Below are 288,358 nucleotides of genomic sequence, written 5' to 3' on the forward strand. Positions count from 1 at the left end.
CTGGCTCAGTACAGCTGGGACTCAGCGCAATTGGCAATCCACTAACATAGTTAAACAGTACATGAGTGATTATGGGCTTTGTGATGCATGGCGATCTCTTCATCCTAACCGTAGAGAATATACTTTTTTTCGCACGTCCATCACTCTCATTCACGTTTGGATTATTTTCTAGTCAGCAGCTCATTGTTGGCTGACATTTCAGACACTGAGATACACCCCATAGCTGTCAGCGACCATGCTCCGGTTTCTTTAACTCTGGTAAATAAAAAGACAATCCCACCAAGCAAAAACTGGAGGTTTAATACATCACTGCTTAAAGACGAAGGTTTTATAGATTTTTTTAAAAAGGAGTGGGCTTTATATTTAGAACATAATGACCTGCCTGGAACATCAGCATCTATTCTTTGGGAGGCAGGAAAGGCAGTGATGAGAGGTAAAATAATCTCTTTCTCATCACATAAGAAAAAAACGGAAAACAAACGTATTCAGGAGTTAGAAGAAATCATCAAGTCTTTGGAGGCGTCCACAGAAGAAGAGTCAATGAGCAAATTACGTAAATCTAAATTAGAACTTCATGGAATTATTGACAAAAAGACACAATTTTTAGCACAAAGACTACGAACAGAAAACTTTGAACATAGTAATAAATCAGGTAAATTCTTAGCTAGCCAATTAAAAATAAATAAAGAGAAAACTACCATATCTGCTGTTAAAGACTCAACCGGGAATATAGTATATGATCCTGAAAGAATAAACAACACCTTCAGAGACTTTTACCAAACGTTGTACTCACCACAGATAAACCCATCAGATAATGAGATCAATGAGTTCCTTGACAGGATAACACTTCCTAAATTATCAGACAGCCAAGTTACAGTCCTGGACTCGCCACTAACATCAGCGGAGCTCCAGGAAGCCCTTAAATCCATGACTAATAGGAAAGCTCCAGGTCCAGACGGGTTCCCAGTAGAATTCTACAAAGAATTCTGGATCATTCTGGCTCCAACATTTTTCAGAATGGTGAGGGAAATCGAAGAGAGCGGCAGATTACAACCAAACATGACTTCAGCCAATATTAGTCTCTTGTTAAAACCAGGCAAAGACCCGGCATTTCCTACCAGCTATCGCCCAATTTCTCTTATTAATGTTGATCTCAAAATAATTTGTAAAGCCCTGGCCAAAAGATTAGAGAAGGTAACCCCCTTCATAATACACCCTGACCAAACTGGTTTCATTAAGGGTAGACAATCACTCACAAATTCACGCAGATTACTTAATTTGATAGATTTCTCTTACAGTAGAAACATAGAAACTAGTATATTATCTCTAGATGCAGAAAAAGCTTTTGATAGAGTTAACTGGAAGTTCTTATTTGCAACTTTACATAAATTTGGTTTTGGGAACTTCTTCATAAACTGGCTACAAACATTATACAGTTCACCAACAGCACGTGTCAGGACGAACGACCAAATATCAGCTAGCTTCTGTCTTCAGAGGGGGACCAGGCAGGGATGCCCACTCTCCCCCTCACTATTTGCTATCTTTATTGAACCACTAGCAGCAGCAATTAGGCAAACAACAGATATTAAAGGGATAAAGTGTAAGAAAATAGAACATAAGATCAGTCTTTATGCAGATGATGTTTTACTCTTTCTCCAGAATTCTCAATCCTCTCTCTCCCAAGCAATAGAACTGATAAACTCTTTTTCCAGAGTTTCGGATTACTCTATAAACTGGTTAAAATCCACAGTTCTACCAATTAATTTCTCATTTGTCAATTTGCTTAATACACAATTGGAGTCAGGGAATATCACATACCTGGGAATTAATATCTCTCCCAAGTTAGCAGATCTAACCAAACTAAATTACATCCCACTTTTAAGGAAAGTGGAAGATGATCTTGCTAGATGGAAATGCTTACCAATATCACTCATGGGGAGAGTTGCTACAATTAAAATGATGGTCTTACCCAGAATAAATTACCTATTCTCGATGATCCCAAACAAACCTCCAGCTGACTGGTTTAAATCTCTGGACTCCTCAATTACTAAATTCCTTTGGCAGGATAAACCCCCACGAATTAGCTTAAAAACGCTTCAGAAGACCAAAGACAGAGGAGGACTGGATTTACCCAACTTTTATTATTATTTCTTAGCCAACAGGCTGCAATATATACCAAGATGGTTGCAAGATAACCCATTAGACGAGTCCTGGTTAGATATAGAACAGACACTTTGCAATACGATAGAGCTTTCAGACTTACCATTTATTAGCTCAAGCATAAGAAAACATGAAAGCTTCAAAAGTATTAGTATCAGCACTTCTCTGACAGCATGGTGGGAGTATCTTAAAATGACAGAGTCTTCACTAGTACCATGCAATCGCACACCTATCTGGAATAATCCTGACATTTTGCAAAACAACAAAATGATTAACCTTCCGGACTGGAAAAATAAAGGAATCCTATACCTGGAACACATATATGAAGGATTGGACTTCATTCCATTTAATCAAATAGTCTCCCAATTTGGAATGGATAAGAATAGCTTTTTAGAATATCACCAAATTAAATCTGTAGTCAAACAAAAATTTAAGCTCAATAAAATAGAATTACAAACACCACCAAGAGTATTAGACTTTTATAATCTCAAACCCCCCAAACTACTGTCTAAAGTATATAAGACACTGTCCAAAATAGACGATAAAATTGCAATCCCTATTGAAAAATGGGAGGTGGATCTATCAGTCAGCTTTGACCAGGACTTCTGGTCCCAAACTTGTTTAAAAACTTTTAAAATGATCAGACACCCCAATTTACAATTAATTCAGTACAAAATTCTACACAGAGTACACTATACAGGTCATCGGATGTTCAGGATGGGGTTTGTGTCGTCTGACACCTGTACACACTGCACAAACAACATTCCTGACAATTACATTCATGCACTGTGGTCCGGCCCACCTGTCCAGGAATTTTGGGGTAGAGTATGTGAGGATCTGTCAAATTGTCTGAAATGTCATATCCCAACTTCCCCCTCTCTTTGTTTACTGGGAAACCTGGACGATGTCCCGATTGCAACATCTTTGGTTCACGTGGTTCTGACTGCCATATGCATCGCTAAGAAAACTATCCTCTTGAATTGGAAAAATAGAGAAAGTCTCTGCATTAACCAGTATAGAAATATTTTGTTAGATCATATTGCACTTGATATAGCCTCTGCTTCCACTTCAGATGAATCTCTCTGGGCTCCTTTGATCGGTTCCATCACATAGCGAGGGTGGGGGGCCGTTGATGTTGTCCTGCGGGATGGTATGGGTGGGGGGGTGTGGGGTCTGAGTTTGGAGTATCCGGATGTTCCCTGGAGGTGGGTTCACTGGGGGTGTCTGGGACTGGGGGGCCGTTGCCCCCCTCTGGAGGTGCTTGGGTTGCCTCGGGGGGTGGACTGCTGGCGGTTGTGAGTGGGGCCCCTTGGGGATCTTGGCGGCGGCCATGGGTCACTGCCTGGCGGCTGCAATGCCCCTGGGCAGGTCTGGGTGGGGTCCTGGGGGCTCGGGGTTTGGGGGTGGCAGGCCCCGTGTGGGGATCTGGGCGGGGCCTTGGGGGTCGGGTCCTGACATGTATGCTGCCGGGAAGAAGGCAGGGACACCCAGCAGTGCCTGGCTCGGGTTCGGGGGCCTCAGGTAGACCTTGGCTCCTCTGCCGTTCCATCACAGGGGAGGGGGAGGTCCAGGAGGGGGAGGACCCAACCTTACCTGGATGTCCCATGTCTTATATATTCTGGAAATTGTACAAATGCAGGGGTGGGCATAGATATTCTGCTGGGGTGGGGCTGGGTTGGTGCCCTCGGACTCCGTGAGGCTCTGTAATGCTGCTGCTTTGGGCCCTGGCAGGATGGGCTGGGGTCTCCATGCCCTGGGTGGCAGTTTGACAACAGAGGTGCCTATTGGGGCCAGTAGGGGAGCTGGCTCCCTGGAGGGCTAAGCCCAACCAGCCATTCCTCCCCATCCCCGCATATTTATCTCCTCCTGCTCCCTCACATCATCACACAAACATACACATAGGACCTTGGGGGGTAGGCAAGTCAGGGAGTGCGGGTATGGACCCCATTTCCGCATTCCTGTGGAAACCTGCCCCCCAATTTTATTTGCACCTTATACACTTCCACTGATGACATTCCACACAAACACACACTTAGGGCCTTGGGAGTGAGCACATTCAACAGCATTTGGCAGGGGGATATTTCAGCCTCCTCCCGAGTGCCGGTGCCCACTTCCAATTTTAAACCGCACTTAGACTCTGATGGCTGAGGGTGTAAGTGGGGTGGTGCAGTGGCATCAGCTGGCATATGCTGGATGATGCCTGCACTGCCCACTCACCACAGCCATGGAATACACCTCATGATCACACAACACTATAATGGAGCAGGCGGAGGGAGACTAGGGGTCTTAGCCACCTCTGTTGTTGCTAGACTTCCTGGGGCTGGAGGCTAGGAGGGAGATCTGGCCGTCTGGTTGGGGTCTGGGGTGGTGGGTTGCTGTGCTCAGCGTTGGGCGGGGGAGCCTGCTCATCAGCACCCCAGCAGAAAGGGTCAAACTCTGGTTACCGGTGATGGTTGTACCCAATGTGCAGCAGTACTGGGACCAGAGTGAATAGGGTGTGTATGGGGAGCATGAGTGGGTTTCCGGCGTGCATTTTTGTAAGTCTTGGGTTGTATGTGCATGTGTGAGAATGAGGGAGGGAGCGTGTGACTGTGTTTGTGTATGACTGTATATGTCAGGTGGGGCCTTTGGGTCCTCCCCTCTCCTGGAACTTCTCTTGATGATATAGATCTCTGTCCCCCCTCCCCCTGCCACACCTGGTGTGGGGGCTTGTGCCTTGGTCTGCCTGAGTGTTCGTGGCAACCGGGTCTGGGGGTTTAAGATTTTGGCATCTGCCTGTTAGATCCCGGTGGCTGCCTGGTGGGGTCTGGGTCCCTGGGCTCTGCTGGGTCCCCGGCGGGGGTGGTCGCCCCTGGGTCCCGGGTCGCTGGGTCCCGGGCTCGGCCGGCTAGGGGGTGGGAGGCTGCGGGCGGGCCTGTGGGCTTGCCGCTGATATCTCCAGGGACTCTGCCGGCTGCTGGTTGTGGCCCCCCGGGGCGATCCTCTGTGCCTCTTGAGGGGGGCGGGGGCCTTCCTGGTTGCAGTCTCCTTGGGGTTCCTGCGTTCTGGGGCAGCGCCTGGATCTCTGGGACTTGGAGCTCCCCCTGTCTCCTACACATCTTTGGGGGCAGATCTGTGGTCCCTCACACTCTCTATTGGACGCTCCTATAGAGAAACCTTACATAAACAAGCGCGTGTACACACACAGGTGCTCACATGGTGCTCTCAAAAGTATGGGTTTGGGCACGTTAAACACATGTCTTAAGACTATGGTGGGCACTTAATGCGTTGTGATTTATTATTGTGATTCTTCAGTTAAGCAATATTGATTATATATATATTTTTTTCTTTTCATCAAGTTGACGCAGTGATAGGTAGATCTTGTTGTATTGTTGTTGTGTCCCTTTTTTTGTGTCCCTTTGTTTTTTTTTGTCTTTTTTTTCTGCAGGTCTAGAAGCAGACTCTTGTTCATTTTTGTTTATTTTTGTGGACCCCCCCCCCTCTCTCTCTCCCCACCTTTTCTTTTCCTTTCTCTTTCACCTCTGTCTCCGTGTCTGGTCGGAATTACAAAGCATTCAACAACAATAACAATAAAGTTTTAAGTATCAGGCGTGACATTAAAAGCAAACGCTTTGATGCTCCACCTGAGAATAAATCTGTAAGGCTTGTCACCAGCATTCAGACATCAATTCTGCTTGCTTCACAGCCAGACAGGACACGTTAAAAGGAAAAAAAAAAAAAATATATATATATATATATATATATATATGACAGCTCACTTTTCCAGGCATATTCGGGAGCTGCTCAAAGAACTCCTCTTTTAGGTCTTTACTGACAATCATGGATCAACCCTCCGTAACGTAACGCTGAAGAGCTGAAGCCCAATGGCTGGTTCCGATCATCGTTATCTTGGCCGTGTCTCACAGCTCGTCACTCCAGGACAATGCAAAAATGAGCAAAGAGGGGGAGCTGGGAACAGGGCTGTGAGAATGTGGACTGCAATTTAAGTCTGAGCCAACATAACTGCAGGCTAACTGGGCTGACCAAATCTAACAGAGGTGTGCCAGTACTTTCAGCCAAAAAACAAGGTTGAGCGACTCTAATGTCAAGCACACATCGACTCACTGAGCTGTGGTGTTTCTCCACAGACAGCACGGCTACAGCCCCATGCCACGGCAATCAGAGCCGGGTGGCCAGAGCATGCAGAAGCCCTATAATCTTATAAAACAAAAAGACTACTGAGAGATGCCCCCATGGGAGTTGATGGGGATTTGCTTTGTTTTGGAGCCAGCCCCTAGGGGATAAGGGGGGAACTATCATTTTTGTCACCTACTTGTTGGCTTCACTTTCAGCAGGGGGAGTTTCCTCCTTGTTTGAGACATCGAGGTGGTTAGGTCTTTAATTAGAAAAAAGGATGTGCAGTTTATTTATATTATATCTGTTTATTTATCGATATTTATCTATATCAATATAAATACAGAGACAGATGGGCAAACGGAAATACAGTTAGTTGGTTAGATTTTATCATTTGAGAAATATATCCAAACTGCAAAGGTTGGTGTCAAAACATGAACTTCAAATGGTTATCCATGCCCTTATCTCCTCCCGTCTAGATTACTGTAACACACTCTTCTCATGTTTTAACGTAAAAACCCTTGACCGCCTTCAGCTGGTCCAGAACTCTTCAGCGAGGTTCCTAACTGGAGCAAACAGAAGAGCACACCTCACTCCTATTCTGATGTCTCTGCACTGGTTACCCGTTAACTTTAGAGTTCATTTTAGAATCCTGATTACAACTTTCAATGTAAACCGGTGCAATGTGAATCGGGTGGCAGACCAAGGCGGGAGCCTTGGCGGTCCAATCCCCGGACAAGAAAACTAGTTTTTGGGACATGGAATGTCACCTCGCTGGCGGGGAAGGAGCCGGAGCTTGTGGCAGAGGTTGAGCGGTACCGGCTAGATATAGTCGGACTTACCTCGACACATTGCATTGGCTCTGGAACCCGAGACCTGGAGAGGGGTTGGACACTCTACTTTGCTGGAGTTGCTCCGGGTGAGAGGCGGAGGGCTGGGGTTGGCTTTTTGTTAGCCCCGAGACTCTCTGCCTGTGTGTTGGGGTTTACCCCGGGGGACAAGAGGGTAGCTTCCCTGCGCCTTCGGGTCGGGGAACGGGTCCTGACTGTTGTTTGTGCTTATGGGCCAAATATCAGTTCAGAGTACCCACCCTTTTTGGAGTCCCTGGGACGAGTGCTTGATAGTGCTCCATCAGGGGACTCCATTGTCCTGCTGGGGGACTTCAATGCTCACGTGGGCAATGACAGCTTGACCTGGAGGGGTGTGATTGGGAGGAACGGCCCACCTAATCTGAACTCGAGCGGTGTTTTGTTATTGGACTTCTGTGCAAGCCGCAGTTTGGCCATAACGAACACCATGTTCGAACATAAGGATGCCCACCGGTACACTTGGTACCAGGGCAGCCTAGGTCACAGGTCGATGATAGATTTTGTAGTCGTATCATCTGAACTGCGGCCGTATGTTTTGGACACCCGAGTGAAGAGAGGGGCGGAGCTGTCAACTGATCACCACCTGGTGGTGAGTTGGATCAGATGGCAAGGGAACATGCCGCGTAGACGTGGCAGACCCAAACGCATAGTGAGGGTCTGCTGGGAACACCTGGCAGAAGAACCTGTCAAGACGGTCTTCAACTCCCACCTCCGGCAGAGCTTTGACCACGTCCCGAGAGCAGTGGGGGACATTGAGTCCGAGTGGGCCTTGTTCCACTCTGCGATTGTCGAGGCGGCTGTTGCTAGCTGTGGTCGTAAGGTGGCCGGTGCCAGTCGTGGTGGCAACCCCCCGTACCCGCTGGTGGACACCAGAGGTTCGGGGAGCCGTCAGGCTGAAGAAGGAGGCCTACAGGGCGTAGCTGGTCTGTGGGTCTCCGGAGGCAGCAGACAGGTACCGGATAGCCAAGCGGGGTGCAGCAGTGGCAGTTGCCGAGGCAAAATCTCGGGCGTGGGAGGAGTTTGGTGAGGCCATGGAGAAAGACTATCGATCGGCTCCAAAGAGGTTCTGGCAAACTGTCCGGCGCCTCAGGAGAGGAAGGCAGCAACTCGCTCACACTGTTTACAGTGGGGATGGGGAGCTGCTGACGTCAAGTGAGGCTATAGTCGGACGGTGGAAGGAATACTTTGAGGAGCTCCTCAATCCCACCAATGCGCATTCCGAGGAGGAACCAGAGCTGGGAGGCCTGGGGATGGACTGTCCGATCTCGGGGGCAGAAGTTGCTGAGGTAGTCAAACAACTACACAGCGGCGGAGCCCCGGGGGCGGATGAGGTTCGTCCTGGGTATCTTAAGGCTATGGATGTTGTAGGGCTGTCATGGTTGACACGTCTCTACAACATTGCGTGGTCATCGGGGGCAGTTCCTAGGGAGTGGCAGACCGGGGTGGTGGTCCCCATCTTTAAGAAGGGTGACCTGAGGGTGTGTTCCAACTATAGGGGGATCACACTCCTCAGCCTCCCTGGAAAGGTCTACTCCAAGGTACTGGAGAGGAGGGTCCGATCGATAGTTGAATCTCAGATAGAGGAGGAGCAATGTGGTTTTCGTCCTGGCCGTGGAACTGTGGACCAGCTCTATACCCTTGCAAGGGTGATGGAGGGGCCATGGGAGTTTGCCCAACCAATCCACATGTGCTTTGTGGATTTGGAGAAGGCTTATGACCGTGTCCCCAGGGGCACCCTGTGGGGGACGCTCCAGGAGTATGGGGTGGGTGGCTTTCTGTTAAGGGCCATTCAGTCCCTTTACCAGAGGAGCGTGAGTTTGGTCCGCATAGCCGGTAGTAAGTCGGACCTGTTCCCAGTGAGGGTTGGACTCCGCCAGGGCTGCCCTTTGTCACCGGTTCTGTTCATCACTTTTATGGACAGAATTTCTAGACGCAGCCGAGGTGTGGAGTGTGTCGAGTTTGGTGGCAGGAGAATCTCGTCTCTGCTTTTTGCGGATGATGTGGTCCTCCTAGCTTCATCCAGCTCTGACCTTCAGCTCTTGCTGGGTAGATTCGCAGCCGAATGTGAAGCGGCTGGGATGAGGATCAGCACCTCCAAATCTGAGACCATGGTTCTCGACCGGAAAAGGGTGGCTTGCCACCTCCGGGTCGGGGGAGAGGTCCTACCTCAAGTGGAGGAGTTTAAGTATCTCGGGGTCTTGTTCACGAGTGAGGGTAGGAGGGATCGGGAGATCGACAGGCGGATTGGTTCGGCGTCTGCAGTGATGCGGACGCTGAGCCGATCTGTCGTGGGGAAGAGGGAGCTGAGCCAGAAAGCCAGGCTCTCGATTTACCGGTCGATCTACGTCCCAATCCTCACCTATGGTCATGAGCTTTGGGTAATGACCGAAAGAACGAGATTGCGGATACAAGCGGCCGAAATGAGTTTCCTCCGTAGGGTGGCCGGGCTCAGCCTTAGAGATAGGGTGAGGAGCTCGGACATTCGGGAGGGACTCGGAGTAGAACCGCTGCTCCTCCGGATCGAAAGGAGCCAGTTGAGGTGGTTTGGGCATCTGGTCAGGATGCCTCCTGGACGCCTCCCCGGGGAGGTGTTTCGGGCATGTCCTGCCGGTAGAAGGCCCCCGAGTCGACCCAGGACACGTTGGAGAGGTTACATCTCCAATCTGGTCCGGGAACGCCTTGGGGTCCTGCCGGAGGAGCTGGTGGACAAGGCCGGGGAGAGGACGGCCTGGAGCTCCCTAGTTGGGATGCTGCCCCCGCGACCCGGACCCGGATAAGCGGAGGAAGACGACGACGACAACTTTCAATGCTCTACATGGTCAAGCTCCGCCCTATATTACTGAACTGTTAAAGCCTTATGCTCCAATCCGAGCCCTCAGGTCCACTCACCAGAACGTTCCAGATGTTCCAAAGACCAGATATAAAAGTCGAGGGGATAGCTCCTTCCAGACTGTTGCACCCCGACTCTGGAATGATCTTCCTTTATCTTTATGTAGCATTGACAGTTTAGACACTTTTAAAAAAACAGCTAAAGACCCTTTTATTTAAAGCTACTTTTACCTAAATCTTTTATTTTCTTATTTTTAACTCAAAATTAGAAATCATCTTTCATCTGTTTTATGGTATTTTATCATTTAATGACTTAACTTTTCTGTTTTAATCTTTTTTTAAGATCATTATGATTTTATGACTTTATGATTTGTTTTGTTTTGATCTATGTGAAGCACTGTGGTTTTCTGTCTTTGATGAGTGCTATATAAATAAATTTACTTACTTACTTTACTAGATGATGGATGGATGGATGGATGGATGGATGGATGGATGGATGGATGGATGGATGGATGGATGGATGGATGGATGGATGGATGGATGGATGGATGGATGGATGGATGGATGGATGGATGGATGGATGGATGGATGGATGGATAGATAGATAGATAGATAGATAGATAGATAGATAGATAGATAGATAGATAGATAGATAGATAGATAGATAGATAGATAGATAGATAGATAGATAGATAGAGTAACTTTATAAACAGATAAAGATACAATTTGGTAATACTATTAAAAGATAAATAAAATAAAAGTATCATCCATCCACTCTCTATACCTGTTAGTCCATGCAGGGTCGTGGGATAAACGTATCACAAAATACATTAATCAAATACATAAAAGTAACGAACAAGGAAAATTTGAAACACAAATAGGGAAACAATGCAATGTTTCCAATAAAAAGATGTCTAGTGTCACTAAGTGGACAGTAGACATATCTCAATCTTAACTTTACATCAGACTTAACCCTAGCTCTACAAAAAAATTTACTATAGAAAAATATTTTAGAATGGACATTAACAAAAATATAATTACCAGTAATTACCGAAAATAGTAATTACCAAAAACATTTTTTTTTAAATGTGTAATTGCTTTGTATTTAGCGCCACCTCCTGGTAAAAACTTGTAAATGCAGCTTCAGTAGTCAGAAAGGAAGTTTCGAGCGGTTAGTATCTAGCTGCTAGCTGGCTAACTCTCTGAAAAGTAAACAAGTCTGTTGAGTGAGATGAGAGCAGGCTGTGGATCTCTGTAGACGTTCAGCTATGAAAGAAGACAAAGAAAACACTCGACCGAAGGAGAAAAAAGTGGAGCTAAAGTGTGAAGATGGAGAAAAGACTGAGAAGTCAAAAGAAAAGAAAGAGGCCATGACAAAGGTAAAACTTGCTAGCTAAAGCAGCTAATGTTGCTACAGACGTCAGTTTTGGATTCGTGTAGTTCTATTAAATAAAAGCATGGTTTAACTTTTTTGTTTTGTTTTTGTTTTCAGATAAAATGTTCTACGATTGAAATTATACATTTAAAGACTGGACCAAAATTTCATTTTACAAAGCCCTGCTTAGTAATTAAGGTAGTGAACTTTTTACAATGTGTTCGTAGATTGTAATCAGACGATTACCACCAAGTCTGTCTAAAGAGGAGTTAGAGGAGCAGCTGCAGCCTCTCCCAGAGGTGGACTACATGGAGTTTTTCTCAAACGACACCAGGTGAGTTCACCTGTAAAATGACTGTTAGCATTTCCTTCATTGTGTTGGTCTAACATGGCACTTCCGGTCATTTTAGCCTGTATCCCCATCTCTTCGCGAGGGCTTACATCAGTTTCAAAAATGAAGATGATATTGTTCTCTTCAGAGATCGATTCGATGGATATGTGTTCATAGACAACAGAGGTATCAAGAACACACACCCAGTTTTCTGTGAAGTGTTCCAGAGCGTTGACCTGAGACTGTCCTTGTTTATGTTTGGCCATTCAACAGGACAGGAGTATCCAGCCATTGTGGAGTTTGCGCCGTTTCAAAAGATAGCCAAGAAAAGAAGTAAGAAGAAGGACTCGAAGTGTGGAACAATTACTGAAGGCAAGGGTTTAAACTGTCTGGTGGTTTTGATCTTCTCTGTTATAAAAAGAAATAAGCTTGAAGAAACTCCATGTTCGTCCCTAACATATCTATTTTGAGATCTATCTATAAAAATCTATAGCTCAGCATGTTTGTGTTTTTATCAGATCCTGATTATAAAAAATTTCTTGAATATTACAACGGAGACGAAGAGAAGCTGACATCTACGCCTGAGACCTTGTTGGAGGAGATCGAGGCCAGATCAAAAGAACTTGAAGGTTTGTTTATGACAGCACCGTTATCACTTGCTGTGTTTGTCTTCAAATTCCATTTTTGGTTCTTTTTTTAAACACAGATAAGGTTTTTCTTTACCTTGCTGACGTTTCGTTTACGGCTGCAAACATCTTCAGAGCTGCCGCTGATGTGGATGTGTAGGAAGTGACGCCACCATCAGCGTCAGCTCTGAAGATGTTTGCAGCCGTAAACGAAACGTCAGCAAGGTAAAGAAAAACCTTATCTGTGTTTAAAAAAGAACCAAAAATGGGACTGTTATAACTGCTTGTATGTAAACAGGAGCATTGCATTTGACAAGATTTCTTATTGTGGGTTTCTTCCCCTTTCTTTTAGCTAAAAAGACCACGCCCTTGTTGGACTACCTGAAGAATAAACAGGTAAGCATGTGGTAATCGTTTTTTGGTGTTTAGGATAAATTGGTTCAACTGCATGTTAGCAAGAATCCATCAAACTTTCTATTTTAACTTTCAGAGAATCAGGGAGGAAAAGAGAGAGGAGAGACGAAGGAGGGAGCTTGAACGCAAGCGCCTGCGTGACGAAGAGCGTCGCAAGTGGAGGGAGGAGGAGAGGAGAAAACGGAAAGAGGCTGAGAAGATGAAAAGACTTGAGAAACTGCCGGAGAAAGACAAGGACCACGTTAAGGAAGAACCAAAAATTAAGGTTCGTGCAGTGAAAAAAAAAAATGCATCTGTCAATTTCAAGTTTCTCATGATGATTGTGTCTTTATATTCAGCTCCTGAAGAAACCAGATAGAAATGATGAAGCAGAGTCTGAAAAGCCTAAAGAGAAGTCCAAGAAACCAGAGAAGCCACATAAAGAGGTCCGGTCATTCAGTGATCTGAAGAGGAGACATAACATCGAGAACAAGGAGGATCGTGAAAGAAAGTCAGTTCTTGTTCTTTTTTTCCTGGCATTTTGCACTTTTGTTTGTACATTTAACTGATTTAACTCCAGCTGTGATTTCCTTTTAGAAGAGATGAAAGTGGGAGAAAGGAATTCAGGGAGCGGGACTTTGATCGAGACAGAGAGCGGGAGGAGCGGCGGCAGAGGGAAAAGGAGCGCTTCAGACGGCAGGACGAGGAAAGACGGAGGAGGAGGGAGCAGCATGATGGAGAGAACACGTTCAGGAAGCGGGAAGAGGAGATTAAAAAAGAAAAGGCGTTGGAGAAGAAGAGGAATGAAAACATGGCAGATTCCCCTCGCGGTGAGAAAACGGAGAAGGCTGCCAAAGAGAACAAAAAGGATGAGAGCAGCAAAAGGGAGCGACTGCGGAATAAGGTACGGACTCCAGTTATTTCTCACACTTGTGCCAAATAATTTCTGAGTTTGTTTTCCTTTTGTAATATTTTATTTATATTATTTGCAACAGGACCGACCCGCCATTCAGCTTTACCAGCCAGGGGCCCGGAGCCGCCACCGTGCCACACCAGGAGCAGACAGAAGAGAATCCAACTCTGCCGACAGAAAACCAGATACTGAGAGCAAGAACGTGGCTGAGAAAGTAGACGACTGAGCAGACCTCTGCTTTTGTTCATTTGAGTTAGGTGAAGAGACAGGCCTGCGAGCAGCAGTATGGCGTCTCGGAGCCACGCGCTCCACTGATTAAGCAGGGCTCCCAGTTTCGGAGGCAGAGGTGTGATCCTCTTTGGTCTGTGTTAGGAGAAGAAACGATTCACCTTCTGAAGGAGTTTGGCTGTAGGGCACATTCAAGGAAGCCAAAGTTTTGGGGACCATGTGATGTCAAAGTGAACTTAATTCAGCATTATCGCTTTGGAGGAAAAGTGTTTTACACTCTGCAAAAAAGGTGCCTTCACGCTCGTTATCTAAATCACTCTAAAATAAATTTATAATGTTCACTATGTCAACACGTGGTTTCTTCAAGGTGATTTCTGGATTTTTCTTGTGAGATATTTAATAGTTTGAGATAAAGTACCTATGCATCATAAACTGATCTGGTCTGGGATTCTGTGGTATGCTTGTTACTATGGAAACCTGGAGGAGAATTAGCCATTTCTAAGTAGACTGCCACGTGACCGCATGTATATAAACAATCAGTGATAAACATGTGGCCTTATCCCTTTTTTATTACTAATATGTCATTAAAGGTGATACTGATAAAGAGGCTACATTTCTGACTAAAAAGTCTTTGCAAAAGTTGATTTTTCTACTTTTTTGCGTCGTATATTTGACGTTGTGTTCCCGGAGATAGCAAGCTTCGTTTTCATGCAAAGCTGCTTGTAGTTATTATTTTAATAAAAACTTCATTATAATAAACTCCTTCAATTGTAGAACAGCTTTCAGAAAACGAGGGCACACTCCAGCACCCTATAAATCAAAAATACCTGACTATTTCTACAGTGATGTGTACACCCGCCCACTCCTCGGCCGATGCAGTTGCTGCATGCGAGCAGTTACAACGTTTTGTGGAGAAGCTCCAGACGGCTCACCCAGAGGCACTCATTCTCATCAGTGGGAATTTTAATCACACCTCGGTTTCCTCCACTCTCCCCACCTTTACCAAATATTTGAAGTGCCACACCAGAGACAGTAAGACAATTGATCTCCTGCACGCTAATGTGACAAAACACACACACTTCCACCTTCCGTTCGGCTGCTCAGATCACAACCTCATTCATCTGATCCCTGAATACATACCCAGGGCAATTAGGGCACCTCCTCAGTGAACAATCGTGAGAGTGTGGACTGAGGGAGCAACAGAAAGGCTGAAGGACTCTACACCACAGACTGGGAGACACTTTGCAGCGCTCATGGCGATGGCCTTGACAGCCTGACACACTGCGTAGAGAACACCGTCCGAACACGAAGAATGAGGTGTTTCTGGAACAATAAACCCTGGTCGACCCCTGAGCTGAAATACATGCTGAACGATGGCTGAAGATAAAGAGGAGCAGAGACGAGTCCAAAAGGAGCTTAGATGGGTCAGATCAGATGGGGGAAGGTTTTTTTTTTCAAGAAGAAGCTGGAGCAGAACACGGTGCATGGAGAGGTCTCAGGGACATCACAGGACACAGTGGGAGGAGTGGTGCCAGTGAATCTGCTGAAAGGGACCAGAACTGGGCCGATGAGCTTAACCTGTTTTTTAACAGATTTGATGATGGAGAGACTCATCCTCACCCATCTATGTTCAGTGGTGAGCTCAGAAATAGACCCACTGCAATTTGCATATAAACCAAACATGAAGGTGGAGGACACGTCATCTACCTGCAGCACCGGAATCTGACTCACCTCGAGATGCAAAAAAGCACCGTGAGAGTCATGTTCGACCTCAAGTGCCTTCAACACCATCCAGCCGTGTCTACTGCTGAAGATTAGGAGTGCAGCAGTACAAACATCTGACTGCATGGACCATCAACAACCTCACCAACAGGCCACAGTATGTGAGGCTGCACAACTGTACATCTGTGGTTGTTGTGTGCAGTACTGGAGCTCCAGAGGGTACAGTGCTCTCACCCTTTCTCTTCATCTTCTACACCTCAGACTTCACCTACAACACCAGCAGCTGTCACCTCCAGAGGTTCTCTGATGACTCAGCCATTGTCAGCTGTGTGTCTGAGGGGTATTTTGGACTGGTGTGAGCGTAACCCTTCTTATACACAGTCTCTGTGTTAGAAACCCAGTCCAGTCTGTTGTCTATCACAACACCCAGGTACTTGTAGTTCTCCACTTCTTCCACAGCCTCCCCACTGATCTGTAGTGGCCGTGAAGGTTCTTCCTGAAGTCAGTCACCATCTTTCTGGTTTTGCTGACATTCAGCCTCAGGTGATTCTGTTCAGACCACTCCACAAAGTTATCTACCAGTGCTTCGTACTCATCCTCCTCTCCTTCTCTTACACCCCACAACAGCCGAGTCATCAGAAAACTTCTGCAGGTGACATGACTTGGAGTTGTACTGAAAATCAGTGATTTATAAGGTGAAGAGGAAAGGCAAAACCACAGTTCCCTGTGGAGCTCCTACATCACTGACCACCACATCAGACAGGACATTTCCCAGGCAGACAAACTGTGGCCTGCCTCAAGTAGTCAGTAATCTAGGAGATCCATGCATCACTAACACCCATCACCCGCAGCTTCTCACCCAGCAGGAAAGGCTGAATAGTGTTGAAGGCGCTGGAGAAATCAAAGAATGTGACCATCATAGTGCCTCCCCCTAGCCTGGCAAGCCAGACTAAATAAATGTATTATTTACAAACTTTGCCAAGCAAGTATTTGGTCTAGTACACTAGGCTAGCCTCCCCCACCACCCAGATGCAAAAGGGCTCGTTGCAGTAGGTAAATGACATCATCGTTGACTCCTAAGTGGGGCTGGTAGGCAAATTGCAGGGGGTCCTGAGACATCCTCACCTGTGGCCTCAGGTGGGCTAAGACAAGTCTCTCTCTCTATATATATATGCATACATGTGTGTGTGTGTGTTTTGAATTTTGGCGATGAGTCTGTTAAGCAAAAGAAAACCAACATGCATTCACAAAGACAATGAAATTATTTCCATTTATTTTTACGTGGAACTAATAAAATCCATTGGAAAAAAAGAAAATCGTTATTTATTTATATATTTAGTTTTTGTTATTGTCGTTGGGCCAAGTCATAATTTCTTCCAGTACTTCTATTACAGACCATTTCAATGAAAATATGGCTTTATTGTCGTATTTCCATCATTGGCCATTTAGTGTCGCTGTTTCAAAGACGCTCATTGTTAAAAGCACCCTGCGTCACTTCCTCTTTCCTCTTCGACCACCGCCATAGTCGGGAAAGGACTGTGGAAAAAATGGTAAATTTAAGATCTTTAAACATCCGTTTCAGTAAAGCATGTACATAGTCTGGGATCTGCGGGGTTATTGACGAGTATTTATCATGTCACACAAGATCTGAATTTTGCGTAAAATGATGAAGTTTAAGTTAGTGAAATGCGTTCAAGAGACGTGGTATTAGCTACGTTAGCTAATAACTTCCTTGGTGCGATTTAGTGCAACGGTTAAACACATTTTTAGGCGATCCTCTACTGACAGGGCTCTCTTGTTTTCAGTCGTCCCACAAGACTTTCAGGATCAAGCGCTTCCTCGCTAAGAAGCAGAAACAGAACAGGCCGATTCCACAGTGGATCCGAATGAAGACCGGTAACAAGATCAGGTGAGTGTCTGGGTGATGTGTCAGATGTTCTGTAGGATTAGGTCTGGTCTCTGCAAAGCCTCCAGAGGTTGGAAATCCTGGAGAAAACTTAAATTTAAACCAAAGGGAGCTGTTTCTTTACCTGTATCTGGTACTGTTTACATGGTGATGATACTCATATATGTTCACATTTCTGAAGAATTTATAGACTTCCCATTTAATTTGCTCCACTCAGAACTCTAGACGGACCCCCAAATCCTTGTGTTGGTTATGTTTAAATGTTCATCAGTTGATTACCTACTGATCATAGCAGCCAGTGAGTAAACAAAAAAAAGCGATGTTCTAACATAATATACAAGTTAAAAATGATGCAGTGTAGTGCAACGTGTTTAAAGAAAAAAAAAAGGTGTTAACAGGTAAATTATATTCATTAAAAAGCTATATGATATAGTAACCTGGGAAAATGATTAAAATAGCTGGCTCCTGAGCATAATGTGGGTACAAATGTCCCTCAGCTGTGAATTGAAATTGCACTAAATAATATTAAAAGGTTTATTTTCTTTTAAGACATTTAATATCCAAAAAGTACTAACAATTAACCTAAATGCTATGAATCATTTCACAAAGCTAATGTGCCCTTTAAATACTTCTGGGAGATTCTGTTGAGTTTTTTCTTAAGTCAATAGCTGTGGTGCATTAATTGCTTAGCTAGCTGGTTAAGTCCAGAAAAGTCTGGCTGACTAATGTGTAGAAAAAGCAGGTCTGCAATTGCAGCACTCATCAGTAGAGTGCTGTCATTAACCCTGCTGAGAGCATGTCTGCTGCAGAGCTCCTGTTCCTCCTCACCTTGATGGTGATGGGGAAGCTCCAAAGCTGAACACCTGCTGGGTTTGACTGATGTGCACATTTAATGGGTGTTCTATTCAGGGACTGGTCCTGTGAGACCTACAGTGGGTTTGAGATGGATTAGTGGAATTTCTCTGGAAGTTTAGTCTTTAGAATATTTTCAATCTATAAAAGCATAAAATAACAGAATGGAGAAAATGATCTGCTACAGGTGTGTGTAGCAATATGTCTGAATGTTAGTTTTGAAAGCCTTTTGCTCCTTCTGATCACTTTTTTTAAATTATAGGTACAACTCCAAGAGGAGACACTGGAGGAGGACCAAGCTCGGCCTGTAAGCTGGATGGTTTGTGGATCGCAGCACCATCCTCCCAGTACCTCCAGCTGCTGAGCCTAACTGCAGGGAGGGATCCAAGTCATCTGGAGCATCAGTTATTTTGTACAGATACTGATTATCTCATGTTTGACAATAAAAATAAATCAGTGATAAAACTTGAAATGCAAATGTGAAGTTTTTATTTTTAGAACTGATTTTCGTTTTTAAGCCAATGCTGGCGAGGCCTTGCTGTGAGAGTGTCTGACTTCAAAAAGAGCAGTTTTATTTCATGTTTATTTAAATCAGTCTAGAAATAGTGCAACAGTTCTTTAGCAGCAAGACAAGCTGGAATGTTAGTGCTCATGGTACAGTCTGCATACAGGAAAAGCATCAGATTCCTATTTAGTGCACATTAACATTTGTTTCAGCAGTTTCTTATGTGACCTCGGCACGGTTAAAGCGTCTCAGGATTTTTTCCCACGAATTGAGGACATCAGCTTCTTAATGGACCCTAACTTCCTGCTGCTCCTCTTCCGTGTTTTCTGCTCACAGTGGCTCACCTCTTCCGTCTCTCCGCTGTCTAGCTCATCACATGCGGTCGAATTGACTGGGCCAGCGCAGTTGTTGTTGGCGTTCTTGTTGGGATGTTGCGCAGCTCCGCCGCTGTGCTCATCGTCCCATGTTCCCAGCAGCTCCTTCATCTCCAGCGGCGCATCGTGCCTCAGGTACTGCCAGGCTCTCCTCCCGTTGTAGTCCATAGCGTCCACGTTGGCACCGAATGCGCCGACCAGCAGCTTGATGACCGTGTACTGTCTGTGCATGCTGGCCACGTGCAGCGGGGTGAGTCCGCCGCTGCCCCGCACGTTCACGTTCACCGGGAGCTCCGCGCGCTCTGCGTAGCGCAGGAGCCTCAACAGAGTCTCGTCCTGGCCTCTCTTGGCCAGCCAGTGCAGAACCGAGTAGCCGCTGATGAAGTCCCTCCTGGTCAACAGAAAGGGGTCCTCCGAGATGAACTCCAGAATAGTTTCGTAGTTTCCCTCCACAGCTGACAGCATCCAGGCGTGCTCCATCGGGTACAGAGCCCAGTCTGCGTCCTGCTGGGGGTTTTCATCCAGGGTGTGACAGGACAGCACGCTGCTCAGCGAGTTGCTCAGGAGCAGCTCCTTCAGGTACTTTTTGCGTGTGGTTGTGGTGAGAGAGCTCCTCTCTGGAGCGGAGCCGTCTTCCTGCTGCCTCTGCAGTCTCGACCTACGCTGGAGAGCTCCGGGCATGACCGGCATGCCGTACCTCGCCACCCGCTCCACAACGGAGGTCCTTCTGAATGCCCTGCTGTCGTGGGCGTCGGTATTCATGCTGACAGCTGGCTCGGATCCTCTCCTGTACATGCTGCTCCCCCACAGCTCGGGGCTATTTCCTTTAGTTAAAACACCCTGAAGATGTCTTTGGGTTTAAACTTGCGCAAGACCCGTCTGTTCTACTGTTCTCATTTCCTGTGTTAAAGACACAATTCCACACGTTTAGGAACATTTTAAACCCATAAAGACTAACCTGAAACCACCGTTTCCTCCAACCAGCCGCCACGTTAACTCACCTGCTGTGCCCAAAGCTCAGGTCAGGTCTGATTACACCAATCAAGACCTAAATCAGGTTTGCTAAACTGAACGCTTTCAGTTTTGTTTGTAAAGCAGATTCAACTTTTAAGAGGAACTGAGACAAGGTTCATTCTGTTCGCACAAAGGGCCATGATAATCCTCATGTGACCTCTGATGGACTTTAAAGCAGGAAGTCGCGATACCCAGTTTGCTAATCATTAAGTGATGCATGGCAGATTAGGAACAGTAGGTAAAACAACTTTATTTGAATAAAATGACAAACACACCAAAAAAAACAAAACACACTAAAAGTCAACAGGCTCTGGAGGAAGCTCTGTCAGCTCATCAAGTGTTTGTAGGAAATCCTCCAGCTCCAAACGCTCATCTGAAAATGAAGACAGTATGGTTAATGATGTGCTCCAGACTCAGGCTTCAATTAGCTACTGCACACATCTATCATTACAGAGTGCTACACACTGATTTAAATAAGTCTTAAATCACAAAGCTACACCCAACATTTACCTCACAGCCACAGATTACCCTGTTCAAAGGTTCTGCTTTTATGACTCAGATGATCCATCTCAGCTGGCCAATAATCTGTGGTGAATTCATAGTTTCATGTGCTTTCAATGACCGAAACAAATTTACATATTTGGCCTTGACCAATATCTTTGATGTTATTCATTTGTTAAGATCAAGATGCATTACAGTGAACATTAAAATAAAGTACATGTTTCTAGTGCAGAGAGGAGACAACCCATAGAAGCACTGATTTTATCTCATTTCAGAGAATAGAACAGGTCAGATGCACCTAATAAATAAAATTACTAACAAACTCAGGAATCTGTTTCTTTGCTTCACTGTTCTGGTGCTAAAAATATCACTAATGCAGATCAAAGGAGATACAGATTAATGCATCTTATTTGGAAATTAGTGTGTGTGGTTTACATCAATACATTATTTTAAGTCTGAAATTGATATGGATTGATCAGAAGTTGCTATGTGTGTTTATTTTAAAACTATTTACAGAGCAGCCTCAGAATTGAGATTAAATATTTTTGATCACAATAGTAAAGGAACTATTACAGAACCAGTTTCAGTAAAATCAGAATATTATTCAAGTGCATGAATTAATACATCTGAACTCATGCAGTAGGAACTAGGATATATGAAATACTAGAACCAGACACAACTTTTTTAAATTTTAATTTGATTAAACTGATTTGTTTCCCAACATTGTTGGCATTTTTCCCTATACACAGTTAAACAAAACAATGTTGATCAAGGTGTGTGAGAGAGGGAGAAGAGTGTAAATATAAATTTAAAAAACCTGACCGGAGCAGAGGCAGTGACCAACGCATGCACGAGCAGTTTTTCGCTCCGTCTTGTCAAATGCACCATGTAAGTTACGAAAAAAGTAAATTTAAATATTGAACTGAAAGAGGCGAGCTGAAGAAAACCTAAGGAGTACCGAAGAAACGTGAACAACAGTGAAGCAAGCACAGATCCGTTACGGTCTGTGTGTGCGTGGATGCCTGGGCCGAGCGGACTGAGCTCCCGTCTCAGCTGCAGAGTTGTGTGTAGGGAGGGGCGGGCGCTCTATGTGTCTGGCCAACCACAGAGCGTAAAGACAGTTACCCAATGAGGATTTTCCTTCAGCACGATTACAGATATTTACGAGTTTTACACTCGTATTAGTCAAAAATGCTTTATCCGTACACTCATCCCTAGCTGTAACCACCCTGCCTCCTCCTTGCTGCCTGCCAGCTGTGATCACAAGCAACAACACAGTAGTTCCTGCTGCTTCTTCGGGAAACGGCGCAAAAAATAAATAAAGAAATAAAACTTGGGACCTTGTAGGCGTGGCAGTGGGATTTTAGCCATGGTGGGCCGCCACGGCTACGCCTATGTAAGGGAAACACTGGGATGCATATCAGTGATCCAAACTCCCTTCCCCGTGGGCCGGTACGTTTTACTAGTTTCCCTGCTTCAATGTGCCTGATTTTAATCAGCAGGTGATTAACAGGCTTCTGCAGAGCTTGATGACAGGTGATTGAAGTGTGTTGAATGAGAGCAGGCGTAGGCAAGCCTGGTCCCAGAGTACTACCACTCATGTTTTTGTTGATTCACTTGTTCAGCAGCTCACCAAGCTCCTGCTGATTAAAATCATGTGTTGGAACAGGGAAACAACTAAAACATGCTGGATACTGGCCCTCAAGGAAGACAGTTACCATTAGAGTATGTTGTCTGTTAATGCTTAGCTCGACAATCATTGTTTGAAAGAGTTTCACAAAATTGCCAGATTATCCATCATTATGCCACGAGGGAAGATGAACAGTTCAGGAATTAAAGAGTCATATTCAGACATTTAAAGTCAAGAGTTTCTATCAGGTGGGCTAAGCCATCATCAGTGGTCTGCCTTTTAGAAAGTTGAGTTAGAAATCAACTTAGTAACTATGAAGCATAAATGCAAACAGTTAAGAGTAAATATTAAGTGCATACCTGAATATTTTGGCATCTTTATGGGTGACAAGTCTGGAAGTGGAGCCATCTCTGTCAAATCCTCCTCACACAGCTTAGAAAGAGTTGTGGGAAAACAGGCCAAACCAGGAAGTGCCAAGCAGCTAAGAGGGATCAAGTCCTCAGGGACGCTGTACCTCTCAAACTCTGGGAAACATTAGAACCTTGTTTAAAACATGCAGAAAACAGTCCTCCGAGCACAAGACAAAGCAATATAGAACATTAAACTTGTCTAAAGTTTCTATAGGAAGGAAATTAGATCACGTGTGTTGGAGCCTCTTTTGCAGTGTATAGATGCTCAACTTTAATAATGACCAGCTTAAGTCAGATGCTGGTGGAAATCTATTGAGTTTGTAAACTAAAAATCTGAGCAATTATTTTGAGCAGGAATTTTTATTTAGTGGCAACAATGCGGGGAACTCGTACCTAGAAGCTTGATATTTCTACATCAGCCATCTTTTGCAAACTATTATACACTGTGTGTATAATAGTTTGCAATTGAGGGGGAAATAAGTATCGACTTCACTGAAATGTATTGTTTTAGGCAACTGAATAAAAGTCAAACTCAATTTACCCAAGGGGTCATACGGGATAAACTTCTCAATTTCTGGATATTCCTCAATTTTGGTTTGAGGAGCAGGCTCGACTTTGTTTTCCTATTGAAACAAAAACAAAACAAAACATTGACTTGGTACAACAAGGTAAAGAGAAATGGATGGCAAAGATCTGGGGCCTCATTTATCAAGCTTGCTTACGCACAAAACGGGGTCGGAAAACTGCGTAAGCAACTTTCCACGCAAACTTTGGGATTTATGAAAGAACTTAGCGGAAAAATGTGCACAACTTTAAGTTGACCAAGGACCTTGCTTACGCACATTCTGGACATGGAGAGCACCTGCAGTGCTGCTGCTGAGAATGATAAAATTATTAATTCCAGCAGCATTATCACTTGTACCACTTTGTGCTCACACAGAATAAGCAACAAGTACATTTTTTTTGCTGAGCTTAAGTACAGTTTTATTAAGGATTCTACGCAATATTTGATAAATTAGACCCCTGAACTTTTAGTTTAGTATGGCATCTTAGCTGTGATTTGAACTTCATACAAAAAGATGCAAATAATACTTTGTCAAAATATTTTTTTATGCGTGAACTGAAGACTGTCCAGAACCCAACCTGTGGCTTCAATAGAGTCTTCTCCTGTGCAGAGACTGCTGGGGTCAAAACCTTGTTCACAGCTCCAAAAGCTTTACGACCAAATGGCAGAGGTGTTTTAACAGATTTAGCTGCCTCTGAATTCAGAAGTTTCTCTGGTAGAAAAATAAAAAAAATGTGAACTCACATCCAACATCACCTGCTAACATAGGAAAAATATTCAGTTCAGAATACCTGGAGCAGACTGAAGTCGCTGTCGCATCTTCAGCGAAGGCACATGAAGACCAGCATTTTCTTGCTCTGCAAGGATGTTTGCCATTTTTATCTGACAAACACATGCAAACGTTATATTCTGCACCAAAATGCAAAAACGTTTTTCAAAACAGCAAAGCTAAAAGTGAGCTTTGTAAACTTTCAGCAGTGGGGGAAAAAGGCAAAACAGATTTAGCCAAATCCTAAATTAATTTAATACAAGCTTATTTGTTTTAAACTACTTTAAATATCTAGTTTGAAGCCTTTAGCAATTATTTTATAGAACACTTATCCAATCCCAAAATATACATTTTATTTCAAGTTAGTCACCTTTATTTACTGAAAACAGATCACCTGAGTACCAATCAAACCTATCAGAAATTTTTGACAAGTGTTTATTTTTTAAACTTTTCCCGAACACTGACATACAAACGTTAACAACGGTTTTTTGACCGCTAAACAGATATTTAAAAAAACAAAACAATCAAATGTTAGCTTATATGCTAGCGCTGTATAACGTCTTAATCGTTCGCGGGTTTATGGATATTATCTTGACCCATTCAAAGAAAATAAACTATAAATTTAACTTGAACTGCTCTCTTTGATAACTCACCTCTACGAAACACAACCTCTAACTCAGTAGACTCGACCTGACCGTGCTGCTCACTCGGTTGAGGTTAAGAAACTGTGTACGAACGAACGACCGCGAGCCAATTTTAAATTCACGGCATCCTTCCTATTGGCCAATATCACGCACGTGACTAAAATAGGCGTCGCCTACTAAGTGTTGTTAGCATTGAAGATTAATTGTGAGTCGTAACACCTGATTTATTTACGCTCATGGCTACACATGCTTTACAAAATTGTCGGCCACTACTATAAACTAAACTAATTTGTTTCAGGATGTTATGTGTGTCTGTGTGCTTCTTTATTTTATCAAGTTACATCACATCTGCTCACTACCATTCATATCAGACGAAACCATTAAAGCATTCGATGGGGGACTTTCTTTATGTGTTATTTTATGTCTTCTGCCATCATTTAGAAGCCGCTTCTGTTAATAGAAGTCATCGGTTTTAACAGATACATATGTATTGTCATTGGAAGTTCAGCTACTACCTTTATAAGAAATGCGACATACTTTGATAAAATGGTACATTTCAAGCAGGCCAGGTTTCAGCGTAGCGGCGCAGCTTCCTTTGCTGAAGTCAGAGCGACAGTGGGTTCGTCCTCCGGCTACTAACACTCACCATGGCGTCAACTGAGATAGCAAGGCAAGCCGTAAGTAGTCTGTTTGACTCTAAAATCCATTGTATGCATTTATTACATCTTCGATATGCTGGGAATCGTTTCAACTTATTTGTGTAACGGGTTATTTTGGAGTCGGTTAGCTTGCTAACACCCGTGTTCACATTCGAAATTCACCATTGCGTTGCTAATTTAGAGTCTGTTTATAATAAATCGTGTTTTTAGATAACAAATTATGCATCTAAAATGCTCTTCGTCTGATGATGTTAAATCAAGGCGCATCACCTCGTGCATTTACCTTTCCGGTGAAACAGCTTTAGCATTGCATTTGCAAATGCCCTTAGATTTCATGTGGTGTTTATTTGAAACAAATGCATGGCGAAATGGCACATTGTGTGATTTTAAATGTTTAATTGAGTTTAGTAGGTGCTGGATCGTTAAAAATGACGGATCCACACAGATCGATCGGTAGGCCATTCATTCTGAAAGCCCCCGTTTCAGCACAACCTCGGTGCTCATTTCCGTTACCGTGTTTTATTTAGGAACCCGTTAACTTTCACACAGGCGTTGTCTTGATTGCTTGCAAAACAAAGACAAGAGTTCAAGACTTGTTTTGGAGAGGAAAGGGGATTTTACACACTCCTTGTTATCCAAGCTTGTTTTTTAAGTGGGGAAAGGAAGCCACTTAACCCAGAGGGAGTTCTTAGAATAGCAAGATAGTGCAGTTTGATACCCCATTGTGGCTCAATGAATGAAACCGGCTGTGTGCTTCTTGGCTGTGAGCGTCATGAAAAGCGAGGATGATTTCAGGAATGTTGTGCTTGCATTCTCAACATTAAACAGGCTGTTTGTTCAGTTACATTAGTCCCAGATTTCTTCAGGTCCTCAGCTGTTCAAACCCAGCTTCAGAATATTCCACGACTGTTCAGTGACACCAGAATGTTTGGGTATTTTAAATTTACAGAGTATTTTTCGCTCAAAGTCTTTGTCAAATTGGACAACAACACTGTTATGCTAAGCCACATAATAGCCGGTTGTCTGAGGTTCAGCTGGTGGAGAGCTTTTGCTTCTGGCATCCAACGTAAATTCTTTGCTTCCCTGTAGCTCTTGATATAAATGTAGGCAGTAGAAACGAGAATCACAGCGATCGGGATGCTTACTACCAGCTAAACACCCCCACACACTTTTAACAGCAGCACGTTGACCCTTTTTTTTATTTTTGATGTGTGTGTTTAAAAGTATAGCGGAAGATTCATCTAATCCCAGTCACAGAGCTGGCTCTTAAGCTTTTAATCATCATTAAATGAGTTTTTATTACATTTGCTTGGATCTTTCTTATCTAGACATGAACAGCAGTGTCTTTCCATATATGTACACAGTGGTTTTGAACCGTCTGACGGAAGAGAGCTGCTGCTGAGAAAACAGGAAGTGAATGACTTCACCTGAACTCAGGCTTATTCTCTTAACAATCTCTGGTGGAAAACATGGCTCCATCATGGGGCTTTTTTTAAGTGCGTCTTAATCTTGTTCTGAAATTGCACCCAGACAAAACCTATCATTGTAAAGAGACCAATTAACTGATAGTTGTTGTTGATTTCTTTTGTTTTTCAGGGTGAAGGAGTTCGGGCTGTGCCTCTGGCCGGCCATGTTGGTTTTGATAGCATGCCTGACCAGTTGGTCAACAAGTCTGTCAACCGTGGCTTCTGCTTTAACATCCTCTGCGTTGGTAAGTGTAAAGACCATCAGCATGGAGTTCAAAACTTGGTGATTTTATTTCCACGCAGCACCTTCATGTGGTAAAACACAGATCAATGAAATTCATTTATAGGTTCAGTTTACCAGTATGAGGAAGATGCTCCTGGTTTTTATAGGAAGTAGGAAACACACACACATCATAACTCAGGCAGTCTTGTTTTTTGGATCTTCTGCACACTGAATGGTGCATGGCCTGTATTTGATATAGGGCCTTTTAGATTCCTGGACCCCCCCCCCCCCCCCACCACCACCACCACACACACACACACACACACACGAGGCGCTTTACAACACAATCAGTCATTCACCCATTCACACCCAGGTGGAGATGAGCTACGATGTAGCCACAGCTGCCCTGGGGCACTCCGACAGAAGCGAGGCTGCTGAGCACTGGCGCCACCGGCCCCTCCGACCACCACAATCAGGCAAGGGGGGTTAAGGGTCTTGCCCAATGACACAATGGCAGTGACAAACTGAGCAGGGCTCAAACCTGCAACCTTCCAATTACGGGGCGAGCACCTAACCTGTGCCACCGTCACCGTGTGAAATCTGTAAAGTTCCCTTTAATGTGTTTTCCTGTCTGGGACCTGTCAAATGTCCAGAAAACAATAGACTTTTGTCCTGCTTTGAGTTGTTTAGGACTATGTTGCTTTTTTCTGCTGAAGAATAAGATATAACCTAGTTCTGTGCACATCAGCACACAAAAGTATTAATAAATACACTTTTCTCAGTTTATAGTCTTTGTTTTACGGTTTGCTCGTTTATTCCATGCACAGTGGTACACCTGCATACACAAACAGTCATGGTAAAGGGAAAGAAAATCACCTCACAATGTGTTAGCTGCTTGTGGATCACCCCACTTCCCATCCTCTTCCTCCCTCTCCACGTTACAACAATAGATGGATTATGTAAAATAATAAATTGTAGGAAGTGTGATTTATCACAAGCCATCAAAGATAATGTGTACTGTAAACAACCTTTGTAGTAGTTACACACTGCTCAAACAATTTAAAGCAACACTTTGAAAACACAACAATCATTTTGAGGGGAAACATCCAGACGGATATCCATACTGAAAAGGCAATGTGTAAGGAACAAAAGGGTGCCTCATCATTGGGGTGGAAGAAAATATTGATACACTGAAATATCACAGTATTTTGTGTCGTGACACTGAATCGGCAATCAAAGGCAGTGTATTGATTTTTTGTTAACACTTAACATGAAAACATTTACTGTATTTCTTTTGTGAGGTGCAATTCAAACTCCGACTGCTAGGTGGCAGCCTTCGTTCTGACTGAACAACAAGGTAACACTGGATGTGTCTAGGAAGTGTCTGGCCTGAGCTTGCCAGTTGAAGTCCTTAAAAACTTCAGACATCGTTTAGCTTTTAGGGTCGCAATATATCGTATCGTCTCCCCTGTGTTGTGGAAGATATCGTATCGCCAGGTTCTTCACAACAGACCTCTACCTCATCATTAGTTTATCAACCTGTGAAGAACTTAATCTAAGTCACTAAGGAATTTAAACTGAGAAATCTGGTGTGACAGGTCAGTCCACTGCAGCACCTCAGAATGGTGCTCAGTAGGTCGTATTGCCCCATTGTGCTTTCATGCACACCCAGCAACGTCGGACCTTGACTTAGGTTCAATGCAAAACTACTGAAAAGAAGTCGATATAAAGACGAGAAGGAAAAAAAACCCACTTGCAAAACCTTTCTTGTTTTTGGAATAATCTCACTGTTTACCCTTTAGTGCACCTGTTTTGAACTTCATCATTACCAACACAGCTGAGACAGATTAACAACCCGGTCTGATGCTTATCTGACCAGATCATCATCCCAGAACTTTAACCCCTACTGCACACTGGAAGCATCAGCAGTGCAGAACGGCAGCAGAAAGGTTTATTCGCGACAATCGGTGCACTTCAGTTCACACCGGGAGAGTCTCAGCTGCGAAGCGGCTTCCTCGCCGTGCTTACAAAGATCACAAAATCCCTGTTTCTGCCGTCTGCCATTAAACCAAAAAGAAGGAAATCGTGTTTGAAATTGCTGTTTGGTGGTATAAATGATGTTGTTCCTCTCCACTGCCAGGAATGAAGCCATGAAAAACACACCACTGCACTTCTGGAACGATGCAGGGAGTAAAAAAGCCGTTAGGTCACTTGTATCGACGTAATCTACATGGATATGAAATTGCATAGACCTTTATTTTGAAAATTACCAGGGGTTTTTACTGTGAAACCACGTGTGATTTCCTGTCTAGCCCTATGTTAACCGTGAAAATTGTGGTGTCTCAGAAGCAGCTAGAAAAAAAACAAAACTCGATCCCATCTTTAGTGGCGTGGCGTCACTTCTGGGACACGCCTGAAAATTGCCGCGTCACGGCTGGTTTGAATCGCCCCCGTAGACTCTAATGGATTCTATTTGAAGCAGTGATGTTCTGCTGCAGTTTCGCACCGCTGATGCTTCCAGTGTGCAGTATGCTTTACTGAGTTGATCTTTTACTATACCTCGTGGTTCTGGGGAAACCAGAGCATGTGGTGACACCTCCTAGAGAACATGCAGACTCCTGCACAGGCCTCTTAAATAGGGACAATGTTTGCTGCAAACTAACATTAACTAATGCACAAAGACAACGCTTCACTGGCAATTCACCCAGATGTTCCAAATATTTCTCAAATTGATGTTTTTCTAACCGGTGCTTTTTAAAATCCATTTACAAGTGCCTGGTTGACTTTATTCATCTCACACAGGATGCATCATTTCAACGAGCATTAATTGTCACTGTAGTGAATTTCTTCTTTCTCGGAGACGAGCAGCAAGACTTCTGATCCGTTGGATTTTTCATAGAAAAGTAAAAGGAGTGCTTATAAAATGAGCTGGCAGTCTGTAGGTCATGCTGTGTTTAAAAATAGATTTTCTGACAGGGAGCTCTATATCTGAGTCATGGAAGAGCGTTTAACAGAATAAATGTCATGATGCATCAACCTGAAGATACTTTTTCAGGTTTTTATTTTTTTCATTTAAAGCATTTAAATTATACATTTACAGCATCTTTGCCTTTTAATCTATTCTCATTCCATTAGATGTTCTTTATTCTGTTCTACTTGGGTTTCCTTTTATAAAAAGGCCTGGCCTTTGGTATGAAATTACACATTTATAAGGCTGAAGGTGAAAAGGTCAGTGTGATTCTTAATAATGCATCGAGAAAAGTCCAGACTCCGTCATCGGTAAAGCTCCATTTACCTCTGGTGTGCAGGTGAGACGGGCCTGGGGAAGTCCACTCTGATGGACACCCTGTTCAACACCAAGTTTGAGGGAGAACCCACTCAGCACAACCAGCCCGGCGTCACGCTGAAGTCCAACACCTACGAACTCCAGGAGAGTAACGTGCGCCTCAAACTGACCGTTGTCAACACCGTGGGCTTCGGAGACCAGATCAATAAGGAGGACAGGTAAACGCTGTTTACGTCTGATTCTGCGATCCAGAGCAAACCTGGCTGACATGACTGAATTATTTGGATTAGCACACCTGGATGACAGAGAAGCTTCGCCGACAGGAGTGCTGCTGTTCTCTCACTGCTGATCAGATTGTAAACCCTTGAAGAAAAACCACGTATTTACAGCGTTTTAGACTAGAATCCACTCAGACATATGACCTTCTGCTCTCTGACCCAGGCTGTGTGTTTGTGCTCTGGAAAGGGTGGATCTTCCTGCAGTCCTGGGTGCCTTGGGTCATTGTTCTCTCCTGTCCACCTTTGTACCACATATCTGTTTAAGTTTGCACTCTAGGGTCAGATTATAATGAAAAGATCCACAACTATGATGTTTTTTGAGTATTTCTGCCTAAAGGAGAATACAAGCTTTAAACTAGGAACAGTGTTATAATACACGGGTCTATATTTCTAACACAATCCATGATGGATGATTGATGAGCACAATGCAGATGATTCATTCTGTGCTCTTGGCTTTCCCATCCTGTGTAGTCTATTAGGAGTTCTAGATCAGGGGATCAGGCCATGTTTTACTCACGACAGAAGACAAGCTGAACACCATCCCCTTGAGGAGATCGTGTGACTTTTTTTTTTTTTTAGATCCTCTGAACTTTTTGGAGGTCAATAAATCTAAATGATAGATTAAAGATCACCTGGCATGTAATGGTTACTCCATTAGAAACAAGCAGGACATGACAACAATCATCGGCTATTTGGAGCTGAAGTTACACTTTATATCCAGATGTGTTTTAAAAGATAAATGTATTTTGTATAGTTTAGTGCTGGTGATTGTAAAACTTTGCAGATTATTCAAGTAGTACTTTATTTTAGCTCTATAGGAACAAAAGACTGGAAGATTGTCTTTAAATGGTTCGGTTTCTCCTGTTTTCCAGTTACAAATCAATCGTGGAGTTCATTGATACCCAGTTTGAAGCGTACCTACAGGAGGAGTTGAAAATCAAGCGCACGCTACACAGCTACCACGACACCCGCATCCACGCCTGCCTGTACTTCATCGCTCCGACGGGACACTCTCTGAAATCCCTGGACCTGGTGACCATGAAGAAGCTTGATAGCAAGGTGAGCTTTACTCTACCAACGCAGTCTGTCATGATGGACTGCACACAAAAGGTTTTTCTTCTGTAATCAAATTTTCCTAACGCAGCTTAGCGTCTCGTTCTTTCCTCTAGCTCTGTGTGAATGTCGGATGCTTTTGATCTCCCCGCTCAAGTCATGAGTTGTAAACCTTTTCTGGGCCGTTAGCTTTGATGCAAGTTGGCTCCGCTCTTGCTAGGTCAGCCGTGAAGTGCAGTCTGCTGCTGCCTGCTCTGTTGCTTCCTCATCTCCGCTTATTTACATGAACCTCTTTTAACAGAAAGTGTGCGTGTGTGCGCACGCATGTGCATGTGCGCGCACGTGCGGTTGCCAGAGCAGCTGTGCCCTCCAGCCAGCTCACACCGCAGTGTGATTCTGAGCAGTGCTCTCTCTGTAGTGCTCTGCTGGAGGGCCTTTGAGCACCGTGCTGATCCATCACCAGACGTAGGTGCTGACTTGTTTCTGCTCACATGACTGACCGTCTACTATCAAGGCCTTTTTAGAGGAAAAACACAACGTCTTGCCCCAGATGTTGAGCGTTCTAAGTAGTGACTCCCTAACTAAAAACTGGAAAAAAACATGAGTGTTGATGGATTCTGACTCACTTCCTGCTGTTTTTGTGAGTTTTGACGTGTTTTTACAGGTTTTAATTTCTGCATTTGGACTTTTTCTTTCTGCGCTAAATTAAAACATCACTTTAATGCATCACCTATGCATGATGGCGCCGCAGATGGAAGCCTCGGTACATTGCTCTCTTTTGTTTGTGTTGTTTTTGTATATATTTTTGGAAATCTGCGATGCAAAACGGATTACTTTCAGTAGAGATGAACTACTGTGTATCAGGCAACAAACCACAGAGACGAATTTTCAAAAATTTGAGGTCTCGGGGAGTTTATTGGAAGTTTTGATCGGAGGTACTGCTGTTTGTTGGAGAAGGAAGCGCAGGAGGGGTAAACGAGCAGGAGCGCTGGTGAGACTCCGCCAGCGGGGATTTCGTATGCCTCTCCCAGCAATGCACCTAGCGAACGTCCGATCCCTACCTAATAAAATAGACGAGCTGCTCCTTCTGAACAGGACTAATCGAGATTTTGCACACTCCACTGCCCTCTGCTTTACTGAAACGTGGCTCAGTGACTTGACTCCTGATAATGGATTATACCTGCCCGGGTTTTGTTTACATCGCACAGACCGGAAAAAAGAGCTATCAGGGAAGACGAAAGGAGGTGGAATCTGCTTCTACATTAATGAATGTTGGTGTACAGACGCTACAGTTCTCAGTAAACATTGTAGCTCAAACTTGGAGACAATAATTTTGAACTGTAAGCCGTTTTACTCCCCGCGGGAAATATCATCATTCATTTTGATTGGAGTATACATACATCCTCAAGCAGATGTGAGTGTTGCGTTGCAGACTCTCGCCGATCAAGTTACCTCCACAGAGAACAAGTACCCAGACTCAGTGCTCATTATTTTGGGCGATTTCAATAAGGCTAAACTTAATATCGAACTACCGAAATACAGACAGCACATCAGATGTCCGACTAGAGGCAAAAACATACTGGATCATTGCTACACAGTTCTTAAAGGGGCATACCACTCTGTCCCTCGTGCAGCTCTCGGCCTCTCTGACCATAATTTGATTCATCTTATCCCCACTTATAAACAAAAACTAAAATCTGTAAAGCCAGCCATCAGGACAGTGAGGAAATGGACAAATGAAGCAGAAGAGGAGTTACAGGACTGTTTTTATTGTACAGACTGGAGAGTATTTGCAGATGCCTCCGGCGATCTGAACGAGCTAACGGACACTGTGACATCCTACATCACCTTCTGTGAGGAAGTGTGTGTGCCAACAAAGACTTTTCGTACCTTTAATAACAACAAGCCATGGTTTACAGCAACACTGAGCCAGTTGAGATGGGCAAAGGAGCAGGCTTATAGGGCAGGAGACAGGCCCCTGTACAAATCACTCAGGAACACTTTGACTAAGAAGATCAGAGCTGCTAAAATTAAGTATGCATCAAAGCTGAAAAAACAGTTTTCAGCCGACAACCCCACATTATTGTGGAGAAACATTCAGCAAATTACCAAATACAGGAGACCATCCTTCATTTCTGATGCTAATCATGGCCTTGCTGAGGAGCTAAATGGCTTTTACTGTCGCTTTGAGGAAAGGAATGTCACACCCCTCCTCCACTCCAGCATAGCTGCAGCCGCCACCCCTCACCTGGAAACTCTTACTCCTCTTTCCTCTAAATCACAAGCTACGTTCCTTGTGAAGGAAGAGGATGTCTGCAACATCTTTAGGAGACAGAACGTACGGAAGGCACCAGGCCCAGATGGAGTAACTCCTTCCTGCCTCAGGACCTGTGCTGTCCAACTAGCACCTGTCTTCCCAATGATATTCAACAGATCGCTGGAGCTGTGTGAGGTTCCATCATGCTTCAAAAGCTCCACTATCATCCCAGTACCCAAGAAATCCTCCCCTACCGAATTGAATGACTACAGACCTGTGGCTTTGACATCAGTAGTCATGAAGTCCTTTGAGCGCTTGGTGCTGTCCCATCTTAAAAGCACCACAGGCCACCAGCTGGATCCCCTGCAGTTTGCCTATAGGGCAAACAGGTCAGTGGATGATGCAATTAACATGGGGCTGCACTTCATCCTGGAACATCTTGATCAACCGAGAACCTACGCAAGGATATTGTTTGTGGATTTTAGCTCTGCTTTTAACACCGTTATACCAGGAATCCTCACCTCAAAGCTTTCTCAGCTCACTGTTTCCCCTGCCATGTGTCAGTGGATTTCCAGCTTCCTGACAAATAGGAGCCAGCATGTGCGGTTGAACAACGTTACATCTGGCACAAGGTTGATCAGCACCGGTACACCACAGGGGTGTGTCCTTTCTCCACTGCTCTTTTCATTGTACACCAATGACTGCACCTCTAATGACTCAGCTGTAAAAATCCTGAAATTTGCAGATGACACCACTGTCATTGGGCTCATCCAGGATGGTGATGAGTCTGCTTATCAGCAAGAAGTTGAGAGGCTGGTGGTCTGGTGTAGTCAGCACAATCTTGAGCTTAACACCCTTAAGACTGTGGAGATGGTCGTGGATTTTAGGAAGCTTCCCACAGTGCTGCCCCCCCTCACAATATCCAACAGCCCAGTGTCAATGGTGGACTCATTCAAGTTCTTGGGAACTATCATTTCCAGGGATCTGAAGTGGGAAACAAACAGCAACTCCATCGTCAAAAAGGCTCAGCAGAGGATGTATTTCTTATGGCAACTAAGGAAGTACGGCCTACCACAAGAGCTGCTGATCATCTTCTACACCGCTGCAGTCGAATCCATCCTTTGCTCATCCATCACTGTCTGGTTTGGGTCAGCCACAAAAATGGACAAATGCAGACTACAGTGTATTATTAAAACAGCAGGAAAAATCATTGGTGCCCAACTGCCCTCTGTCCAGGAACTGTACATCAGCAGGACCAGGAAAAAGGCAGAGAACATTGTCCAAGATGCCACACATCCTGCATCTACTCTCTTCCATCTCCTCCCATCTGGCAGACGCTATAGATCGCTGTACACAAAAACTACCAGACACAAGAACAGTTTCTTTCCTTCAGCTATTTCTCTCCTGAATCTGTAGATTATTTTACCATCTTTTTATTATAGTTTTTAATACTTATTCAGTATGCTTATGGATATGTGTGTGTGTGCATGTGTGCGTGCGTGCGTGTGTGTGTGTGTGTGCGTGCATGTATATATGTATATATGTGTGTTTGTAAATGAACATGAGTGTGGGTATACATGTTCTTATGTGTTGTTAGGTATGTTTATTCTCATTTATTGTGGTTGTTGTATGTTTTAGAGAGCGAACATCTACCGAAGCCAAATTCCTTGTAAATGTAATTTTACTTGGCCAATAAATCTGAAATCTAACCATTTAGACCTGAAAAATTACCCAATCAAAATGCTTTTTGTGGCGTGTTTGTTTTAATTTGTGATGATAAATCCCCTCCTCTCTAAATCCTGGACCACAGATGCGGAGGCAGTGCTTTTGAAAGCAAGTGAGCTAAACGGCGGTCTAAATTTAGCTGGATGTCTAAAAAAATGCTTTCCTTGCCACCAGGTCAACATTGTCCCGATTGTCGCCAAGTCAGACGCCATCTCCAAGAGTGAACTGGCCAAGTTCAAAATCAAAATCACCAGTGAGCTGGTCAGCAATGGAGTCCAGATCTACCAGTTCCCCACTGATGATGAATCCGTGGCGGAAATCAACTCCACCATGAACGTAAGGCTCAGACCGAACCTGTCTGCATGATAAACAACATGCTACCTAGTACTTTAAACGGCGTCATGTTGTGTGAATCAAAATATTCCTTGTCATGTTTACTGATGTGGTCGAGTGGCAGTCTCAATCTCGCTGCAGGAAGTCAGCAGTGTGGGAACAGGCTTTGTTTCCACATTTAGTTGTTTATTAACCTGGACTTGGGGAAACGCCTTCACTAACGGTCCTAAATCAGTAGCTGTGGCCTTGTTTGGTTCAGTTACAGCAAATTAGTCGAATTGATTTGTTGTTATTCTTTTTGTTCAATCTGTTTGGTGTCTTTTATCTTCATACTCAGCTGTAGACGTTAAGGAGAAGCTTCAGATTCACACTTAAAGCTCTCTCCTTCCACAGAGCCATTTGCCCTTTGCTGTGGTGGGGAGCACAGAGGAAGTGAAGATCGGGAATAAGATGGTGAAGGCCCGGCAGTACCCCTGGGGGACGGTGCAGGGTGAGCCTACATTACATCCTGCACAGGAAATGAGACTAGTCCCTTTCTTGACAGCAGCTGAAGTTTCCTTCATGCTTCTCTTGAGCTCTTGGGGGATCAAGCTGATAACCTTTCCTGTGACCGTATTCAGCTCCAGCTTCTTCCTCACCGTTATTTTGGATTACTGAGCGGCAGCAGCAGCTCTATGCTTTGGCAACCTGTGATGTCACTAATGGAGTTTCTATTGATCTGCTGTGGCTTTTCTGTCTATTTCACATCAGCTGCAGTATGAATCTTTTTATTTGTCAGAGGTGATTAGTTAAACTTAGTTCATCTGCTTTTAAACTTTTTGGCACTTTAGGCCCCATCTGTGAGGAAAGACGAGATTTATTTTTTCTGGTAGGAATAGAACAATGTATCGGGCCACTATTTCCCTTTTTTTACATACTGCAGGGCTTCCCCCAGTGCTTTCTATGCCTGGCGAAACACCAGGGCAAGCGTCCACCCTCCCCTGCAGTCACGAACAACGCAGGGTAGTGAAACAATCCGCGCCCCCCTTCTGTTCTCATGGAAGAGGCACAGTGGCGAAGCGAGCCCCATTCCCATCTGTACCGGGTCGGCCCGGGCCGGGTAGCGTAGGTTGTTTACATATCTGGGTGGCCTGGTATTTTCCCAGGACAACCAAGGCTCATTCTCAGCCCTCTTCTCGAGGGGGTCTGCTTCAGGCCGACCAGGGCCAACACACCCACTGCTGACAGCAAATTCACACCTTCCATTAGAGCAAGCCTCTGATTGGTGGGTAGAATCAGCCCACATGGGCTTAAGACAAGGATGTGTGGAATCAACCGGGCCAGGCTGGGGCCGACTGGGGCTACCCGGCCCGGGCCGACCCGGTACAGATGGGAATGGTCCATGACACCCCCAATCACCACCCCGCTCTCACAGTCCACCAGGCTTAGCAAGTTTTCTGGGGGAAACCTTGTAATAATAATAATAATAATAATAATAATAATACATTTTATTTAAAAGTGCCTTTCAGGACACCCAAGGTCACTTGACAGAAAACACGTGATAAAATACAATAAAACAATAATAAAACCCAAACAAGAAAAAACAAAGAGAGAAACAGTTCAATAAAATCAGAGGTTGTAGGCAGATTGTATTGTATTGGCCTCGGCTAATGTATCTCTTTATTAGAGCTGATTTAGAAACGGGCACATCTGTGGGCAGCCGTGTTGCTGCTGAATTCTACATAAATATATTTGTTCCTGAAAAGCATCTGCTTATTAAAAAATACTCTAATACATTATTGTCAACCGACATTTCTTTTTATTTACCAGTTGTGTATTTTATACTTGGTTAGTTTATTGATTTTTTTTGTTAACTTTGATTAAATGTTTGATTTTGCATAAAATTAAGCTAAATTTAGAGTAAAAAAACTGATTTGCGCAAAAAATGTTGTGGATCCACGGTTAGTGACATTTTTGCAGGCTAATAAGGTAGAAAACGTCTCCCTATTGGCCATGAAAATTGGCAGCATATATTAGCCATCAGCTGGCCATTACTGCTACATATCGGCGTTGGTATCGGCAATAGAACACCCATATCTGTCTATTTCTTTTTTTTTTTAACATGAAGCCTATAGTAAATGCAAAAATGTGTTTAATTTAAAAAATATGAGGTAATATTGTTTGGGTGCTTGTGATGAACCTTGGGTTAAGGTTGGGTCTTTGATTGGAGTCTTTTACTTTAAACTGATTTTTTTCTGTGTTTCTCACAGTGGAAAATGAAAATCACTGTGACTTTGTCAAACTGCGAGAAATGCTCATTAGAGTGAATATGGAGGACCTGCGAGAACAGACCCACACACGCCACTACGAGCTGTACCGTCGCTGCAAGCTCGAAGAGATGGGCTTTAAAGATACGGATCCTGACAGCAAACCTTTCAGGTAGTAGACTCTAGGTGGCGCTTTTTCTGTGCTGCTGGACTTTTATTTTATTTTATTTTTATTCTTCTCCCAGCGTATTTTTATTTATTTTTTTACAACTTGTGTTTATCACGATGCAGCCTGCAGGAGACATACGAGGCAAAGCGGAACGAGTTCATGGGTGAACTACAGAAGAAGGAAGAGGAAATGAGACAAATGTTTGTCCAACGAGTCAAAGAGAAGGAGGCTGAGCTCAAAGAAGCAGAGAAGGAGGTAAAAAAATAAGCGTGATTCTAGTATTTTTGCAAGTGTGTCTGTTCTCTATTTACTCAAAATATCCCCTTCTTGTTGCTGTGGCGCAGCTGCACGAGAAGTTTGACCGTCTGAAGAAACTTCATCAGGACGAGAAGAAGAAACTGGAGGAGAAGAAGAAGTCCCTTGACGATGAAGTGAACATGTTCAAGCAGAAGAAAACGGCTGCAGAGCTCTTGCTGAACCAAGCCCAGCAAGCAGGGGGCTCTACCACGCTGAAGAGGGACAAAGAGAGAAAAAAGTAAGTTGTTCTTTCCACCCACAGGTCCAGTTTCCATGTGTGGCTTTTTTCTCACGGGGGATTTGATGCTCTCTGGCTACACTTAATTAATCTCAAAGCCATAACTAAATTATTCTAGTTTATCTTTGTATTTCCTGCTGTTAACAATACAAATATAAGCTTTTTTATGTTTCTGTAAATACATTTAAATACATTTTTACTCCTGAGTGGTTTAATGGAAGCATCTTATTTTGTCTCTGTGTACTAACAGAGATCCAGATCGAGTTCAGAACTAGTGATGAGTCTAAAACATAACACCGACAGACTGAATTCAAAAACTACAAACATGGCTGTTAACACTACAGCGGGAACTCTGAGCAGCTTTAATATAAATGTAAAACAGAATAACTTTATTTCATCTTTATTATTAGAAAAATAAAGAGTTTGATTCAAACCTTTATTGTAGTTAGCAATAGTTCATTAAAATCTTGAGTTAAATGAAGCTTCCTTATAGTCAACCTTCTCATGTGATAACAGCCGTGTTTAACTTTGTCTGTACTCATCCCTTCATGCTGGTCACAAACGTCTGGTGGAAGCTGATGTGCCTTTTTATAAAAGAAAAGAGACATTTGCACTGAGAAATTGAGCTCGACCTCATTGATTTTCATTTGTGTGTCATTTTCCTTTACTGCCTTGTCTTGTCTTGAGCATTTGCCTTCACCTCGGAGGTGCAGCTGGGCAGGTTGAGGTCTGATTTCAGTGGACGTGTGAGGTTCTTCACCTAATGAGCTAACAGTTGTTCTTAACCCTCATTTGAATGTATTTCTTCAGTCCCCAGGAGATGTTGCTGCTTTTTATGTAGACTGAATGATTGCCGAGCGCATGTGTCACCTATGTTGCATCCGTAATGTTTTCCAGTTAACTCCTCCCACACTTGCTGCATGCTGCATGAGGCACCTTGGTCTGGTAAGAATCCCCGTCTTACAAAACTACGAGTAAACAGATGTGTTGAATAGAAGCTCAAAGAACAGTTTACAGTTGTGAATGAACGTCATGCTCCTGACCCTTTAAAGAGCAGTTTCTCTGAGAAACTATTTTTGAAAATGATCAGTCACTGAGTTTTTTTATGTAGGCTGAACATGAAAATAGTCTCCTACACCTATCTCCTGCATTAGCTTCAGATAGAAAATAGACGGTGAAACTCTAGGATTAGAAAATCCTGACAGATCTACGTCACACTGTCACAAGGATCACCCATCCTGACTCACGGCGGGGAAGGCTGTTGTTGGTTTAGTGGCCAGGAAATGGCAGAGAATGTCTCTGCTAGTAGAAGCTAATCGTTAGCATTAGTAACTCCACAACACAGTAGAGCTCCTCCAAACTTGTGTTACTTGTGGAGATAAAACACTGAAGCTTTTTTTCCCCCCAGAGAACAACTAAAAGACTTCATTCCTACTAGAGACCATTGCAAATGTATTAAAGTATGAGTGAAGACCTTTAAACTTGACTTAACCACACTGGCTTATTTGAACTGTTTATTTGGGTGCTGCAGACCTACATCATCTCATCTTATAATATCTGTTAGGCTGCAGCACTTAGTCACTAGCAGCTTCTAAATCAACCAGTGTGTTAGATCTGCACACACCCACTGACAAACTGCTCCGTCTGCCTCCCTTAAACCAACCACAACAGTGTCTTTCTGTGGCTCCCACCCTGCCTGGCTCTCACACAAAGGCCCATTCAGTCTGATCTGAGACCAGAAGGTCACACCCGAGAGATGACATATTTAGTTGACCTGCCTTCTGTCTACAAAAGACAAACTCATAAGGATAAATATCAATGACATAGTTGGTAACCATCTCCGAGTTTTTTTTTTAAAGGCTGAAAATGAGATTAAAGACAATCAGACAGTTTAAACTCACTCTTAACTCTCCTTTACTACAATTACACATTTAAAATGACTATAAAAGCATGTTTTCCTCCAGAAGCTGATGTGTGACCGTGTGTTGTGATATCTGGAAGCATTAACAGCCCTTCTCTCTCGTTTCCAGCTGAGGATTCCTGTAGAAACTCCCTTGTGGCATTCCTGCTGTGAATGAGCTTCCACCCCCATCATCTTACACAGCACCCCCTCCCTCACCTTCACCTGCTCTCACATATCCCATAATTCCACCCTCCACATTCCCCTCCTGCTTTGTGGAAGATGCTGGTCATTGCTATGAATTTGACATCACTGTTTTGTATGACGTTATCCTGAATGATGCTTGTTGAGTGGGTGTCGTACGAGCCATCATTCCGCGTGAGTCTGTTTTATACAAATCTACAAACTGCATTCCATTTTTTGTTTTGTACTCTTGTTTTCTTTTGCATGATGTGAGCTTTTGTTTTGTAAATTAACTTACATGACTACTGATGTGATGGGCAGAAATGTGTTGGGGCTAAAGAGAAACATCTAAGGCTGGGACTAAAATATTAAAAAAGAGCTTTTGGTTGAGTGTTTAATATTTTTATTTCATTCATTTTAAAGACTCAGCAACAGTAGAAGAGCTCAAGCAAAAACAACTCTTGCAATGTTTTTACATTTTAATACAAAATAAAGAAAAAAATATAATCTTGGTCCAAAAGGGGCCAGATCGTGAAAAATCTTACCTTTTAGGGCTTTTTACCATGTAATTAAAAAAAAATACCCCCCAACCCGTTTTTGGCTGCATTCGTGCATTTTACTGTCTCAGCTACAAGTTTTCAGATTCTGCGGTAGGACCTGCAGACACGAGGATGGAAACTTAAGTGCGTCATCAGGCCTTTCTCTTTCCTGAAGCCAGTCTCGGATCTGAAACTCGCCTCCCCTGGAAGTAGGTCGCTAACGCCTACTTTCTCCGAGTTGCCAGCAGAGATTGATTTCATCGCTGAAGTTGAGAATGTTTTATTCGGACCGTCCTTTCACAGATGACCTCTTTAAGTCTCTACCGGTACCAGAGTGGATATTGTGACAAAGTGCTTCTGCGTTGGGGATAAAACAGTGCTGTAAAAAGTGTGCATCCCGTCCACAAAGACGCACGTGATGGCCAAGCATAGGACATGTGTCTTTATCGACTATCGTTTTGTGACAGACTTAGTAGCTGAGTCTTTTGTACATTTGTAATCCATCAAATTTCTTTGCTTGGTTCTTTTTTAAACACAGCGTAGTAAAAGCTGTTTTTACAAAACAATGCCGTCAATTCGCTGCCGTAGACTTCTGTTTATCTTGGACGTAACTTGCTTTTTTGCGATTGAAGCCGTAATCTTTACATTTTTTTGACAAGCCGCTCCAAAAGGTGTCTGTCCCCCACAGTCCCTGTGCAGTCTCCAGGGATCTGAGCTCCAGCTCTAACGGACAGAAGCTCCATGAGTGCTGCAGTGCTGTAGTTTGCCGTCTCAGCTGATTCTGATAACAAAAGCAAAACTTTCGCCCGTGTTGACTCTTTCAGTATAGTTGCTGGCTGAAGCTCGGCATCAACTCCCTACGTCGTCATGACACCTCCCTCTGTTGCTCCAAGGCGCAATCGCCTTTTATAAGGCAGGCCATTACCACAATATTACTACCAAGCGAGATGGAATGAGTGCCGCAAAACTTGCGTAACGCCTTGCCGGCACGGCGCATTTCCACAGCACACCTTTGCAGTATTATTACGCCGATTTGCCGGCATGGTGTGTCTTGTAAAAAGGTCTAAAGATTTGAAAATAGAAAAAATGCTGTAAGTGCTGCAGGGGTGTAAGAAATTTTATCTGGTGCTCTCACTGGTGCTCTGGGCTCAAAATGTTTGTAGGTTCTTTCACTTTCATGTTAAGAAGGCTAATCAGTGACACCTGCAAGTTTCGGCTAACACTGTAGCCTTCCTCAGAGCACCGCCGATGTTGGTGGTCCTTTTCCGTTTCATGGGATATCGTCATCGGTGAGGAGGGTGGCGGCAGTAGAAGGCGACATAGTCCTCTACTGCCCGCAGATAAATGGAGAGCGAAGTGACGCCACCAACATCGGTGGTGCTCTGAGGAAGGTTACAGTGTTACAAACAAACAAATCTTTACTATGATGTGTTTAGAAATGAACAAATCAATGGGATTTGGTGGTCTAGTGGTTAGAGTAATTGGCATGCTGTTTTTGCACCGGTTCGACTCCCAGTCTCTGCAGTAACTTTTTTAACTTGCCACTCTTCAGTTTTTAGCCCTTCGTTGGTAAACTGTTTAAAATAGAAGGACTTTGTTCATTTAGCCAGTGAGAGTCCATGTGAGGTGAGCAGAGTAAATCAACTAAAATGCTTCTTGGAAATGACTAAATTCAAAGATATTTAAAGACAAAATATTTAGCTGAAAATATTCTATTAAACTAAAATCTGAAACATGAAGTCTACTTCAGCTGGCTACATAAATTACTGTTGAGACTGAGTCGAACCGGCATCAGCACATGTTAAGACAAGAGGAAAGGCAGATACTTTAACCACTGGACTCCCAAGGTCAATTCAACAGCAGGCTGTTGTAGGTGCATTTTGTCAGAGCGAGCATGGATATCAGCCCAGGCTGACAAAAATAACACATATCTCAATAGTGCCGATGATCATTTTTTAAATCATCTATTGTTCCTACATTTGCTCTCAAAGGTTTAAAATAGCATGATCTGGCTCCTTTAAAGACTGCAACAGTAGAAGAGTTCAGGCAAAACATTTTTTACATTTTCAATATAAAATAAAGGAAAAAAATTGGAATTTAGTCTTAAAACTTAAAGTGTCATCTAATTATTAATTCAGACATAACTAATTCCTGATGTTTACCTTTAGCCCAATGCATGAGTAGATATAAGCCTGATCTTTTTACCACTTCTCCCATACCTCATTCACTGTCGTGTCATAATATTGCTTGTATTAGCTTTCATATTTGCACTTTGTTTTATACCCAAATGTGATATTTTTTCTACATATATGTCAGTGCAATTGTGACTTTCTTTTTTGTACTTTTCATGAGGGCACAATTGAAGTCAGATCCTGATGTGTCTGTTGTCCTGACAGGAACAGCTGTTATTTGTATCAGTTTTAGAAGAAAATAAAGGGCAATTTTTCCTAAAAATGATGCAATGTGGGAATAATCTTTGTGCATGACAAAATGTTAAATAATTTGTGTTTTATACTCTGTGGATAATAAACGCTTAGTCAGTCATTATTTTAAATGAAGGTCTGTGATGCTTAGTCAAGTTTTAAATATAAATACAACTTCCTTGAGTTCCTGCTTGGAGAATAAAGCAGCAGAGAGCTTTCCCGCTCCCAGCCTCCAGCTCACCCGTCTGTGTGGTTTCCTTTGCAGTAATCCGTGGCTCTGCACAGAGTAGGTCCACTCAGCCCTCGAGTTTTGCTAAGGGACCGGCTTCTGGGGGGGTCTGAGTACCTCAAACGCCACCCGAGGCTCATGTGGACCCCCATCCTTCAGGGTTTTTCCATTGTTACCTGTTCTGCTATAATATGAAATGCTGTGTGTGCTTCGCTGCTGCTTTAACACCAACTGGATTTAATTATCGTCTGCTTCTGCTGGACGTTGCTGTGACTAACAACCATTTTGCTTCCACCATAGCAGAGATGACAGGCACACTTATGTATTATCTTAGCTGGATAGTTTTAGAATTCATGAGCACAACATTTTATTAATCTGGACTTATTTGCTAATTTTAGGTATGTGTATTTTATCTTTAATCTTGAGAATTTACAGCAGTATATTCAGAAACGATGATCAAAACTTTTGCTTTTCCTTTCCCCAGAGTCTCATCTGACATTGTTCACCCACTCTTCTAACCGCTGGCTTTCTTTCTCTTTGTCTCTTTAGCTTCTTTTAATCTGTCATGACTGCCTGAAGAGGGGATTTGCAGCTTCAGCAAGAACTAAGAACCCTTTACCTCTTCCTTTTTTTCTTCTTGTATCAACCTTTTACTGTCCTCATTGCATCTCCTTTTGTTTAACATGGCCTTATGTGGACTTGCATGGTATTCCTGACCACACAATGAAGCTCTTAAGATTCTGGCAGGTCGGGAACCAGGTACAGAATAAATCCGCTTACATGTCTTAATGTACATAGAGAGACTCTTCAGGAGGGGATCACACAAATACAGGACTCACGGGTACAATTGTTACATTCTTTATTTTAATTGACATGGCCTGCACTTTGCTCTCATGATTGTTAGGATTTTAAATGAAAAAATATAAGTTTACTGTTTGAAACAAATGAAGGACATGATTAATAAAATGAGTCGTTAATACATTTTTTGTGGGTTTTTTTCTGAATAATGATAAAAATCTGCGGCTTTTCGATTTTTCTTCACATTAAACTAAAGTGACACAAAAGCCAAAGCAGTTGGTTCCCATGTTTACACGTCACTGTTGAATACCATGGAGGTCACATGTCCGAGGCTTTTATTACACATTGTGCTTTAATATTCACCAGCCTATTCTATATTTTGCATGCATTTTTTATTATTATTTTGTCGCTGCTGTGATCTTTTACCTTCTGGTTTTTACTCCCCGGATTACTCGGCCCTTTCCGGCTGTTACTTTCGGTTTTCCTCTAAAATTGTGCATTAGTTCACATATATTTGCTCAGTCCTGATATCAGCACCAATTTTGCCAAATAGTATAAGACAGAGTTGAAGCCCAGATGGAGTATTTTAAATACTCATGCATTTATATAATTTATAAGGATATATTTTGTGTATTGAAGTGGAGATTTGTTGTTTATTACCTGATGTTTGGATGTGATTCTGAGTGTAAAAGTGATATTTTGGTGTCAGGATTTGCCATACATTTTTCTAGCGTCGGTCATCACCTCTCGTAGTTAAAAAAAACCTTTCCAACACTACGAATTATTCAGTATCCTGCTTTAGTTTGAGTCTATTGATGTACATTTGGAGTAATAAAAACAATAACCCCATTGTGTTGAGCATCTGTCTTTCTTTTGCAGCATTACATGATTTATACACTCTACCCCAAAGTAAGTAATCACCTGGGTTTAACTAATCTAATAGGTACAAGCCTCCTATTGCATAATTACTGCATGGGTGATTAGCTTTCAGCGGCAATAAGTTATTTAGCCCCAATTGGTGCAAGGAATTGCTTCTAATGTTCCTAAAAAAATATGTGGAAAGGCACACCTGTTGCTAATGGAAAAGGTGATAGTATGTTTGAGAAGGGTCAGATCATTGGCATCAAGCAGAGAAAACATTTAAGGAGATTGTAGAAACGACTAAAATTTGGTTAAGAACTGTCCAATGCATTATTAAGAACTGGTCTGATGAGTCCAGGTGGACCCTGTTCCAGAGTGATGGTGCATCAGGGTAAGTAGAGAGGTGGGTGAAGTGATGCACCCGTCATGCCTAGTGCTTACTGTACACGCCTGCGGGGGCAGTGCTATGATCTGGGGTTGCTGCAGTTGGTCAGGTCTAGGTTCAGAAACAGGATGTGCTCCAAGAATGAGGTCAGCTGACTCCCTGAATAAACAGAATGACCAGGTTATTCCATCTTCCCTGATGACACAATGAGATGCCAGGATTCATGGGGCTCAGACAGTGAAAGAGTGGTGCAGGGAGCATGAGACATCATTTTCACACATGGATTGGCCACCACAGAGTCCAGTCCTTAACTCCATTGAGAATATTTGGGAAGTGCTGGAGAAGGCTTTGTGCAGCAGTCAGACTCTACCATAATCAATGCAAGCTCTTGGTGAGACACAACACTGGATGGAAATCTGGTGACATTCATTATTCTATACCTCATTCATATAAATAATTGTGTTTTTATCAATTGTCTTTGAATTAAAAAATACTATTTCTACATATCTATAAACCTGCTCTTTATTATAATAACCAGTTATTTTCAATCGTGTTGGTGGTTGTTTGGGGCAAAATTAGACATAATTCTCTACTACCAGTTTGGGAGAACAGAATGAGGCAGAGGGGCAACCCATAATCTGTATAGTTCCTCCAACCCCAGCAGACGTAATCTCAATCTTGAGTTAAAATTAGCAGAATCCGTAGAACGTTTCATTTACAGTTCAATGTTTACGAACTAGGATGCAGATTTCATGTTTCCAATGTGTGTAACACATGAAGGATTGTAGGTGGCGGTATTGTACATTTTCAGTTTGCCAGCAGCCATTAAACCACAGAAGTAGAAGAATTGACGTCTTCGACGCCATGATTTTATGCTGTGACCAGAAAATGGATGCTTCTTCTTGATGTTTCTGTATATCTGCTAGAGCTTTGTGCTACATATTACTGGTTTTATGGAGTCTCATTTGAAAACACAGCGTAGCGAGTTGGTTTCCCTGTAGACCACAATGACCCTGGGAACGGTTAGAAACCCTTAGGCTTCGGAGTTGCTAGCTAGCTAAAAGAGGCTAGCCGGATATTTCGAACCGTTGTATTAATGAAATTGTGCGATTTCCCCAGCTTGTTACAGAAGCATAACTTGGACTAGAGGCTACATCTTAAGGTAATAAAAATAATAGACACAACTAGTTTGACATTGTGTTTATAGATGTAACAACTGTCTTGATAAACGTGCTTGCTTGTCACCGACTGCGTCACTCTGCTGAGCCTCGTGTTAATTCTAAATCCTACTGATCTTTAAGATTCATTGCTCGGTATTAATGACAACTCATAGATATTTGCAAATTTGTCTCAGATGATATTATATTTTTAGCAATTACATTTATATACATATTCGTTTTCATTAACAGGCATGGCCCGGATTTGACGGCGCTGGTGATGGCAGAAAGGACTGACGCGGGCGAAATGTCATCCTTTGACCCAAGTTATGGTTCAGAAGCAAAAAAGAGACCTCTTTCTTCTGATGGCGGTGAGGGATCTGAGTTGGGCTGCTGCATGTGTTTGGAGATGTTTACATTTTGATGCTTACTCACATTATACACATTTATTATAACCCAACATATCTGGGTTAGACTAGTGTTTGACTGCAAAAAAGCTGGTTTGCTAATCATCGCAGTAGTAGTGCGAAATCTTCAGCTACTATAAACGTTTGGAAATGTTGACCAAGCTGATTGTCCTATTCTGGCATATAAACAGCAGATTATTGCTAGATTCATGTTTTCTAATGCAAAATCTTGTTACTGCAGGAGACGAGCCCATGAGGAAAATGCCTGTCACAAAATTCGGCTCCAGACCTCAGTTTGAACCTGTGCACTTTGTCAGTGGTGGAAACAGTGGAGGATTTGGTACTGATGAGAAGGAAAACAATAAGGAGCGCAGGAGGAGTGAGTCACATGGTGTGAGACACTGGGATTCCCAACACACCACCTCATCTTTCTACAGCAGCACTAGCAGGGCACAGGGCTTCTCTTCTCTTAGGCCTGCTTTTGACCGAATGCCATCACACTCTTCTGACTTTTGGGGTTCTCACAGAGACGGAGAGATTTCCTCAGGTAGCACTAGTGGACTAGGTTATGGAGGTCATGGATCATCTTCAAACTATATGTCTAAAACACAGCAGGACTACACAGCCAAGTACGAAGCCCACGCCTCTTTTCACAGCTTGGACTCTTATTCTAAGCCCCAGAGATTCAATGGGCATGGAGGAGGTAGTAGAACTGGAGGTTGGGATTCGGGACGTCAGGGTTTGGGTTACGGTCATCAGGACAGGCCCTCATCCAGTGGGCCTTTTAGCAGAGTGTACAACAGTCCGGGTAGAAGCAGTCCTAATGTGTCTCTGCCAGGCCCTTCACAGCCTCATCTGGTTTCTCAGTTGACTTTAGATGAAAAGCAGAGGCTTATTGCCAGTGTTGCTAATGCACTGGCCATAGCTTTCCGGAACCCCGTGTTAATGACTGGGAGTGACTCACCAAACTATAATTTCATGTTGAGCCGCAGCATCCAGGCCTGCAAAACCAACCCTGAGTATATTTATGTCAACCTGAAAGACATTCCTCCAGCGGACCTACCAAAGAACAGAAAAGTACCGACAGATGGTTATGCCTGTGAATTAAGATGTCAGGGTGTGTATCTTGCTACTGGATATTCTGGCAGCAAAAATGGAGCAAGAGACCGGGCTTCTGAGCAGGCTGTCAAGCTGTTCCTAAAACCAGTTGAGGTTCGCCTCGTGCAGCGGAAGTACAGACGTTTAATAGTCAATGACATGGTTGTGTGCCAGATGCACAGCCCAACGCCACCATTTCTACCTGCCCTCCGAAATCCAGAAGACAAACCAGCACCCAGCTCTAAGAACCAGTATGAGCCTGACAGGCATAAACACTGGACAGAATTTGTGGTCATGGACAATGCTCACGATGCCATCTGCATTCTGAACAACTCGAATGCTTTCAATCGCATGAAGATTGATTACAAGTTTGATCAGTTACCAAACAATATGTGGCTGTGTAGTGTTTTCCTGCAGGATGAGCTGGTCGCACAGGCGTCAGGAACTAAAAAGAGCTCAAAGCACGCTGCAGCTGAAGCAGCAGTGAACAAACTTCGAATGAACCAAGCACAACGAGAACACCAGCAGCAACAGCAACAATCACAGTCCTCCAGAGGAAATAACCAGTCACATATTGGTGGACATGTAGGACAGCAAGGTAACAAGAAGCAACTGAGTGAGCTTGTAGTCCTCGAGAACTCCGACAATGCAATCTGCATCATAAACGATACTGCTCAGTTTAATAAAGTCACCGCTGATTACAAATTCTCAGTTCTACCTGATCATCGCTGGAAGTGTGAAGTGTATCTCGAAGGACAATATGTTGCTGCAGGAATTGGGCCAAAGAAAATGGTTAAGCACATTGCTGCAAATGAGGCTTTAGCGACTTTAAGACAAACACAAGCTGTGGTGAAATCCAACCTGCGAAAGGAAGGACACAACGACACTATTTCCCGTTCTCAGATTCAAGGTCGCTCAGGTGAGGAGGCCATAAAGCAAGAGATCAAGGAAGACAACATCGGAAACCAGCTTCTCCGTAAAATGGGCTGGAAAGGAGGTGGTCTGGGCCGTGATGGGGAGGGTATCGCAGAACCAATCAGAGTGAAAGAGCAGTTCTCCAGAGAAGGTTTGGGGATGGACACGGATAAAAATGGGAATCAGCTGACCAAGCGCGACATTGAGGACATAATTCGAAATTATGCCAGTTCAGACCGAACAGACGACCTTCGGTTCTCCAATGAGCTGACCAATGATGAGCGAAAACAGATCCATCAGGTGTCCCAGAAGTACGGCCTACGGAGCAAGTCATACGGACAGGGATGGCAGCGGTTTCTTGTTGTGAGTCGCAAAGTACACAAAGACCAGCTGATAGGTCAACTTTTACAGGAAGGACAGGTGGGACGATACGAGCTTGTTAAACCTCAGGCCTCTCATTAAAATGCATGGAAAATAGGCTAATTTCCATCAAGTTGGACTTTTAAAACTATCCCAAGTGTACCTGCTGTCTGTAATCCAGATCATTTAATAGGCTGGAAATGATCAGGTATAACGGACTTTTGCATTCCTCAACTGTGAGCTCCTCTACTTCAGCGGGGTGCGTAATCCTAGTTTCCAGCCTTTGTACATCTGAGCTTGTAGTCTGCTTTGTGGGATTATCTCCTGACAGTGAAGATTTTCCATTTCAATAGAGAAACTTTTGTTTGTAAAATCATTGTTTTATTTATAAACCTGGCAGAATATGCAGCTTTTTTGCTTGTTTTGGAAAAATTATGACAACTGACTCATTAAAAACAAGGATTGGAGTGGTATTAACATCCAACTGTAGCTAAGCGTTCCAGTCTCACTGTAGTGATATCTGTAATCGCAGTATTAGTTTTTACGGCATAGTCCCACAGAAGCTGCGTCAGTGGTCAAAAAATCTCAAAATTGTGGTCTTTGTTAAATGTGGACTGTTTGTGAGTACAGTTAGCCTGTCTGCTTGTTTTCACAGTTGTACATACTTATTAAATAAAATTGATAAGACTGGTTTCATATTGTGTCAGATATTAAAAGAACACAAGAAAAATGATGTATATTTACTTTATTTACAAGAGAATGTACAGTTCGTTACATGGGTTACCAGTGCAAGGTTTTAAAATCTGAAAGACACTGTTATAAGATAGTAAAATAGAAATGTTTTCACAGTTAACCCATTAAAACAATTCCACCATTAAAAATATTTAGATAATCTTGCTGCATGTCTAAATGGGTTAAATGTTAGCATTTGTTACACTGAAATCAAGTTAGGTGTCTAGTCTGGATGCTAAATATTGTTTGTGTTGACAAGTTTAATGTTTTTTATTCAAAAGGCAAGAGAAGCAGAGTGGAAAACATACACCCCCAAAAGGCATCTGTTGAATGTTTGGGGGTGAAGTCCACTGAAATAAAGAAAACCCCATAGCTTAGGTTTTTATATATATAAACTGGCAGCATCTACACAGCAAACCACACAGTTGACCACCAACCAGTATACTTGAGTTAAACAGGTAAAAGGTGCAGCCCATCACACTAAGTAAAGATTTAGTGCACATAGCAAGTAACCCAGATATAACAAGGTACATGAGCTTCTGACAAACCACTGCTCTTGTCACACAGCATTCAGCAGGAGTGAATGCCACAGCACTACAGCATACAAACAGTAGAAGACATACTGAAGGGGTTTATGGTGTGTTGTTTTCTTGATTCAGGGCTGGACACTTGTTCATACTCTTAACAGAAACAAAGGTCAACAGTCACGCCAACTCTGTTCAACAATAGCAGAAACCCTCTTCTCGTACTCCCGTTTGTTTTCCTGGTAGAGCTGGGCTGCTTGGCTGTTGGCTGGACTGTTTGGGTTTGGCTCATCCAGTAAAGACTTTAAATATCCAGAGAACATCAGTGGGTTAGGTTTCATATAAGGTTTTATGACAGCTGTCACGTTGAGCTTGTCCGTCATTAAATGTGTAAAAATAGATGTAAACACATCTACTTGTTTACAAACTCAAAGTTTAAACGAACAGCGTAAAAACACATTTATTAATACAAAAGGGGATTTTAATACCTGTATTGAAGTTAGGATTGAAGACACATCATAAGTTGGACTCCAACGATTCTGAAGTATATCTAAGCATATGCTACCATCTGCATACACTGCAAAAAACAAACAAAACCATTTTGATCATTAAGTCTCAAATGTTCCAGCAGTAAAAATAAACAATAGGATCAGATTGTTACTGCATACCATTAGGATGAAACATTTTGGAGGCAAATCGCACTGTTGGTGGTTTATTTGGATATTCTTCTGTGAATTCTATGGTAAGTTTGAAGGTTCCTGAAAGTAAAAAAAATGTGTGAAGTGAAATGCAAGAACCATCTGGAAAAAGTGACAAACACGTCTGAACTTCATTGCCCTCTTCTACTGACATCTTTACAGGCATTAAAATATATTGGTTCACAAAGATAAAATATGAAAACGGACATACCATCTTCAAAAGGTGTACCCTCTGGTCTAAAACAGAAAAAAAGACAGCAAACTTGTAAGACATGTTGATACGCCTGACTCTGAAATTATTTTGTAAAAAAAAAAAAGTGCATTTTGGGTTCTTTGAATACCAGGCACACGAGAAAAAAAAACCTAGAGTGATGGTTTAGCGTTGATTTCGTCTACATCTATTGTCCTCTGTGTCTGACAGGAGGTAGACCATCTCAAGGCCAGGTATGTCCAAACTATGGCCTGGGGGCCATTTGAGGATGGATTTTCTGCTGACCCAATCACTTGTAAAGCCTGATTCATGCTTCTCCGTCAGCTCCGCAAGGGAGAGACACGCACGGATTGACGGAAGCGTTTTGCTCTCATACTTCTCCGTCTCCTGGGGAGCGTTGCAAAGCAATTCCCCACCAGGACAACAGAGGGCGTAGCGCTGTTCTGTGGTATCCTGTCATGTATCCGGTCCAAGATAGTGTGTTTATATTGTGTTTTTTTTATATAAGAGACTTTTTAACACAGACAAATTTATCTCTCGTTCTCCTCCACTTCTTCATGCGCTCGCCACCTCTAAACCCACGTTTCCTGTCATTTCCGTCCACAAATAAAACGCTTGCTGCGTATCTTTTCACTCCTCCAGTCACGAGGGAATTAAACGTTCATGTTTTTAGAGTTTTCTCGCGAGGTATTCTTCAAGCTTCTCCGTGTCTGCCTCGTTATCCTCGGCTCTCTTTATGTTTTTGAGGGCGCAATGGCGGCGGTGTAGACGACAGCGGCGTCCTGACCAATCACAAGCTTGCGTTGTCCGTCTCGACTGACGGATGTTTAGAAAAGAGAGCTCGACTCCGTCCGTCCTTGCGGAGCTCTCCAGCAGGCCCACAAGGACGTTGCGTGTCTCCGCGCTGACGCAGACGGAGAAGCATGAATCAGGCTTAAGTCACTTTGGACAAAAGCGTCTGCTATATACATAAACATAAACGTAAATGCTGATGATTTTGCCCCAGCATTCTCTTCCATCTGTTAAAGGTGGAATATGGAACATTCAAATAAAAAGCTATATTAAAAAATAAAAACACAGGGCGTTTAGAGGTGTGCACAATTAATGTACATTTTTTCCTTTAAAAGCTATATTTAAAAAAAAATCAAATTTTGATTTTGCCCTGCATGACACTGGGTTTATGGTTACATCTACCAGCCACTAGAGGGCACCGTAAATAAACTTAGTAATAGAAATTAGTCCTTATCCTATACGATCTGTCACTGGACATGGTGCTGGCTGCTCACCTAACACGTAAGCAACGAACCAACACCAAGACGGCTGGAAATGTTTTCTGTTGTTGCAGCTACCACCTCTAAACGCTAGGTGTCACCAGAGTGTCCAGGTTCCATATTCAGCCTTTAATGCGATTGGCACCTCTAAACCCATGTTTCCCGTCATTGCCGTCCACGAAAAAAAAAAAATTTGCTGTGTATCTTCGTACTCTTTCAGTCACGGGTGAATAAACATTTATATTTTTGGACTTTTTCCCATGATTCCAATACATCACTGGAATCACGAGAAATCTAGCTTTTGTGTAATATCTATATGTACATAAAACAGATGTTGCAAAAAAGATGCAGAGGTTTGTAATGTCCCATCTGTGAGATTATTTCTTGGAAAAAAGAACTGTTCATAAAAATATTATTGGCGAAGGGTCGATGGTCAAATAATTTGACCTTAGTGGAATTTTACCAGTCTGAACAGTTACTAGATCTATGATATTTTAGTTGACAAACGTACCCAAAAATTACGGCGTTCCACACCATGATATTGTTTTCTGATGGAGCACCACTAACTCCAGCTGGAGGATCTTCTTGCAGCCTGATGAATACAAAAAGAACACAAACAAATTAGAGAAACATACAGGTTTCACTCAAACCATAATGCACACAAGACAAAGTTGTCACAACTATGTATTGGGAGTCCATTGTATAATTAATTGCAAATATTCATAAGTCACACCTTCTGATGCACCGTCAAATGTAAGCCCATTAACCAATGCCCATCCCAGGTAGAAAGTCTTTCCATTTTAAATTATTGAAAATGTTGCAGTAAAAGTTGAAAAATGTTGAGAAAGAGGTTTTTAGCCCTATAGTTACGTTAAACAATGCCATTTTCTGCTGGGTCTGTAGCAGAGGACACTGATGGATTAATTAATATTTAAAACGAGCTATTTAATAGTCAAAACAATATGAAGGCAGGTTTAGGCCAGATCTCTGGCCTTCGGTATTGTTTGAGTGGAACATATGTAGCAAACACCATGTGCCACGGGTGAATATTTGTGTGTGCAGGTGTTCAGTGAATCCATGGCAGATGGTTGTTGATCCCAAATCTTAGGTGGTAATCTGGTGTTCAGTGAATCCATGGCAGATGGTTGTTGATCCCAAATCTTAGGTGTTAATCTATCTTGGCCTAGGAAGCTGTCTAGACCACGGTCGACAGTCTATCCAAACCTAAAGGGCTATTTGGCCACTCACTTAAACTACATCTGTAAACCCACAAATATCTTCAGGATTCACACAGATCATCATGCTGACATGAGATTAAACAGCAATTCTTTCAAACTTCTACGGCGATCAGGAATCGTGAATTACTCAATCAAGACGCTGCAACTTCCGACTGCTTTGCCTTTGCCGGTGGTAGTTGAGCATAATGAAATTGTTTTTGTAAAGATCATTTGTTCTTATACTCGCTAAAACCAAATAACGATTACTATTAGGCCCAATACAACTGTACTCATTAATTCTACAAACTATTTGTGATACTATGTGCTTTTTTAAAGACTAAAATAAGGCTAGCAAACTAGCTTCGGCATGCTAACATTAGCAATAGCTAGTTATCAGTTGTTTTTCAATAAACTTACCGTTTAAAGTCTCTCATTAAACGTCGTCTTGCCGGAGTTGACATCCTCTTAACACCGAAAGCGAACTATCCAACAAACACTTCAGCGGCTCTTGCTGAAATAAAAAAAAAATGTAAATGTGGTATTTTCCCTAATACTAGCTGGCCAGCCAACGTTAGCTAGTAGCTACTAGTTTGACAAATACTTGGCTGCCTCTGAGCCTACGGGCGATACCATTTACACTGGAAAAAGGGTGAAAGTTCTCGAGAACGTATGCATTTCTGAACCGTAAACCCCCAAATTCACAATTATGCAACATAAATAAATCAACAAAAGTTAGATGTCAACGTTACCCGAATAACGAATTCTAAATTATTATGAACATTGCTGGATTATTTTTGGTATTGCTAATGTTATTTGAAGGACACCATCCCTAAATTGCGTCATATGTTTGCACCCACATTTGGTTATTTGTTAAGTTATTTGCTATTTTGGTTGTATTGCTTTGATGTTCTCGTTTTCATGTATTTTACACATGTCAATGTATTATCTAATCCACGAGGATTTACGTGCAGCAACTTTTTAAGCACTAAGTATTCTCTGGTTTCAGCCACAGACAAACGTAGACACCCTGTAGACCAATAGTGTATCCTTCCTTCTCCTACAGACTGGCGCTGCCTATTGGAGCTTGTCGCAGTGGCCAGCCGCCATTTTAGATGGGTCTCCGTGCGCCCCCGGTGCATTCATTTCTACCAAGGAGTGGACTTACCCAGCTAAAAAACACATTTTATCAAGCTTTTTCACAAAATCAGACATAAGTTATGGCATGATAATTAAATAAAGAAAGAAATTAAAACAGTGTTTAGAAAGTGTAAGGAAAATGAGATATGAATATGAATAGGAAAGAGGGAAATTAGTGGATCTAGGGAAAAGTGGAATAGGTAGAAAAAACAGAATAAGGAGAGGGTGGTGATGAAGGTCACGCAAAAGCCAGCGTGAACAGGGGAGTTTTCAGCTGCTTTTTGAAGGAGACCACTGAGTCCACTGATCTCAGGCTCAGGGGGAGAGAGCTCCAGAGTCTGGGGGACACAGCAGCAAATGATCTGTCACCTTTGGTCTTAAGTCTGGTGCGCTCTACAACCAGAGGCTTTGGTCACTACCATATAAAATAATATTAAATAAAAAAATGAACAAAATAATAATAATTTTAAATCTAAAATCATTTCAGGTAGGCTAGAAAAGTCACTAGTAATGTCACATTATCTTTTTTCAATAGTACACCAGTTGTTGTAACAGTAGACTGCACAAAATGGGCATAGTTGCTCTCTCTGCGTTGCCTTTGGAGCAGAGGTGCCCAATCCTGGTCTTGGAGGGCCGGTGTCGGTACAGGATCTGCTCGGGTGCAGGATCGGCTCGGGGTCCTTGACGTCACATTACTGCAAATCTACTCGGCTTTCACACACACGTTTTGGAAAGACATCTGCAGTTTTGTTAATAAATTCTTCTTTGTTAACACCTAAATGTTTTCTTTATAATTGTAATTTGTTAATAAAACACCATATTATCTTTGTTTTGTATAGAATGTGAAACTGCATAAAACCAACATCGGACTGACAAAAAATAGAACAGTTCTTATATGTCAGCCATATCTGTTTGTATTAATGTGGAGTTCGCCTGTATATTTCCTTAGTTGTTATCTAAATACATCATTTGATTCAAAATATTGCTTGGTGTCCTTCAGTAAAGTTCTTATATTTTATTTTGCCCTATTTCATCAACATCAAGAGCTTTTGAGGGTCACTGTTTATATTTGCTTATATTTTATATTTCCTTTAGAAATTCAAACATATTTCCTCCAAAAAGTGTTGATTTTTGGACTACAGGACTACAGCCGCTAAGACTACGACCGCAAATTTGTTCTAACCAATCAAAATCATAACGTGAAAACGTAACTTCCGTAAGCTTCATGTTCAGCCAATCAACTACTTTGACGTCATCGCTAGTGGAAGGACCCCGAGCAGATCCTGCACCCGAGCAGATCCTGTACCGACACCGTATCCAGCATGTTTTAGTTTTAACTCTCCTTCAGTGCACCTGATTTCAATCAACAGGTTCACGAGCTGCTGCACAGGTGATTCAATCTCCGAATCAAGTGTGTTGGTGCAGAGAAACCAAAAAACCTGCTGCATACTGGCCCCCTAGGACCAGGATTGGGTACCCCTGCGTTGGAGAGTGAAGAGACCCATCCAATATGGCGGCTACGCTGTTTCATTTCATTTTTTCAGTACCACTGCAAGACCACAAGATGGTGCGTAGGCCCCAGACTCTAGAGTGCTTGAACGCAATAAAAATAAAGGTTTCAATGTTGGTCTCGGCATTTAAAATATATAGCTCATACAATATAATTATAAATGTATTTCATAAACAAATATATACATAGGCAAAAAATATATGTATGTGTGAGTCACAAGAATAAGATAACTGTGCGCCACGTCAGGTATACAGATCCCATATGGTCTAGCGGTTAGGATTCCTGGTTTTCACCCAGGCGGCCCGGGTTCGACTCCCGGTATGGGAACTAGTATTTTTGAGTGGACCAACTGGCTGTATTATTGGATACAGACATGATGTTTTCCAGGGAATCTATGATAGACCCCGCCCGCTCAGGAATTACCGTCTGTAATCCACATTTCCTGGAAGATGCCCGTTACGTCTCGTCTTTCTGCAAAACCTATCATACAATATAATTATAAATGTATATCGTAAACAAATATATACAAGAGCAAAAAAGAAATACACCTCCAAATTACAAAAATAATAGATATGTGCGCCTTCATAGGATCTCATACAGATCCCATATGGTCTAGCGGTTAGGATTCCTGGTTTTCACCCAGGCGGCCCGGGTTCGACTCCCGGTATGGGAACTGATAATTTTGAGTGGACCGATGTGTTCCTGTCACTGCCAACATTAATTCCTCATTGGCTGTATTATTGGATACAGACATGATGTTTTCCAGAGAATCTATGATAGACCCCGCCCCCTCAGGAATTACCGTCTGTAACCCACATTTCCCGGAAGATGCCCGTTACCTCTTGTCTGTCTGCCAAAACCTATCTCGAGCCAGCCGAACAGCGCTTAAACAACAGCGGTTTCGTTCTTCACTTTATTAGCGCACTCCACTGAGTTGGGTTAATTGCCAGTAAACTCGCACCTGTGCGCGTGAGTAACGGTTTAAAAAAAGGCTTGTTTTCTTTAACTTGTACCAAGGAATTGAACCATTGTTTTGTATTAAATTAAAACCGAGATAACAAAAAGATACTTTTGCCTCATGGTGTAAAACTCGCCTCTGACAAGACATGCCAAACTTTGCGACTGAGCCAATTATTTCCCAGGAAAATGTGACTGCTAGGAATTCCCCACGCATCAGCAGCCTGTGACGGAGAAAACCGCGACCTTGTGTCAGGAGGAAGCTCGGGAGAGCAGCTCAGGAGCAGCTGTAGCAGCGGCGGCGGGTGGGTAATCTGACATAGGGCTGTAGCTTTAGCACCGTTCAGCCTCCTGCTCCTCAAACCAGGCATCATTATGTGAAGTCACGTCGCCGACTTTCACGAAAACAGCCGCTGAAGTACTTGTGTAACGCCTCTGAATATGCTTCACTGATCTATCGGGGTAAGTCCACCAAGTTTCTAACCGATTGTGCGTTCTCCTAATGTTTGCTTGGATACTTGAGGGATTGTTGTTAGTATTTAGTGTGAAATTCCAAGATTTTTAGCTGATTCCGACATTATTAAGTGGGGGATGTTGCAGCAGATTAAATGTATTTGAATCCACTTTAACAGTAATAAATTTGACATATTAAAGGATTAAGAATGCACACACACACACACACACACACACACACACACACACCACACACCACACACACACTGATGCAGGGATGATGGTGATTCTGCTTTGTCTGTCAGCTGGCATGTGACTACATTGATGGTGGGAGCATGCTAAAGATGTTTACAGTTCATACAAGAGTCACAAGTAATAGAAGAATACCACACTGGTTTCATCCTGGGTTGAGTTTCAGTGAAAGCTTGTGAGAAAACTGGAGTATTGCTGACCCCTAGGTCAGCTGTTTCAACCTTTTGTCTGGAGTGTGTGTCCCAGAGCAATATCCAAGTCTGTACAACTTGTACTCTTCACTACGAATAACAGATCTAAGAGCTGAAATAACTAATTTCCTTTAACAAAAGTGTCAACAATTTACCTGAGTTGGCTTTAAAGCAAGAAAAATATGTGCCACTCATTGCTTTAGACTTCCTCATCATGAAAAAATGAGCAAAACACAGTAGAGGACTAGTGTGGGAGAGTCCCAGGCTTTTGCCGAGGACAAACGTTGATGATTTCAAGTTTTATCCAGGAATTCTTTACAGAATTGAAGTTTTTTTTCAGGCTGTTTGTCAACCCTAATCTGTGGGGAGTCCAAATGCTTGCCAGATGTTTACATTTTTGGGCTGAGATGCTTGTATCCTGGGACGGACAAACACTGTCTTATTGGTTGGCCTCGTGTGCTCACTTCAGAGCAGTGACGCAGAGGGAAGGGGAGGGTTGCAATATGTTAGTTGGTCACTAGAGAGAGGACCTGCAGCTAGAGCCGCTGGCCCTCCCTTCCTCCCCTCCCAAGTCTTCCCATGACTGGCAGAAGCTGGTGGATATTTGGAAACTTTAATCCTCTGAAAACAATTAGTCCAAGTGGAGTTGTCTTGTTTGTTTCAAACATTTGAATTGTTTCAGGAACATCTTGTGACACTGCTGCCCACACATTAGCCTCCAGTGTGCCGCCCCCCATTCTTCTTTGATGTCTTTAAATTAGCAAAAGCCTGAGCAGTTCCAGTTCCCAGCAGCCTCATCGTCCTGGTCCTGTGGCAGCCTTGTCATCAGCAGCAGCTGAGGAGTGTGATGATGAGAGAGGACAACAGCAAAGAGCTGTGGTTCTCCATTTTGTGGCGAAGGGCTCCTCAGACATCAGATCCCTCGTCTTGCAGAATATGTACTCACCTCCCCTAATGGGCCTTGGTATTGATTTGATTTCACAAAAAGAAGAACTGGGCTTTTATGGTGTGTAGAAAGCTGCACTCCAGTTTCACCAAAAGCTTTCAGCAGAGCTTTGCTAAACCAGAGGAATATTACGACTCTTCCTTTTGCAAGTTGGCATGTGTAGTAATGTTTAAAACCCAGCGGAGGTTCCTGTTTCTGCACAGCGTTTATTTATCGTTGATGTTTTTTGTGTGTTTGCTTTCAGCTGAAGCTTTGTTTGCCTTCTCATGAAACAAAACTGTTTTTGTCATGACTGTTTTTATTTTTTTTTTTTATTTTAGACCAGACCACATAATGTCCTCATTGTCTAAGGGTAAATTAGTGTCATTTGGTACCTTAGAAACCACCACAAGATGGCAATGTTTATATGCTCTGACTGAGCAGCCACGGGACAGGACTGAAACCTTGGATGATCTGCAGAAAGGCATGAACTGACTTGAAAAGAGAAACAAAACTGTTGGAAGTTCCCTTTTTTTAGTTTAAAAAAATCACCGCTTGTTGGGCTTGTTTCTCTTCAGGGCTTCCAGTGGAAGTATTGTTCACTAAAGTTCCCCATTTGGTGTCTTGCTGAACTAGGCCAGGTTCTTCACACCTGACTATCACCTTGTCAGACATGTTTGATTGCCAGGCAGCAGCATAAACCGCCGTGACTGGACGTGACGTCAAACAGAAAAGAGAGACGAGGGAAATTCCACCTGTAACCTCCTTGTGCTCTCGTGCTGCCTGGCTCAGCATGTGACTCGGGACGAGTCATCCAGCCTTCGCTGCTCTATCGTTGCATTTATCACAGTGATGTCATGCTGTCAGACACGCTAGTTATTTTTAGCAATATATATAGGAGAAAAACTTGGCTCTACTTTTTTGAGTGTGTGTGGTGAGGCTGTTTATTCAGGAAGTCAGAGAGGTTTTGTTTATTTCTGTGGTAAAACAAAATCAGCTGAGAATCTTTTGCTTTTCTTAGACAGATGGAATAATTTCATGTTAAAGTCATTTGATGTGCATTAACAGAGATCCGAGGAGCTCAGTAGCAATTTTAGTGTATATTTTTATAGAATTAATAGAAGAGGGATGATTAGTAGAGCATATTTTAAATGTTCATTGAGACCCAAATAATGGATTGTTTCTTCACTGGTTTGGTGTTATTGTTTAAAAAAATAAAATAAAAAAATCAAACAGCTGACTATCCACCTGTCATCTTGTTTGAAACAACCTAGTACACATCCTGTCTCTTTAAGTCCCACCTCCTAGACAGCCTGTCATCCTCTGATTAGTCTCGTGACTCTGAAGTCAGGAACACACTGTGGCCTAGTCCACACGTAGCCGGGGTTTTTAAAAACGAATATCCGCCCCTCCAAAAACTTGCATCCACACCACTGCGTTTAAAAAAAAAACTCTGTCCACACGTACCCGGATAAATATGTTGTTAAGGACATGCCAGACCTGTAGGCGGCAGTACTTCCCCCGTTCTTAACCTCGTCCTTCATGTGTGGTCTTCCGCAAGGAGCAGTAATTCCTCTTGCAAAAACAAACAAGCAGAAAGCGCTTGGACAATTGATGGATCGGGTAGTGACAGAGCGCAGCTCTGAGGGCATCCATGCTGTCGGCTAGTGTAAACACAGGTCGCACACGTGATGTCAGCATTTTTTTGTCGCGGAAAGTGACGTTGCGGACCTTAAAACTCCGGTTTTGTCCGTCCACACGCAGACACCCAAAACGGAGAAAACGCAGCTCTTCACTTCGGCCGGAGTTTTTAAAAAGATCCGTTTTCGTGTGAAAAAACTCAGTTTTCGTGTGGATGACAGGCCAAAACGTAGAAAAATATCTACGTTTTGGCAGATCCCCGGCTACGTGTGGACAGGGCCTGTGTGTGTGTGTGTGTGTGTGTGTGTGTGTGTGTGTGTGTGTGTGTGTGTGTGTGTGTGTGTGTGTGTGTGTGTGTGTGTGTGTGTGTGTGTGTGTGTGTGTGTGTGTGTGTGTGTGTGTGTGTGTGTGTGTGTGTGTGTGTGTGTGTGTGTGTGCATGTGTGTGCGCGTGTGCGTGCGAACGAGTGACAGAGTGATATATCTTAAACAGCTGGACAGATTTGACAGACGTTTTCTGTCAGCTGGGATTGTTGCAAAACAATTCCCCGCCAGGGCAACAGAGGGCGTAGCGCTATTCTGAGGTATCCTGCCACCATTAAAGTCATGTATCTGGTCCACGATAGTATCTACTATTGTGTTTATTTTATCAAATAGTTGACTATTCTAATGACTAACTCGACGGTTAATCTAACTTTTATTTTTCTGTTGCACGATTAATAAAAAACAGAAATTCTCAAATACCCCCCCAAATTGTAATTAACTGGTATTGCAAATGAATAAGAACTACAGGCCTTCCATTTTGTATAACACCAGCTACTTTTACATGGGCACAAGTGATCTGAATGAATGCCCTATCCGATCAAAAATTCTTCATGTAAACACATCAATCGGAATTTTCGGATCCAATAACGTCCCTGAGACTGAGGGAGGTGGTTTTGTTCGATCATCATTCCGAATCGACGACCATTTACACAACCATTCGGATTGTTGGAGTAAAATAATGCCCACTGCGCATGTGTGCGACTTCACAATGTCTTTCCGCCATTGCAGACGCTCCGGACAAGGCAAAAACATGTCGGGAGGTAAACAGAAGTGGTCCATAATTAGGGAACATAAGTCAACGACGAAGCTACAGAATAAGAAAATAAAATGCGAGGGAAGACATGCGGACAAGATGGCGTTTGATTACAGTTTTTTTCTGGCAAAGACTACTCTGTGCATGCTCAACCTATTAAATCTGGTTGAATGCTTGGTGCTTGAATTCTGAGGGCATGATCAGATCTTTTCAGTTGGTGTCCATGTAAACAGAGATTTTGGATTTCTGATCAACCAAGATTTGAATTGGATGGGGGAAATTTGGTGCATGTAAATGTAGATACTGCTTTTATTTTGTTGCAGTGGGTTGTGTTCTGGTGACATGTAGAGCTTGGGAGTGCCAGCTTCTGAGCCTGAGAGCTGGTTGGAGACAGAGTTTTGTTCTTGTGCTGCTTTGTTTTGGTCACTCATGTGCATGTGGTGAGTGATGTTATGACCTTTCCTGGGGAGTTTGGCTCATGTACAAAATGGAAGGAACAATAAAACAAGCTTTAAAAGTTAAAATGATGATCAGGTTTATTTACAAAAAACAAATATTTCAGTAATCAAAAGATGTCCCACTAAAACTGGTAAAGATTACTAGGTTCTTAAAGACCAAACTAAGGATCTCAAAAGGTATGAACTTAAAACTGGGCGAAAGCTCTAGCTGCCACCGCTAATCTACATTAGTCAGCACAAAAGTGGCTACAACCCTGTTAATGTTACAAATTGGGTGAGGGTCATTTATAACATGTGCTGTTGAGTGCTAACGGGTCACGTGAGATCTTGTAATGCTATGCCAACTAGTAGGAGCTAACCGTTATCATTAGCAACACCACCACAAAGAAAAACTCTTCCAGACTTGGATTATTTGTAGAGATTAAACATCTCTGTTGTGGTAGAATTGTGTTGCTGTTATTCAATTCAAGGCAAGATGTCCAAATATCAGAAAATAAGACTCAAGTGCTGCTGTCTGCTGCAACAGACTTGCCTGTGCTAATCCCAGAGCTTCTGGGCTTTTTTTGCCCTAAGTACGACTTGCAAGGCATTCATTCCTACCAGAGAGCACTGCAAATGTATTGATTAAACAAGTGTCCCACACCTTTAACACTTTGCTGTGAGAAATTTAGTCTAATAGTAAGGACATTCAACACTCCTACCTGATCTTTGTGCATATGGATTTAGACCAGATCAGACTGGGATTTATGGAATTTGAAACACATCAAACATGTTTTTGTTTGTTTTTGTTTAGCTATTTCTTCTCAATTCATACAAAACTCACCAGTGTCTGTAAATGTGTGTGTTTACATGTGTGTGTGTGTGTGTGTGTGTGTGTGTTATTTACTGGATTTCAATAAAACATGTTCCAGTAAACAGCAGAATACTGCATGAACACACATTTTTTACCTAAAATCACAGTTTGTGCAGCGCAGATGAAACACAATTTATTGTCGATGAGAGCAGTTCTAACCAACACAAGTCTGACTGAGACAAAGACGCTGTTGATATGGATTACTTAACCTGTACACACACACACACACACACACACACACACACACACACACACACACACACACACACACACACACACACACACACACACACACACACACAGACACACACACACACACAGCAGAACGTTGTAGACAGAGCTGCTGTTGGCTGTTTGCTCTTGCAGCATGATGACATCATGAGATCACTTAACCCTGTTATGTAGCTGCATGTCTGTTGCTCACTGGGCTCCGTGCAGTGCTGTGCTGCAGCTCTGATGTACATGTAATCACATTAGAGAAAGGCTTGTTTGTAGTGGTCTAGCTTGCTGTCTCAGAAATTAGTTTTTCACAAAAATAGAAACCGTCTGTCTGCAACTTTTGCTGCTTAATGACAGTTCAGCCTAATTTCTTCATGTCAGCTGCAGTTAATGAGTTTGTTTAATTGGGGACTCTCATGTTTAGTTGGGAGATGCTGAGTTATTATTAAATATAATTTCATCAAATGCTACTAAGCAACAAAACTTTGGCAGGTCTGATAAAATTCACTTTTTAAGTTCTTTTGGGTTCAGTTCAGAGCGGCGGTCTGTTCTCAGGCTTGCAGAATTATTTACCTACATGCAGCCAGTGAGTATTATAATCAAGACCCTGAGCTACTGTTTGATATACTCTGTGGATCTCGTAGCATTTTATTAATAATGAGCCAGAGATGAAGGGCTCTTGAGTTAAAATGTGCTTCTGATTGACGTATGGTGACAAAAAGTCACGTGTAGCATAGAAATAGTTGTTAAAGACCACAATTGTTTATCATATTTGGATGAGGAAAATATTTGTGCAGTAAATGATATAAAATAGCAATGTATCTGGCTGCTGCTAGCTCAAGTAGCCCACAGAGGTGTGATGCAGATGATGTGGATTCCTGGCCTTCTGTTCAATATTTAATGATACACCGTGTGTGTGTGTGTGTGTGTGTGTGTGTGTGTGTGTGTGTGTGTGTGTGTGTGTGTGTGTGTGTGTGTGTGTGTGTGTGTGTGTGTGTGTGTGTGTGTCTTGGGCAGCATTAGATAGACTACTGATCAATCTAAGCAGTATGTTGTGTTTTCAAATATTGATGGTGCTCCAGGTTTAGTGGCACTCGGCACACAAATAGAACATTACGGTAACTTGTCCTTTACAAATAAATCACCTATAGCTGACAAAACTTTGCACAAATATTTGTGTTATGAGTCAAAACCAGAGAGTTGTATGCCATATTTAGAAAAAAAAGTTTTTTACTTAAATGTGACATTTTGTCTTCATAAGCTTTACCTTCTCTCTAATAAATTTAATCGACAACTAATAACGTGGTTTCGATGCGCTCAGCTAAAACCGGTATGCAAAATGCTCAAGAATTATTTTGAAGACTGATGATTTAGACTTATTAATCACTGATTTCATTTGGATTGTTTCATTCAAACAAGTCTTTAATTATTTCAATAGCATTATAATTTTTCTACTAAGTAAGACAAACCAGAGCATGTGAGAACTTTTTTATGTTAACCCACAGCAGCTACAGTAGTTTATCGGTCAAAAACGCTTTATTTTTTAATCATGCCTTCATTTCTATAGACAGATAAACTGAGCACCATGTTTACCTGTTGCTGCAAGAAGCATGTGATCTTTGCATCACTCTCTTCTCAAATGTGCTAATGAATCATTCAGATTCAGTGGGCTGTTTTGTTGCATTTTAAATGTTTTCTTTTCAACTGTACACACGCACGCACACACACACACGCACACGCACGCACACACACACACACACACACACGCACACATGCACACACACACACGCCGCTTTGTTAGGTGTTTAGCTGCCGGCGCAGTGAGTCATCTTGGGGTCACGGCTAAGCTCCAGACAGTCACCGTCCGAGAACGATAAATTGTGCATAACACCATGAGCTGTCAGCGTATTGAACAAACCAGAGTGTTAAAACTAAAAGTCTGACTCCAACCCGCTGGTGTTTTAAATTACTGTTGTGTGACCTTGGCTGACTGTCACACAAACCTGATAAGGGCTTTCATGTCATATTTTTTCATCTCATCGAGGCTAATAAGTTCAGGCTAATAAGTTCATCCTTCATTTTCTGGTTCTTCTCTAAGATGCACTTGCGTCTTGTCGACTCACGTTTGACAGCTTCAGCTGAAATCTCCTCCCAACACTTCTATATCTCACGCTGTCAAATAAACATTTAAAGATATTTTAGCTTTAAATTTGTTCTCCAATAAGGTATTTCATTGTGCCGTGTTTAGTTGTGGAGGTTTATCTGGTAAAACATGCCCTATAGGTTATAAATTGTAAGTCGTTTTGGATAAAAGTGTCTGCTAAATAAATAAACATAATAAATAAACAAAAAAAAGTTGTTTGGTCACACTTGGAACATTTTAGTTTTTGAGACCTCAGATACACATGTGGCAAAACCTTTTATTCTGGAAGCCCCTCAGCTCTTCCAACCATCAATCCATTCTCTTCTGCTTCCAGGCTTCGGTCGTGGGGGCAGCAACCTAAGCCAGGAAGCCCAGACTTCCCTCTCCCCAGCCACTTGGGCCTTCTCCTCTGTGAGAATCCCAAGGCGTTCCCTGACCAGTTAAGAGACATAGTCTCGCTAGTGTGTTCTTGGTTTTCCTTTAGGTCTCCTCTCGGTTGGACGTGCCCGGAAAACCTCTCCAGGGAGGCGTCTAGCAGGTAGGGATGGGTAGCTTTTGACATTTGAATCTATTTAGTACTAATTCCCAGTACCTAGGAATCGATACCGGTACTTAACGGTAACTATTTTCGATACTTTTGAGTGTTTAATATTTTAATTCTCTTTTATAATTAACTATATATTTTTCTCAATATATAACAATATTTGATAAATATCACGATAAATAACCTACAACTGTTTGTATTTTAACATCGTCCTTGTAGTTTTATAAGCTGATAATTAAACTGAAGCAAACATCTTTACTGTGAATTAAATTCACTAAGTATCTTCATTCCTTTTGCCGTCCTTTTTCATTTGATTTTTCCTACTGGGAAGTTAGAATTTCCGAGGAGAAAGCGAACGCACCATTAGCTGATAACAATGGTGGCAATGGAAGCTAACATATCAAGCTAACGTTATCTTAAACAGTTTATTTAACTGCTGGAGCAGATTAAAACGATGATGCCTCACACTTAGATCGTTGTCGCTGGTTTCATCTTCACCCAATCACCCGTCACATTTAGTAAAGTGAAGCCAAACTTTAGAGCGCCTTCATGTTCTTCTAGTCGGAAATTTGGAGTTCCGAGGAGAAAGCGAACGCACCATTAGCGAAACGGAAGCTAACATCAAGCTAACATTATCTTAAACATTTTATTTACCTACCGGAGCAGATTAAGATGAGGATGTCTCACTTAGATCGTTGTTGCTGGTTTCATCATCACCCAGTTACCCATCACATTTAGTGAAGTGGACCCAAGCTTTAGCGTGCGTTCTTTCTACCATGCTGCTCTGTTTACAACTGGCGACCGACGACATAATGCTCTTGCGCATGCGCAGCTGTCTAGGCAAGTTCTCGTTATGAAGGACGGGTACCGAAACGAGGCACCGTTTCAAATGACGTGAATCGGTGCTCAGTCGGTACTATGGAATTCGGTCGGTACCGTTAAAAAGTACCGAATTCGGTACCCAACGCTACTAGCAGGCATCCTAACCAGATGCCTGAGCCACCTCAACTGGCTCCTCTCGATGTAGAGGAGCAGCAGGTCTACTGCATCTGCTTTTTGATCTCACACCATATTTCCCTCACTCCTGAACAAAACCTCAAGATGCTTAAACTCCTCCACTTGGGGCAGGACCTCATCCCTGACCTGAATAAGACAATGTACTCTTTTCTGACTCAAGACCATAGTCTCTGATTTTGAGGAGCTGATTCTCATCCCTGCTGCTTCACACTCGGCTGCAAACCACTCCAGTGATAGCTGGAGATCACGTTCTGATGAAGCCAACAGGACCACGTAATCTGCAAAAAGCACCAAAACCGTTCCCCTCAACACCTTGGCTGCACTTAGAAATCCTGTCCATAAAAGTTATGAACAGCATTGGTGACAAAGGGCAGTCCAACTCTCACCAAACGAGCCAGATTTTGTTTTTCTGTAGTTTCTTCTTCAAACATTTAGTGCTTATTCCTGAATTTTCACCTTGGTACTTTGTCATTCTCCATCACACAGAAAATGATCAATAGTAAAATTGACAAGATAATATTTTGCTTTTGGGATGTTTTACAAATTAATGTATTAACTTCATGAGTTGTTGCAGCCTTATTTCGAAGGGGACATTTTATGAAAAACTCACCCTTTACATCTTTTTTGTGGGTCTCTACTGCCTCTATAATGTGAAAAAATGTCCATTCCTTTTCTGTCAGTGTTTGGTTTTAGGAACTATATAACTAAAACTAGTTGTTTAATAAAGTCTCCATTTGTGATGTCACAAATGGGGAAAGTAGAATAGGACCACCTTTTGCATCCAAAAAAGAGCATCTGCTGTATGAGCAGCGGCTCTACTTTGAGTCCCTCCCGGATATCTCAGCTTCTCAGCCTATATTAGCTCGAGTAGTGGATGGGTGGGCATGGCCAACTCCAGTTTGTTTTCTTAAAGTGACAGAGCCTTGAAAGGTACTGGAAGGTACTGAAATGGGCCATTCCCATCTGTACCTGGTCGGCCCGGCCCGGATAGCACAGCTTGCTTACATATCTTGGTGGCCTGCCTTTTTTCAGGGTGCAACAAAAGACTGTTTTTCAGCCCTCTTTCTGAGGGGGTCTGCTTCAGGCTGACCAGGGCCAACACACCCACTGCTGACAGCAAATTCACACCTTCCATTACAGCAAGCCTCTGATTGGTGGGTCGAATCAGCCCACATGGGCTTAAGGTATGTTCAATTCATTATCATTCATTATCATGCTGATTACATAGAAGCTGAAAATGTATCTGACTGCATTTCTTGCATACCTAAGCAAGGATGTGTGGAATCAACCGGGCCAGGCTGGGGCCGACTGGAGCTAACCGGGCAGGGCCGACCAGGTACAGATGGGAATGGCCCATAACTGTCAAGCATAAAACTGCTGAGAGCGCTTCATGTGAGATGGATCTAGTGCAAAGAACTTCATAAACATGTTTTGCATCAACATTAGAAATGCAACTTAATTAAAATTGTCATCATATGTCCCCTTTTGGGGGGAAAGTAACATCCTAAAACTTGGCTTGTTTGTAGGCTGCATTTTCCAAATTCATCAGCTCTTACTTGAGCTTACATGCTGAGATAACCATTAGCTTTTGAAGCGTTTGTAAACATTGAAATGGAGATCACAGTGATTCATGATTTAGAAATAACTACCAAATGCAATCTAGCCAAATCAAAGGTTTGTTCACATCAAACTGGAAGTCACAATGATTATTTTACCTCATGATGCTGCAGGTATTTTTGTAGCAACACAACACAATCTAATTATTTACATTGTTTGCTATGTTTGGGGTCATACCATACCACTTTATTTATATAGCGCTTTCAACACGGCATTACAACCATACAAAGCGCTGCACAAAAAACAAGCAAGAAAACACAAGTAAAAAAAATAGTCAGGTAGATGGAAAATGTAAAAAGGAGCAAAAGAAATATAAACAACAGACTATTAACAGTAAAAGCAAATAAAACCAGTAAAATCATTGCAAGCATGTTGCACAAAAAGTGGGCTTTGAGGTGTGCTTCTGTTGTTGGCCTTTATTATTCAAAGCAAGCACATGAGAGGAACAAGTGACCTCCTTTTCATTCTTAGGCAGCAAAGGAAAGGTGTGTCCTTTCAGATATGTCTACACAAATCACACACCGACGTCTGCTCCATGCAATACACAATCATTGCAGGAATAAAGCAAGAGCATTTGCATTGTGTGATACCGGGCTTTTTGTGTTTTCACACAGAGGTTGTATTTCATTCCACTGACATATCTGCAGGCATCTTCACTTTCATCACTTAACCCCTGCATTCAGTGAGGAGGGGATTTGTTGTGCAGATGGTGAGTTTGTACTTGGTGTTACAAAAGATAATTAGAAACGGAATTAATTGGTTTGAGAAGAAGTGAGGTTTTTCTTGCTGTTTATGGAGACACTTCAACAAAGTAATCACATCATTTATTATAACACTTGGTAATAGTCTAAATTTGGACCCATCAAAGTGTCAGTCAAGCACCAACTCTACTAGATCCAATACATTTAAATCTAATAGAAATAACTACTCTGCTGACACTAATTTGATCATGGTCTCATTGTGTTTCATTTTTGTCTTCAAAGAATTTAGATTGATTGACTCTTAAAATAGATTTTCTCCATATTTGTCCTGTAAAACATTTATCATATTCAAAGTAGAAAGCCTTTTAAAGCTCTCATTCACTCATTATTTCAACACATTAGCTGTGGTCTCTAGTATGAATGAATTCCTTGTCAGTGTTTTAGGGTGGTAAAAAAGCTCTGATTCTCCTGTTTGAGGTAGTAGAAGTAAGGTAGAGGAGCTCAGGGGTGGGAAACTGCAGGGTTTGAGTTCTTACTCCTTAATATTCATGATATGCAAACATCTAGCCTCTGATTGGCTAACAGCAATGTGACTCTTAAGCAACCTTTGTTGGCTCTTTTTTCTTGAGTAATAAAAACAACAGTGATGATTTATCTCCACAAGTAACACAACCCTGAAGGAGTTCTGACGTGTTGTGGAGTTGCTAATGCTAACGGTTAGCTTCTACTAGCCAAGATGCGCTCTGCTTTCTCCTGGATAGCAAACCGACAACAGCTTTCCACGTCGTGAGCCAAGATGGGTGAGTCCATGATTGCTAACCCTGAGTGGCTTTTTATGACCCGAGTGTTTCCTTGTCTACTTACTATCGGCGGCTAACACAGGGAATAGACCCCAGAAGACTGTTTTCACATTCAGGCTGCATACTAAACGCAGAGTGACCAATCATGTTTCACAAAGAAACCATTGAACCATTGAACATCCACTTCCAAGCTGTAATGGGGAAAAACAAAGTTGTAGTGTACAATATAAATTAAAATGGCCACTATGCTTTTTAAAATCAAAATTGTCCTTCACTCATTCACTAAATTAGGGAAAAATAAACAATCCGTTCCTTTTTATTAGCAAAATTTCTTATTTTCGTATTGCTACAATGATAAATCGAACTTTAAATTGATCAAGCCTTGTGTGTTATTTCAGTTTTTATTTTTTTTGTCAAAACAAAATTCCCCTGCATAAATTGCAGTGATGCACACAATTAATATAGCCCAGCGCTGAAAAACAGACAATGATTTTCCCTGTATTTGTGTGTGTAAGTCAATTCATCTGCTGCACAAATCAACACAGCAGTGGTGGGGTGACGGTAGCAGAGGAGTTTAGCTCCCGCCCTGCTGCGGGAGGGTTGCAGGTTCGTGTCCCATCTGTTGCTGTCGTTGTGTCTTTGGGCTTTGGTATTATTTTCTTAGACCAACTTTAAACAATAACTTTTAAGTTGTATTGCTTTTTCTTTGCTAGCATTGGGATTGCTTCTTATTGACTAATACTTTTGATCCTGGATGTCCATCATGTGACCCATTAGGTTGAGAAAAATTATAATGTCTGGCAGGCAGAGGGTCTTCTCTTGAAATCTTGAAAGGACATGCAGTTTGTACTTGTAACATCCTTACTTTGCTGCTGTCAAGTTACTGTCTGATTCAGTTGAAAACTGGGCGGTAGGAAAGAGAAATGATATACTCCTAATATTCACTTCCAGATAAAACCTGTTTATCTTTCCTCTTTTAAAGGGGTACTTTACAACTTTTTCATATTTTAAAATCATTTTCATGGGCCAGTACATGCTAAAATGACCCTTTACAGGCTTAATGAAAGAATGCCCAGCCCCTATCGCCTTCTGTGGCCAGATTATTCCACTTGCAACTTGAGAGTGCTGGTCCTGTATGTTGGAGCTGACATATCTGGCGCTTCAGTCTGGTTCCGGCACATTTCCTGCATGTTTTGGATCATGAGCACAGCTGAGTTGTTTAATTTGTTGATAAGCCACTCATGTAGACACCAAAGAAGGTTGGGGAGACATTTCAGCTGTTAGATTAAGGTTTCAAAAAGACAAATGCACAGCGAGGAGATAGATTTTGCTTTTGGCTCTACAAACAGACACTGGGGGGTGCCAAAAGCAAGCTAAAACTGCCTAGTTGCTCTTTAAAGACAGTCTGTCAGGCATTCAGCTTTAGAAAATTTCTTCTTTTCAAACTTTCAAAAACATGCTAAAACATGTATATTAATATTGAACCTTCATCTGGACTCTTGGTTATCTCTAAACACTAATTACAACTGATTCAATTCATCCTTAATATTTTGCAAGGATGCAAAAAACTCACACCTCTCCCTTAATACTTGGAAAGTTTAAAAATAGGCAAAAACACAACCGTTGATGCTTTTGGACTGTGTGCTTTTTTTGGTATTTGTCCAGGATTTTACCCGTGCTGCGAGGTTTATTAAACAAGCCAAGAATAGTTTTGTCCAAGGCTTAAGGGACGTGGCTGGCATTTACAAAGATGGGTGATGAATGGAGCTTGTTTTGGCATAACTTTTCCTCACGATGTGGTGATCAGTTTTCCCTGAAACAAACAGCTGTTGTTGATCCAGAGTTATAGAGGGCTGAAGGAAGGCCGGAAATAATTGATGTGATAATCGGAGCGCTTGGTGGACATTGAGAGGCTGATTTGTACGTTCATAACAAACAAACCCTTCCGCTGTTGATAGTCAGTTTAAAATGTTAATCTTTGTTCTTTTTATTAACATCATCAAGCAAATGTTATATTGTCGTCAAACATAGCAGGTGGGGCGTTTGGGTAAAAAACACGTATAAATTAGTGTTCTAAGTGTGAAGACACAGAGTGCTCGGAACTCACCGCAAACCACCACTTCCTGTTTGCTTAAGTGTCTTTTCTGATAGATTCACATCACGTCTCTACCATATTAACGCAACGCTGTTCTAAAAATGCCTCGTGCTTTCTAATCTCATCTGTGACATTTGCTCCATGTTTTAATAACATGTTTATTACTAATGTCAAACAACTGAGAAAACCTTGTGTTTGTAGTTTAAACGTGTTTTTCTTTAGAACGACTACTCGCTGGAGGAAGAGGGGGATGAGGAGGGACATGGGGCACTTGCTCCAGCCTAAACCCTTCTCCTTACCTCCCACAGTTGGTTTTATGAGCTTTTTTTTTACAGCAGGGAGAACAAATTACTTCACAGTCAGTAACTTTGACTGCATAACTGACACAGTTAAAAGACTCACAATGCATTGTAAATATTTTAATGGGACACAGAGAGATGTGAACTTTATCTCTGAGCTGCCATACAGATTTTAATCGCCTTGCCTGGCCCATATTGTATGGTCAAAGTCTAAAGTGGGTGCATACCTGTTGAGCTGTTTACTTCTGCCTCTGCAGGAGAAACCTGTTGATCGTCTTTCAGGCCGTTCTAGGTGTGGCTTTCTTGTTGGCCCTCTCTGCTCCTCCCTCCACCCCCACACAACCTCATCCAATCCCCTCCACCATCCCAACTCACCTGAAAGGATTTGCATACTGGCCGCTGATTGGCCAGGTTAAGGCAAAGCGCCTCGAGCCGTTTCTACCAATGGCGACAGTGCTGCGTGACTCATAGGGAGAGGACAAGTTGCTTCACTACACTTCTCCTTTTTCTGTTTCAAACAGCAGCCATTGCATTCTCTTGAGTTTCCTCCCTCCTGTTGTCCAATTTAGTTTTGTCACTGTGAGAAAGACGTGTTGGTCCAGTCCACCCGTCTTTTTGACAGCATTCTCCTCATCTTGGATTATCCCAGTTCCGCCTTCTGTTTGTTTTGTCTTTATGTTTCCAATGGTTTCTGCGATCGACACTTCGATTGCCATAATGGATCTTGTCACCCGAACCCTGTGTCTTTGAGGTCAGTGATGAATAATTCTCCTCTCAACCTGTTTGCTTGGCTGTTGAAACCTTTCTTACAGAAATGGTGATACAAGTCACTAGAAATGAGCTTTAACCATGTTTTCTTTAGTACTTGTGTATAAGGAGTTTAACAATGTAAAGTTGCTGCACTGTCTTTTTTAAAGATGTAATTAGTTTGAGTGTAGTGTGTTTCTTTGACTTGATTCAGTCTCCTGTAACACACCTTGTCAGACCAAAAGGTTTCTGACGAGAGCTTCAACAAGTTATTCCAGTTCCACTGATGCATATTTCTTTCCCACCTCTCACTTTTTCCATTTGCTGCTTCAATATCAAATCCCATTCATCAGAACGCTACATTTGCAGTTTAAACAGTGTAACTTAACTTAAATTATAAAATCTGTTTTACTTAGATCACAGTGACATTTTGTGGAGTCTCAACAGTTACTTAAATAAAATGACAAGTATGAGTTTTGTGCACCTGCCATTTTGAGAAATCATGGTTACGATCTTTTTCTGATGCGCCTGTCTGGAGCATTTCTTTTACAAATTGTTGCCTTATAAGGGGCGTCGAAGCAAGGGCGGGAACCCAGTTTTGCAACCCACTGGCCCAAACCCACTTGTATTTATCATGGTGTGGTAATCAGTAATGACACACTGTTGATTTTTGACCCACAATGGCTATCCTAATGCTATGCTGTCATTTAAGAAGGTGCCCCCCCCCCCCCCCCCCCCCCCACATTTTCAGTGACAGCTCTTAGTACACAGTCTGTCATGCACTGTTTTATGCATCATATCTTTAGTACAACAGAACAGATTGGCAGTTTCAGTCTGGCTCTTCTTTCAATACAAAGTCAACAAGTCTTAGCCTGTAATTAGATCATTAGGCTTGGGCAAGATGACGGAGACTTTGCAAGAGAACTGCATGACTGGAGTGAGCAGAGACATGGTCTGGTGTGTTCCTACAGCTTCAGTTTGCTAAGATCTGTAAAGGTGAATGTTTTATTCAGTTTCGTATTACAGGTATAGGCCTCGGGAAGATTAAATTTGTTGGTGTTCTGCTGGTAGCAGTATTACATCATATGGACCATGCTGATTCCAGGTTGTGGTCCTTAAGGATAGTGATTTTATTAGATCCCTCAGAATTGGCTTCAGCTGCCCCAAAAAACTCAATCCATGCTTTTTAAGTCACTGATCAGTTCTTTAACGGTCTCATTAAAGAAGAGCTCAGTGAGTTTCAGGATGTTTATTTTATTCATTTATCATGTTTTTATCCAAAGAGACTTAAATATACCTGACATGCATGCATTTGGTCTGTGGAAGGAACCTAGCCTAACAAGCCACCGTCTATATGTAAATAAATACTCTGGCCACAAACCATTGAAAAAAACCCAGTTGTGGGGCAGAATCTAAAGTTGTCTTTCAAACTATCTCCACATGAAATTAGACAGCGCTAGGACCAATCAGAGCAACAAACAACATGACATATTAATCCGTATGAAAATCAGTCAGAGGCAGACAGTCCACCATACACTGTCGAAGAAGAAGCAAATATTTCTGTTTTTTAAATAAAGAACTAAAGTACCTCTGTTCATGTCCCAAAGAACAACCAAGTTGAAATAATCCAAAGTTGATGCCAAAGCCATTTCAAACAAGCGCCTTCCTAAGCTGACACCCTCTTTGGAGTTTTCTTTGTTACAGCACTGGCGTTCAACCCAGCAAACGTAGAGGTCTGTAATTGGCAAGAGCCCAAATTTATTAGACCAATGGTAGACCTGCTACAGGCTACAATAGAGCATAGGTATACCGACCTGTAGAGCAAAATGTTTTGCTATTGCTACAGTTGGTAGAGATTTCTAGGCTAGGAGGAACCCGAAAAAGGAAAAAAAAAAAAAAATGCAAGCATAGGTAGAACATTCTCCACTCAGTGAAACCGCAGTCGGATTTGAACTTGCATTGTTCTTGTTGCAAGGCAACAGTTCTACAAACTGCACCACCAAGCAGGACATCGATCATCAATCGTATTAATAATCACCAGCACAAGTGACTGTCTCCTATGTGGCTGTTTCCAATTCATCCATCCATTTTCTGCACCCGCTTATCCACGCAGGGTCGCGGGAGGCTGGTGCCCATTTCCAGCAGTCTTTGGGCAAGGGCTGATTCTAATATTAGTTTTAATTCCCTCAAATAATTAATTTCCAGGCGCTGAATTTTGTCTACCTTACTGTCACATGCTGAAACCTTCAAAGAGCCTAATAACCTCCTTGATTGTGTGTTGGGAGCTCTTGATGAGACTCCACTCTTTAGTGCTCAGACTGGTTCCAAAAATAAAGCATGGCAACATTGGTAAACATAGCTTCACTTTCAACAATAGAAGAAGGCGGAGACTTGTTTTATGTCTATGTCAGGGTGGAGATACTTAGAAGAATATTTGGTTGTAAGGAAAGAAAAATAAGTGTCATTAGTCACATCACATGTCATTGGCATGGTTATGTCTAAGGTCCGTCAGTGATCATGAAAGTAGAATGACACCAATTGTTCCATAATTTAGTAAAATATTTACTAGTCTATTTCTGGCTTTAACAGTAATTTCCTTATGTTGACGTAGTTGTAAAGCAGCTTGTTGATTCAGAGCTTGTTGTCAGCTGACTATTCCTTTTACCTCCACCCCTCATCCATCCCAGTTCCTGAAGCAGCCATAAACCAAGAGAACTCATAGTGAAACTACCGTAGTTGAAACACCTTTTTATTTTTTTATTTTTCTAGGGTCACTTTATTTTGGTAAACGGAGAATGTTTCAATGAAAATGTGTCATCTGTTTCTCAAGTTGACATTATTTTTCCCAGGTCAGGTTTCTACTTTCTGAGTATTTGAAAGTTTCTGTCCAGAATCGGTGAAGGCCCACAGATTGGAGAACTTGTGACGGGAAGTTTGAAAGACTGGGTGGGGAAAGTTAATGTGTAACTTTCTCCTCTACTTTATTAGCTACTGTGCCACTGAACAAGGCATATTCTAGATCTAGACCAGTGGTTCCCAAGCTTCTTTCCCCCAGGACCCCCTTTCCTGTGCACAAGATAAGCCTGGACCCCCAACCACAACTCCTACCTGCATGCATGCATTAAAAGTGACTAATTACAAACGTTACAGACATACAGAGTTGTATCTTATACAGAGCTTATATTGTACCATTGATTGTGTTATTGGGATTTTATTAGGAAAAATGTTTTACCATTATAATATTGGGAACTTCACAACCTCATTACAGACAAAATTGTGGGGATCATCTTGAGGGGTCATGGATCCCAGGTTGGGAACCACTGATTTAGAACCAGGTGTGCATTGTGTGGTGTGCATGCTACTCATAAAAAATAACCCTCCGTTGATGAATAAAATGAAATTGATTGAGCAACTGCATCTTAGTGTGTTGCAACCCTCTCATACTTGAAGCATGCTGAGACTGGCTGCCCTTTTCTCACTTCTGCCCAAGTTGTGATTATTGATCCAAAGCTTTTTCTTAAATCCAGGTTGCTTTTCTTTCACTCCTAAATGATGTCATCTTTAGGACTTTTATTCAAGAAGCAATGGTTATCGTATTTCTCCAACATTTTTGTTTTTATTCTCTGGGAACTGAAAGAGTTGTGATGTAATAGTGATTAAAAAAAATCTAATCATGTGACAAGAATTTCCTTAATACAGAGAAATAAACGAAGAAAATGTGGGAAATAATTAAAGAAAAATTGTTACAGATCGTTACGATTTAAACCAAATACACAACCATTTTTTACTGCTATACTATTAGATTTTTATGTAATTTGTTGTGTTGCTTCTAAATTAGATGATCTGTAGTGAAATTGTTATACAAATTCTGTGCCATGTAAAAACTACATTTAATGTGATTGTCAGGGCAAACCCCTCTGTTAACCACTGCAGTTTCCCACCTTAAATCTACTTTAAACTGTGAAGTATTTCAGTTCACTAGCTGTGCTTGCTGCAGTTCCTTTTTGTCTAAAGAGATGAGGTTGATAACATTCATCAAACATTGAGCAGTGTGTCCTAAAGATATCAAGGTGGAAAGAAAAATGAGTGAGTAATATGTGGGCCAATGGGTCACACCTTACCTGACCTTGTTATGTAATTTCCAAGCTGCTCAATGGTCCTTCCTCCTTCAGAGTGAGTGTGTTTAGAGCTTAATGCTGGAAAGTACCTGAGTTCATCCACTGAGGTTAGGTGAAACAAAAAATTGGAATATGGTGCAAAAGTCCATTCATCTTAGACTGCGAGACCATCTAAAGGCTCAGGAACCCTTTGCAGGTGTTCTGGATTCATTAGCTGTTTAGAGTGGGACACTTTGAGTCCAGAATATTGAACCTTTACACAATATTCTAATTGTCTGAGATTTTGAATTTTGCTGTAAGTCATAAGCATCATAATTATAACAAAGAAAGGCTTGAAATATCTGACTTAGCATGTAATGAGTCGTTCTGATATTTTAGTTTCACATTTTAAGTAGAATTACTAAAGGACATGAACTTTTGTACAATATTGTAATTTTTTCACCTGTATGTAAATTGGAAGGACTTGTAGGTTGGGTACCAAATGTTACTGTATTAGTCACATTTCTGGGGATATGATGTTTTACTTTTTTATTTACATTTTTAGACTTTGATAATGATATTTTTAAGACAGTGCTGTTCTGTTCTTGTTTATTTTTTCAAATATTTTTGTAGTTACTGACATTCCCCTTGTTTAAGTTTGAGCCAAACAAAGGATTTCTGCACAGTCATTAATTACTGAAGTGACAAAAGTCTACTGGCACACTGAGAGTAGAAGATCTTTGTGGACATGGAGGTCAGGTACACAGACTCACTAAATTGACAGACCTTTTATATGATGCTTACAAACTACCCTTTAGCATCAGTTCTATTTGTTCAGTGTCTACTGAAGCAATGCAGATTCTCAGCAACTTTTAACATGGAAACCAAGAATCTTGATGAGTGTTTATCTGTCAAAAGTTATTCACAGCATTCACGTGGGTGGAAGCAGGTTTGAGATGCAAGTTTATTTCATTTCAGATAGAACAGCATGCAGAACATCGTAAAAATTTCCATTATAGCCCTCTGCTGGGCTATATTTTAAACTGAAACACATTCATTTGTGACTGGATGAAATTGTAAACACAGAAATCTAAAATATGCATTTGTTTGTTCATTTATTTTAACATTCATTTAGAGATGAGTAAAGTATGTATTTAAGTGTTTTATTTTCTTGCTGACAGTTAAGATATTTCTCCTGCTGCATATGGAGCATCCTGAGAAGACATTTATGGTTCAGTGTTGTTCTTTCCAATTCCATATGGGTTCCACCCTGCACGGAGTGACAATGTGCAGGAATCTTCTTCCTCGTGTGGCATAAAACTGAGTGTGAAATACGCTTTGGCTGGTGTGTCTTTCCAACTCCCTCATGCAGATTTCAAACATAATGTTGCTCCCCTGGGTACAAAGAGTCATTCTTACTCAGGCACATAGGGAAATTGATTTCCCACATGACTTTCAGAGGTTTTTGTCCCAGACACCCGACTGCAGCGGTGTCTGTCTAGAAGCTTCACCAGCAGATTCCCATCTGGAGAGCAGTCCATGCCCATGACTCCTGCGCTCACATTTCTGACTAAAGCTCCAACTATAAAGCAGCAGTTAATAAAGCTGGCCTTGTGGTGCACTCATCTTTTTCACAAACAGTTAACTTCATTCAGATGAAGTTGTTCTCTGTGAACTTGACACAATTTTTTGGGGGGCATCATGAAGCCCTGTGACAAAGTGTGGGGTAAACATATTTAGAAAGATAGCTGTAACTGTATATATTTACTTAATAAGCATAATTTATATTTAAGCACATTTATTTTAGAGCTCTGACAGTTAGACCTGATGAATTCGAGAAATGCCAGTGAGCATATATATTTTTCTGAAACGGCAACATGAAGGCCAATCAAGTAGTTTGCAGACATTTTTATGGTTTCTATGGTTCCATGGTGCGTTGACCTCAACGAAACAGTGTTGGGGTAAGTGTTGTAGTTGTGCAGTGCCACCACACCAAGTGCACAAAGTGTCCAGATGACTACCTTGATCCTTTGCATACAAAAAGATCTAATTTAATGAAAGGTAATTCTTTCATGAATTAGGTCATCAACAGTTGCACGTTGGCTTAATTTAGCACAACAACTTCAAGCATTTAGCTAATTTATCTCTTTAATTTATGTTTGTCCTACAGAAAAACAGCCTTCAAGTCATTTTTAATTAGAGGAATTATTAGTTGGGTTGATTTTAGAACAGGATTTAGTTTTTTTAATGTGTTTTAGTGAACTATTTTTCTATACTAGTCGAAGCAGTTTGCAGAATCGTTCGCCCATCATTTTTTTCGTCTGCTCAGCCCACAGCACATCCTCATAAACACAACTGTCCTCTACCGAGCTGAATGAGGCCCACCTGCTCTGTTCCTCCTATCACAGGGCCTACTTTACAGTCCTCTCCCTGTGTGTTTCTAAGCAACAGCCACTCCTTGTTTACCTTTGCGTTTTTGCATTATTATTCTCATCAGGCTGGCATAACCCCCAGCCCCTTAGGAGACCTCTTTGTTCAAAGCAGTACAGAAGCTCAAACGGGTTGTTTACATGCGTTTGTCATGATTTAGATGTGGAACCATTTTTACCAAATCATCTATTTATACTTCTCCATATATTTAATTGTTGCTGATCCTTAACATGGTGAATTAATACCACCACTTCTGTTTCTAACCAGGTTTTATTGTCCTCTTCTCCATGCTACACCTTCCTCATCATCAGACTATCATAAACAAATGTGCTTCATGAAGCGCCCTCAAATATTGACTCATCTATGGTAGACTGTCCTTCTGCTTTTCGTGCGGACCTCAAACACTTCTGCATAAACCCTTGTTTGATGTAGGCTGCACGAGCCAATTAAATATGTCTGCAATAAGGAAATACTCCAACTTAAATGATGCACAGATCAAACATACTGTAGAAACGGTGGAAGCAGATTGTGTTCTTGAACTACAAGTAAAATAATAAAATGTAAAATATGCAGTCCTAGCACTGGCAAATGTGACTTAATGATTTGTTAGTGGACTCACGTGCTTTTCCCTTTGCCTAAAGAATGCACCTGATATTTGAAATGCAATGACTCTGCACTTCTGTTCTGAGATCCCAGAGAAGGGGCACACTTTTACTGGCTTCAAGATTAGATATAAACATTGGCAAAGTGACACCTTATACCACACTGACCCAGCATCCAATTGTGTGAAATCAGATAAGCTGTCTCGAAGGGGCTAAGCTGTCTTAGTGGGAGTGATGCTATCTGTGGGGCTTTATGAGAGCTCAGGCAGCAGGAGCTGATTTAGTTATTATAATCTCTTAAACTGAAACAGATCCGCAGAGTTTAAGAGCAGCTCGGCTGAAACTGCAAACTGTAATGTTTGACTTTTCATACTGCAGCAGGGGAGATGCCATGATAAATACAGGGTCGACGCAGTCTGTCTGCGATTGCTTCTGTCTGAGGACAGTGTATTTTGAATTGTTCAGATCTTTTGAAGTGGAGTTTTGTGAAATGTTCATTATAATCTTACCTGTTCTAGAAAGTGCTTTAAATGAATTTAGTTTGGAAAATAGGTGATCGTTCTGACTAGATTAATGGGCTAATGGCTAGTGCAAGAGTGGACAAGATGAAATGTTTCAGTTCTTAAAGAAACCCTATCATTTCAATGAATGCTATAAACTTTTACATCATAGGTTGCTGATTACATGGGTATTTACATAGAATTGAGTGGTTGTTGGCAAATCCTAATAGTGATAGTGTTAGCGGCTAGCTCTAGCCCTGGCCATCTGTGGTAGAAATATAATACCCCGGTATATCTGTCAGAAATTGTGTAATGTGAAATTGACGATTATTTAATGGTTTAAAAAAACAAATGGATGTAAAGTTTTTGACGAAAGTTTTTTTTTTTATCTTGGCATTGCTCTTACTAACTGTTAGCTTGTCAATCTGGTCCTCTCTAAACCGGGGTTATTCAAAAAGCTATCTAAGATGTTAATTATTCTTAAATTCCACAGAACTGCTATCCAAAGGGTTTGAACTATCAGTTTAAGGCAATAAAATAGTATTTATTTTATCTGTTACCAACAAGTTGGATACACAGATCAATAGCACTCTCTTGGTGGACATAAAAGCAAAAAGCACAAATATAAAATTTGTACTACTTTTCAGTAGCAGCTTATTGCTTATGTTGTATTTTACAAGTGTTACCTATCTCTTTCATCTTGTTGAGGTCAGCTAGCATTTTTAGTGTGTGTTAAATAACCACCTTTCTGTTTTTCATCTAAACTTTTACACAAAGAAATGAAAAGCCAGCATTTAAAAGTATTTTCCAAAATGCCAGAGTGTTACTGTAAGGAGAACATGACTGAAAGACAGGAGGTCTGACTCTGCTCTATCTCAGGGTGCATTCCTCGCTAGTTTTTACTGCATACCTGACTGTGGGTGGACACATCAGCCAGCGTGTGTCCAGACCTGTTTGGTATGCACAGACGGGTCCTCTATTCAGCCTCGATTCAAACTCAGATCCCTGAGACTTCTGTTCTCTGAGCTCACACGTCACAGCAGGGAGCCGTCACATATTATAAACTCTTTATTAAATACCTCCTTTTGACATAAAAATGCTTTTATGTTGCATGATGCGAATGATACTCCCACATCCAGGTTTTATGGGTAAATAAAGAATGAGGGACATCATCTCCACCTTGTTTCTACTGAAGCTGATTGTATGCTGGTATTTTTCTGCAGCTTTCGGTTCTATGCTGGGACATGCACTGGTATGAAAATAAACACCTAAGACTCCAGGCAGACGAGTTGGTGTAAACAGCTTTAAATGTAGCTAAATTATTCTGTTCTTTGGTGGACATAAGTTTTATCTGGTCTATACAATGTTCTCTGTTCTAGCCTCCTCTGCTTCTTGAATTCCATTTGGAAACTTGCTTGTTGAGTAACAAGGGAACTTTGTTTTTATATACAGTCAGGTCCATAAATATTGGGACGTCGACACAATGCTAACATTTTTGGCTCTATACACCACCACAATGGATATCAAATGAAGCAAACAAAAAGTGCTATAACTGCAGACTTTCAGCTTTTATTTGAGGGTATTTACATCCAAATCAGGTGAACGGTGTAGGAATTACAACAGTTTGCATATGTGCCTCCCACTTGTTAAGGGACCATGTAAATGTAGTCGAGCATCAAATAGGCTCTATACAGCAAACAAAAGAAGAGCAGAGACGGATTCTGGATAAAAAATTTCAAATATGTCTGCAAAGAAAGTGTAAGCTGGGTGAGAGAGATTCAGCTGGAACGCACACACAGACTTAAAAATATGTGTTTTTATTAACGTCCTACAATTTTTAACTTATCAAAATTATGTGACTGAGCAGAACGTCAAGGTGGCTTAAGTTTCTTGCCCAAGGACACAACAACAACAACAACAAACTGAGCGGGGCTCGAACCTGTAACCTTCTGATTGGGGCGAGCACTTAACTCCTGTGCCACTGTCGCTCCCAACAACAACAGAAAGCCTCTGACTGCTAGTGTTTTTGAGCATTTTTACTGTTTTTTGAAGAGTGAATATTGTGCTCTAGGATCACGTAAACACCAAAACTACCAAAAGAAGAGTAGACTCACTTCTTACATCAGGAAAAATCAGTGTGCTTCTAGCTTTTTCCATTCTTTCACAATCTATAGTTGAAGTGTGAGCTGCGGAAGCTTTTCCAGTTAGCGCCTCGCTTTGGGCATAGCGGTGTCCCAACGATCTCCTAATTCATGGATTTTCTGCTACATGATCACCATCAAAGTAGGTTTACTAGTATGACAGAATAGTTGCTGCCTTTACTAGCAAGTCTTGCACTATTTCAGAATAAATCTTACACACAGTCCATGTGATTTCCTCCAATGAGAGAACGTTACCAGCTGTAGCGGCCATGGACTCGTCAGATCCTCATGCTTTCACACGAGTTAAGCGTGTTTGTCATTGCTTGCTTGGCATTCTTTGCCTGCATCTGGTTATTCTTACACTTGTCACTTTACACATTACACCTGCTGGAAGATGTGCCTTTTCAGATTGTTGCTGCTTTTGTTGCCTTGTGTGTTAATTCTGAAAAGAAAAGCATATCCTGATTCAAACTGCGATAGGCTGCAGTTGTCTGCTCTGGGGCTTCACTGCAACTTCCTGTCCTGTTTTCACAACTTCAGCAGCTCTTCCTATCTGACATGTGGCCTGTTGCCACATTACACAAATAGGCTGCTGGGGCTGAAACACGCTCACCTGTGACATCCTGTTGTTCTTACTTTATTAACAATTGTAGAATTAAGTTAAACTGGTCGCATAAGAATTCATTATTTTTATATTTGCTCTTTTTAAAGCTGAAATTTATCTTATTTTGAGCGGTGTGGAGATAAGTAAAAAGCAGTCTTGTTATCCATAAGTGACTTCTGTGGGTTTCATCAACTTACTGAAAGTTTTGCGGGTTGATCTAGTTGCACACGTGGTCTATTTGTGTGCTGATTTACAAGCGTGGCGTTCTGTCATAGAAGTGTGCACCGTGTGACGGGAACTTTGTAGTTTGTTTCTCAGAGTTTAGGTGAAACTGACTCACAGGCCTAAGATGGAGATGTGAATCTGCATGAAGGAAGGTGGAAGCAGCGCCGTGTGCGTTTCTGCATGCCTTGTGTCATCGGTGTGGTCTGGAGACAGATTTTAAGGCCATGTGAAGCTTTAAGAGCCCCGTGGATCATTTTTAATACAACACCAGTGAGTGTAATTTTGTGTTACTTGTATGGATAAATCTAGATTCATAAAGGAAATGCTACCTGTGGAAGAGGCTTGTGTCTGAGTAGCAGCATGTTGCTTCAGAAGGAAGGTGGGGGAGTTGAGAACTTTCCGTTGTTACAAAGAGAGAATTTTAATTCTGAGTGTGGTTCAACAGACAGGAAGTAGCAGAAACCCACTGCTCAGTGACACCGTTCCTCTGAAGGCAACATTCACAGGTCAGTTTCTATTTTATAACCAGCTTTTTAAAATGTGTTGCTGCTCTTTTCTGACAGTTTTTTCATGTTCCTGTAACAGGTTAGGCTGGTAAGTTAGAAGAGAAAGTAGGTAGGAATGGGATAAGCCCTTCAGAGTGTCAAATGGGTGATTTTCGTTTTACAGTTTTGGAGTGAAAAAGTGGAATGTGGCCATTGAAGTCATTTTTGACCTTTTAGTCCCATGAGACATATCCGAGCTTTGATGCAGGATCTCCAATCCGCATCAGCCTGCCAAAGTTGATGTCTGTCATCTAATAATAAACTGTAGATTTTTATACCAAAGAGAGTGCAAAGTGGTACGAACTAATGTTATTACAGCAGGGCATGGCCCTTTCTTTCAGAGTTTGAAGACTGAGTGGAAAAGTACAAGGTTCACAGGAGATGAGATTAAATTCCTTTCTCTTCTGTAAAGCCTGTGCTGGAGGTGACATTTTTCTCTCCATCTTCATTTGGCGGTGGCACAGATGAGACGGAGTACTTTCAGTAGTGCAGACAAGCCAAATACCGCCTCACACACCTGCCTGTGTGTCTGCAGATCGGAGCTATGAGCCACTTTCTGTGTCTGCCTACTTCTCCCGTTTGATCGCCGCACTCGATCTCTGAGTTGCAGTGCGAGTGCTCTCGTTCTTCAGCCTGATAAAGTTAGGCTTTAAAAATGCTAAAACGCAAAGCGCAGTGTGGTCCTAGGTGGGACCAAGAATGAAAAACGTACAGAAAATACTATTAACTAAACAGTTATGCTGCTGACATAGGGCTGCAGTAATCATGAAAACTGTGTGTTTTTCTTTAGAATTAATACAGTTTTTGAACTGCAATATTCCAGTTTTTCCAGCTGTAAGTCATTCCGACTGTCTGTTTACAAATTCAGTTAACTGTAAATATTAGCATTCTTGTTAGCAGGTTCATTGAGAAACCATTTTTTACTCCTTATTTTTTAAAATAATCAGTCACTTCAAATTTAACATGCCGGCTGAACATTAAAATAGTCTTCTACCCTTACTTCTTGTGTTAGCTTCTGTTAGAAAATAGACAGTTAAACTCTAGAACTAGAAAATCCTGACAGATCTACGTCCCACTGTCACTTAACATTCATGAACTCGCCCATCTTGGCTCACGACGGAGATGGCTTAGCATCCAGGAAACCGCCGAGAACGTATCGGCTAGTAGAAGCTAACTGTTAGCATTAGCAACTTGTGTATCTCCAAATCCTGTAGTGTTTTTGCCACATTCTCCAGCTGACTTCTACATCCTCAAACAGGCGCACAAGAGCTTTTATGCCCCAGGAAACTGTTTACACAACATTCATTCCTACCAGAGACCCCTGCAAATCTATTAAAAATATGAGTAAACTTGACTTTTAAGAATGGGATGAAGAAGTTGTGATTACAGTTAAATCAAATTTCAATGTGTGGGGGACAAGCATATGTGTTCTAGGTAATCAATAAAAGCATCAAATATAAAATGTTGTGTAAAATCCTGCTCTGGTCTTGGTCAGTTTTAAAAAGTGATTTAATGGTAAATTGAAGTCCAAAGACATAGCGGTGTCAAGAATACATTATTTTAAACTCAACAAAATTGTATAATATTGCCAGCAAGTGAAGCCCAGGGTGGTGGAGTTTATGCATTGTAGTAAACTGGGGTTTGCATGTACTGCTTTTTTGATTGATTTATTCATTTTTTTGCTGTTTATTGTTGATATTTAGAATTTTGATGCTAATGTCCTGATGCTATGTTTGCCTAGACTGTTTAAGCGTTGTTGCGTCATATATCTCTCTGCATAAAAAAGCGGAAATCAAATTGCCACTTGTCATTTTTAATGTCTTCTCTACCCCTTTTGGTCAAAATACAAAAAAATAATCTTTTAATATTTTTAGCATAGAAATAGGCAAACCAGATTGGACTCCAGGCTCCATCACTGTCTTATTCACCAGCACTTCTTCAGTTAGCTATAACTGTGCATACGTTTCCTTTTTCTGAGCCATATTTTTCTAAAACCTTTATGTCTGAGTACTTTACCATGGCACTATTGTTACTTATTGCAGGGAAGTCTAATTACAACTGAACAAAGAAAGAACTGCAGTCCAGAAACGATGATCAGGGTCCCCTGGTGCTCATGTGGACGTATCACAGAGCTCCAGGAATGAGCTCTAGACTCATATAGCCGAGTCATTTCCTGGACAGGAACCCAGAGGATCCTGCTAAAGCAGAATGCTGTCCACCATTTAGTAACATTCTGCTGGGTTATCAGTGTAAAACAACAGTTTTTGGACTTTGTAAGTTAAATATTTCTTGTATTTGTAGTCAGTTATTTCCCATTCCTGTAAGATGGGTGACAAAACCCTTTTCTGCCAGTTTGCAACATGTTTGCAGGCGTTTTCACATGTTTCACATTACACATGTAGCCTCTATGCTATTTTTACCTGTGTGGGGAAACTGTCTTGCAACACCGGCATTACAGCCACCTAAGTGCACTGTCACACACACTTAAAAAAACTGTTTTTTGTAACGCGTGGAGAATGGCTGATAAGTAAAAGTTGCTTGGTCCTTTTTTCTTGCATCTCATAATGTTTGCACTCACCACATGCAGGGTGAGTCACTGCATAGTCATTCAATTGGCTTAAATTACCTCCTTTCATGGTCAACAATGAGCTCAGCTGAGGAGACTTAAAGCGGGGAAGTGGGGCCTTCTGGGAATGCTCTATTTGTTCCTGAATCCTTGGTCTAATTGGTTGTTATTGCGACTGGCAATCACCATGTTGAAGGGGTGGTGTAGGCCAGCGTTTGATTTGTACTCCTTGTAAAATCCGGCCACGGCATATTTCAGTCATGGTTGCTGGAGGAGGAGAGTAAACTGACAAAAGGAATCCTGTGACTTAGATCACATGACCTTCCCTTCAGCTGTTCTCACTGATGAATGCATCGTAGGGCTGCTCGATTATGGCAAAAATAATTGAAATTGAGATCTCGATCATTTAGGACGATTTTTCAATTTATGTTGATTTTATTTGTTTGTTTTTTTTCAGTCATAAAATTGCTCAGGGCACAATCAGGACAAAAATAAATAAGAAACAAGATGATCACTAAAATAACTCCTGATTTCCAGTATAAAAAGACCAATATACTTACAGCTCATAGTTTATGACCCAAGGGCTATAGACCTTGGTTTAACTCATTTAGTCTAACCAGTACAGACCCAAATACCAATATCTTGCAAATACTGACAGCAAGAATTATACAGTGGCATTTATAACAAATGCAAATTGATGTTCACAAAATGTTGCATAACATTTATTGAGTCGTGTCAAGGTGCTGTAGGAGCGTGCACTAGCACCGTGTCCTCAGAGAGAGTAGTTATTATTTATCAGTGTGAGGAACTTATTTCTACCTTATTTATAAACTATGTATTTACAGGTCCATCAGTTAATGTAATAATTGTCCCAACCACAGCTGCACCCCCCACCCCCCAACCCGGTCTCAGCAATCGGGGCAAGCTGCACGTGTATTTAGCGCGCCGCACGCGCACATTTAGCCGTTTTTAGTGGCTCAGGAGTCCGCAGGTACGGTGTGTGTGTCACTCATTCTGGTTAATCCAACAGGGAGCCGGCTCCGAGAGCCGCTTCTTTAGCGACTGACACATCACTACATCATTCCCTTTCCTAATGTTGTGAAGAACGGTCCGGAGCGCAGGCGGAGTGTTTAGCTAACCTGCAGGAAATGTCAACGACAGTTATCCAGAAAGTAGCTAAGGGTTACCAGAGATGTTTCTGAGGTGTTCGCTAGGTAGTAGGTACTTTTAAGATTTAAAAAGTCAAGAAGGGGGTCTGAGAAGCTGTTAGAAATAGCGTCAAAGTCGATAAGTTGGCAACACTGTGGGAGGAGCGCTTCATTTGCAACTCAGGGCAGCGCAAGTGGGAGGAGCAAATAATCGGCTTGTTTTGTTTTTATAATCGTTCAAAACTCAGATCGTAATCGTGATTAAAATTCGATTAATTGAGCAGCCCTAGCATCGTAATGACAACTTACTGCTGAACCTGACCATCACATTCGAGTTTTAACGTCAGTCCATGACAATGAATTAAACCAGCAGCTAGTGTGTAAGAAATTATTGAAGCTCATGAGATTTAATGAAAAATGACACCAAATAACAACAAATAATAATAATTATAATGAGTCATAAAGCATGTGTCGGCCTTCTATGCAGTTGTTCTTGCTCACAGTTTGAATGACTTGTTTCTGACTGCTGGTAAAAAAAAAATTAATTAAAAAAGAAGTAGACTTTGAGCCTCAACCAGCCAGCAAAGGTGGCCACTGGTGTGGTTATTAAAGTCATCTAATCAGATAAATGTGCTGACATTGACTCAAAATGTGTGTAAGCTCATGTGTGAGTGTTGCACCTTTAGAAAATTATACCAAAAACAAATGAAAATTGTACAAAATGATAGATTACATGCAGCTCGTGTTTGCTTGGATTTCATCACAGGACTCTGCAGTTAAGCACTTGATGCTGCAGGCTTCACCCCAACTCCACTCCTGGTAACCGCTCTAAAATACTAGAGCCTGTCAAAATAGGACTCCACCCAGAGCGAGTCACAGGCTCAGTGGACGATTATGCATTGACTAAGATCTCTTTGAAATCCCTCCCAGTCCCTTCTCTGTTCTCCTCCTCTTCCCGCCGTGACGTAGCGAGCAGCCACAACCCGGCCTCTGTGCTGGGACAAGGCAGCTGTTGTCATGTGCTTTGGGGATAATGTGCAGGCTGCATCTGACGAATGGCTGGCTCTCTTCTATCTCTCTCTGCCGTTTGCACCATGCCAACTGGGCCATCCAGATCAATGAAGCAGGAAGGGGGAGGTATAGAAACTGAGTGTGGTGCATTGTAGTTTAAAATCAGACAGACGGCACATAAACACTTAGAAATGAAAACATAAAACTTTGCTGATTTGGTAACCATTTAATGCTGCGTTACACAACACATCTGCTGTAAATGTGTCATTGTGCTTTACTGGAGACCGTAAATGGAGGGTGATTTAGCAAACACATAACCCTTCCATTTTCTTTTTCTTTCATTTGTCTTTTTGTTTGTCAGCGTTGTTTGTTGCTACAGCTTGCTTAATTTGGAAACCCTCACACAGCACATCTTGTCTTTTGTGCATGGGTCTCGCCGTGCAAATACGTAGGACCAACAAGCATAGTGAGGGGCAGAGCTCCACGCATGTGGCAGCAAGCGTCCAGCTCTGGCAGCCGGACACTCTGCAGAGACGAAGAGAGGGATTGAGTCAAGTGAAACAGTAGACCTCAGATTTAGTTTTCCTGGCTCTTTTCTCTTTTCCACAGTGTTGCTTCACAAATAGCCACGTTTCTTTTCTGTCTGGATGCCTGGAAGGGAGTAAAGCTGAGTGTTAGAGTTTTTTCCCGGTGATGCCACAAACGGCAAAAGTTTTCTCTTACCATTGGTATGCAATGTTAGCAATCTCTACAGGCAGTTAAAAGCACCCTTCAGCTATAGTGACTGTTGTCCCAAACATCTCTGTCAGGTCCCTCCAGCTATTTGATCTCTGAGGTAGATCAGAGTGGGGGGGTGTGGACCCTTGGTTCCCTTCTCTGTTTGCTCTCCAGCAAACAGCCGCTCCTATGCTCCATACTCGAAACCTGCCTCCCGGTATCAGGTTGTTGGGACACACCTCAGTCGCCAGTTTTCCTCCCCCTCTCGCCTGCGATCAGAGGAATTCCCAGAGGGGCTTCCAGATCATCTTCAGACTGCTAATCTTTAATCTGGGTGTGTTATTTTCTGTGAAGAGGGAAGGTTCACTCACCCTGATCATGTGATCAAAATGCCTGAGACCTCCGGGCCTTCTGATCCGTGCAGCGGGGTTTTGCACAGCCAGGCTCGTAAAAATGTCGACTAGTTATGAACAGCTGATATCTTACCTGTTGTGCCTGTGAACACCCCAACTTGAAAAATAAACAGTGATTGGTTTTGATGGGACAAATGAGCTAATGGCTTTTCTTAGAAGGGTCAGTAACAAAGTAAACTCCTGCCCTTAAAACACCCCAGATTGCAAATGTTCATAGCAACTCTTTTAAATTCCATTTTAGATGTTTCAAAGGAACGCCAAATTAAAACACAAAAATTAATTCATAAAGAAACGTCCACATATACACCATCAAAGTATAACACAAGTGTGTGTGTGTGTGTGTGTGTGTGTGTGTGGGGGGGGGCGTAGGGTTCAAAAAATGAGAGGGCCCGCGGACCGCCTACTGAGGTCCACTGATCTAGGTGTACAGTGGTCCTTGGAGAGTGCATCAACATGAACCACCGTAGTTTCAGGCAATTCCAGAACATGTGAAGAAGTGTGGCACGTGAGCGTCTGCAGCCCTTCACATGTTGGATCCAAGGCTGGCTTGTTTTTAGATCATCTGGTTTTGAACCAATGCAGACGGTGCACCACTTTGAACTGGATCACACTGTCTCACACAGATCAAAGGTTCATGGACGTTCCGTAAAATCCTGTGCCTGACCTCCTCAGACAATTCAACACCCAGGTCCAGCTCCCATTTCTGCTGTAACACGTCCAGACTGGTCAGATGGTTCGAAATGAGTGTATAGTCCACTCACAACTTTCTTGGTAGACGTCCAACAGTCAGATCTCGTTGAGTAGAGTCCGAGACAGGCTCCGGGGAAAACACTCACAACTGGATTTGACAATATGCCTCAGTTGAGTCTAAAGAACAGTGAGCTGTGGATATGAAATTTAGCCACCGGTTCAAAGGAGGTAGATGAATTTTGAGTTGTTCTGTTTTACACACAAAACACATGAAGAGTCTGTTTCAGAAAATAAAATTATTGATGCACAATTAGCTGAATTATTTATAGTAACTCCAGCTTTTTCATGTGATTTGAATCATGTTTTAGATGCCTATAGTTGTACGTAACAAATGTTTACCGATAACTAAAATGTCCTTGTGCTTGCACCAACTGTACTGGTGGTTTGCGACTTCATGTGTGAGTTTCATCACACAAGGAAACAGAAATCCGTCTGTAAACTGATTTTTTTCCCTCCTCAAAGACAAAAGCTAGACCTAAACCAGACTGCTTGTTCCTGAAGATGTGTGGGTCTAACTAGGCTTAAAAACAACCCCACAGACACTAGAGGCTAACACTTTGCTTGTAACTCCTAACTGATCTGATGTGCCGGCTGACCTTTGACCCTCCCTGTCTCTCCTTTAGGTGTAGATGCTCCAGGCGCAGTGGGGCCCAGCCTCTGTGTCAGAGCGGGACGAGGCTGCTCCCACCTGGGCCACAGCACGCCACTGAACCACAGGACGAAACACAGAGGCCATTTTGCGAGGTGAAGCTGAGTGAAGCAGAGAAGGCGGAGGAGTAGTCACAGTGGAGATATTTTAGTCGACTCCCTGCCCTCTGATCTGCACCGCGATGACGACTGCGGTCCAGCCCAGCGAACTGGTGTTTGAATTTGCCAGCAACGGGATGGATGAAATCAGTCAGGTATCTGTCATGCTTGAAAAACACATGAATATTTTAAAGGATCGGTTTCTTTTGATGCACAACGGAGCACCATTTTTAGTACGGGTCCCAAAATCTGTCCTTTTGAAGCCATAAGATGGATATGTGCTTTCAGGGGTAAACCATTAATCTGCTCCATCCTCCTCCAACCCAGGTGTCAGAGAGGAGATCTGGGGGGGAGCAGAGATGAGGTTAGGGTGTGTGGGAGTGAGCGGGTAGGGCCTGGACATGAATGTGTTTTTGGCACAAAGGTTGACTGTTGCACACACTGTGTCTGAGTTTCTTGACAGTGTCTGATCAGGTGCACGGTTGCCTCTTTCTCCGTACCCAGGTTCTGGCTCCTGCGGCGCAGGCTTTGTGTGTGTTTGTGTGTGCGTGTGTGTGCGTGCCTGCTGGTATCTGTTTGAGTGTAACTAGAGTGACAAGTTGTTACTGGATCCCTGAATAGCAGCGCTTCAGGCCTAACCTGACGGACCAGTTGTGTCGCTGCTTGGAAGAGGCGGGATAATTCAGCTAAAAGGTCTCTCATTGTTCCACCGTGACAGCTTTGTTCTGTGTTGCACCCACTTGGCCTGTTTTATGAGCAGCTTGTCCCTTCTTTTTACCATGTCATGGTAATGCATCAGAAAAAAGGAACTTCACGGTACACACACACACACACAGTGGCCATTTTGCTGTCAGTTGTGGAAGTGAATTAAATTATAGGTGTTGCTTCTGTAACGGTTAGCTTTGCTACACTGGCTTTAAGAGCAATGCACAGCTTCCCTGGGCCGATTAGGTCGAGTTTTATCTCCTGATCTGAGATAAAAGTCTAAATTGTTCTGTTTATTTTGTGCATCTTTGTGAGACAGTGGCAATGGACATTTGGCTTGAAGGTAAACAACATTTACATGTGTGGCTGTGATCGGATTTCACAAGAAGGATATGGAAATGTACAGGCAGTTAAAGTCTATTGTGCCAGAGCAGGTAAAGCAGAAGAGAGTGGGGTGTGGGGGAGAACAGCCTACATAGATGCTGTTGCTTTCAAAGGCAAAATGGGGAACTCAGAAATGCAAATCAGGCTGATAGTCATCATACCGGTTCCCCTACTAGAAACACTATTCGAGTTAACAAACAGGAAGACACGGTCACAGTATACACCATTTTTAATATGATTCAACACGTCAACTTGGACTCTTTCACAGTTTTAACCTACTGAGCAAGTCTCTGTCTCTGCAATCTCTTGTGAAGTTCATTGCACCACGCACATTTTAAAGTGGCCAAGTCATCACTTCATTTGCATGACTAAGCAAGACACGTCTGACGCTTTGTAAGCAAAAGCAGCACAGAACAAAAAAAAATTCTGATCCAGACCACAGCTTTAAGTGTTTTATGCTCCATCAGCAAAAAAACTCATGAGATTTAGATTTTGGATTTCACGGTAGGAGGTGGGATGAGCTTCAGGAGCTCAGCAGACCAACAAGCAGAACGTATTTTTGTCTAATGCGCGCGCGCACGCACGCACACACACACGCACACACACACGCACACACACACACACACACACACACACACACACACACACACACACACACACACACACACACACACACACACACACTTTCACTTCACTCAAGGACAGTGAACATCGTTTAAGTTCATCCAAGAAAACTCAGCAGTCTGGAGGTCTGCTATCTGATGGTGTCTACCACAGCTTTTGATTAATGAAAAACATTCTGTGTATGTCACAGTTACTGATAGCATCTGTAGTCAAAGCAAAACTCAGGGTTTTTTATTAGTCCATAAGAAGCCTGGTGGTTTTGCTGATGAAAAGGGGAAACAGCTGTGTGTTTTTGATTTTCAGCGTTTTGATAGTGGACCCATCCTCCTCCAGTCTCATAAACGTTTACAGAGCATACACACCCTAATAAAGATCCTTGGGAGTAATAAGTGCGGGTGCAACATGGAATGCCAAACTATTTCTCACTTTGGCCAAATAACGAGCCAGTCTGTTAGCTTTGTGGTTAAAATGTAGCAGACATGGGTACGTAGCCATACACTTGAATACCACCGTCTCCGCCCACCGCCTCCCCCAGCTCAAGGCCTGGACACCTGGTATGCCCCCGGGTCTCAACCAACAATGAGCACTTGTGTAAAAAGACAGATAAGCCTTCATTCGGTTCCTCCTACAGCACCTTTTTGTCTCCCTGCTGCATCAGCTCATCACAACAGGAACATTAGTTTTATTTATCTTCATTGTTTAAACTAAACAAATCTCAGTATTTTAAATTTGATGTGATGAAAGGATGCTTCTAGGTTGTTTTAACAGCTCATGTTGAAGCTTTTGGATGGATTTAGTTGTCTAGTCTTCTTGTTCCTAAGTTGTTTTTGACCTTCCCTCTGCCTGGTGGGTGGATTCACTAATAACATCATAGAGGATTTCTTTTGTTTGTGCCAGTGGGTTTGGACTCATTGTATTTTTAAAGCGTAGTGTGCTGCCATCTGCTGGTCGTCAGCACACATAAATAAAAGATTCAGTGTAGGAATTTAAAACGGTTCTGTTCTTTCTCTTTAAATGCCCACCTTTTGGGGTCACGACCCCTCTGTGAGTTGATGATTCCCACACGAAGACATTTAGCTATTTATGTAGTTTTAAACAAACAATAACTTATTAGGAATGTCATAGTGCTTTAACCAAACAAAGTTGGTGCCACTAGACTCTGTTGCTTTTATTTTCTGGGGTTGGAGGCTGAAAGGTTTAGGAACCACTTCTTTAACTCTCAGCTGACCCACTTTAAGCACCACAAGTCTCTTAAAGGGTAGAACTGGTCTCTCTCTCTCTCTCTCTCTCCCCAACAGTCACGGACCAACTAGGCGCCCAGTGACCGTTCTTGACACGATCTGTGTTCGAGGAGCTCTTCAGCTTGTTTGTCTTCTCAGATGTTGCTCAACGGTTTAGCCCATCCTCTGGTAAATCCCTCAGTCCCCTCGCTCCTCCCTGCTTCGGGCCTGAAAACGAGAGGGTAGAATTCCCAGAGCGCAATGAACAAGGTGCTCGCCTGCAGTTCATATCTGATTCATTAACATTCATTTGGTCTTAGATAATTTCTGGGCATAAGATTAACTTCTCAGGAGAAGTAGGCCAGATCAGACAGCTGGTTCCTGTCTTCACCAGCCGCTCCCAGCAGATCTACTGCAACAGCACAGATGTGAGCTCTCTCCCATGCTAAGGGCCTCCACGTTGGCTGAAAACAAGTATAAATCCACAATATTGTACTTATAAGAAATACCAAAACGGGGTATTTTATTAACCCAATGAGAGGTTTTAAAAATGCATTAATGACGTGTAATGGAGGAATTAATTAAATTAAAATTAATTAAAATTAATGTTTCATTCACACACACACACACACACACACACACACACACACACACACACACACACACACACACACACACACACACACACACACACACACACACACACACACACACACACACACACACACACACACACGCACGCACACACGCACACTCACACACGAATGTATGCTAATTTCAAGTGTTCATGTGTTTCCTCTTTCTTCCCAGCTGGATGATCCGTCGGTATTCCCAGCTGTGATTGTCGAGCAGGTGCCTGCGACCGACCTGTTGCAGGTCTACTCAGGCCTCGATTCTGATGAGGTGGCGAATGGCATCATGGTGGATACCACTCTCCATGTAGTGGAGGAGCCCTCCATCCTAGCAGGGGGTGTGGACCTTTCAGGTGAGATATTTCTGATGACTTTAACGAAGGTAGAACCTCGCAAAGCAGGAAAATAATGTCTAGAGAACGTTCAGTTTGTAAACATCTACTCAAGCAGGAACATTTGATCCCAAACATAACAGTGTTTTGTCTGTGTCTCCAAAATACACGATTTGTGGTTGAGACTCAACCAGCCCTACTACTACTACTACTACTACTACTACTACTACTACTACTACTACTACTACTACTACTACTACTACTACTACTACCCTTTTTCAAATGTACAAACTTAAGTTACCTTCTGGTTTTCCTTGAATGAATGCATCTTGCTCTATTTTCAGTCTCATTGTTACTTGTGGCCTTTTATGTGAACATTTAAAAGCAACATTACAGCTGCAGGATGTTGCACAAACCTTTATCATCATCATCATAGAGTTGTGATGGCCTCTAATCTACTAAAACATCAAATGTAGCTCAGTATCTGTAAAACCTAGGGATGTTTCATATATGCTTTACCAGTATATGGGGCGACGGTGGCAGAAGAGTTAAGTGCCCACCCTGGAACCAGACGGTTGCAGGTTCAAACCCCATCTGTTGCAGTCGTCGTGCCCTTGCCTGCTGGTGGTGGTCAGAAGGACCGGTAGCACCATTGTACAGCAGCCTCTCCTCTGTCAGGGCGCTCCAGGGCAGCTGTGGCTACAGTGTAGCTCATCACCACCAGGGTGTGAATGGGTGAATGATTTACTGTAAAGTGCTCTGGAGTCCTCTAACTCTGAAAAGCGCTATACAAGTTTAGGTTTCATCATTTATTTTTCCTGATGTATTTTAATTTCTGATACCAATATAAACTGATACCATTACATGCGGGGTCTCCTTCATAAATAAATAAAAACTATATAATATGAATGACCTAACACCACATATCTTCTATCATTCACACTTATAAATATTATCTGTGCAAAATATGACAACTACTTCAGTTTAAGTTTGGACTGTTGTGCCAAACAAACAAACCTCGCATCTGTCATATTTAAATAGTTGGAGTGTGAGGAAAGGTAGTTGAAGACTTTGATGTACAACATGCACATGGTATGTAAGCGTTGTCATTAAGAGTCAAAACCAATACACATCATTACCAATCTTACATTTTGATGCCAATATTGGCCGATAATATCAAACATCCCTTATAGGAACTGAAGGAGCTGAACCCATTTTTTGTTTGCTTTTAAGGGTTAAGAGGTCATTCAAGGCAGTGGCCCCTCGATTTTGGAATTCTCTCCGAGTTTCTAAGGGCCACACAATCTGGAGGTTTTCAAAAAAGGCCTCAAGACCTTTCTGTTAAGGCTTTCTAGAGCACAATGACCTATTGTATGTTTTACTGTAGTGTTGTTTTTACTTATTGTTTGCATTTACTGTAATGCTTTCTTAGATGGGTTTGATCTATTTCTGGGGACTGTTTTTACTTGGTAGCATTTCTGAAAATTTAACTGTTTTAACTAACTGTGTACCTTATACCTGTCCTCTATACTCTGTAGCACTTTGAGATTACCTCTGTAATGTAAAGCACATTATAAATAAAATGTATTGTTATTATTATTATTAATATTATTATATTAATCTCTTAGTTGTCTATCCAAAGAAAAGGTCTGGAAGTTTCATTAAAATCTGCCTATTGGATCCAAAAGCTGATGAGTAGATGTACGTCCAATGTTTATGTTCTGACGTAAAACAGAAACGAACGTGTCTGGTGCAGAGGACAGCATGGAGACGAACGAAGCAGCAGCAGCTCTGCTCAATATGGAGTCTCCCAACAACATCTTGGATGAAAAGCGTATGAGTGAGTTTGTTTGGATGTGCATCATCAAACACATCCGGGTTCATGGTCTGCTGTGGTATTACATGAGTGTTTGTGTGCAGTCCACACCTACAATGCCCTGCTGGAGTCAGAAATGGCATACGCCCCATTGAGGCCTGACCAAATGGACAACGTTTCTCTTGACGTGTCCCTAGATGAGGAGACGTCATCCATGGATGAAATTCCTCACAAGTATCCCTTAAAACCTCAGAAAAAAACCAAAGGTAACGCTCGTTTATTTCTTTGTCAGGAATAATCTGTCAAAGTGTCTGTGTAATAGAGGATTAGATGATATCATAGCCTTCCACCTTATAACAAACCACCTCTTCAAATTGAATCACAGTGCGAAAGCCGCGGGCGGTGCGTCCCTGCTCTCCTATCACCACCCCTAACCTGCCACTCAGGAAGAAGAGCAAAGAGGGCAAAGGTAAGGTTCCCTAACTGTTCCACTTTTCTTTAATGAGCCAATAAAAACCAAGGTCTCTTCCTCTTCTTGTGCACACCGTGTTTCCTGCTGCGGAGAGTGCAAACAGCAGCTCTCACTTCTGGTGGTCCAGCAGGGGTGAATCCGAGCTAGTTAATGGATGAGGGGATCTCGGGTTGTTGTGCTTCACAGGGAAACAGAAGTGATAGCAGGCTGGAGGGCACACTGATGTTCTGTTGATAGAAGCAGCGTAGCTCTGCTCTGTGCAGACTTTTGTTGCACCAGTCAGTGTGACACGGCGGAGGGCTTGGGACAGCGGGTTCGGCCGCGCTCGTATGCATCACCCTGTCACAGTGGCTGGGATTCCAGTGACTTCTGGGAGTGTTGCTGTTTTTAACCACAACTGGCCAAAGCGTCTCACAAATAGATTAGAGTAATCTACTGCTAGACTTGGTATAATTAATTATCTTTTCCAAAGAGCACACACGCACGCACACACACATATGCATACACATGCACACACACACTCTGGAACAATAACTGGATAAAAAGAGCTGTTCCATGACTTCCGTATACTAACTCCTCCTCTAAATGAATCCTAGCATGGATCTGAGGTCTCTCTTTGAATGTTTGAGGTGCACGAATATTAAAACTGCACCTCCAATGACCCCATCTTTTATCTGCAGGCAACACCATCTACCTGTGGGAATTCCTCCTGGCTCTACTCCAAGATAAGAACACCTGTCCCAAATACATCAAGTGGACACAGCGCGAAAAAGGCATCTTTAAGCTGGTGGACTCCAAGGCTGTTTCAAAGCTTTGGGGCAAACACAAGAACAAGCCTGACATGAACTACGAGACCATGGGGAGGGCTCTCAGGTAGGAGCAGCATACCAATGAGCGACATTTTCCAAAGTGACATTATCATGCGCACAAGCTCTCATTTAGTTCTTAACCTTGAAGACATTCGTCCGCAGATATGTTCATATTAACACACTGAAATGATGGTTTAAAATTTTATGAGGCTTGTAAAACTTTAATCACTATAATGTCAATAATGTGTTGAACAGACTCTTATCTACTTTCTCCCCTAGGTACTACTATCAGAGAGGCATTCTGGCTAAAGTGGAGGGGCAGCGGCTGGTCTATCAGTTTAAAGAGATGCCGGCGGACCTGGTGGTGATTGAGGATGAGGACACGGGTTCTGATGTCAGTGAGAACCAGAGATCTGCCAACGGGAGATCCGGGGTGCGCGGAGGGTCGAAAGGCCACGGAAGGGCTCACAGCGGACACCACATCTCAGTGAAACAGATGAAAAAAGAGCAAATTGATGATCTTTACCAGGAAGCTGGACAGGCTGAGCAGCTCCTTCGCTCTGTTCACCTTTTGCATGAGAATCAAGGATCAAGCATTCATGATGCAGCTCAGGCTGTGAGGTAGGAGGTCACAACTCTCACATCAAGTTTTCATATTTATGTAGCCAGTTGGTGGTTGTCAGGTCACTCTACAGCGACATGGCTTCGACTTGACTTTAAGTCACCACATTAAATCACCAAACTCAAAAATATACCCGGCATAAACCTCCATTTAAAATAACAAGTTCAGTAAAATCGACTCTGGTTATGTCACAAGTTTAACAAATAACCTATAACGTGTGCAACAGATCATCATTGTTTGTGTAAGCCTTTAAGTGCCTTTGCATTCCATAATTTCCATTTTTGTTTTCATTTAAATTTAATTTTATTTTATATTGTGTTTTGTCCTGTTTTTTTTCACCTTGAGTTTTTAGTGTCTGTGTCTCAATCATCTGCTCAAAGCACCTCAACGCACAATACGCAGTTCCACCAGTAGATGGCAATAACGTGGCATAGAAATTGAATTAGATCAGGTTTTAAACATTCAAATAATATAAAATAAGAACAAATAAACAGATTTTACTGCAGCAGCTCCAGGATGATTTCAGCTCTATATTAAACCAACAGTGAGTTTATGTAAACGAGAGGGACAGAGATTCAGTAACTTTTAGCATTCTGGCTAGCTGTTTTCTGCAAGAGTACCTAGCAGGGATCACCATAGTCTTGAAATACATACTGGGCGCTGGAGAGTGTAACAGAGTCACTGCCATATTGGATGCGTTCCTCTCTCTCCAAAACCAACTGGAGTCAATGCAGAGTGACTAACTATGCCCGTTTTTTTATTTTTATTTTTTGTGCAGCCTACGTTTGCAACAACCAGCACACTATTGAAAACAAATCACGTAGGATTACTATTGACTTTTCTAGCCTACCTTGTGTAAAAGTGTAACAAATTTGTTTTTCCATAGTTGGGTAAACATCTTTCTCAGTAGAAATAAATACACTGGTGGTGAATAGAGACCCATCCAAGATGGCAGCCGGCCACTACGGCAGCTCCAATAGGCAGTGCCAGTCCACGTCGCGTCTACGTAAGTGATGTCCGGGGTGAGTAACCCAGAGGCTTCACGGATGCTGATTGGCTAAAATTCTCTAGTTCTCTCCAGAAACCAAACCTGATTGGCTGTTTAGCTGCAGTTCATGGGTGATTTGTCCAGCACCCTGGAGTGATATTAGTGAGTCTGTTGGATGAAATTCTCCATTTGATGAAACATCTGGTCAAAATGATGTGTAAATAATTTAGATTTGCACGCATGTACTGACCCAATCTGACACATTTATGTAAAAAATCTGTAAATGTATTCTAGAACTTTTGGATTTTTTCTCCCATTCCATCAGAGAGAGCAGTGCTCTAGCAACCCCTATAGATGAGACACCACTGATGAAAGGTTCACCACCAGAATAACTAAATATGATTGTTAATAATTGTAAGTTTTGGCTTCTTAAAATAAGCTTATGTTGCACTTTATAAAATAAAGACCTGCAAGTTAATTTAACTAACATTAAAGTGACAGTGTGTATTTTTCCTGGTGATGGGGGCAGTAGATTCCTGAATTGTTGCCAGCAAGCAGAATTTTTGTGCTGGAGTAAGACCATACCAACGGATGCCCATTAGGGTCAAAAAGCCCTGGGGAGTGCAAACGTTAGCAAAATGACAATGAGTGGATATGAGTAAAGAGGTAAATGTGTAAAACAACGTTTATGAATGGTGGAAGTTTAGTAAGCGCATGTTACAAATCAGTAAATGCATTTTGTCCTCATGGGCTCCCGTAGAAGGAAACATGGCATCTAATATGGCGTCACCCTGCCTCAGTCCCGCTCCCATGCATTTTAGACCTGATTTTTATGGTTATATGTTAAGAAGCTGCCAATATTTTTCAACAACTGGGCATCATTTAATTCATTTTCAACAACATTTTGATGGAAATTTCCAGAGATTAACGATAAAAACTACAGATTGACCCATTAAAGAGTGAGATTTTGGACTAAACGTGAAACACAAGTGGTCCTAGAATAAAAAAAGGCATAAAGGATATTAATATTACTCAAACAAACTAAGAGAACCTTGAAAGCTCATATTTCCTAAAACTCAGTCATTGAGAGTCTAGGATTAAATGGATTATGAAGCACTAAAAACACAAAAAATAATAAACCAGGCAGATGAACTGGTAATTGTTCTCTGTTTGTAATGTTTCACAGTCTTTCTTTCTTTAGACGGTCATATTTACTTTCTTAAGGTTTAGTTAGAATTTTATTGTGCTGCTGCTGAGTCCACTGCCTGTGTTATGAATGCATTATCACTCCTGTGATATTTTCTGAGCTGTTAAAGATGGTCTTCTGTGAGAAATTGAACAGAATAACAAATTTTACTGCAATGTTTGTAATAATAGTCTGGGTATTAGTGCTGCTGTTTACCATCGTGGTGCTTTTGGAGTTTACTTTACTCAGTGGGTTTTGATGGAAAAATGATCTTCGTCCCTATGATCAAATACACAGTCTGAATATTTGATTACAGCAGTTCTGTGGAGCGCATTTTCAGAGTTGTTGTCTCTTGTTTTTAGGACCATCAGCACTCCTGTGTCGGTTCCAATGATGCTGACATCTTCCGGCTCCATGCAGTCTGTTCCTCTCACAACTGTTCTGGCCAACGGGGACTCCAGCCACTCCTCCCCTCCTCGGGTTATCCTCCACACCATCCCCTCCACGACTGCGGGTGGTAAAGAAGTTCTCACCATCCAGACAGCCTCTTTAGCAGGTGGAGCCAACAGCATGCAGGACAGCCTCCCGCAGCAGCTTCTGGTCACCAATCTGGGCCCCTGTTCCATTTCCTCCGCTGCCTCCCATTGTTCTTCCCCTCCAGGAGTCATTAGTTCCACCACCTCCAGCCTCAACGGTCTCCCCCGCCTCGTCACCATCAACACCACCAATGGGCAGACCATGGTGGCGCAGCAGCCTGGCACCGTAATTGCCACTGTGCTGAAATCCAGCGACCTCTCTGGGCTGCCGGTCAAAGAGGAAATGCTTGACCCCAGCTACTTTCATTCGATGGTGAATGGCGATCCATCACTGGCGGCACATACGTTTGAGAAAGAAGAGATGGAGGTGGGGGAGGCCGAGCTGCAGTACAGGACTGTTATCATCGATACCAGTCAAAGCCACAGGGTTTCAAATGAAACTATAATAAATGGACATTACTCCCAAAGCGGCAGCCCCAGTGAGGGCCTGACCCCCGTGGAGGAGCTGGAGGTGCGTGGGGAGATGTCCCTGCAGCCTGAGCAGGGAATCAAAAGCCTGCAGGAGCTGCCGCTGTCTGTTCAGCTGCCTGCAAATTTTATCCAGATAAAAACCGAGCCTGCAGAGGCTTAGAGCTGTGGGACTCTTCCACACAAACCATTAAGTAACAGTTGAATTTATTGTGACCATAGACTCGATATTCTTGTTTTTTTTCTTCCTACCGCGAAGATCTGATTGAAAATCAGAAGTGAGGGATCTTGCATCGTGTTGCTCCTAAACGTTGGTCAATTCAGCCTCAGGATTTATTGTTTACTCACATTTTGTGACAATGTGCCTAATTTCAAAAATCTAGGGAGTAATTAGTTATTTTTTCATAAGTTAGCTGTCAGATTTAAGTATGATCTCCTGCAGACACAAATCTCAACACAAACTGCTTCTGTAGCAGCTATTGGATGAGTTTGGGATCTCTGTCTACCAAATGTGCCAGTTAGTTAGTTTTTTTTTTAAACTTTCGTCTAATCGAACTCAACAGAGGAGAACCAAAAACGAGGACTGAATGCCAAACGGTGACGTGTCTGAAGACTGAAGCGTGGGTATATTTTCTCCTTGGACTTTCTGAGGGATAAATGTTGGTTATATCTGATCTTCAAAAAGGAAAAAAAAAACAGAAAGACATCTCAGAGTTTAATTGAAGAGTGCCTTATGACATGTTTAGACAACTCAAGAGTTAGTGGTTGATTTTTCTTTGTTTCAGACAGTTAAGTACTTACTATTCATTTGTTTTGCTATAAACAGAGTATGTATGCAAATACTCTGGATTAGATTTTGCCTTAAGACATTGTGCTACTATGTAAATGGGCATTTTCTGTCCACCAAGGATGGCGTAACGTCAAGACTTTGTATAGAGCTACAACCTGGAGGCACGACAACACAGGGGATGGAACAGAGGCAGAGTATGCAGGATAAGAGGTATTTTTATCAGCCTCTGTCTCCGAAGTTTAAATCCTGTTAATAGAAAATAAAATATATATGAATCTATAATTATATATGTAATGTATGAAATGCAACTGAAATTCAATTTTAAGGCCACAAAAATGTATTTATTTTGTGAATTCCTAAATTCTGTACAAAACGAGGCACATTTGTTTTCTCTTTCCACGCGAGGGAAGATTCAGAGTATGAGTGGTGAAAACAGGAAGCTAATTTAGTTTATTTTCCTCATGTGTAGCATTCCATGATATAACCAGCGGAATTCCTAACATTCATTATTCTGTCTTCTTTCTGTGAATACTTGCTACATCTGATTTGAATATTTACTGAATGTGCTTATTTTGTTCCCACTTTTCAGCAGATAAACGTTTTTTTTTCCATCAGTAAAGTAGTCCAGGATACGCATTCAGAATATTATGTTTTGTTTATTGCATAGTGTATCAATTGTATCAATCATTACTGTTTAAACTCTTTTAAGGGGATTTCTTTCTTTCTTTTGGACACAAAAAAGCCTCTTTTTAAAAAATGTCTGCACTTTTTAAGTTTATTTCCTTCCTCGTTTCCACCCTGTTGTCTCACAAGACTTGTCTGTGCTTTCTGTTCTTTTTTTTTTTTTTTTTTTTTTTTTTGGCTGTCCCTTAAGAACCTCTCAGGCCAGCCATCTGATTGGCTCCCTGTTCCTGAAGGAATGAAGCCATATTGATTCCTGAAGGGTATCAAGGCTAAATTGGTCGTAGTTTCCAGCCAGACTGTAGCTGTGAAGCGAGCTTGTTCAGACATTCTGACCTCCACCCTCAGCACAGGAGTTAAAGGCTGCTTTACAACCTCATCAGCCAAAGATCTCCACATCTGCAGGCACTCTGAATGTACGCTTGTGTTTTAAAGCACATGCTGGTGCAAATGTTTGGACAATCATTAATTACACTGGTTGATTTATGTTCAAATCCCTCAGGCTTTCAGCTGGAGTCTGCTTTCTTACAGCTTCTTTTTTAGGTTTCATATTGTATATATTCTTATACGTAGCTGGCTTTATTTTCTTACAACACCACTGTTTTCTGTCAAATGTTTGTCCACTGCACGCTTTTTGTTGCTTCCATTGTCCTGGGTTACTTTATGCTGAACTTAGAAAAGATTTTTAAGAAAAAGTCAATATGCTAATTAAAAAAACTTTCTTTGCTGGCTTTCTTTTGCATCTTATTTGTTTCTACATCAACAAAAGTAATAGGGTTTGACAATGACGCACGGCAGAGAGGAAAAATGTCACACAGGACAAAAAAACAAACAGAAAATGAAGCCAAACCCTGAAACAAATAGTTGATACCAAGTCCATTGGTGGAGATAATGAAACCATTTCCACCTTGAAAACTCTGGTATTGTTGGGCAGCTGGAGCTTTGGGGGACGTTTGATCGCATGGCATTTAAAGAGAAAGTAAAAGCTGCTGCAGGAAACTGGACTGGAGCCATTAGCAGTCCAGAGACTGATTGGACTGTACTTAGGAGCGCTGCTTCTCCAGTTGCTGTGGGTGGTTGAATACATTAGCATGTGACATGCCCGGAGCTAAAGACAGCCACGTCTGTCGGCACAGCTTGCATAGTGAAGTGTGTGTGTGTGTGTGGGCTTTGAATGGTTGAAGAAAGAGTTGCACTGACGTGAACGGAGTCTGTTATAGCATGTCCACATGAACACTTGATGCATTTAGGTGGACAGTGTGTGTTTCTGGTTGCACCGACTACAACCGACTGCTTTCTGAGTTTAGGAATCTGTCTGGTAGCGTGGTTTGTCTACTGCACCATGCTCTGTTTACACCCACATGCACAGCTGTGCAACAATATAATCTATTGTAGCCAAAAGGTTCATTTTAAAACACACATATTTCTATTCTTAATTGACATCCATTCATTTTAACGACTGCACTATGCCTAACCCATACCCTAACCAATAACAGTTTATTCCCAACCCTGACCTCAAAGTATTAGACACACACACACACACACACACACACACACACACACACACACACACACACACACACACACACACACACACACACACACACACACACACACACACGTTCAGGTGTGATATGATCCAGAAAGAAACTTTTCTGGCAAGTGGTTCATTGATCAGCCACCATTTGGTAATCTAGGGCTCTCATGGATTACTAGAATAATGAAAGTCTGTGAGCGGCCATCATGTCAGAGCTGTTCCGTTTGGTTTGTGACTCAGAGACCCTGAAGATGGAGCGAGAGCAGGGTCCTGGAAGAGGACTATTTCTGGGTCGCCTGCAGCCACTGACACAGTGCGAGTGTTTACTGCTGTGCTATGCTGCCTCTCACAGTGGGAGCGGTTGAAGGATGACGACTGACATTATTGCGCCTCCAGCCTGAAGCAGGAACAGCACACGGAGAGCTTATTTAACCATCAGGTCACCAGACTGACTGCAACGTCACAGAGGGGGAATTGTTGCCTCGTGGCCACTTTGTTAACTTGACATGGTTAAAATTAGATTTAAAGTGAACATTTTAGGATCATCTGATGGAAACAGGAGTCAGTTGATTTAAGGACAGCAGGTTTGGTACGTTTTAAAAAAGAACAATAAAAAATGAGGAAAATACATCATGTTTTATGTTGCAGCATTGGACCTTCCTCACCACAAGATGGCACTGTTAGTACATGTGTCTTCAGCATAGTCAAAGCCTGACTGGGTTGGAGACAAGTGTTCCTTCAGGTCACTCATCTAAATACAGATACTCCACATACATTGGTTTTCACCCCCAACCCAGAATAGCATCCAAACAAACGATGGATTATTTGAAATGAAAATAAGCAGCTGGGAGTAAAGTCCCTGCATTTCTGATAAGTAACAAAAGGCATTAATTCACTCGTAAGCTTCGATGAAAGTGGCCACTCCTCAGGCAGGTAGGGAGGAAGAATCCTCTGAGCTGTGATAACCTGGTAAACGCCTGGTATATGTGTTTATCCTGCAGAGCAGTCGATCTTCTCCCCTGCTCATTGAAGCCAATGTAGGCCAGAGCTGAAGGGTGTTTCTTCTAGAAAACACAAGGCAAAAAAAAAAAACCTGGAGGACTTTAAATTAAATGTTTGCTTTTTCAAATGTCTGGTTTGGGAGATAGGAGTTGAGTGACAGTCTAAGATTCATATGTAAATTAGATGTAAAGAAGTCCATCAAAATGATCTGGAATCAGATCTTTAAGGAGAGAATTTGGCTTTTATCACATCAAATGTCTTTTTCTTGGCCCTGCTGACTTCCTCATGTCAGTACAACCATCTCAAATTTAAACTTTTTAATTTTTTCTTTGAAAGATGCTAAATTAGCCTTTGGAGATTTGTTTTAACTTGCAGCACAGAAAAGTGGGTCACATTTTCCAATTTTCACCTAAATTATTGAGCGACCTAAAGGGTTCCACACAAAATGTTCTCGTGTTATTGTGCATAAAGAGACCTTCAGAAAAAATAAAGTAAAATAAAGAATTTGTGTTGAGGGGAGAAAAAACAAACCTTGAACTTTGTTGGACTGACACAAGTAGCCTCAGAAATCAGAGTCACAACATTTCCTAGAAACAATCAGGTTAACGTACTCAACGTCGCATCATCAGAGGAGCCATAGTAAGAGCGCATCATAAACGTGGCATAAGCACAGCTGCAGGTTTGGAGTCGTATTGGATACCAGTGTGAGGATTTATTTTTAAAGGCACTTTTATAAAGGCGCGTAACTCTGAAAAAACATTTTTAAAATGACTGAGTTTTGAAAATGGTCTCCTACACCCATCTCCTGCATTAGCTTCTGACAGAAATTAGAAGGTGAAACTCTAGGATTAGAAAAGCCTGGCAGATCTACGTCATACTGTCACTTGACATTCATGGACTCGCCCATCTTGACTCAAGACGAGGAAGTTTTATTGTCCAGGAAACAGCAGAGAATGTCTCAGCTAGTAGAAGCTAACCGTTAGCGTTAGCAATTCCGCAACACAGCAAAACTCTTTCAAACTTGTGTTATTTGTGGAGATAAAACATCCACATTGCAAGTAAGTGGTAGAGTTGCGAGATGTCCAAATATCAGGAAACAAGACACCAAAACCCGCTGTCTGATGCTCAGCTGTGATGTGGGTCACTGTAAGTTTCTGGAAATGGTGCACTGCCCCCCCCCCCACCCCCCACCCCCGAGTACGACTTACAAAGCATTCATTCCTCCTAGAGACTACTACAAACATATTGATTAAACGAGTGTTCCACACCTTTTAAAATTTCATCTTTTCCATCACCACCATCCAGAGTCACTCCAGGCCTCCTCCACAATCATTTTTAATTGTGAGCCTTCAAAGTTTGACTTTCATGCCTGATATTGGACTTTCTGTCCCAACAGGCATGAGGAGCTCTCAGGGAGCCAGCTGTAATATCTGTATCAGCCTCTCCAGTTAGGTGAACCACCCCATTCAGAGCCACTCTCAGGGCCACTGCAGCAATTCACTCTAACGTTCACACAAAAGTCTTCAGAATCCTCAGAGACAATCTTCAGATAGACAACTAATGGCATCTTGCAAAAAAACAAAAAACAAAAAAAAAACTGTTTATGCCATTTCCTGAACAATATGAGTGGAAAAACTCAAACGGGAGAATGGATCTATTTTAATAAACACTCGACTATTTGATGTGATGAGCAGAAAATGGAGAGCAATGAATTAAATAAACACTGATTTTATGAACTTTTTAGAACCGCCTTAGGGGCTCTGTGCAACATTTGTCATTTCATTTGAAGTATGTTTGCAATTACTGCATTTGTTAACATATGCCAGCATTTTTTTTTACTTGACACGTTGCTTTGGGCTATTGACATTATTGGTTCAAAAATAACAATACAGTTGCAGTCTGAACTTCATTTAGGAGTAAATTCACAAGTCATTTGCATACTGTTCCAGCATCTTTTTTCCTTGACGAATTCAGTGTCACTGCCAATTATATTCTGATAGCATTAAGATTTTCATACTGGGACGGCGTAAGCCTGCATCCATATTTAAATGGAGGCGAGATGCATTCATGTGACTGTGAAAAAAAACATTATTATCCATCAGATGTGCAGAAAGTCTCAAGATTTCAAAAATAAATAAATGAGAAAACCATATTTCTCCATGTCATCAAGCCAGTTTGGGACTGAAATCGTTTTTATTCAGTCCCATACTAATATCAGTTTTCCACAAGCACCCTTGGGTTTCAGAAGTCTTTCAAGGAAACTCCATGTTTCATGATACGATAAGTGAGATTATTCATACAATGAAATTTTAATTGGAGAAACAAGAAAAGCAATAGAGACATACAGAAGACTTCAAAGCTCCACCCCCCCAAGCTTCCATTCTCTTGGGTGCTTATGCACCTTGTTATTGTGATGACAGAACATCAATTACAAATGCATATCTCACTTGCTTATCTGTTATTTGCAGATGAGTCATTTCAGCTCAACACGTCGAGATGCATTGTTGCAGATTAGAATCGCCTCAGCAGAGAGGAGGAACGTTTTAACAGGAGCACTATTTTAAGCGTTTTGCTGCAGTCGTGAAAACAAAGGAGGATAACACATCAGTCAGTGCATCACAAAAGACAGCTGACATTGGTGCATCTTTAATTACAGTATGTGAGTTTAACGACACGGCAACAGAAACCAGGAGTTGACACAAAAACATGAAGTCAAAGTCGGAGAGGCTGAGGCGTCAGCATGTTCAGTTTCCGTAGTTCATGACTCCATGCGTTTAATATGTCATTTAAAGAATTTTTTAGCTGATTCGTCTTACGTGTTATCTCAGTGTTAAAAAAGAACTAACTTGTTTGGGAACCTTTTCCTAGAGCATCTTTTTTTGTCTCTTGGATTCTGAAATTTCTCTTCCTGTTGATTCTTTCTCCTGTGAATGTTTTTGCCATTTGAAGTTTTTGCTTTTGGTGTATTTCAAAAACTTTCTAATTTAGTAAACAGAGAAAAAAAAAACACACCAAAGAAAACAAGTAACAACAGAACATTTTACTGGGAATATTTCATGCAATGCAATCTCATGCAGCCCAGTAAAACAACTGCCTACAATTCTGTTTACGAGCTTTGAAACGTTTTAGCGGGATAAATGCAAGAAAAACAATATTACTTTATAACAGAAGTTAGACTCTGATAAGAAGGTGTCGCTCGCGGACAGGGTTGTGTTAAAATCGTTTGATCCATGTTGATGGTTGGAGAAAAAAATCCTTTGAGAGTGATGCAGCCCAACAAATCTCCAACAACTTTGCAAGCTTTATAAGTTTTGACTGGATCATTTTATAAGGGTGGTCTGTTGTTGATCTCATGAAAGAGTCCTGATTTTACATCTACATTTTTCATAACTGTGCAAGCTCCTGGGCTGAAAGTATCCCAATGCTGCCATAGGGGCCTTTGGGCAGCCATAGCTCAGGAGGCAGAGCGGGTTGTCCAGTAATCGGACGGTTGTAGGTTCGATCCCAGCTCTCACCAGAGAACGTTGCTGTTGTGTCTTTGGGCAAGAGACTTAACCCACCTTGCCTGCTGGTGGTGGTCGGAGTGTTTGGCAACTTCACCTCGGTCAGTGCGTCCCAGGGCAGCTGTGGCTGCATTGTAGCTCATCATCACCAGCGTGTGAATGTGTGTGTGCATGGGTGGATGGCTGAATGTGTTGTGAAGTGCTTTGTTGGGGTTCTAGAACCCCAACAAAGCACTATACAAATTTACCATTTAAACAGAACTTAAAGACATTTTCAGGTAGCATATAAGACTGACTTGTTGCCTCACCACCTACATCAATTCCTGCTTCTGGCGGACTACGTTTACAATATCTTGGTTGAACGTCTGATTCCAAAGGCCCTACTCAGAAATATTTGTTTTGCCCCCATCTTGAACGGCAGTTTGCAGTCGAGGTTTGCTAAATATTATGTGATAATTGGTCATGTTGTCGTTCTTCTGTAAGCATGTAGCAACTATTCTTGAGGGGAACTTCTAAAAATATAGAAATTTAATTATGGTGTTGGGTGAGGAATGTAAAGTTCTTCAATGATTTGGCTGCACATCATGGAAACTCCACAAATGAACATCTTCACCTCCTTGGACCTCAGCTACGACTCTCTACATAAGGTAAATCAACAGTTATAACCCTGCAGCCCTCCTTTCAGTGACAGATATCCAATTAGATCTCCATTCTGGATTGCTCTTTGGGATTCGATGGAGTGGCAGGTTTGATTTCTCCTCATGAAACCATGTTGCATGTTTAGACTTTAACTAACAACAAACAATGTTTTGCTGTCTGAAAATGCCAGTAAACATAGATCAGGTTATGCTCTGTTGGAAACTGAAAACGCCTTATAGCACATTTAAGAAAAAATACATGGCATGTACATGTTAATACAATATTAGCTTTAAATCTTGTAAGATAAAAATTGAAGCAAGCCAAAGAAGTAAGCGGCTAAAATACCCAATACACTTTGATTATTATTACATACATTGAACTAAAATGCAGTGGTCCTGGAGGGCCGCCATCCAGCACGTTTTACTTGTTTCCCTGCAGCAACGCTTGATTCAGTGGTTGAATCACCTGCAGCAGCTCATCAGGCTCTGCAGAAGCCTGGTAATCACCTGCTGATTGAAATCAGGTGTGTTGAGGCAGGGTTAAGACTAAAACATGCTGGGTACCGGTCCTCCAGAACCAGGACTGAGAACCACTGCTCTAGTGTATATGTACCTTTCAGGAAAGCATCATTACATTTCAAATGCCTTGTTTGGTTGATTTGTTTTTGATGGTAAAAAGAAAAAAATCAAAGTACATGTCCCTGCTTTGGTCTCAAAAGGGGGTATTCTGGAATATTCATCAGAGACGACACAAACATCAGATCCTCCCCAGCATACGAGCGATCCACCAGTTGCATGGCATCACGATCTGACAGATGACCCGGCCTCCTTGGTAGTAGTATGGCCATGGGTTGAATCCACCCAGGGGCTCGTGGTAGCGTTGACAGTAGCGGTAACCACGGCGACAGTGCTGACAGCAGAAGCCGCGGTCATCCAGGCGGTGATCCAGCTCGATTCCAACATCCCTCTGCAGAGGACACAGGGTTGCAATCACACACACACATGACAAATGCCAGTCCTCCAGAGGCAAGGGCAGGAGAGAGGAGGAAGAGGAGCGGGATGACGTGAATTGATGAGGCTACTCTTGGTTCTAGGTCAGTGCGATGTATGTAAAAACCAAACAAGAGTGAAAAGATCAGAACTGATTTCTGTGAAAATGCAAAGTTGTGTCATGCTTAATGACTCTGACAGAGATCAAGATAACAGAGAGAGAGAGAGACAGGTCTGAATTGAGCTTCGGAGGAGTAAAATGTAACGCCCCTGACCTTTTCATGACACCAGAGGTAGCGCGACTAGCAGTTACTCAGGGAAGTCAGCCACAACCTCTCTACCAGCATCATCTTCTGTCTGAGACACTGTGAGTTGCTAGTTACAAACATAATTAAACTATTTCTTTCATCTCTGACCTCTTAACTCCCTCCACTGCAGCACACACTGCACTAGAAACGGCTGTCCCTCCTCCACCAGAGCATTCAAATCAGAGCTCCTCACGTCTTGATGCCCTCCCCCTGACCTTGACTTTAAGTGCAAGGCACATTCCTGAAGCAATTAGCAGAGTAATGATCGCCTAAGAAGGATTCTTTCATTTGCTCTTGCTGGCTGCCTCTGAATTTATGGAGGAGCCAAATGAAACCCAAACGAAAGGTAAATTGGGTAGAATTAATGGCCCTTGGATTTTTCCATTGTGCTGGTTGGTTCATGCCCTCATTGACTCTTTGGGCTGACTGCCATGCCTCTGATCAAGAACAACTCCAAATGGTGTTCGAAAAAGTACCACTTAACGGGTGGTGCGGGTTGAGACAGCGGCTGCCCTCAGCACGCTTTTGACAACATTGCAATCTCTTTTAGTAAATGAATCCTCTGAGACGGTCCGTCTCGGTCTCGTTAATCTCCACGGATCCGGGACGGCCTTCGAATTCAGAACAAACCGGCGCAAGGAATGCTTACAATGACTCAGCTACGTGCAGTGGTGCGGAACAAAACACAGCCACTTTTGGGAATAGGAAATGTTTAAGAGGACTGGACCCAGAGGGAAACAGAGCCAAGTCCCTTCAGTCCTCCACCTTGAGCAGGGCGGGGGGATAAGGGGATTTCTCGCATCTACTCTGCAAGCCACCGAGCAGTCAGTCATGGCCATTTTGTTTGTGTTATTATGTGGGAGCCAGCTGCTTTGAATTTCATACAACAATGACCAATCAGGAGGTTTGATGAGAGCTCTGATAAACTGAATGACATTACACACTTGTGAGACATTTTTAAAAACACGTAGAAAGGCGCTGCAACAGATGATATCGAGGATAGATGGGTTTGATTTATTACTATGACAGGCACTGGTAAGCTTTTAATGATTTATTGTTCCAGCCAGGTTTCAGGTCATCAGCTCCCAGGCAACAATCTGTTATGGAAACAACACGAAAGCTGTCAATGGACCAATGATAATCTTATCTCCTCCTCGCAGCCTGAACCAGGATGTAACCAAGTCTGGGGCTGCGGCTCGGAAAATGAGGAAAATATTTTATTCAAATGACGTTCATCAAAACAAACAGCCAATAGGCAGCATTGTACCTTAAAGAGAATTAATCAGAGCTACCCTTTTTAAAAACGGAGCCTACATATTAATCACTCTTGCTCTGAGTTGCTGTCTCTGCTGGGAAGCTGCCATGATAAGAATAGTTCACCTTGGGAAATCTGAGACAGTCACTCACAAACAGGCAGCATTAATGAGGAGTAGAAACCATTACCTCCTCGCTGCATCTGATTTCATCACACACACACACACACACACACACACACACACACACACACACACACACACACACACACACACACACACACACACACACACACACACACACACACACACACACACACACACACACACACACACACACACACACACACACACACACACACACCCCTCTGTGCATAATATGAGACAGTGGATGTGAATGAGTCGGCAGAGTAGAAAACTGTGTCAGTCATTCAATAAGATGTAGCGAATCAAAGCATGACTTCTCTAATCTCCACACTTGTTGGTATTATTTCACACACACTGATCACCGCTTTTCATGAGCTTGAAGCACATGCCTGGGTGTGTTATTAAATCTCAGAGCAGAGCTCATCACATTCATCCGCTGATCAAAACAGCAGAGATAATGTTTCTTTATAATGCCCTGCTTTGTATTTTAAAGAGCTTTAAATCAAAACAAAACAAAAAACCTCCCCTTTTGCATCTTTTAGTGCTGGCATGTGGGTTTCTACAGCCTCTATAAACACTTCAAATGTAAAAAAATGCATCCACCCATATTTTTTTTTGTGTTTGGTTTTAGCCTGAAACAGACAGTGTCAAAAGCCCCCACTTGTGATGTCACAAATGGGAAAATTAGAACGGAACCAACTCTCTTGTGCACGAGAGAGCTGCCGCAGGAGCAGCAACAGCTCCACTTTGAGCTCCTGCCATATATCAGAGCTTCTCAGCTCATAGCAACCAGTCAGGCAATGGGTAGGTGTGGCCAGCTCCAGCTTGTTTTCTTAAAGTGACAGAACCCCGAAACGGCTCATTCTGGAAGGTAGTAAAACAGTCAAGAATAAAACTGCTTAAATTGCTTTATGTGAGAGGAATTTAGTGCTAAGAACATCATAAGCACGTTTCGACCTTCGAACTATTATTACTCAAAAGTCATAATATGTCTCCTTTAAAAATACAAGTACACAGGATGGAGCAACGTGTGAAATGCGTCGCTGCAAATGTTGCCCCCAGATTTTTATCTCACCGTGCTTGACAGTAAGGTGGAATGACAATGAAATGGGATATACAGTAATACTAAGGCACATAGTCGTGTTTTTCAGCATAGTCAAAGTGATAAGAAGCTTTAGCTTCAGTGTAAAGATTCCTCTGGAGGCACTCACAGCTCCTGCATTTATGGGTGTCAGTTCCTTCAGCTTTTTACACCTCTTTAATGCATCATACTGAATGTGGCATCTAGAGGTTGCCATGGATTTAGCAAGTTTAACATCCAACGTGAATCCTTGGATACATGCAGAAATGCAGCAAGAGAATGCTGACATGTGTACACTTGAATGGTCAGTTTGTATTAGCAGCTCATTCTGGATAAATGGGTCAAGGGCAGCGGTGCGGTCCCTTCAGGCTTGTCAGAGGGCAGTTATTTAGTTAGAAATTTCCAGGGCCACCTTCGAGACAACCTGCACTCTGACATGGCAGCAGTGGCAAAGTTCAGCAGCATATATCTGTCAGCCTCTGTCACAAGGACTCAGATGATTACTCTGCTTTATGAGCATGCACTGTGGGCAGAAGTGGTGCTGGATTTCAAGCTTATGAAATGCAGATGAAGCGAATGCATGTTTTTTATGGGTCTGCTTGTGTGACAGAAGAAAGGATGCAGGGGCTCAGGCAGAAGACCGTGTGTGCACACGTGCACGCGCCTTTGCTGACTGTTTGTGCATTGAAATGAACTCTGGAAGGGGAAAAATAAATAAAAAATTTAATAAAGCTTGGCTCACACGTTTGGCATCCCACTGACATGAGCGAGAGTTCAGACTCCCAATTACAGACCACTGCTTGCCCTCCGCATGTCCACAAAGTTCTTTGTTATCACCAGACCCACAAACAGCGCCTGAGCGTGCTGCTGGAATGGATTGCAATGGTATGCATTACTCAGCTGATAGTGGTAGAACGTTTCAAAAGGAGAGCTGAGGTTTTCATGCCCTGGTATGTTTTAATTGCACCGTGCTGTATCTCGCAGACGCCGGGGGAGAAGACAGAGGGGCTGCCGGGAAAAGTTGTTTCTGGGACGAGTTTGATAAATGTCAACGTTATAGGACATCTCATTTCTCCGCATGTCTCTCGCCGTTTCTTGTAGCTCTGACTCATTATCCTTGAAGCTAGCTGTAGCGACAACTCACCTGTTAGCGTTGTGTTTGTGTGCATTTTCCTGCTCCTGTGTGTGTCTTCAGTGTGCAACGGCAGCTTTCTTGTGTCACTTTGAGCGCTCTGTTTCTGTGTAATATACTATGCGATGGGAAATTTCCCTCACAGTCAGGGATAATTAATCACACACACTGAATTGAGTGGTTTATATGCGGCATGCCAAAATATGCCACTTGGCCTCTCCTTTCATTTTGTGTGCTTTGATAATTAAAGCATTATTAATAAATGCAACATATCTGTGCAGCAATAAGTGACCTTGAGAGTGTTTCTTTGTACAGTGCTGTCCGTTGGCTGAGGAAAAAAAAAAGGAATAAGAAAAAAGGCACTAAAGGATGCTGTAAGGCACAAGTTGCTGCCTTTGAAAGGCTGGATATTCCTCTCAATTAATGGAGAGACATTAAGGGAGTCTTCAATGAACTAGCCTTACTACAACAGATATATAGAGCAATTGCTCTGCCCTCTGGTGCACAAAGTCAGTTTTAACATCAATTAGTGAGCAATTTATATGCAGACAGAGTCGAGGCAGAGCAGGGGCTGATTGAAGTAGCTCACTGTATCTCGCAGTGTGGTCTCTGAGTAACTTACATAGTCATTTACTGGAGAGCGGTCCAGGACGTTGCGGGCAAAACGCTGACCCGCGACCTCTACATCGGGCGTGTCCTCATCCTGATCCTCAGCATCTGAAATGACAGATTATTTTATGGATTTAGACCTAAACAAATGTGTTTTCTAAAAGAGTAAGTACTTTGTCATCATGACTTTTAACCCGAGAATCCCCTTTCTGACAATCTTATTGACACACCTCATTACCGTAATGTCTCTAAAGATGACCTTATCAGATATTCCTACCATGTATGGTGACTTAAGAGTCCTCTGGTAATGTCTCTAAGGATAATCTTATCAGATATTTCTACCATGTGTGGTGTATTAAGAGTCCTCTGGTCTCTTTGGAAGCATGCCAGGACTTCTACAATAATAAGTAATCTCTTTCAAATGTGTTGGATTGTCATTGTCCAGTTTTTGAGGATAAACAAGTGTAATCCCTGTTGAACGTCACGTGTAGCTAATCAGAAAACAAGGTGAAGGAAGCAAGCTGCACGCTCTTCTTCCACCATGGTTTTTTTATACTAAAGTTACGTTTGATCACAGGAGATTTCCTGTCTGAACGAGGGATGTTCGAATGTCAAATCAGTTTGTGTGTAATGTGTAATTATTGCCACAGTGGGACAAAACTGGTATGTCTATGAATTTGTATTGCCACATAAACAATCTAATATTTTTTAAAATTGTCTAACAATATTTAGCTGTGTGACCTGGGCCTGGGTTATTAATTAGTTATTTGATGCTTAAATAATTTCATTATTGTGTTCAGGTGAGCAGGCGAGATATTTCCAAACTTTCTTCTGTGTAAATTTGTGCTGAAACACCTGGAAATGGGACATCATGGCTTCACTTTTCATCTACAATAAAAGCATAGCTGTTGTGTTGCATCACTAGTTTAGTGTGTAGACATATTTAAATATATATATATATATAAATATTCCACATTTTAGCACTCAAAAGCTTCCAGAATATTTCTTATTATATTTATACATCTTACATACATCTCCAAATTTTTAGACATCTATAATATATTATAAAAATCATATTTAAGCAAATAAAGACAACTCATATATACATAAGAACACTTTTAGGTGATTGCTTTTCATCTTAGAAGGACACACACATCTAGTCCACTAGTTTGTTTCAGAGAAACCGCAGAAATCTTTATCCTGGTGTCGGGATTCCTGCTGTTTGGCCTGAGCGGTTACCTGGCTTACCGGAAAATTAACACGCTTTCGAGGAATATTGGCTCAATCCCGGAGCTCAGGGATGGAATGCATCGGGCTGTGAACGCACAAACTCATATAATTGTCGAGATGAGTCATAAGCTTGGAACTTTGGCTGAGATTCAGGCTCTGGCACAGAAGGTTGATTTGATCAAGGAGAGAGTTGACGGATCAGCACGGATTGGGATAGATTAATTACGTCATTATTGGATCTAGAGGGGTTGATGACCAACAGAACACTAAGGCAGAGAGGAAATTATCTCTGTCTGTCCCCAAATAATCCTTATCTGAATCTGGTGCCCTTGGAGCCTGTGAGGCTGAAGTGTAAACTCCCCTCAGAAGAAATGTGGAATGCGGCTGTCGCTATGGAAACTCTCTCTCCCTATCCCAGCCTGGGCGGGACTGTGACCGGTGAAGGCCGTGGAACTGTATCTAGAGCCCTTTTCAGATAGACATTCTGGAACATTTGCGGACAATTCAATCCGGTTTTTAACCGGAACTGTGTTTTCAGACACACCACTTTTGTACCGGAACTTGTCCTTTCGGCTGCGTTCACACAGCAGGGAAAAATTCCAGATGTCTGACGGCGGCGGGGGGTGGGGTGGTGGGGGTGGGGGTGGGGGGTGGTAGTGAGGGGAGAGAGAATCGGACTCATGTTAAGAAGAAGAAGAAGAAGAAAATATCATTTCTATAGCGCCTCTCAAGATAAAAATCACGAGGCGCTTAAGCATAATTCTGCGCACACGAAGACACATAAGAGACCTGGATGATGAAGCTCAATGGTTAAAAGAATCACTGAAGCGGTGTGAAGCGCTCCGTCGCGCGTCTAGGCGGTACCGTAGGAGGCGAGCTGCCGTGGTTCGCCGCATGCTACAGCAGCGAGCTATCTGGGTGAGCACAGCGTCCCCCGGTCCCCTCCTCCTCCCCCTCCCCTTGTCCGGAACTCTACCTCACCAGTCTGAAGCAGCCACCCTGTCCGTAACATTTCCGGACCTGTTACTAGGGGCTTCGTCCGGATAAATTCCGGAACACGTTATCCGGATGTTTGTATTCAGACACAGAGGTCTTACGGACAGAGTCCGGAGCATTTCCGTTTTTCATGGCCTGTCTGAAGGGGGCTTTGGAGTCAATGTGCTCTCTAACCCATTATCTCCCTCCCCTGTCCAAACGGAGGTGATGAGTGCTGCTCCATGCAGCTGCAGGCACTGAAGTGAGGAGAGTCCCAACCCTACCTCCCCACCTAGTGGACACTTATGTTGTGTAATGTCTGAAGTCTGTGTGCATATCTGTCTGAGGTGTTTTTTGCATAGCAAAACTGCCCTCTCTGTTGAGGGTAACTCTGAAGTGCCTTTTATCCCCTCCCCCTGACTCTATCCTCATATAAGCCCTCTTGATCTATTACAGTAGCGCAAGTAGGGTTGCGAATGACCACAGTCACCAATTCTTGTCATGTGTGTCTATGTATGTATGTCTGATCTCAGAATTGTGTGTACTGAAACTCTAATTTCCCTCTGGGATTAATAAAGTATTACTGAATTGAATTGAATTGAATCCTTACAAGTCAGGGTTTGTCTAACGAGTCATAAAACTCTGCCACTGTGATCTTTTCAACCGATTTAACAAGATTTCACTGGTTTTATGCATTTTTATCATAATGTTCCAATTATTCATCTGTTCAATAAATATGCTATCAAATATCTTTTATGGTAATATGGCAGCAAACAACTCCTGCTAAGTTAAAAACAAAACACAAACACATGGAGACACAATTCTAGCTGATCACTCATTGTTTTCTCTATCAAAACAAAAACTTCACAGCAACAAAAGTCTCTATCCCCTGCTGCTGCTTGTTAAGAGCGTGTTTCTGCTGTTTTCATGCTGGCTTGATTGTGTGACTTTTTATGTCCTGTGAAAACAGATGAGAGTGAAGCAAAACTAAATAATTACAGGTCAGACAGCTCCATAATGAGCTGAAACTCACAATCCCATCTGACACTGGAACATCAAATTCATCCTCATGGCTGAAAACAGCTTCTCCATCAGTGTTGTTTTGTTTTACTGATGCTATTTGGGTCACTGCTTTTTTTTAATCACAGCTTCGTTTCTACAGTGTTGTAATTATCTTGTCATCCTAACAAAATCACCTTTTACTTGTAATAAGTTGATTTGTCTCGGGAAAACAAAAGGCTAATTTTACAAATGAACACAATCGTTCAGTCAGCTACAAGAGATGAATCTTTATGTTTTGTGATATTAAGATAGAGTGAATGATTAAGTGCTGTAATAGACATTCATCAGCAAGGACCAAATGCAAAGGTTGTTGAACGTGCCTAATAATAATAATAATAATAATAATAATAATAATAATAATAATAATAATAACTCATTTGATTTCTATAGCAGGCTGCACAGTGGTGCAGTGGTTAAAGCTGTTGCCTTGCAGCAAGGAGGTCCTGGGTTCGTTTCCCGGCCTGGGGTCTTTCTGCATGGAGTTTGCATGTTCTCCCTGTGCATGCGTGGGTTCTCTCCGGGTCCTCCGGCTTCCTCCCACAGTCCAAAAACGTGACTGTTAGGTTGATTGGTCTGTCTAAATTGTCCTTAGGTGTGTGTGTGTGCATGATTGTTTGTCCTGTGTGTCTCTCTGTTGCCCTGTGATGGACTGGCTCTCTGTCCAGGGTGTACCCCACCTGATTGCCCATTGGCTGCTGGAGATAGGCACCAGACCCCCCCCCCCCCCCCCCCCCCCCGCGACCCCGCGTGGCCAAGCGGGTTCAGAAAATGGGTGGATGGATGGGCTTCTGTAGCCTTTCAATGCACCTAAAATGCTTCACAGAGAATTCTCCTTTCTTGCACCCACATTTGCTTTCTGGTGGTGGTAAGCTACCTCAGGGCAGTCTGACAGAGGCGAGGCTGACCCTGACCACCACCAACATTTGCACATGGCCCAAGGACATAACAACAGAGAGACTGTGGAGGAGCAGAGTTGGGTAAATTGAGACATAATTAGGACACTTTAAAACACAATAGGGGCAAGAAAATCTGCATTTCGATCACAATTTGTTTGCAAGAATTCCGTTACCTCATCATACGTAAAACTTCACAGACAAGTGTCAGACGTGCCAATTCTGAGTGATTCCAAGTGGACACTTTTGTATCTTGTTGCATTTTTGTGCCTCCAACTAACCAAGAACAGTCAAGTGACGTTTATAAAGTACAACACTGGCCGTCAGGTTCAGAGAACTCAGGTTTCACTCATTGAGTTAGACATGTGCATTGTAACACATTACACTCATGACATTTTAGGAGCAGAGAAAAAGTACAGCTGAATATACAGAATGAATAAACTAACTGAGAATAAACTAAAATGAGTATTTCAGAGGTGTCCTTGTTCAGCTCATGGCCAGAGAAACATGTTTGATTTGGTAAATTGAGCCAATCAGAGGCAGAGGAGAGTGTATTTGTCGTTGTTTTAATTTGTTTGTGTTATTTTTCACATTAAGTTTCCAAATAATAAAACTGCTTATTTGTTAACAGATTATTTTATCCTTTGGAGTTTAAAACTGAAAAGCTGTAATATTCAATAATATTGTCAGATATTAAGTTTGGATCATTTCCTTGAACCTGATTTTCCACCACTGCTGCATAATGCTACAGCCTTCCTTTATGTTTTAGTTTAAATGTGGCAAACAAGCACTGCTGCTCAAGAAGCTGGTTTAGGACAAAACGTCTTTCACTAGATTGACCCCTTGATATTGTGCTGATTTGCTATGATCAGAATATAAATGTAAACAGGTCTAAAATAATAAAAGGAAAAAGGTAATAAAAACAAATAGAAGAACTATGTTCACTTCAGCTCGAAAATGTAATCCTACCTATAAGTTTAATGAAACTTCCATGTTTGAAACTTTTTAGAGAACTTTTCTTCTTAGATTTCTTACTGATGACATGTTGGGTCTGAATTGTCCCTCCACCACAGTCCTTCAGTGTCTAAACTTTCCTGACACACAGAGAGCAGCCTGGGCAAGCTGCTCGTACGGTTGGTAAATCATACCGTCTCTGCGGACCTGCATTGGGCCTGTAGGGATGCCCTCCAGCAAGAGTCCTAATAGTCTGCATTTAGAGGCAGAGCTGCCCCCTGCTCTCACCGGTCATGGGGGAGGGATGAATCCAGTGGATAGGCAGCTGCTGGCAAATCTCCCAGATCTTGGAGTCAAGCAGGAAGTCTGGGTTAACGATGGGTTCCTCAGCAGGAACCCACACCCGGGAGTCCTCCACCTTCACAGCCTCAGACTCAGGAACCTGCCAGACAGTACACACACACACACACACACACACACACACACACACACACACACACACACACACACACACACACACACACACACACACACACACACACACACACACACACACACACACACACACACACACACACACACACACACACACATTACACATTCTAAAGCATGTCAGATCCTGCTAAAACGCCCAACACGAAGCACCGTCCTGCATTTGCACCATCCTCCTGTGAGTCACGCAGCAGCTCCAGTCTTGAGGTTTCATCTATCACCTTTATGTCTGCAGAGAGAACAGCAGCTTCCTGACTCCTGACACCCAGTGGCCTCACTCTGTCCTCTCCCTCTCTCTCTCTGCCTCCTCTCGAGCCTCTGGCGTGCTCTTTCTATTACACATCATTGAAATTCACAGACGGTGATGATTTGACTTTTAAATGACTTTAGAAGTGGTCTTCATTACTTCGAGTGTGGTTGCAATATCGTTTAAAGTGACAGACACAATAAAGCCTTGCATTCTCCTTGCGCCCTTACCCTCCTCCCTGCATTGCTCTCACCCCACCCCGCCACCCCACAATGCCTCACTTGGCACTCTGCTCTATCAGTGGGCTTAATTTGTTGATACTGTAGTTCATGAGCTGTAAAGTAAACTATTATTGCTTAATGATAGGGACTGCATGTCAGCGTTGTTTAATAGAGACGTATGAAGGGGATTTAGTAATGCTCTCCCCTAACAGAGCGGATATTTATTTTCTTCATATATATGTAAATACACATGCAAACAAACCCCTCTTCCCCTTCCCTTGTTAATTAGCAGCCCAGAACAGAAGAACTGTTCACTTGACAAACGTTTTTACAAGGTGATTTTCTTCCAGTCCACAGCTTAATTGCACATTAGTTAAGCTTGATGTAGAATCCCGGGGCTGTGCTACGATCAGGAGTCATTTATATTGGGTCCTGCCCCCACCCCCGTGCTATCCCCTGTCACTCTGGCTTGAATCAGAACGCTGTCTTCGATGCCGGTTGCTGTTGCAACTGCATACATAAATGGAATCCCTCCTCAAAACAAACAAACAAACAAGCAAATAAAATGAAACCTCAAGCCTATTCTGCTACATCAGGCTTTATGTTCTGGTGCAGTCGGGGTTTTCCGTCAGGGTTCAGACCAACAACAACTCCAAGGGCTACAGCGGGGTGGTGGAACAGCAGAGGCGGTTCCCCCGGCATCGAGCCGTTGTGCTCACAGTCTCTGTGGCTGCAGAAATTAAAATCAAACCCACGGAACACAAACAGCCCTCTCTAATTGGACCTTTTAACCACTGGAGCCAAGTAAGTCTTCTCTGGAAAGTAAATGGAGGTCAGGACACGGGGCTCACAACATGACTTTGACTTCACAGTTGAGAAACGATTCCAATAACTTGAAGGAAAGAGCGCCTGGGGGGGAGTGAGAAAGGTCAGTATTTTAGCATGGGGCATGGATTTCTAAATGCCAGTTGACAACCACAAAGACAACATGATTACAGACTGCCACTTTGTACACACTTCTGAAAGGCTTTTTCATTTTGCTATTGACAAATGATATATTATTAAAACACAAGCTACTTTTTTCTTGATCAAGTATTGGACCCTGGAAATGATGGTAATCTGTTTTCTGCAGCCTACTTCAGTACAGAATACAAGTGTGTAGGTTTTTTATTTATTTATTTATTTTTGCCAACAGTGCACAACTTAATTATACAGCAGTTGTGCTGTAGTTAACAAATTTACCCTCTCCTGCCATTGTGTCCCAACGGGAGGGAGGGACTGCCGCAGATGTGACAGATTGTTTAAAATGGTGTCATGTTTGCCAGGATTTTTGTGTCAGATCAAACATGTTTTTATGTAGTTGACAATTTTGGTGGATTTTATTTGACAAACCTTTTAAAGCAGATTTCAGTGTGCTAGGCACCAAGTGCATGTTCACGTCAGCAGTTAAAATGACTGTAACTGTGAAGAATTAATGTAAAAATGAAGCCGTCTTCTTAGGCTTAATGTGTTACACATTTATGCATGTGTGTATTTATGTATTTATTTATTTATTTATGCTGGAGCAAAAATAATCAGTGGGACCTCTGTAGTTTTTAAAGTTGAGAATTTTATGATCGACAAAAAAAGGGGAAAATATTTTGATGGTGTTGTAAGGAAACTGAAGACGTGAAGTGTGAAAGTGATTTTCCCTGATGATCTTCCATCAGAAACACCCTGATCCACAAGTGATGTGGAAGTCAGGAGACATGGTTGGCTATTAGAAATGATAGGATTTAAAGAGAAAACGTGCGTGGACCAAATGGGAGTCGAAGTTTGTTGTTCTAAAGATGACATTTTATTTTAGCTTTGTTAGTGACTTTGTGCTGAAAAGTTAAAGTATTTAAATCAGAACATGATAATAAAGTTTGTTGTTTAAAATATTTTAAAATACTTTCCAAGTAGTGTTCCTGCCAATACCACAGCAGAACATGGCTGTAGTCAGTAAAAAGCTCTCATTCACTCATTTTTTTCCAATAAATCTGCCGTGGTTTCGCCTTGAGAGTCGTTTTCTGTGGGGAAAAGCTCTGGTGCTCCAGTTTAGAAGTTAGTAAGAGGATTATGAGTCTTAACCCCGGGTTTCCACGGGAGCCGTCAGCAGCACGTTACTGCAGCAGCACGTCTAGCTGCTGCTTGGCCCTTCCCACGAGACGCGACGCAGCAGAGGAGCAGCTGTCACCGACAGGGCACGAAGTCACACGAGTGACTTCGTCAGTAAACACAACAACAAGCAGGAGAAAACTACAACATGGCTCCAAAATGTTTGTGTTTTTATATTCTGTCCGTTTTATAATCGCCAATACGGACCTGAAAAACAAAGGAGACCGCTAGCTAGGTGATAACTTCTCACGGGGCCGCACAGTTAGTAACCTTTTTTAAAGTAAAGCGACCGGAAGGCAGTACGTTCTTTATTCTGAAAATCTCGGGAGCTTCTCTCCATTTCCGCGTCCGATTTCCTGTCTTTCCTTCCCCAAAAATGTCGAACTTGACCCGTTTCAGAGGTGTCGCGCGTAGGAAATAGAACCGGCGCGTAAAGGCCGCGACATGCTGCTCCTGAGACGCGGCCGACTCGCGCTGCTGACGGCTGCTGACGGCTCCTGTGGAAAAGGTTCTGTTGACCACAGCCGTTCCTATCAGCAGCTATGACGTGCTGCTGCAGTAACGTGCTGCTGACGGCTGCTGTGGAAAGCCGGGGTTACTCTTTTAACGCCAAGTCTCGCCTCCGATTGGCTAACATCAATATGGTTCTTCTGCTATCTCCGCTTGCTTTTCATTCTTTAGTAAAACATGCAAAATTGATGTTTTATCACCAAAAATAACACAAGACTAAAGGAGTTCTGCCATGTTGTGGAGTTGCTAATGCTAATGGTTAGCTTCTACTGGCTGAGACACGCTCTGCTCTCTCCAGGACGCTGAACCCACAACAGCCTTCCGCGGTTCTGAGCCAAGGTGGCTGAATAAATGCTAATTTTCCCAGTGATGTAAAAGGGACTGGCTTTGGCAGACCTGAATGTTTCCCCATCTATTTCCTTTCTAATTTAGGACTTTTCATGTCTTGCATTCACATGATGCTCAAAGTTACCGACTGTATTTCAAAAATTAAACATAATATACGTTTCTCAGCGAAGCTCCACTTTAAAGGAAAAGTAAAGTATTAGTAAAACATCTTTCTCTTCTGCTTTACCTTCAACTAACTATTATGTAGATATTTCTCTCTATTTGTGGAACAAGTAGAATGTTTTGTTCTGTTCTGGCAGCTTATGCAGCTAATAGGGTGAGTTTTATACTTAACCTTACCAGATTCACTCTATACCAGGAAGAATTAAAGATACTCCTTCTACTGTGTAGTTAACTTTATTAAATATTTAGCACAACAAACTGCATTCAGGAATAGCCTAGCACAAAGAAAAGGGGAAAAGAGAATACAAGAACAATGCTGCTCCTCCTGCTCCCTCACATCATCACACAAACATGCACATAGGACCTTGGGGGGTGGAAAGTCAGGGAGTGCGGGTATGGACTCCATTTCCGCATTCCTGTGGCAACCTGCCCCCCAATTTTATTTGCACCTTATACACGTCCACCGAAGACATTCCACGCAAACACACACTTAAGGCCTTGGGAGTGAGCACATTCAACGGCACTTGGCAGGGGGATTTCTCAGCCTCCTCCCGAGTGCCGGTGCCCACTTCCAATTTTAAACTGCACTTGGACACCAAGGGCTGTGGGTGCAAGTGGGGTGGTGTGGTGGCATCAGCTGGCATAGGCCAGACAACGCCCGCACTGCCCGCTCACCACAGCCATGGAATACACCTCATCAACACACACTAACACTATATTGGAGCAGGCGGAGGGAGACTAGGGGTCTTAGCACACCTCTGTTGTCGCTTGGCTTCCTTGGGCTGGAGGCTAGGAGGGAGATCTGGCCGTCTGGTTGGGGTCTGGGGTGGTGGGTTGCTGTGCTCAGCGTTGGGTGGGGGAGCCTGCTCATCAGCACCCCAGCAGAAAGGGTCAAACTCTGGTAACCGGAAATGGTTGTACCTAATGTGCAGCAGTACCGGGACCAGAGTGAATAGGGTGTGTATGGGGAGCATGAGTGGGTGTCCGGCGTGCATTTTTGTAAGTCTTTGGTTGTATGTGCATGTGTGAGCATGAGGGAGGGAGTGTGTGACTGTGTTTGTGTATGACTGTATATGTCAGGTGGGGCCTTTGACTCCTCTCTTCTCCTGGGACTTCTTTTTATGATATAGATCTTCGTCTCCCCTCCCCCTGCCACACCTGGTGTGGGGTGTGGTGCCTTGGTCTGCCTGAGAGTTCGTGGCTCTGGGTCAGGGGGTTTAAGATCTTTGGCGCCTGCCTGGTCAATCCCGGTGGCTGTCTGGTGGGGTCTGGGTCCCTGGGCTCTGCTGGGTCCCCGGCGGGGGTGGTCGCCCCTGGGTCCCGGGTCGCTGGGTCCCAGGCTCGGCCGGCTAGGGGGTGGGAGGCTGCGGGCAGGCCTGTGGGCTTGCCGCTGAGATCTCCAGGGGCTCTGCTGGCTGCTGGTTGTGCCCCCCCAGGGCGACCCTCTGTGCCTCTCGAGGGGGGCGGGGGCCTTTCTGGTTGCAGTCTCCTGGGGTTCCTGTGTTCTGGGGCAGCGCCTGGATCTCTGGGACTTGGAGCTCCCCCCGTCTCCTACGCATCTTTGGGGGGCGGATCTGTGGCCCCTCACACTCTCTATTGGACACTCCTATAGAGAAACCTTACATATACAAGCGCGTGTACACACACAGGTGCTCACATGGTGCTCTCAAAAGTATGGGCTTGGGCACGTTCAACACTTGTCCTTAAGGCTGTCGTTGCCACTAAATGCATGATTTATTATCGTGTGATTGTTCAGTTAAACAATGTTGATTTCATATTTCATCATCACGTTGACGTGGTGATGGCTTGCTCCTGATGTATTGTTGTGTGTCCCATTTTTTTCTTCTATTCTTTCTCTTTCTGCAGGTCTAGAAGCAGACTCTTGTTCATTATTGTTTATTTTTGTAGAACCCCCCCACCCCCCTCCCCCCTTCTCCCCACCTTTTGTCTTTTCCTTTCTCTTTCACCTCTGACTCCGTGTCTGGTTGGAATTACAAAGCATTCAAAAACGAAAACAATAAAGTTTTAAGTATCAGGTGTGACATTAAAAGCAGAAGCTTTGATGCTCCACCTGAGAGTAAATCTGTAAGGCTTGTTACCAGCATTCAGACATCAATTCTGCTTGCTTCACAGCCAGACAGGACACAGTAAAAAAAGCAAAAAAAAAAAAGAAAAAAGATGTATGTAGATATTATATTTACTTGCTGTATACATAAAATTGTGCATAATGAATAATTATGGATTAAGACGTCGATTAGATCTCAACTTAATTTTTTTTACTTCAATTTTAGTTGGCTTATGTTACTTTGCCTACAGGTGGACAAAAACCTGGCACAAAAATAAACAGTGAATTTAGTCTTTTAAGCTACAATGCCACTGGCACTACTCCAGCTTCAAAACTGGCCCTATTAAACCAAATTATGAAACAGTGACAGAAATTATGTCAGGCAGCTTTTGTGTCAGACCAACACATGCAGGTTCTTAGTTGGGGAGCCTTAATTATTGGCTACCGGTCGCAGACGTTGATGAATTATGGGTGATTTGTTTCCCCACATCCCAGGTAAACCCAGACCTTACTACCCAACATAACAGCACATGAGGTAAACTGTATTGTATCAGTAGCTACCCAACCATTTATTGAGCTCATGCAAATGAATGAGAGACAAAGCACACTGCGCGCTGCAGGACTTTGATGTTTTCACCTCCTCTGCAATGATGTTGTTTCTTAGCACGCTGATGTTTTTCCCTTTGCAGTTGTAGTCTGAGTGGGAGGTTTGGGGCTGCTGGGTGAGCATTGGTCTTCCATATTAAGGGGCTGTTTAATGGAGCAAACAGCATCCACTGGCACTGTCAAAGAGTATGAGGAAGGAGGACAGTGATTTTGTTTTTTGTGTATCAGACTGAGAGAACTGAAATCAAGCAGCAGGGATTACTCCCTCAGACATTTCATTGAGAATGAAAATTAAAAAGGGAAGCAAAAACCTGGCAAACAATTCATATTTGTCACCTGGTTCCCCCTCCAAACTGGCTGCATTTCCTTATCAGCTGCTTGCAGTTTTTCCCACAGTTCTTTCTTTTGTTTTTCCACCTCAGCTCTAAAGCCTGCTTCTGCTGCTTTGAGCTCCCCTTTCCTAAAAGCCTGTGAGGGGGTTAAGCTAGGAGCTATTACTGTTCGGCTTTAACCCCTGTGAGCTTCGTGTGTTTCACCATTTGAGGAGGAACTTGCGCTGATCTTTGTGGGTGGATGCTCACAGAGGACACACCAGGACTTGCTGTGTGTGTGAGGCCAGATTTGGGTCATTGTTTATTACCTAAATATGCCCTTGCCTCAGTGCTAGGATCTCTCTTGTGCAGTTTAATGTCATAACATCACACTCTGCAGCAGATTTAGCAGCACTATAAAACACAGGGGTAAAGGTGATGAACAGAAAAGGAGAACCACTGTAATATTTGAGTGGAATTTCCTGAATAGAAATAAATACACAGAAAGGATCAGACACTACAACAAAAGGCAGATAAGTATAGATGATTTTGATCTTAGTGACAATGCAAACACTTGTAGAACATTATTTTTTCCTGGTGAAACTTTTATAATTGTTGCTAATATTATCAGTTTTGAAGCAACATCAATAATGAATACAGGCCTGCTTCCACCATCGGTATTTTAGGGTAATTTTACCAGACCTTTGCAGCATGTGCATGTGTTCACCGGGCCATTTCAGGAACCATCAGAGCACCTGAACCAAAAGGCCCTGTAGAGCCTCTAGGCGGGACTTGTGGGTAACTCCTGCTGATTGGTTGTAACTCTGTATGAAATTACATCAGCAGATGTAGCCAAACTACCAGCATCTTTAAAATGGGAATATTTGCTGGTGAAGCAGATTGGATGGATAAGAAAAAAATTGGCAGAAATCCTCCCTAATGTACAGTGCTGTTATTCATGGCGTTTCCTCCGGTCATTGAACGCCATTGTTTTACGCTGCACAGCCGCTCTCCCTGTCCCATGAATGGACTAAATTATGGTGTACTTTAAAGGAGCAATATGCAAAAATTTTGCAGTGAAATAGTCACAAAATAGGCTAATGTCTCAGTCATGTTGAGAGGAAGGTTACACTGAAACAGATTTCCTGCTTTGGGGAATTGTTTTTCTTGTTGAAAAAAAAACGTCTTTATTTCAAATCAGTGAGCTTGCAGGGTACCTTCGCCGATCTGACACTGCAGCATCAGCAGAGGGAGACTACAGCTGTTTTTTTTTCCAAGAGCACTATTCAGAGTAACTTGGATTAGTGCAGCTCAGGCCGACCATAATTTCCAGCTCAGTATTTTCCTTTTGCTTTTCTTCAACTTTTAGTTTCTGCTCCATTGAGGTTCCTGGCAAGGCTGAGTTGGGCCAGCATGGCAACTGTGGCCACTGTAGCTAAGGGGCGGAGTCACTGGTTGCTCCACCTGCTGCTTCACTGCCTACAGCCATTTCCTGGTTCAGAGTCAGACAAAAACCCATAAAACTGAGAAGAATGCCCAACAACACCACCATTTTAGTGCTTAGCTGTGTATCTATGGAGCATACAGGTTCCCTTACGTGGTTTACTGATCACCTCATGATATTTTTGTGTGGAGTAAAGACCTCCTACCCACCCCCCCACCCCACCCAGAGAAGTTTAATGAGAAATTAAAATCAATAGTACAATATAATATAACAAAGAAACATTTGCAGGTTTACAAGCAAACACACAACTTACACAATGCTAAGAATGGGCGCAGGCAGAAGCATAAGCTTATAAGCCCAGCCCCCCAAACCCTTTGAACTTAAACAAAATTTTAGAATAGCATACCGATTCCATAATTTTTACATCATGTTTGAAATGTATGGGAATATATTCAAATCCCCATTCTAGCTTTATAAAAAAAGTGAGTGCTGCAGGTCTCCCCTGTCCTCCCCTTGCACCTATGAGGGGGCACCCACTTTCTGTCACCGAGCTAACAGGGAGACACAACTACACTCACGTGGATGCCAAGCAGAGCACGTGTCCGTTAGTAGAAACTAACTAGTTGATCCTTTAGTCTATTTGTCTGAACATAAGTTATCCTTAATAATCCAAATCTTACACCGTAGCACATCACCATCAGCATGTGAGTGTGTGTATGGATGGATGAATGACAGACTAGTGTAAAGCCCTATGGATTCCTCTGACTCAGAAAGGTGCGATACAAGTGTGGGTCATGAGACAATTACAGTTGAATGAGTGAACATTGGTCTGGTTTATGACATAGTTTTACAACCCAACAAATATCCTGCTTACAAGCAGAGGTAACCTCTTTTAAAATCAAGAAGATGTAGAGCCAAATCACAATGATTGTTGTGCTTTTCCAGCAGAACAGTCGAGCTTCATCAGAGAGGCCTTCTATTACACCCTCACAGGTGTGGCTCATTCGGACAATGAAGACAATTAGGTCTCTGCTCCACGAGCACCAGCTGTGGCAACAAAGACAAACTCATTATCAGACAAAAGGGCAAACAGTGGAAGTTGTCTTTATTAAGACTAAATGAATAAAAATCTATTCGTAGTTCGACTGTATCTGGAATCCATCCCTCTGGCATAAAGTATAATTTTAGGACAAATTATTTTCATTTCACTAAGAAACATAAAAGCTGTTTTTACCAGCATTTAGGAAGGGCAATATGTACCCAGACATTTCATTGGATGACACACAAAGCTTAATTTTTTCATGAAATCAACCCATAACAATTGGTAAAAGAGTACTGCTATTCCCTCTTGGCAGCTGATTTAGGAATCCTTATTAACACTTTGAGAAAGGGCTATAACAGTGTGAACAAATTAAAGTGGAATAAAACCTAAAACTGCATTTTGAGTCTTTACTTTTAATACATTTAAAGGCCTTCATCAATATAGGAGCCCAAGTCACTTTTCTGGCCTTACATGAATGACTCTGGAGGTACGAAATGAGCCAATTAGGCTTCACTGAGCACCAAAAAGACAGAGATGGCGCGGACATATGGTGCTGCTTGGGCAATTAGTATCAGTAAACGCAGATCAGACATTACCAAGATGAGAAAAATAAAAGAACAAACATCGTAGTTTATTTTTTTTAGGTGTAACAGCTTGTGTTCTGCAGTTAAAGCTAAGGCTGGGCTGACATTTGGCTAACTCAGTTTTTTTTCTCTAAAGCCGTGAGAGAAGAGCACCAGATATTTGCCAGCCACTTCTTCTCAGCTTAAATCTGAAATGTAAATGAGAGCATGCCAGGAGTTGAGACATTTGAGAAAAGGATTTTCTCTTTGAACATGTGGCCCACTCAGTGAAATTCACTGTGACACTGAAAAATGGGAATTTTGATTGACTGAATTCCTTCCATTTCTTGTTCTGAAGTTCACACTGAACTGTAAGAAGCCCAATGACTAAAAACGAATCAGCCTAAACTCGGAGAGGGAGCTTCGTGAACTTTACAAAGAAAACATCAGTAGAAAATACCATTTTAATGGTTTACCTCTCTCTCAGACCTCTCCTGCTCTCATCTTCCCCCTTTAGGCTATTTGGTTAGAGCCTTTGGAGAAGATGATTAAAAATTAATATTGGGTCAAGATTGACAGCAAGCACCATTTGATGTGAGCCACAAAGAGGCCACGGGTTTGTTGTTAGCTTTCTGACAGTTTCACAGGCACCGCGAGCGAGGAAGGGCGGAGGAGATAGGATGAGATGGACAGGCTGAGGATTTGTGTGGCGCTCAAAGACTTGTGCTCTGGTTATCTCTGGACAATATGCATGACAGCCTCAGCAGGACTACACAGAGTCAAAGGTACATGAAGCAGTGAGTGAAGGCATACTGTACCAGCAACTCTTCGTTCTCTGTCTCCACCTCTGCCACCGAAGGCAGCTTCTTCGTTTGGGTCCTGATGTAGCACCTCTGATGTTCAGCAAACCGGATACCAGTGATCCCCTTTAAAAAAGAAAACCAAATGAAGAAACACTCAGAAATTCAGACGTATGTATGATTCATTAGCTGTCTGTGATGTGGATATGCCATCAGAACTGGGGCATTCGTTTCAAAACGCTCCGCTTTTTACTGATAATCAAAGCTGCAACGAAGGTAAAACCCTAACGAGTGACAAGAGGTGAGTTTTGATCTTCTTTTTTTAAATCATAAAATATATAATATTGATGACTGCTTGGCCCCTTTAACGCTGCTTTTGCCTGAATGCTGAATGAGGTAAAGGGGGGGTGGAGGTGTGTGTGTGTGTGTGTGTGTGGGTGTGTGTGTGTGTGGGGGGGGGGGTTCTCCACTGCTTCATGGAGGGATTTATTGCTCAGGAGAGCCCAGTGACATTGTTGAGAATGAAGTGCTTTCTACAGAGTGCCCCCATTGAATTAGCCAGTCATAGGTCCCTGTCACTCTCTTAATCTGTGCCGTCAGGCGTGGAGTCGCTCTCCTCAGCTCCAACGATGGTGCTCCACTATGTGGACCGTGGCTCCATTCAGCCTGACACACAGAGCCTCAATGAGCAAGAAAGATCTGTTGATTCTCTCTCAATGCTCTTCTATGTTAATCTGAGAAATTCACCCGCTCTTTGGCTTGCTCAGATCACAGCCATTGTATTTTCTACGAAGCAGGGCCGCTCGTTTGGCTCCCTGAATCAGAACAGACAGCTCCGTCTACATCTGACACCGCTGCTTTAAAAATTGTATGAAGTGAAATTTTCATGAGGAGAGCCATCATAATGGACTTGATTCGATCTAAATTTAATTACAGTAACACATGACTGTTATGACATCTCCTGCGAGTCCGTTAACTTGACCGTGTGGCTGAGATTTCAGCTTTTTTTTTGTCTCCCTATGGCGCTGTCACTCTCACAACCAGACACCAGCTGCATGAGACAGAGTACAAAGTGATGGCTGTCATAACCCACCACGTGTGATTCTGTCTGTGTGGAAAAAGGATGGGGCAATAATAGTCTCAAGACACAAAGCATGATGTTTGTTGTCCGGGCATTTTTGTGATGAGTCTTTGTTTAATTTGGGGCTGCTGTGGTGGTGAGCTGCAGCAGAAGGGAAGAGGGCAGCGCAGTGATGAGATGTGATGATTACCAGGCTCGGTCAAGCAGAAAATGAAGAAAGACACATTAACACAGAGAAGAAAAATGGAAAATTGATTTAATTTTAATAGACAATGCTGCAATACTCACGTGTGCAAGCTCCCAATGTTGAAAAACTTGTTACTGCTTTATTATTCAGTACATTCAGAGCTGAGGTGGAGTCAGCAGGTAAAGTTTTAGTTAACAGAGCGACAGCAACAGCAAACTAGTCTTTATTAAGGTTTGTCTCATAATCACACCAACTAAACTTTACATCACTGTGCAAGTGCTGCTGGGGGCCAATGCCAGACAAACGCTCGTGAGCTTGTAAGCGCCTTGTGATTTTTATCTTGAGAGGCGCTATGGAAATGATATTTTCTTCTTCTTCAAACAGGATTTGCCAATTGAAAAAACACGCAGTGTGCTTGTACAATAAAAAATAATTCACAGAAACAACATTTAAAGTCTTATACTCAACCAGTTACCAGTTACTTATTACTTATGCTCAAGCGACATTTTCTCAGCCAGTGCGATTACATGCGCACTGACCAATATCTAAGTTGATCCAGGTCGATCTTGTGGTAATCTTCTTTTTTCCTGTTGAACTGATGAACAGCTGGCGGCTCTGACGAAGACTGAAGTTCCGGCCGAAACATGCCAGCCGAACATGAAAAACACATCTAATTACTTCACTGTGTTAAATAAGAAATAAGAAGATAATTATGAATCAACACACAGAACGAACACACAGAAGAGTCTTTATCCTAGTTTACTTGCGCATTAGAAAGCCAACCTCTAAAATGAAGTTCGTTGCACTCCGCTACAGTAGGGGGCGACATGTGCCCTTTCATGTCAGCCTTTTTCCGGTTAGCTTGTATCAACACAAATAGTAAACAAACACTGGTGAGAGTGAAGCAGACAGAATTGAATCCGGACATGAACAATGGCTGAGGGGATGGACAACAACACAGCAGTACAACGTACTGTACTGTTTGATGGTGTTGCGCATGTTGCTTTGAGGCGATTATATTATCAGAAGACCTATTCTGTGGTCTCGTCACTTCCAGACCGTGACCGTCTAATGGGTTCAGTTCGGCTGACCCGTTTACATGCATTTGAAAAAACCAACACAAGTCTTTTTAGGGCAATACTGTTTTTCTGATGCACATGCAAACACACTGGGTACTTGGGTTTTTAATGGTGTACTTTTTACGTACCACCCATCTCTGGTCAAAAACCTTTTTAGTTCACGTTTGGATGGACACGCTGTTTGACCCAGAGGCTCCTGGATAACTCCACATCTGAGAGTGGCTTGTCATTCTTGGACATAAGACCATTCCCACCAGCAAAATGTATGGAACAATCACATTGTGAAAGTCCACTCTTCCACATGCGGCTTTCGCTTTGCTTTGTCTGTCTTTAGCTTGTTTCCTTTCCAGCTGGGTCATAAAGCCTTACTCGGCTTTGAAAAAGGGATGAAAAATGTCCTCACCAACATCCGATTTGGGTATCTAGAGTTGGACTTGTCCACTCCCCAACAGCAGGGCTGTTGTAGTTCCTTCCTGTTTGAACATCATTAGGAGACAAACTTTGTGACCTGTGGAGAGTCTCAGACTCATAGGCACCCGTGCAAAATGCACGCTTGTTTGTCTAGGTCTACCTCCCAGAATGCATTGTAACGTTATGTCACAATCTATTTTAACTACAGTAAAGTCCACTATATGATGTATAGCTTTGGGGCTTTTTCTGACCCAAGCATTTTGCTGTCTATTTTCTTTCGGCAGCTAATGCAGGAAACAGGCGTAGAAGACATGTTCATGCTCTGCGTGGATGTGAAACTCCGAGTGAATCGTATTTCCAAAAGAATACCGTAATTTCCAGCGTACGAGCCGCTATTATTTTCCTGTGCTTTGAAGACTGCAGCCAATATCATGGTGCGGCTCATGTGTAGATTTTTGTTGGCCAACAACCACTAGAGGCACTCTCCAGCAGTAAAGTGAGACAGGCACGGCAAAACGTTATGTGCAGAAGAAGACGCTCTTTGATTTAACGTGGCACGTTTACACATCAGACACACCCTAGTCATGGAAAACACGCGGAGGAATGCATATGCTGCAGCTTTCAAGTTAAAAGCGGTCGATCTGGCCATCAAACAAGGAAACAGAGCCACTGCATGGGAGCTTGGCATAAATGAATCAGTGGTGCAACGTTGGAGGCGGCAGCAGGAAGAACTCAGTCAATGTAACAAAACGACAAAAGCTTTCAGAGGAAATAAAAGCAGATGGCCGAAACTGGAAAATATTCTTGAAGACTGGGTGAACACATAAAGAACAGACGACCGAGGTGTTTCCACTGTTTCCACTGTGCAGATCATTACTAACCAGGCATGTTTTGTGTGCAGTTTTTATTTTCTAGTCATCCAAGGCTTATTAATGCTGTGTCAGCGCTGTTCTTTTCTTCTAAACATTCAAATTACCGGTAATAACGTGTCAGTGCTGTTTTAATTTTATAACCATCCAGAAATATGAATGCTATCAGTGCTGTTTTCTTTTCTAAACTTGCAGGCATGTTCACCCGTGTTTAAAATTGTTTTGTTGAATTAAAACAACAACGAAAAACTTCCGTGTAGCGTCTTTCTGTCTGATTATCTTATGTTATGGCCATACATGCGCTGTGCGCCGGAGACCTGCATGTGGCTGCTGCGCCGCGGCTTGTAGTTGAGTGTGGCGTGTGTGTGTAGAAAACCTTTTTTTTTTTGCTGGTGCGGCTTACATTGAGGTGCGCTCTATTGTCTGGAAATTACGGTATTTCTCAGTGAAGTCTAAGTTTAATCCAATAATCAGTGACCAATAACAAACCTGATCACAATAATGAAAAAAAGATTTTCAGTTTTTCATTTGTAGTCAGGTTTGGTCGTCCTCGTGGTCTCTGGACATCAGTCAATCACGTACATCCGAGCAGGATGTTGTGTTACTGTAGGCTATCCTCACCATCATCAGTAGTGTTCCTGCCAGTCATGAATTTAAAAAATGCTCCAAAGAAATTCTAGATGGATGAATGCTGGAGGCAAGTTTTGATTCCTCAGTTTCATTTGCCGTGAGAGGAGGAAGCAGTAGAGCGCACAGCAGAAGAAAAGAGAGGTTAGATTTCTTTTAAATTCCCCTTTGACCATCACAGCCTCACTGCTAAAGGCTACCTAAAGGAAGTCGGAAAAATAAACCTACAAACAGCTTTTTTAATGCATTTTAGTTGGATTATTTGGAGATCAAACCAGGTGTGGTAATTCTTATGTTTTTCCAACTAAAGTGGTGGTGAAATGATGGAAAAAGTGAACTGAGTTTAATTAACAGGAATATTTCTTATTAAAAATGTCTGAGTTCACCAGCTGTTTCTGGATCTGTGTTGATTTATGGATGCTGGCTACCTCCTACTTCAGGCTAGACGCCATTTGAAGGTAAGAAGCCAAAACTGATTGCTGACAGCTTCTGCTGCACAAACAGAGCCAGATATACCTGTGCCTGCTTTGAGAGGCTGACAGCACTTATGTCTGAGAGTCACGTCTGGGCTGCTTGATCAAAAGAGCCAGAATGTAAATGAAAGAAAAACAGCACCTGTGGATGTTTAACATAAAGTGCTGCTGTGTTATTATTACACAACAAAGAAATGGATCCTTTATTTTTCTCTCATGGCTCAAAGACATCAAGCTCAAGTCAGGCCAGCTGACAGCCTTACCTGGGCCCGGGACGAGATAATATTAGATGGGACCCCCAAATGAATTCTCATTTTGCCTTGCTCTTCTGGGCCCAGGGCAACAGAGCAGCTCAGTACCAATACTAACATTTCCACCCTTGCGCCCATTAATTACATGTTCCCTGAACATCTATGAAAGTTTCCAGTCAGGTTCTTGTGGAGCTCATTCTACTGAAAAAGCTCTTCTTAGGGTCTCTAATGACCTTCTGACCCAGAGTGATGCAGGGGACTGTCCTGTTCTGGTCCTGCTTGACGCAACAGCAGACGTTGACACAGTTGACCATCACCTGCTGCTGGATAGACTGACAGACTGGGTAGGCCTATCTCCTCTTATCTTTCTGAGTGCTCCTTCTCTGTGGCCGTCTCCAAGTTTAGGTCCTCCACCACCTTCTTCACCCATGGTGTCCCACAAGGTTCTGTGCTGGGGCCTCTGCTCTTCCTCCTCTATCTGCTTCCTCTTCAGCACATTCTGAGCTCCTTCAAAGGAATCTCCTACCATCTTTATGCAGATGACCTCCAACTGTACATCTCCTTTAAGCCCCATGAGATGTCTAAGCTGCAGCTGTTACACACCTGCTTAGACTCTATCAAAACCTGGATGGCTGGGAGCTTTCTTCAGCTGAATGAAGATAAGACTGAGATCCTCATCTGTGCCCCAGACAAGCTGGTTCCCAAAGTCGGAGACTCTGTTGGTCAGCTTGCTTCTCACACCAAACCTTCTGTCAGGAATCTTGTGTGACCTTTGACCCAGCTCTCACCCTGGATTCTCATGTCAGTTCTCTTATTCACTCTTCCTTCTTCCATCTCAGGAACATTGCTAAGCTGAGTCCCATTCTGTCTCGCTCTGAACTTGAGACAGTTATCCACACCTTCATCTCCTCACGCTTAGACTACTGCAACTCTCTTTTCACGTGTCTGAGCAGAACCTCCCTGAACCGCCTGCAGGTGGTTCAGAATGCCTGTGCTCGGCTTCTGACCAAGTCCTCCAAACACACCCACATCACCCAGCTTCTCCTCCAGCTTCACTGGCTGCCAGTCAACTTCAGGGTTCATTTTAAGATCCTGGTTCTGGTCTATAGGGCCTTACATGGACAAGCACCATCATACATTGGTGACCTTCTTAGTCCCTACACCCCCAGCAGGTCCCTGAGGTCCAGTGATCAAAGCCTACTGGTTGTGCAGAGCACCAGGCTAAAGACCAAAGGTGACAGATCATTTGCTGCTGTGGCCCCCAGACTCTGGAACTCTCTCCCCCTGAGCCTGAGATCAGTGGACTCAGTGGTCTCCTTTAAAAAGCAGCTGAAAACTCACCTATTCAGGCTGGCTTTTGTATGACCTTCATCACCACCCTTTCCTTATTCTGCTCTCCCTACCCATTTCCTCATGATCCTCTGATTTTCCTCTTTCCTATTCACTCTCTTTCTTTACATTTTTTAATCACAATTGTCTATTTTTGCTTGTTTTAAACATATTTTTTAATAATTTTCTAAATTCCTTTTTAAAGTCAAATTTTTTTGTTTTTATGATTTTTATCTTGAGAGGCGCTATAGAAAAGATTTTTTCTTCTTCCCTATCAGGGGTGCGAGTTCGTAGGGTGTCCCTATTCTCAAGTGCGGAAGATGGCCACACCCCTTTTGCACCCTTGATCAGCACTTCGTGAGTGAGTTAACTTACTAATGATCCATTGCTGCGCAGAAATTTTCAGAAAATGTGTATTTTCAAATATTGAGTGTTTAATAATTGTACATATATGATTAATCACACATTTCTCTGTTGGAAAGATGCATCACATGTCGATAACATTTGTTAACTTTTAACGGAGCTGGTGTGTATTTTTGGACAGGACATGCCAGTAATTTTATCACTTGTTTTAACATCATTCAGCACAATTTTAAAGACTGCAGAGTCAATAATGAAATGTTGAGATAACTAATGAAAAAGAGAGAATTTCCCATTCCAATCAGAAAAAAACCCAAACATTTGGAATGTTTATGGAAAATCAAATCTTCAATATTAGAACCAAATTTGTATCATTTCCTCTTTTGCCCAAAATTAAAGAAGTTTGTTTTTAAGAAAATTAATTAAATTTATCCATGCTCTGAATGTTTTAGACTAAGATATAATATGGACAGTAATTAATGCAAATTTTGTGAAATACTTGTTTGTTTGAAAGTTGTTAATAAAGATTTTTATAAAAGCAGCACAAACAGTGATTGCCAACTCGACATGTGTTGTGATCCCATTTTGGCAATAATTTGCACACTTATGCACCACACATTCAAAGCCCCATGCACATTTTCTCCAAGTGGACTTTGCTGAGGACCATACGGTGCAGTGTAGGTACTGGCATTGGGTCACAGTCAGTGTGATGTTGCACTCCAACATGTTTACGTTACAATAAAAAACGTGAATAACACGTGTGTTTTTTCCCTTAAACTAATAACTAATAGCCAATTTTTTCCCCCTTAGTCTATGTGATCTTCTTCTTCCTCACAGTAAAAATGTACACACACTTAACTCTAAAATGCAGCTGTAACTTATTTATTGCACAACATTTGATGCACCAAATTCCAAGTTTGCAAGAACTCAATCTCTTTAATTGGTTTAGTACATTCCTCAAAAACATGCCGTAACATGTTCTGCACTCTGATGGATGATTGAAGCACAATAAGAGGCCATTTCCATTTTATTTATTCATAAAATGTTTGTAATTATAAAATAAAACAACAGTTCACTTAAAATAATGTCATAGTAATATTAAAAAGAGATTGAATGAGCACTGGTTTCTTCCCTCTCCCACCGGGCAAACATCTACTTTTTTCTTATTTTTGTAATTTTCTCTTAATTTTTTACAATTTTTAAAATTTTTTGTCTTATGAGTTTTTAAAATGTTTGTTTCAGTGACTGAAATCTCTGCTCTGATGTGAATTTAAGAGCATAAAAAAGACATTTTAAACATAAACAAAAATCTAAAATGCACGATTTTCGTGTTTTGCTTGATTACTGGGTATGAGCAAATGCACTTTCCACCATCCCCTCCAGGGATGAGTTTTTGCATCACAGACTTCCTGTGATTTTTCAGTCTGGAAAATGAAAAGATGAAACCTTCAGCTCGTTCCTAACAGACTATCTTTTATTCAACTTAATGACAACCATTTATATCGACTGCTAATGTTCAACTGCATCTTCGTATGTCTTCTCCTGTTTTCTGAACATAGCTCTTCATAATGATAGAGTGCAACTTAGAAAGCTTGCAGCTGCTGATTGGTAAAATAAAGTTTGAGGGGTCAAATACTTAAATGATCATCGTACTGTATGGCTCTTTCTAATGATGCCAGCCATGATTGTAACAAGCTAGTTAAGCTTTATGACCTTAATGATGATTAAAAAAGTCCAGGACCTAATGCTCAGTGGTTTGCACATTTCCTTACTTCTAAACTATTAAAATGCTTAAAGAAACAATAATGAATATAGACATCTTTGTGTTTGTGTATATTAAGATATTTAATTGGGGTTCAAAACTATTTCTTTTATTTAAAGTTATGTGAAATCAATAAAATGTTGTCACACTGCTGATCTTTTTTTATGTAAGAAAGGTCACAGGAAGGGGTCAAAGGTCACACTTCAAGTGGTAACTACCTGCAAAGTCCCTCAACAGCAGAGCTGTCACAGATGCATGTTCACACTTAATGGAGCTTGTTTGTAAAGGGCAACATGTCACTTCACTCAGAAGGACCTCTAATCACAAACACAATTCTTTCAAACCTTTTCAATCACCTAAGTGTCGAGTTTTATAACCTTGGAGGGAATCTGAGACATGTCCTTAATGGTACGTTACAACATGAGAGAACTGTGTTAGAGAAATGTAGAGTGCAATCCATAAATGCTGTATCTGCGTTTCCTCTTGTTTAAACCTGGCTCCAGTATGTCTTTCATTCAAGGTGTCATGGCTTTAATAATAATAATTATGAAAAAGTATAAAAAAATGATGTATTGCCTACATTATATCACAGCGTGAGACTATCACTTTAATGTGTTTCTAAAAAACCCTCCAGATTGTAGCTTTAAGTCAAAACAAGTAATTGGACAGAATGAAAGAAACATCCTGAGTATATTACTGAAAAAAAGGTGAGCAGTCTCATGAAAGTTGATTAGTTGTAAGGTTGAGTTGACATTAAGTTAATTTTACTATCTGATCAACCTAGTCAATCTCTGAACTTTAACAGAAATTTCAGAAAGCCTCCTTTCCACCAGACGTGAAAGTGGCATGTAACGTAATAGCAGAGTTTTACCCACGAGCTTTTGTCAACCAGAAGCATTTCAGACACGAAACGGGAGAAAAGCACTCCACACCGCTGGTCCTGCAGAGTCACAGGAGAACTGCAACACCACGCGTTATTTCAGAAGTCTGCACAACAACAAGCAAAGAGAAAGACAGCTGCATGCGTCCAAAAACGTCTGTGGTTTATTTTATGTTCTGTTTACATCAGCTATGAGGGTTTCACATGAAATGACTTACTTCTACCTGCATGTGACTTTTATTTTTGAATTTTCCAGATATTTGACACTGCTTTCATGTTTGACTTCCTTACTTGTTTTGTGGTTGTTTTCCTCTCAGCTTCCATATGCCTGTCACTAATCTGACACTCACACCTGCCTCTTGTCTTCTGAGCAGCTCACCTGGTCCCCTTCAATTAATCAAGCCACCAGAGTATGTCCAGTCCTTGGTTTCTCAGTTTCAGTCCCTTCTCTGTCTGAAACCATGTTCACATCTAGTGTGGAGTGGATGCGCTCCGGTTTCCGTACGGCTTCCAGACAGACTTCGCACCAACTGCGGTTCGTGTACTGAACGTTTCGTGATACCTGCTCCCACACAAGCACCAAATGATTGGAAATTTGACATAATACATTTATAAATATTCCTGTAAAAATAACACAAATGATCATACTCTGAACTGATATCCCTGTCATTAATCATAAAACCAATGCTGGCAAAAATAATACGACAGGTTTTATTTTGGAAAACATGGGATGCACCTGTCTGTTTCACATCTCGCTTCCTGTCTGGCTCATGTTATTTCTCTAGGTTCGTGACAATCCGTATGCAGAGACTAGACAAAGTAGATGAAAACTTCCCGTAGCTCCACATCCAGATCTGCAACGCACCACAGCCAGTGTGAATGCTTTGATTGGACTCTATGGTTTTTGGTCTATGTGGAAGTCGTACAAAAACCTGACCTCGTCCATTCCTCTGTTGTGAACGAGGTTATGAGTTTGTTAGCATCTTGTTCTGATTTCAGGTCCTGCTCTTGCTCTGTTCCCAGTATTTAGTCATTTCTCTAATTTGTTCTGTCTGCTGCATATCTCTTCAGTCTTGGGTTGAAACACCAAATAAATACAACTATGATGCATAGTCAGAGCCCTTTATGTGAAATGTTTTTACCTAAACCATTGTTGTCCTTGTCCTTTCTCCAAATATTTCATAATCCACTGGATCATATATAAAGAAACCATCAAAGGCATTACTTGATCAACTACATCTGATCACATTTTAGTGTTTACCCAATTCAAGACGGCTGCTTTGGCTAATCATCATCAACTGACACATAAGTGCTATAACTCAGTCAGTTACACACACACACACACACACACACACACACACACACACACACACACACACACACACACACACACACACACATATATATATATTGTGAGTGTGTGTATATATATACACACATTGTGTGTGCATGTGTGGGCATGTGTGTGTGTCTGTGTGTGATTGAGACACATACTCCGACTGCTAACAGATTAGTGAAAAATTGCAACATAGTGTAATTTTACACATTCTCAAGATTTGACAAGAACAAATCTGGAAGTGGGTGATGTGTATTTCTTCCAAGAAGACCAAACTTTCAATTACATAAATAAATATAACAATGAAATAAAATTCCTCAGTTTGTTTACAATCCAACTGAAACTATCCTTTAATTTTCCACTCCTCGCACAACTCACAAGCCTGATGGAGTTTATGGGAAAAGAAAGGTGTTTCAGTTTTTGTATTAACCTGAGAAATCCCAATTTTGACTTGGTGAAAAAAAAAATTAACATAACTGCACAACCCCCTGCAAGTTTTATCCAAGTGTTTTTGTTTTTGTCACAATGAGGTTTGAATTACTGTGCTCAGTCTGTTGTTACTGTAGTCTTCCTTGGTGGAGCACCAAATCAAACAAATCTCCTCCAGGGATGTGCTTCGCCAGTAGGAAGTGGAACAGGCAACTAGCATGCATGATTGTCTCACACACACACACACACACACACACACACACACACACACACACACACACACACACACACACACACACACACACACACACACACACACACACACACACACACACACACACACACACACACACACACACACACACACACACACACACACACACACACACACACACAGACATTAAGGTTTTCCCTGCATCCTGCAGGTTTCCATCATTGATTCAGAGTAAAATCACAAAGACCATTGTAGCAAAAAACCCCAATAAGTTTTCTGTGTAGGTTTTTGTTTCAGATGAAGTGCATCCGGTAACACTTTTGCTTTGCACCACCACATTTCACAGTAAATAAAAGTGTGAGAGTCAGAGCATTCATTACTCAGTCAAGCAACATGCTCCTTTTCCTCCAAGGTGGAGAATGTGTAACCTCCTGCACACTCAAACAGGATTTAGGAATGAAAGGTAAGTTAATGAGTTCTGCAGGAGACAAAATACAAGCTGAGTAGCGTGCTAGAAACAAATAAAGAAGAGCTTCTTAATGATGTTTGTACCCCAAATAAGTTACCATATAGAGTTAGTGGGAAGAAAGCATTTCTTTAGTAAGACTGATTGTTTTTTCCAGGCTGTTGAATCCACATAAATCTCTTCTTCTCCTGCTGCTGTATTATCAATTACTGTTGTGTATTTACAGGGTGCTTTTTAAACATTTGTGTTAAATCCGAATTTGAACTCACTGCTGCAAATCATTTTTGTTTCTCAGGTAATTTGAAGGTTTTTTCCATTTAGAGGAACAAAAGAAGGAAAGTGGAAATTTAAATTCAAGGTAGAACTTCTGCTGTCAATCAGCTTTTTTTTGTTTTTAAAGAGCAGGATGTTAACATTGAAATCCTTTTTCCTCTGAAAGTGAAGATGTGATTATAGCATCAGAAGAAAAAAAGCTCAATACACTTACGTTCTTAAAGTCGTGAACCTCGAGGACTTCCTGACTCCCGTTTCCCATTCTGAAGATCTCAATGCGTTCATTAGGGTCAATCTCCATCACGCTCTCCGTCTCCACACCGTTCAACACGGCTTTGTAGGATTGATCATAAACCTGCAATCACATTACTGAACATCAGAAAAGCATTCCAGAAATGAGCAATTTTACCATAATGTTTCAGATAAGCTAAATTGTCTTCCGTGAGACATCCCCAGATCTGTTCAAACAGATTTGATGGTTCTCATTTGTAATAACAAGCTGGAAAAAAATGACACGTTCCTTTTTTTTTGAATGATTAGGTCAAAAGGATTGATTAAAACATACATCAGACTGACTAATGATGTCAAATACATACAATCCTTGTTCCTGTATTTAACATTTAAAACAATACAACTACAGATACACAAGCACTTGCATTGCATGAAATACAGTATATCTGCATGCAGTTAATGCATGACAACATAATGTTAGTATACATTTTAATTACATTTACAGACAATTCACCACAAAGTCAAACCATTATTTTTGCTTAATTCTTGTCACACAATGTTTGAACCATCGATCGTAAGGGATGAAGCCTCCGCGCCACCACCCAAAGGTTTCTGAAGAGCTGAATTGAAGCCCAGCAGGCGGTTCCCACCACTGCCATGTTGGCTGCGTCACACGTCTTGTCACTCACGGAAAATACCAAAATGAAGCTGAGAACTTGCCTGTGAGGGTGGGGGCAGATGAATGGCACCCATCAAACTTGGAGCCATTGTAGCTACTAGCTAAATGAGCAAACCGAAGCTAACGGAGGTCAAAGGGCACTTTTATGCTGCGTTCGATTTGTCCTCGGAAGTCGGAAATTCCAAACAGGAAACATCAGATGAAATGCCCTCCAAAGTCAGACCTCTCAGTTGGAAAATCAAAACATTTTTTGAACTCTCGACCTCAACATCAAATATGGCAGCTCTCCGTATCAACATCAGTAAGTTTTGGTTGAAATGTGTTTATTTTACTTTTTTTTTTATTTTACACTCGGAACGAGCCCCCGCACCGTGAGAACAAAGATCCCAGCTCTAAAGCTGATCTTCATCCTCTTACGTGACACGTCACGTGATCAGGAAGCAGAAAATGTGTTAGGAGATCGTTTTGGGATGCTGCTGTTAAAAAAAGTGAGGCGCAAACTGAAAAAGCTTCTGCCGATCACATCGGCAACAATTGACAACAGATTATGAAAGAACAGATTAATGCTCAAAACACACGTTTTTTCCTGATGTAAGAGGTGAGTCTTCTCTTTGGTGGTTTTGGCATTGACATCATCATAGAGCTCAACGTTCTCTGGCTCTTAAAAAACAGTTAAAACGCTGGCAGCGAATTGCTTTTCTGATCAGAAAATGTTTGGCAGTTGGGATTGCTGGCTGTAGGTGGCAGTATTTGCGATAAGGCGTTTTCTGTTTTCAGTGTTGCACTACGTGTAGGTGTTCGGTGTTTGTGGCTCGCTAAAATTAATTAAATTTCTCTGTACTAGGATATCTCTGAGTTATTGTAGCACATAAGCACGCTAAAACACACATTTTCTGTTGTTCCACCTAGCTTTTAGTGAACCATTTGAGTTAGCACGCAGTTTATTTGGTGTTGAACGAGTTGCTCGTCCAGTTTGTTTAGCCTCAGCACGGCTATGCTAACTTCTGTCTCTGCTTCTCCGTCTCCTATCTCTTGCTCTCTGTGTCAGATGTTTAGTTACTCCTCTGCCTCCTTTAGTGATAATGGTACCTGTAATAAATGTAGCATTTTTGTAGCTTTGGAGGTGAGGGTGTTGGAATTGGAGGCCCTGCTCCGTGCTGTTCAAAATCCCGTAAATAGCCGTAGCTACTTAGCTAGCGTGGGGCTAACTAGCTCAGAACTACCCCATAGCGGTCCTCCAGCAGAACCCGAGCAGCCGGGACCTCAGGCTAGCTGGGTGACGGTACGAAAGCATAGAGCTCAGCCCGTGGGAAACCATCAACCCGTACACGTTTCTAACAGATTTTCCCCGCTCAGTGACGCACCCACTGACAAGCCAACTCTGATCATTGGCAGCTCCATAGTCAGATACGTGGCATTAGAGACTCCAGCAACCATAGTTAAATGTTTACCTGGGGCCAAAGCGGGCAACATTAAATCTTATCTGAAACTGCTGGCTAAGGATAAGCGTAAATACAGTAAGATTGTTATTCACGCTGGCAGTAACGACACCCGGTTATGCCAATCGGAGGTCACTAAAATTAATGTTAGTGTAAGTTTGCCAAAACAATGTCGGACTCCGTAATTTTCTCTGGCCCCCTGCCTGATCGGACCAGTGACGACATGTTTAGCCGCATGCTGTCCTTCAACCACTGGTTGTCTAGGTGGTGTCCTGATAACAACGTGGGCTACATTGATAACTGGAAAACGTTTTGGGGAAAACCTGGTCTGATGCAAAGAGACTGCATCTATCCCTCTTTGGATGGAGCAGCTCTTCTTTCTAGGAACATGGCCAATGTCATTAGTCCTCCATGACAACCCAGGGTCCAGATAAGGAAGCAGAGTTGTAGTTTAACACACCCCTCTGCAGCTTCTGTACTGTTACCCACCCACTACCCCATTGAGACAGTTTCCTGCCCACGGCCAAAACCACACAGATTAAAAATCAGACTTAATAAAGCAAATCATGGAAATCTCATAAATATTAGAACAAATTCAACTGAGCAGAAAACTAGATAAATTAAATGTGGGCTATTGAACATTAGATCTATTTTTCTAAGACTTTGTTAGTTAATGACTTGATTTGTGATAATCAGATTTCTTTGCTCGCTCTCACAGAATCCTGGCTGCAGCAAGAGGACTATGTTAGCTTAAATGAGTCGACTCCTTCTAATTATTTAAATAATCATATTGCTCGAAGTACAGGGCGAGGAGGAGGAGTATCAGCCATTTTTCATTCAGACCTATTAATCAATCCCTTACCACTTAATAGTTACAGTTCTTTTGAACATCTTATTCTTAGTTTTCCTAATCCAGATTGCAAAACCGTAAAACCACTCTTGTTTATAGTTTTGTATCGTCCACCAGGCCCTTACTCTGAGTTTTTGGATCAGATCAGATTTTTTATCTGATTTGGTGCTAAATACTGATAAGGTCATTGTAGTGGGGGATTTTAACATTCATGTGGACATTGAAAATGATAGCCTCAATGTAGCCTTTAGTAATATCTTAGACTCAATTGGTTTTACCCAAAGAATACATAGCTCCACCCACTCTTGCCATCATACATTAGACCTTGTGCTGACTTATGGCATAGAGTGTGAGGAAATATCAATATTACCACATAATCCAGTCCTCTCGGACCACTTTTTGATAACCTTTGATTTTTTATAACTGAGTTCTCAAGACATGAAAGTAAATTTCACTATAGTCGGTCTCTATCTGACAATACTGTTGCATCTTTTAAATCAACTGTTCCATCTTTACTTTCTTCAGCATCTCAGAGGCATATAGCAGAGGGCAATATTTTTATTTCTAGCCCTTCACAAATTGATGCGTTAAATCATAATGTTACTACTTCTTTACGTGTGGCATTAGATGATGTTGCCCCTTTAAAAAATAAGGTAATTAGGGACAGGAAGTTGACTCCCTGGTTTAATTCTCATTTACGAACTTTAAAACAAAACTCTAGAAAATTGGAGAGAACATAGCGCTCTACACACCAGGAGAAGTTTTACTTATCCTGGAAAAAATTTCTTGTGCTTTATAAAAATAAGCTTCAACAAACTAGAACTGCTTATTTTTCATCGTTAATTGAAGATAATAAGAATAATCCTAAATTTCTTTTCAGTACAGTTGCAAAACTTACACAGAATCATAGCTCTGTACCATCTATTCCCTTAGCCCTCAGCAGCAACAACTTTATGGGATTTTTCACAAGTAAAATTAATTATATTAGAAACAAAATCATTAGCATCCCCCCTAATGCAGTTTCTTCTTCCTCAGTAAGTGAGGCAGCATCTGAGGTAACTGTAGAACCTCATCCGTGTATGAACCATTTTGATCCAGTTCAGCTTTCAGAGTTATCAAAAATATTAGCTTCATCTAAACCTTCAACTTGCATTTTGGATCCGATCCCAACCAAATTATTTAAAGATGCATTTCCTTTGGTTACTGCCCCCATTGTAGATATAATCAATCTATCCTTAGTAAATGGATACGTACCATAGGATTTTAAGGTTGCTGTAATCAAACTACTTAAGAAGCCTTCTTTGGATCAAGATGACCCAATGAATTATAGACCAATATCTAACCTTCCATTTTTATCCAAAGTCCTTGAGAAAATACTGGCCATCCAAGTATGTCAGCATTTAAACACTAATGATCTGTTTGAGGAATTTCAGTCTGGTTTTACAGAGTATCACAGCACTGAAACTGCATTAGTGAAAGTTACAAATGATATTCTCGTGGCCTCAGATAACAATCTTGTGTCTGTTCTAGTCTTGTTAGATCTCAGTGCTGCTTTTGACACAGTTGGTCACAATGTTCTTTTAGAAAGGACATGTTGTTGGGATCAAAGGAACAGCGCTAGGCTGGTTTAAATCCTACCTGTCTGTAGATATCATTTTGTAAATGTACATGACAAATCTTCATACTCCAGGGTTACTTGTGGAGTACCGCAGGGTTCAGTGCTTGGACCAATTCTTTTTACTATATATTTGCTCCCAATTGGTAAAATCATTAGACAGCATGGGATAAACTTCCACTGTTATGCTGACGATACTCTGCCATATCTATCCATTAACCCTGATGAACCTAATTGGTTAGTTAGATTACAGGCTTGTCTCGAAGACATAAAAAATTGGATGACAAGACTGAAGTTCTCATCTTTGGACCTGAAATTCAGAAAAGGAAATTGCTTAGTCAATAACCTGACCTGAATGGCATTAAATTAGTCTCCCAGAACAAAGTAATGAACCTTGGTGTTATCTTTGACCAGGTCATGTCATTCAAATCCCAGGTTAAACAGATTTGTAGGATTTCCTTTTTCCACCTTCGGAATATTGCTAAGATTAGAAGCATCCTTTCCAGGAGTGATGCTGAAAAACTAGTTCATGCATTTATTACAACAAGACTGGATTACTGTAATTCATTACTCCCAGGAAGTCCGCAGAATGTAGTTAAAAGTCTTCAGCTTGTCCAAAATGTTGCAGCAAGAGTTTTGATGAAAGTCTTCAGCTTGTCGAAAATGTTGCAGCTAGAGTTCTGATGAGAATTAAAAAGAGACCATATCTCTCCTGTCTTAGCTTCCCTACATTGGCTACCTGTTAAATTCAGAATAGATTTTAAGATCCTCCTTCTCACATATGAAGCTCTTAACAATCAAACTCCATCAGTGATCGTCAGTGACCTGATTGTTCCATATGTTCCTAACCGAGCACTTTGCTCTGAGACTGCAGGTTTACTGGCGGTTCCCAGAATATCTAAAAAATAGGATGGGAGGCAGATCTTTTAGTTATCAGGCTCCTCTCTTTTGGAACCAACTCCCAGCTTTAGTCCGTGAGGCAGACACCTAGTCTACTTTTAAGACTAGGCTTGATACATTTTTATTTGATAGGGCCTATGGTTAAAATCTGATGTTAGTCTAGATCTGGACAAGTGGGGGAGTAGAGGGAGGTGGAGTGTACAGTCGGTAAAGATGACTCCCTTGCCCTGCCTCCAACATGCCTCCATCTAAAAGGCTAGGTTATCCAGAGTTATTTCTGTAGTTATGCTGCTATAGGCTTAGATTGCTGGAGGACACACTGACCACTTTCCACACTCTACTACCTTCTTCTACAATCTGCTCTTCAACTGTATTATTTCCTGCAATTTCAGCTGTTAACTTTATTTTTTCTCTAAGTGTTTTTCTCCCCAGAAGAAGCTACAATGATGTTCTGCTGAGCTGTGGTAGCCTCCTGGATGGGACCATCATTTTGAACACTGTTGTTAACCATTTAATTATTCTCCCTCTCCTGATGATAACACCTTACTTTGCTTGACATTGAATGTGCCACTACTAGTTTACCCGTTTAATTATTGATTCACTAGGATAAATACAATGAAGTATATCTCTCACCAAATAGAATATTTACTACGAAATCACAATGTAACCATAGAAACACTACTTGCTGTGTATGTGCATGTGTGTCTGCTCTGCTCTGTCTTCTTGATCCCCAGTGAGTCATGGCGGATGGCTGCTTATACTGAGCCAGGATCCTCTGGAGGTTTCTCCCTGTTAAAAGGGAGTTTTCCTCTCCACTGTCTCTGCATGCTTGCTTAGTATGAGGGTTGCTGGAAAGTCACTGACACTAGTCAGTGACTCGATGCAATTTGCTGGGTCCCTTATATAGGAAACTTTTTCTGATTGGCTTAATGAATTGACCTGTATTGGAATGTTTATTATGTGAGTTGCCTTGAGACGATGCTTGCCGTGATTTAGCACTATATAAATAAACTTGAATTGAATTGAATTAATGAATTAAGAGTGCTTTTAAAATCAATGTTACATGTAGCGTTTGCAACACTAAGCAGCAGGTGAGCTACGTATGGGTTTATTAGTCATCTGTTTTAGTAGAAAGCTAACAGTTTTCAAGGGCGTCACCACATCAGAATCCTGACTTCTCTGACTACAGTGACCAAAATGCTACTCAGGTGTGACAACATTCGTAGTTCCGACTTTTGAGGAAATTTGAATGCAGCATTATTCATAAACCCACAATTGAGTGACTCTGCAAACATCTGCCTTTTAAGTGGTAACACTTTTAACATGAGGCTGAGGCTGAAGCCTTACCTGGAACAAGCAGGGGAGAAAGCCTCTAGCACTAGCACTGCTACCTGTCTATCAAAAGGACACACCTTAATTATTATTAATTTCAAGCTTTAATTACATCTAAACAAGTGAGTTACAAGATCAAGTGTTTTCTTGCTTATGCAAAACAACCCAACAACTTTTAATTATTATTTTACAAGTTTTAAGAAGCTCTCTGCTTACCACTTTGACCAGTTGAAACATTTGACAGTTAATGCATAAAAAGAAGATAATTTTTAAAAATATTTCATGACGAATCATTTTGCTATTTGAAAGGTTTTGAATTATTTTCTAAATTTACTGCAGAAAGTAAGAAGAGAAAATTGAAAACAATTTGGTTCCAACTTTTTGAGAAAACACTCAGCTTTTAGCATGCAGTTTAATCATGGCCTCTCAGTTTCAGGACTCCAAACGGCTGAGATGATGGCTTTGACTGCCATTATAAATTAGCAACAAGGTCCACTTTGAAACATTTGTGATTGAGAATGAAGGAATGAAAAATTGAAGTGACAAAATAAAAATGATTACATTTCCATTTGAATGTATGTTTTGCAGTCTGAGTAATTAGATTTTGATTGATGAAATAAGCAAACTTTGTCCCAATCAAACTGATCCAGAACTGAAACCAGACAGTGAGCCAATAAAGAAACCTTCTAAACAAACACCTTAGAGATGAGTATCATCTTTTTCTTGATCTGTTTTTGAACTTTCTCAGACATGAATTCTTGGACTGACTGACACAACAAGAGAGATTCTCTACATGGTCATTTCAATACTCAAGGACGCTAGTACATTCTTGTGTACTAGACAAGTATGTTCTTGGCAAGGACACCAGAAAGTCCGTTCTACCGATTATGGGAATACAAGGACGGCACTTGGAACGACACCACACTCCATTTTGTCCTGGAAACCAGCGCTGCTTCTTGCTACGGTAAAAAAAAACAACACAAAAAAACCTGACATAAAAATAAAAGTCTAGTTTGTTCCTTAGATAACAAAATAACAACAAAATTTTATTATTTGTACTATATTTTGTCCACTGGTTCAAAACTCATAAAATACTACACTGTAATAAACTGTAGGCCAGAATAACTTAAAAACAAAAGTTCAACAGCTGCCTTAAAAAACATGAGTCATGTCAACTTAAATGAACACTTTCTTTCAACTCTTTATGTCAAGCCGTACAAATATCATAAATAATAACTATGCTTTGTTTGAATATTATATTGTGAGTCAAAACAACAAATCTTGTTAGATTACAAAGTGGAAAAATAATTTTGTCTTGTTAAACATACACACAATTCTACATTATGTTAACTTATAAATTAGAGTTAGACATGTATGGTTGACCATTCAAATTAAAAGTCTTTGCTAACTGAACAAAAGGATTAATTGTTTGAAGATATGTTATTTTAACGGCAGTTGTCATGCCAATACAGGCAAACGGTGAAGCAGGAAGCTAACAATAACAGTGAAAAATGCTGGCTAACTCACACCTCTTACACAACACAAGGAGCTGAATTCTGAGCATATAGCGAGAACTACAACTTTAAGTGCAATGGAGTGAAACGGCACAACGTTCTTATTCCTACGACCACCCTCCTCACTTTCGGTGCCAACACGACAACAACAAACAACTCCACCTTTGGAACACTAAACAAAGCAAAAACTAAGAACAACACAACCACCCACAATAAATGTGCAGAACTACCTCAAATGAGAACAAAATAACTAAGAGCATGACTACCCACAATGCACCTCAACCACTGCAGCTTTCACAGTGGGCTGGGGCATTTTTTTTTATCTATAAATTGCAGTTTTAAGTTGACTGAAAGCACAAGAATGGGAAAAACATAATCATCTGTTGAAATAACAAGCAGTTTTAAGTTTTCAATATCACAACACACAAAAATGAGTTTGACAATTAAAACTTATCAGGGAGACATAGGTGAATTAGGAAAAAAAAAGTGAAACAACTTTTTGGCGCTGTCTTTTTTTTAATAGAGTAGCATTTCCCGCTATTTAATGAATAAAAAAAGTTTATTTTTCATCAGAACAGAGCTAAATAGCTTTTATTTTGATAGTGGGTTAGCTAATTAGCATTTTTAAGGATTGTGAAGAGTAAAACGCAAACACACAGTAAAACTTACAGGTTACGCACGATTATTTACAACAGACAACTATATATAGTTTTATTTGTACCTCTAATATGAAACATTACAGTTACAGCATTTCCCTCTGACGTTCGGAGTTTAACTCATTCACTGCCAATGACAACTAAAGTTGTCATTTTAAATCCAACTGTTCAAGTCGTAATTGGCATTTTTTTTTCCTGTGTGGGCATCAGAACGACCCCCCACACCGTGAGAAAAACATCTCAGCTCTAAAGCCGATTTTCATCCGAGTATGTCACACCTCACATGATCAGGAAGCAGAAAATCCATGTGTTAGGAGATCGTTTTGGGCCACTGCTATAAAAAATGTTAGGCGCGAACCGGAAAAGCTTCTGCCTATCACAATTCAACAACGGATTATGAAAGAACAAATAACGCTCGAAACGCGTGGACTTTTCCTGATTTAAGAGGTGAGTCTCCACTTTGTTTTGGTTGTTTTTGCATGGTCAAAGTTGTAAGCAGAGAGCTTCTTAAAACTTGGTTGTTTTTGCATCAACATCATCCTAATGCACAATGTTCTGTGACTCTTAAAAAACAGTAAAAACGGTGAGAAACGCTGGCAGCGAAGGGCTTTTCCGGTTCTCTCCTCTTATCGCACCTGCTGAGTGGAGGCTGGCACGTTTGGCTGCCGCTGCTCTCTGGTCTTTCCTATCCGCTTTTTACTTAGACGGGTTTTAACTTCTTCTCCAGACACTCACAGAGCACAGACGCTTCTGCTTTGCTCCCTTATCTTTTTTTCCAAAGGCTCTTTTGTCCTGTCTGCCTACAGAGCGCTTCTCTGCATTTCCTCTGAAAATCCCTATTTTTCAGAAATGGATTTAATTAATTGGTCATTCAACGCGATTGATAAGATTTTTTCTATGAGGAGAACGGAGGAGGGGGCTCCCACTTGCCCTCATGGGACACACGCAGCGGGATATATGCTTGATTCCTGGAAGGAGTGGAAGGTCGTCTGTCTCTCTCAGCTGTCCATTGAGGACGTCGAAGATATGTGGATATTTGGCCTGATGATCACTGGATTTCTTCTGATTGGAGTGGGAGGATATCTGGTTTTCCAAAAAATTGGGAAGACGGAAGCGATTGGAGGGCGACCTGCACCCATGGACAGCACCGTCCGGGTGGAGACCTCACAGACTGGGACGTTACTCGAGGTGAATCGTAAGCTGGACAATGTCTTAGCTGCGTTACCGGTGTTAGTGCGCAAAATGGATGTCATCTCGGAGAGGGTCACCGGACGGTGTGGAGATGTTTAATAACCCGAATTGGCTTCACTGAAGGACTGGAATGACCAGTTAAAGACTGAAGGCAGAGGGGAAAATAATCTCTGCCTGACCCAAACACAGTCTTGTTATCCTAATCTGACGCCAAGGCAGCCTTGAAGCTGCTAACAACAACCCCCACGAAGAAAGGAATGCAGACAGATGCTGTGGAAACCAGAACTGCCCCCCCCCCTTCAGATTGTGGACTTCTGCATAGCGAGGCCATCAACCTGCAGGAACTCAAATGTGCTCTAAGATCTCTCTCCCTCCCTCCTGCGGATACAGCTGGCTGAGCGCCGGCCCTGGATGAACAGGATCCCAGCCCCCCACCCCCCCCACCCCCCACCCCCCGCCTCCCTATCGGAATCTCATGTTGTGAATGTTGAAGTTCGTGCTTATATGTTTGAGGTGTTTTTTTTTTGTGCATAGTACAGCTACGCCCTGTCGGGAGTAACTCTGGTATGCCTTTTTTTCCCTCCCCCAACTTATCCTCATGTAATTCCCTTTTCATCTATTAAGGTAGCGCGACTCATGTTGCGAATGACCGCAGTCACCAATTCTTGTCATGTGTCTTGCCCATGTATGTCTGATCTCTGAACTGTGTGTACTGAAACTCAATTTCGTTTCTCTGGATGTCTTGCACATGTGGTAGAAATGACAATAAATGACTTTGACTTGACCTGATTTTATTTTTATTTTTTATCTGTCATTAATCTCTTGTCTGGATGTCGGTATTTTTCTTTAATTAGTAGTGTGTACCAGTGGCCTCTTGGTCCCTGTACCACCTGGACAACGCCCTACCTACCTCATCCGCACCTTGCCATATATCTACTCTCGGCTAAGATGCTTACTAGCAGACTGTTTGGCTGGTTTGTTCTCACCTGGGCTGTCATCTCCATCTTCCTTCATCCATCATCGACACTGATTCAGTATCTGTCATCTGAGCTTCTCTGGTTCCGTGCTCACCTGGCGGCCCCCCCACCTGTGGCTCACCTCTTGTTCCCAGACATCGCTCTCAAACCCCGCAGCAAATATGTCCATCGTGGGTCCCGGCACATCTTTATCCATGATGACATCCACTCATTAAGATCCATCTGGTCCACATCCCATCACCCTTCACGCAACTCCATTTCTGGTAACTCCGAGGCTGTCCATCGCAACTTGTAAACCCCTCTCGCTAGCCTGGCTAACCCCATAGCAAAGCATGCTAATTCCCCTGTTAACTTTGTTCCGCTAAACATCCGCTCCCTCACGGGCAAAGGTCTTCTTATCCACGATCTCATCCGCAATCATAACCTGGACATTTTCTGTCTGATTGAAACGTGGCAGCGGCCTCATAACTTTATGAATCTTAACGAATCAACTCCATCCGAATTTGTTTATATCTTGCAGCCTCGCTCCACTGGTAGGGGCGGGGGTCTCACGATGATTCACCGCAAACAGCTGAAGATCCTCCCAGTGTCGGCTCCATCCTTCCAGTCATTTGAATACAGCGCCTCCCAGCTCTCTGGCCCCACCCCACCATCATCTGCAGTGTGTACCGACCTCCTAAACCAAACAAGGACTTTATGGGTGATTTTTCTGCCTTCCTCACTCATCAATTCCTACTCTCTCCCAATATCATGATTCTTGGAGATTTCAACATTCATATTGATAATGGAAATATCCCCCTGACCAGAGACTTCCTTTCCGTCCTTGATAATTTTGATCTCCAACAGTACATCAGCTTTCCCACCCACTGTAAAGGTCACATTTTGGATCTGGCCTGCTGCTCTGGGGTGACCCCCTCTGGTGTGAAAGCAGAGTTATTCCCCCTCTCTGACCATAAACTCATCTCCTTCAGTGTAAACCTTCCAATGAACAAAATATCCACTACTAGGACTATCACCTTCAGGAACATCAAGGACATTAACATTGACTCTTTCTCCGCCACTATCCGGGACCTTCCTCATCCGCATGACCCTATGTCTCCTGATGGCCTGGTTTCCCATTAAAACGACTACCTCTATGACCTTTGGAATTCAACTGCTCCTGAAAAACACCGTACTGTCTCCTTTTCCCACTCAGCCCCGTGGTTCACTCCCGCTCTTCGCCAACTAAAAGTAAAAGGACGACAACTTGAGCGCCTCTACAAAAAAACTGGTCTCACGGTTCATGAAGAAATGTACAAAAACCACATCCTTTTCTACAAAGAATCTATCAGCGCTACTAAATCCTCCTATTATTCTGCTCTAATCTGTTCAAACTCAAATCCTAGGTCTCTTTTTTCTCTTCTCAACAATGTTACCCACCCCCCTGACTCACTTCCCTCTTTCTTTTACTCTGATGATTTCTGTAAGTCAGTCTTGTCTTTTTTCGGTCAAAAAATCTCCACTATTCACCAACAGCTAGACACCAAACAATCTACTTCCTTTCCAATAGAACTCCATCTTTCCTCTCTGCCTCCCATTCATCCTCTTTCAGCTTTTACCATTCCCTCCATCACTGATATTTCTGACCTGATTCACAAGTCCAAACCCTCCTCCTGCGGACTTGACCCTCTTCCCACTTCTCTCTTAAAGCCTGTCTCCCTTCCTTACTCCCTTTAATCTCATCTATAACCTGTTCTTCTCTCACAACTGGTTATGTTCCCTCAGCATTCAAAACAGCTTCTGTCACACCTATTCTGAAAAAGCCTGGCTCTGATCCCAATAACTTCAATAACCTTCGACCAATCTCTAATCTACCTTTCATCTCTAAAATCCTTGAGAAAGTTGTTGCTTCTCAGCACATCTCCCACCTCAATCATAACAACCTTTTTGAACAGTTCCAGTCTGGTTTTCGCCCTTGACACAGCACAGAAACAGCTCTTGTTAAAATCACAAATTACCTTCTCATGGCAGCTCACTCCGGTTTTCTTTCTCTACTCATCCTTCTTGATCTTAGTGCAGCATTCGACACCATCTCTCACTCAACCCTTCTTAACCGGTTAGCTTCCCTTGGTATTACCCACACCGCTCTCGCCTGGTTCTCCACCTATCTCACTGGCCGATTTCAGTCTGTTCAATTAAAATCTCTTTCTTCTCACCCTGTTGCTGTTTCTGCTGGTGTTCCCCAGGGCTCTGTCCTTTGACCTCTCTTATTTATCACCTACATTCTTCCACTTGGCAAAATCTTTCGCAAATACAAGATAAATTTCCACTGCAATGCAGATGACTCTCAAATCTCCTCTCAATCCGATGCAATCTTCCCTCGAGTCTCCCTATCCAGCTGTCTCCTTGAGATAAAATCATGGTTCTCTTCAAACTTCTTGAAACTCAACAGCAATAAAACTGAAATTCTACTCATAGGGAAACCCCTATGAACATATCCCCCAGCATATCAATTTAACATCGATAATTCCTCCATCCTTCCTTCTCCCCATGTATAGAGTCTTGGTGTCATCCTTGACAGCACTTTATCATTCAAAGCCCTCATCAACAACATCATTCGCTCAGCCTACTTTCATTTACGCAATATCACCTGACTCCGCCACTCCTCATGCCACAGCCATCCTCGTACACAGCCTAATCACTTCTAGGACTGACTACTGTAACTCTCTCCTTTTTGGTCTCCCCCATAAATCCCTCCATTGGCTTCAACTTCTCCAAAATGCTGCTGCATGGATCATCACTCGTACCCCCTCCAGAGATCACATCAGCCCTGTTCTTCAGTGTCTCCACTGGCTACCTACTGAACATAGAATCTCCTTCAAAATCCTGCTTCTCACCTACAAATGTATCCACTGTCTCGCCCCTCCTTACCTCTCCGATCTCATCCATGTTGCTGTCCCATCTCGCCCCTCAGGTCTTCCTCTGCCATTCACCTTGTGGTTTCTCCTCACCACCGTTGGAAACAGAGCTTTCAGTCACTCTGCTCCTCGGCTCTGGAACTCACTTCCTCCTGACATCCGAAACACAGACCCCCTCCTCTCATTCAAATCCAAACTCAAAACTCACCTGTTCAAACTGGTTTACACTCTCTAGCCCACAAACTCTATACTCTGTAATTTATAGCATATTCTTTGTAATTATATTGTTTAAATTATCTTATTCTTATTTGTGTGTAAGTTTTATCATGTTTTGTGAGGTGACCTTGGATTTTGAAAGGCGCCTATAAATTAAATGCATTATTATTATTATTATTTACTGATCAGGAAATGGCTGGCAGTGAATGAGTTAATGGTTTGCGACGCAATGCATTATGAGAAACTTTGCTGTCCCAAGTCTGCAGAAGGATGCATTGATGCATCCTCGATACAATGGGCAAGAACACATCCGGGAACTTTGAGCAAACTTGCCATGAAGCATACTTAGGATTGAAACAGTCCTCAGGCCATCGTTGCTGACGTTTCACAAGTATGCATATTGAGAAAAGGCCCGTTTCTGCATTGTTATAGAGCCAATAGAACATTGTTGCTGCAGCAACCTCTCTGACATGAAGTTTCATCTAAAGTCTGTAGTTGTTTCTGTAAACTGTACAGGTCTCCAGAAAAACCTGCATTGTTGTTCCAACTCCAAACTTTACATTACTTTTAGGTTTTAATTGTTGTCCATTAGTGAGTGTTACTTTAAAATTAAAAAGGTAAAAATGTGCTTGTGTTGCTTTGGGTATGAATGTTATGAAAGTTAAAATTAATAACTAGTGTCACTCCTACTTAAATAAATGTCAAATAAATAAAATTTATTTTTCCTTGAAAGGCAACTTTCAAAGTTATGTAGCAGCAAAGTGGACTCTTTATGCTGGGTGGTTTTGGGGGTGGATGAGGGTGGTTGCTGGATCTGGAGCATGATGCTGTCATGATCCGCCCCAGCCTCCCAGAATGTGTCTCTCCTGCCCTGATTAGCCTAATTGTTCTCACCTGTCCCTGATTACTCTGCCCATGTGTTCCTGATTCCCTTGTGTATTTATACCTCCCTCCGTGTTGCTGTCTTTGTCGGTTCATTGTCGTTGTCCATGTTCGTTCGTCCTGTGCTCCCGTCCTTCAGTAAACAGCTTTTTATTTTTTTACATCCGTCTACCTGCTCATCTGCCTCCGGAACCCACCACCACACATGGTCTGCCACCTCCACCCGCAGTACATGACAGAATGAACCGACCAAACCTGGACCTGTGGTGAGCTAACACATCTGTTCCTGGAGGATTATTTTTTCTTTTTTGTCCCTTTCAGTTGTGGGAGATTTCTGGCCTGGAGTTTGTGTTCGGCTCATCCTACCTGTTCTCGGGGTGGTCGAAGTTCCTCTGGGAGATCCTGGCGCATCCTATTTATCTTCGGGGTGGCCAGGGTCGTTCTCCTCCAGCTGTTTTAGCCCCGTTCCGTTCGTCTCCTGAAGCCGCGGATCCTGGAGCCTCAAGGGAGCTACACCGCCTACGCACGCCATTATTCTCCGGTGTGGTAGGGCTGGTCTCCCCGCTCTTCTCCGGCTTCCCTTCACCCGAGCCTCCGCTGATGGACCCAGCAGATCGGATGTGCACCTGCTCTGATTGGGATGTCGAGTACCTGCCGCCGAGCTGGGCTTCCACGCGTCGCTCCCGCTACTCAACCACTTCCTGGTCCACGCCTGCAGGTTCTGTGCCTGCAGGTTCTCCATGCTGCAGTTCCTGCTGGGTCCCACGCCTGCTGCTGCAGTTCGTCTCTGTGTTCCTGGTGTCCTGTGTTCCTGGAGTCAAGTGTTCGTGTCCAGTCAAGTCAAGTGTTCGTGTCCAGTCAAGTCAAGTGTTCGTGTCCAGTCAAGTCAAGTGTTCGTGTCCAGTCAAGTCAAGTGTTCGTGTCCAGTCAAGTCAAGTGTTCGTGTCCAGTCAAGTCAAGTGTTCGTGTCCAGTCAAGTGTTCGTGTCCAGTCAAGTGTTCGTGTCCAGTCAAGTGTTCGTGTCCAGTCAAGTGTTCGTGTCCAGTCAAGTGTTCGAGTCCAAGTTTCCCTGGTCTAAGTTCGTGGTCACGTCTGGTCGTAAGACGGAGTGCCGCCTGGACCAAGAGGCCCCTGCTCTGCAGCCCTGGATGGTGTTCCTTGTCCCCTGGTCTCGTCTTCTGTGTTCCCTTGTCATGTGTGCCCTGGTCTGGTCTTCGTTCGTGCCCGTGTCTCCTGTGTTTTGTGGCTTGTGGGCGTCTGGTATCCGCCCCTTGAGGAGGGGGTACTGTCATGATCCGCCCCAGCCTCCCTGAATGTGTCTCTCCTGCCCTGATTAGCCTAATTGTTCTCACCTGTCCCTGATTACTCTGCCCATGTGTTCCTGATTCCCTTGTGTATTTATACCTCCCTCCGTGTTGCTGTCTTTGTCGGTTCATTGTCGTTGTCCATGTTCGTTCGTCCTGTGCTCCCGTCCTTCAGTAAACAGCTTTTTATTTTTTACATCCGTCTGCCTGCTCATCTGCCTCCGGAACCCACCACCACACATGGTCTGCCACCTCCACCCGCAGAACATGACAGATGCCAGTAAAAGAAAATCAACAAGACTCCAAATCACAAAGGCAAGTCAAAGGAAACATTACGTTTTAATCAGCAAAGTTGCTTGTTCCACATTTGATACAGTCTGTTTAATTCCACCATTAAAATAAACTAATCATATGTTCACTATTAAATAACACTAAACAGTTTCCTGCTCATCCCTCCTACTGGTTCAAAGTGGAATTACAACTATTGTAAACAACCCTGCTGTAGCTAACGCTAACAACGAGCTAGCATCAACATGAGCCAAGTCTTACTAAATAAACCACAAAGTATAAAGATCCACATTATTAAACATTATTACTTACAAGTCCAGGAGCAGCAAAGCCATGCAGGTCACCCAGTCTGGGATTTTATTGCCTCCTTCAGCTTCCTCAAAAGAGTATAGGCTGTGCTGATTTTCACTCTGATGTTACACTGTAGCTCTTTACTTAACTTCTAAAGACGTTCGTCTCTGACTTTTTTTTCTTGTGTTTTGTAGTGACAGTCAGCAAACTGAGAAAGCTAACTGCTAGCCTTTTATTAGCTACCAATACGGAAAATAGCTAACAGCTGTTAATCAGGTAAAGAGCGCCCCCTAGGACACCTAACAGCTTCACCAAGTGCTGTTTTTGGTCAGCAGAATGCTGTCCCATGTTAAGTTGGTAATGTTTCTACCAACACAATCGCTGAACCTCTCTTTATAAGGACTTAAGTGTAAAAACTGTTTAGCACTTTAAAATGGAGAGTTTGAAGAATTCCAAAGTCTTCTCCTACAGCACAATAAAGACCAGTCTCAGAACCCCCGTTAACTCAGATTTATTTAAGCCAACAGTGAAAACGGTGGCTCACTCAATTAAAATATTTGTGTTGACAAACAGAAAAGGTAAAAAAAAAAAACATTTTTAAAACTTTTGCCTTGAGACACCAGAATAAAGATGTTTTAAATCTCTCGTACAGTTGAGGTTTTTCACTCCAGCATGTTTCCTTAAAGCGGTGTTGTTTATCACAACTGCTCGCTTATGTACTGTTCTTGGACACGCATGGATAGCTCTTAAAATTCCCTGTCTGAAAAATGATTCATGCCCACCAGCTGAAAATATGCTATTAATATTTATGTGTGGGTTGTGTTATGATGAGAAATATATTGCTGAGTTCATCTTCATCTGTCTCAGTGGCAAATCAGGGCCTCGCCAATGAGACGCATGATTAATGAACACACTCGGATGGGAGTCCATCAGGATTTATATCCCCCATCTGAACCGGTGGAATGTCCTCTCAAGCTCCAACACAAAATTAGCTTTCACTCTAAGCTCTTTTTACTCGTTCGTTAACATATTTTGCGTTGGTTTGCTCATACACGGCGACTGGGATGTTAAAGCGTGCTACATTACAAAAGTTTTTTTTTCTTTTTGTTGGAGAGAAATCAGTAATAATGACCAAATGGGATATAATTCCTAATAGAAGATCACTGTCGGATGGCACAAGCCTATAAATTTCCATTAATATGGGTGACTGTAGCCTCTGCTCGGAAGAAAAGTAGAACTGAAAACCGTCAAGAGAAGCCAAATTAAGACAGGCTTGAAATTTAAGTGTCAATTGAGCAGTTAGAGATAAAATTGGAGCTATTACGCTTTCGGAAAGTCTGTGCGGTGAATTAAAGTTCCATTTGAGAATTTCTTTTATATTAGCATAAAGGTAGGAATGAGGGAATAGATTTTGGAGGCTTATTGATTTATACTAAAACAGTGAATTACATTTTCTGCAGGCGATCTCTTCTGATGAAAATCCTGCAGAGAGAATCTCCTTACCACACCAGGTTGAAATAGATAATATGTAATACAACAGTTTGACTTAAACTGGTTCAATAGGCAAAGCTGCTGCTGTGCACAATAATTGGCATTCTGAAAATAGAAATGAATAGCCTCTGTGGCCCCTTTTAATAGTTACAGATACTCAAGTGCACAGGAAAGCCTTCAAGGTGATTTATGCCACAACAGGAGGGAGCTTTAACGGTGCAGCACACTATTGTACCTTAGTGTATCAACGAGAATCTTTATGAATAGTTTCCTGCACACATCTTCACCATCCATGTTTAAAAATAAGGAGATTTAGAGAGAAGTTGTGTCGTGAATTCACAGAGTGCCACTTGAGCGTAAAAAAAGTCTTGAAGTTAATTAGCTCTGCATACAAAATGGTTATAAAATGCCACCACGTACACGAGAAAACTGTCCAGTTTACAAGGACTCAGAGGCTATGATTCAGCCAGAAAGACATTTAATATGTTTGAAGCTTTTTCACAAAAACCTCACGGTAACAAAACCAGATTTCTAAATATACACCATGCAGTTTAAAAAAGATGACACCAGCAGACATTAAATCAACAATAGAGGAAAAAACATCAGGAAAGTGAGACATTTGAGGCGCAGCAGCAGCGACACGATCATATCAGCGGTGAAATAGTAAGAGGGATCATCTCTTTCTCCACCTGAATGAGTGTATTGCACATTACTTTCTACAAGTCAGCTGTGAATGAGACAGTGATTGTGACAAATGAATAAACCAGATGATGCAAATAAATCATTGCAAACACGTCTGCTGTGCTCGGCCCGAATTAACGCTCTGCTCTACTTTCCTGAGTTCGGCCACATCTCACAGGTTTTTCTCATCTCAGTGGCAGCTGAGCTAACTCCATCTGACACACTTTGGAAAATACTAAGGACCAGATTTACTATTCAGGGCGCTGAAGTGTGGCTGAAAACACAAGACAACCTGTCGGGTGAAGATTCACCAATACACACACACACACACACACACACACACACACACACACACACACACACACACACACACACACACACACACACACACACACACACACACACACATTTCAGGCTCATTTCAGGAGTGAACCAAGGTGTTTATAGAGGAAGAAATGTCACAAACAGACCCGTTAATGTTATTTATGAGTTGCAGGTAAATATGAGTACAAAAGCAGCTTAGTCATAGGTGATGATGGTAAACATAAACGGCATAAGGGTTAAAACAAATGAAGAGCTACATTTTGGTGGAGTTAGGATTCATGTTTGAAAAAGACAGACATTTCTTCCTACTTAACTTGTTTTTTTCTGTATTTATTCATTTCAGGCATAAATCATGACAAACTTTGTCAGGATATTTATAATATTTTATAAATATTATATTTTTAATGAACGTTTTTTTCATCAAATTTAAAAATACAGACTTGAACTATGTTTGAAATACTTTGTACTTGAATTACATTCCTAAGAGTGTTTTTAATATCCTTTTTTGAAATGAGGTGTAATGTAAATAGACAGATGGTGGCTGAAGTCAAACGATTTTGCTCTGCACGTCGATCTAGCCACTCGCCATTGGAGCCTCAGCAGGCCCAATCAGTCTAGGTGGGCCAATCACAGCACTCTATCAGTTTGTTGGGCCAATCACAGCGCTTTATTAGTTTGGTGGGTCAATCGCAGCGCTCTATTGGTTTACTCTGGCCAATCACCGCGCTCTATTGCTTTGGTGGGCCAATCACAGCGTTCTATTGGGTTGGTGGGCAGGATGTTTGTTACTGTACCTGAGCCAAACTTATGGGCCATTCCCATCTGTACCGGGTCGGCCCGGGCCGGGTAGCCCCAGTCGGCCCCAGCCTGGCCCGGTTGATTCCACACATCCTTGTCTTAAGCCCATGTGGGCTGATTCTACACACCAATCAGAGGCTTGCTCTAATGGAAGGTGTGAATTTGCTGTCAGCAGTGGGTGTGTTGGCCCTGGTCGGCCTGAAGCAGACCCCCTCGAGAAGAGGGCTGAGAATAAGCCTTGGTTGGCCCGGAAAAATACCAGGCCACCCAGATATGTAAACAACCTACGCTACCCGGCCCGGGCCGACCCGGTACAGATGGGAATGGCCCATAAGATGACAATGGCTCATTTGAAACTATTAGCTTTGGCATTAACTCTTGACTATTTATACTTGGGCTTTTCTTTGAGTCAAAAGCAGATCGAAGTAAAGTCCTTTATTTAGAAAAAAAAACTATGTATTTACATCTTCCTTATGTCTTTACCTCACATCTGTCATATTTTGACATTTTGAGTTAGAGGAGAAGTAGCTGAACTACTGTAATTCAATCCTCATCAGGATCTCTGGAAAAAGTCTTCAGAGACTAGAACACATCCAGAACAGCGCTGCAGGGATCCTGATGAGGGTGTGCACGTAGCAGCATGTCACCCTCATTCTGAGAGAACGTGTTTGGCTTCCGGTCTCACTCAGAATCAAATACAAACTTTCTCTACTCTCCTATCAGTACATTCATTGACATGTTCTGCTTTAAAGGAGAGACCCTGGATGCTGGATGAAGAATGATTCTCAACTTGTCTTCAGGATTCCCCATAGATGTTCAATTTGTTTAGATCAGGAGACAATCACTTTCACCCTGTTCTTCTATGCAACAGTAGCTTTAGAAGTGTGTTTTGAATCATTGTCGAGTTGGAAAAACACATGACGACCAAGGGCATGAAGTGATGGTAGCATCTTCACTTTCAGTATAGTGCAGTACATCTGTGAGTTCCTGAAACAATCTATAAAATGCAGCTTTTTTCACAAGAAACTAAAAAATGCATTTCTACTTATACTGTTTTTTTCTATTATGTAGAAGAAGAACAAATGATCTTTATATAGCGCCTCTCAAGATACATATCACAAGGCGCTTCACAAGAACAAAAGAAAAAAAAAGAAAATTATTTTTAAAATGATTAAAAATTTTCTTAAAAATTAGAAAAACAATTGTGATGAATATGTTAGAAAAGGAGAGGGAAAATTAATAAGAATGAGGGAAATCAGTGGATCCCGGGAAAGGCGGAATTGGTAGAAAGAGGAGAATGAGGAGAGGGTGGTGATGAGGAGCACACAAAAGCCAGCCTGAACAGGTGAGTCTTCAGCTGCTTTTTAAAGGAGACCACTGAGTCCACCGGTGATTTAGAAACTTTAATACTAAACGGTACTCTCTACAAGAACAACTCCTGTCTATATATGACCGGCCTTTCAAACAGTCCACAGCTCTCTGCAATCACAATCCACAATCTGAGGATTTGACAATCCTGAATTCAAGAGTTTTCTCAGAAAAATAATGTGAATTTTCTTGCTGCAGCTGTGAGCAACAAGCCTCTAATCTCAAGTTCAGTGTCGACTCCCCAACGTTTCACCAGCTTTACAACTTCTAAGAGTGTGCAGAAGTGCAAAAAATGTGCAGAGTTGGTTGATAGAAAAACACATAGAAAACAACATTATGGTGACGCGTTTGGACAGAATTGTTATCATAAAAACTGACAAGTGCTTTTGAACAATTAATACATGTGCAACAAGCAGCCTTCTGTAGCAGAGTGAATACAAAGTAGGCATAATAGGAGTTGTACTCATTATAAAGCTTGTGATTGATTTAAAAATAGTTTTAAATATGCATGATAGCCTCTTTAAAGAGCTGGTCTCTCCTCACTTCACAAGATACCTCAGATATATATTTTTCCTGTGCAAGATGAAGAATTCAGATCTACACAGCTGGAAAAAGAAAAAAAAACAGGCTAAGGAGCAGGAGGCGATCTGTGCAGAAGCCTTCGCAGACAATGCCTTGTTTATTTCCTCTGTTCAAGGTTTCTTTCTGAAGTGGTTCTTAACAACTCCCACCTAGAAGGTTTCAAACACAAACTCACAGGGAAAGAAGCGAATGAGTAGCGGCAGGCACAGCCAGACCTGCAGGCTGTTTGTGTGAACAGGTTCCAGTGTGGCACCCGAGGACTTTGAGCAAAGGTCACATGATGTTGTTACAGGTGAGTGGGTCTCTGTTTGTGTGAGGGGGAAAAGAGAGTGTGTGCATGAGTGTCTCTATGGAGGAGGAGGCCATGGGATGAGCGAGATGAGCTGATGACAATATGTCCTCCTACTTGTCCTTGAGGGTTAGAAGAAAAAGGCTCCAGTCAGGCGGAACTGGATGCCTGTCACTCATGGCGGGGTGGTAATGGCCGTGGAGGCTGTCGGGGGTGAAAAGATGGTGTGGGGGCAGCACACTGCACATAGCCTCCTGGGAGCCATAGGCAGGCCTGTGATAGATTGAGGTGGGCAGCAGCCATGACAGTCACACCACCAAACATCGAGTCCTGTTGGTTTTAGTCTTTGCAGGTTTGGAAACAACAGATGTGTGTGTGTGTGTGTGTGTGTGTGTGTGTGTGTGTGTGTGTGTGTGTGTGTGTGTGGTCGTGAATGTTTCCTGTTATCACAAACAAGTCTATTTTAACCAATATAGTTAATGATGTCACAGGACTAGCTCCTCGTTGAGTCAGTTATTTAAATAATAACATAACAATAAGCAGATAGTTGGTTGTGAGTGTCTCACATTATAATATTTGGTAAATAATAAATACTAATTATTGTTCCTTTCATGCTGCTAAATAGTGATGCTGAAAATGTCAATGGACTCATGTTGGTATTATTATTTCACACAAAAGTAACAAAAGAACACAATAAACTCAACAACAATTTTCACAATAAAGCTAAAATATGGTTTTGTTTGCAAAAACATATTTATTTTTTATCTTTAGTTACTTTATGTGTTCTCCTGTCTCTTCCATACCTGGCTTTGCAGATGAGTACCACTCACCTGAATTTCTAATTCTCACTATTTAATCAGTAGGTTTTTCTTTATTCTCTGTCTGAGCATTGTGTTTGTTCTTCCTTTGTTAGCGGCTTCTTTCTGTTGTTTGGTCATGTTGTTTTTCTGCGTAGCAGAGTTGTCAGGTTCGGTTGAGTTTGTGATCCAAACTTCTCATTTTCATCCTGTCTGGGTCCTGATCTCTGTCATAAAACGATGAGTCAGATTTCTTAGGTGTTTTAGTGAAAAGTTAAGCACAAAAATAACGTTAGTGCTGATAGCTTCTCAAAAATGTTCGATTTGGAAAAACCGAGATTAGCGTTGATTGGACCGATGAGCAAATGTCTACAAGTGTGTTTCTGTTTTCTAAAAGGTGTGGAACTCTGAAAAACATTTTTAACGATTGTTTCTGATTATAACATTCACTCTGAGTTTTTCATGCAGGCTGAACATGAAAATAATCTCCTACACCTATCTCCTGCATTAGCTTCTGATAGAAAATTGATGGTGAAACTCTAGGATTTGAAAAGCCTGACAGATCTACGTCACAATTAACATTCATGGACTCACCCATCTTGACTCATGACGGGGAAGGCTGTTGTTGTTTTAGCATCCAGGAAACACCAGAGAACATCTCGACTAGTAGAAGCTAATAGTTAGCATTAGCAACTCCACCACACAGCAGAACTCCTCCAGGTTTGTGTTATTTGTGGAAATAAAATATCCATGTTGCAAGTCAGTGGTAGCGTAGCGCTGCTGTTATCCAATCTGGGGTGAGATGTCCAAATATCAGGAAATAAGACTTCAAATCCTGCTGCAGCAGACTTGTCAGTGCGGATCCAAGCAATTCTGGAAATGTTTTGCCCCGAGTACAACTTGCAAAGCATTAACTCCTACCAGTTACCACTGCAAACGTATTGTTTCCCACACCTTTAAAATAACTGATTTGATGCATTTTACTGTGTTTGTACTAATAATGATCCTGACTCCTAGACTATTGTTGCAATAACGCACTTTTGGCCTATACAGTGGGGCAAAAAAGTATTTAGTCAGCCACCGATTGTGCAAGTTCTCCCACTTAAAATGATGACAGAGGTCAGTAATTTACATCATAGGTACACTTCAACTGTGAGAGACAGAATGTGAAAAAAAAATCCATGAATTCACATGGCAGGATTTTTAAAGAATTTATTTGTAAATCAGGGTGGAAAATAAGTATTTGGTCACTTCAAACAAGGAAAATCTCTGACTCTCACAGACCTGTAACGTCTTCTTTAAGAAGCTTTTCTGTCCTCCACTCATTACCTGTATTAATGGCACCTGTTTGAACTCATTATCTGTATAAAAGACACCTGTCCACAGCCTCAAACAGTCAGACTCCAAACTCCACTATGGCCAAGACCAAAGAGCTTTCGAAGGACACCAGGAAAATAATTGTAGACCTGCACCAGACTGGGAAGAGTGAATCTACAATAGGCAAGCAGCTTGGTGTGAAAAAATCATCTGTGGGAGCAATTATCAGAAAATGGAAGACATACAAGACCACTGATAATCTCCCTCGATCTGGGGCTCCACGCAAGATCTCATCCCGTGGAGTCAAAATGATCATGAGAACGGTGAGCAAGAATCCCAGAACCACACGGGGGGACCTGGTGAATGACCTGCAGAGAGCTGGGACCACAGTAACAAAGGTCACCATCAGTAACACACTACAACGGCAGGGAATCAAATCCTGCAGTGCCAGACGTGTTCCGCTGCTGAAGCTGTGGGGTTTCTCTGTTATTCTTAAAGAAGCAGTCAGAGACGGGCAGCTCAGTCAGGCAGCGCGGGTCTCTTTATTCATTCATCTCACATCTCAGGACAGCCAACTACAAAAGACCAAAAAGACCTCGACCACATGTGGAGTCCTAAATTTATGCTTTTAGTCCCTGGGCTACTGCCACAGTCCCTTGACAAATGTGGAGAGAGGATGGGGTGATATTTACACTTCCAAATGTTCGACGCACCCTCCAGCCCAGAGGTCGACCAGCCCTGTTATCCCGACATGATCCGAGGGCTCAAGGTCCACTGGAGCTGGTTTACACAAGCTGGACATGTTAAACCTCACGTACACAGAACACAGCTTTCTCAGCAAGCTTTTAACCTAAGGACTCATAATTCAACTCAATATATGTTGTAGATGACCTCTTGACCTTTTTGGCTACAACAAAGCCAGTGCATGTCCAGGCCCGTCTGAAGTTTGCCAGAGAGCACATGGATGATACAGCAGAGGATTGGGAGAATGTCATGTGGTCAGATGAAACCAAAGTAGAACTTTTTGGTATTTATTATTCAATTTAAGTTCAAAACCCGATTATTTTATTTTATCACTATTTAATTTCCCAGATTTTAAAGGATTAAAGTTTTCCATCTCACATGGCAACTTACATAGAAATCTATGGGTAGTGTTTAATCAAATTTCCAAAACTGCTAATCCTAAACATATTCCATTTTTGTTTGTACTGCTTGTTTCATAACAATAACATAACAAGTTTTCCAGCACCAAACTGTAACTTGTTGCCCAAAGATTGCACAATTGTTGTCTTTAACTTTAATGCATGATTGATCACAAATGTGACTGTTTCTAAACAACACAACTAATATGAAGTAAAAAAAATCATCATTTAACTTTAAAGGTGAAACTAATGAGATAGACTCATTAGATGCAAAGCCATTTCCAGCCTTTATTTGTTGTAATTGTGATGATTATGGCTTACAGCTGATGAAAACCACACATTCTAAATCTCAGACAATCAGAATATTACATAAAATCAATAAAACATATTTAATTTGCTTATTGTTATACAGAAGCTACATTTTTACCACCTGATTAAATTATTCAGATTTGCTCATATCTTTCATGCAAAACAGTCATTTATTTGTGAAAAAAAAGCTTTTGTTTAATTAACGTTTTGTGGCTTCTTATGTCAAACATTAAAAACTATGCATAAAATAAACGTGATCACCATTGGACAAAAGGTGAACTGCTGGTACAGCGAAGCTCTGCTAACGCCACGATGCAACCTGCCTGCCTCCCAGCTTCTTTGACTCATCTGTGCAGCTTTTCCTGTGCCAAAAGCTGCACACAGCCACAAAGCAGCATATGTTCAACCCATGTTTAACACTTAGCAAGGTGTTCTTTTCATTAAAAAGTGCTCCTTTTTAAGCTGATCCAACTGGTGATTCAGGCCAAAATACTCAATTTAAACTCCATCTCTTTAGAACTTGCTTCTAAAACGACTCCAGGACATCTTTGCATGAGAGATTTACTTTGCTCAGAATGGGTAAAATCTTAGGTTTCCTGCAACTCACCACATCTTGTGTTGAGATAAACAGTTTTTTTTAACAATGTGTCACACGGTGTAAATTAGGTGATGGATGTTCAGTGACATCATTCCATTTTCATCTTTGGAAAGGTTTAGTAGATTAGAGACATGATCCCAGTTTAGATGTGATTTAGTTACCTAAAAATTCTGCCGACAAAATCCCAATGAGTCAATAAAAGCCCAAGAAGTCAGTGAAGCTCTGACCAGTTACAAGTAACAGGCTTTTGAGCCCATTAAAAAGTAACTGTTCATTAAATATAAATTTACATGTGTGTGTGTAAATGAACTTAAATTTAATTATTTTTTATTAAGACTAAACATGTTTTCAGTAATTGGCTGGGTGTGATAATGTGTATAAAGTTGTTAGTATCTATATGATAAGTACTGAGAGGACCAGACCATTAAATCTCCTGGTCAGTTTCCCAGACAATACTCTGTTATGTTTGGAGACTCCTTTGATGCACAACAGCAAAGTTTGAAGACTATTATGGTATTATGGAACAAAGTGTGCCAACCATTGTCAGAAAGCTTGGTCTTAGTCACTGGTCACTGCTGAAAACACACCAGAATGAATAGGAACAAAACTATTGGAATAAACTTGAGCAGCTCTGATTAAAATCCTATAGAATATCTGTAGAAAGAGCTGAAACACAGTGTTCCTATAACTTGGGCCAGCTGGAGCAGTTCGCTACAAGCAGTAGGTCAAAACATCTGTCGAGAGCTGCGGAAGTCTCAACGAGAGCTACGGAAATCACTTGATGAGTGGTTGCCTCAAACCATTTGGACACACAATTTAAAGGGTACCATAAGTATTTACCAGGCTAGAGTCACCAGTTTACTTTACAGTTTCATTACAATGGCTATTTTAGGTATTTTTCTCTTTAATGGCTGGGTACCAACAGTTTTATCCACTTCAGTGAATTCTTCTGTGTGGTGTGTGTGTGTGTGTGTGTGTGTGTGTGTGTGTGTGTGTGTGTGTGTGTGTGTGAGAGAGAGTGAGTGTGTTCATCAAGTCAGTCAGATACATGTGAAAAGTATAAGAAACCCACTGAAAATGCGCAACATGACTGAACATGTAGTTAATCACAAGCAGCTGTTATGTGTTTTCTCTTGAAGACTTGAATGCAAACAAAGATCCAGAGGTGGGTGGAAGATGAAAATATATATAAAATTGTTTTATTTACCAAAACTAAAGAGCTGCTGAGGCAGGATGCCCCAGAAAATAGAAAAGCCAAACTCAAGGCTGAACGGAGTGAGAACAAAACACACACACACACACACACACACACACACACACACACACACACACACACACACACACACACACACACACACACACACACACTGAGGAGGTAATGACTGACAAATCTCAGGTGTTGTGATAAGAAGCATGTGTGGGGGAACAACACAATACATACAGATACATAACTAACTTTGGGAACTGACTGTGGAAAAAGTAAATAAACAAATAAATAAAAAAAATAAAAAAATGCACGGAACATAAAATCAAACCAGAACACAACTTTAACACAGTAAGCAACTCAAACAGGAAAGTAAGAACAAGAAGACAATAAAACAAAAACAAAACTCAAAGTATGCCAGACTTTTTCGTTTAAGCACACGATGCAGCCTTTAATTTAAAATAAAACTCACAAGAGTAACAAAACGAGTGTCTGCTACACTCGTAGCTGCAGCACACGGATCACATAAACTGACAGAAAGACACAAAAAAGTCAACAAGTAGAGAGATGTGAAATTTGGCTGTCTTTGTTCCTGCTGTACCACTTCTACTCCTACAGCAGTGATTTGTTTCTGTGATACTCACGTTATATTTTGTTTTAGTTTTATTTAAGCACAGCATAATTTTTTTATTTTGGCTAAATCATGTTTTAAAACTGTTTATGGTTCTCTCACTTTAAATGTATGGTAACCTTTTTTTAGTGCATTCAAGCAAAAATACTCAACAGCAAAAATGTTTTCAGGTTTTCTGCAACAAAACCGTCTCTTTTGGCCTTTGACAGTTTTACATTCCAATCAGTTTCCTGTGCATCTAATGATATGTTAATTGTTTCACAGCTGTAACTGATGCAGGTGGAGTTCATTGCCAGGGAACATCTTACAGTATGATTATTGTCATTCATTTCCTGATTAGGTTCTACAATAATGGAATCAGAATCTCAGGACGTCTCTAAGGTCAAAGAGACACCATCACAGCTCTCGCTTTGTCCAAACAAAAGTAATGAATCAAAACTAATCAAATATATTACAGCAAGGTCACAAATCTGAAGAAGTGGGGTTGTGAATTTCCGATAATTATATGTGAAAGCCAAGTCAAATGATTATCAAGGGCAGTCTTAATAAGAAATAATGAAGCCAAGCAGTTCAGCCTTTAAAAAATGTGAAATAGTAAACAAGGCAGTGTGAACTCCATGAGCCTTGAATGTTAAAAAGAAAACAGACAAGGTCAAATGTACAGTACTTTGTTTTACAAAACTGTGAATTCAAAATAATGAGAAGTAAAGCACTGTACTTTTCTAAGGTAATGAACTATACTCAATGTAACATTTGGTAACAAATATAAAACAGATTTTGTTCAATCTGGAGGAAAAACAAACACTGAACCCAAGTCTTGAAGTGCATTTCTGCCACTCTGATAAAAAAATAAATACAAAAATTTGGTATCTCATTATTTTGACATAGCATCTCATTATAATGAAATACAATATTTTTATTATATATATATATATATATATATATATATATATATATATATTGTCAAGGTGGTTTTGGAGAGAGGTTAGGACCCAAGATGCAGAACCAGATAACGAGGCAGGAGGTGGAAAAAACGTAAAAATCTTTTATTAAGGAGTAAATCCAGAGAATGTAGGGCGCCTAAAACAAAATCCAAAAATCCTAATAACTAAACCTAGAGAATCCAAAAACACAAGAGACCTAGTGATTCTTAAAGCTAGAGAGGGGGACGAGACGAGGTTGACACAAAAACAATGAACCAACAACACACTGGACGCAGACAGGGTTAAACACAATGGGGCAGGAAGAGAGGGAGATGAGCTGCAGGTGTGTGGGGAGAGAAACCTATATGGGCTTAAATAAGGGCCATAATGTTTGTGTAGTTAAAAGAAAAATTTGAAATTGAAAATATGTAAACTGAAAGCAAAAGTCACATTTTTAGAGTGAACTTTGAAAAAGAAAGACTTGGATTTAAAATAAAATCAAACGTTTGGAATATTTGTAAGAATTGAAACCCCAATGGTATTTTTATTTAGAATTTTTCTGAGTAAACTTTACTAAAGAATTTTCAGTAATTTTTTTTAATGATTGTTTTTTTAAAAATCCATTCAGTCTCAGATTACATTTTTTTCACATTCAGATCTTTTTAATTAATGTACAAAAAATTTCTTCAGGTTCAGATTTTTCTTTCAGCTTCAGATTTTTTTTTCACTTTCGGATCTGTATTTTTCAGTTACAGACTTTTGGCCCTGTTTTGGCCTGGTGGGCATGGCTACACAGAGAGGGGCGGGGAATCATGAGTGACAGCAGGCTGCTGGAGGCTGAAGACGGCCCATTTTTCATGTTGCCTTCAGGAAACCTGGGAATAAACACAATTTATCAAACACCTCCTGCACTGTATTATTTGATAATGGTTAGATAACATGTCATGCATAACTGCTTAAACTCAGTTACTAAAGCTCTTTCAATCAGTAATGTGTACAAATTACGCAGTGACTGATCAATTATGAGAAGTTTTCCCAACTACTACGTTAGAAGTAGTAGAAGTTAGGCACGGACAGACAGGGAAGTTGTCCGGGGCGGCATTTTTTCATGACACAAAAGGGACGCACAAGCGCTGAGTAAAAAAATTAAAAAGAAAGAAATCTGTGCCGCACCGAGGTTTTCTATTCTATCTGTCATATCACAGAGTCTGGATTGGAAACAACAAGTTGGCGCCCCCTGCAGCTGCAGGCGCTCCTGCTGACTGAGAGGGTTCAGGTGCACTGTGTGTGTATGAAGAAGAGGAAGGGGAGGGGCGCGGCGGGGGAATTCACCTCTGGGTCTTTCCCAAATGAAATGAGCGGGTAGGGGCTGAATCAACTATATTAACATGGCTAAAGTCAATCACATCTTGATGTTCTTCCATTTAACACACGTTTCATTCATAATATCATAAACACAGGCCTATCATTCTTTCAGGTTTTTCTGAATTGTGTGAAATGGCCGAATAAAAAAAGGAAAAACAAAACGATTTTGTGGTCACCCACCCAGGTCAAATTGTTTAGTCCTGACTAAAGGAAACTTATTGAGTCAAGAGCCAAACAGAAGAGATGAACATGAAAAAGCTAAAACCACCAGCCGCATTGTGGGGGCCTGGGAAAGACCCAGAGGTGAATTCCCCCGCCGCACCCCTCCCCTTCCTCTTCTTCATACACACACGGTGCACCCACCTGAACCCTCTCAGTCAGCAGGAGCGCCTGCAGCTGCAGGGGGCGCCAACTTGCTGTTTCCAATCCAGACTCTGTGATATGACAGATTGAATATAAACCTCGGTGCGGCGCAGATTTCTTTCTTTTTATTTTTTTACTCAGCGCTTGTGCGTCCCTTTTGTGTCATGAAAAAATGCCGCCCCGGACAACTGCCCTGTCTGACCGTGCCTAAAACTGCTACTGATTTCACCATGAAAATTAAATAAAAAAACAGAATAGCCGAAAATGAATCTTACTTTTAACCGTAACAATAGCCACTTCGTAAATTCTTAGCATTCACAGACTGCAGTGTAACTTTTCCAAACTTAAACACTCACCTGACTGTTCGCACCAGCAGTGTTGTTGGATGACGACGCCATCGTTCCCTGAGGCACAACAGCAGCACCCACGTATGCTACTTTGAGAGCATGGGAAATGATCACTTCTCACGTAGTAGTTGGGAAAACTTCTCATAATTGATCAGTCACTGTGTAATTTGTACACATTACTGATTGAAAGAGCTTTAGTAACTGAGTTTAAGCAGTTATGCATGACATGTTATCTAACCATTATCAAATAATACAGTGCAGGAGGTGTTTGATAAATTGTGTTTATTCCCAGGTTTCCTGAAGGCAACATGAAAAATGGGCCATCTTCAGCCTCCAGCGGCCTGCTGTCACTCATGATTCCCCGCCCCTCTCTGTGTAGCCACGCCCACCAGGCCAAAACAGGGCCAAAAGTCTTTAACTGAAAAATACAGATCCGAAAGTGAAAAAAAAAATCTGAAGCTGAAAGAAAAAATCTGAACCTGAAGAATTTTTTTGTACATTAATTTAAAGGATCTGAATGTGAAAAAATTTAATCTGAGACTGAATGGATTTAAAAAAAAACAATAATTAAAAAAAAATTACTGAAAATTCTTTAGTAAAGTTTACTCAGAAAAATTCTAAATAAAAATATCATTGGGGTTTCAGTTCTTACAAATATTCCAAACGTTTGATTTTATTTTAAATCCAAGTCTTTCTTTTTCAAAGTTCACTCTAAAAATGTGACTTTTGCTTTCAGTTTACATATTTTCAATTTCAAATTTTTCTTTTAACTACACAAACATTTTGGCCCTTATTTAAGCCCATAAACCTAGTGAAAACAATTAACTAATCAGGGAGAGGAAAATAACATGATCTAAAAATAAAGACAAAACCTAAAGACAAGAGTAGGATAAATAACTAACGATATAAGGAGGAAGGAGAACTAAAGAACCGTTGGAGAAAGAAACACAACTAAAAGAGACTAATAAATGAAAAGCTGAACCAATAGGAAAAAACTACAGAAAGAAAAACTACAGAGGTGAGACTAAGGCCCTGTCCACACGTAGCCGGGGATCTGCCAAAACGTAGATATTTTTCTACGTTTTGGCCTGTCATCCACACGAAAACGGAGTTTTTTTTCACACGAAAACGGATCTTTTTAAAAACTCCGGCCAAAGTGAAGATCTGCGTTTTGTCCGTTTTGGGTGTCTGCGTGTGGACGGACAAAACCGGAGTTTTAAGGTCCGCAACGTCACTTTCCGCTACAAAAAAATGCTGACATCACGTGTGCGACCTGTGTTTACACTAGCCGACAGCATGGATGCCCTCAGAGCTGCGCTCGCTTTATCAATTGTCCAAGCGCTTTTTGCTTGTTTGTTTTTGCAAGCGGAATTACTGCTTCTTGCGGAAGACCACAGACGAAGGACGAGGTTAAGAACGGGGGAAGGACTGCCGCCTACAGGTCTGGCATGTCTTTAACAACGTATTTATCCGGGTACGTGTGGACAGAGTTTTTTTTTAAAACGCGGTGGTGTGGATGCAAGTTTTTGGAGGGGCGGATATTCGTTTTTAAAAAAACCCGGCTACGTGGGGACTAGACCTAAGGGAGACCACGGGAGCACAGGACCTGGGGGGGGGGGGTGGGGGGGGGGTACCTGGGGAGGGGGAAAACCTAGAGGGACTGCAGATCAGGGGACACATGAGGAAGATGCAGACTAGGACACATGAGAACGCTAGGAGACACATAAGGAGAACCTAGAGAGGGATGGAGAACACAAGGAGACACATGAGGGAGACGCTGACACAGACCATGACATATATATATATATATATATATATATATATATATATATATATATATATATATATATATATATATGAGAGTGGTAGACATGGACTTCCATCCCTAAGCTTACTTGAGAATTGGGGGTTTGCATGTAATGCAGAAAATCACACATTTTTTTATTTGCTCTCAAATTAACAGTAATATTTATCTGAAGCTCCCATTCATTCATTATTTCAGTACATCTGCAGTAAAAATGAATGTTTTAGAATTTGGAGTCTTGCTCATTAACATTCATGATATTCTGAGAATTTCCCTCTGATTGGCTAACAGCGTAAGTCTGCCACTGACTCTGCTTTGCAACATATATGTTTTATTTACAAACAACACAAGTTCTGACATGTTGAGGAGCTGTTAATGCTAACCGTTAGCTTCTACTAGCAGAGGCGTAGTAATGTAAGGCTCGAGCAAGCAGCTCAACTTTTGTATCGATCTTTCAAAGTAGAAGTGTCGCCAAAGACATCTCGGTGCCTCGTTTCAGAGAAAATAAAGGTTGTTGTGCTGTATAAGTCTCACATGAAACTACGAGCCAGCCAGTAAACAGAACTCTCTTAGCAAATAGGACTTTCTTGTTTTACCATCACAGTTACACACCCACACGTTTTGTACCATTACCTTATATGGAGTTATTTTTCTGTTTGAGGCAACACCCTGACAACTGCTTATGCAACTAAACCTCTCTGCCAACAAAAGGACTGCACAAGGAAGTGGAAACTCAGCGCAAGTGTGAAAGTTTCACCGTAATCCTCTGCAGAGTAAAAGTGACTTTGGCTCCCGTTGTCTAATGATTCGATCCTGAGGTTGCGGGGATATTTGAAGCCCCAACACCATGCTTCACCGTGCATAAGATCAAGTGACTTTCCAAATGAAGCTTCATGTTGTCACACGTGTATTGCCAACACTTCTTGCCAGTCTTGAATTTGTGGCAAGGTTAACGTGATTGGCGGCAGTAATGGTTTTCTCAACAATAGACATTAATCATGTCTATGAGCTTTGCAGTTCTTCAGTGAATTTGAGGATTTGCAAATCCGAAGCGAACAGTCCCTCTGGTCTTCGTTGGAGCGCGGTGAGGAACCAAGGGAAATCCTCGGAGCGTGGAGGGAAGACTTAGTCTGGCCACCCATGCCAATGCTTCCTTATGGGAAGCAAAGGGCTTGGTAACGCTCCCTTTCAAATAACCCCCTGAAAATTCTTATCGAGCCAATGGGGCAGCAGTAGCTCAGGAGGAAGAGCGGGTTGCCCCATGATCGGAGGGTCATGGGATTGATTCCAGCTCCCGCCAGGGGGTATTCTGCTGTTGTGTCCTTGGGCAAGACACTTCACCCAACTTGCCTGTGTTGATGGTGGTCAGAGGGGCCGACGGCGCCAAATGGCAGCCTCGCCTCTGTCAGACCTCCCCAGGGTGGCTGTGGCTACAAAGTATCTTACCATCACTGGCAGTGTGTGAATGTGAGAGTGCATGTAAGTGTCTTTGAATGTCCTAAACAAGCGCTATATAAGTTTGATTTATTATTATTATTATCAACACTGAGCAGCATTCGTCACACACCGCTACGCTCAGCTTCTTATAAACAAAGAAGATGGCGTCTCAGTTCTAAATGACAAGAGCATGTCTTTAAAACGACAAGAAGCGCTAAAAGCCTTTCTTCTAAAGAAAGATGTTTGTGCTGTTGCCAGACACCATCTTTGACTACAGCTAAAAAACTGCAGTGTTGTGCAATATAGTCGTCATTTCTGCCTTTTTTATGATTGGTTATTTTTGAGCTGGCTAGTCCCGCCCCTCATGGTGCTCTCTGCCTCTGAGTATCCAGACTCGTCCTCTGTGTAGAATAGACAGAGGGCGAGTCTGGCAGGCCAGGTTAGGGAGCACTGGGGGGAGTTATTTTCTATCCGTGGCTAATTCAGGAAATAGGGGTAGAAGTCTATTCAATCAGGACAATCAGGAACATGTGAGCGGGAACCAGTCAGGGGCAGGTGTAATCCATTAACATGGACAGGGGAAGACACGACACAGAGTGAAGAGCTGGGAAGCAGCTTCTGACAACTACATTAATTACCAATATTTGATGACTTTTTACTATGAACATACTTTATTACATTTCATTGTTTCATCAAGAGGATTAAAACTTGTCTAAAAGTGGTTTTATTTCTAATGTACAACACACATTTGTGTATCTGTGAAGGACAGCCTCACTCTCTCTTCATCTCTTATCTTTGCTCATTCTTACTAAATCAACAGTGGAGGAATATTGTCAGTGTGTGTTGTCATACCCCATGTGAACATCTAGACCGCCCGTCAAACACACACATACACATCCGATTCTCTTTGTGATTTCTTCAGCTGGCAGCAGCTCACAGGTGAATCAACTTTTTCCACCTGGTCCACTTGTGAGTCTTACAAAAAGGATGTGGAGGTCTTTCTGAATGCAACAGTTCTTTGTTGGATGAGCATTGTGAAAAGAGTTGGAGCCTTTTCTTGTTACGATGACAGTATGGCTTTCCCACTTGAGACTCTGAATGGAACACTTCACTGTGATTGAAGCAGAAGAAACCGACTCTCTTTAGGTATTCTTGAAGAGACTTCTGAATGGCATTTTCAATAAATTGAGGACAGTCGTGCATATGAGTGCTGAGTCACGCAGAGCTGTCTCTGCTTCAGCAGGTGTATGGTTTATCTAATATCAAGCTATTGGGGATTTCAGATGTTCATTTGTTGCAGCTTGTACAGATTTTATTAGCACCTTGCAGTCTGCCTTTTTCCACAGGAGAGGGAATATCACTGGCCAATATGTTGCAGTGAAATCCAGCTTTATTGAATCTGGAGCACCAGATGTCCAATAAATGATTGAAGTCAGTCAGCTCCAGTTGTCTTTCAGGTAGGAACAGAATCATCTCACCTTCTATTCTTTTCCTCACCGCAGAGCTTAAACTCAAGAACTGGGCAGGGTCCATTGATCACCTCAGCTTCCTGGCCAGTGATGGAAAGGAAACGTTCTTTAGCTTGTTTTTTCTTTTCTTTCCAGCAGGTTCTTTGTCCTCCAGCAGCCGCTGAACCTCTTATTTTTTCAGAACTCAAGTCTTCTTTCATGGGCACTCATATGAGAACTACTAATGTCTCCCAAGTACTCTGGTTGCACTCTGGTTGGCAAAGTTATTTAAAAAAAGATCTTTTCTTTTTCTCAAGGGTAAAAGAATGCAGCATCTCTGTCAGACACTCTAAGTAAAAGGTTGAAATTACTTAAAGGTGCATGATGTAAGAATAAATAAGGATAGACACTGGTCAGATTTGGGTACTGCAGATCATCTTTGAACATCTTTGTCATGTGTGTTCTGTATATTTTATCAGATTAAAGTTTTTTGTGGTTCTTCATCATACAGAGCAAATTAAACTTTATTTTACCTTAGCTGACATGTTTCGCTGTCTACTGCCGCCTTCGTTAAAGAGGGCCTAGTGAGCACCCTTGCCTTACAGGGTCAATGAAATGACCCCCACTGCCCCCTGTGGCCTGAATACGGCATTAGCAACTTCCTTGGTTTTGCATTAGCGCTTGAGTGCGCTGCAGTCTGGTTCCAGCACTTTTCTTGCATGTTTTAGATCATGAACACAACTGATTTGTTTAATTTAGTGATGAACAGCTCCAGACACTAATGAAGGCTGGGGAGACATTTCAGCTTTCAGATTAAGGTGTCAAAAAGATGAACGTACAGCGAGGAGATACATTTTGATTTTGGTTCTACTAAATCGACACCAGGGGCTGCTAAAAACAAGCCAAAACTGCTCAGTCTCCCTTTAACTTTCTGTTTGTACTGAAGCAGCCAAGTGATTGTTTACATTGTTAATTGGGTGTAAATATGTTTGAAGTTATTTACAATGGATTCCACATGCTGCAGAAGTGTAGCATTACAGAAACAGTGAGTGGTCAGAGCCAGAAAAATGAACCCTGTTTTTTAAATTCAAGTAATAAAAAAGAAACACTAACACCAAAGTGTCTGCCGAATGCATGAATATTACACATATTAAAACAAACAGCAACAGAACACAACACATTAAGCTGGGGGAAATGGTTCCAGTGGAAATATTACTTGAAAATAAGGATCCACAAAGGACATAATTACAGTTGGCATAGAGGCCCCCCCCCCCCCCCCCCCCCCCAATCCCTCCACCTCTTTGAAACAGCAGTGCAGATGGCCTACTCATATGTAAGCACATGCTTCTGGATGCTGTGTGTTGTGCATATTTATGGTTCTGTTTTCTCCTGCGATGTGATTTTAACCAAATTTAAATACAAAATGGAGATTTGATTGTGTTGTGCCTTGAGACTGCAGGAATTATGCTAGTGGACACTGATTACCAAGCCTGTCAAGTCTCAAGGTTTAGTGAATTTGGATAAATGAAGCAGGAATGCTCTCCAGCTGCTGAACACGTGCAGGTTGCTTTTGGGTTGCCGGGTGGTGGGATGCCAGCTGAGAACAGGCAGCTGGCTCTGGACCAATGCCAGCACACACACAAAAAAATTCAATTTAGAAAATACTGGTCAGTCACTAATGCGTCATCAACTTAGTCAGTACAAGGTAATCTGAGCCTGCTGGCACTGTGCAACATTAATCTCACTAAAGACAGGCTGACAGTTAGAACATTACTAAAGAACGTAACATGTTGCAAAGAAATACAATTCAGCTGCTGTTTTATGCTCCCGCTCCATCACCAGGATCCTTTGGCTCTGTTTAAGAGTTCTGTTGTGATTTTTTGTTTGTTTATTGACACCTATTCAAAAAGAAGATCCCTAAGCCTAAAATGATGACGTATATATTTTTGTCTTAAGTAAGCAAAAGTAAAGTCAAGCTACCTTAATTCTAACTTCACGATGCCAACTCTAACAACAATTTCACACACAGACTCAAACATTCATTGAGATTGTTGCATAAAAGCTGATAAATAGTCCTTCTATCTTTACATTCGGCTATTACTGAAACCTTCAGCACACAAAAATGAATAAAAATAGAGTAAAAATAGAAAATAGAGTTTCCAAGAAGAAACAGCATAAAAGACTAACAAATGTGCATCTGAGAATTGCACAGGTATTTCACACTTACTGAATATAGCTCTGATGTTAGCGCGTAAGAGGATATTGCCAGTACCAGTTAAACTGTTAAGTCAGTGGGAATGAATGACCTACGGTAGCACTGTTTGCATCTGGGGTGTCTCAGTCTACTGCTAAAGGAGCTGTCCATGGGCTCCACTGTGGGAGACTGTGGGTAGCAGTGGTTTTCCAAGATGGACGTCAACCTGCACCAACATCCTCCTGTCACACACATCCTCCACAAAATCCAGTGGGCAGTGTGTGTGTGTGTGTGTGTGTGTGTGTGTGTGTGGGGGGGGGGGGGGTCTGCTAATTACATAATATAGTTTAGAAGTAGATAATACATTCTTTAATATTTTACTTAATGCTTAATAATGCACTGAGTAAAATTAATGAAGGGAATATTTGTGAACAAACCATGAAGTGTATGTGAATGCTTATTTTTCAGAGCCTTCAGACTCTGGCTCATATTGAACGTCCACCTTGGGGATTTTTGAAATGAGTTTTTTAGACTGTTTCAGAGTCACATCTGTTACATCAGTCTGTGGCTTTTCCCACTCACTTTGCATTCCTGTTGACTTTGTCCCAGCAGAAGGATTTTAAATACATTTTCCAGTACATCTGAGTGCAGTTCTAACACTGCTGCAGTAGACTCAATCAAAAAACCGTGACACCAGAGTAGCATCCGGTGATTTTTGCTCTCAGCATCAGCTACCAGGCAAAACTTGAACAAGTAGAATTCTGCAATCTGGATTCAGTTTTAAATCTCATATTGTTTCACCTAAAAATTAGAACAAATATTTTCTCCCCTATTGAACTTTAAGGAGAAACATGATGACTGTTCTCAAATTCTGAACAACAATAGAAACACCTTTACATACGCCAGTTGAGCCATTCAGATGTATTCTGGAGAAATTGACTTCTATGAGAACCCTTTATTTAATCTCCACAACTTTAACTTGATCACGCTGCCTTCACCGCACTCTGGAGTTTGGGCTACTTCTGTCACGATGCGAGCGCAGGAGGATTGGACCCAAAATGCAGAACACCACACAACTCAAGGCTGGAGAGGTTGTATAAATAAAAATCCTTTTATTAGGATGATAAACTCAAAAACAAAAACTGCAGGACTCTAAGCCAAAAAGTCTAAAGTACTAAAGGACAAAAACAAAAGCTCACTCATGAGCCAGAATCCATAGTTCTAGAGGGAGAACAAAGCAATGCTGACAAAAGACAATGGGCCAACAAACACTGAGCGACAAGACAGGGTTATATACACAGGGGTTGGGTGATTAAAGGAATTGGACACAAGTGAAACTAATGAACTGAGAGGAGGAGCAGAAACAAGCAGGGGAGAACACCAGATCTAAATCCTGTAAAACAAAAGCTACTAAAGTAATCTAAACTAAACCTAAACACCGTAGGAAAAAGACACAGGGGAATCTTAAAATAAGTAAACGAGTGATCTAAGTGAGGAAGGAAACACAACACACTAAAGGAGACCAACGAACTGAAAATCTGAACCTTATAGAAAACTACAGTGGAGTGACTGGGAGAAACATGAGGGAAACCTGAAGGAGCTGGGGACCAAAAGGGGCACAGAAGACTAGGGAACACATGCGGGGCACCTGGAGGTGTGGGGCCACAAGGACACAGAACATGGCAACTTCTGGTAGTCTGCTAAAATTCAAAAATGAGTGGACTAAATGAGCTCTGTTCAAAATCTGGGGACTGTTTCTTTTATGTTCTAACTAGAATTTTGTTTTTCCAAGAAGACACTGAAAAACCTAAAGACATCACTAAAGATGAGAGTAGTCCAGGGTTTATGAAGCCATCACATAATAGAGAAATCTTAAAAAAGCCACGCAGCTAATTTTGAATTCTTTCTGTGGTTTAGTGTACGTATATCCTTAGTGAAATTGCTCATTTAGACTTTAATTAATGCCTATTATCACGGCAGGAGTGCAGATGAGATAAATCTTATATTTCAGAACAAAACATTTTGTTGAAGGCTGGTTTGAGTCTTGGAGGTATTAAAAAACTGAATTTTTAGTCAATTTTCTGTCAGTGAGCAGTTAAATCCAGTGCAGAACAGCGGCAGATGACAAACATTCAAAGAGTCAAGCACAACTTAGTTTTATTTCTTTTTCATTTATCTGTCTTTATTCTTTCTACTCATCAAACTACCAGTCGCGGAAATACAGCATCATCAATTAAACTAGACACGGCTCTGTGTCCTGTTGTTTCAGGCATTAGGTTAATCCTTTGGACTTTAAATACTGTCTGAGTTCAGACTAACATTCATTTAATGACCTGCAGCAACTTTAACAAAATCCATTTTCAGGGTCATCTGCAGGAGAGCTTGCCAGATATTGTCTTTCCAACATCCTTTTTACAGCGTCAACATACATTTCTGCTCCAACATCAGATCAACACGGAGCCTACGGGCACGGAGATGACCACAGTCCGAGCTGGAGCGTTCTGACATCTCAGAAATGTAAAGGAAACACATTAAACTCACATGGAGTCTTCATGAAGCACTGGTTAAATGGATTTACTTCCCCTTTGTTTCATTCTGTTTTATTTAAGGTTTAAGTGGCTATTTAGAAGATGTAAGCGTTCATGATGGAGGCTTCTATTAATGGGATGATGGTTTATTCAGAGATTCCATATTTCCAACCTTTGACTAGGGAAAAGTATATCAAAGAACATCAGCAACAAGTTGGATTTTCAGGTCTGGATGTAACAACGTTTGAAGTGCTAGAACATTATGAGTTTTTTTCTTAAATGAAGCACACCTCACCTCTTCTGATGAGACGCTGCTGTTCATGGTGAGGCATAAAAAATGTAAAATAGTTCTAACTTCTCCTTTTTCAGCGACAGGGAATGCAGACTGATTTGAAGCTGAAGCTGTGTGGAGATAAAAATAGGGCCAGTTTCTGGATTTCTTCTTCTTTGAGGTGGGATTTACTGCAAATCGGAGTCTTAACTCACTGAAAAGCATTTTTAAAGCTTGAAAGGGTTAAAACCGGTTGAAACCAACCGACAGAGCTGTGTTTGGATTGGTAGCTGAACACATTTGAGGAATAAAAAACAACAACACCGCTTTCATTACATGTTGCAACATCACAAAGAGAAATGACCCTGTAGTAATTAAGTAATTTTTATTAGTATAGCACTTATCACAGCACAAAGTGCTTCACATAGATCAAAACAAAATAAAACGTAATGATCTCAAAACAGAAATAGATCAACATCAGAAAATAATAAAACCATCAAATTATAAAGAGCATAACTATTTCATAAAACTTGCCCACCTGATTTGAGGTATAGTAGTAAAAAATGTAATCGGTTGCAGTTGTATCAACGCTGCTCTTGCTGCTAATGCAGGGACCAGAGTTCATCCTGCTGCTGCGCTCTTGATCTAAAAGCTGTTCAGTTTCGATTCGATCTCTTTCCAGTTATTCCTTGTTCTGTTGTTGTTAGTGCAAATTTCTCACAAGAGTGATCTCTTGTTTCACCCCAACTCTCCACAGAACCGGAGCTTCTCTAAAACTTTTGTTTTCATGCATTTGCTTTAACCTGCAGCATGAAAAGGCAGATTGACTCCAAAAATTATTAAATCAGATTTTTCTTTGACACTGAACGTCAGCCAGAAAAACAGGCTCGTTATTCCTGGTTTAGAGGAAGAGTTTTTTTTTTTACACAAACTTAAAAAATAATGGTTGGACAACAAATTCCTTCCATAGTTGAATAATAAATTATTTTTATTAGTAGGGTAGTACTACCCTACCATTAGTACTACTACCACCACTACTACTACTACTACTACTACTACCACTACTACTACTACTACTATCACTACTAGACCTACTACTACTACCAATACTTCCACTATGACTAGTACTACTACTACTTCTTCTAGGCGTACTACCACCAATGCTACTAGTACTACTATTACCACTACTACCAAGTATACTACTACCAATACAACTATTACTACTGTAGTGGGTAAATGTGGCTTTTAAGCTTAGTATATTACCTTTACTTATGACCAATAAGCTGTGATATTCTATATAAATATAGAATATCAACCTGCTTGGTCTTTGGATGCTTAATCAGAAGATTCTAGGATTCTTTGCTTTTTCAGGGATCAAACACACTTTGTCTCAATTCAGACAGAGTCAGGTTTATAAAAGATAAGAAATTTATCTTCTAAACAAATAAAAACATGGCAAGTTAACCAAGGCTACTGTGATGGATGAATCCAAGAGGATGGGATGTGATGTATGGTGATTTAATGGTGTGTGTTTATCAGAACCTTTTATCTAGAAGAACTGAGTTCTGCGTGTGGAAAGGAATTGGTTTGCATTAAACTATGAATTTGGTTCTCATCAAAATGGCATCAGATGTAATCTGGCTGTGTTCTACGTACCCCTGAGGAGACTCCCTTTCGGATCCGAGATGTGGGGGGTTCGGGTGACCCCAAAGTACCGAGGTTCGTAGAAAAGACTGCAGTACGACCATGTTGGTCCAGAGTCGTCTCCCGAATCACAACAGATAGATGAAATCGTTTAGGTCTAGAACAGCTGTTTCTGAATAGCTGAAGGAACCGTTTTGCTGTGTCAGCTGTAGGCAGCTTTTAGCAGGGTTTTTGACAGCTTGTCAAAAATGCTCTGGGTTAAAGAGGTTTCACTCCGGATGGCCTGTCCGTAGCTTTCCCTAGAACTAACTCACCGTCAAGTGAACTCGGTTTTAATATTCTCATATAATGATTTCTTGGCCAACTGGGACGTGCCATGTTAAGGGGTGTTAACAAGCAAACCTGAGAACATCACACCTTCTTTCAGATACAGGATGCTCTAATTTGTGACTAAGAAAATATCTCTGTGTTGTGACATTTAACTTAACTTAATTTATCTCTAATGAACCTTGTGTCTGAGTGTAGATAACGATTCACTTGTCATATCAAACATTACTGACTATCATATAAATACAATTTTCAATGGAATAACAACATTCATTTCAAACTTCAGTAATTCAAGCACAGATTAATCAACCTTATGAATTTAAGCACAGATTATTCAAGACATTATTATTATTCATATAACATTTGTTCATTCCATTTCATGATTGATGAACTCATATGAGCTGAAAATAGTCACTTTATTCAGAGAGTGAGCAATCCTGCGGTGTTATCAAAAGAGGGCTATGTTTGGGAACACAGCCTGGCATCTTGTTCCTCCTGAAATGTCAAGAAGGCTGCAGTATCTTTCTGGGTTTGTTAAAAGCTAGGATGTGAAATCCACTTTAGATAATGGAATTTATGTCTGCAGATGACTGGTGGCATTACCACCACTACTACTACTACTACTAATACCACCACCAGGCCTACTACTTCCAACAATACCACTACTACTAACGTAGCAGCTTATGTGTCTCTTCAACATCTACAAAAATACAAACCAACATCTTTGGAACCACGAGGTTACAAACAGCTCTATGGACCTAAGTCTGTATGCACTTGCAGTAAATTAAAGAAAAAATGACTAATATCAATGAAAAACAGGGACTACTATATACATGGGGGCAACGGTGGCACAGGAGTTAAGTGCTCGCCCCGTAATCGGAAGGTTGCAGGTTCGAGCCCCGCTCAGTCTGTCGCTGTTGTTGTGTCCTTGGGCACTTAACCCACGTTGCCTGCTGGTGGTGGTCGGAGGGACCGGTGGCGCCAGTGCTCGGCAGCCTCGCCTCTGTCAGTGCACCCCAGAGCAGCTGTGGCTACATCGCAGCTCATCCCCACCAGTGTGTGTGAATGGGTGAATGACTGATTGTGTTGTAAAGCGCCTTGGGGGGTTCCATGACTCGAGAAGGCGCTATATAAAAAAACATTTAAATTAGTAAGTTCTATTACATGTATTTTCCAAATTTAACATCATATTGCTTACTTCAGCAGCAAGAGTTTCACTCTTCATGTTTGGAAGTTTATGTTGCAGTAACGTAGGTCTGAATCTGTCTGTCATCTCTGGAATTGTGTCACTAAGGATGCTTGATGCTACTTTGGCCCTTAAAGTTGTCCACCAGGATGTTTTTACTTTAAGTTATTCTGAATTATTTTTAGAATGTATTCGTTCTCTAAATATGCTCTACAATATACCAACTATGCTGGGGTTTTGGGAAGGAAATTCAGAGGAATGTCGTTGTCCAATTATAAAACCAAGAGATGTAGTTGGGACTTTAGTCTGGAAGCCGTATGCGTGTGCCCAGGCAGTGTGTAATGAAAGGACAGAAAATTAGTGTCCTGCTCCAATTATAAACATTTGTAGGGCACTGAAACATTTCTCCATTGTAATTAGCTTAAGCCTCTGTGTGGTTTAGTTTTAAATGAAGGTAAAAGGCTGGATGTGAGTAATTAAGAAAGTATTCATCCTCAGGAAGTTCTATCAATAGCACCAACAAATACCACTTTAAACTTAAGTGCATAGAAGTCACGTTTGTGATATTTTGATGACCCTTCTTTGATCTTTCTAAAATCTCTGCCGTTGCATACTTCAGCTTTTTATGTATCATTTTATATATTTTGTTTTTGAATGTCTTAAAACATATTTTTATGGTGTATGTAGCACCAAACTGAAAGCAAAAACAAGGTTAGTGTGAGGTTAAAGTGCTTTGGAATTTCACTCAAGCAATTTCTTTAAGTGTCAATTAGTTGTTAAAATGTTTTACTGCTGCCAATGCCAAAGGCCATTTCAGCAAAGGTCATTAGCCTTCAAAAGAAGAAGCAACAAGTCAAAAAGCCAAAAGCTTAATGGAGCTATCTTCCTAAAACACTGTCATGTAACTCCTTTCCAAGCCAATTTTGCTCTTTGATAAGATATATTTTTATTCTCATTTTAGCATACAACTTGTTAACAGAGACAGTGAGTTGCCACCCGCAGTCATTTCCAACAGAGTTGGAGTTTAGTCACAAAAACATGCATTTAAAACATACAGCAAAGTTATTCACCGCATACCCACCCCATGGGAGCAGCTAAGACGGTCGCTAACAATGAAGAAAATATATAAATAAACACACGCATAAAAGAAAAGAAATCAAAGGTCTTCATCAGAGGGAGGACTTTTTTCTGCTCCTGCTTACTGAGAAGACATGGTGGTGCACAATTACTTATTATATAATAATGGCAACAGTACAATTTCTTCTTTTACTAATGAAAACATCAGTTTCAATGGTTCTTTGCTTTTCTGTCACTACATGGTGAAGATATGACACATTATAACTGTAAAGAAAACAAAATATCCTTTATTTCAGTCATTTTAAAAGTAAAAATAAGTAAGAATTTTACACTGAAATCATCACAAAACAATCTAATGTCTCAATCATGTTGAAAGGAAGGTTGTATTGAAGCAGATTTTATTCTCTGCCAGCAAGGCGGCTGTTAGTTTTCCTACTTTTAAAAAGGCCAAAAATGAACGCAGTATTTAAACCTTTCTGGGATTTAAAAATAACTAAAAGATAGAATTAGAATTTCAACACAGCAAGAACACACCAAAGATGAATGCAGTATTTTTTTTAAAATCTGCCCCACCTCCATACTTCCTGGTTCCAGAGCCAATCATAAGTGAGCATGTCATGATCCTGCCATGTCCTGACCTCCATGCACCATCATTCATCTCATCAGCCTTCATGCATCACACCTGGTCCCCTCATCAAGCTTATGCCACACACCTGCCCACCAACTATACATTCCACAGTCAACCACCAGGAGTCTGCCAGATTATTGAATGATTCTGCTGGTAGATCTTCCAGCCTTTTTTCATCCTGCCTGATCATAGCCTCCCGACCTCGTTTTCACTTCTGATCCTCGCCAAGAACTCTGCCTGCCTCCTTGACCCTCGCCTGCCTTCTACTCTGCCTTTACCTGAGTTTTACTCATGCACTTTAAAAGCTGCTTTAACTAAAAAACACAAGTACTAATGTGTTGTCATTTTGGTCTAAGATCTTCAGATTTGCAGGGAAGAAGCACAAACTAAAATTAGGAAAGAATTATTCATTTTCATCTTGACGCATTTTGAACTTCTACATTTTCTGTTTTCAGGAATTTCTCATACCTTCAAGTGAATGGAACCGTGCTTCTTAATTTAGGGCTGTTTAAAGAAAATTCATAAGCATGCACATTTATTTTCCTACCCAGAAACAGCACTAACAGTCCTGTTTAAGATTATTCATGATAATGAGACATTATATGGAAGGTGCACACTCAGCACTGTTAAAACTAAATCTATCTAAATGTTTCACAGTGAAATTCAAACTGTCACTTATAGAAATAATGTGGCACTGCCAGCAAATCATGGCAGGGTTTCTCTGAGCTGCAATAGTTCAAAGACTTCATGGTTAAATAATTGGAGAACTTTGATAAACTGCTGTGACTCGTTACCATTTTGTTTGCAGAAATAAAACAGCAGAATGTAATTCAAACCCCTCTGAAAGCCAAACCTCTGCCAAGCTCACTGCTGCCTCCTGTCACTATGTTAAGCTAGCCTAATACCGCTCGCTCGACTCAGTTCTTAATTCCCAAACATTATGGTGGTCTTAGTATTTTCATTTTTTTGTCAAATTGTAGCAAATAAACTGATTTCCTAAAGTAATTTACAACATAATTGAACAAGCGTAAAACAATATTACAGTTTTGGTGCTTTTGCTGTTGTCTGCTGAGTTAAAGGTTGAATATGGAACAATTTAATAAAACTGCATTTAGAAAAAAAATACCTCCATGGAGCGAAGTGTGCAGAATTAAGGTACAGTATTTCCTTTAAAAGCTTTATTTTAATTAAAAAACAGTGAAATATTTATTTTGACGCACAACACTGGGTTTACATCTACAGCCTATAGAGGGCACCAGTGTGGGTTGCCAAATATGGTAAACAGTCTGCTCGCCACAGCAGGGCTGACACTGTGGGAAAGGTCACGCTGCTTCTTCTGAGCCCAGAAAATGTTCTAATATTAAAAAACGTTTGTAAAATAAACAGAGTTGTAGAAATTAGTCCTTGCCTTATCCAGTTCATCCCTAGACATGGTGCTGACTGGTTGTTGCAACTACAACCTCCACACACTAGATGTTGTTATTGTGTTTGAGTTCCATATTCAACCTTTAGGTTAAATGTGGTGTTGTTGTGGTATTCCTGGACCCAACCCCCAATAAGGAAATGCTTTTAAAATATTAATAGAAATAATGCATGCAGATATCTGATAAGGATCTCTTTTTGTGCAGGAAGCCGATCAGAGTTTTTTCTATACCTCAGAGTATCATCCCTCTCTTGCCTGTATTTAATTCACTGCAGATCCTGCAAATGCCGAATGGAGCCTCTTTCTTCTATCGGCCCACTGATACCTGAAAGGGGTGTAATGACCCACTTTCTCCCGTCGTCCCTCTGCGACTCTGACGCTTTACTATGTTTGACCACTTTACCATGGTCGGCTACAGTCTGCAGCTGCTGTTAATTTACAGGAGCACTGTGCACTGCCTTTCCAGCTCTGAAGCATATATGACTAATCACACCAGTCATTTTAAACAACCTGAGCCCTCTCTGGCTATAAATCACCATGATGCGTGCTACTGTGCTCATAATGGAGCTGCATTCAGATGGGAGGTGGGCGCGAGGGGGCTTTGGGAACTATTCAGCACCATTGGTCAACAAACTATTGTGTAACAAACTCAGGAGCTAGGACATATTGTAGCTCACCGTGTTGTTTGGTTCCATCTCAATGCAAGTCAAGGTGAAAAACAACTTAAGGCGCTGTTTTCTTTGTAGAAATATCCCCAAAGTATGATCCATCCATGCAACTTTTTTCCTAGAAAGTGCCTTTTCTTTCTTTCTTTTTAAAGTTTTTGTACTTCAACAAAATCCATAAAGTGCAATTAGTGCATTTTAAAGTGCAGTAGAAGTTTCCCAAGACACAAAGTCACTGTACATGTTCAAAGGGAAGTGACAAAGATCCTGTCCAGGTCGGAGATGAAGTGTTGCTCGGCTTTCATTTAACCAACGTTTGATCTTATTTGAACATGTTTTTTTATGTTGTAGCCAAACCCTAGACATTCTAAAAGGAAGAAATACTGTTTTTAAGTTATCATAAAACGCAAAACTTCTAAACTATCCAAGAAAACTTCTTTTTTAAACTGAGCTTGCCAGCTGAGAGTGAGAACAAAGACTTCACACAGCCTTTCAAGATGGTCTCAGACTATCTTTTAGGGGCATAATAAATACCGTAACATCCCCCACATTCCTCAAGCCAATGTGAGATGGAATTTATTTTTCCACAGTGTCAACAACCAGGAAGAAGTTGTGCAAAATGAATTGAAGCTCGACAACACGAAGGCCTGAGTTATGACTGTGACTGTGGTGCTTTCTATTTTATTTATTTGCTCGTCCCTGTCACTGCTCAGCGTTGCATCTTCTCTTTATGCCTTTTCCTGCCAAGGAACCACAGCGCTGAGCTAAAGAACAATCTGCTTCCTGTCAGGAACGCTGAATGAACCCTGTTGCTTATAGTTGAGGTGAACACACGCTACGTGAATACGACCAATCTCTTGTAATAAAAGGGCTGTTGCGGTTTATGAAATATTCATCAAAAGTATCCCCTGGAGACTCGGATCTATTCAGATGCATATCTGAAAATCTGAAACAGAGTTGAGCAAACAAAAGATTTCGAGCAGCGATTGGAAGCTTTTGAACCATAAGGCTGACAGTCACGGGGGGAGTGACCTCTATGGTGGATGTGTCTCCTTGTCGCTCTGCTGGTTTTTCAGTCGTTTCTACCTCCTAATAAATCAACAAGAGCACACTCTGGGATCCAGCAGCTAAGTGGCATTTAAGAAACAGCTTGTGAGACCTGTAAGACTGCAATTTGAATCATTTAGACGCAAGGCAACAATTTGGCCAGATGAAGGACATTAACAGCAACTAGAAAGTTTTTAATCCACTTAAGTCCTTCAAGAAGAAAGAAAGTTCAAGTGGCACTGTTTTAGGTCAGTGGAGGTTGAATGCTTTGTTCTTTAGAAGGGCAAAAACATGCTTTGCATTTATTAAGGTTGTGTCACTGACTAATTCACAGGCAATTTACTGGCTGATGACGATAAATAGTTATTTTATCTGCAGAGAATGATGTTCCATCCTGTGTATTATAGGAAATGGAAATGAGTAAAAGTCGCTGTAACTCATCTGTGGGCAAAATGTTTCTTCCACAAATAAAAACAAGTTTGTGATTTAACAAAAACACAACAAAAATAGTCAGCTCAGTTATTTTATGACCAAGACCTCCTGCTGCGTTGCACTCCCGGATGTGTTACAAATCACGGGGTGAACGAGCATTTGTACATGCTGCCCCAAAGCTGTGGGACTCTCTACCTATTATAGTTCCACAGGCTCCATTATTGGCGGTTTTTAAATCTCATTTAAAGACCCACTTCTACGACTTGGCTTTTAGACCGTGACTCGTTTTATTATTTTATTGTATTGTTAGTCCTCGTGTTTTATTTCCTTTCATTGATCAGCATTTTCATCTTCTGTTTTTGGATACTTTGATTAGTTGTGATTTGGTCCAGCCTGTGTAGCACTTTGGGCAGCTCCCATGCTGCATTTTAAATGTGCTATATAAATAAACTATGGTATGGTAAGAAAACGTAGAAGATGGAGAGCGTGAGGTTGTATTGTCCTTTGCATCTCTGGTTAGGTTTCTCTCAGCTCCTGGATTTTTCCTCCAACGTCTCTGTTATTCTGTTCTCCCAGTTTTCCCAGTTAATTGTATACACCCATTGGTAATTCCCCATCATCACACCTGTTCCTAGTCTTCCTTTACTCCCTTAGTTATAAAGGTGAAGTAATCACAAAACAACCTAACCTCTATCTTTGTTAAATTTGTACTGTGTTTGTTATCCAATTGTCATCCTTGTGCAGGGGTCTGTTATGACTGATTTCTTTCCATAACACGGACCGTTCATTGGACATGGTCATCAGCGAAAGGGCACAGGCGGTAGAGAATGACATTGTCCTCTGCTGCCTGCAGATAAATGGAGATGGAAGTGATGCCACCAACATCGCTCTGAGGAAGGCTAGTGTTAGCCAAAACGTCTTAGCAGAAAAAGATAAAAACAAATCTTTACACTGTGTGCAGAAAAGAATCAAATAATGGAAAGTGCAACGGTGTGTTTTTCATGACTTCAATCCTGGCAGTGAAGAGACACAACACTAAATATGACATCAGACATTGATATCAAATGCGATCTTCTTCTTCTTCTTTTTGGTTTAATGGCAGATGGCATAAACAAACCGTGACTTTTGAAGTCTTGAGGGATCCAGTGAGGACGACGATGGAGAAGCCGCTCCACGTCCTGTGTGGACATGCCACAAATCACGCGAGTTAACATTCTGCTGCTACTCCGCTGGGCTGGTGCCTTCAGTCTGGGCAGGGGTTAACGTCGCAGGCATGTTGGAAGGAACGTTACATTGAAACAGATTTCTTTCTCAGCTGGCTGGGGGTTGCCAGTTTTTCTTCTTGCAAAAAGACCAAAGAAATTCATTGTTTACAATCTGTACCACCTCCATATTCCTAGTTCTAGAGCCGATCATATTTGAGCACCTAATTTTCCCACATCCAAGAACTTTTTTTCTGCAAAGGCGCAGATAACTTAGGCTTGGCATGCCAATGGATTTTTTGTTGCTGAAAACAAAGGGGTGTGGCCCTAGTTCGCGGGTCGGCAACCCACGGCTCTTCCATCCATCTGATGCGGCTCTCTGTGCTTGTAAAATAATGAATGGAAATTTAAATAAAAATCTTTATATTTTACTGCATTAATTTTACATCTGTATGCCAATTCTAAGTGTAAAGATTGTCTGCGTAAACCTGAACAGGTCCAACCCGGTCTACTGTGAGACCGGGTTGACGCATCACGCTTGTGCGTAATCATAGGCACTTTCTGAGCTGAAGAGGATGTGAGATTCTGGGCTTCTCCTCAGACGGCGGATGTGTCGCCACATTGGAGACAGGAACAAGCACTATTCAGACAAAGTTTCATAATCAGGGAACATTTTCTAAGTGACAAATCTCGCTTCAGTCGGAGGAATCTTCCTGCATGCGCTCTGGTTCTGCGACGCGCTCCAAGCCCCTCTCCACATCTTCAGCTCGCTGTGGACTTTATGTAGTACGCGCTGACAGTGAGCTGCGCTGAGCAGTGTCCAGCTCAGATGTTCAGATGGGAATCTTTTCTTGAGTGATTTAGCTACATCTGTGATGTGCATAATGAATAAAATGCCAGTTTGTCTGCGTGCGTCGGGGTAATTCTTTCTATTCTTTCTCCATCAAAATAAACGGTCAAATACGGGAACTATCTGGTCAACACAACACAAGCCCTGCTTTTAACTGTTCTGTTTTCTTGTGAAAATTGTTGCAAAGAGATATAATTTAACTTGATTAACACCAGAGCCAGGCGCACTGCGCCATTATCTCCGTCACTGTAAATGAGGGAAAAACAAATTGATCGGATCCTTTTCTGACCTTCCCCACCTACAAAGTTTAATTACAACAATCAAACGTGACAGAGCCTGGATTTGTATTCTGAACAGTCTAAACATGTTTTAAAAAGAAACATATGACAAAAGTGGCACCTGCTCAGTAAAACCACCAACAGGGTGAAAAATATCAAAATATTGTAGGCAGAGACGGGCTACAACTTCTGGATCCATTTTATATAAATCGTTTTATTGATTATCGTCTTATGAAAGATAACTTTGCCGTACACGAGCGACCGGTTTTGGCTGCCGTCACCTGTTGTGATTGGTTAAAGCAGCTCTCTGCTGTCTGAGGGCAGGCGTCGCCCACAACGCCGTGGCTGCTGTGGCTCCCAGTGTTTTCCTTACTGTGGGAAACGGGTAATAATGGCTCTTTGATGGGAACAGGTTGCTGACCCCTGCCCTAGACGGCCAGGGGAGGATATTTGGGTTTGCAAACCCTGACTACGTATTTACATGGGCTACATTACCTATAACCGCCAGGGTTTTCTTAAAATAAACAAATAAATTAATAAAAAAATTGAAAAACTTTGTCATTTATTTCTTCACATTCATCAACACCAATTGCTGTTGTATTTTGTATAATGAAAAGCCTGATTAGTCACGTTTATTATGAGGTTCAACTTGTAAAAATTGTTGAACCTCATAGTAAATGTGACTAATTAGGCTTTCTAATATTATAAAAAACAACACAAGTGTAACACTATACCACTTGCTGTTAAAACGATTAAATAAAAGGAAATTTACAAACTTTCACTGAGTAGTTTAGTAAAACGATCTTATGTCAGTAATGGTGAACATATTAGAAGTTAGGACCAGGCTCCAGAGAATTATTCATGCTTGCAATGGTTCAGATGTTGTTTAGACCATGTTTTCTGCCTTGAAGACACAATAAAAGGAGAAGTGATAATCCTAAACACTGGGCTGCCACACTGGGACTGTGGGTACTGATGAGAAACTCTTGGTTGGTTGCCATGGCCTCTTGTTTCACTTTTCATGGCAGTGCTGGGCTTCCTTGTAATAACAAAGAAAAAATAAAACCCGCCAAACACATAAAGAGGAGCACAAAGTATTACGCCACCAATTATGTGGATCTGAGATTTTAAAGCTTACCATTGTCTCTATTAAAAATAATTCAAATACAAAAACAGACAACGAGTATTCTTATTCCTAGGCTCGGGTTTTTAGCATGACTTCCTACCAAACTGATAAAACACAGACTAAACGCTTTGTAGGCCAAAATGCGTGTTTCTGAATATTTTTTCCAGTCAACTGGGAGTTAAAAATAGGGGAGTTTGTTCTGCTTGGAGGAAAGCAGCAAATGTGTTTAACTTAATGGACAGCCCCCCCCCCCCCCCCCCCCTTTATTGTAGAGTAAGGGTGTTGCATTTACCCAGACTATATTTAAAATGCCTCATTGACGTGTAGCCAATGTTCCTTCCATTAACCACCTATTTGTGTCTGGTTCAAGTCAAGTATTGGAAAGCGAAGACCATTTACTTTGATCCTGATTAAATTGTTTTTGCAATGATTAGAGCTGACAACTAATTAATCAAAAATAGGCTTATTGTATTTGTGTAGTGGCCTGTATGCAGAGGAGGGCCTTTGATGAGAAGATCTAGATTCCTGCACAACACATTCACAGCTGAGGAGGATAAAAAGTCAGTTTAGGAAAGCTTGAAAACTATGATTTGGAAAAAGGGTCTTGGCTCAAGATGAAGAGATGACTTTATTGCAAGCAGACCTCCATCAAATGATATATTATGCCGTTTTCCTTGTGCCGCCTACATAACATGTAGATGTTATTTAAGTCTCAGCTACCACACGGTTTGATTTCCTTGTTGCAGAACAATCATGGTTGTTGTTTGTAAAGGGATCTAACACAGATGGTTGAAAAGAATAAAAAAGCATTTTTGAACCTCCTCTCACCTTGTTTCCCTGTCACTATACCTGCCTACTTCCCTTTTGATCCTTTCATAATCACCAAGGCTGCTTGGAAAATGTCCTACAAAAGCAAAACAAAACCAAAAAATAAACCCAGAGACAATGTTCTTCCTTTGAGTGTGAATTATAAAATATGTGGCTAGAGCTCTGACCTTAGTTTTTCTGTTGTCTAGTTTCAGTTGAGTGAATTTTTAAATTTACATTTCACTTGTTTTCCTAAGACGTTCTAAAGGAGTTACTCATAAGAACACAACTGTTTGCAATTTTACCATACATAATGTTTCTTCCTTTTTTGCCCAACCTTGTAAGATCAGTGAGTAAATACCCAGGAGCATTTACTTCTCTCTGCACAGATGCCTTTATATAATATTTACAACTTTTAAAATGATTCTCCATCAGAGAGGCTCTTTCTGCGAATGTGTGCGAGCAGGAATTGCAGAGAAATACCAGCTTGAATTGTTTGCACATTGTCCAGAAAAGCTATGATGTTTGAAAAGGCTTTGGCGTTCTCCAATCACACTAAATGCGAAACTCAATACCGCAGCAAGACCTTAGTTCTTCTATCGCAGTCAGAAATGTGCAAAAGTCTTGGATCGTTTCATATCTGCAGGGCTTTTTACAAAGGTTTTATCATTTGTCGTTAATGCTTCACTGTTTTTAAAGACCAGATGTGTTTTATCAACACATCTGCAGTGGACTCCAATTTAAATGAATGCATTGTGAGTCAGTCTCTGTGGGGGGAAAAAAGCTCTTGTGCTCCTGTTTCAGGAAGTGGCGGGCATGAAACAGCAGGATTCAGAGTCTTCCTCATTATTATTTCTTGATATTTAGACATCTTGGCTCTGATTGGCTAACAGCAACGCAACTCTACCACTGTCTGTTTGCTCTGCAACATGGATGTTTTATCTTCACAAATTAAACAAGCCTGGAGGAGTTCTGTTGTGTTGTGGAGTTGCTAATGCTAACAGTTAGCTTCTACTTGCCAAGACGCTTTCTGCTAATTCCTGGATGCTAAACTATCAACAGCCTTCTGCTGTTGTAGCCAAGATGGTTGATTCCATGAATGGTAATCAGTGTGAAGTAGATCTGACTGGTGCTTTCTCAGTGAACTTGGTCTTTAAGCTTTTCAAATCGACTGAAGACTCATTTTTATCGCTTGGCTTTTACATAATATGGACTTTTAGATTTAGTTTTTTATCACATCTGTTTTTGATCGTACCTGTCTTATCATTTTAGTCACTTTTTATGCGGTTTTTGATTGGCCTTTTGTTCTTTTTGCTCTTTTATGGTTTTTATGTCATGTTCAGCGCCTTGGACTTTTGTAAAGGCAGTGGGAGGAGCTATACAAATAAAATTTGATTGATTGATTGATTGATTGGTTGATTGGATGATTGAAATCAGACAGTCATTTGAACTTAAAGTGTAAACTCAAAGAATGAAGCAGTGTCATTAAATCTTGACATAAATGAGCATGCATCAATCAGTTTTTATATTCTGTTACATGCAGACTGTCACAAAGACCCGGTTTGTTGCAATTTCTTTAGATTATAAAATGTCAAAAACAACAGTTTATTAAATAGAGAAGCACTTTAGTACTAATAAGATGTTTCTGAAAAAGTGATTACCTGAAAAATTGGTAAATAACTAAAAAAATGTGCATTTCTCCAATCATGTGCCAGGTCTGGATGTTTTCAAAATTTTAAACGTTTATTTCTTAGAAGAAGAAGAAAGTATCATTTCTATAGTGCCTCTCAAGGTAAAAATCACGAGGCGCTTCACAAAAACAAAAAAATGTAAAAATAAAAAAAGCATTTAGAAAATGTTTTAAAATATATTCAAAATGAGCAAAAAATAGACAATTGTGAAAAAAAAATATATATATATAGTGCAAACCTTAGAATTTTTGTTTTCAGGTTAACCTTTAATACTAACTAAGCATTTACAAACAGTAATGCAATGACTGACAATGCCCTTCTTTTGAATGAGAAAATGTGTCATGAGTCTGTAAGATGAGAATCAAATGAAAGGCAAAAAAACTGCTAAAGGTAAATTTTTTGAGCGCTAAACAACACAATGAAGATCAAGTTTTCTTTGTAAATGACCCGCTCTTGTATAGCGCCTTTCTGAGTCTGAGGGCTCCAAAGGGCTTTCCACACAGTGTATCATTCATCCATTCACAATGGTAAGGATGAGCCGCAGCTGGCCTGGGAAACACGGACAGAGGGAAGGCTGCCAAGCACAGTTACCACCAGTCCCTCTGACCACCACCAGCAGGCACGGAGGGTTAAGTATCTTGCCCAAGGACACTACAGCAGAAATTTCTGCCAAGAGCCAGGATCGATCCTACAACCATCCGATTACTGAACAACCTCCTGAGCTGCTACTGCCTCGAGGATGGTTTGACTTGTAATATTTTATGCCAGAGTTTTAAACACATTTCTTCTTGGAGTTATTGCTGTTTTGGTCTAATCTTGAAAATCAAATGCTCAGTCTTACACGACATTGCGAGATCTTGCAGGATCAGTTAAAAGTCAGTGGTAGTGACTTTCAGCAAATGCCGAGTCAAATTTAATCTCTGTGTTTGTGCTGGCCGTGTTTATAAATGGGGTTAATGCATGAAGTGTTTAGAAGGACATACAATTATTATTTTCTAGGTTCATAAAAATCTGTCCAGTTATATAAAAGCTAACAAGTTTAATTTGGATATTTTCTATGGTTTATCTGGATTATTATTTGCCTTTTTATATCACAAGAAAATAATTCAGGTAAATGTGTATCAAATTCTTCACTAGAGCATCCGTGACCTCTGAATTCATCTTTCATCAGCAGGTCAGAATGAGAGACTGGCAGCTCTTGTCATAAACGTATCAGATGCCAAGGTCTTTGCACGTTGAGTTAGAAATAAAATGTCTATCTTGTATGTTTTATACAACTTAGTTTGAAACCTCACTGAAATGATTGCACTACAATGCAATTAAGTGATGTGGAATTCAAGAGTCACATTTGACCTTGTGTGTTTGGATGCTCAAACCCCCATCGCAGATAGGCAGCACAAAAATCTGTTTCACAGCAGGGATGGATTCTGATATTAATATTTAGTGTACAACGCCATTGTTGTTAATTAAACCCTGCAACATTTCACCCAGGCTATTATTTGTTCCTGCCAGACAGCTAGTGAGCCTCACATTATCTCAGCAAGAGACAAAAGACCAGAGGACACTCCGTTCTTTAAGGGGTTTCGGAGCTCTGGTGTTGCTGCTCAGAAGACAACAACACGTCTGGTCTCTCAGTCAGCAGAGGAGCAGAAAAATCAAAACATGCCTCCTTCTCTTACAGCATTTAACCGAACGTCGCCACCTTTGGTTTCATGTGTCCGTGTAAAGTTTGCTGGTGCAGGTCAGATCTGCTCCCACCAGGAAAGGAAACCTGATAAGTGTTATCGCCGTCAGCTGACAGAGAGAGGAGAAGTTCCCGAGCAGACGAGACACAGCAGCCGAGCAGCAGCTGTCATCCATCACACTCATGGTGATGATTGCTGGATAAGTAACCATCCAGTGGGGAGCAAACATTCAAAATATGCCAGAGCATTTAATGCTTCAAAGTGTAATTGATGTTAGATTGTATGTGGCTGCTTGGGCACCCGAGCCTTCAAAACTGACCACATGCTTCATGTCAAACACAGATACAGAAGCTAACGGGGACTAAGAGCATGGAAGCGCTGTGTACTCTGTACGTAATCTATAAATACTAATTAAGTATTTTCAAACAATAATGCAATGACTGACATGTTCTTCTTTTGAATGAGAAAACGTGTCACTTCCTGATGTGTAAATATGCAGAGATACTTGATAAACACATCACAAAACAGAAGAGAAGAACAAAAGTGGCACATTTAAATGTAATGAAATCATGTTTAACTTTTTTCTCAGTGATTTCCTCTGCAGATTTGAAAAATACATGAAAAAAGGAAACTTTGCCCAAACTGTCAGTTTTTAGCCACAAACGATGAGACACACTGACAACGTGCTGACAGTAAACTTGAGAGAAGGATCGGTTCCTTCATCCGCTGGTTTTGACTGACATGTTTGCTTAATGAGCTTCAGCAGTTTTACTTTTCTTCACTGTGAAAGATATGCTCATCTTGTACTTTACATGTAATTTTAGTTTCTGCATGCATTTTGCATACTTGAATATTTATACGATTGATGCCAGGGGATCACTCTTGTGTAACGTTCGAAGAAAAAAAAAACCAAAGTCATGGATGTTCTATTTTATTTAACTTTTTTCAAAACCAGATATTTTTGAAAAGTCATGAGTCTGAAAGTCCATCTAATGGTGATGCAACAGCTCCTAACCCATTTCTATTTATTTCAGCAAGTAGTGTTAAGGATCGTCCCAGAAACCTGATTGACACGTAATAGTGCTTCAATCTATAACAGGGGCATTAGCCAACATATACAACTATTTGAACAAATTCAGTCTTAAAGGGGAAAAAAATCATTTTATTGCAAAGCTCACATCTTGAATCCCTTTGTGCTGCCATGTAGGCCTCTACGGTCTCTCCAAACACTCCAAACATAAAAAAACATCTTTTTTCCCCCAATGTTTGTGGAATTATCTGTCCAAAACAAGCTGTTTCAAAAAGCCCCTGTTTGATACATCAAAGATAAATAAATTGGCATTGAACCACCTCTCACGCATCCATGCTGGAGGAGCAGCCACTCTATTCCAAGCTCCTCCCAGGTCCATGAGCTTCTCAGCTTATAGCAGCATGAGTGAGGGAAGGGTAGGCATAGCCAGCTTGTTTATCTAAAAGTGACAGAGCCCTGAAACAGCCAAGGGGCAAATTCCACCTGCCAGAAGCAAAGGCAACATGAAAATGACAAAAATTGCAGTTCCAACTTCATCCACTTGGGCAGAGGTCTCAAGTCTTTTTTGGCCTGTGAGCTTTTTTTACACAATGAAAGTACAGAAGAGCTACCGCCATACGATTTATTCACATTGAAACTTTCCATTTGTGAATACGCTTAGTGTGTTTAAATAAATGCTATACTTACTATATTAACATGATTTGCATTCACACATTGATTTCTCTGTATTTCAATAAAAAAATCAAATAAAATGACTTATGGACAACAGCTCTGGTAGACATTCCTGTAGTCAGCATGCCAATTGCACGCTCCCTCAAAGGTTGCAACATCTGTGGCGTTGTGCTGTTTGATCAAACTGCACATTTCAGGGTGACCTTTTATTGTGGGCAGTCTAAGGCACACCTGTACGTTATTCATGCTGTATAATAGGGCTGGACAATAATTCAATTGCTCAATCTATCCATCAATAGACATGTGGTGCGATAGATAAAAAAAACGGGTCGATAAAACTTCAATAAAAAAAGTTTCGTTTCTCCTCTGACCTCTGACATCAACAAGCCATTTGCACCCACAGAACTACCGCTCACTGGATGCTTTCCCTTTTTCTGACCATTCTCTGCAAACCATAGAGCTGGTTGTGCATGACAGTCCCAGAAGATCAGCAGTTTCTGAAATACTCAGACCAGCTCTTCTGGCACCAACAACCATGCCACGTTCAAAGTCATTTAAATCCACATTCTTCCTCATTCTGAAGCTCGGTTTGAACTGCAGCAGATCGGCTCCACCATGTCAACGTGCCTAAATGCATTGAGTTGCCACCATGTGATTGGCTGATTAGTAATTAGTGGTAACAAGCAGTAGGTCAGGTGTACCCAATAAAGTGGCCAGTAAGTAAATGAGACACAACAATGTTCGGGACCTGGTCACTGAACTTCTCATACACTGTCTCTCATTTGCTTATTTCTTTGGTGTGCCTTAAAGAAGATATCATGTTTAACCCTCTGGAGGCAGGCGGTGCAGATTTGCAACGTTAAAACCTACCTACCTGGTTTCTCCACATTTGTGTTCATGAGCATTTTTTTAACTCAGAAGTTCCCCTGAAGGACTTAATTGTTCGTCCTTTTATCAAAACTTATTTTGAGCCTGAGAGGGTTAAGAGTTGAGCATTAGTCCTCCCAGTAGCCTTGTTATTAACGCTAAACGTCTTAAATAAATATCTCATTACTAAAAAGATTCATTATAGCTCTAAAACCAGGCGGTCACATTCTCTTGGCCCTTCTTTCTGGTAACACTTGAGTTTTACTGGATGGGAGATCTTTCTTTGAAAACCTGTTATTTTTACTTATTAAGCATATCCTGTTGTGAGTCTTGAGATGTAAAAAAGCCTGGTGGGCCTGGATGCATATCATTAAAATGGGTGACCAAACAAGATTTTCAAGCAGCTGCGATCCATCGTGTTCTCACAAATTTAAATAATAACAAATAAGACTAATCAACTGCAGTTATTTAACATAAAACCTTAGCAGCACACAGAACTGCAGGGGTAATTTAGATGCTGTGGCTCTCCCCACATATCGAGCGTGGAGACTAATGGGGCACTGACTTACAAAAAGTCAATGCAACCTTTTAATTGCTGACAAACATAAAGCAGAACACGCTGGCATTTCTGAGATTAACTCAATTCTGAAATCATGATTCATTAGCATTTGCTACAGCACAAATGGCACCGTTGCTGCTCTCTGGTCTTGAATACGTTGAGGGAGACCTGATAAACATACTAGTTCCAGTCTTCTTTTCAGTCTTTTGCTTCAGCATTGTGGATGCATGTGAATGCATGTTGAGGCTGTGAGCGCTGCAGACTCACTCGGAGAACAAAAGTGGATGTGAAAGCTCAATCAAGGTCTAAATTGTACAACAGAGCAGAGAGTCTACTTGGCAGTCACGCTGGTGAGACAGGTGGGAGGGGGAGGGGGGCGAATCTGGAAAGAAAAGGTGTGCATTTACGTCTGTTTAACCCACCGCACCATTCATGCAACATGCTGCACGAGCCGCTGCTAGACTGGCAAAATGCAATTAAGAGGCTGTTTTCTCCCACGTCTGTTGTCTCCAAGCCTCTAAAAATAAAAATCACCAACACATTGAAATGCAGCATGTCACAATACTTTTTGGTGAAGTGATGTGCCACCACAAAACCCCTTCTACCGCAGGCGCTTCACTGGCAACAATTTAAAACAAGTCTCTTTTGTTTTTCCCTCACTGCAATCCTTTCCACTTCCTGACTGCTCCCCGAGTGGAAGGTGTAATGCATCATCGTAGGAGGGGAGGCTATAGTGGCCTAATTTAACGGCCAGGGAGAAACACCGGTGGACATTGGTTTACTGATGAATGAATGAGCCTGACAAGTAAATTCAGAAAAGATTACAGGCTGAGGGGCAAGCCTATCACAAGGTCCAGCTGTCTAGATAAGGCCCGCTGCTTCATCAGAATAAGAATAAGAAGAATTCCTTCAAAGCAAACTGAGTCCCAATGGTCCTGACTATAAGAAGTTTGGATTATCTTTTCTGTAGAAAAGAAAAGAAAATTCACAAGGTGATGGAGAGATCGACTCATGTCACGGTCAAATTTGGTGTCTTCCTCCATTGTTGACATGTGGACACTGAGGGGACTGTTGTGTGTACACAGCCCAAGAGCAATAAATAAACAAAGGCATGCTCGGCCTTGAGAAGCTGTACACCTGTGACCAGTGGAAAAGCAGCCGGCACAGCGGTGTTCATTAAAGCGGCCGGTCCTGACAGTGAGGCCTTTAAGAGGCCATCAGGAGCGACAACTCTGCAGCTACCTTGGGACCAAAAACGGGAAGGCATCAAGGTGAGTAATGCAATTTCAGCTTGAATAATGGAGCACTTCCCTCGGGTTTGACATTCATGAATTTCCCAGGCAGTTTTGCCATACAGAGCAACAGCACCTGCGAGCTATTCAAGGTTCCCCAGGAAAAACTAGTTTACAACATCCACAGGTTCACAATTACTCTGTGCATGACTGCTGGTCTGGAGATAATCTCACTGAAAGTGGTTCATGAATTAAAAATAGCACCAAATATACGGAATGTAAAATGATAATGTAATATAAAAATGTATATTTAGGATGCTGTGAGCTTCACGTTAGAGAGAGAGAAAAAAAGCTGTTATTGTGGCTTGTTTTTTATCTTGTGAAATAAAAATAGTTTTAATCAATAGGAATAATTTAACTTGTTTTGATTGAATCACCAGACAGACTTCATTTTCACGGACGTGAACTGGTAATGAAAGAGGATTCATTTACAGGGAGGCAGATTCCTCCGACGGCACTTGAGGACCACAACGATAATGAGAAGACAGTAAACAGGAATTTAGCATCAGCTGAACGGGAATGAAGAGGAATTTGATAAACAGATTAAAACATGAGGTGGTGTTTAAGAAAACAAGTTTTACACCACTTTTGTTTCTCATATACAAACACACACAGCAGGAATATCTGATGAAATTATTTTTAGAGCCGTTGGGGTACTCATGGTCATACGACTGTTGGAAGGGGAGAATCGGGTCAAAAATGGGCAAATTTATCTTCATGTGTTAATCAGGCCTCAGTTGGTTACTTCATTCTCCCAAAGAGTGTGTGTACTTTTGTCTGTGCATGTGTCCCTGCTGGTGACCTGTCCAGGGTGTCTGCTGCCGAGGACAGGCACCAGCTCCCTGCAACACTCCTCAGGTTTCAGCAGCTCAGATCGGGAATGAAGGATTTATAAACTCTGTGAACCGTGCAGGGGCAGACTGGCCATCTGTGAGTTCTGGCCAGAGACTTCTGGGGTCGAGGATGGTGCTTCGGTCTGGTGTCGGCACCCCTCAACCCCCACCACTGATCGGACGGCCGGTTAGGTGGAGATGTTCCAGGGCGGAATTATCGTCCCAGTCTACCCCTGGTACCATGTCTCTCTGCTTTAGCAGGTCTATGTCTTTGATGAAATTGTACCTGAGTATAAAATAAACGAGGTAAAATCACATATCAGGTATCCAAAGGCTAATCACACCTGGGAAGAAATCTTCTAAAATTGTAAGTTTTTCTTTAATTGCCACCAACATTCAGATCAACGTTACTTTTAGTTTCCATAAATATTAAATTTTGAGTTTGCATCACTCTTGTGAAAAGTTAGAACATTAATTGAATTCATTGTTTTGTTAAAATTTCTCAAATACCACTCATGGCTTTGTGAGCTAAAAGCAAGTAAATCAAGCAGAATGTGTTTATGCTCTGTTGTTGTAATTGTTGAAGAAATGTAACCCCCCCCGCGCCGAAACAAAAACAACATGTAATTAGTTTTTGGTTTCTAAGGACACCAAATATTTTATTTTCCACAATTTGATTTCAGGTCAGCAGGTTTGCTATTTCTGTCATCATCATAAACACTTAAAATTATAACAACCTCATGTGAGAACAATAAATAGACGTTTTTTTCATAAAAGTGACCATTTATCCTTGCAATAATAAGAATAATAATATGTTTTGCAATTCAAAGGAAACTGGAACTACAGTGCCAGGTATGTCCCAACAGAGCAGCCGCCAGTCTGAGGTTACAAGTGGAATAGGGGCTGGGTGGCCTTCCATTAACCCTGTAAAGAGTTATGAAAATAATTAAAGAATATGAAAAAGTTGTAAAGTATGAAGTTTAAATGTTATGCTGTTTTGTATTTATAACATTTTATGTATGGGTAAAATTTCTTGTACCTTTTTGTATAGAGTCCCTGTTTTTTCCATTTCAGTTTGTTTTGCTTTCTGCTTTGACTTTTCTCAGACTGCTCCTCGGTTTATCTCAGGTTTCTGTGTCCCTCCTGCTGTCTCTTTGGTCTAGTTTTGTGTCCAGCTTCACTTCTGGATCCTTCTCCCTCTGAAGTGCCCCTGGTTTCAGTTTTGTTAATAAAAACACCTGGTGGCTTCACAATCTGCTTTTCTCTCCTGTTTCTTGGCCCTGCTTAACCATGGACTGTGACTGAATGTTAACATAGTTGGATATTTATTTTTAATTACTGCTAACCGACATCTAATAAAAAAAAACGATTTAGATTTATTTTTTTCACTTTTTTTTATTGAAGAGGGCTGGGGTGGAGTTGAGGCACATCTGTCTCTCTAAGGACGGGTTACCTGTCCAGCTATCCAACCCCCTGTTGCTCTCTGCAGGATAAAAAAGATGTGAGCAGCAGGTGATTATCAGTTTTCCCCAAAGCGTTGAAAACACTGTGATCAGCTCCTGAAACAAGATCAACCCTCCGTTAACCTTAGAGCTGCACTTCAAATACACATTTGACTGAATAATGTGACTAACAGCAGGTTTACATGCTGACCTCATGGTTACTACTTCACTTGTCAATAATGCGTATGTCAATCTGTACCCATCTGTCAGCATCAGAAACAGTCATCGCTATCGATCCGCAGGGAGCACCAACTGCTGTTCTGGATGTGATGTAAATAAAATCATTTCTGCAGCGTATTTTTAGGTTTGCTCCACTGTGCACTGCCCAAAGTGGCACTCTAGAGAGATTCTAGTGGTGAGAATCGGTCTCACACCGGATCTCCTGCTGTTAGGTTTCTGTCGCTTAACAGCTAAGTGTTAGTCAGATTTTTTTCTATTGTAGCAGGAGATGCCGTTTCACACGATCAGACTGTTTCCTGTAATCTTATTTAAAGTCTCAGAACAAACTATCACAGTACAAAATCCCAAACAGAGTGCTAAACATGTTTTACACTTTAATCGTGATGCTTATTTGCTGAACTTCATAAGGAGTTTTAAAGATACAATTACAGGGATGCTTTGCTCAACTCCGACACGTTTCCTAGCAGCAAAATGACAAAGAGAAAAGGTGACTCCGGAAACCATGGCAACAGTAAGGCTGATGCTTCCAAACTGATTCGACATGATTGAAAACGCTCACACAAACCTTCCAGTTATGTTGAAATTTGTTCGTCAAACACTGCTTCTGTTTGAATGACGCTTTAAAAAAAGCCTTGCATTATTTCACCTTGCACCTTCTCATCAGCTGTTTCACTCCATATTCCCCCCTTCAGTATGGTGGTGGCCGTGAGGATTCGCACCTGAGTTTCACCATATCTGAGCGGGTTTCCTTCCCGTCTGACAGACACGTGATTTTCTTCTCGTGAAGTGTCTCCATCTTGCTCCGTGATGCAGAGGCCAGACAATGAGCCTCTCCCTCAAGGCCCCATTAAAGCCAAACCCAGGGTCTGCAGGTTTGATATTCATCGCCTGGGCAACCTCTGCCATCAACACATTTTGAACCACGTGAGAATGATCACAGCTTATTAAAGTGGAAATAATGACTGCTCTGCCTCCGGCATGAAATATTTAACAAGGACAAAGGAGATGGCTCAAAGGTGATTCATATCTGTGTTGAAAGGAGATAGCGCGGACAATGCCATCTATACAGGAAGCGCCGATGACCCTCTGCTAACCTGAGCTTAGAAAGGACTTACAGAAATTGAAATTTGTACCTTGGTGTAGGCAGAAACAGGAGGAGTTGTGCACTGAATTAATGTTTATTAGCTAGAAAAATGACATTTGTGGGAAAAAAGCAAGAACTTCCAGCCCACGGCACACCCCCCTGTTCACCTCGTGGCATTTACTGTGCACACAAAGTCGCTTTATAAAATCAGGTTTGAAATATACGTGTTCATTTTTACCCATCATCTCGCTCTAATCTTTTCCTCCAACTCAGCTCAGAATACATGGATTTTTCCCTCTAACTTGGGTAAATTAGCTCTCTCAGCCCCTTGGGAAAATCTGTGTGTGTGTGTGTGTGTGTGTGTGTGTGTGTGTGTGTGTGTGTGTGTGTGTGTGTGTGTGTGTGTGTGTGTGTGTGTGTGTGTGTGTGTGTGTGTGTGTGTGAATGTTCTCCATCAAGTGTGATTGAATTGGATTCTACAAGATGAATTGCCAGGACAAGAGTTTATCCCAATTAGATTGCCGAGAGGCTTCAGTCCTTCTGTGGCCACTCTGTTCAACAGCAATTAGGGTCAGACCTTAGTTACCAGCCTCCTTCATTGTGAAAAGATGTTTACAGTCTGAGAGGAGAGCAGATAAACGCAACAGTCCAACATTTGCAGCGGTAAAAAGTGGCTTGTGGTCGGAGCCAAGACTTTCTGAAATTACAGATCTGACAGCCAGAACATGAGCTGAGGAAAACACAGCTGTCTCTTCCGTAGCCCACACATCTTTTAATCTACTCCAGTACAATACAGACCCCAGAGACTGCTTCTGGTCTCTTGTCTGACCGTCCATTTTCCTCCCTCACGCATTTCTTTCTTTCATCCAACCTGTGTGATTTGCAGATGCGGAAGCTCATGGTGTCTTTCATCTGTCACGAGGACCACATTTACCTCAGATAGTAGCAACAAAGCTGATAACTGTAAGCACCGGGGCGATACTTAGACTTACCTTTCTCAGACTGGGGCCCCGCATATATCTCAGACTGAAAACACAGACAGCCAAAACCAGAAACACCAGAGCCAGGATGACAGCCACCCACTGGTAGGGGTGATGCTTCATCTTCTTCTCTTTTCTAGCCTCAACCTGCAGAAACACAAATTAGAAATATTTCTATGTAAATGTCTCAGAAAAGTATTAGAATCAAACTAGACACAAAACAAGTTCTTCAGAAAGCATTTCAATACTTCAGAACAAAGATTGTTGTTCAGAGAAGAACAACGCCAATGACACTGTTTTGCATAAAGTCTGAGTGATGGAGGAGGACAGAGGAGGTTTGGGTTGGCATTCCCTGCTGCATCAGTTTTATGTTTTCTAATTTTAAGTTAAACTTTTGGAAAAGATCACAGCTCCTTTTAAGAACAGACCCAAGGGATTTAATAGCTGCTTCATCTAAAAGTAAAATGCTGGAAGTTGAAAAGCTTCTTTAAGTGAAATTAACTCCTTTTAACACCCCCAAATACTGCAGTGCAAGACGTGTACCCCGTTGTTTTACAAATTAGCATCCAGATAAGATCATTTTTTATTTAATTACCTTCAAAGATAACTTTTGAGTTATTTTTATTACTACAGTGAACTGAAATTACTATGGGCATGCATTCAACAGTAAACGACCCTAAACAAATACTGCGTAACACCTCCTGTCCACCAGATGCGTAAGTAACGTAAAAGAGGCGTTTCACCCGTGAGCTCCTTTCCAACCGGGAGCATTTCTGACGCGAAGCTGGAGTGAAAGCATTTCGCACAGTGGGTCCTGCAAGGTCACAAAATCACAGGAGAATTGCAACACCACGTGAGATTTTGGAAGTTCACACGATGACAAGCACGGACAAAGACAGCAGCATGTATCCCAAAAGGTATTTCTGTGCTGTTTACCTCAGCTCTGGAGGTTTCACAGAAAATGACGCATGTCATGAAAAGCTACACATGAATTTTGTTTAGGAACGTTTTGGAGGTTTTACACTGATGTTGTGTTTGACTTTGGTCCGGCCCAGTCTGAACTGCAGAGTTTAACATATTCGAGAAATGTAGAGCTTGAAAAATAGACTTAAAAAGGCAAGCAATGCATCCGAATGCATCTGCGATGCGTCCAAAACGAGACACGTTGCAGCGGGTGGAAAACAACCTGTCCAGTATAACAGATAATGGCTACAAAGTACTTTAAGCAGCCATTCTGCGACCTTTTTGTCTCGTGGAAAGGAGTAAAAACTTTACTGTGAAATTATCACAAAACAGTTTGATGTCTCAGTTTGATGTCGCTTGTTTTGTTGGAATCATGATGGAAGGTTACATCAAAACAGATTTCCTTCTCAGCCGGCAGGGGCCGTCACTATTTCTCCTTTCATAAAGGCTGAAGAGGGACGTAGTTTTGTTTAAGATCCGAGAACCTACAAGGCTGACGAGTCTGTGCTGGAAAACATTGCACCACCGGCATTTGTAATGTGACACTGGCTGGAAAAATGCGGCAGTGTTTCATAAAGATCCTAAGCCAGTTATAGGAGTGACAAAGAAGTTATTTCTAGTAACCCTAAGAAGCCACGGCATCTTTTTGTTTTACTCTAATATCAGGTAAAGAGGGCTAGAGGCTAACGTTGAGCTAACAATGCTAACTGAATTTTTGCAAGCCATTAAACTCATGGAAGGACAGTGAAAAAGTCAATATTTTTAAAAAGGGCTGCACTAATTAGATTTGACCACAGGATGTCATTCTTACTTAATGCACCTTTAAACATTTCCTTTGAACACCTAAACCTAGTTTATGTGTTTTAGTTTTGTTTTGTAAAACGGGGCAGAAAACAAAATATATTTCAGTTCTTTGTTCATTTTGATTAAAATTGTTTGTGTTGATACATATTCAGGTGTTTTAAAATATTTTTTAACATTTGAATGAATAAAAGATACATAAAAATGTATTAATAAATAAACCCAATTTGCAAAAAGCCTGATTTTCTTTTACTGAATAATTTAAAACACTTTAAATGTATGTGCACAATAATCTAATTTTACCAAATAATTAGGATAAATAATTACAATAAAATAACAGTGTTTATGTAGCCACTTGTTAACAAACAATTTTAAAACCCTCTCCCAAAAAAAAAACATGTTCTGACACAGGCTAAACCTTTAACGCTTCTACGTTGGGGAAGCTGCTGAATGACTGTGAGGAGATCTATGGTGGCTTATTTACGTAGCAACAAAATAAGTGGAAAGCAAAGCCATAAAAGTACGACTTGATTAAAGTAAGCACCGACCTCAGATGAGAATTAAAGCTGTGTGGCTGTAATTATCCACAAAAAGCTCATATGGAAAAGTTTAGCAACCGTTTTACATAACAAACAATTGTTTTGATAGTAAAAGTTATTATTTGGTCTTGAGTTCTTCTTAGTTTTCAACGGAGTGAAATTAGTTCTATAATGAGATGCTAATTTACCAAAAACTTTTTGAGCTTCTTCTAATTTTTAATTTGGATTTCATCAGGCTTTTTAAAAATATGTCAAAGAGGTAATTTACTGAGAAACCATTTTTTACTTTTCTTTTTTTCCCCGTGTCCTGTCTGGCTGTGAAGCAAGCAGAATTGATGTCTGAATGCTGGTAACAAGCCTTACAGATTTACTCTCAGGTGGAGCATCAAAGCGTTTGCTTTTAATGTCACACCTGATACTTAAAACTTTATTGTTGTCGTTTTTGAATGCTTTGTAATTCCAACCAGACACTGAGTCAGAGGTGAAAGAGAAAGGAAAAGACAAAAGGTGGGGAGAAGGGGGGTGGTGGTGGTGGTGGTGAGGGGGTGGGGGTGGGGGGTGGGGGGGGGGTTCCACAAAAATAAACAATAATGAACAAGAGTCTGCTTCTAGACCTGCAGAAAGAGAAAGAATAGAAGAAAAAAATGGGACACACAACAATACATCAGGAGCAAGCTATCACTGCGTCAACCTGATGGTGAAATATAAAATCAACATTGTTTAACTGAACAATCACACGATAATAAATCATGCATTTAGTGGCAACGACAGCCTTAAGGACAAGTGTTGAACGTGCCAAGCCCATACTTTTGAGAGCACCATGTGAGCACCTGTGTGTGTACACGCGCTTGTATATGTAAGGTTTCTCTATAGGAGTGTCCAATAGAGAGTGTGAGGGGCCACAGACCCGCCCCCCAAAGATGTGTAGGAGACGGAGGGAGCTCCAAGTCCCAGAGATCCAGGCGCTGCCCCAGAACACAGGAACCCCAAGGAGACTGCAACCAGAAAGGCCCCCGCCCCCCTCGAAAGGCACAGAGGATCGCCCCGGGGGGCCACAAACAGCAGCCGGCAGAGCCCCGGGAGACATCAGCGGCAAGCCCACAGGCCCGCCCGCAGCCTCCCACCCCCTAGCCGGCCGAGCCCGGGACCCAGCGACCCGGGGCCCAGGGGCGACCACCACCGCCGGGGACCCAGCCGAGCCCAGGGACCCAGACCCCACCAGGCAGCCACCGGGATTGACCAGGCAGGCGCCAAAGATCTGAAACCCCCTGACCCGGGAGCCACGAACACTCAGGCAGACCAAGGCACCACACTCCACACCAGTTGTGGCAGGGGGAGTGGAAACGAAGATCTATATAATCAAAAGAAGTCCTAGGAGAAGGAAGGAGTCAAAGGCCCCAACTGACATATACAGTCATACACAAACACAGTCACACACTCCCTCCCTCATGCTCACACATGCACATACAACCAAAGACTTACAAAAATGCACGCCGGACACCCACTCATGCCCCCCATACACACCCTCTTCACTCTGGTCCCGGTACTGCTGCACATGGGGTACAACAATTACCGGTTCCCTGAGTTTGACCCTTTCTGCTGGGGTGCTGATGAGCAGGATCCCCCACCCAACGCTGAGCACAGCAACTCACCACCCCAGACCCCAACCAGACGGCCAGATCTCCCTCCTAGCCTCCAGCCCCCGGAATCCAAGCGACAACAGAGGTGTGCTAAGACCCCTAGTCTCCCTCCGCCTGCTCCAATATAGTGTAACCCCCAAATTCCACTACCTCCGCTCTGCTCCGACACGAACGCCGGAGCAAAATCGGTCCCGTTGGAGTCAATCAGAGCATTTCCACTACTGCGGCCGTGCTCCGGCAGTGTGGCGCCGTGCGCCGCCCTCTGTTCCGGCATCCGGCAAAAATAGAATTGATCCTATTTTCGCCAGACGCCGGAGCACCTCCGCAGTAAATGGGCAGAAATCACAACGGCCCAACAGGAAAAGGAGCAAGCACAATTTCCGTTTTTCACATTAAATCGATAAACAAAAGGCATTTTTGTTTCATATGCACAGGTTTAACAACTTTTAACAACTATCAATGGCGGCTGAAGTTTAAATGCACAAAAGTAAGCCATAAATACAGTTTCTAGTATCAAAGTAGTCACACTTTGTGGATCCAAACACTGCTGATGTCTCAACACAAATGATAGGCAGATTAAACAGTTTATTTCGATGCTTCTCCCACACAACGGGTGTTTGGATCTAACTTCCGCGTTTATTGCTCGGACTGTATCGCAAGATCTCGAAAATCCCGCGCATGCTTGTTTGCCCACCTCAGGTCTCCGCACCGGAGCGGAGCCGTTGTAGAGCGGGTACCAGTAAAAATTGAGTTCGGAAGCGAGCGGCTGCGGAAGGCGGGGGCGGACCGGAGCGGAGGTAGTGGAATTTGGGGGTTAGTGTGTGTTGATGAGGTGTATTCCATTGCTGTGGTGAGTGGGCAGTGCGGGCATTGTCTGGCCTATGCCAGCTGATGCCACCACACCATCCCACTTGCACCCACAGCCCTCGGTGTCAAAGTACTTGTTATTTTTTTTAAAAATATCAGTCACTCTGTGTTTAACATGCAGGCTGAACGTGAAGAGTGTCCTCCACCTATTTCCTGCATTAGCATATGACAGAAGAAGAAGAAACGCTTTTTATACAGCGCCTCTCAAGATGAAAATCACAAGGGGCTTCCCAAGAACAAAAAATAAATTAAATATAAAATATAATTTTAAAAATACATTTAAAAAGATCATTTTTAAAATATCATAATAAAAGCAAAATGGGAAATAAATGGTAAATCACTTGAATTTGAAAATCCAGACAGATCAATGGCACACTGTCACTAAACATTCATGGACTCAACCATCTTGACTCATGACAGGGAAAGAGGAAACTGGTTTAGCGTCAAGGAAACATCAGAAAACATCGCAACTAGTATAAGCTAACCGTTAGCATTAGTGGCTCCACTCCACCACACGACAGAAGCTCCTCCAGGCTTGTGTTATTTGTGGAGATAAAACATCAATGTTGCAGAGCAAAAAGAGTCAGAGTCGTGTTGCTGTTGTCCAGTCAGAGGTGAGATGTCCAAACATCAGGAAATCCTGTCGTCCGAAGCTCCCCTCTGTTCTGGCAGTTTTCTACTACCTGCACTTACAAGTCATGCCTTCCCACTGGAGACCACTACAAATATATTAAAATATGAGTCAAAGACCTTTTTGAACTTAAGATTTTAACTTCATATGCCTCTTCTACTAGCCACACACACAACACACACACACACACACACACACACACACACACACACACACACACACACACACACACACACACACACACACACACACACACACACACACACACACACACACACACACACACACACACACCACCCAGTTATTTGTGCCACATAAAGGTGGCATTTATAAAACTTCTAGAACTAAAACTCTGCCTGCTGCAGCCAATTCCCCAAGCTTATGGCCACAAATTAATAAAGATGAGCTTTTGTTCTGTTGAGGCTCCAGCTGGGAGAAAATGAAAGCTCCTCATTCACACCGGACCACATTTAAAGGTCTCAAAGGACAACAGAAACGCAGATACATTTAAAAAAGGGAACTTCAATTAGCAAAATTAGTACGCTTATCTTTGTGTCTTTTAAAATGATAATAAAGCAGCCTTAGTTTTATAATGTGGCTGAGGTTATTACAGTTGTTAAGCAGTGGCTGAGTGGCATTTAACATACAGACTTTATAAAAGAAAAATGTAGTGATAATTTCAAAATTACCATTTGTTTATTTGTATTTTTTTTCTTTAGACCTTTTAGCCACATTAATGACTGACGCGTGTTCATTTTTGTGCACTTAGATCTTTAAAATTGTAACAAGACCATAAAGACAGACTGAAAACCTAAAATGTGTAAATTTTTTTATTTGAATAAAGGTACCTGCACAATTCTTCATTTGAGGTATTCGAGACAGCAGACCTAAAAAATGTGAACTGAACAAAAGTACTTCTAATCCCCAAGGTCTGATGAAAAACACAGATCTACAGTAGAAGCCAGGAATTCCACACTTGCAGAATTTATACGAGAGAGAGAGAGAGAGAGAGAGAGAGAGAGAGAGAGAGAGAGAGAGAGAGAGAGAGAGAGAGAGAGAGAGAGAGAGAGAGAGAGAGAGAGAGAGAGAGAGAGAGAGAGAGAGAGAGAGAGAGAGAGAGAGAGAGAGAGAGAGAGAGAGAGATTGTGGATGAAATCCACTCTCATGTGGCAGGTTGCATAAGTAGTGGAAACTTAACTCGAGGACAAACCTCTCTCTGCTTTGAACATCAAATAGAGGAAAAGGTGGGATAGCAGGACAGACAGGCAGGCAGACAGGCAGACAGACAGACAGGCAGACAGAAATATAGAGGGATGGAGACAGAGTGAGCAGTCTGAGTGCACAGCATCTGCCAACTAGTGTTTAAAGGTTTAGGAGTTCAAAATCAGCCTGACAATTCCTCCTGAGCTCTGGGAAGAAAAGTGCCCAGAGCCCCCTGTTGTTATCAAGCCAAGAACGAACATTTTAGAAAGAAAACAGCAGAGAAAAAGGGGGAAAAAAAGACGAATTGCCTACATCAGCAAGCTAAAGTGGTGGTTCTTCGTACCCAGTTATACAGAATTTAAACTCCTGTGCTAAAAAAGGCCACAGGTGACTTATTATTAATTTCTTCCTCTCTGATGCATAATGAAGCAGATCACTTTGGACAAACGGATTTACAAGTGCGCTGTGAAGTTTACCTGTTGCTCTACTCTGACTAAGCTCTGCAGCAAATGTGAAGGAGAAAAGTGGGATCGCAGAACCAGAAACCTTCTTCTATCCTCTGCATGCTCCCAGATTTCAAAAGATAAAAAAGGTAAAGTAGATAAAAAGGTTCAGCTTAGATCAAATAAAAGAGTTTAGATAAAGATATATGTCCAAAAAGATCTAGACGGACAATTTATTATTCCAAGGAATAATCATAATCATAATTCTGCAAAATGTCAGGTCAGTTTCATTTTCAAAAGACTGAAAAATTCTACCTAAAACTAACTTTCATTTCACATAGTTGGCCTCATTTTCAAAGTTTAACTCACACCAACAAGTTTAATGAGCTGCACTTTAATCATAGAGGGCATCACTCTTTGAACTGAATATATGAAATATGTTTAAAATCTTAGCGGCTGATTAATTAATCGCAATGAAACAAGTGATGAAGAAAACAGACTCACATCCTTCCAGAGAATCTGCTGACTGCTGGCTTCCATGATGCAACCCTGCAAAAGGATTCTTTCCGATCCTCTTAGCGGAGGAAAAAGACCAACGCTTTGGAAGGCGAAGCATCCCAGCTTCATTCCAGCGTTGTAATTGGGGGGTGTGCTGAAAGGGAGGGGGAGTTTCAGATGGAGTGGAATTACAGAAACATTTGTGATTCCCCGTTAAAGCAAAGCAGATGTTCCTCCTGCTGGCCTGCTCCCGTCAGAAAGGTGGAAAACCTCAAATGAGTTTTAGGCTCAGGAAGCAACCCAACATCTAAACCATATCTAGATCCTGCAGAGATCCTCCAAAATGACTCTGCCTTAGAAAAGAAACACTTTTATTACTGATGTGTGAGGACGCATTATAAACCTGCATGTATTGAATGAATATTGAAAATATAAATGGAAATTTATGAAACAGTTAAAACAGGATAAAAGACCAAGCAACATAAATAATACTTTTAAAAGATAAATAGAAAGCCAAACATTCATACATAGTTAAAAAACTTTTTGGAAATAGTCAAATATGGAAAGCTAAAACCAAATAAATAGAAAGTTCTAGTAAAATTCAGGTAGCAACTGACTAACTAATCACATGGCTGGTCAGCTATCGTTTCAGCCAATAGAAATGAGCGCTTTCTGTTGATGGCTGCATAGCTTCCACTTGAAAAACGAACCATCAAGCCGGTGATTGACTGGTCTGTCACTCACCTGAACTTGAGCTCAAAGTTGTTTATAAATGGTTGGTAATAAACCATTGTTACACTTACCTTGCCTGGTCCATGTTGTCACTCCACCACTTGTTCCTCAGAATCTAGAATCTTCTGATCTGGTCCACCAGGTGCTAAACCGCAAAGATTTTCATGTGAACCACCTCTTGTAGAAGAACTGAGGTTACATGCAGCATATCTCATTTTCTTTCTGAAGCATTTAAGGGAACTGAACTGGCAAACAAACAAGAGCTCAGATGGCTGAATGACAGCGTACCAAAAGAATCTGCTTTATAATAGTAGAGGAATTCAAACCTGTGCTCATGTTGAAAGAGAAAAAGGAAAAAAATGGATAGAAATTCGAGGACAGAAGTTTACAGGTTAGATCCTGGCAGTTTCAAACAGCCAAACTAAATCTATTCCTCCATCAATTCAATAAAAGTCCATAAAAAGGAAATAAATAGTAAATTTCAGCAAATTCTGTTTGTCATTGCTTCTGTTTTTTTTTCTCCGAATATTTTCTTTCAGAATTTCCACACTCTATTGTAGACACTGACTGGTGAGAAAAGATAAGCAGTTATAGAGTTATGCTCGTGCATCAGGAGAGGAGTGAGCAGGTTTTAGGAGGGCATGGGGGATTGGTTGGATAACAGTTAGCAACTGGAACAGCTCAAACTTTAACAACCTCAGAGCTCTCTGCAAGCTTCCACCTGAAGACCTGGAGTTACTTGTAGTAAATATATAAGATGCTTTGTTTTAATTCCTCCAGTCAGTCCAGTAATAGGAAAAACGGCCTTGTCACATTTCTTTTCTTTTTCCTTCTGCTCTCAAGGATTTGCAATATTCAGTTTAACTGAGCTAAACATTTTTACGTAAAGTTTCAAATAGTTTGTTTGTCTGTTGGTAATCTGCCACTTTACCCACCCAGACTGGAGATGATGCTGGTATCTGGTATGGATCATCTGTTTCTCATGTTTCCTCTTCTTTAATCATGATCTAACATTTAAAGGTAGATGTTTGATTCTCGTTATTTGTCTAATATGAGCTCATTCTGAGGACTAATGAATATCAGGTACAAGTTTGAGTGTTTGTGCCTTCCACAAACCAACCTATCCTGATCTGAACTTGCATTGCTCTGGCCTGCAACCTTTTGAAGCAATCAGAGCTCAACAGAATTAGCCAAATTTGAAAATAATCTCAGTGTAATTATAATAATAAAACAATTATGTAATTTGGAGGTTTTAGGAGGCATTGAATGGATAAATATATCCATCCATTCATCCATCCATCATCGTCCGCTTATCCGGAGTCAGGTCGTGGGGGCAGCAGCCCAAGCAGAGAGGTCAAGACTTCCCTCTCCCCAGCCACTTGGGCCAGCTCCCCTGGGGGGATCCTAAGGCGTTCCCTGGCCATCTGAGAGACATAGTCCCTCCAGCATGTCCTGGGTCTTCCTTTAGGTCTCCTCCTGTTTGGACGTGCCAGGAAAACCTCACCAGTGAGGCGTCCTAACTAGATGCCCAAACCACCGCAAATGTTCAATTGAATTTAGTTTATTTATATAGCGCAAAATCATGACAAGAGTCGTCTCACGGCACTTCACAAAGCAAAACATTCCAATTAAGTTAAGTTCATTAAGCCAATCAGTAAAAAGTTTTCTATATAAGGACCCCAGCAGATTGTATCGAGTCTCTGACTAGTGACTTTACAGCAATCCTCATACTAAGCAAGCATGTAGCAACAGTGGAGAAGAAAACTCCCTTAACAGGAAGAAACCTCCTAAATTGTAGAATAGAATAGAATAGAATAGAATAGAATAGAATAGAATAGAATAGAAAATCCTATTATTGTCACTGAATGGGAGGTGTCACAGCAGCAATTACATTCTCCACAGGAGCAAAACTATGAGAAAAAATAGTAAAGTGTAAACAACAAGAAAACATAATGTAGAAAAACTTAGAATGGTATAAAAAATAAAATACTTCAATTAAAACATCAAAATACTGGATATTTACACACTTCCAGAAATAAAATACAGTGTGGTCTAAAAAAGATGAGATTCAGTCAATCAATCAGATTTTATTTATAAAGCGCATTTCAAGCAAAGTGCTTTACAGAATTAAAATTACCCCAAATTCCCATAACAGTTTAAATGCATTAAAACACACAAAAACACACACACACACACACACACACACACACACACACACACACACACACACACACACACACACACACACACACACACACACACACACACACACACACACCAGTCAAAATTTATATTTGGCTGAGTCCAGATGAGCCAAGTAATGTAAGGCAAGGAAACGCCATCAGAGGAGCCGTCTGCCCCAGCAGCATCAGGTCTTCCACAGCAACTAAGTCAGGGCGCTCAGAGGAGGGGGACCATAGACAATACCTGTTGAGCGCCCAGGCAGCAACAGTCGACCACTGTCCCCTGGGGCAGAGGGCCCCCACAGAGGAAACACTGGATTAAATGAGTAAAATTATGAAAATAAAACAGCTAATATAAATGACAAAGGTAAGAAAATAAATAATAAATAAAATCATATGGACAGTAAAATAATAATATAATTAAATAATGAAACTGCTAAAATATAATCATATAAACCTTCAAAGTCAGTAATAAAATATATTCATGTAAAATGAGAAATAAAACTATAGTAAATAGTTAGATAAAAGCTAACATAAATAGGTGGGTCTTGAGCCTGGACTTAAAAACATAAATGTTCTCTGTGGCCCTGAGGTCCTCCGGCAGCTCGTTCCAGAGGCGATGGCTGTAATACTGGAGGGACGCCTCACCGTGAGTGTGTCCTGACTTTAGGGATAACCAAGAGACACCTGCCAGAGGAGCGCAGAGGCCGTGAGGCTTCATATGATAAAAGCAGTTCTGAGAGACAAGAAGGCCCAAGACCATTAAGAAACGTATAAACCATTAAAATAACCTTAAAATCAATCCTGAAACATACAGAGAGCCAATGCAATGATTCTAAAACTGGTGTAATGTGCTCACGCCTCCTGGTCTTCGTCAGGACACGTGCCGCCAAATTTTGTAGAAGTCGTAAACCTGAAATGCTTTTTTTAGGAAGTCCAGAAAGCAGAGCAGTACAGTAGTCTATTCTACTGGTGATAAAAGCATGCATCAGCGTCTCTGTATTGGCCCGAGAAAGATTTGGGTGGACTCTGGCAATGTTCTTTAAATAATAAAAACCTATTATTGTGATGTTTTTAATTTGTGGGATACAAGTCAGGTCAGAGTCAAAAATCACACCCAGGTTCTTCACTTGTTCAGAAAGATTGAAAGACAATTGTAACTTCGGTAAAATTTTCTCTCTCTGGGCTTCAGCACTGATGACTAAAACTTCAGTTTTGTCCTGGTTGAGCTGGAGAAAGTTCTCTGCTATCCAGGATTTGATGTCTAAAATGCAGTTAAAAAGTGCATCCATTGGCCGAGAGTCATCAGGAGACACAGAGATGTACAACTGTGTATCATCAGCATAACTGTGAAAGTTGTCTCCATGTCTCCAAATGATACCGCCAAGAGGGAGCATAAAGGTTAAAAAGCACTGGGCCTAAAATTGATGGGTACAGGTTATGTACAGGGAATGGTAAATGGAAAAATAGTGCCATCTAAATCATATTTTGCAGTCTAATACATAATTAGCCCATTCTCTGATGCTTCACTACTCAAACTAAACAAACAGAAGCAAGAAAAACTAACAAATGTTACAATGGTGGCTTTTTCCAACATCCCAACCTCACATTTACAATCTGGACTTTGCTGATCATTAAAATCATTTTGCCAACAAAGTGCAGCTTGCATCATTAAAGCAGATATGTCTCTGTTCTGATAAGTCCAATTACAATGGTAATAAATCAACACAAACTGCAACCCAGTTGTATCTGAGTTCTTGTGGATAAATGTTGTGGAACAAAAATAAACCAAGCACCAACTGGAGTTGGTGAAGTCTGTAGTCTTAACTAGAAATTGGTATTAGGGTCTTTATTGTTCTGGTCTGCATGTGTAAAGGTCACACGCATGAACAAGTGGACCTGTGCTAACTTCTGGATCTGGACTCTAAAGGTGTGGGACACTCGTTTGATCAATACATTTGCAGTGGTCTCTAATAGGAATAAATGCCTTGTTTGTCTTTAGTCAGGGGAAAAATGCTCTGTTGCTTGTTTCAGGAACTAGCAGAATGCATCATCAGAGTTGAGCTTAACACAGCAGGATTTTGAGGTTTATATCCTGATCACCTCTGATTGGATAACAGCAACACAACTCTGCCCCTGACTCTGTTTGCCTTGCAACATGAATGTTTTATCTCCACAAATAACACAAGCCTGGAGGAGTTCTGCTGTGTGGTGATATTGCTAATGCTAATGGTTAGCTTCTCCTAGCCAAGACGTTCTCTGCTGTTTTCTGGATGCTAAAAAATAACAGTCTTCCCTGTTGTGAGCCAAGATGGGTGAGTCCATGAATGTTAAGTGACAGTGTGACGTAGATCTGTCAGGCTTTTCTAATCCTAGAGTTTCACCGTCTATTTTCTATCAGAAGCTAACGCAGGAGAAAGGTGTAGGAGACTATTTTCATGTTCAGCCTGCATATGAAACTCAGAGTGAATGAATATAATCAAAAATGGTTAAAAAAACATTTTCGGTGTTCCACACCTTTAAGACACATTTAAATACAAAAATAATTCAATTTAATTGCTGTTTAATGCAATCATATCCTAAACAGTATTCCAGCAGAGTCTAGAAAGGTTGTTTGATTTCCCTCGCATGAAGCTCTATCTAAACACTACTCACTGCACTCATGTTGCATTTGCCTGCGTTTTGTCCTTAAAATGTATCATTTTTTTAGGTTGTATAAGAAAAATCTGTCACCTCCATTCAGGTAAAAAGCTTGGTACTCAGCAGTTTTCTGTTAAAATTTAGAAAGATCCTTGGATGGGAAGTTTAACTTCTCAGACATTCTGCAGCCTTCCTTGAACCTACTATAGGTAGCCTATCCGAAATCAAATAGTAATTGCATGATAAGTTAGCTATAAAACTATAGTAGAATAAATACACAATTGATATAAGCAACTTGTCTTAAATAGAAAATTTTGTAATCTGGTTGTTGTTTTCACTTCGCTGCATATGATATATTTTCCTCCCTGTGGAGATGTTTTAATCAGTTTATTTGCTTGTATTTTTGACCAATAATATGCAAGTTCAATTGTGGTTTTGTAATTGTTGCGGTGAGGATTGACTACATATTTGTTAAGTGATCAAGTTTTAATTAGTCATTTAATTCAGAGTGAAAGTAAAAGGTCTCGTCTTCTGCATGAGACCTTGTTCCAGCCACGATAAGGTAGCCAGGAATTATTATGTCTCCTTTATCTGGTGACAAGGCCTTGTGCAGTACTTCTTGTTTGGAGGCCAGACAGATGGGGTGTTTGTATCTGCAAATTAAAAAGTTAATTTCTGTTCATTTTGATGAAAATACTTGCCTTTAGGTGTGCTACAACAGAAAAAAAATATTTATTTTAACCCATCATTGATTAATTTACTCATTATTTATACACTTTGGATTTGAACATCCTGTTCATTCAACACATTTGATTACAACCTATAAAGTTGTATAGTCATTCATGATTCAAGGAAGATGAGCTTTGTTCAGAGAGTAAAGGTCTCAACTTCTGCATGAGACCTTTGGTTTCAGCTAAGATAAAAGGAATCAGGAGAAGGATTTATTATGGCTTCCCTTCTTGGCAGCAAGGTTGTAGAGCAGTGTGTTTACTGGTTTGGAGACCAGTGCAGGGGGAACAGCCTGGGCACTTCTGTGTAATGACCTTTGACCTTACAATGGATAAATAACCAAATTGTTGTCCTTTGGTACACTACATTATAAATTATAATTTTACAAGTTATTAGCAATGGTTCAACATCTGTTCTTCAGTCATTCCTTGAATATGTCAGAACTTCATGTATCATTTAGAAGAGACATATGCAAAACTCACCATTTGCATCCTTTTCTACTGCCATGTGGGTCTCTACTGTCTCAAAGTCTGAAGTAATCCCATCCATCAATTTTCTGTCAGCGTTTGGCTTTAGGAATTACGTGCCTAAAACAAGCCATTTAAAAAAGTCCCAATTTGTGATGTCACAATCAGGGAAAGTAGACTGGAACCACATTTCATGCGTAAAAGAGCACCTACTGCTGAAGGAGCAGCATCTCTGCACGAACACAAACAATCAGAGCTTCTCAGATAATAACAGCCTGAGTGGGGGATGCGTAGGCGTGGCCAGCAACAGCTTGTTTTCTTAAAGTGACAGGACCCTGAAATGGCTCATTTTGGCAGTGCTGAACTGCTAAACTTCATAAACATGTTTTGTATCGACCATAGAACTATTACAGCTTATGAAAAAGTCACAACATGTCCCCTTTAATAGAATGTAGCTAGCTGTCTTCATCTTATCATCCAACTAATGTAAAACAAATTACAGAGTTTTGTGATCTGCACACATCACACCACTTGTTCTTCTGTTATAAGAAGAAAGTACGCAATGCACAACTAATTTTGTTTAAGCCGATCCCAAGAGAGAACGCCTCAAATCAAAGAACACCAACTGTAAGGTTCAACTGTTTAAACAAACCATCTGCCAGCCAACGTTCATGTCGTCTGAAACGGCACACAAAGGAAAAGCTTCAACGTTTTATAAAAAGCTCTGAAGTCATTCCAGTTTATTAAAAACACAATTTCACAACCTAAAGGTTCCACTTCACACCTGATTTGCTGAAGTGAAAAAAGGCTGCTCGGTCAATATCAGCTGAGCTGGAACATTCCAGGTGAAATTGGCCAACCTGCAAGCCTTTAGTGTGGCGGGCAACATTTGAGCACATATTAGGTCTGTCAGATCTGATAGCCGTGGGACCTCGTCAGCTCTTTCCCATTGATATAAATCTTCACAATTACTGTGACATTCTGCTTGGGCAAATCAAGCGGCGGGTCTTTCAGGAATAATGTTGTGTCAGCAGCAGTGTTGAGCATCCTGGGACCCTCATTCCCCCCGATAGCATTCAGCTGGAGGCTGCGGCTTTCACAACTACAGAATAGAATAAACAGCAATTTAGTGTGGAGTGTATAGCAGACACTCACAGATTAGAGCAGAGGTTGACAGAAGCAGCTGTAGGAAACCAGAAAGAATCACAAAATACATATTTACCCTTTCCTTGTCATGCCTCAGTCCCGATAGCTTCTACAGGAATTTTTCTCTTTTGTATTTGTCACAAACAGAGAGCTGTGACCAACAGCACCAAGACCCAATCCAAACGGCGCTGAGTTAGAATGTGTGAGTTTTTCTTTTAAATGAAATTGAAAACTGTAGTTCTGCTCATTCAGGCAGAAGCTATCTCAAAGAAGTTTTATCCTGTTTTTTGTTGGTCATCTGGAAAAAAGATGTTCCTTGTTTTGCCTTTTAAAACAACGCTTGAGCCGTCCTCTAAAGCCCCGTTGAGCTTCTGTCACTCAGAGAGAAAGCTGAACTGGTAACCCACACAATTCCCACATGCACATCAACATTCATTAATAGCCACTTCTCACATGAAGGGAAGCTGTCACAGATAAAGACAGAGAGAAAATTTGCTGGAAAATCAGAGTCAGGCAGATAGAAGCACAAACCGTAAATAAACAGAACAAGGCTCTCATTTAGTCCTTCTTTGTCTCTGACAGTCACAAAAAACCACTTCTGTGGATTCAGACTCACTTCTGAGCTGAGAAAGAGAGCTCCGGCAGGTCAAATGTGACACACAGCCCCATGTGATTTGATTATGTGCCTGCTGCTTCAATGCTGTTGGAGCACCTCGGTTTGTCATTACAGGAGGAGAAGAGGTGGGGCACGGTGGGTTCATCATGAAGAGGCAGGAAAGGATCCTGTCGAGGTCTAAACGAAATATCTGAGAGGCTCCATCCGTCATCTTTCAGGATTCTCCTCATGCTTCAGTGGCAGAGAGGAGGAAGTGTACCTCTGCACAGGAAGTTTCCAACGTGTTTCGTTTCCCTGGAGTGGCTTGGATCTTCAGCAGACTGTAGCAAAGGCCTGACAGATAGAGCTGATATACTGCTGCGAGTTCCTAAGTGCAAAACAGTCAGTGAGGATCAACAATGTAGAAGCAATGAAACAATGTCTTCAAAACTTTCTCCCCCTGGTTTTATCTTCAGTTAAGCTTGGGTTTTGCTAATTAATCACAACGACATAAACAACAAAAATTGAACATTTTCATTTGTAAATTATAAATGATGTTTTTTTTTCAGTAAACAGACATTGCTTACCTTATCTAGTAATACATAATCATACATTATATTTAAAGACCAGAAGAAAAAAAAGGTAATTGGGAAAAAATACAAATATGAGCACACACACTCCTATTTAGTGATGTTTTATTTCAACTTTGCATTGTGGAAGAATGGTCAGATTTGGTTACTGCAGCTAATTTTCTAAACACACAAGTCTTTTCTCACTCCCACTTCGCGTGTTTGATGGCCGTTGCCAGTTGAGGATCAGCACCAGAAGGTTCTAGATGAAGAGCAAAAGACGAGCCATACACAGGAGTTGATGAGTAGATAATTACAAATTACTGTAATACTGAGTTGTTGGTGATTGAAAAAGTAGCTTGAGATTTTTTTAGAGCTGATTATTGTTTCTAATCAGCATTGTTAGTTTAACGTTAGCCTCTAGCCTTCTTTACCTGATAGAGTAAAACAAAAAGATGCTGTAGTTTCTGAATAACTTCTGGGTCACTCCTGTTTACTGGCTTTACTGACTTTTTGCCTGCTGGTGTTGAGTTCCAAATGACAGCGCTGCAGTGTTGGCTCGTGCAGAATCAACAATCTCGCTGGCTCACAGACTCAAACAATGACTACGTCCCTCTTTCACAATTTAGAAGGAGAAAAACTAACAACCTTCCAGCTGAGAAGGAAATCCCTTCCAACATGACTGAGGCATTAGACCGTTTTTTATTATTTCACTGTAGAATTCTTATTGCACCTTTAATGTTTGCATGAATGTAACCCAATTATAGATGAGTCAGGAAAGTAGATAATGATAAAGTTTCAAAAGAGATTTTAAAATGGACATTTACAAAAGTAATATTTTTGTTTGCAGAAAAATGAATCTTGGCTTTCACCATTTTGTGTGACACTTTATTAAATGGAGACTAGGCCGTTTTGACTTGCTTTTAGCACCCACTAGTTTCCATTTACCTCCTCGCTGTGCGTTCATCTTTTTAACACCTTAATCTTACAGCTGAAATGTCTCCCAGCCTTCCTCAGTGTCTAAAGGAGAGGTTCATCACCAATTTAAACAAATCAGCCTCACAAAAAGAAACGTGCTGGAACCAGACTGCAGCGCCAGACCGGCACTCTGAAGTGGCAAATGATGTATTCTGGCCACAGGGGGGGATAGGGGCTGGGTGGCCTTTCATCAACCCTGTAAAGAGTCATTTTAGCACATACTGGCTCAAGAAAATTTTTTAAATATATGAAAAAGTTGCAAAATATCCCTTGAAGTTGTATGGCAATTTGCATTTTAACATGTCTTTTAGTACTCTGTGAAAGGGTAACAGTTATTCAAAGCCAGACAATATTCATATTCAGTCGTTGTAGAACTAAATAAATAAACCACATGAACTCATTTAAACCTTTCAAACTTCCAGTAAACGTTAGTGAAGCTGCCAGTCTTTCCAATAGCCCAGGCTGATGTGATGGATCGGTTCTTTTTGTCTGATCAAACATTTCCTACTGATTAAACCTGATGTAATTTATAATTCATAAAATGTACATCGCTGATTATATAATTATATCCCAGCATGAGAGCCAGACAAGTCAAGATTATTCTAGAATTTTCAAATAACAAATCCTGATCTAGGAAAACATTAAATTAGCCTTTATTTAAAATTAGAAACCTGTATACTAGTAACATATTAGTATACTCCCTCAGTTATTATCTTCAAGCACTCCAGCAGCCTTCAGGCAAGAGACAGGGGAAATCCTGGACAAGTCCCCAGTCCATTACAGGGACACACAGAGACAAACAATCAGTCACACACTCACTAACACCTGGGGAGTATTTAGAGTCATAAGTTAACCTAACCTGCATGCTTATGGCCTGTAGGAGGAAACCAGAGCACCTGCAGAAAACCAATGCATGCATCAAGAGAACATGCTAATGGTCTTGACACACAGGAGGCGACAAACGACTGTGATCAGTGAAACATTTTGTTATCATTTTGATAACCTGTCACACGGAAGGCGACATGCGGCAGCGGCCAGCGACAAAAGCCAGAGATGCACTCGGTTCCAGGGCGATTGGCGAGTTTTCTGTTAGTTTGATTGGCCGTCAGATTGGAGGGAAATTGGGTTTTTTAAAGCAGTTAAGAGTTGAAAAATGGTAGATATGGTCTTTTTTGCTAGAGTTAAGTGAAGTCTTACTTCTGACTTTGCTATATAAAAAAGAAAAGTATGTGAATGTCCCATATAACAAACAGAAAAAGAAACAGTGATTATGACACCACACCAACACTCATTGGCAATTTCCCATCACACTGCCTTTTTGTGAAGATCTCTATAATCTTTTGTAGAAATGTTGTAAAGCTCTGGGAAATCCGGCATGTCAAGTATTAACTCTTCCTTCATGTTTGCCCAGCGATGTACTGAGAAATATCCTGTCCACTCATTGGTCAGTCAATGAATCCTGTGCTGATTGGTCCTTGTCTGAACGACAGCGTGAAACGTCTACATTTTCTCAACTTTCTGGGATCACGTCGCTGTCTCGCCCTCACCCGTGCATGACACATGCATGAGTGCTAAATTTCACATGCACGTTTTTTTTTTCACGTGTCGCTTAGCAGGAGGGAGACACATGATTATCGCTTTGTCGCACATGTCTCCTTGGAGGAGAGGCGATGTCACTTCCCATGTATTGAGTCCATATCTCCAGTTAGACAAGCTGCAGCAGGGATTCAAACCTGCAACTGTCATGTAATGAGGCAGCATCGCTCCCTACTTTACTGCCATGCAGCGCATAAAAAAATCTTTGCATTTATTATGTTTACCAATTATTTCTAATAAAACACACTCATATAGTTATTCTCTGTGCTCCTGAACCAGAAATAATCCCTGCATCACTTCTACTAATAATGATGTCGAAAACCAGTATGAATAAAACCTTGCCATAGATAATGGATTGAAAAAGTTCAGCAATGCATGTTTATTATATTTTCCTCTAACTAATGAGAAACTTCTAATCTGTCATCATTGTAGCTACATACCCCAGTATCGCTAACTAAGAGACAGCAGCTGTAGTTATTTTTCAGCTGTCTTATGCATCTTTTCCTGTCTCTCTGATGCCTCTAAAACAATATTTGTGAAAGTGGTGAGAGCATGTGAGAACAACAAAGCTTGGGGCTAAGAAAGCCAAAGCAATGAACTGAAAGTAGCTGTAAAGCTCTGAAAGCAAAGGGGAGCTACAGAATCTAGGCCTATATGGCACAACTTAAATCCCAGCAACTGACAGACAAAGATGCGTTCTGTCTCCGTCTATATTTAGAGGAGAATGCATTGAAATAGTGAAGGGCTGGTACTGAAGCTCTGCTCCCTGCAGTGAGAGCTTTCTCAAAAGAAATTAGGTCATTTGAAACATTTTTCCCACAAATCCAGATGTTCATCTCTAGAGTGTAAATTGTGAAATACAAATTAAATGTTTGTTTTATGATAAAAACTATTCAAAGCTTAATGCCTGCAGGCCACGACTGATGCTACTGAGGACTTTACACAGGCCTCAGAAGGATCACCACCTGTAAGTTTTCAACTGCAGAAAAAGGTGGATTATTGGGCTGCAAATCTTCCTCAGGTTGATTTATTCAAGTTCCCAAATTTCTGCAGCTTGCCGGGGGATTTTCTCAATTTCTTGCTTGATAGAACAGGTGTATTTACTTACATAATTGCATTTCTCGTGCAATTTATAATGTGATTAAATTTTAATAGAAATTTAAGTTTGGGAAGAGACTGATCTGGGAAAATGATCTAGATGGCAAAATAGTGAAATTGTTCTTGGTTTGCAACTTTTTCAATCACCCGTAAATGGAAGTGAAAGCGGTGAGCGAGAAAAAATATTCATCTTCTTAGGATGCATTGAAAATGATATTTCAACAAATAAAACCCCTCTGAGTGACAGATAAAAATAGGCGCAGGCGTTTCTCACGCCAGTGATCTTGACTCATCTTGGCTGAGCTTTGTTTAGTTAGCAGCAGAGCTCCCTGAGGGAACATCGAGTGGTGTAGTCAAAGTGGAACTCTCCTGAATGAGCTTTGAGCATCAAGTCCCCAATATCCCAGCATGTGTGCCGCAGAGTCAGACAATGGAGCCAAACACAAGTCATAGCCAAACCGTAATTACCTCTGCACCCCGCAGAAGCAGACCAATTGACTCCTCTAGATGAATGACAACAGGTAAAGGGCAGTGATTAGCTGCAGGCCTCGGAAGCTTTGTTTTGTGCAGAGGGAGGGAAGAAAAATCCTCTATGTAGGCCAGAAGATATGCTTCACTTATTACGCTCCTATTTTGTGCACTTCTTCTTTCAGACACATTTCTGTTCGGGCTTGAAAATGCTTTTCACTCCTGGCTGATAGATGGACAACAATTTATCCACATGTTGTCCAAAGACTATAAAATCATGTCGGATTAAATTAAATCAAATGAGTGGCAGTAGGATATTTTTACTATTACTGCTACTGTAATAGGCAACATGGTTAGCGATAAATGAATAAAAATAGCAAAACAGTTCTCGAGGCTGTTTGCGTTAGCCTTGTTTAATTGGCCTGTTAGCGATGTTTGTGAGCTCGAACCAGCGACGGTCTTAGTCACATGTTTTTGCTGCGGGACATTTGTGGGTCACAGGTTTAGGAATCACTGGTGTGCAGTATTAGGGAAACATGAACAACAGCGGTTTACATTGTTTCTGAAAAAAAAAAGAAAGACGAAATGGAGCTGTGCAGAAAGTCCTCATTTTGACCAAAATGTTCAGAGTACTGAAAAAATAAACAGACTGATTTTGTCATACCAGGGACATTGAACCCTAAAAGAAAGCAGTCTAATGTCAAACTAAATTATAATAAATAAATAGTAATACACCAAACTTATATAGCACTTGTTTAGGACACTCAAAGGCGCTTCCATGCACTCACACATTCACGCACTGCCAGTGATGGTAAGCTACTATGTAGCCACAGCTGCCCCGGGGAGGTCTGACAGAGGCGAGGCTGCCATTTGGCGCCGTCGGCCCCTCTGACCACCACCAACACAGGCAAGCTGGGTGAAGTGTCTTGTCCAAGGACACAACAGCAGAGTACCCCTGGTGGGTGCTGGAATTGAACCCTTGACCTTCCAATCATGAGGCAACCCGCTCTACCACCTGAGCTACTGCTGAACTAATAGTTTTAAAGGTGCGGGACACAGAAACAACATATTTAAATTGTTATTTGTAACTATAATGCATCACGCACAGTTTTTCATGCAGACTGAACATGAAAATAGTCTCCTACACCCATCTCCTGCATTAACTTCTGATTGAAAATAGATGGTGAAACTCTAGGATTGGAAAAGCCTGACAGATCTATGTCACACTGTCACTTAACATTTATGGACTCACCCATCTTACAACGGCTGCTGTTGGTTTAGTGTCCAAGAAACGGCAGAGAAGTCGCAGCTAGTAGAAGCTAACCATTAGCCTTAACAACTTCACCACATGGCAGAAGCTTCTCTCGGCTTGTGTTATTGGCGGAAAATAAACATCCACATTGCAAGTCAGTGGTAGAGTCATGTTGCAGTTATCCAATCTGAGGCGAGATGCCCAAATAGGGAAATAAGACCCCAAATCTTGCTGTCTGAAGCTCAGCTGTGACGTAGGTCCCTGCAAACGACATGAATACATCGGCACGCCATTGGATGCTGGAGAATGTAACAGTATTGTTATCATATTGGGTGGGTTCCTCACTCTCCAAACGCAACTGGAGTCAGCTCTGGATGGGCAACTATGCCCATTTTTTGTGCTGTCTACGGTTGCAGCAAACAGAGCCTTATTTATTTATCTAATGCCATATCTTATGTCTGATTTAGTGAAAAAGCATAATAAAATATGTTTTTTAGTTGGGTAAATGCACTGCGGGTGAATGCACACTCATCCAAGATGGCAGCACGCTGCCGCACCAGTTCCACTAGGCAGCACCAGTCCACGTGGCGCCTACATGTATGATTTCCGTGGTCACTGCTAGTTCCTGGGTGAACCACAATTTTAAACTTAATAAAAGTAATTTCTGTATTAATTAATACAGTTTCATTAGTTTAGTTAAAGTGTTTAAGTAATGGAAAACCAGCAGTAAAATAACAATGAACAAGAACTATAGAGTTCTGTTGAAGCTGAAACTTTGCATCATTGCTGCATTTTCAGAGGAAAGCAGGCTTTTTTTGTCTGTCATTAAATATTAATAAAATTAATTATAATCAGTCAGGGTGTAATGACTCATTCTGTGAGAGGCTCAATTAATTATGAATTATGCTGATTCAGCAGCATCCATCTGGCAAACTAAAGAAACCGAACAAAAACCCTTCAGCTGCAATCAATACAGAATCATTAGAACCCCACCATTCATGACGATCTTCTTAGAACACTTTAAATATTATTTATGAAATTCAGCACAACGGCTGAACCATTGGACTAATATCTATTGATCTGTATAAGGATGGTGTGATTAGTGTGGCTGGTGTTTTATTAAGAGATTCAGAAAACATTAACAAGCGTGTCCAACAGATTTCCCCATTTGAAAGCATTGCATGTATCTAATAAGGAAGAGTTGTTGCTATTTCCTGACCTTTGTGTAGACATCACACTGACTTGGCATCTTTTGTAGTTAAGAAAACTCCTTATTTAATACACTGATACTAATACACTGCCTGAAGACCATTAGAAAACCCCCTTTCACATGGAAGCAGAGACACACTTTTTCACATGAAAAATCAATTATATTCATATGAAAGGTTGAAATAGAAACCAGTTTGACAGAATAAGCAGCAATATCTTGATATGTTAAGTTAAAGGATGTTTAACTCATCATTTATGCATTATCAGTGCTCAGAACACATCTCGCGTATTTATTTCTGGCACTCCTTCCCCAGAAACATGCTAATGTTCATTCATTTTACGGATGCTTTTATCCAAAGCAGTTAAAGCTCACATGCATGTTTTTTGTTTTTGCCTGTGGGAAGAAGCTGGAGTACTTGGAGCAAGCCAACGCATGCATAGAAGAACATGCTAACTCCACATAAATGACCACAATTGGGATTTGAAGCTGCAACCTCCTTTCAGCAAGGCAGCAATGCTACCAACTGTGCCACCACCCAACCACATGAGACATCAGACACAGCAGACCAATCAGCAAACTGAATGGCCTGCATGTGATTTAAAGTTATTGATGCTTTTTGCCCAGTTTTCTTTTCATGAAAAGAACCCAAACCACAGGAAACCTCAGGAAAAAGCAAACAACATAATCTACTGATTTGGACCAGAGTAAACAAACTATAGGTGTGAAAACGCCCAGAACAAACCAGAGTCTAGCTGAGAAGACAGAACGCATGTTGCAGTGCACAATCTTGCAAACCTGCAAAAGACCCACACAAAAAGAATGAAACAAAAAAATCAAAGGTTCTATCAGTCACGTGTCCTTCAGCAGCATCATGTTTCAGAGCTCCATCCGGCCCAAGAAGTCAAAAAGTAAAGAGTGTCAAACGGTCAAAAAACATAGATGAAGTAAAGAAGTATGAAATACAATCATCACTGAATAAGCTCACCCCCAAAAAACACCTAAAGACACATTTTCCCTTTTCTGGGGTTTTATGGACAGATAAAGGAAGAGTGACACTCAATGGGACAGATGAATGGACCTGTGACTGGAATCACTAATGGACACAGGGCAGCACTTTAAGTCAAACCCCAGTTGTGAGAGAAAGGATAATGGTGTGGGATGCAGGTTTTACAGATAGGCCTTTTCAGGCCGAAGTTGGACTGGAAATCACTCCCAAGCTACCAAAAGTTTCTAGAAGTATTTATTTTATTTTCCTTTTAAGGATGGCACAAACAAAACTATAACATAGTTTTATTCAGGACATTTTGTACTCCATAGCTTGGCTAGTTAGCACAAATACTTCATGGTTGAGTTCCTCACCTTTAGATCATCAGGCTAGTAATAAAGAGAGACACATCCTTGAGCCTCATCTGGGAGGAAGGTTGGTTGTAAACAGATGAAGAAACGGACTCACCATAACCATGAATGCCATTTGCAATTATTAAACAGGGCTGTAGCTATTTAATCACTGGAACAATTGTTAAGAGGCCATTTCTTTTTACTTAATCACCATATTTTTATCATTATGTGCTTCTGTCACTAAAAGAAATCCGTTTTTAGTTTAGCATGCGATATGTGCAGATAATAATTTCCACTGAGAAAAACAAAGCTCAGTTTGTTAAATTTGTTTGTCTTTTCTGCTTCTGTTGTTCTTGTGATGGGCTGATGGCCTGTTCAGGGTGTTCCCTCATGGCCAAGGAAAAGCAGAAAGGTAGGCAAGATAAATGGATGAGGGTTTAAGTAAATCAATTAGTGGTGTGCACTTAGAAAAAATTGTACAAAGTTAGCTTTAGTCTTTTAAAGTGACCAGTCATCTACATTGACCACCTACAACTGCTTTAAAGGGCTAGGAAACTATGAAAGACTAGTTTTTTTTAAAACACGATCGGTCATTCAGTTTCACCTGAATGCTGAACGTGAGGCTATTCTTCAATCCCTATGGAAAATCCAGTAATGGTCAGTTTTTAAGTACAGTTTGACCCTCGACATGGAGACAGGAGTCTTCATGTGTTGCTTTTAATCTGCCTGCCTACATCCCATCAGCTGGGGTTCAGAGCCTCTCTGCAGCTCTGAACACATGATAATGTATTGTAAACAATGATGTTCTGTCCTCAAGGCCTCAAGCTTCCCTTATCATCCTACAGGATTCTTCATGCGCACACACGCGCGCGCGCACACATGTGACACACACTAGTCAACATCATATATATTTGTCTTGTACCACATAATTTTTAATCTGAAGCTACATATTCAGCATATTCAGGGCAGAGTATTGTTCCTGTTAGTGTTTAGTGTGAGATGATAGTAAATATTCCCGTTCTTTCTCCAACAACTTTACCTGATAAGCTAACTTTAGGCAAACCAGCAGCACAACAAATATTTTCAAATAAGACTCACAAACCTGAGTCAACTCCAGTCTCATCAAAGCTGGGGTTCTGTCGTTGTACTTTTTGTCTAAAAAACGTCCTTATGTCCATCTTCACTCATGCGTTTCAGGCAGAGAGTGTAGAAGCCGGCTGCTGAAGGGCTTCTTCTTCGGTGGTGGAGGCTCAGGCAGGCTGTATACAAACTACTGCCTCTCTGTTGGACTTTGGTACTGCATGTTACTTCCACGTTTGAGATCTAGGGCTTTTCATAAAAGATTCGGGGCTTGAGCCAAAGTAGCCAGGCCTAACGCCGCCCCTGGTCCTACAGGAATCTTCATGCCTCTGAAAGTGAACACTCTCAGCTCGGATTAGTTGCTTAATCAAAGAATGAACTCTTAAATATAATGTGAACATTTAAAACTTATAGGTTAATTAATCAATAAAGAATAATGTGGTTGATGAACAAATGTTGTATGAACACTAAATGAAATGTTTTGATTATTCTGTGAAATGAATTTATATATGGATCAGTAATGTTTTGATATGACAAGGCCATCATCATCTACACTCACACAAGGTTCATCAAGGACAAGGTAAAGTTGAGTCAAATGCGTGACACTTAAATATTTTCTTACCCACAAATCAGAACCTCTGTATCTGAAAGAAGGCATGTGTTTCTGAGATTCTTGGTAATATCCCTTAACATGGCACGCTCTGATTTGTTAAGAAATTAACATGAGAATACAAAAACAGAATCACTCTGGTGATTCAGAAGTTGCAGTTCCATTTCGAGTTCCAGCTCTCATCACTCAGCATTCAGTTCTAGAGGAAGCTACGGAAACGGCCGTCTGTGGTGAATTCTCTTTAACTAAGAAGCAGCCTCTGACACACCGTCAAGGTTGTTGCAAAGCTGACACAGCAAACGGTTCCTGCAGAACAAAGCTGATTTTGTTCAGACTCCTTAAGAGTCTAGACGCAAACTCTTCCATCCAACCTGTGTACCTGGCAACATCTCTGGACTGGAGAAGTCGGCACTGTGGTCAATCTACTGGACCTGGGTGCCCAGAGGTCATCCGACCTCGATGGCCTCCGGATCCGCAAAGAGGGTCTCCGAAGGGTGAGGTAGAACACAGTGTGATTGCGTCTGATGCTTTTTGATAAGAATCAACTTCATAGCTTAACGCAAACCAAACTCTTTTACACCCAGAACTTAGCTTTCCTAGATACGGAAGTTCTGATAACATCATATTCACACATAGGCACCACAAACCATATCTCCTCCATCTAGGTTCATCCATCACAGTAAATATTAGTTAACCTGTCATGTTTTAATTGTTTGGGAAATAAATTCTTACTTTTACAAACCTGACTCTCATGAATCAAAACGAAGTGTTTACAATCCCTGAATAAACAAAGAATCCTAGAATCTTCTGATTAGACACACAAAGACCAAGCAGGTTGATATTCTATATTTTGATAGAATATCACAGCTTATTGGTCATAAGTAGAGGTAAGATATTGAGCTCTTAAAGCACTCAATTTATTGCAAATCCTACACCTATCATCTGTATCTTATGACCTTCTGACTCACAGTTAATCAAGGGACTGTTCTGTTCTGGTCCTGATGGACCTGACTGCATCCATCACCTGCTACTGGAGGGGCTGAGAGACTGGGTAGGCCTTTCAGGAACTGCTCTGGAGTGGTTCTTCTCTTATCTTTCTGAGCGTTCCTTCTCTGTGGCCGTCTCCAAGTTTTGGTCCTCCCCCACCTTCTTCACCCATGGTGTCCCACAAGGTTCTGTGCTGGGGCCTCTACTCTTCCTCCTGTATCTGCTTCCTTTCTGAGCTCCTACCATCTTTATACAGATGACATCCAACTGTACATCTCCTTTAAGCCCCATGAGATGTCAAAGCTGCAGCGGTTACTCTCCTGCTTAGACTCTATCAAAGCCTGGATGGCTGGGAACTTTCTACAGCTGAATGAAGATAAGACTGAGATCCTCATCTGTGCCCCAGACAAGCTGGTTCCCAAAGTCAGAGACTCTCTTGGTCAGCTTGGTTCTCACACCAAACCCTCTGTCAGGAATCTTGGTGTGACCTTTGACCCAGCTCTCACCCTGGATTTTCATGTCTGTTCTCATGTTCGCTCTTCCTTCTTCCATCTCAGGAACATTGCTAAGCTGAGTTCCATTCTATCCCGCTATGAACTTGAGACAGTTCTCCACACCTTCATCTCCTCACGCTTAGACTACTGTAACTCTCTTTTCACGTGTCTGAGCAGAACCTCCCTGAACTGTCTACAGGTGGTGTCATGTTCTGCGTCCTGCGTCCCCCCATGTGTCTCCTTGTGTTCTCCTGTCTCCTTGTGCTCTCCTGCCCTCCCAAGGTTCCCCTTTATGTGTCTCATTGGGTTCCTCATGTGTCTCCTTGTTTGCGTCCCCCCCCCCCCCCCCCCAGGTGCTTCTTTTTGTTCCCCAGCCCACTCCAGGTTTTCCCCTTAGGTTTCTGTGCCCCTTAGGTCTTCAGCTCCCTCCAGGTTTCCCTCAGATTCCCCCTTTGTGATTTCAGATTGTTATCCCATCCTTGTTAATGTTTTTCTTCTGATGTCTAGTTTTCAGGTTTATTAGTTCACTTATCTTTCGTTCTCTGTAGATTAAGGCCCTGTCCACTCGTAGCCGGGGATCTGCCAAAACGTAGATATTTTTCTACGTTTTGGCCTGTCATCCACACGAAAACTGAGTTTTTTCACACGAAAACGGATCTTTTTAAAAACTCCGGCCAAAGTGAAGATCTGCCTTTTCTCCTTTTTGGGTGTCTGCGTGTGGACAGACAAAACCGGAGTTTTAAGGTCTGCAACGTCACTTTCCGCGACAAAAAATGCTGACATCACGTATGCAACCTGTGTTTACACTAGCCAACAGCATGGATGCCCTCAGAGCTGCGCTCGCTTTATCAATTGTCCAAGCACTTTTTGCTTGTTTGTTTTTGCAAGCGGAATTACTGCTCCTTGCGGAAGACCACAGACGAAGGACGAGGTTAAGAACGGGGGAAGTACTGCCGCCTGCAGGTCTGGCATGTCCTTAACAACGTATTTATCTGGGTACGTGTGGACAGTTTTATTTTTAAACGAAGTGGTGTGGATGCAAGTTTTTGGAGGGGCGGATATTCGTTTTTAAAAAAAAACCAGCTACGTGTGGACTAGGCCTAAGTTTACCTATTCAGTTTCCCCACTCAGTTAATAAGTCTCACCTGGTCCCTTCTGATGTCACTCCCCACACACCTGTTTCCCTGACTGTTTCCCTCCATGTTCCCTCTGTGTGTATAACCCTATTTGCATCTCAATGTGTTGTTGGTTCATTGTCTTATGTCTGCGTTGCTTTGTCCTCTACAGACGTATAGATCCTGGTTCATGAGGGAGCTTTTGTTTTTGTCTTTAGAACTTTAGATTTTTGGCTTAGAGTCCTGCAGTTTTGTTTTTCCTCTCCTGCCTTGAGTTGTGTAGTGTTCTGCATTTTGGGTCCAATCCTCCTGCGCTCGCAGCATGACAGGTGGTTCAGAATGCCGGTGCTCAGGTTCTGACCAAGTCCTCCAAACACACCCAAATCACCCCGCTTCTCCTCCAGCTTCACTGGCTGCCAGTCAACTTCAGGGTTCATTTCAAGATCCTGGTTCTGGTCTATAGGGCCTTACATGGACAAGCACCATCTTACATTGGTGATCTTCTTAGTCCCTACACCCCCAGCAGGTCCCTGAGGTCCAGTGATCAAAACATACTGGTTGTGCAGCGCACCAGGCTAAAGACCAAAGGTGACAGATAATTAACTGCTGTGGCCCCCAGACTCTGGAACTCTCTCCCCCTGAGCCTGAGATCAGTGGACTCAGTGGACTTCTTTAAAAGGCAGCTGAAGACTCTTCTCAGGCTGGCTTTGGTGTGACCTTCTCTTGATTCTTCATCACTACCTTCTCTTCATTCAGCTCTTTCTACCAATTCTGCCTTTCCCGGGATCCACTGATTACCCTTTTCTTATAAATTATCTTTTTTCCTTTCTTCACACATTTTTTAATAACATTTTTTCTTTTCCCATTATTTATACAATGTTTTTGATCATTGAATTTATTTCATTTTAATTTAACATTTTTTTTGTCCTTGTGAAGCACTTTGTTATTTTTTATCTTGAGAGGTGCTAAATAAAATAATGTTTCTTTTTATCTTTTACTAAACCTAAATAAGATTCTACATCCACTGTGTCTAGTTGTTGTCCGGGCAAACCTCGCATCCCTGGTTCTTTTATTCCCAGGGGAGGGATTTTTGTTGCAGACTTTAGATTCAATACATTTGTACTCCCATAATGATTCAATTAATCTGATTTCTATAGCAAAACTGGAGTTTCTGCAAACATTGTTAAAAAACCTACTCTAAGCCACACCCACCTTGTGAGCTGGCCTTCTGTCAATGGATCAGTTGTTTATGCATAAAACAAACTAAATCCAGTCTTATTTTCTGTGGGAAGATGTGGATTTTATCAGGTGTTTGAGCCTAATCTGATGTCAGTAAACAGTTTTGATCTTGTGAGAAATTAACACATTGTCTTCATGGTCTGATAAAAAGCTGAAGGCCAAATGTGGTGACCCAGGTCCTTCTCTAATGCTAGTGCGCTTTAAAGTGTTAAAGGCTGCATACACTACAATGTGACCATTTTTATCTATTTAAAGGTGTGGAACAGTGAAAAACTATTTTAACTTATAATTTTTGAAACTGATCAGTCGCTCTGAGTTTTTCAGGCAGGCTGAACATGAAAATAGTCTCCTACACCTATTTCCTGCATTAGCTTCTCGTGGAAAATGTGGTGAGAAGGACCTTAGCCCAATCAAATGTGACACATTGTGGAAATGTAAACAGACAATGAAGTGAGCAAGAAGAAAACAATCACGGTTGTCTGTGATTTAACTCTTACAACTGCTTCAATAGCAGACATCCTCTCGGCAAAACACCATCTAGCATTCAGATAGCGCAGTGATTACTGTAAAGATGTGATTTATCTTAGATCTATCATGACAACACAGAGTGTATGCAAAGCCTGTTGTCAGACATCCTGAACAAAAGGCATGCCTATGAGATAATACAGGTGCAGTAATCACACAATGGTCTAATTGGATTATAACATTAAGCAATCAATTTATTTAATCTTAATCCTGCACAAAAAGCCCCTCTGGATCTACAGTGATCAAAGTAAACATCTGTTAACCAGAAGATGCAAATAATCTCCCGGAAACCAACGCTGAAATAGAATGAGGCGAACAGAACATTAAACCCTGCAGGGCTGAAAAAGAGGCGCCGTGAAAAGACTGAAGTGGTTCCTAAGCAACTACTCGCTGTGGGGAACTGCAGTGGTTCTATTGAAAACTGGACTATTATGAGAATTAACCTCCAGAATCTCCAAAATGCTCCCCGCCTCGTGCAGTTAAGAACATAGTAGTAGGCCATTGCGAAAATTACAGCGCATTAGAATGAAGCAGTGGGTTGACCTGAGGCAATTGTTAATTTAAAAATCTGAAATTTCTTGAAAGATAATTCACAACGGCAGAGTTTTTCTTCCAAATACTCCCATAACAGTATGCCTTCAGAACAAAGCTGCAAGAAAGATTCTCTGAAATAAGTAAATAACTCAAAAATGATCACGTCAGATGTCAGATCCTGAAGTGACAAGCCCTTGAAATGTGTCTGTCTTTAACGAGTAAAGTTAAAGTCGAATGCTCAAAGAGGTCTCTTGAGGTGGAGTGATGCAAGTGAGACAAGACAGAACAGTAAACAACAGCGGCAGGGATGGATTAACAATGTTAGCTCTGTAATGAAGATGTGTCGTTTGATTCTGCAGAATCCAAGGGTAAACACACGAGAGGAACAAACAGCTACACGTGGAGCATAACTTATCTGAAATTTCTTCCTATTTGTTCGCTGGTGATAAAGTGAATCAGCTCTGCGAGGAACCAACAGCCACATATGCATAGATCGCCGTGTGTTTGCTAAATCTGTGTCGGCACGTAGATCTTAACAGATAAGGTCATTGTTACATCCTATTCTGTCATTACATTTACTTCTCCTTTTGCCTCTCCACTTTTCCTCTTTTCTTTTCTTAATTGCAAACTGCACAACGTGCTGTCAGGCTCTGGTGTGAATTGGACAGAAAATCAGTGAAAAAGCAGCCAAAGTCCTAAGAAAAACTTTAGAATAACTCCAGGAAGTCCACAGCATTTTTGATCAAGACCAATTTATTGCAAGAGCATCTGAGTGCTTCAAAGCAAAATATAAAGAAATTAGTGGCAATTTAAAAGTTTGGCACGGTACTGCTTTTCTCAAAAGTGAAACCCCCATAACTCATTCCTCTATACCGCCACCTCGCTTTATTCTTACTTTATTTGATAATGAATTGCTTATTTGTGAGACTCGCAGAGGCTTTGACATAACAGAAGCATTTGAAACCATGGGAATGAGAACAAGCTGAAATGTTCACCCAGTGTGCATTTTTCATACGACTGACTTGTTTATTTCAGCTGAAAAGTTCAGTTCCAAAAAGTTTTACCACCTGGGCCTCTGAGGATTGGATCACGTTTGGAGAAAGCCTTACAGTAAAGTACTCATTGAAGGAAATGCAACTTTAGGGACTTTTTGTTGCCATTGTGTTTTTTAGCTCACCTCATTGCCACGGATTGCTGAACCAGTCCTCTATGAAAAAACCGTCTTATATCACTTAAGCAAAGTAAAATGTGCTTCATATGCATGAGAGCTGTAACAGAATTAAACGATGATGGAGCATAAATGTAGGTAATTATCTTAGCTTTGTATTTAATGTGTGATTTTCACCTGTGATCATGCACAATACCCACCCACAGCCCACTTACACGTAATTAATGATTAAAGTATTTATACTGTCTTAACAACATTAATAAATGTTTACCGATAGCTTATAAAATGGATGGTTATTTTAATGAAAATTCTCTGCTCAGAACCTTAAAAAAATCAGCATGAATAAGTTTGGTCTTTACCAGGTCTTTGTGAGGTTGTTAGGTGCATGTTACAAAACAATCGGTTTCAATGATTATTCTGATCATAAACCAGTGGCATGTCTAGAAAAACTTTTTTTGGGGTTGCCAGGTAGGGATACAATTTTGTAAAAGGGTGGCACATGTAAAGGGCTCACAATTTAAAAACAAATAAATTTAATTTAAACATAATTATATATATATATATATATATATATATATATACATATATATATATATATATATATATATATATATATATATATATATATATATATTATAACGTCCAGCAATGGTCAGTTTTTAGGTACTGTTTGGCCATTCAACGTCTGGTCAAAAAGGAGACACGAGACTGCATGTGTCCCGTCTAAATCAGCCTGCCTTCATCTCTGCAGTTCTGGACACAGATAACAAAATGCCAACAATAACATTCTCTCGTCAAGGTCCAATCTTTCAGGAGTCTTCATGCCTCCATATGAGAAACACTCGCAGCCCGGATTAGTTGCCAAGTCAAAGAATGATTTCCTAAATCAGATATGAACTTCTACAACTTATAAGCTAAATAATCATTAAATAAATGTTTGTTTATTGCTACTTATAATAATTATAATATAATGAAATGCTTTCATTAATCTGTGCTCAATGATTGAAGGTTGAAACGAATGTTATGTTGTGATTACATTGATTGATTGCATGTGTATTTGACAAGGTCATAACCATTTGCACTCACACAAGTAAAAGTAAACACATAAATAGTCCTTTACACAGATCAGAGCGTCCATTGCCAAGGAAGGCGTGTGTTTCTGAGATTCTTGGTAACATTCCTAAACTTGTCAACCTCTGGTTGGCTACACAAATCATAACATGAGAACATTAAAACCAGATTACTCTGGTTTTTCCTCAGTTCTAGAGAACGCTTCAGACCGGCCACCTGAAGCAAAAGCCTCTTTAACCATCAAAGCTTTTGACACGTTGTCAAAACCTTTTTGCACCTGTGAAGCTGATAAAGCAAACGGTTCCTGCAGAACAAGCTGATATTGTTTAGACTCCTTAAGAGTCCCAGACGCGCAGTTCCATCCATCTGTAGTGACCCGAGACATCTCTGGACTGGAGAAGTCGGTGCTGTGGTCAATCTACTGGACCTTCGGTGCCAGAGGCCATCTGACCTCTCTGACCTTCGGATCCACTAACAGGGTCTCCAGAACGGGTGAAGTAGACACACAGATAGTGTCTGATGTGCTTTTGATAAAAATCAACTTCATGGCTTAACGCAAACCAAATTATTTTACATCCAGAGCTCAGCTCTCCTAGATACGGAAGTTCTGATAACATTGCATTCACACATAGGTTTCATAAATCACATCTAGTTCCATCCATCACAGTAAATATAGTTAACTTGTCATGTTTTAATTGTTTGTAAAACAAATTCTTACTTTTATATACTTGACTGTTTTCTAAATCAAAACGAAGTGTGTACAATCCCCTAATAAATAAAGAATCCTAGAATCTTCTGATAAACATGGTAAGGACTAAGCAGGGTCAATATTCTATATTTAGATAGAGTATCACAGCTTATTGGCCATAAGTAGAGGTAATATATATTGAGCTCTTAAAGCACTCAATTTACCAAACCCTATATATGTATGTATATATATATATATATATATATATATATATATATATATATAGTTGGTTCAAACATTTCCATCCGTGTCATACTTCAACTTTTTGCAAACCAGCTCTGTTTTTACGCGGAAGTATTATTTGACCAATCAAATGTAGTCCTTCTGATATGCGGCCAATCAGATGGGTCCATTCACGTAATACGCCCTCCTCCTACGTAGACCCTTAGGATGGAAAGCAACACCTGAACAGAATTAGCAGCGCCGATCCCTTGTTCGTCATTCTGGCTCAGAGCACTCTCCTCCCAGTCCCACCCTGAGCTGCTAAAGAGGGCCTGGAAAAGTTCCCCACACATCAAAGTGATTTTTCATTTATGAGCTTTTATAACCTTGTTAATCAGGATAGTTGATTTGCTGCTGCACATAAACTGTCAGTCAGAAGCTCTGCTAGCCGGTTATCTTCGTTCAGTTTGTTAGCTTGTTATCAGAATCGTAGTTGCAGTTTCATCATCTGAGCTGCTTTTTAAGATCCAGGTAAACTTGTTCAATTTGGGGTTAAAAACAAACGTTTTCACATATTTTCCATGTAGTTTTTTTGCCAGTTCCTCTTCTGAAAGGTAGACAATTGTTTTTCTCTTTCCCTCAGAAAATCTTAATATTCTCCTAGTTTGGCCCAGCACAGTTCACTTCCCAATTGCAGCAACAGCCTTATATCATAACCACATAAGTGGAGAAAATGTTCAGTAGCAATGAGAGAATTTGCTGTTGCATTTAAGAGATGTTAACTATTATTTAACATTTAAACTTATTTTCTGATTTTTTAAAATTTATTCTAAAAAACCCTGGTACGGGATGTTTTTCTGTATGTGGAGCATCATAAAAGTTTTATGGTGGAGGTGATGTTTTAAAGTCACAGAGAAACTGCATGCATGCAGTTTGTTGTTTTGCTGCTAATACAGTAGCAGGTGCAGCTGCATATTTTTGCTATAAAAATGTTTGTTGTAATGGAATTCATGCATTAGTTTTTGTTTGCTTTGAACCCAGAGCAGACGTCACACGCCAGACGACATCAACACTTAAGTATTTGTTCATTTATCGCGAGTAATATCGATATCGCAATATTAAGCACTGTTACCGAATATCGCAGGTTTTCCTAATATCGTGCGGCCCTAAAAATATATACTTTCTCATAAGCTTAGAAACAAATTGCAGCTATTTGCCACTGATTAATTATCCTGATATGCTTCTATGAAACATACATTTTGGAGGCCACAGCATATTCAAATGGACTTTTATTCAAAGAGGAACATTAAATTGTTTTAATGCAGTAATTTTTCAGCTCTTTTCATTAGACAAAGCCATAGATGGTGAGCAACTACATTTTAATTAACCCAAGAGATATAATTCACTTTGTACTTTAAATCATGCATTTTGTTTTTGCACTAGTGTTATATTAAATAATGGCTCTTCATATATTTAGGCTCATAGACCATGACCAGTGATTCATTAATCAATGGTGGGGAAGGCACTTGAGGTTTAAACAGAAGAAATAAAAGAAATCTCGTGCATTAATTAGCTATTTACTTCATTGTATTCAAATCAGCATGCATTGTTCGCCTAAAACTCTAAAATGAAAGTTGGAACTAGTAAAGGCTTGTGAGTCCTAAAGTACACAAAAAAGATGACTTAAAAGTTTCTTTGTCTTGTTGAATCACTATTTCATATTTTCAAATTTATGAGAGTTATCTGAACTTTTTAGTGCCCTTACGTTATGAATATTTCATCCTAATGACCTCACTTCAATGTTGAAAAGTGTCTTTAGTAGTAGCAGAGGTGTAACAGTACACTGTACTGATGAAATAGAGGGCAAACTTTAACCAGTGAAGCCCTGGGCGATGTTTTGAAACTTTGAAAGTGTATTTTTTCAAAACAGATGTTTTAATCTAATTTAATCATGATAAGAGTAATAATTAATGAACAAAACAGGATCATGAATAAGACTGGTTCTACTGGACATTTAGGTTTTGCTTATAGTTTGCTCCTTTTGAACAATCCTGTTTAGGCTTGGTGTACTAAAGTACCTTTTTAGAGCAATAAATAACCTTACCCGTGTAATGAAGATTTGGACAAAAACTATTCTTGCTGCAGTAACACCATATTCATCCACAGCTGCTATCTTATTACTGGTCACATAAAAAAGAATCTAATATTATTTTTACGTATCATCATCAATATTGTATCCTGCAGAGTATTTATGGCTCGCTGGCATTCAGTGTTTCTTCAAAAAGATAGGAATGAGTGTTTTGAGTTACCATAATGCTGATAATGGACTCCATTTCTGAAGCAGATACAACAAGCCTGAGAGACTGCAGAGAAAGGAAAACTTGTGATTTAAAGCCTAAATGTTCCAATAGTTGTTTTTAGTTTAATATTAGAAACACGTCCTCCCACTGGGACGTTGAGAGTTACATGCAACAATTATTTAATTAATCTTTTAGTTAAGAAAACAAAAACCTGAAAATTACCCCAAAAAATTAACACCTGATTTAAAGGTCCACAAGAATGTGGTCTAATGTGGGTACTGCTGTTCACGTATCAAAACAAACAATTCCGCTATCAGCAACTGTTTCCAGTTACGGACCAGAACCAGAAGATTCTAGATGATAAGTGAATACAAGTCGTACACAGTAAGTTGATGAGTAGATATATACATTTCTGTAATATCGACTTGTTGGTAATTGGAAAGGATCTGCAGCTTGTCCAGTCTGCTACCGGTAAATTCTTGGATGCTAAACAGCTAACAAATGGAGAACAGACGCCTCGGTAGAACATGAACATTGGAACACGCCTTGGTGGTCCCTGACGACGTATCACCTAGGCAACTGGGGCGAGATCAACACATCAAGGCATCTAGCTAGCTGAGCAAGGATACATGGGAGGTACCTTGTAGCCTGGCTTTGGTCAAACATTTCCCAGAATACTGTATTTATATTCCCAGTATATAAATGAAATATATATTTTATATTTTTAAATGAACACTGGGAGTTTTTAGAAAATTTCCAGTATTTTCAAAAGGATGGCGGATCAGAAGCCGACAGCTACTTCTGGGGCAAATTTCAAGTTTATATGTAAGTAACTAATTATAGCTATCATGCTGATTTCTAAAATGTGTTTTCATATATCCAAAGCAGTTACTATGGTTGTTAGTTGTTTAGCGTCAGTGGCTAGCAGGTAGTAACTCACTTACATATTTATTTGAACCAATATAAACACAATTTAAAAGGTAAAATGCTTGTTATACATTTATATTGAAACATATATGTATAAAATATTACTTAACCTCCCGTGTCACGTGACGTGATGTGACGTGACGTGATGTGACGTGACGTGATGTGACAAGACGTGACCACCGCAGAAGCCGCAGTGACGTGATGGAAGTCTGTTCCAATTAACCGTTTTTTGTGACCAAAGAGGGACAGTGTCCTTATGAGCAAGGTGCCTGGCCTCGCAAGACATGGCCTTGCAAGGCCAGGCACCTTGACACTGAGAAACACCACATGTCCCTCTTTGGCCATTTTGAAAGGTGAAATACTGACAACCCCCAGCCAGCTGAGAAGGACATTTGTGTCAATGTAACCTCCCTTCCAACATGGTGGAGACATTAGGCTGTTTTGTGTTTATTTCACTGTACAATTCTTACATATTGTACTTTTAAACACAATATAAAATGCATAAATTCTTAAAAGTGGCTTGAAAAAAGACATACATACCATCAAACCTCTGGTTATAAAGATGTATTGAACAACAATCCAGCCATGACTCATGAAAGATGGACTCAAACTTGCCCTTCTCCATCTTGGTGGGTCAAGTTTCTTGCTGATACTCTGTTGAAAGATGTGGCCTGAGGCTGTGATGATGTACACATGAAGCTTATGTGTGTGTGTGTGGGGGGGGGGAGACCAGAATACACGATTGTAGATGTTCTATAAGGTCTTGGTAGTGTTAATTTTTATTTTATTTTTTATAAACTAAGCGTACTGATTTTTAGCCTAATCTTCTTGACAGTCAACTTATTTCTGTGTAAGCGTTGATTTGTTTAAACTAGAATTAAGGCCATATTTGTACCAGTGAAATTAAATATTCTGAAAGATGAATTTGTATTAGTTACTTTGCATTGTTAGAAAAAGAGGGATCATAAAATAATGAAACAAAAAACCCCCACAAATAATCAGCGACTTTATTCAAATAAAGATGAAAGGGCTCAATTAGTCATCTGTTGTATAATTGTAATCAATTTATATTTATTTTCACTTTTAAACATCGTCATTCAAACACAATAGGAGCAATAATTGCTTTGTAATTAAAGTACAGCATATTATCATATGTTTTATGATTATTTGAGCTAACGTTTCTTTATTTTTCATCACTGCCCCAGATGATTTATTTTAATTTTTTTTGGTAGCAAATATATAGTTCAGTCCAAAGAGATGAATCATCACACCCAAAGCTAATTCAAGTTGAGCCTGTTTTTATGTTTTCTTGCTGTTGTCTTTTAAAACCCCTGAGCTGTTGGAGCAACTTATTAGTTGTTTAATTTTCTCAGAATAAAACAAGAAAATTTGAAAATGAAAATGAAGCTTAGATGGAGAGAAATATGAAACTGCAGGCCATCCGAAGCACTTTTACCAAGATGCATTCATTATTTTTATGAAGTTGTACTTGCAGAGGCTTGCTTTCCTAAATTTCCTTCTCTTAGGAGCATCACAGGGACCAACATCTAAAGCAAGAGTTCTCAAACTTGTAAAATCTGCACAGGCACAAATGTCTCCATTTTGAGGGTGTTTAATACTAATTCCCTTTAAATTTATGTACATTATCTGTAATGCAAGAGACATTAGCAACGCCGCCGTAATACGACGTTATTTTGGCTGAGGTTTTGCAGAAAATTAAGGAAACTGAAAGCAAGCAAGCGTTTAAAAATGCCACAGAGTGCATACAGATAAGTTTCATTAAGCGTTTGACATTTCAACAGGCTGGAGATTTCAAATTGAATTCATGGTGCAGCTGATAACTTTAACACGAGCCTGCATGTTTTATCTGAGGCAAATGTTAATCTTTGGGCCAACAAAATAATGATGAAAATTTGAGCAAGTATTGAGCAAAAAAATAAAAAATAAAACATTACAAGTGCCATCATTAGCTGCTTTAATCTTGGCTTGGTTTATTCAGCTGGGATGAAATACAGTAAATTGACTGGATGCACAAAGGCGCACGGCGGCGCCCACTTCACTGATTGATCCCTTTCTCATAACTCATCCTCCTCCCACTTTTCTTCACACATTCCCATCTCTGATTCACAGAGGCCATCCTAATGCACGACCATTGTGTAGAGGTCACTCCTGATGTCCGAGTCATGCAGAGGTAGCTCGTCATGCAGAGCGCCGCGTGCTTCAGGGAGTAATCACAAGCCTCCAGCTTTCCCCATCAACATTCTCGGCTGCCCTTAGGCCAACAAGCCAGATTTTTCATGTCAGCTGGCATGCATCTTCAGCTCATAAGTAGCTGTTTGACTTTCACAAGTCTCGCATCATTTGAGCATACGCACTTCCAGGCAAGGTTGCTATATCCTTGGTCTGTAATTATATGCCAGTTAAAAGTGTCCACTTGTGCATGCAGATGGGCTGGGCTCCTTTAAAATCCAGGTAGCAGGTTGAACCTATCAACACAGATTATTTATTATTCCCTAATGGGCTAGCCCTCACATCTTAATAGTAATTACACATATCACACTTCACATTTTTTCTACTTCCTTAATGCTTTAAAATCCAACAGCATGACTAAACAAGGGAACGTTTCACACATTTCAAAAATATTTAATGGCTAAAACTAAATGTAAATAACACAATAAAATGTACAAATTTGTAATAATAGCAAAACCTGTTGAAAGCCAAAATGGGCAGAAAGTGGATTTAGCCCACTGAGTGATACCGGATTCCAGTAGATGTGAACACACTTAATGCATTTTTAACCTCACCAGATTCTTTAAAACTCTCATTCACACACACTCATGACCACCCTTCCCCTGGGCTAAAGCTGCCCCCTATTGCCAATTATACCAACAGAAAACAGCCTGTTTAAGTAAAACGATCCTTAAAAACAAGAATTAGATCTTGATCTGGGCTTATTACTGCCATGTACTTCACCCAAAGTGACATTGATTCCTATTTGAAAAGCCTGACATGCTGGCTAATTGAATCCTGACAGGCATTTGGGAACACTTGGTACTTCTTTAACATTAAATATCCCGTAAGGCAGATTGCGTACATACATGCATAGTTAACCTGAAGGGAAGGTCAGAACGGCGTGAAGCCTGATGATAATTGTGCTTATCACATCCCTGCCTAGGCTTCTTTTTAGTGTTTAAAAGAGCAAACACCAACAGCAAGTTTATGATGCTGGGCATCATTATGCCCTTGCCTCTGTCATCAACTGCCACCTGGCTTCCGTCGCACTCACCTTTGATTTCCCTTCTTGCAGGGGGTCAGGGGCGGCGTTAGGCCTGGCTACTTGGGCTCAAGCCCCGATGCTTTTATGAAAAGCCCTGGATCTCAAACGTGGAAGTAACATGCAGTACCAAAGTCCAACAGAGAGGGAGCAAATGGCAGTAGTTTGTATACAGCCTGCCTGAGCCTCCACCACTGAAGAGAAGCCCTTCAGCAGCCGGCTTCTTCTACACTCTGCCTGAAACGCATGAGTGAAGATGGACATAAGGACGTTTTTCAGACAAAAAGTACAACGACAGAACCCCAGCTTTGATGAGACTGGTGTTGACTCAGGTTTGTGAGTCTTATTTGAAAATATTTGTTGTGCTGCTGGTTTGCCTAAAGTTAGCTGATTATCAGTTGTTGGAGAAAGAAAGGGAATATTTACTATCATCTCACACTAAACACTGACAGGAACAATACTCTGCCCTGAATATGCTTAATATGTAGCTTCAGATTAAAAATTATGTGGTACTAGACATATATGATGTTGACTAGTGCGTGTCACATGTGTGCATGCGTCTTTTTCAGTCCTAAATCTGCCCCTGCAGGTGGTCAGACCATACAGAGCTAGCTGTCTGTAGGCTTTTCAGACAGTGCATGACCAAGCCCTGGAAACTAAGTATACACACTCCCAGGCAAGGTTGGGAGAGGGATGTCTGCATTTACCTCCTAGATCTGTTACCTAATCAACCAAACATTGGACAAGTAGAAACAAATGTATCAGTGGAAGCAACCAGACACAACATAAGAATTATTTTGTTTCTGTCAAACTCGACCTCAATAAACTAAAAGATTCATGAAAAATCACAAGTTTTTACATCCAAATCACATCATACAACCTGAAAACAATTAAGCCAAGTTTGTGTTCTTGTGTGTGTTTTATAATTGGTTTATGATTTATGAATTTGTAAATGGCTTTTACAGTCAGTGATTACTTTTCATTGTGATGAAAAACAACAACAACAACAACAACAACAAAGACAATCCACTAGGAAACAGCAAGAGTCTTGGCTGCAGCACAATTAATGACCTGCTAGCAAAAAATATAGCAAACATCACTTTGCTCTCCGAATTAATTTCACATTGAAACGAGCTCGTACCCAAAGTTTTTGGTTGTGTTTTTTGGGTGTCACAGTTAATAAGCATACAGATGCATTTAAAGTTGAAGCGCCTCGTGATTTTTATCTTGAGAGGCACTACAGAAATGATACTTCCTTCTTCTTCTAAAGTTGGTTCATTTAAACACACTGATTGTGGTACTTCTCAAATCTACATGGCTTGTCAGCTTAACAAAAGTGTGGTTTAACACCACAAGGAATGACTGTCAAACTAATTATAAGTGGAAAATGTGCTCTGAGAGTGAGACTGGCAGCTGTGTTTAAGTGTCATGACACCAGTATTACAGCAGATCGGATCCTGGGTGTGCGAGGCATTTTCTGTATACAGCTGAGATCCAATCAAACTTCTTCCAATGGGACTGACCATCACACAACTTTCACTTTCAAAATCCATCCAAAATAGTTATTATATAGTTCAGCTGTGTCAGCAGATCACGGCAGGACTTTGGAGCAGTGTGGTGGCAGGCAGTGCAGAGGAGGTTAACCATTGGCTGTCCTTGCAAACACAAAAACTTGGAGAGTTGTGACCTCTGCTGTTGCATACATTCAGCAACACACAGCACCGCTTCTCATGAGGGAAATTTGAACTAATGTAGTCAATTAAATCTGTTTTCCTGCATGCCTCCGGGCTCTGGTAATACCAAATGATGGATATATCACATACATCTTCAGCAATTACAGTGGAAGTGTTGGGCACTTCTGTTGTTGTCAGCAAATCCGAGCAAATTTCATTCTTGCAAGAGACTTGTGAAGCAGGTCACATATGCAGAATTAGCTTCAGTTCAAGCTGCTTGATGCTATCTAATTTGATAGTTTTGAACACTATAATTTTAGGCATCCGTCAGCTGTCAGCAACAGTGTGAGATCCAAGTAAATATGTAGTATATGTAACATTCTATGGTAGATACAAATATGCTTATAAAGTTCTATGCACTAAAACTGTCTCGCAAAAAGCAATTGCAGCAGTTTTATTCTTGTCAGTTTCAGAATCTTCTAGAACACAAGTGTCAAACTCTGGTCCTTGAGGGCCGCTATCACACATGTTTTAGTGTTTTCCTGTTTCAACACTCCTAATTTCAATCAGCAGGTGATTAACAGCCTTCTGGAGAGCTTAATGAGCTGCTACACTTGTGATTCAACTGTGTTGGAACAGGGAATAAACAAAAAGATGCAGGATACTGGCCCTTGAGGCCTGGTGTTTGACACCTTTGAATGAAAAGTTTCAGGGCTCTGTCACTTTAAGAAAACAAGGCAGACCTGGCCATGCCCACTAATCCTCTTACCCAGGCTGCTATAAGCTGAGAAGCTCTGATATCTAGAAGGGGCTTGGAGTAGTTAGTACTGCTGCTGCTCCAGCAGCAGCTATTCTCCTGCAGGTGAAAGGTGGTTCTATGCTAACTTTTTCAAACAGCTCTTATAAGCATCAAACTCCTGACAGAAAACCAACGGAAACACATTTTTTATGACTTATGAGCTGAGATATAATATTTTGTCACAAAGTTATTTATCTAATATTTACTGTCAAGTATAAACTTATTATTATTAATACTACTACTACTACTACGAATAATAATAATAATAATAATAATAATAATAATAATTATTATTATTATTAATTTATTTATTATCCATATAGATGTGTGTTTGCTACAGTTGCTTTAAAAATGTAACCTTCACAATCAGCACCTCCATCATCTGTGTAAGTAACAGAATAATGATATTTGGTGTGAAAGCAATCTTGGTGAAGCACAGATGACTGACATCAATCAAGACCAACCCTCATGCTGGCTGCAACTATACATCTATTCAGTCCCCTTCCATACATGCATGTCCAGGTTTAGGGTTAAGGAGCTGGTGCCTTCATCCAGCAGTTACTGGACAAAAGGTGGGTGTAGCCTGGAAACACACACACACACACACACACACACACACACACACACACACACACACACACACACACACACACACACACACACACACACACACACACACACACACACACACACACACACACACACACACACACAATTTTAGAATGGCCAATGAACATGCATGTCTTTGGCCTGTGGGAGGAAACCAGAGTGTCTGTGATAGGGATAAAGAAATGTTTTCCCCAAAGTTCAGCTTAGTTTCACAGAAAAAGAGAAACTCTATAAACTGACATGGAGCCGACTGCTCCCTCCCCACTCATAAGGTCGCCACACAGGACACAGAACGTGTCTGCTGTAAGAAAAAGAAATAATTCCTGTGAGGAGTTATTGACCATCTAAAGGGCATTTTTAACGCTCAACACCCTTTATCAGTATGTTTCTTTCTAGTTGCATCACTCGTGATCGGAGTTTGAAGCAGGATTGTGGGGCGCTCTGTGATTTGACACACCTTTTGATAGTTTTCACCTTTTTCAAGCCTTAAAAAGATTAAAAATAAAGTCAGATATTTCTGAAAAGAGGAATTGTTCTCTGAAAGTAATTAGGAGGTGATGTCCACAGAACTCATAAAAGGCATTGGTTCAGTGATGGTAACCATAGAAACCTTGTGGCTGGAGTGGTCTTCTGGGAGAGGTGCTTTAATATTATATTGGCCAAGAAGAGAGGGCAAATATATTATCTCTATATAAATGACAGTCGATGAATATGACTCCACTTTAGAAGTCAGATACATAAGGTTGCCGATGAAAATAAAAAAGCATATTATCAATTATCGCCAACATAATCTTTAAAATGACCAACCGGAAAGAGGAAAAAGATTTCTGTATGTGTTGTGTTTGGCCTGTTTTACATCAGAAACATACAATATGCAGCACTCTGTCTAAGATACTTCTTTTATGAGCATAACCCTTTCACAGTGGGGTTTAAAATAAATTTGGTGAGGCCATTACAGAGCTGAGAAATTGGTGTGGCCTACACAAAAACAGGAGACTTATTTGATTTTTAGAAAACCTCGTCCATGCGCCTTTATCTTCATGGATATTTCAGTGCAATAAAAGTCAGCCTTTAAACCGACTGCCCCTGCCTGTTATTATTCAACTCTTGATAATAAAAGAGGAAATAAGTCGAGTAGCTGAAACTTTTCCACTCCCCACTGAAAGGGTCGTGTTTTTGAAATGTTGTTCTACACCTGGAAAAACAGGAGCAGAGAGATGGAGGAGCAAACACCATGTGAGACTGTGCAGCAGGATGACACATTTATTTCTAATCACTATGAATCATAAAACCTTTCAAACAAACCATGCAGGTTTTTATAATATAAAATTCAGCCATTTGTCTTTGTGTGCTAATAACCAGGTGACCAATTCTCAAGTAAAGAGAGATAACACCTCTGAGGATGTTCTTGCTGCCATTTCCACTTATCTTATTCATTTTGTGTTTCACAAAACATATTTTACACTGTATTTCTTTAATTTTCCACATCACTGCTTTCCACTTCTGAATTGAAATTAATATTTCTGTATTTATGATATTTATAAAAGGGGACCCCTTGACAGCTGGGAAATTGTTTAGAGCAATTATAATTTGAGTGATTTTAGTTGTGTTCTGTGAGTAACTTAATCCTATAATCTGAAAACAAATACAAAAAAATATGCTAAACTCACCTTTTGCATTCGTTTGCTGCCATGGCTTTCAACTGCTTTTGTAAACACTCCAAACATGGTAAAAACTCATCCATCTGTTTTCTTTCTGTGCTTGGTTTTAGGAATTATGTGCCTGAAACAATCTGTTTCAAAAAGTGCCAATTTGTGATGTCACAAATTATGAAATAAATTTTGAATGATTTCCCACCTGGAGCATAGCAGCTGCAGTGCTCTGAGCCCCTCCTTGATATCAGAGTTTCTGAGTTTATAGCAGTCTGAGTAGAGGAAAGGTGGGCGTGGCCAGCTCTGGCTTGTGACAGAGCCTTGAAGCCGCTTATGCTGGAAGGTACTGAAACTAATGAACTTGTTTTATGTGAGAGGGTTTTGTCTTGACCATAGAAATATTATTACTTTAAAAATGTCCCCATTAATACAACATTAGATTCACAAACAAGTAGTTTTTTCACAATGTTGAAAGGCCTTCTGGTTCTTATCAAGTGAAACATTGACTAAACAAAATATCAATAAAACATCACTTTGGTCTCATTTGTAATTTCCAACGTTTAAAAGTCCAACTATGGCATATTCTTATGAATCTTAAATATTTCTGGTCTGAATGCAACAAAGACAAAAATGTTAAAATATGAAAAAAATATAATATTTCATGCAAATGCTATTGTTACACTCCTATTAGTTTTCCAATATAGTATAGTGCGCCTAATTCACACCCATCTACTTCTGGTCCATGAGTTCCCAACTGCAAAAAATAATGAACTGGAGTCTATGAGCCCATAAAAACAATTCTCTGACCCTGTTTGATATGTGTCATATATTTGTCAAATGATGTCTGTGAATTTTGAAAACACATCTTGACGCAAAGAAAGTGTTTATTTTTGACAAGTAGCAACATTTATATTAGCTGTGAGTTTAGTGAGCTTTGAATATTGAGTAATAATGAGTATTAAAGCTGTTATGATGAATCAGCAAACAAGCTAGGTTTTGAATGCAAACACGGTCACAGAACACTCTCCCCTCCCCTTGGGTATCTTCCCTGAGACGCTTCTGCCGGAACCAGAAACCCACAATGCTGAACTACACGAGATAGTGCTAAACACCAGTCGCAGTTTTCTATGGCCAAACGTCTTTTGTTGTCCCTGATTTCAAATGGTGTTTTTCTTTTTGGGACTCTGGCAGTAGCGGTTTTAGGCACGGGCAGACAGGGCAGTTGGGCGGCATTTTTTCATGACACAAAAGGGGCGCACAAGCACTGAGTAAAAAAGAAAGAAATCTGCGCCGCACCGAGGTTTTCTATTCTATCTGTCATATGACAGTGTCTGGATTGGAAACAGCAAGTTGGCGCCCCCCTGCAGCTACAGGCGCTCCTGCTGACTGAGAGGGTTCACGTGCACCGTGCATGTATGAAGAACAGGATGGGGAGGGGTGCGGCGGGGGAATTCACCTCTGGGTCTTTCCCAAATTAAATGAGAGGGTAGGGGCTGAATCAACTGTATTAACATGGCTAAAGTCAATCATATCTTGTTGTTCTTCCATTTAATGCACATTTCATTCATAATATCATAAACATAGGCCTATCATTCTTTCAGGTTTTTCTGAATTGTGTGAAATGGCCGAATAAAAAGGTCAAATTGTTTAGTCCTGACTAAAGGAAACTTACTGAGTCAGGAGCCAAACAGAAGAGATGAATGTAAAAAGGCTAAAACCACCAGGTGCCCGATTCAGGGAAAAAAAAAAAAAGAAAAAAAGAGGAGAAAGATAAAGGTATGTGCGCTCTCGTGATGCATGTTTTAAATTTTTTGAACCAGTTAACTGGGATTTTAACGGTTAAATTCGGTCAACTAATTGCTAACAGAGCTAATAGAGCTGAAATATTGAAACAAATATTCAAATGGTTCGAAAAAATTCCTTGAATCGTTTTTTACTGATTCAAACTAGGATTTGTTAAATGCTCGCTGCAGCCTGCCTGAACAACAACAAACACATGTTGATCATGTTCACATAATAATAAATAAAACAACTCTACAAGCAGAAGAAAACTCCCCAGTCACCACTACCTATCCTGTTTGTTTATTGCAGATGGCTGCACTGATTATTTTTTACATGATTTGTTCTGTAAAAGTTGGCATTTTTGGTAGTCTACAGTTTTTTTATGTCAGTTTAAATTAAAAATATTATGGATCATGATAAAGATCTATTGGAGATCTACCCCAACTTTTGGACTGCTCTGCCAGTCACTGTGGCTCAAGCTGAGAGGAGCTTTTCAAAACTTGATCAAGTCATACCTGAGGTCACCTATGTTTCAGGGGCGGCTCACTAACCTGGCTCTGATTAGAATCAATCACTCAGTAGGGGAGCAGATTTCATATGATGTCATTATTGATGACGTTGCATCAAGGTTAGGTTTTAATTTTAGTTTGTTTTTTCTGTTCTAATGCGGTAGTGATTATCTTTAGTTTGTTATGTGTGAAATATTTTTGCTATTTAGAATATTTATTATATATTATGTTCATATATTCTTAATATTTAGTTATTGTTTGTTTTTGTATATTTGACTCTATATATTTTGATACAGTATATTATGTATATTGCTGTACATTCTGACAACTTTATAGTAATTAATGTAAATATGTGCAACTTAGAAAAATGAATGTTCAATAGTCATTCTAATAAAACTTGCCTGTTTGTAGAAAACATGCATGTGTGCGTGCAGGTGGTGGTGGTGGTGGTGGGCTCAAAGGGGGCCTCGCCCGGGGAGTAATTCCATGTAGAACCGCCGCTGGACTCTGGTAGTTTGTCCTAAAGGTGAAGTTGTGGCAGCCAGCTGTTTCTCTTTATATATTCATAGCTATACTATGTTTGAACGTTATTAAAAATCATGAAAAAAATGTTTTAAGCTAATTAGTTTAGCAAGTTTGCCATTGCAGCTTTAAACGTGGAGAAAACCACTATAAATCTGTCCATGTGATAAGTAGCGGCTATGCTGGGGGAGAAGAGCTTCTGCAGGGACAACATACGTGACGTCTAATTTGCATTCATTTTAATTATGAATTTTTACAAGCAAATAAATATCAAATCATGTGAAAGACATAGTCAAGACGCACATAATTAATTTTCATTTAAATTGAACATATGCGATTCAGGGCGTAAGGCAAAGCAGATTAGAAAATTGCTTTTATATTCCCCATTCACTTCTATTCATTTTTATTTTGGTCGAGCAACCCATGAGATGACCAAAAGGGGAGGAGACTTAGGCTCCCTATAGTGATTTACAAATTACGAATGAGGGAAAAATGGAGCGAGAGGTCGGATGATGGATTGGTGCGGCTTCTGCAGTGATGCGGGTGAGAGCTGAGCCGAAAAGGGAAGCTCTCTATGTATTGATCAGTCTACATTCCAACCCTCATTGGTGGTCACAAGCTTTGGGTAATGACTGAAAGAATGGGATCGTAGATACAAGCATCTGAACTGAGTTTCCTCTACAGGGTGTCTTGGCTCTCTCTTAGAGATAGGGTAGGAAGCTCAGTCATTTAGGAGGGGCTCCAAGTAGATCCGCTGCTCCTCCACATCAAGAAGAGGCAGTTGAGGTGGCTTGGCCATCTGGCTAGGATGCCTTCTGGATGCCTCCCTGGTGAGGTTTTCTGAGCCTGGGTGTTGAAGTACTATGATTCCCCATGAGAAGCTGGCCCAAGTGGCTGGGGAGGGGGAAGTTGGGGCCTGTCTGTTTAGGCTGCTGCCCCCAAGACCCGCCCTGAATAAGTGGAGGAAAAGGAATGAAGGGAGAAATTTACAAATGCAAATATAATGGGAAAAATCACTTGCAGTACATTCAGGGGTTGTGTCACTGCACACGAGTGCCAACATAATGTTGACACTAATATGCAGCGACACGCCAGTCTTAAATGCTCAGACTATCCATTAGCCTATCAATCCGGTGGGTTGTAAACTATTTATTCAAACAAAGGCTAAAAAGAAAGCAATCAAAGTAGGAAAGGTTGTAATTGTTTATGCTTTATAAAAAAACATTAAAATGCTCAAAATATAGAAATTTGAACAGCATCTGCTCATATAGGAGGGCAATCGTCACCATCATCATCGTCACCATCATCATCATCATCATCGTCATCATCATCATCATCATCATCATCATCATCATCATCATCATCCTCTTCTTCTTCTTTTTTGTAAAACACTCATTTTAAAGTTATGTATAAGTTTTAATCATTGTAACTTGTTTAATAATCTAACCTTGGTGCTGTGACTTTATGTTTACACCAGTATGTGACAGTTTGGATTGAATAGAAAAATGAAAGTTCATAATTCCGAAACAATAGTTCTTAATGAAGGACTTTCTTTTGCTAATGCATTTTTTTGGTGGTGCATAATTAAAAAGGCCCATATGGACGTCCTCCACCACAGCGTCCCCCGAGAGCTCACTTTGATTAGAATTTGAAAGCAGCTCCATGTCACTTTTTTTTTTTTTTTTTTTTGCTCTGGAATTGATTGTCATTATACGTCTTTGTCCGTAGTAACATTCAATTTTCTACATAGCTCTTGGATGCAGGCACTCAAAGTTGTTACACAATTAGCCTTGAAGTACTTCTATCTTAGCCCGACACTTTAAGAAGCTCTGAGTCGGGTGAAAAGACACTCCAATTTGTCCATTTCCCCACTTTTGCGGATATGAGTAATCATCCAGCTATAACTGCTGATTGGCCCTGAACACAGGCTGGTGCTGAACAGCAAGACTCCGCAGAATATATATTTTTGTGTAATGCATTTTTATCTTTACTCAAAAAAGACCAAGGAATTGCATTGTGATTGCAAGAACAAACACCAGAATATAAAAGAAATGGAACCTGAAGCTGTGCGTCATTGGTGTTACATCAACCTGCATGAGTAAGCATTGGTTTGAGAAAACTCATGTGACCTCAGATGGACTGATATGATATCAAAATCAAAATAGGGACACTGTCTTTAAACTAGGGGTGGAAATAAAAACATATCAGAAGTTTGTTTTTGCAAAATCACAACGATTTCATCTCCGGGTTTTCTATGTCGACAATTCAGACATTTTTGGAGGTTATTTACCAGTTAAGTACATAAATCTAAAAGCATACCTCCTCAAAGAAAATTGGATAAAAGATTTCAGAATCCTAAAAAAACTTAAACATCTGTCTGTCTGTCCGTCCGTCCGTCCATCGTTGAGAGCTAGAGACATGTGTCTCAACAGGCACTATCATTTAATTATATATTTAAATGAATGCATATTTATTTAAATTCTTTCTAGAGGTGGCTCGTATCCCATTATTCACAGTATTACCAGTAATTATTTCTTGTCCAGGGACAAAATGTTAAGCTAAACTCACGATGCATCCCCATCTTGTGCATTCTTTACTCAGGATTACATTCCCGCTATTTGGGCCTCACTGCTCTCCGTACAGGTTTCTTGACTACGCGAGGGTGGGGTTTGGCGTAAACAGAACTCCGGTCAGCAGCTACGTTGAAAAGGCTCATTAAAACACACACGGCCATCCCCAAACAACAAAAGCCATGAAGCCAAATGCAAAGTTAAGAGCAGAACATTGACCCAGAGGTTCCCTGATTGAGCAGACGCGTAAGAATACGTGTGACGGCCGCTTAGAGACTGCACAAGCTAGTGGCTGATGCTATTGGCTAACCGCTATAATTGAGTATGCTGTGCTTCTTCAAAGATTTATAATCATTTATGTCTGCATTTTAATGCATCAATTATAAGATTATTTTATTCAACTCTACCGAGCACAGCTAAACCAACACGCTGCCTTGTTCTGATTGGTTCATCGGTGTGTCTGTCATGCTCACTAGCAAATAGATGGTTCTACAATCTCTTTGGTAGATCGTCTTCACATTGTTAGTTTATCTTATATCTTAGATCGATTACATCGTCAGATCGCACGGCCCGAGACGACGTTGTCCTAGCCATCCCAGCACAGGCCAAACTGCTGATGGTGGAATAAACACTACACAGCCCCTCACCTTAACTTATGCTGCTATTAAACTGGGACGTCTCTACTCAGAGCTGATCAAAGACATGTTTAAAATCTGTTTCAATGAAGATTTTTGTTTACTACACAAGTAAAAAGGCTATGAATAGAAATGTATACCACTGCAGCAACATTCTAAAAAGGAGAAAGGGTCACATTCTGATGTGATAGGTATTTTTAATTGGTCGTCTTTGTTGTGAAATCTTTTCCTTTGTGAAATGTGTTAGGAAAAACCCTGACATAGTTACTTGTTTACGTTTGGGTGTTTTCAGAAACTCCATTCGGCTCGAGGTGTTTTTCCATTAGTTAAAGCAAACTGGTCAGACAGGGGTTTCACCTTTTTGTGGGTGTGTATGTTCAAATAAATGCCTTCCACAAGCTTCGGCTCTTTGTGAGAGGAAAGATGGCTTCTGACTCCAGTGTGTCTCTGTGCCTTTTCCTCACCCGTTGCAAAGGAAGCTTTGTAACGTATTTTAACTCTTTGATGCATAATGGTCACTACAGTGGACAGGTACTCAAAATTGTTATTTATTTATTTTTGCTATTAAGCACAGCTGTTGAAGACTTAATTGCATGTGAGCCCCTCCATTTGGGCTTCAGCAAGTCAAGCCAACATATTTCATGTTCAGAATACACGCTGTCCACTGAGGTGAACATGTAATAAACTATTTGTAAATTAACAAAATGTTACAAAAGATATTTGTTGAAATTTGTTTCATTCACACCTAAAGATGAATGACAAAAATTGTTTAAAAAATCATGGTTGAAGATTTCATAATTCATGCATCAAAGGGTTAAGGTTTGTTACAATTTACCAAATTATCTATATGTGCTTTGACTTTCTTTAAGGTAAAAGAGGAAAGGTAATATGGGAGAGAGACGATGGAAAGCTCCGGAGGGGGTTTGGGCCTTCTCTCTCTCCTCTGTTTCTAATTATGTAAGGTGTGTTATTTCAGGTGGCGCATATAAAATACCTAACATGATGAAATAGCTAAGGTGGTGTCCATTGAAACGTCAGAGTTTATACAAGAGAACATAAAGGTTTCAATATAGTTTTTCTGTACATCAGCAACAACAACACCACAAACCTGTTCCAGTTTAGTCATTTTATTGACCCTTTACACCTACCTCACCTGGTCACGTGGGTCCACCATGGTGGACATCAACAGTGTCTTATGGGTGTATTGAACGTTGGGCAAAGGTGGTGATTGCGATTGTTTCTTTCTTCCGTGTATCCTGGCTTCGACTTGATCCGGTTCAGTGCTCGGAGGAAGCAGCACATCTAGGTGGGTCTCACAGAGTGCTGTATTACAAAGGTTTGTGCTATTTAGCTTAAATTCTGCAGCTGCGTTCAACAATTTGACTGAGTCATCGACTTTGCCAGAATTCACCTCGCACCATTTATACCATTATATGATAAATAGAGGTTTAACTATGCACTGGGACCAAAAAAGCCTTCAAAAGTCTGGATCCCTGTCAGTTTTCAGTTGCAGCTGAGTCACAAGGATCAGGTGCTACTCTCACAGCAGGAGGTACAAGAAACCGTATCACGATAAAGCTCATCGTGCTAAATAAATAACGTAATTTTAACACATGTATTTGTCATGATCTGCCCCTTCCCTCTTGACTGTGTCTCTCTCCTGCCCCGATTAGTCCAGATTGTTTTCACCTGTCCCTCGTTAACCTGCCCATGTGTTCCCAATCAGCCTCGTGTATTTATACCACATGTTTTGCTCCTGTTCCTTGGTCAGATCATTGTTGTTTGTTGTCACCGTTGTGTTTGTTCCTGCCGTTCCCGTTCTGTGATTAAATTCGTTTTTACGTTCTCCGTGCCTGCTCTTCTGCCTCCGGAACCCACCACCACACATGGTCCACCATCTCCAGCCACACATCGCGACAGAATGATCTGACCAACCTGGACCTGTGGTGAGCTACCGTCTGTTTTTTGGAGGATTATTTTTTCTTTTTTCTCTTTTTCAGTGGAGGGAGATTCCGGCCTGAGGGGCTTTGGCGCATCCTACAGGTTTTCGGGGTGGTCGAGCCCGTTTGGGAGATTTTGGCGCATCCTACCTGTTCTCGGGGTGGTCAGAATCATTTCTCCTCTCCTGCTGTTTTCGCCCCGTCCTGTTTTTTCCAACGGAAGCTGCGGATCCTGGAGTTTTGGTGAGACAAACACCCCTGCGCACGCCAGCGTTCTTCGGAGTGGTAGGGCTGGTCTTCCTGCTCTTTTCCTGCTTCCCTTCACCCGAGCCTCCGCCGATGACCCAGCAAATCGGGAAGTGCACCTGCTCCGACCAGATGTCGAGTACCTGCCGCCGAGCTGGGCTTCCTCACGTCGCTCCTGCAGTCCCACCCACTTCCTGGTCCACGCCTGCGGGGCCTACGCCTGCAGGTCCTTCTGGCTGCAGCCTTTTCTGCATCCTGCTACTGCAGCCCAAACCAGAGCTCATGAACTCACAAGGACCAGAGTTGTGCCGCCTAATTCAGAGGCCCCTGCTCTGCCGACCCAGTGCTCGAGTTTCCAGTATCCGAGTGTCCGAGTTCCTGAGTCTACGTGTCCCGAGTCAAGTGTTCCTGTGCCCCGTGTTCCAGTCAGCCCCGAGTCAAGTGTTCCTGTCCCCCGAGTCCTCCGAGTCCAAGTGTCCCAGTTCCCCCGAGTCCTCCGAGTCCAAGTGTCCCAGTTCCCCCGAGTCCTCCGAGTCCAAGTGTCCCAGTTCCCCGAGTCCAAGTGTTCCCAGTTCCCCGAGTCCTCCGAGTCCAAGTGTTCCCAGTTCCCCGAGTCCTCTGAGTCCAAGTGTTCCCAGTTCCCCGAGTCCTCCGAGTCCAAGTGTCCCGAGTCCGAGTGTATTCGAGTCCCCAGTCAAGTCTTCGAGTCCCCAGTCAAGTCTTCGAGTCCCCAGTCAAGTCTTCGAGTCCCCCGTCAAGTCTTCGAGTCCCCCGTCAAGTCTTCGAGTCCCCCGTCAAGTCTTCGAGTCCCGAGAGTTGTGTGGCCTTGTGGGTGTCTGGTATCCGCCCCTTGAGGGGGGGGGGGTACTGTCACGATCTGCCCCTTCCCTCTTGACTGTGTCTCTCTCCTGCCCCGATTAGTCCAGATTGTTTTCACCTGTCCCTCGTTAACCTGCCCATGTGTTCCCAATCAGCCTCGTGTATTTATACCACATGTTTTGCTCCTGTTCCTTGGTCAGATCATTGTTGTTTGTTGTCACCGTTGTGTTTGTTCCTGCCGTTCCCGTTCTGTGATTAAATTCATTTTTACATTCTCCGTGCCTGCTCTTCTGCCTCCGGAACCCACCACCACACATGGTCCACCATCTCCAGCCACACATCGCGACAGTATTCCTATATCGGAACAATACCATTAGTAGCAGTTCACTATGGCGGACAGAAACGCATATCCATAGTGGAATATAATAAAGAATATAAATATTTGTTATTCCAGGTCTATCAAAATCAGTCTTACTGGTACAAAGTGTTTGCTGCAAATCTGTGAATAATTTAAGGGATCTCAGTCCTTTTGATTGACATCTGTTGTCCATCTCTGTCTTCTGTCTCTAGCAAATGTATATGGTAGAATGACTAGTTTGGCTTAGACCAAACCGCTCAGCTACCTGTTACCATTTTACTGTCAAATCTGCAAAATAAAAGCGACAAAAGGCTACAAACTAGCATGTTTTGGGCTTGCTTTACAGGAGTTTTACAGGAGATGTACATAAATATACAGAAATAGTTCCTTTGTCATGCCTAAAAAGACATTCCCACAAACAGCATAATGTCACTTGCAAAGGGTCAATACATTCTCAATGACAATAATCCAGAAACAGGAACATAGTGTCTATAATGTGAGTGGCAGGTGTACAATCAATAAATCACAAACGATGATACTGCGGCCCACATTTGGCTGAAATAAGTAATAATAAAGGTTTATTCCCTCAGCTCACTTTTTGAATCAAGTATTTTCATGACACAGTTGGTCACTGGTGTTCCATGAGTTTATCTTGCTGAGTTTTTAATGCAACATTTTAGGGGAAAACTCACCTGCCTGAAATTTTTATTAACTCTTTGCTTGATGCTGGTCTTTATGATTTTTTTCTTTTTATTTGAAGAGAGATGAAAGAGATGCTGTAAGAAATCAAGGTTGCATTTATTCAGTACTCAGTTGTAATATAGGCTGTGCCAGTATTAGATTTCCACTGCACACCTTCTCCTAGGAAGTGTTCACGAATTAATGAAGTCAAGCGAGGTCACATCTGACTGGAACAAACAGATCTGTGGGTGTTGATGGATCACAAATTAAGTCCAGTTAGCTGCATGGTCTTCAAAAGTGTTAACGCAAACGTTATCAAGTGTGTGAACCTGATGAAAACATATGGTTAGATGGTTGGCAGAAATGCAGAAATCTAGAAGATGCTCTGTTTTATATCACTATCAGAAAAGTGACTGAACTGATGACTTTCAGGTTTGAGCGATGACCTCATACTATTGTATCCTGTAAGGAATTAATCATCTTTTGCTATCAGTTATAATGTGATCATTATAAAACTAACTTTATTCTGGGTGTTGCACTTTTTGCCTGCACCTTCAACATAGAATTTTCTGACAAGAACCTTTGAAGCCCTGCATTTTATTAGCCCGACCTGTCTATTCTACACAGAGGACGACTCTGGATACTCAGAGAGCACCATGAGGGGTGGGACTAGCATGCTCAAAATTAACCAACCAGAAAAAAGAAATGACGATTGTTTCGTATGATGCTGTAGTCAAAGATGGCGTCTGGCGATGGTGCAAACATCTTCAGAAGAAAGGCTTTTAGCGCTTCTTCTTGTTGTGGTTTTAAAGACGTTCCCAAGTCATTAAGAACAGAGGAAAGAGCCACAGCGAACTCTGCTTCAGACGCCTAACTGGTTATGACAAGATAAATAAGCCACATCTAGTCACTGTTTGGCTAGTCACAATGAGGATCGCTTAATCACGAACAGTTCTTTGTTGCTTATGCACAAACCTTTCACATAGTCGTGCATTCCACATTACTTGGATATTTGAACAGAAGTACAATAAAATCTTGTTTGATGTATTAAAGATCTACCACTAATACTGGTTTCAAATAAAACATGGTTCATTGAAACTTGCAGAATGTCTTTCACATGTATCTGGTCTTGCTAAAACTAAGCATAACCTCTTCGGTCTTGTCAGAACTAAACCCTGTTTCTCCAAACTGACTCTCATTCACAACAGTTGTTTTTAATATTTGGTAATCTAATCTCAGAACCCAACTCAACCAGATATAAAGTATTATTTCACAGGTTTTAACACAATACTATATCCTTGAATAAGTTCATATACGCCAACAATGTCTGAAGAGCATTTTTGGACACTGTTTTAGGAGATGTTATCATCATTTATGCAAGGTAGAGAGGCAGCTGAAACCCACTGTGTCACACAGGTTAAATAAGGGAGCTATGAGATGCATTGATTTTGGTCTTTATATAATATGAGAGGAAAAATAAAACACAATTGCACAGAATCTTATCGCTCTTATCCTTGAAAATCAATACAGTCAACACAAAAAATGAAACATAAACCATAGAGATGCAAAATGGATCCAAAAAGCCCATTTGTTTAGTCGGCGAGTTAGTTTAGAGCACACTATGTACTCATCAGGAGAATGTTTCAGCTGGGTTTGTCGGTCAGACATGCTCTGACCTTGCAAAAGAGAGAAATTCTTGAATAATAGAGCACTTTCTAGCTACAGAGGCTAATGGATGTGTTTGTGACTTATACCATGAATAAAAACAGTATCACTTTTAACGGTAAAAATTTACAAGCTTTATTGTAATTTGCTGAAGCACTTAAACCACCTGTTCATGCCGCATGCCGCAGACTTGCAGCTCTGTCCTGCAAAAAAACTCTGAAATCATTTAGTGGGAATTCTGTCAACATTCAAATTTTATTGAGAGGGTCTTTAAATTTCAAGTAGTGTGTCAGGGTCTCCACGTCCCACCGACCTGCCAAGTGTGCCACATAGTCCCTACATCATCACGCAATATACAAAAGTCACACACCTCAGTCGGCGCTCAGTCATTGATTTGCTGTCCATGTCAAACAGCTCCAAGCTTCTGTAGCATTGTGGTTTTATGCTCTTTTATGAAAGAGGAACCATGCTACGTATTAATTCGGAATATTAATTTTTAATAAATCAATAACCAAATTTTATATTGTTCAGAAGACTCAAAGGTTGTTTTCATCGATAAACTGCCGATAATATCTGAGTGTCTGTGTTTCACTTCAATGAGGAAACCAGTTTGAAGGATTAAAAGTTTTAATTCTTCAAATTAAACTAATGATTTTGAAAATTGACAAACAGGAAATAACAATCACATTGGCAACTTTGTGGGACAATCTTTTAACAGTTTATATGCTGTTCTTGCTCAAATAGACCTTCTGGTGAATTTATGAAGATTGAGAATGTTGTGAGTTGTGAGAGTGATATGATGTGAGATGGATGCGTGTGTGCATCTGATTTTGCTTCAGGAAGAAACCGGTGTCTGAGTGAAAAGTGATGGTTTGAATAAACTTAGGTCTAGTTGGAAAAGATGCATCCAAACGCTAAACACCGTGTTCTGTCTCACCGAATTCTTGTGGACCCTCTTTCGGATCCGGGCCGTGGAGGATGTTGTGATTCATCCAGATGACACCGGCGGCTGACAGGAGACGTAGGTGTCGAACAGAACCGGTCCAGAGTTGCCCTCGGTACACGTTGATGGTAAAGCGTTTTGTCGACGCGCTTTCTTAAGTTAATTCACTCAGAAATCAAAAGACTCGGTAATGAGTCTGCGTTAGAAGTTGCGATTCAGCTATTCTGCCTGGCTTGGCAGAAACAGCGTGAGAGGGGGGGGGGGGATTGAGCCCATGGGCTCCGTTCCCCTGGCGATTGTTCACACGTCCTCTCTCTTTCGTAGTCAAGCACGAACTGATATCATAAGACTGAAACTTACCAAAAACCTTTCTCTTCTCAAAGCAAACGTGCGTCATCAAATGTGTCTGGAGTTTACTATGAGCAGGTGTGTGTGGGTGTGTGTGAATGTTTGTGCTTGTGTGTGTGAAGGTCAGTAACAAACATTCTTAACATTATTTAAGAATGGATTCATTAAACCATTATAATTACCCCAAAGCATAAGAACCATTCATTTGATTAAACACATTTATAATGAACAAAATGATAATGGTTACTTTAACATTAAAATCAAGAAAAAGAAGTTTAAACTTTATGTTTTGACTTGGTCTGGGTACAACTCATGTAAACACATCTTCTGGTAGACTGCAGGTGGCAGATGTTATGGTTTCCTCCCAGACTCGCTGGCGTTCAGGTCTTAATCTGTGGGTGAAAGTTCTCCGCGACCCATCTTTGACCCAGCTGAGTCCAGCACCACCTTTGTGACAGAAAACCCATATTTCCTCACGTTACAACTCCCCCCTTTTTGTGACGACATGGAGGTCAACAGAGGCCACCTGACGTCACAACCACAATAACGTGATGTACTCGTGAAGGAAGACATCCCAGATGAAGGCAGGAACGATGAAGCGTCACCACAGGTCTCGTGTAGAAAGGAGTATATCCTGATCAGATGATTAAGGCCAAAACTGTTGCAATCATTGTAAAGTAATCCACTTAGGGAATCTTGAAAGCAGAGCTATGCCAATAGCAGTTAATTTCATCAGCAATAATGCAAAGGTATTCAAAGGATAAGCAGCTCGTGTGCCACACGGAGCTGGGCAGGTGATGTATTCCTCGGGCGTAGTCCAGGCGAAGTCCAGCGCAGACCTCGACCCATCTCGAACCACGACCGAAGCCCCATGCGACAGGAAACCAGTTGAAGGATGGTGAAGACGACCCCTCTGATGGGATGTAGTCCATACGAGCTCGGAGAAGGAGACAAAGTGAGACAGCCCACACGATAGATAGCATTTGATGCAAATCAAAGAAATCAATCAAAACCTATCTATGGGTGCCTCTGGGAAAATGTGGATGCCTTTTGTGAATAATCTAAAGAAGAAATGTCCTGCACCCTGTTCTACATGTCATGTAAAAACGTGATGCAGAGAAAACACAAATAAAAGAAAGTAAATCCTCACTGATATGTGAAACTCAGCAGGCTGCACTAAGTAAAGGCATATATAAAAAAAGAAATAATCATGAAAATGAAGGGCAAATTGGCTTGTGGCCCTTTAAGGGAAATAGTAACAAAATAAAATAAACTTTGTAATCAAATATAATCATGCTACACAAAGCACTAATAAAAAATAGAGATGTAAATCAGTTCTAAAAATGTAAATCAGTAGGTTAGTAATCCCTAAAAATGTGAGTTAGTAACAGGACCCTGGCTGGAGGCAGGTAACCTGAAAAAAAAAACTCAAAGGATATCACATTTGTTAAAAATTCATCCCACAAACGAGAGAATTTGTAACGGTCCACCAGTTAGTGGAAAATAATCTGGTCAGAATAGAGTTGGTCAGAATAGAGTTTTGAATCTGGTATTGCGGACCCACAGAGACACGAGTCTGGACGTATCTGTGGGAGCAGGCTCATAAGTGACTTGGTTAACAAACTGTTTGTATCTTGTGTTACGAACCCACAGGGAAACTTGTTTGAATTTACCTGAGGGTTCCGTTTGGAACTCGAGTGAAGCTGATGGTTTAACTGTTAGGTCAGAACCTGATTTTACCTGCTCAAAGTCGGGTTGCAGCTTTACGGAGGCGACTTTGGTGTGATCAGAAATGGTAGTGAACTGGAAATGCGAAAATGATGCTCGCAAAGCAGGAGGAGGCTCCCCACCCCCCTTTTGTTTCTCAAACTTATGCCGTGTCTGTGAGACAGGAGAAGCATAACAAAGAACAGTTCTTAAGCTTTTAAAAGCCCTATTACCAAGAAGATGCACATTGTCACCTGGATCGTGCTGAAATAGCAGGTGTGAAGATGTCCAAAGACCTGGAGGTGTTGGACTTGGAGGTTCTGAAAAGGAGTGATCCAAGGATGGTTGTGTCACGGGTGTCAAAGCAAACCTAGCCATGTTTAGAATCAGATACAGACATGACGCTAGCTTTAGGAACATGGTCTGTCCTGAAAACTGAAGCCAAGAATACTTTATTCCCAAGAATGATGGAGGTGCCCACACAGAATCAGAAAAACCCGGTTTAACCAGAGAAGTCACAGACTGACTAGAACTCCGCCCCGTAGAAGGTGCCACACCTATCTCCGGGTCGGAGGTCAATGTTGTCAGCTGAATTGGTGGAAGGTCAGTGTCGATTTCTGCAATGACCCGCCCGCTCGGAGGAGGCGTTCCCCCGAACTGGTTGAAGTCTGCAATGGAAAACTCAGTGCCACTCGGCACCCCCCTTTTGTCAGGAGGGGCCCCGAGCAGAGCATCACTGCACGCACCTACACCTCCCGGGCCGGGTGGCCTTCCCGAGCCCGTGAGAGAGGTGTGCGCAGCAACCACCGAGCCACCTTCAACATCGCCACTGACCACAGGACTACTGGAACCCGCAGGGTTTTCTGCGTCATCGTGGTCACCTGTAAGAGAAATCACAGGAAATAGAGAACAGAGGCCAGAGACTAAGTCACACCCCTGTGAAAGGAGAAAAGAATTGGCCACCGTATTAGCAGAGGTCACAAACTGAAAAGTGACAAGGTCATTCACATAAAGGTCAAGATGTCCGGGCACAAACCCCTTAAACGGCATGGTAGCTCCGTCAGGAGACCACAAGTGTTTCACGGCGGCTGACGTTTCCATCACGCCCCGATAAACAAGCTGATTTGTGCATGAGGCGGACTGACGAGTAAAGCAGACCTCTGACTGAAGCGGTGGGTCACAGCCTGAAGATTTCACACCCATGCTGGAGGAATGGTCAGCCTCTAACATGGATGACAGAGAAGAAGCATCAGGAACCAAAGGGTTAAGCACAACCTGTTTGTCAGAGAGGTTAACCATAGGCTCAAGAGATTTATTCAGCTTAAAAGCAGCAGAGAAAGTGTTGTTTATTTCAAACCTTGATATTGATGGTGGGTTTTTGACCCCCTGGAAGAAATAAATGTAAAGAAAAAGCGTTATGACTGTAAACAGCATGTTGCTTGAATTCACGTCATGAATTGCAGACCAGAACCACCTCCGACCCAGTGCAGCTGGCACCGAACCGTTACCACTAGTCCCCACCGTCCCCGACCGGCGGCACCCGCGTAATGCGGGCCCGTTCGGGCGGGTGGAGGGACCATCGAGGCTCGGCCGGTAAGCAGTCTCCTGCGTCTTGGCATGTTCTGGAAGCAGAACGTCAGAGAACCTTACATCAGGTGTAACAGTGCAAGAAAGATTTTTTCGTGTCTCGTCCATCCCTCATTAAGTTCAGAGCAACTCGCGTTTTTACCTTCTGAGTCGACGTATGAGCCCGGTACAGACTCTTAATTAATCTCACATTCAAGGACCGTCCGTAGCTCAACTTAACTTTATGACACAGGGTAAAACAAGGAGCTGTTGATAGAGAAATGAATACACACAACTTCACAAGATGGAAGAAAAAGGCATGGAACCGAGCAACGGAGGCTGTGAAAGCCAACCCTTACCGGTCCAAAACAAAAATAAAAAAATTAATAAACCCTACGCTGCCGTGTTGGTATCAGACGGACAAACGTAGCAAAATGTAGATTCTACACACCGTAGTGAATTACAAGAATCACCGCCAATGCGGGTTTTGTGAGGACACAGACTGACTGTGTCAGAAATTTTGACAACTTAACGGGACGCGTTCCCTTTTTGTCTAACTGTGGCGCGCTAGCTTAGCTCTCCGGCTAGTCTAGCGTCCTTTGTCTGTAGCGACCAGACTTAAATTTTCCCGATTAACAAGCAGGCATCTTGCTCCGCTTGTAAAAACGGACTTTTAAAGCGTACGCAATCTGAATGCAGTAACGCGTGACGGCCATGCTTCGCCTTACGACGTTTACCGAGCGATCCAAGCTACGGTAGGTGTCACCGAGCATTCCGTTTAGATTCGGCTGTGATCAGTCGCCCATGCAATGGAAATACTTTCCACAATAGCTCGCCCACAGTGTCAACACACTGAGACGAAAGGTGTCCGAGAATTTAGTTTCGGTTCGGAGAATTCAGTTTTAATGTTAGGACTGAGGATAAGCTGCTCACGGTAGCTCACCCAGCAAGTTCAGAGCGGAAATGTCGCTTTCCGACCTGAAGAGGTTAGAGACGCAGCGGCGCGTCAAAATGGACAGAATTTAGTCAAAAGCACAACTCACACGTTCGCTCCGAAGGCGAAGATGGGATAAATCAAAGTTAGGTCTGTAATTTGCGGTCAATTTGAGATCGGAGATCTTCCCCGTCAAGTTTCCACCAGTACGTCTCCCGGAAGAGTGACTTCAGCGGAATAATTTCCGGTGTTTTTCAAAATAAGACATCAAAGTGAAACACAGAGAAAAGCGCTGTTCGTAGCTTTTAGATGTTAGAAATCAGATAAATCGCAGATATAGAAGTCTGGATACGCTCGCCATTGATGTAGCGTTGTGGTTTTATGCTCTTTTATGAAAGAGGAACCATGCTACGTATTAATTCGGAATATTAATTTTTAATAAATCAATAACCAAATTTTATATTGTTCAGAAGACTCAAAGGTTGTTTTCATCGATAAACTGCCGATAATATCTGAGTGTCTGTGTTTCACTTCAATGAGGAAACCAGTTTGAAGGATTAAAAGTTTTAATTCTTCAAATTAAACTAATGATTTTGAAAATTGACAAACAGGAAATAACAATCACATTGGCAACTTTGTGGGACAATCTTTTAACAGTTTATATGCTGTTCTTGCTCAAATAGACCTTCTGGTGAATTTATGAAGATTGAGAATGTTGTGAGTTGTGAGAGTGATATGAGGTGAGATGGATGCGTGTGTGCATCTGATTTTGCTTCAGGAAGAAACCGGTGTCTGAGTGAAAAGTGATGGTTTGAATAAACTTAGGTCTAGTTGGAAAAGATGCATCCAAACGCTAAACACCGTGTTCTGTCTCACCGAATTCTTGTGGACCCTCTTTCGGATCCGGGCCGTGGAGGATGTTGTGGTTCATCCAGATGACACCGGCGGCTGACAGGAGACGTAGGTGTCAAACGGAACCGGTCCAGAGTTGCCCTCGGTACACGTTGATGGTAAAGCGTTTTGTCGACGCGCTTTCTTAAGTTAATTCACTCAGAAATCAAAAGACTTGGTAATGAGTCTGCGTTAGAAGTTGCGATTCAGCTATTCTGCCTGGCTTGGCAGAAACAGCGTGAGAGAGGGGGGGGGATTGAGCCCATGGGCTCCGTTCCCCTGGCGATTGTTCACACGTCCTCTCTCTTTCGTAGTCAAGCACGAACTGATATCATAAGACTGAAACTTACCAAAAACCTTTCTCTTCTCAAAGCAAACGTGCGTCATCAAATGTGTCTGGAGTTTACTATGAGCAGGTGTGTGTGGGTGTGTGTGAATGTTTGTGCTTGTGTGTGTGAAGGTCAGTAACACACATTCTCAACATTATTTAAGAATGGATTCATTAAACCATTATAATTACCCCAAAGCATAAGAACCATTCATTTGATTAAACACATTTATAATGAGCAAAATGATAATGGTTACTTTAACATTAAAATCAAGAAAAAGAAGTTTAAACTTTATGTTTTGACTTGGTCTGGGTACAACTCATGTAAACACATCTTCTGGTAGACTGCAGGTGGCAGATGTTATGGTTTCCTCCCAGACTCGCTGGCGTTCAGGTCTTAATCTGTGGGTGAAAGTTCTCCGCGACCCATCTTTGACCCAGCTGAGTCCAGCACCACCTTTGTGACAGAAAACCCATATTTCCTCACGTTACACTTCACTGCTGCAACCAGAGTCCTAGAAACCCCCAAAGTGCTTTGCAACACATTCAGTCATCCACCCATGCACACACATTCACTCTCTGGTGGTGATGGCACACACTGACAGAGGAGAGGCTACTGAGCACCAACTCCTCCAACCACCACCAGCGATTAATGTTGGTCAGGTGTCTTGCCCAAAAACACAACAGCAGAATTCTGTCTCTGAAGCTGGAATCGATCCAACAACCCTTCAACCACTGACAACCTGCTCTACCTCCTGAGCTGCTGCTGTTGAAAAGAACAAGTGTGTGTACATGAAAATGAATCAGCTAAGACTGATGATATACACACACCTTGACCAGTTTCCCGTTGTTCAGGAGAATACTTTGGCCACTCATCCTGGTGACTTTGAACCAGGAGCCAAGGGAACACTTAAAGGGTGGAAGTGAACTGATCCACCATTTTCCCCATAACCCACAATGCACCCTGTAAGAAAATAGATGCAACCAGAGTTATTTTATCAGAACAAAAATTCCGTATTGTGACTCATATACATCTATGACCCTGGTTTTTATTTGGTAGATGCCAATGCCAACACATCAGACCCGTGCAGAACCAAGTACGGTACGCATGGACAAAAAATGTCACCCAAAATTTTACTTGTTCCTCATTTATTGATCAACCAGTCACACTTTTCATCCATTAAAAATAGTAACCACTTTAAGGCCATTGGGGTAAAATGTCAGTTATTCTGCATCCTGCCATCCTGTTACAGGCTCTGTTTGACATGGACGCTGAGACTGTCTTCTTGGCTGGTGTGTGGTACTGAATGTGTTAATAACCTGAAATTGTGTCTGGCCAGTCTGAATGCTGCAGCAATGTGTGACACTGACATGTGACACCTCGTCACAGCCAATGTATACCTCAACTTTTAGGCTGGAACTGTGAAGGTCTTCCATTAATGGTTCCTTTAAAAGTTGTCCATGCCAGTGAAACTACCTTTATTTTTTTCTGAAGCAAGTTTAGTCACTGTTATGAAGCAATCTTGAATAACCCTGCATGTGAAGATGCATAAACCTGAACAGTTTTTATTCCTGGTAATTTCCATAACTGCACGTTTGTCAAATCAACACAATTTTGTTTCTAACACCAGTTTCAAAATCACTTAATTCTCAGCAGATTATGATAGTTCAGAAAATGTGAAATGTAAATGTAAATATAGAATATTTTTCATTTGCTTTTATAAAAGTAAGGAAAACTTTCAGCCCAAAGCTTCCTAGCTAAAGACACATTTTCAGAAAATTTGTGTTTATCTTCATTAATCAGTGGTTTGAATGTTTACATTTAAAACAATAGAAAATCTCCTCCTTGAACCGTCACCTTATCGTGGTGGAGGAGTTTGAGTGCCCTAATGATCCTAGGAGCTATGTTGTCTGGGGCACTTAGTGCCCCTGGTAGGGTCTCCCATGACAAATTGGTCTTAGGTGAAGGGTGAGACAAAGAACGGTTCGAAGGATCTTTCATGGCGGTTAAAATGAAGAGTCGGAGTACCCGGCCCGGAGGGTTACCGGGGTCCCACCCTGGAGCCAGGCCTGGGGTTGGGGCCCGTGAGCGAGCGCCTGGTGGCCGGGCTTTCGCCCATGGGGCCCGGCCGGGCCCAGCCCGAACCGGATACATGGGCTCGTCCAACTGTGGACCCACCACCCGCAGGAGGAACATGAAGGGTCCGGTGCAATGCGAATCGGGTGGCAGACCAAGGCGGGAGCCTTGGCGGTCCAATCCCCGGACAAGAAAACTAGTTTTTGGGACATGGAACGTCACCTCGCTGGCGGGGAAGGAGCCGGAGCTTGTGGCAGAGGTTGAGCGGTACCGGCTAGATATAGTCGGACTCACCTCGACACATTGCATTGGCTCTGGAACCCGAGACCTGGAGAGGGGTTGGACACTCTACTTTGCTGGAGTTGCTCCGGGTGAGAGGCGGAGGGCTGGGGTTGGCTTTTTGTTAGCTCCGAGACTCTCTGCCTGTGTGTTGGGGTTTACCCCGGGGGACAAGAGGGTAGCTTCCTTGCGCCTTCGGGTCGGGGAACGGGTCCTGACTGTTGTTTGTGCTTATGGGCCAAATATCAGTTCAGAGTACCCACCCTTTTTGGAGTCCCTGGGACGAGTGCTAGATAGTGCTCCATCAGGGGACTCCATTGTCCTGCTGGGGGACTTCAATGCTCACGTGGGCAATGACAGCTTGACCTGGAGGGGTGTGATTGGGAGGAACGGCCCACCTAATCTGAACTCGAGCGGTGTTTTGTTATTGGACTTCTGTGCAAGCCGCAGTTTGGCCATAACGAACACCATGTTCGAACATAAGGATGCCCACCAGTACACTTGGTACCAGGGCAGCCTAGGTCACAGGTCGATGATAGATTTTGTAGTCGTATCATCTGACCAGCGGCCGTATGTTTTGGACACCCGAGTGAAGAGAGGGGCGGAGCTGTCAACTGATCACCACCTGGTGGTGAGTTGGATCAGATGGCAAGGGAACATGCCGCGTAGACCTGGCAGACCCAAACGCATAGTGAGGGTCTGCTGGGAACGCCTGGCAGAAGAACCTGTCAAGACGGTCTTCAACTCCCACCTCCGGCAGAGCTTTGACCACGTCCCGAGAGCAGTGGGGGACATTGAGTCCGAGTGGGCCTTGTTCCACTCTGCGATTGTCGAGGCGGCTGTTGCTAGCTGTGGCCGTAAGGTGGCCGGTGCCAGTCGTGGTGGCAACCCCCGTACCCGCTGGTGGACACCAGAGGTTCGGGGAGCCGTCAGGCTGAAGAAGGAGGCCTACAGGGCGTGGCTGGTCTGTGGGTCTCCGGAGGCAGCAGACAGGTACCGGATAGCCAAGCGGGGTGCAGCAGTGGCAGTTGCCGAGGCAAAATCTCGGGCGTGGGAGGAGTTTGGTGAGGCCATGGAGAAAGACTATCGATCGGCTCCAAAGAGGTTCTGGCAAACTGTCCGGCGCCTCAGGAGAGGAAGGCAGCAACTCGCTCACACTGTTTACAGTGGGGATGGGGAGCTGCTGACGTCAACTGAGGCTATAGTCGGACGGTGGAAGGAATACTTTGAGGAGCTCCTCAATCCCACCAATGCGCATTCCGAGGAGGAACCAGAGCTGGGAGGCCTGGGGATGGACTGTCCGATCTCGGGGGCAGAAGTTGCTGAGGTAGTCAAACAACTACACAGCGGCGGAGCCCCGGGGGCGGATGAGGTTCGTCCTGGGTATCTCAAGGCTATGGATGTTGTAGGGCTGTCATGGTTGACACGTCTCTACAACATTGCGTGGTCATCGGGGGCAGTTCCTAGGGAGTGGCAGACCGGGGTGGTGGTCCCCATCTTTAAGAAGGGTGACCTGAGGGTGTGTTCCAACTATAGGGGGATCACACTCCTCAGCCTCCCTGGAAAGGTCTACGCCAAGGTACTGGAGAGGAGGGTCCGATCGATAGTTGAATCTCAGATAGAGGAGGAGCAATGTGGTTTTCGTCCTGGCCGTGGGACTGTGGACCAGCTCTATACCCTTGCAAGGGTGATGGAGGGGGCATGGGAGTTTGCCCAACCAATCCACATGTGTTTTGTGGATTTGGAGAAGGCTTATGACCGTGTCCCCAGGGGCACCCTGTGGGGGACGCTCCAGGAGTATGGGGTGGGTGGCTTTCTGTTAAGGGCCATTCAGTCCCTTTACCAGAGGAGCGTGAGTTTGGTCCGCATAGCCGGTAGTAAGTCGGACCTGTTCCCAGTGAGGGTTGGACTCCGCCAGGGCTGCCCTTTGTCACCGGTTCTGTTCATCACTTTTATGGACAGAATTTCTAGACGCAGCCGTGGTGTGGAGTGTGTCGAGTTTGGTGGCAGGAGAATCTCGTCTCTGCTTTTTGCGGATGATGTGGTCCTCCTAGCTTCATCCAGCTCTGACCTTCAGCTCTTGCTGGGTAGGTTCGCGGCCGAATGTGAAGCGGCTGGGATGAGGATCAGCACCTCCAAATCTGAGACCATGGTTCTCGACCGGAAAAGGGTGGCTTGCCACCTCCGGGTCGGGGGAGAGGTCCTACCTCAAGTGGAGGAGTTTAAGTATCTCGGGGTCTTGTTCACGAGTGAGGGTAGGAGGGATCGGGAGATCGACAGGCGGATTGGTTCGGCGTCTGCAGTGATGCGGACGCTGAGCCGATCTGTCGTGGGGAAGAGGGAGCTGAGCCAGAAAGCCAGGCTCTCGATTTACCGGTCGATCTACGTCCCAATCCTCACCTATGGTCATGAGCTTTGGGTAATGACCGAAAGAACGAGATTGCGGATACAAGCGGCCGAAATGAGTTTCCTCCGTAGGGTGGCCGGGCTCAGCCTTAGAGATAGGGTGAGGAGCTCGGACATTCGGGAGGGACTCGGAGTAGAACCGCTGCTCCTCCGGATCGAAAGGAGCCAGTTGAGGTGGTTTGGGCATCTGGTCAGGATGCCTCCTGGACGCCTCCCCGGGGAGGTGTTTCGGGCATGTCCTGCCGGCAGAAGGCCCCCGGGTCGACCCAGGACACGTTGGAGAGGTTACATCTCCAATCTGGTCCGGGAACGCCTTGGGGTCCTGCCGGAGGAGCTGGTGGACAAGGCCGGGGAGAGGACGGCCTGGAGCTCCCTAGTTGGGATGCTGCCCCCGCGACCCGGACCCGGATAAGCGGAGGAAGACGAGACGAGACGAGAGACGAGACAATAGAAAATCCAGATTGCTTTTGTACCACTTGCTGATAATTTTATTACTGTCCTCAGGCTTCATTATTTAGGCTTTTAGATAAAGCTTGATTCTAAAATGAAACAGAACAAGTAAAAAGAAAAATAAACACATTTAGAGGGAAATGAGCTGCTAATTTTCTGCATGTCTTAGATTAATTTCAACTTGTTATGTCAAAGATGGCTGATCCTGAGTTTCATTTTTGATTAAATCAGTGCAAATGCAACATCTCAGTGTTAGAAATTTGTAGAAAATACAAGTAACTGGATGAACCTTTAAAATAAAATACTCAAGAGTCTGACATAGACACCCACATTAGCTCACAACTGAATGCGTTAACATGACTTTTAGCTCTAATAATGAAACTGCATATTTTTCTTACATCCACTGTCACACATTATGTTGTTAAAAAAAATTGCTTGAAAATGCTCCCATCATTTAGATGTCGGACACTCCGTAGACAACAGAGTGTGTCTACATCTGCTTACTTGTTACACACTCAGGCGATATTTGTTAGCGGAGAGGAGAAGAGTTTAGAAGAGCCGTGCAATTTATCTGAAGCATCGTTAAAAGTTAATAATAATAATAATAATAATAATAATACATTTTATTTAAACGCACCTTTCAGAACACCCATTGACTGAGCATTGCCTGAGCATTGACCTCACCGTGTAGCGGCAGCAGGCTGCGCTCTTTTAAAAAGAGGGACTATTTGTGGAATTGTAAATGGGTTTTGAAAGAAGAAAGAAAAAACACAATGGATTTTTTTAATGCTAGTGAGGTGACTCCCAGTGAAAAATGGGGAAGCATGCAGAATTCAGTGAAATTCAGAAAGCAGATGTGTGAGGCATTTTTAGCTTTTCTCTGAAGTGGAGCCAGATGGGAGTCACTATGGTAGCTCAGCCATGGAAAGGATGTAGTACTTACAGCTGCACCACAAATAAACAAATAAATAAATAAATTATTGTTTTAAGAAAAACTATTTTTAAAGGGGACATAATACCCCAAACTCCCATATTTCATACTTTTGTGCTGACGTGGATCTCTACTGCAACAAATGTGACTGTTCACCTGTTTTATGTCAGCATTTGGTTTCAGGATTCATGTGCCTAAAACAAGCAGTTTCAAAAAGTCTCCATTTGTGATGTCACAAACGGATAGTTTGGCTCATTTTGGAAGGTACTGAAACTTTCAAATGATAAAACAGCTGAAATATTTTTATGTGAGAGGAATTATGTGTAAAGAATTTCATAAACATGTGTTGTATAGAGTAAATTAAATTACGAAAAAATGTCAAACATTTCCCCTTTAAATTTCCAACGTCATTACTGATCAGTCAAAAATGAACGTAAAGATAACACAAACTAGGTTGTAAAATGAAAACAAAGTTTTTAGGGCCTCAACCACGTGGTTCCTGCCATGCCAAGGTTATGGTGCCGTTATTGGAGAAGCTGTAGAGTTGACATATTCAGCTTTACAGCTCAGGGGCTGTAAATATGAAGTCTGCTCCAAAACTGATAAACTCTGTCCACTGGTAGTGTTTACACCAGGTTTAAGCCTTGACATATGTTTTGGAAATGAACATCTGCTGAGGCTTGTGATAATCCTATAGGCAGCCCATTTAACACCCGAGGTTCACTGATAAGATAGACTGTATCCCTATATTCCCACTCAGCCACTATCATCTTGACAGTGAATTCCAATAACATACATGGGGCTGAACTCTTAAGCTGTCTGAAGCTAATGCTACTTATCCGGGCTAAAACATTAAGCAAGGTCCTTTTGGAAGTTAAATTCACACTGACTACCCCAACAACAGCTTTAATCATTTCACTTAATCTTGTAAATGTTTCTCCCATTTATCTATAAAATCCAGCAGATGGAATTTCGGGATACAAGCAAATGCAGTTTTCAGTAAATCATCTATCTCATCCATGCATTTCTCAGACAGATTCTAATGCGAGTGTTTTTCATTCTGTCGTGTTTTACGCTCCCTCAAAGCCGCCACTAACTATGTGATAATGACGGCGTGCATCATTGCAGCAAAGTGTTTCTGAGACTTACCTTACATCATTTATATGTCGACATAAAAATAGCAGCTGCTGTGGGGTGGGGTCATGATTAAAAATATATATTTTTAAATAAATGGCCAAGTTGAAGCACTTTAAGAAATCCTTAAACTGTTTTTAATGGATTTTGTTTGATAAAATTTTAGGATGGAATTACAATCACATTAAAGGTATTTTAATTTCAGGACAAAACCAAAAAGTTGACATTTCCATTAAGTTCTGATTTAAAAGGAACATTTTGTTTGCTTTCATCAAGCTTTTATTTAAGAGAATTGGCAGAAGGCATATTTCCAGTCACAGAGATATTTTAAGTAATATTACTGAAACTGCAGCATCCTTCTCCAGCGACAAGTGTATGGTGGGTGTGCTTCATGATTCTGACATTTCTACATGGACTTGGAGAAATGTTAAAACATAAAAGCACACATGAGCAGGATTATTACTCGTGGGAGGTGAATAAAATAATGCTGACAGAGGAGAAAAATGGTGTCCTTTGCAGAAGACAAAATGGAACCACTTCTGGTTCTTTTTAAAACACAGGAAAGGTTTCTCTTTACCTTGCTGACAGTTTCGTTGGCCGACTGCAAAACATCCTCAGAGCTGAAGCTGATGGTGGCGCCACTTACTACTCTATTTATCCACAGGCAGCAGAGGACGATGTCACCCTCTGCTGCCCGCTCTCCCCTCTCGAGTGCGAGTTTTTCATGGAAGACCGACAGGACCCTAAACATAAACACATATAGGACACTAACACACACAGACCAATATCTATTATGGACATCAGAACACCCCACCATACACAAATGTCAGTAATCAGAACACTATATCACCGAGAAAACATGATAATAGAAGAAAGAGACCGTAAACAAGAGGACAAACACATGCAACATGCTTTAAAGACCTGCGGATACCCAACATGGGCAATAAACAAATGAAAACAACAAACAACAACTGAAAGAAAAGAACAACCTAAGCAAAGAACCAGAAACCCAGAAAGACAAGAACCAAAACCAGTGATAACCCTACCATACATCAGAGGCATAACAGAAAAAGAGCAACAATGAAAAAACACAACATAAGCACACCAACTAAACCATACACAACAGTTAGAAATAGACTAGTACACTCAAAAGACAAGATACCAGCTGGACTTAAATGTGGAGTCGTTTACGAAATCCCATGCAAACTCTGCAATAAAACATACATAGGAGAAACCGGACGCCAACTCAACACACAAACAATAGCACATAGAAAGGAGTGCGAGAAAGAGGCAAGTCGAAAACAAGAAGCAGAAAGTACAATAAACAAGTCAGCCGTAACAGATCACAGCATAAGAGAAAACCATATAATGGACTGGGACAACACAAGGATCATAACCACCGAACAACAGAAACACAAAAGATGGATTAAAGAAGCTATAGAGATAAGGAGACGTGGATGCGGGACTATGAACAGAGACGATGGGGTCTACACATTGGATCGTGCATGGGACTTCATCATCGGAGAGGGGAGAGCGGGCAACAGAGGACTTAGTCGCCCTGTTTTGTTGTATCAGCTTCGCAGGTGCAAAAAGGTTTTGACGACATGTCAAAAGCTTTGGTGGTTAAAGAGGTGTGCTTCAGCTGGCTGGTCTGAAGCTTCTCTAGAACTGAGGGAAAACCCCAGTAATCTGGTTTTAATGTTCTCATGTTATGATTTTGTGTAGCCAACCAGACTTTGACAAGTTTGAGGGATATTACCAAGAATCTGAGAAACACACGCCTTCTTTGATCCGGATGCTCTGATCTGGGCAAAATGCTATTTATGGGTCATGGGCTTAACTTTACCTTACTTTGTTCTTGTGTGAGTGCAAATGTTATGACTTGGTCAAGCAAACATGCAATCAATCATTGAGCACAGATTAATGAAACATTTCATTATTTTATAATTATAAGTAGCAATAAACAAATGTGTATTTAATGATTATCTGGCTTATAAGTTTTAGAAGTTCATTTTTTATTGTGAAATCTTCTTTCTTCTGTGAAGCTACGAGATTTTGATAAAAGGGTGCTCTGTGAGGAGCCTTGGAAAGAACAGGATGTCAATGTTATGATTCCAAGATGTCAGCGAGCAGTGCAGGATCTTGTGGCTTGTTGGCAGATAGAATATAAAATCCACCTCATAGGATGGAATTAGGTCTGTAGATGGCCGATGAGCTATAGGTGAATCTGTAGGTGAAACTGACCATTTGTGGACATTGCAGCTGTAAGATTCCTTGCCAAAAAGCATTCTTACAACAAACATTTACAAATAGTTTTCCTCACATTTGTGTGTAAGTGCAATGGAATTTGGTCATGTTTGGAGACATGGAGCTTTTTGGGATATTTTCTCTTCATCAAGGCCTAAAGAAAGGAAGCAAATTTACTATTTTTCCAACACATTCTCACACCCAAAACTGCTAAAACTGACAAAGGGTGACCATGCATTTGTTTCCGACACTTTGGGAGCCCCAATGCGTCGGGAGGCAGTGCGCTGCAACAGAGCGTCAGTTTCCCAAGCCCGCAGTAAAATGCACATTTCACAGACATTTAGCCTCTAACCTCTCTATTTAATCTTCCCCTCACCCCCATCCAAACCTTCACCCAGTTTCTCCTTCTAAACTTCTTGTTAACCGTGTTTGAGAGGAACGATACAACTAGAAACAAAGTTCGGCATGCAGAAGTGGGTTAACGTTAGGATGGGGGTGAGGGGAAGGTTGAATTGCAAGAGGGTAAAGGTCACAATTTGGTGAAATCTTTGTTTTACCGCGGGTGTTGGAAACAAACGCTTGGTCACCCCATGTCAGTTTTAGCTGCTTTGGGTGTGAGAATGTGTAGATTTTTCTTAATTCTCTGATTCAGATTGCATGTTAAAATCTGACGACATTTGTAGAACTATATGTTCTCGTTGATTGTTTGTTGTTGATATTTAATATTTGTTTGTTAGGCAATTTTAGTTGTTTTTTTCTTCTTTCTGTTGCTGAATTAAGTGCAGAGATGCCACTAACTGCCACTGCTTTCAATAGATTTCAATTTTCTCCCCAAATGCAATTATTGGTTTACAAGTCAGTGTTTGGTATTGTGTGGTTTGTAAATGAATGTGTCATATTGGCTAGTTGCTTGGGAATTTCCCATTGTCATATTTGATGTTTGGGACAATTACTAGAGAAACAGCTATGGGGTATAAATGATGTACTAAAACTGAGAGTGCAGACAAAACAACTAAATAATGTTTTAACCCATGCATTTCCATTAGATCTTTTCAGATCTTGTCTGATTTCATTTTAGACATTTGAAAAGGGAAAATGGGAATAGGGGTCTGAAGGAAGTTCTTACATTGCTTTTAGCATCTTTTTTTCCTCTCTGTGAATTTAAATTCTTTACTTGATGTCAATGAAAAGTTCTGTTGTAAATTTGTTTGGCTGGAAAAGCACTAATATGAGAAAAGTTAAAACTAGCAGTCAGATTATTTTTTCCACAACCATTTTCACACAGCAGGAACAACCTATAAATACACCACAGATATGCGGTCTAATCAGCCTGTAATACGTATGACATGGTGAACTTGTTAGAAACATAGTTTGTTTTAAACAGCATGGCATATCTCTGCCCAAAATTCTCTATTTTAAAAGTGTTCTTGGTTCCTACCAACTCCCATGGGAAATACATATTTTATGTGCCAAGAGCTTTATGTGTTCACCAAGAGGTTGCAAAGTTTCTCTTTATACTTTTACTGTTAATGCATTTTGCATCGAAAAACTAAAATCAGTTGGGGGACAAAAATAGCCAGCATCACCCTGCAATAAAAATAAAAAAGCTTTGTTGCAAAATCAGTGGTGGCTTGGGGGTTAGGAGTTCACCTTGTGATTGGAGGGTTTTAGATTCAAACTCAGGTTCCTACAGTCACATCAGTCACTGTTCCCTTGGGCAAAGAACTTCACCCTCCTTGCTTGGTGGTGTTGGTGGGCGGGACTGGTGGTGCAGTGTGTCCTAGGGCAGCTGTAGCTACAATGTAGCGTGTGTATGAATGGGTGAACGATTCATAGTGTAAAGCACTTTAAAGAGGAAGTAACTCCTAAATTAACTTATTTTTGCTAATAACCTGTATTGTAGTGTCTAATAGTGCTGTACACATGTGTAATCATTAGTGTGGCAGTTTAGGGCAACTTACTTTAAATTGAATATTTCAGCCCAAAACCGTAATTCTATCTCCATCTTCAGGTTAAAACTCTGCTCTATATTCATGTAGAGTCAGTTGTGGCTGACGGCTAAGATGAAAAGTGTGACGTCAGCAAATTACTACGCGGCTGCACTGCATTGGTCTCCAGGTGAGGCAGCCACACCTCAACCTGGCTCAACCACTCACCTACTGATGACACGTTGGAGCTCGGAGCCGCTCACCTCCTTGAAAAGAATGCCCTCCTCCCCTTTTCCTCTGATGGTCGCAGTTAACAGGAAGTCCTCCAAAATGCTGCAGAATCTGTGCCTGCTTTTCTCCTGAGCAGCAAGTCTACTGCGAGTGTGAGCTTGCATGCACGTGCGAGTGCGCACACACAAGTTAACTCGGTAACAAGCTGGCGACTGTGCTTGGCTTAGCCGCTTTCACCGGCCACTTTTTCAAACTTTTCTCCACTAACCTCCTTTTTTCACCTTGCTCCTGTCTGCGATCCTCTTCAGTAGTGTCCCTGCTACCATCTACTATGATCGCCAGATTTTTTTTTCCCTTCTGTTCGTTCAAGGTCACCCAAGATGCTCCGAGGACGTACCTCCCTGTTTGTTTACCTGAGCGGTGTGCTGGCCCGGAGCCAAATGATTCCTACCAGGACACTTCCAGCAATGTTTATCCGGTCCTGGGAAAATGTTGGAGGAAAAGAGGTAAACGAGCAGGAATCCAGGTGAGAATAAGACTTCTCTTAAAGTGTGGTTTATATTGTAAACGTCAGCATGATCTT

At 41.6% G+C, this 288,358-nt stretch overlaps 9 protein-coding genes and 2 non-coding genes across 23 annotated transcripts; 7 read left to right on the plus strand and 4 right to left on the minus strand.

The window, feature by feature from the left end:
- The first annotated feature begins 11,113 nt into the window (after positions 1–11,113).
- On the plus strand, positions 11,114–14,267 carry upf3b (UPF3B regulator of nonsense mediated mRNA decay). Of its 2 annotated transcripts, none has more exons than XM_015947799.3 (10): positions 11,114–11,350; positions 11,574–11,680; positions 11,757–11,863; positions 11,951–12,049; positions 12,196–12,306; positions 12,656–12,699; positions 12,794–12,982; positions 13,056–13,207; positions 13,294–13,600; positions 13,692–14,267. In XM_015947799.3, exons 1-10 carry the CDS (start codon positions 11,240–11,242, stop codon positions 13,833–13,835), a joined length of 1,371 nt encoding a protein of 456 aa, XP_015803285.3. In that variant the 5' UTR covers positions 11,114–11,239; the 3' UTR covers positions 13,836–14,267. The 2 variants fall into 2 exon arrangements, with proteins under 2 accessions (XP_015803285.3, XP_015803291.3); XM_015947805.3 differs by having other exon boundaries at positions 13,297–13,600.
- A 2,540-nt stretch (positions 14,268–16,807) lies between these two features.
- Positions 16,808–18,789, plus strand: rpl39 (ribosomal protein L39). The gene is made up of 3 exons (XM_015947787.3): positions 16,808–17,109; positions 17,365–17,468; positions 18,580–18,789. Exons 1-3 carry the CDS (start codon positions 16,963–16,965, stop codon positions 18,626–18,628), a joined length of 300 nt encoding a protein of 99 aa, XP_015803273.2. The 5' UTR covers positions 16,808–16,962; the 3' UTR covers positions 18,629–18,789.
- sowahd (sosondowah ankyrin repeat domain family d) lies at positions 18,784–20,331 on the minus strand. The gene is made up of 2 exons (XM_015947762.3): positions 20,198–20,331; positions 18,784–20,096 (listed from the first exon to the last, which is right to left on the minus strand). Exon 2 carries the CDS (start codon positions 19,989–19,991, stop codon positions 19,071–19,073), a length of 921 nt encoding a protein of 306 aa, XP_015803248.3. The 5' UTR covers positions 19,992–20,096; positions 20,198–20,331; the 3' UTR covers positions 18,784–19,070.
- Positions 20,332–20,440: 109 nt separating this feature from the next.
- pttg1 (PTTG1 regulator of sister chromatid separation, securin) lies at positions 20,441–24,837 on the minus strand. Its single transcript, XM_015947775.3, has 6 exons — positions 24,739–24,837; positions 24,108–24,198; positions 23,895–24,028; positions 23,293–23,374; positions 22,701–22,865; positions 20,441–20,583 (listed from the first exon to the last, which is right to left on the minus strand). Exons 2-6 carry the CDS (start codon positions 24,190–24,192, stop codon positions 20,504–20,506), a joined length of 546 nt encoding a protein of 181 aa, XP_015803261.1. The 5' UTR covers positions 24,193–24,198; positions 24,739–24,837; the 3' UTR covers positions 20,441–20,503.
- Positions 24,838–25,251: 414 nt separating this feature from the next.
- On the plus strand, positions 25,252–45,004 carry septin6 (septin 6). Of its 5 annotated transcripts, none has more exons than XM_015947750.3 (11): positions 25,252–25,406; positions 26,985–27,099; positions 30,386–30,581; positions 31,514–31,700; positions 35,851–36,012; positions 36,403–36,499; positions 38,259–38,427; positions 38,547–38,679; positions 38,769–38,959; positions 39,857–39,904; positions 44,270–44,393. In XM_015947750.3, the coding sequence occupies exons 1-10, from the start codon at positions 25,377–25,379 to the stop codon at positions 39,858–39,860; spliced, it is 1,284 nt and encodes a 427-aa protein (XP_015803236.1). In that variant the 5' UTR covers positions 25,252–25,376; the 3' UTR covers positions 39,861–39,904; positions 44,270–44,393. The 5 variants fall into 5 exon arrangements, with proteins under 5 accessions (XP_015803236.1, XP_015803220.1, XP_015803212.1 ...); XM_015947734.3 differs by lacking the exon at positions 44,270–44,393 and adding an exon at positions 40,990–41,127; XM_015947726.3 differs by lacking the exons at positions 39,857–39,904; positions 44,270–44,393 and adding an exon at positions 44,783–45,004.
- A 2,225-nt stretch (positions 45,005–47,229) lies between these two features.
- On the plus strand, positions 47,230–50,910 carry nkrf (NFKB repressing factor). The gene is made up of 3 exons (XM_015947689.3): positions 47,230–47,439; positions 47,687–47,805; positions 48,083–50,910. Exons 2-3 carry the CDS (start codon positions 47,715–47,717, stop codon positions 50,314–50,316), a joined length of 2,325 nt encoding a protein of 774 aa, XP_015803175.1. The 5' UTR covers positions 47,230–47,439; positions 47,687–47,714; the 3' UTR covers positions 50,317–50,910.
- A 34-nt stretch (positions 50,911–50,944) lies between these two features.
- Positions 50,945–55,535, minus strand: ube2a (ubiquitin-conjugating enzyme E2A (RAD6 homolog)). Its single transcript, XM_015947703.3, has 6 exons — positions 55,285–55,535; positions 54,162–54,242; positions 52,380–52,405; positions 52,139–52,228; positions 51,959–52,047; positions 50,945–51,772 (listed from the first exon to the last, which is right to left on the minus strand). The coding sequence occupies exons 1-6, from the start codon at positions 55,326–55,328 to the stop codon at positions 51,644–51,646; spliced, it is 459 nt and encodes a 152-aa protein (XP_015803189.1). The 5' UTR covers positions 55,329–55,535; the 3' UTR covers positions 50,945–51,643.
- A 2,234-nt stretch (positions 55,536–57,769) lies between these two features.
- Positions 57,770–57,841, plus strand: trnae-uuc (transfer RNA glutamic acid (anticodon UUC)). Its single transcript has one exon. It is a non-coding gene; the product is annotated as a tRNA-Glu (tRNA).
- Positions 57,842–58,115: 274 nt separating this feature from the next.
- Positions 58,116–58,187, plus strand: trnae-uuc (transfer RNA glutamic acid (anticodon UUC)). The gene has a single exon. It is a non-coding gene; the product is annotated as a tRNA-Glu (tRNA).
- A 168-nt stretch (positions 58,188–58,355) lies between these two features.
- elf1 (E74-like ETS transcription factor 1) lies at positions 58,356–105,995 on the plus strand. Of its 7 annotated transcripts, XM_070550991.1 has the most exons (10): positions 70,930–74,507; positions 92,876–93,154; positions 96,011–96,121; positions 96,743–96,917; positions 98,632–98,736; positions 98,817–98,978; positions 99,098–99,181; positions 99,865–100,057; positions 100,273–100,614; positions 103,152–105,995. In XM_070550991.1, the coding sequence occupies exons 3-10, from the start codon at positions 96,092–96,094 to the stop codon at positions 103,954–103,956; spliced, it is 1,896 nt and encodes a 631-aa protein (XP_070407092.1). In that variant the 5' UTR covers positions 70,930–74,507; positions 92,876–93,154; positions 96,011–96,091; the 3' UTR covers positions 103,957–105,995. The 7 variants fall into 7 exon arrangements, with proteins under 7 accessions (XP_054595140.2, XP_015803148.3, XP_054595139.2 ...); XM_054739165.2 differs by lacking the exons at positions 70,930–74,507; positions 96,011–96,121 and adding an exon at positions 58,356–58,776; XM_015947662.3 differs by lacking the exons at positions 70,930–74,507; positions 96,011–96,121 and adding an exon at positions 58,784–58,933.
- Positions 105,996–110,088: 4,093 nt separating this feature from the next.
- On the minus strand, positions 110,089–226,685 carry tnmd (tenomodulin). Of its 2 annotated transcripts, XM_015947638.3 has the most exons (9): positions 226,447–226,685; positions 220,484–220,557; positions 219,687–219,834; positions 212,108–212,242; positions 145,770–145,910; positions 133,547–133,654; positions 122,867–123,020; positions 117,478–117,572; positions 110,089–112,911 (listed from the first exon to the last, which is right to left on the minus strand). In XM_015947638.3, the coding sequence occupies exons 2-9, from the start codon at positions 220,495–220,497 to the stop codon at positions 112,702–112,704; spliced, it is 1,005 nt and encodes a 334-aa protein (XP_015803124.2). In that variant the 5' UTR covers positions 220,498–220,557; positions 226,447–226,685; the 3' UTR covers positions 110,089–112,701. The 2 variants fall into 2 exon arrangements, with proteins under 2 accessions (XP_015803124.2, XP_070407094.1); XM_070550993.1 differs by lacking the exons at positions 219,687–219,834; positions 220,484–220,557.
- Positions 226,686–288,358: the final 61,673 nt, after the last annotated feature.

The sequence above is a fragment of the Nothobranchius furzeri genome, chromosome 1 (assembly GCF_043380555.1).
Source record: "Nothobranchius furzeri strain GRZ-AD chromosome 1, NfurGRZ-RIMD1, whole genome shotgun sequence".
NCBI lineage: Eukaryota > Metazoa > Chordata > Actinopteri > Cyprinodontiformes > Nothobranchiidae > Nothobranchius > Nothobranchius furzeri.

Excerpts from the sequence above, each read along its gene's own strand:
- upf3b (XM_015947799.3), top strand. The coding sequence starts at position 11,240 with ATGAAAGAAGACAAAGAAAACACTCGACCGAAGGAGAAAAAAGTGGAG. Across the intron at positions 12,050-12,195 it reads GTGTGGAACAATTACTGAAG|ATCCTGATTATAAAAAATTT; the intron begins GCAAGGGTTTAA and ends TGTTTTTATCAG. Across the intron at positions 12,307-12,655 it reads CAGATCAAAAGAACTTGAAG|CTAAAAAGACCACGCCCTTG; the intron begins GTTTGTTTATGA and ends CCTTTCTTTTAG.
- rpl39 (XM_015947787.3), top strand. The coding sequence starts at position 16,963 with ATGAAAATATGGCTTTATTGTCGTATTTCCATCATTGGCCATTTAGTG. Across the intron at positions 17,110-17,364 it reads AAAGGACTGTGGAAAAAATG|TCGTCCCACAAGACTTTCAG; the intron begins GTAAATTTAAGA and ends TCTTGTTTTCAG. Across the intron at positions 17,469-18,579 it reads AAGACCGGTAACAAGATCAG|GTACAACTCCAAGAGGAGAC; the intron begins GTGAGTGTCTGG and ends TTTAAATTATAG.
- sowahd (XM_015947762.3), bottom strand. The coding sequence starts at position 19,991 with ATGTACAGGAGAGGATCCGAGCCAGCTGTCAGCATGAATACCGACGCC.
- pttg1 (XM_015947775.3), bottom strand. The coding sequence starts at position 24,192 with ATGGCAAACATCCTTGCAGAGCAAGAAAATGCTGGTCTTCATGTGCCT. Across the intron at positions 24,029-24,107 it reads GCGACTTCAGTCTGCTCCAG|AGAAACTTCTGAATTCAGAG; the intron begins GTATTCTGAACT and ends TTTTTCTACCAG. Across the intron at positions 22,866-23,292 it reads TATCCCGTATGACCCCTTGG|AGTTTGAGAGGTACAGCGTC; the intron begins GTAAATTGAGTT and ends AATGTTTCCCAG.
- septin6 (XM_015947715.3), top strand. The coding sequence starts at position 25,377 with ATGGCGTCAACTGAGATAGCAAGGCAAGCC. Across the intron at positions 30,582-31,513 it reads CAGATCAATAAGGAGGACAG|TTACAAATCAATCGTGGAGT; the intron begins GTAAACGCTGTT and ends CCTGTTTTCCAG. Across the intron at positions 31,701-35,850 it reads TGAAGAAGCTTGATAGCAAG|GTCAACATTGTCCCGATTGT; the intron begins GTGAGCTTTACT and ends CCTTGCCACCAG.
- nkrf (XM_015947689.3), top strand. The coding sequence starts at position 47,715 with ATGGCAGAAAGGACTGACGCGGGCGAAATGTCATCCTTTGACCCAAGT. Across the intron at positions 47,806-48,082 it reads ACCTCTTTCTTCTGATGGCG|GAGACGAGCCCATGAGGAAA; the intron begins GTGAGGGATCTG and ends TTGTTACTGCAG.
- ube2a (XM_015947703.3), bottom strand. The coding sequence starts at position 55,328 with ATGTCAACTCCGGCAAGACGACGTTTAATGAGAGACTTTAAACG. Across the intron at positions 52,048-52,138 it reads CAAAATGTTTCATCCTAATG|TGTATGCAGATGGTAGCATA; the intron begins GTATGCAGTAAC and ends TGTTTTTTGCAG. Across the intron at positions 51,773-51,958 it reads CAATCCTAACTTCAATACAG|TCTTTACTGGATGAGCCAAA; the intron begins GTATTAAAATCC and ends GGATATTTAAAG.
- elf1 (XM_054739165.2), top strand. The coding sequence starts at position 93,083 with ATGACGACTGCGGTCCAGCCCAGCGAACTGGTGTTTGAATTTGCCAGC. Across the intron at positions 96,918-98,631 it reads AGGGGGTGTGGACCTTTCAG|AAACGAACGTGTCTGGTGCA; the intron begins GTGAGATATTTC and ends GACGTAAAACAG. Across the intron at positions 100,615-103,151 it reads GATGCAGCTCAGGCTGTGAG|GACCATCAGCACTCCTGTGT; the intron begins GTAGGAGGTCAC and ends TCTTGTTTTTAG.
- tnmd (XM_015947638.3), bottom strand. Across the intron at positions 145,911-212,107 it reads GGGGCCCCAGTCTGAGAAAG|GTTTATGATCAATCCTACAA; the intron begins GTAAGTCTAAGT and ends ATGTGATTGCAG. Across the intron at positions 117,573-122,866 it reads TCATCCCTCCCCCATGACCG|ATGCTGAGGATCAGGATGAG; the intron begins GTGAGAGCAGGG and ends CTGTCATTTCAG.